At 41.5% G+C, this 285,565-nt stretch overlaps 4 protein-coding genes, 3 long non-coding RNA genes and 1 pseudogene across 10 annotated transcripts; 2 read left to right on the top strand and 6 right to left on the bottom strand.

Annotated features, from left to right (window-relative positions):
• Positions 1-20,202: 20,202 nt before the first annotated feature.
• Positions 20,203-40,182, bottom strand: LOC309805906. Of its 2 annotated transcripts, none has more exons than XR_014294328.1 (3): positions 40,044-40,182; positions 35,933-35,992; positions 20,203-20,277 (listed from the first exon to the last, which is right to left on the bottom strand). It is a non-coding gene; the product is annotated as an uncharacterized lncRNA (long non-coding RNA). The 2 variants fall into 2 exon arrangements; XR_014294329.1 differs by lacking the exon at positions 20,203-20,277 and adding an exon at positions 31,869-31,999.
• A 9,782-nt stretch (positions 40,183-49,964) lies between these two features.
• On the bottom strand, positions 49,965-144,318 carry GPR156 (G protein-coupled receptor 156). Of its 2 annotated transcripts, XM_082625597.1 has the most exons (10): positions 144,005-144,318; positions 110,104-110,581; positions 109,752-109,888; positions 73,004-73,139; positions 72,674-72,784; positions 67,718-67,843; positions 66,622-66,717; positions 63,043-63,279; positions 57,592-57,750; positions 49,965-53,000 (listed from the first exon to the last, which is right to left on the bottom strand). In XM_082625597.1, the coding sequence occupies exons 2-10, from the start codon at positions 110,197-110,199 to the stop codon at positions 51,651-51,653; spliced, it is 2,448 nt and encodes an 815-aa protein (XP_082481723.1). In that variant the 5' UTR covers positions 110,200-110,581; positions 144,005-144,318; the 3' UTR covers positions 49,965-51,650. The 2 variants fall into 2 exon arrangements, with proteins under 2 accessions (XP_082481723.1, XP_082481724.1); XM_082625598.1 differs by lacking the exons at positions 109,752-109,888; positions 110,104-110,581; positions 144,005-144,318 and adding an exon at positions 89,063-89,209.
• LOC309806405 (coordinator of PRMT5 and differentiation stimulator-like) lies at positions 97,496-98,401 on the top strand. Its single transcript, XM_082625250.1, has one exon. The coding sequence runs from the start codon at positions 97,526-97,528 to the stop codon at positions 98,126-98,128; it is 603 nt and encodes a 200-aa protein (XP_082481376.1). The 5' UTR covers positions 97,496-97,525; the 3' UTR covers positions 98,129-98,401.
• A 10,812-nt stretch (positions 144,319-155,130) lies between the features above and the next one.
• LOC309805904 lies at positions 155,131-168,568 on the bottom strand. Its single transcript, XR_014294326.1, has 3 exons — positions 167,310-168,568; positions 166,094-166,308; positions 155,131-155,510 (listed from the first exon to the last, which is right to left on the bottom strand). It is a non-coding gene; the product is annotated as an uncharacterized lncRNA (long non-coding RNA).
• A 1,189-nt stretch (positions 168,569-169,757) lies between these two features.
• LRRC58 (leucine rich repeat containing 58) lies at positions 169,758-192,418 on the bottom strand. Its single transcript, XM_082624242.1, has 4 exons — positions 191,836-192,418; positions 180,898-181,026; positions 179,026-179,303; positions 169,758-175,749 (listed from the first exon to the last, which is right to left on the bottom strand). Exons 1-4 carry the CDS (start codon positions 192,333-192,335, stop codon positions 175,541-175,543), a joined length of 1,116 nt encoding a protein of 371 aa, XP_082480368.1. The 5' UTR covers positions 192,336-192,418; the 3' UTR covers positions 169,758-175,540.
• An 11,176-nt stretch (positions 192,419-203,594) lies between these two features.
• On the top strand, positions 203,595-220,251 carry LOC309806538 (V-set domain-containing T-cell activation inhibitor 1-like; annotated as a pseudogene). Its single transcript has 4 exons — positions 203,595-203,685; positions 208,602-209,006; positions 210,401-210,685; positions 220,190-220,251. The product of its transcript is annotated as a V-set domain-containing T-cell activation inhibitor 1-like (transcript).
• Positions 220,252-228,056: 7,805 nt separating this feature from the next.
• FSTL1 (follistatin like 1) lies at positions 228,057-280,055 on the bottom strand. The gene is made up of 11 exons (XM_082624260.1): positions 279,922-280,055; positions 279,704-279,760; positions 246,376-246,480; positions 243,548-243,677; positions 242,678-242,710; positions 241,271-241,401; positions 237,562-237,680; positions 235,900-236,012; positions 235,466-235,576; positions 234,476-234,552; positions 228,057-230,744 (listed from the first exon to the last, which is right to left on the bottom strand). Exons 1-11 carry the CDS (start codon positions 279,922-279,924, stop codon positions 230,700-230,702), a joined length of 924 nt encoding a protein of 307 aa, XP_082480386.1. The 5' UTR covers positions 279,925-280,055; the 3' UTR covers positions 228,057-230,699.
• Positions 265,259-266,643, bottom strand: LOC309805905. The gene is made up of 3 exons (XR_014294327.1): positions 266,034-266,643; positions 265,567-265,682; positions 265,259-265,332 (listed from the first exon to the last, which is right to left on the bottom strand). It is a non-coding gene; the product is annotated as an uncharacterized lncRNA (long non-coding RNA).
• Positions 280,056-285,565: the final 5,510 nt, after the last annotated feature.

The following is a 285,565-nucleotide window of genomic DNA, read 5'->3' as shown; positions in this document are numbered from 1 at the left end:
CAATATTAGCCAATCAGTCTCTTGGTACATAATTCTTTTAAGCTCATGACTCAAGGAAAACAGCAAGATGTGCTTTACCACTTCTCCTCTCAGGTGGGCTCCAGTCTCTTCTCTCTGTTTATTCTCACATCTGCAGTTGAACACCATTCCCCTGCTTGAGATCAAAGTAACTTTACCTCTTTTCAATGTTTTCTTAACATCCCACCACTTCTCAAAGAGCAAGGAGGTGAGGGCTATCCTTCCTGATTTTTGCTTCTTGCTCCAACCATAGATTGAAAATCCTTTTATTTTATTATTATTATTTTTTTGGCCATTCCAGGCAGTATGTGGGATCTTAGTTTCCAGACCAGGGATGGAACCCATGCCCCCTGCAGTGGAAGGGCGGAGTCTTAACCACTTGACCACCTGGGAAGTCCAAAAATCCTTTTATTTTAATTGAAGTATAGTTGATTTACAATGGTGCATTAGTTTCAGGTGTACAGAAAAGTGATTCCATTTATATACATATTCTTTTTCAGATTCTTTTCCATTATAGGTTATTAGAAGATACTGAATGTAGTTCCCTGTGCCATAGAATAGGTCATTGTTGTTTATCTATTTTATATATAATATCTGTTAATCCCAAGTTCCTAATTTATCCCTCCCTCCCCTTTCCTGTTTGGTAACAGTAGGTTTGTTTTCTATGTCTGTGAGTCTATTTCTGTTTTGTAAATAAGTTCATAAAAATTCTTTTTTGCTTGGCTTTGGCATTATGAGCACATCTTGATCCATTCCAGGGTTTGTCTTCCTGACACACCAGATGCAGAATGGTGTAGTGCTGTCTTTCTTCTCCCGGGTTAAATGCACATCAGACAGGCCTCAGATCCTCTTTGCCATGCCCACAGCCTTTCACAGAGGGAGCCCTAGATAACCTTCACCTGCAGGCCCCAGCCTGCCTGAGCCGTGAGTCAGTTCTCCCTAAGGCCGGAAGAATATCAGCAGCCTCTGCCCTAACAGTCAAATTAGGCTTGCTGCCCACAGAATGCTAGCAGTGAAGAATTGGGGCCTGTGAGGCTTTAGAGTAACATCATCTCTAATCTGTGTTGACTTCATTCATGTAGCTGGGAGGCAGCAGAGTGCAGTGGAAAGAGCTAAAGTGGCTAAGGAGCCAGGCAGACCTGGAATGTTAAAGTTAGTCTGCCCTTTCTGACCCTTAGCTGTGTGACCTTGGACAAGTCACTGAACCTCTCTGAACCGTCTGCTTCTTTTCCATAAAGAGGAGGTTGTCTCTAATGCCCATCCCATATAGGGGCTCTTGTTGGTAATTATATTTAGTTTTTCTATTACGCTATTTAACAATTCAATACAAGTAGAGGCTTCCTTCTTAACTTTATATCTCAAATTATCTTTGCCTGATAAGATGATGGAAATTTTCCCTAACATAAAATTAATATTTAAATCCTTTAAACCATAAAACTATTGGAGGGCAGGATGCCTAACCTTAATAATAATAATTGCTAATAGTTAGTGAGGGCTTATTATGTGGTAGGTACTGACCTAGGCACTTGACATGGACTGTGGTACTTAATCCTTGCAACAATCTTAGAAGCAGGTACTATTATTCTTGCCATTTTATAGATGAAGAAACTGAGGCATGAAGATGTTAGGCAACATGCTCATCATAGCTAGTAGGTAGAGAAGGATACAGCAGAGATTGGGAGGGAAAGTTATTAGTTAAACCAATAGGTTATTCATTTTCTACTTAAAGCAATCTAACTCACTCCAAGTAATAATGAGTACATATATTGCCTACTGTCACATTTGTTTGTTGAATATCTTCTGGGTGCAAAGCAATGACTAGGAGGTTTGCACTATGGAACATTGTAAAAGGAGAAATATATGGTTCCTGCCCTCAAGAAAATCAGAAGCTAATAGGGAAGCAGACCGAGAAATAGTGAACTCCAATACAGGTAAAATACAGTAAGTACTTTAATAGTGCTGCAAGCCAAGAGCCACTGGGCCCAGAGCAGAGAACGACATATTTCAGTGGTATCCAAAATGCTTGATTACAAAGTTTATCTTTGAGTTGAGACTTGATGGACAAGGAGAATTTTGAGAGGCAGAGAAGTGAGAGAAAGACATTCCAGGCAAAGAAACTACATGGGCAAATACTCACACGGAGTCACTGTTGACTCACTAACCTCAGTGCAGGGCTTGTTCCTGGAATAGCAAGGAGTTTGGGGTTTCTATGCCTTAGGGTATCTATGAGGAAGTCCTAATTTGGTAGATGATAGCAGAACCATAAAATCTTGGAGTTGAAGGGTCCCCTAAGGTCATCTAATCCAATAAATCATCCAATGCCTAAATCTCTTCTAAAATCCTCCTGCCAAGTGATCATAAAATCTAGGCTCATACCATCCTAGCCAAAGATACATTATTATCTCCTAAGGCAGCTGATTCTATCACTATCTGAAATTGTATTACTCAGTTATTTGTTTACTCACTTATTTTCTGTCAGACCAGAACTCAAATTCCAACAGGGTAGGGACTGTCTTGCTTATCAGTGCCTAGCACAGAGTAGGCATACAATAAATATTTGTTGAAATGAATGCATTCAATTTCAGGACAGCTCTGACATTCATAAAGTTCTCAGGTGATTTCCACAAGATGGTCTTTTACGTATATGAAAACAACTATAATAACTCCCTTGTATTTTCTCCAAGCTAAATATCTCCAGTTGGTCCGCAATTCTTCATGAGGTATTACTTTAGGGCCCTTCACTATCCTGGTTACTCTCTCAAATAAACTCCACTTTATCCCTTTATTTTAATGTGTTGTTCAAAGAACAAAAGACAGTAGTCTAACTTTGTGACACCCTCCAACTAAAGAGGTCCGCTCACCTCTCATTCTAGGTCTTACAGCGTGACCTAAGTTGGCCTAACTTTGTTGAGGTCCACTTCACACTCCTGTCTCATTTTTCTAACCACCAGCTAAGCACACTCCTTCCCACTTCCTCTACCCCCTACTATGTTCTGTTGCTTTCTCACATCAATCCTGTTTTAACTTGTACAGGTAGATTTTGAAAATCAAGCCCAAGGCCTTACATTTAGCAGACTATTACAATAATCCAGGAGAAAAGGCACAAGGCACTGAACCAGTGCAGTGTGGCCAGAAAGGAAGAGTCAAAAAGAGAAACATACTTGAGGCATTATCAACGGTACTTGCAATCCACTGATTTAGTGACTGTTAGCACACTTTCTCAATGGGTGCCTCTCCCTCCAGACCACTTATGAATTAGGAATTAATTCCCAGTTTCTCCCTCCCTCACTGTCTCTAAAGCAAGCATACTACTCTTTATAAGGCCTTAATATATTTTTTCCTAGTTACTATATAGAAGCATGTTGGAAAAAGTCAAAGGCAGCAAGATTTCTAGCCTAGATGACTAAGGCTAGATAATCCCATTAACAGAGTTAGGAAAATTCAGGGGGCAGACTTTAAGGTGATAGTGAAGCTTTTGGTTTGGAACATGTAGAATTTGAATGTGGATAGAAGCAGATAGACATTTTTTTTAGTACTTTGACTTGGAGTACAGAGCTGAAGTGTAGTTTTTCTAGTCATCAACAGAGATGCTAGAAGCTTTCCCCAGAGAATAAGAATGTTGATCATCTAGACCAGGGGCCCCCAACCCCCGGGACGCGTATACCAGGGGCCAGTATCTGTCTGCAGCCTGTTAGGAACCGTGCCACACAGCAGGAGGTGAGCGGCGGGTGAGCGAGCGAAGCTTCATCTGCCGCTCCTGCCGCTCCCCATTGCTCCCATTAGCGCCTGAACCTCCCCGCATCCGTGGAAAAACTGTCTTCCACGAAACTGGCCCCTGGTGCCAAAAAGGTTGGGGACCGCTGATCTAGAACAAAACAAAACAAAAAAGACCTGGTTAAGAACAAAACATGTAACAATGGCCATATATAACAAAACCCTTAACAATGGCCTTCTCCATATATTTGGAGAAGGACTCTCCCAGAGATGGAGGATTGCTCAGAAAGTATGAGGAAAAGTTGATGAGTTTAATGTTGGGTCGGCCAAAGCCGGACATTACTGCAGGAAGAAGACAAATTGGGCACATCAAATGCAGCAGAAAACTCCTGGAGAACAAAAATTCTTAAGATGTTAACTGAGTTTATCAATGAGGAGGTAGTTTGATAACCTTGGAGAAAATAATTCTAGTGAAGTCAGACCCAGGTTGCAAGTATTTAAGAAATAAGTTAAGGAGTAAACTGTAGCAATGAAGTCAAAGCAGTAAACATAGACTGCTATTTTGAGAAGCTGTTATACATGTAACCTAAAAAGAAACAAATCTATGTGAGATTCATCTGATCCACATATTCTAAAATGCAATATGAGCTTAGTTACCATTTCACTGTAATTTCTAAGTGATTCTAGAATGAGGTACTTTATAGGCCTATGATTGCACCAGGTATTGAACAGTTCTCACTATATAAAAGAGACAAATGGAAATAAATTGTTCTGGAAAGATTTCATTGAACCTAAATAGGGCTATGTGTATTTCTTGGTTTTTTCCTTGTTCCCCTTTAGATAGTAAATGACTAGATGCCCACTAATTTTCTTTGAGATCACTTCTCACCTAATTCTGCCTGGGGTGAATGCCAGGTTAAGCTCTTAAGACTTTACTGCAGTATACTGTTGGAATCACCACTAGGTCTGGTGAATTTCTGGGTCTCTTCTATATTGTCTTCCCTTGGGGTGTGAGTCTCTAGAAAGTCCCTTTCACCTCTAGCCCTGGCCTCCAGTGCACGTAGACTCATAGGATGTCAACTCTGGAAGTGATTTTATGGTTCTTCTAGCTCATCTCCCTCAATTTCATAGGTGAATGAACTGAGGCCCACAGTGGGACAATGACTTGTTCAAGGAAGCATTGTTACAGAGTGATTGCAGCATGGTCTTTAGAGTTAGAACTGGAAATGAATCCTGGATTCATTATTACCTAATTGCATGGCATTAAACTAGTCTCAATCTCCTGAGCCTCAGTTTTCCCATTTAAAAAATGGGGCTTGTGGCTTCCCTGGTGGCGCAGTGGTTAAGAATCTGCCTGCCAATGCAGGGGACACAGTTTCGACCCCTGGTCCAAGAAGATACCACATGCTGTGGAGCAACTAAGCCCATGTGCCATAACTACTGAGCCTGCGCTCCAGAGCCCACAAGCCACAACTACTGAGCCCGTGTGCTGCACCTACTGAAGCCCATGTGCCTAGAGCCCGTGCTCTGCAACAAGAAAAGCCACCACAATGAGAAACCTGCACACCTCAACAGAGTAGCCCCTGCTCGCCGCAACTAGAGAAAGCCCACGCACAACAACGTAGACCCAATGCAGCCAAAAATAAATACATAAGTAAATAAATAAATTTATTTATTTTTAAAAATGGGGCTAATGATCATCACACCTACCTCACATATTTGCTGTGTGTACTGAATGAATAACACGTGAAGCATCTTGTCAGTGCCTGGCACATGGTAGAAACTCGAAAAATGTGGATTCCCTCCCCTTTGCATCAGATTCCATAGGTAATGTGACAGAAACAAAACTCAAAGCAAACCCATCTTCTGACTTCCAGGCCAGAATCCTCTTCATATACAGGGGTCTTCAAACTGAGGTACCCCTGGAGGTATGTGGAGACCTTCCAAGGGGTTTTAAAGGAACTGACTTCCAGATCAAGTTCCATGTGAACTTTTTCCTAAAATTGATCTGAGTATGCACCTGCATTTCAGAGGTCCTTTTCCTCATTATCATATGATTTTTCTACTTTGTAAAAGAAAGACGTTTCAAATCTTACAGTGGTACATCACCCTGAAGTGTTAAATATCCAAAGCAACAAACAAAAGGACACTGTGACAATTTCTTTAATCAAGATACTATAAACTGCATCTCAATCAATCTCATTGAGAGAGACTTCCAGCAAAGTTTTACTTCTTTTTCAATTCAGCATCTCCTAACTTTTTATTTTGAAAAATTCCAAGCCTTCAGAAAAATTGGAAGACTGGTACATAAGCACCTAGATTCACCAGTGGTTAACATTTTGCCATATTTATGTTATCACTTTCTTTTTCTTTTACTATTAATTAATTAACTAATTTTTTTGGCTGTGTTGGGTCTTTGTTGCTGAGCGTGGGCTTTCTCTAGTTGCAGCGAGTGGGAGCTACTCTTAGTTGCAGTACGCGTGCTTCTCATTGCGGTGGCTTCTCTTGTTGTAGAGCACGAGCTCTAGGCGCGTGGGCTTCAGTAGTTGTGGTGCATGGGCTCTAGAGCACAGGCTCAGTAGTTGTGGCACATGGGCTTAATTGCTCCGTGGCACGTGGGATCTTCCCGGACCAGGGCTTGAACCCGTGTTCCCTACATAGGCAGCCAGATTCTTAACCACTGTACCAGCAGGGAAGTCCCTATGTTATCACTTTCTATTTCTGTGTGCCTCTCTTCATCGTCATCTACTTCTTTAAAAATTTTTTGAATTTTTTTTACAATTTTAAAGGTTACTTTTTTTTTTTTGCGGTATGCGGGCCTCTCACTGTTGTGGCCTCTCCCGCTGCTGAGCACAGGCTCTGGATGCGCAGGCTCAGCAGCCATGGTTCACGGGCCCAGCTGCTCCGTGGCATGTGGGATCCTCCCGGACCGGGGCATGAACCCATGTCCCCTGCATCGGCAGGCGGACTCTCAACCACTGCGCCACTAGGGAAGCCCCTCCATTAAAGTTTTACTTTTTAGGTTTAATAAGATTATTAAAATTTATAGGCTGTTCTGCTCAATTGTGCACTCCTAATAATTGTTTCAGTGTTCATTGCAAAAGAAACTTTTCAATACTTAGAGCTTTAGGGTCACAGGACATGTTTTAATCTTGCAATTTATACATGTATATAGTTTTATTGAAGAATGATAGGGTGATCAATAAAAGACTTCCAAACACAGAAATATGTTACACAAAGTTAAAATCTGTGGAGGAAATGGAATGGAAATGCAAGTTCAAGGATGCCATGTAAAATTTGCAACTGTGAAAGAAGAGCTTGTTATAAACTTTCAAAATGGATGAGGTGGGTATCAAGATACCCTGGCATTTAGATATCATTGGTAAAACTTAAAAGCGATGAAATACATTTATAATATGCTGGAAACTATATCCTTTTGAACACTTTCAACTTATTATGAAACATTTAAATGTCAACTTAAAAATATATTAGAAAGAACATAACTTTTCAAAAAATGTTTAGAGGTTACTACCTACACTACCACTTCCTGAGGGAGATTGTCCTCTTTCTGGTTTTCAAAGAGTAGACACAGACACAGACACACACACACACACACCCCATATCCTCAGGGCTTTAGATCCTCTTCCTCTGACCTCACATCCTCTCCTTTGCCCTTTAGGATATATCTTTGGCTCTCAGCCCTGTAAGCTTGTATTTTACCTTTTTCAACCCCCTATCACCACCACCCCCACACTTTCTTCTGAACTTTTCATTTTCTTTCAATATTGCTGAAGTGTTCCAGTCATTAGGATCAGTTGGCATCTTCATCTTTTGCTCTAACATTAATTCTCAAACTTTAGCATGTGTCAGAATTACCTGGAGGGCTTGTTAAAACACGGACTAGGGCTTCCCTGGTGGCACAGTGGTTGAGAATTTGCCTGCCACTGCAGGGGACACAGGTTCGAGCCCTGGTCTGGGAGGATCCCACATGCCGCGAAGCAACTAGGCCCGTGAGCCACAACTACTGAGGCTGTGCGTATGGAGCCTGTGCTCCACAACAAGAGAGGCGGCGACAGTGAGAGGCCCACGCACCACGATGAAGAGTGGCCCCCACTTGCCACAACTAGAGATAGCCCTCGCACAGAAATGAAGACCCAACACAGCAAAAATAAATAAATTAATTAATAAAAGAAAGCTGTTGTATGTAGAAAACTTTAAAAAAAAAAAAAAACACGGACTACTGGGTCCCACCTCAAGAACTTCTTATATAGTATGTCTGGAATAGGACCTAAAAATTTGCATTTCTAATAAATTCCCACATGTTGTTGATGCTGCTGGGCTGAGGACCTCAGTTCGAGAACCACTACTCTAAGCTAATGTCTGTCTGCTCACCAGAAGTCATGTGGCCTAAATGCAGGTATCATCATGTCTGAAGCTAAGAGTGGCATCAAAAGAGGTAGAAGCATATGAACTTTCTCAAATAGATTCCTCATAAAATCTAAAAATTATTCAGAATTAGATTGGTTTAGAGCAGAAGTCAGACAAAAAGGACCACAAATAGGGAAATATTGGCAAAGTTTCACAGCATTCACCTCCCCCCACCCCAAAATAGAAGAAATTGCATTCATGGTGGATTTTCTATATGCCAAGTATTCTGCTAGGTAGGTTCTCACATGCTAACTTATTTAATCCTCACACAATTCTTATGATCTAAGTTTTATTATTTATTATTATTATTTATTAATTATAATATATTATTATATATTATGTGTATTTATTATTTATTCTCTTTACCCATAAGAAAATTGAAGATAAGAAAGGTTAAATCAGAGGCGGAATCAAGATGGCGGTGTGGGAAGAGTTAGTATCTCCCCACAACTAGTGTGCCTTCTGGCCGCTGGTGGGGGACTCTAACGCCTAAGGAGACAGGAGGAGCCCCAAAGTGAACCGGTAGGACATAAGGGGACTGAGGGGGGAGGTGAAGTGGAGGCCAGACAGGATCAGTGCCCGAGTCAGGGGAGATCAGGAGAGGCATGCGGAAGGACTCTCCGGGAAGAGGGGGAAGGGAGTGGAGGGCAATTGCCCCGCCCACTCAGGCCTGGGGAGGCTACTGAGCTCCCAGGTTGATCCCCTGCCCTCCAAAGCCCCCTCCAGGTCTCATGGGTCTTTGGGGGCATAGGAAGGAGGCCAGGAAGATCAGGAGAGGCAGGCGGGAGGGGCCCTCCCAGACCAGGAGAGGAGAGGAGGGTGTTTGCCCCACCCACTTGAGCCCAGGAAGCCTGCTGGGTGCCCAGGTGAGGTCCCCTGCCCTCTGAGATGAGGGGTGGGGGGCACGCCTGGGCCCCTTCTGTTCCTTGAGCCTAAGCCCCACCCCCCACAGCCCCCAGGGCCTTTTCCAGCCCTGTGGGTCCTGAGCATTGGCCCTGCTCACCACCCAAACCTCACCCTTGCAGAGGCCCTGCCCTCCACAGCCAAGGCCCCCCCCTTTTTTTCCCTCCTCCTCTTTTTTACTATTGAGGTATTGTTGTACCTTGCAGTTGTTGATTCATCTATATTTTTACTTTTATATTCTTCCTAATATATCTGTTAGTTTCCTAGTCTAATTTTATTTTTTACTTTTTTTTTTTTGCCACCCCAGGCAGCTTGTAGGATCTTGGTTCATGAGCATGGGGTCGGACCAAAGCTCCTGTGGTAGGAGCTCCAAGTCTGAACCACTGGACTAACAGAGAACCTCAGACCCCAGGGAATATTCATGACAGTGAGGTCTCACAGAGTTCCTCATCTCAGCACCAAGACCCAGCTCTACCCAATAGCCTACAAACCCCAGTGTTGGAAGCCTCAGGCCAAACAACTAGTAAGACAGGAACACAATCCCAATCATAAAAAAAAAAAAAAAAATGAGACAGCAAATATTTATGTCACACATGAAGAAGCAAGGTAAAAACTTACAAGACCAAATAAATGAAGAGGAAATAGGCAGTCTACCTGAAAAAGAATTCAGAGTAATGATAGTAAAGATGATCCAGAATCTCGGAAATAGAATGGAGGCACAGATTGAGAAAATACAAGAAATGTTGAACAAAGATCTAGAAGAACTAAAGAACAAACAAACAGAGTTGAGCAATACAATAAATGAAATGAAAAATACACTAGAAGGAAACAATAACAGACTACCTAAGGCAGAAGAACGGATAAGTGAGCTGGAAGACAAAATGGTGGAAATAGCACTGAGGAGCAGAATAAAGAAAAAAGAATGAAAAGAATTGAAGACAATCTCAGAGACCTCTGGGACAACACTAAACACACGAGCATTCGAATTACAGGGGTCCCAGAAGAAGAAGAGAAAAAGAAAGGGTCTGAGAAAATATTTGAAGACATTATACTTGAAAACTCCCCTAACATGGGAAAGGAAATAGTCACCCAAGTCCAGGAAGCACAGAGAGTCCCATACAGGATAAACACTAGGAAAAACACACCAAGACAGATATTAATCAAACTAACAAAAATTAAATTCAAAGAAAAAATATTAAAAGCAGCAAGGGAAAAACAAAAAACAACATACAAAGAAATCACCATAATGTTAACAGCTTTTTCAGCAGAAATTCTGCAGGCCAGAAGGGACTGGAAGGATATATTTAAAGTGAGGAAAAGGAAAAACCTACAACCAAGATTACTCTACCCAGCAAGGATCTCACTGAGATTTGGTGGAGAAGTCAAAAGCTTTTCAGACAAGCACAAGCTAAGAGAATTCAGCACCACCAAACCAGCTCTACAACAAATGCTAAAGAAACTTCTCTAAGCAGGAAACACAAGAGAAGAAAAAGACTCACAAAAGAAAACCCAAAACAATTAAGAAAATGGGAATAGGAACATACATATCAATAATAATCTTGAATGTAAATGCCCCAGCCAAAAGACACAGACTGGCTGAATGGATACAAAAACAAGACCCATATATATGCTGTCTACAAGAGACCCACTTCAAACCTAGAGACACGTACAAACTGAAAGTAAGGGGACGGAAAAAGATATTTCATGCAAATGGAGATCAAAAGAAAGCTGGAGTGGCTTCCCTGGTGGCACAGTGGTTGAGAGTCCACCTGCTGATGCAGGGGACACGGGTTTGTGCCCCGGTCTGGGAAGATCCCACATGCCACGGAGCGGCTAGGCCCATGAGCCATGGCCACTGAGCCTGCGCGTCTGGAGCCTGTGCTCCACAACAGGACAGGCCACAACAGTGAGAGGCCCGCATACTGGACAAAAAAAAAAAAAAAAAGAAAGCTGGAGTAGCAATACTCGTTTCATATAAAATAGACTTTAAAATAAAGACTGTTACAAGAGATAAGGAGGGACACTACATAATGATCAAACGATCAATCAGAGAAGATATAACAATTATGAATGTTTATGCACCCAACATAGGAGTACCTCAATATATAAGGCAAATGCTAACAACCATGAAAGGAGAAATTGACAGTAACACAATAATAGTAGGGGACTTTAATACCCCAATTACACCCACGAACAGGTCATCCAAACAGAAAATAAATAAGGAAACGCAAGCTTTAAATGACACAATAGACCATATAGATCTAATTGATATATATAGAACATTCCACCCAAAAGTGGCAGAATACACTTTCTTCTCTACTGCACATGGAACATTCTCCAGGATAGATCACATCTTGGGTCACAAATCAAGCCTCAGATAATTTAAGAAAATTGAAATCATATCAAGCATCTTTTCTGACCACAACGTTATGAGAATGGAAATCAATTACAGGAAAAAAACTGTAAAAAACGCAAATACATGGAGCTTAAACAGTGCACTACTAAATAACCAAGAGATCAATGACGAAGTCAAAGAAGAAATAAAAAAATACACAGAAACAAATGACAATGAAAACATGATGACCCAAAACCTACGGGATACGGCAAAAGCAGTTCTAAGAGGGAAGTTTATAGCAATACAATCTTACCTCAAGGAACAAGAAAAATCTCAAATAAATAATCTAACCCTACACTTAAAACAACTAGAGAAAGAAGAACAAAGAAAACCTAAAGTCAGTAGAAGGAAAGAAATCATAAAGATCAGAGCAGAAATAAATGAAATAGAAACGAAGAAAACAATAGCAAAGATCAATAAAACTAAAAGCTGGTTCTTTGAGAAGATAAACAAAATTGATAAACCCTTAGCCAGACTCATCAAGAAAAAAAGGGAGAGGATTCAAATCAATAAAATTAGAAATGAAAAAGGAGAAATCACAACTGACCCTGCAGAAATATAAAGGATTATAAGAGACTACTACAACAACTACATGCCAATAAAATGTACAACCATGAAGGAAGGGATGAATTCTTGGAAAGGTACAATTTTCCAAGACTGAACCAGGAAGAATTAGAAAATATAAACAGACCTATCACAAGTAATGAAATTGAAACTGTTATTAAAAATCTTCCAACAAACAAAAGTCCAAGACCAGATGGCTTCACAGGCGAATTCTATCAAACATTTAGAGAACAGCTAACACCAGTCCTTCTCAAACTCTTCCAAAAAACTGCAGATGGAGGAACACTCCCAAATTCATTCTACGAAGCCACCATCACCCTGGTACCAAAACCAGAAAAATATATCACAAAAAAAAGAAAATTATAGACCAATATCACTGATCAACATAGATGCAAAAATCCTGAACAAAATACTAGCATACAGAATCCAACAGCACATTAAAAGGATCATACACCATGATCAAGTGGAATTTATCCCAGGGATGCAAGGATTCTTCAATATACACAAATCAATCAATGTGATGCACCACATTAACAAATTAAGGAATAAAAACCATATGATCATCTCAATACATGGAGAAAAAGCTTTTGGCAAAATTCAACACCAATTTATGATAAAAAACTCTCCAGAAAATGGGTATAGAGGGAACCTACCTCAACATAATAAAGGCCATATATGACAAACCCACAGCAAGCATCATACTCAATGATGAAAAACTGAAAGCATTTCCACTAAGATCAGGAACAAGACAAGGATGTCCACTCTCGCAACTCTTGTTCAACATAGTTTTGGAAGTCCTAGCCACAGCAATCAGAGAAGAAAAAGAAATAAAAGCAATAGAAATTGGAAAAGAAGAAGTAAAACTGTCACTGTTTGCTGATGAAGTATACTATACATAGAAAATCCTAAAGACGCCACCAGAAAACTGGTAGCACTAATCAGTGAATTTGGTAAGGTTGCAGGATACAAAATTAATGCACAGAAATCTCTGGCATTTCTATACACCAACAACAAAAAATCAGAAAGAGAAATTAAGGATACACTCTCATTTACCATTGCAACAAAAAGGATAAAATAGCTAGGAATAAACCTGCCAAAGGAGGTGAAAGACTTGTACTCAGAAAACTATAAAACACTGATGAAAGAAATCAAAGATGACATAAACAGATGGAGAAATATACCATGTTCTTGGATTGGAAGAATCAATATTGTGAAAATGACTATACTACCCAAAGCAATCTACAGATTCAGTGCAATCCCTATAAACTACCAATGGCATTCTTCACAGAATTAGAAGAAAAAATTTTACAATTCGTATGGAAACACAAAAGACCCCGAATAGCTAAACAATCTTGAGAAAGAAAAACGGAGTTGGAGGAATCAGGCTCCCTGACTTCAAACTATGCCACACAGCTACAGTAATAAAGAGAGTATGGTACTGGCACAAAAACAGAAATATAGATCAATGGTACAAGATAGAATGCCCAGAGATAAATCCATGCACATATGGGTACCTAATTTATGACAAGGGAGTCAAGAACATACAATGGAGAAGAGACAGCCTCTTAATAAGTGGTGTTGGGAAAACTGGACAGCTACATGTAAAAGAATGAAATTAGAACACTATCTTAACACCATACACAAAAATAAACTCCAAATGGATTAAAGACTTAAATGTAAGACCAGACACTATAAAACTCTTAGAGGAAAACAAAGAAAAACACTCTTTGACATAAACCACAGCAAGATGTTTTTTGACTCCTAGAGTAATGGAAATTAAAAACAAAAAAACAAAAAAACAAATGGGACTTAATTAAACTTAAAAGCTTTTGCACAGCAAAGGAAACCATAAACAAGACAAAAAGACAACCCTCAGAATGGGAGAAAATATTTGTAAATGAAACAACAGACAAAGGATTAATCTACAAAATATACAAACAGCTCATGGAGCTCAATATCTAAAAAACAAACAATCCAGTTAAAAAATGGGCAGAAGAACTAAACAGACATTTCACCAAGGAAGACATACAGATGGCCAAGAAGCACATGAAAAGATGCTCAACTTCACTAATTATTAGAGAAATGCAATTCAAAACTACAATGAGGTATCACCTCATGCCAGTCAGAATGGCCATTATCAAAAAATCTGGAAACAATAAATGCTGGAAAGGGTTTGGTGAAAAGGGAACCCTCCTGCACTGTTAGTGGGAATGTAAATTGATACGACCACTATGGAAAACAGTATGGAGCTTCCTTAAAAAACTAAAAATAGAACTACCATGTGACCCAGCAATCTCACTACTGGGCATATATCCTGAGAAAACCATAATTCAAAAAGAGACATGAAATGGGCAGAAGACCTAAATAGACATTTTTCCAAAGAAGATATACAGATTGCCAACAAACACATGAAAGAATGCTCAACATCATTAATCATTAGAGAAACGTAAATCAAAACTACAATGAGATATCATCTCACACCGGTCAGAATGGCCATCAGCAAAAAATCTAGAAACAATAAATGCTGGAGAGGTGTGGAGAAAGGGGAACACTCTTGCACTGCTTGGGAATGTGAATTGGTACAGCCACTATGGAGAACAGTATGGGGGTTCCTTAAAAAACGACAAATAGGGCTTCCCTGGTAGCGCAGTGGTTGAGAGTCCGCCTGCCGATGCAGGGGACACGGGTTTGTGCCCCGGTCCAGGAAGATCCCACATGCCACGGAGCGGCTGGGCCCGTGAACCATGGCTGCTGAGCCTGCGCATCCGGAGCCTGTGCTCCACAACAGGAGAGGCCACAACAGTGAGAGGCCTGCGTACCGCAAAAAAAAAAAAAAAAAAAAAAACAAACTACAAATAGAACTACCATATGACCCAGCAATCCCACTACTGGGCATATACCCTGAGAAAACCATAATTCACAAAGAGTCATGTACCAAAATGTTTATTGCAGCTCTATTTACAATAGCCAGGAGATGGAAGCAACCTAAGTGTCCATCATCGGATGAATGGATAAAGAAGATGTGGCACATATATACAGTAGAATATTACTCAGCCATAAAAAGAAACGAAATTGAGTTATTTGTAGTGAGGTGGATGGACCCAGAGTCTGTCATACAGAGTGAAGTAAATCAGAAAGAGAAAAACAAATACCGTATGCTAACACATATATATGGAATGCAAAAAATAAACGAAAAAAACTGGTACTGATGAACCTAGTTGCAGGGCAGAAATAAAGAGATAGACATAGAAAATGGACTTGAGGACATGGGGTGGGAAGGCGAAGCTGGGGCAAGGTGAGAGTAGCATCAACATACATACACTTCCGAATGTAAAATAGTTGGCTGGTGGGAAGCAGCAGCATAGCACAGGGAGATTGGCTCGGTGCTTTGTGATACCTAGAGGGGTGGGATAGGGAGGAGGGAAGGGAGGCTCAAGAAGGAAGAAATATGGGGACACGTGTATGCATATGGCTGATTCACTTTGTTGTGCAACAGAAACTAACATGGTATTGTGAAGCAATTATACTCCAATATGGATCTATTAAATAAATAAATAAATAAACATATAAAATGGAAAAAAAAAGAAAGGTTAAGGCTACTGAAAATTGTTCTTAAACTATACTAATTCCAGGCGACCATACAGAAGGATGAAAAAAGTCATCCATTTGTCAACTTCCTACTACAAGCAAGTAAATACTTCAAGAAAATCCCAGGAAATCATTTAAAGAATCAGTAAAATGAACCAGCAGTTTTCACTAATGGATAAACAGTTGATGCCATTCATCAACAGAAAACAGAAGAGAATCTGGAATCTCATTCCACCCACTACTCTTTATTGATTTTTTAAAAAGGCACTTGATTCCATCAACCATAACTCAGTTCTTTCAGCATTACTGGAAAAAAGAACTCCCAAAAGTAATGTATGATTTAGAAACTCAACATGTAAACCACAAAATAACCCTAAATTACAGAATATTCTAGTATCCCAGAGAATGAGCTGATGAACAGTAATAATTAAGAAATGTTTCCCATTGTATGGAGAAATTACATAGGGGTGTGTGTGTGGGGGGGGTGTAGTGTGTTTTCACATCATTATTATTATCAGTGTCTGGAATCCAGTAAAAATTACCAGGCATGAAAAAAAGCAGGCTATTTTAACCTATTGTGAAAAGATATATCAAACAATCAAAACCAACCCAGGATTGACATATATTTTAGAATTACTGGATAAAGACATTAAAATGGTATTCAGTAGGTTCAACACTTAAATTGAGACATGAAAGTTATTTTAAAAAGATTAAGTCAAACTTTTAAATATCAGAAGTACAATGTCTGAGATGAGAACTACCATGGATGTGATTAACAACTGATTAGACATTGCAAAAGAAAAGATAAGTAAACTTAAAGACAGCAATTGATGCTACCCAAAATAAAAAGAGAAAAGTGAATTGAAAAATAAATATGATGGAGAATCAGTGAGCTGTAAGACAACTTAAGCAGTCATTGGACTTCCTGAAGGAGAGGAGGGTGGACAGAAAAGTATTTGAAAAAACAATGGCCAATATTTTGATGAAAACCATAAACCACTGCTCCAAAAAGTGTGGCAAACCCTAAGCACAAGAAGAAAATGACATGAAGACACATAATAAGTTGTTCAAAACTAGTGGTAAGGATAAAAGCTTAAAAGAAGTCAGACATGTTTTAAAGAGAGAAACAAAGATAAGAATGACAGGAAATTTCTGTTGGAAACAATATAAGTGAAAGGACAGTATAACAATATCTTTAAGATACTGAAAGGGAATAAATAACTGTCAACCTAGAATTCTATATCAGGGAAAACATCTTTCAAAAACAAAGATGGAATAAAGAATTTTTCAAACATAAAAGCTGAAAGTTGAAAGAATTCATCATCAGCACACATTCATTGTAAGAAATAAGGAAATTTTTATTTCTACCTTTCCAATCCAAATGCTTTTATTTATTTTTCTTGTCGTATTGCACTGGCTAGAAGTGCTAATACAATGTTGAATACAGAATGGACATCCTTGTCTCATTCCTGATCCTAAAGGAAAAAGGCATCTTTGTAAATGGTCCTTTTATCAAACTCTCTTTAGTCATCTATTTTGAACATACCATCTATTTCCTATCAAGATCATATCAATTTTTTTTTTCTCTAGGTAGAAGGTAAGTAAGAATCCCAGGGTAGAAATTACAGAAGACAGAAAGTGACTTGACATTAAAAAAACAAAGCAAAACAAAAAACAAAACCCACTTTCTAATAGTGAGAACCATTAAGAAACGGAAATGGTTGCCTTGGGAGAGAAAGTATCTGTCTAGAAGTTCCAGAGGACCCCATGCTATGAATAGTGTGGCAGTGATTTTAATCCTTCACTGAAGAAGAAACTAGTTGACCTCTTCAGTTTTCTTATGGCTGTGATGATTCTGTGATAATCTGAGGCTGTGAGATGTTTCTTCAAAAAAGGGAAATTATAAGCAAACTACATATTTAAATGCTTATGGATAGTGTTACATACAGGCAATCCAATATATCACTATTTTTCCAAGCTTTTTTACAGTTTATTAAACCCAAAATTTTCTGTAGTTTTGTTTCTCAACTTATTAACTAGATTCTATCTTTTTTTTTTTTGTAAGAGTAGTTTTAGGTTCACAGCAAAATTGAGAGGAAGGTACAGAGATTTCCCATGTACTCCCTACCCCCCACAGGCATTGCCTCCACATTATCAACATCCCCTACAAGAGTTGTACATTTGTTACAATTGATGAACCTACACTGACACATCATAATAACCAAGGTCCATAGTTTACATTAGGGTTTACTCTTGATGTTTGCTGTACCTTCTGTGAGCTTGGATATACCATTTTTCACAGATATATGTTATGTTCAAATTATGTTTTAAATGCCCTCTTGAAATCTTTTGCAGGGAATCTTCAGAAGTCAGTTCATGGCTCAATAAAGAAGTTGCATTTTTCCATTGCACAGAAGTATTTGTACCTGGTAGGATTCATGAAGCTTGCTAGAAGAAATTCTGGTTGTCAAAAGAAATTCCTGATTGGATGAGACCATAAGAAAAGATGGTGCTGAGTGTTCTGATGGTAGTGGATTCTGAGGTGTGTTTGTTTGTTTGCTTTGATGGGTGCCTCTCTGACCTCATTAGGTCAGTGGAAAGAGAACAAAGGCCTCTTCTCTTGCTGATTACACCACCAGGAAGCCCCAGGTAGTTGAAATGAGAATGCTTCAAAATACAGGAATAGATATATTCCCAGAGAGAAAACAGGACAAACAACTAATTAAGAGCTGAACACGGGAAGAAAGACCAACAGAACAGCCCTAGAAACCAAAGCAGTGACGTGAAAGAGGCCTGCAAAAGATCTGTAGTTGAGTGCCAAACTTAGATCTGGGTTGACACCCCAGAAAATTTGGCAACAATTAACAATGCATGAAATTTAGGTAGATTGGGACTCCATTTGAACCTAATTAGTCCTATTTTATTATTTAAGAATTAATAAATGCAAGCGTGTGTAAAGCAAAGTCAATCTACTCTTTTACCTAATCACTGTAACCTCAATCAACCAAGTCTGGTACCCAGAGGCAACTTCTGTTACCAGTTCGTGGTGTCTCCTTCCACAGGTAATCTATGAACATACAAACTGGGGAAATGGGGGAGGCATAACCCTAACACAACGGACACACTGTTCTGTATCTCACATTTATCTTTTAACAATATATCTTTGAAACATTTTCTATATGTACATAGAGTTCTGCTTCATTTTTTTAAACAGCAGCATAGTTTTCCATTGTGTGAAAGTACAATTATTTATTTGACCAGTCTGAAAATGATGAATATTTAGATTGCTTCTAGGCTTTTGCTAGCATTTTCTGCTGCTTTTTAAAAAGTATGCACCTTAATGATGCCTTTTCATGAATATGCTCAGTAAACACATCAGCTAGGAAATAACACTTCATACTTAACAAATTAGCTAAAATAAAAGATTTTATTTTAGGGGTTATGGAAAACAGGCATATATATATATATATATATATATATATCAAGGTATCATTGCAATTATTCTCAAACATAGCTGTTTATCAGAATTTCCTTAGAGTTTTTTCTCAAAATACAGATGAGGCTTGGGTCACTTTCGTGGCAATTCTGATTTAGAAAGACTGAATTAAGTTTTCTACACCTAGGAGCAGGGTTGAAAGAACCTCTCTACAATCCTAACCCCAAGCTTGGATGTGTAAATACATATTGGCAGGTACCAACACTCTAGAATTGGTTCTTAGAGGAAATGACCTTTATAGACCTTGCTTCATGAATTCAGCCTTATTAAGGGATGATACACATCACTGTCCCTGTTATTACACATTTTTAAAAATTTTATGGAAATAAAGCACAAAGATTTTATTGTGCTAACAGAGCTAACTATTTATATAAATCTCTTGGTCCTTATTTGTCAGAGCAAAAGTATAATATATAGTTTTAATGTCTGTGTACATATTAGTTTGGTTCTTTTTCCACTTAGGTTTATTTCATATGTACAGTCAGATACACAAATATAGATCACCAAGTTATCATTTTAATAGTTATATGCTTACATTATTTTACTTTATATTTTGCAAAACCAGTCGTCAAATCAGGACATTTGCATTGTACCCAGTTTTTTCCTGTTGTTAATGGTGCAGATATAAATAGCATTATTCAAACAACTTTTTTGGTTTATTATTTCCTCAAGCATTACTAAAAGAAGTTGTACATCAAAAGACAAACAGTTTTAATACTTTTACCTGTATAGGCTGCTCTACAGAAAGATTCTAAGTCACTGTGTTCTGAGGAATGGACAGTGTGCCTGTTACCCTGTTGCCTCTCCAGCAAGGGGTTTTATTGCTTTTATTTTAATCTGATAAATATTGTTTAATCTCATTCCTGATGAATTTCTTAAACATATTTATTAAAAGGCATTATAATGGTTTATGTTGACTCTGGCAACAGACTGCCAGGGTTCAAATTCTTGCTCAGATATAGGACTTTCATTAAGTTACGTATTTTCTTTCTGCCTCAGTACCCTATGTTTAAAATGGCAACAATAATGGTACTTAACTCAAAAGTATATTGTGAGGATAAAATGAGTTAAGCCCTTAGAACTCTTCTTGGCATGTGGTAAACAGCATGTAACAGAGGCCATTATGAGTGCCCATGAGTGCCAGGAACAGTGCTAGACTCCAGAGATAAAACTGTAAATACAACAGACACAGAAACAGTTTCTGCACTCACAAAGCTCAGAGACTAGTTGAAGATACAGGCAATTCCAATCTGTATGGCAGACATATGGCAAGGGAACATGTTGGGAAGAATACCTGACTCGAATATTTGATTTTTGTATTAGAGAAGCTACATAAATGTTATAAATGTTGGTTTGAGGTTCTATTTCTTCTCACATGAGTTTGTCATAGCCATTGTCTACTTGCCCATGGAGTCTAAGTATTTATTACATATGTGTATATCAATATTTTTCGATATATGAAAGCAATGTTTATTCTGTTACAGCCACTCTGGTCTTTGCTTTTCCTTTAACAACCCATTCTCCTTCCTCAGAGCGATTGATTCGCTGTTCCCTCTGCCTGGAAAGCTCTTCTCCCAGTATTCACATGGCCTGTTCCCTCTCCTCTTTCAGTCTCTCTCCTATTTCAAATTGCAAACTTCATTGCCCAAGACTCTCTACTCTCCTTCCCTGATTTATTTTTCTCCATTGTACATTTCACTTCTATACTAGGAAACATTTATTTTGCTTCAGTCTCCACCATTAGAACTTAAGACCCATAGAATCAGGAGTTTTGTCAGTTTCATTCTTCACTAGATCTCCAATAGTTAAAATAGTGTTCAGCACTTAGTAGCTGCTCAATAAATATTTGCTGAATAAATAAATTGTCACTCATACAAAATTGATAGAACGTACATATTCTGGAACTTACTTTCTCATTGAAGGATACATCTTAGATATATTTTCATGTTGGTACATATAGATCTCCCTCATTCTTTTTAACTACTATATAATTCTCCAAAGTGGTATGAACCCTAGTTTATTTATTTTTTCGTTAATAGACATTTAAATCATTTCCAATTTGTTGCTGTTAGCAACAATAACATGTAACAGCATATCTATCTTCATGTAATTGTGGTTTTCTTATAGGACTTAAAATTTATTTTGAGTATTGAGATTTGTCCATTATATTTATTGCAAATATTTGTTTATTGCTTATACTTTTACTTTCTGAATGTGTTAAAACTTCAAACTGAAAATGAAAATACATCTCTCTCTCCATCTCCCACTGCCCCTTTACTTACATATCTCAGAGATAGTTAGTGCATATAAAGCTTATGTAACGGAAGCAAAAGTTTCATAAAACATACCCTTTACTACATTCCGTATATTTTGATACCTTCTGTTCTATTCTACGCATTTCATTTCATTAAAAAATGCTTGTAGAGACCCTCTAAATTGATATCAAATCACTAGTTCATTGAAACCCACAGTTTGAAAAACTCTGCCCTCTTCTCCACCACCCTGGGATAAACTAATCTATAGAAGCAGGCACCCATTTGAGTTTCCCTGTCTGGCAAGCTGGTAGCCTGTTAAAACTGGTGACCTACCATGTACCTCAGCCCAATTAAGTAAGGTCTAGCTCTTATCCATCTTTTTCCAAGAGTTGAGACCCAGCTACTATACCTGCCAAGAATGAACAGATGGTGTCAAACTAAACCACTGCTACAGATGGCAACCATCTGACTTGGAATGTCACTGTTTGCTGCCATATCTTACCTACCAGATTGGTATTAGCCCCACTCACACCCCATCTGCCTAGATAAACAGGGATATCATTTTAAGACTGTTTGCTCACTTCCATATTGATACTTAAGGGAGGTCACTCTGTCAGATGGGAATTCTTTCCAGGCAATGCTAGCACTTAAAGTCAGGAAGGGACAGGATCATAACTTTCCAAGTTCACTTTATTCAAATCCCTGCCCAGCCTGAGTCTGGGAGTGCAGGGGTGGGGTGCGGTATGGGGATGCGCTGCTGGGATCCAGGTAAAGAGTTGAGACTCTAGCCAAAGGGACCAGAATCCAGGGCAGAAATCTGGGCAAACAGGAGGAGGTCAAGTACAGATGACTAAGCATGGCATGTTGGGGTATGCGGTAGCATAGTTACATGTGGGTTGCTAAGGCCCACTTGAAACTCACAACAAATGACAAGATTCTGTCTAGGACCCACCAGCTGATGGAGCTAGGCTCCTGCCTTGATCAAGATCAGCTCAGGAACAGGGTGACCCTCAGCATGTATATTAGGGGCATCCAGGCCTTGAACTGAGAGTGACAGGGCAGGCAGGGACTCATAGGAAATAATAAGAAAGATTCCTTGACCTCTACATTAAAGCTGGGAAAATAACTCCTCTCCTGGGCATTTGACTCAGGACCTGTGAGGTGACCATACTGGGTAAACAATTTAAATGCAAATTGATATGATCAGGATTGGAAGAGCAGATCAGATCAGCAGATTTTCCTCAATTAGGAAAAGAAGGAAAGAAACATGTTCTATTCTTGGAAAGAATTTTCTGACGGGTAAGTTTACTCATTCACTCACTCACCTACCCATTCATTCATTTATAATGTAGGACACACTTTGCTTTCATTCACTTTTGCACTGTCAGATGTGCACACTTTCATATTTTCTCAGTCTCTCTGGACGTTATGGGCAGATGGGCAGGTATAGGGTACTTGCCCAACTTAAATATGCAGATTTCTCAGGCAGCATTATTTGACTTTAGTGTCAGTGGGCCCCTGAAGACAATTGAAAAGTGCTCAAAAGTCAGTTCTCATGAGAAGTAAATTTATTTAATTGTGCTTTTCTCTGTTGGGTAGGTAACTCCTTTTACGGCAGCAAAATACAGATAGCGATAGATGACAAGTTCCTGAAAGTAGATTGTAGGAGATGAAAATATTCAACACCTAAACCCAGATGTCAGCAGAGATGATTATGTCCCTCAAGATTTAAGAAAGGGCCGGTCCCTTACTCCACTTCCTGCCTGCATTCTGAGGAGGCCGCACGGCACTCTGCCATCCTCAGGTAGCAGGGGCAGGAAGCTCATATTGTCATGCTCACGGCTTCAGTTCTTGTTTCCAGTGTGTTGTTTTCATCTCCCCTTTGGCAGCTCTTTCTTCCCTGTGTTGTTCTGTCTGACCCAATATGGAGCTCACTTCTCTTGCTCTCTCTCTCTCTCTCTCTCTCTCCTTCTCTTCCCCACCTCCCAAATCTCACATGAGACATTTGAGTATGCAGTAGAGTCCACTGCAGACTTATCCTACATCCCTTCTTCCTCTACCTTTTGGCTCCCCAACTAAAACTCACGGAACTTCAGTCTGTGGGTGGGGGAGATGTTGGTGTTTGCTTGGTCTCATTAAAGCTCCCTAAAAGCTAAAAGAGAGTGGCCCTTAACAGCACCCAATAACTGGTAGAGTTTTGACCTCTCAATCTTTCTTTCTTTCTATTCTTATATCAATTAGAACAATTCATGCCACCCCATAAAAGGGGAAAAAATGGTCAGTTGGGTTTAAAATATACTTTAAAAATCATTATGCTAATAATATGGACAAACCCTATCTAGTTGTCAATGGATTGGATGTGGTCATAGTTATAACACTGTTTAAAAATACATGAAATTTTAGTATAGACAACTGCAAAGAGGAAAACAAAAATTGGCGCATACATTTCCCAGATTGCCTCTGTTGATATAATACCCAGATTTTGATGATTTTTCTGCTACTTTCCTGTTCCAAGCTTGCTGGAATTATAGGGTACTCATTGGTACAAGGATAAATGACACTTTGACCAAGAACCCTGACCAGGATCTGTCAATGGGACCCAAAACACCAAATCACAAGTCAGGAGCTAGCTAAGGTAAGGCAACAGAATAATTGAAGGTAGAAAGTCTATGAAGAAAGAGTGAAATTAAAGGTGGTCCAGGGCCAGAATTCAAGACAACCATAGAAGATGCCAGGCCCAAGAAAGGACAAGCATGGGAATCAAGATCCACTTGAAACTCTTAGATCTGAGCAGGAAGAGTTGCAAAGAGACTAGGGAGGAGAACCAGAGTGGGTGTTACAGATCCAGATGATGTGGCAGGAAGCTGTTGTCACGGCAGAGCTCTACTAGAGACAATCAGGTTTCCCCTATGGGTGAGCCTCTGCTGGTCCACAAAGCTTGGGCCTTGGTAGACAGCTTGCTGGTGCTACATTCAGTCAGGAGGCAGTCACTGTGGTTAGTGGAGTCCAGGATCTCCTGGCTCTATGAAATGATATTGGTAGATTTATAATAGGATCAGGCCAGCCTGGATCATTAAGGGTGGCTAGAAGGTCAGTCTGTATTCTTCAGTCTTTGAGGCCTAGGTGAGGTTGAAGGTCAGGAAGCCAAGAATAGCAGCTGTTACAGACAATTTGAGTTGAAGTTTCTGTTACTTGCATCTAAAAGCACCTTAACTAATCGTGTGTGTGCACACATGTGCATATGTGAATTTTAATGTATATAGATGTATGAAACAAATTCTGAATGGCTTTAGAGATAAAATGTTAAAGGATGTTATCATAAAGGAGATTATGAGTGATTTTAGTTTTTGCCTTTTCTCTCTCTCTTTTCTTTTTCTTTTTAATCTTTTTAAACAATGAACTTATATATATCAGCCAAGGTTCCTACAAACAATAGAGGCTGACCGACTCTAATGTAAATGGAAAAGGAACTTATTTAAAGCATACTGAGAACTCACAGAACCACCTGGCAGTCTGTAAAACCAAGTTTAGGAGGAAGGCAATAACCAGGGACCCCAAACTGCACCTGGAACCATTCTGGTAAGGACACTGCTGTTGCTGTCACTAACTCCTGGCCACCAAACCTCACAGTGCTGCCCAGCTTTAAGTGCTGGATACCACTGCTGCTGACTAGAAGCTCTTCCGCCTTCACCTGCCACCAAAATGGACACATGCCTCTTTGTGACAATAACCCCTGCTTCAAAGTCCAGGGAGTTCACATTTGTTTGACTGATCTTAGAGCACGCTCCCATGCTCAAGGTCAAAGAAGCTGGAAGGTGAGAATCTGCACTTCCACTTTCTATAGTGGAAGGCAAGATTTGCTCCCATCAAGACTCACAGGTAGGGAAAATATAGAAAGGCAAAAAGTAATAAAGCAGAACAAAGCAAAAAACCCAACCCATACCAAACCAAATCAAACCAAACCAAAATAAAAGTCTAACATCAATGTAAGCACTTTAAGAAATACCACTATTTTTGTAAATAGGAAAAATAGATGCACAACATATTTTACACATTTGAGGAAAAAAATTTATGAAGTCATCTGAATTTATGTACCTTTCATATTTGAAACACATTTATCTCAAGTTTTCTGGTTTGCTAAACAAAAGTTCAATTCAGAATACCTGCCGTTTTTACAATCTCTCTGATGAATTTATTGTTACTAGAAGCTATTTATTCTAATGTACCAATAGGTAAATTATATATAGTCTGATTTTTTGTTTGTTTGTTTGTTTTGTTTTCTTTTTTTGCGGTACGCGGGCCTCTCACTGTTGTGGCCTCTCCCGTTGCGGAGCACAGGCTCCAGATGCACAGGCTCAGCGGCCATGGCTCACGGGCCCAGCCGCTCCGCGGCATGTGGGATCTTCCCAGACCGGGGCACAAACCCGTGTCCCCTGCATCGGCAGGCGGACTCTCAACCACTGCGCCACCAGGGAAGCCCTAGTCTGATGTTTTAAGTAGCTGAGCTTCCTATAAGCATGGTTAAGGGAATCACGAAGAGTGCTTCTCTACTCAGTATTTTTTTTAACATCTTTATTGGAGTATAATTTCTTTACAATGGTGTGTTAGTTTCTGCCTTATAACAAAGTGAATCAGCTATACATATACATATATATATACATATATACAAATACATATATACTCCTCCCTCTTGCGTCTCCCTCCCACCCTCCCTATCTCACCCCTCTAGGTGGTCACAAAGCACCAAGCTGATCTCCCTGTGCTATGTGGATGCTTCCCACTAGCTATCTGTTTTACATTTGGTAGTGTATATATGTCCATGCCACTCTCTCACTTCGTCCAGGCTTACCCTTCTCCCTCCCCATGTCCTCAAGTCCATTCTCTACGTCTGTGTCTTTATTCCTGTCCTGCACCTAGGCTCTTCAGAATTTTTTTTTTTTTAGATTCCATATATGTGTGTTAGCATATGGTATTTGTTTTTCTCTTTCTGACTTACTTCACTCTGTATGACAGACTCTAGGTCCATCACTCAGTATTTTTTTTTGCCATCAAAAATATAAATTTTTAAATTGTCAAGAAAATATGTACTTGGTACATTCACTAGAATTAGCAATAACTATATTTAAACAAGCAATTTAGAACAAGATTCAAATAAATCAAGTTGGATTTATTCCAGGGATGCAAGGGTGGTTTAACATTCACAAATCAATCAGTGTGCCACACCACATTAACAAAAGGAAGGATAAAATTAACACAATCAATTCTATAGATGCAGGAAAAGCATCTGACAAAACTCAACATCCATTCATGATAAAAACTGTCATCAAAGTGTGTATAGAGGGAACATAATAAGGCCATTTATAACAAACCCACAGCCAACATCACACTCAATGGTAAAAAGCTGAAAGCCTTTCCTCTAAATTCAGTAATGAGACAAGGATGCCCACTCTTACCACTTGTATTTAACATAGGATTAGAAGTCTTAGCCACAGCAATCAGACAAGAAAAAGAAATAAAAAGTGTACAAATTGGAAGCAAAGAACTAACTGTCACTATTTGTAGATGACCTGATACTTTATATAGAAAACCCTAAAAGTCTCCACCCCAAAACTATTAGAACTAATAAACAAATTCAGTAAAGTTTCAGAATACAAGATTAATATAGAGAAATCTGTCACATTTCTATACACTAATAATGAACTATCAGAAAGAGAAAGTTAAGGGGAATTCCCTGATGGTCTAGTGATTAGGACTCGGCGCTTTCACTGCCAGGGCCTGGGTTTAATTGCTGGTTGGGGAACTAAGATCCTGCAAGTCATGTGGTGCAACCAAAAAAAAAAAAAAAAAAAAGAAAAAGTTAAAAAAAACTAAAAATTGAATTACTATATGATCTAGCAATTCCAATTCTGAGTAGATACCTAGAAAAAAATGAAAACACTATTTCAAAAAGATACATGCACCCCAATCTTCATAGCAGCACTAATTATAGTAGCCAAGATATGGAAGCAACCTAAATGCCCATCAACAGACTGAATGGATAAAGAAGATGTGTGTATACACACACACACACACACACACACACACACACACACACACACACTGTAATGTTAGCCATAAAAAAGAATGAAATTCTGCCATTTGCAGCAACATCGATGGATCTAGAGAATATCATGCTTAGTGGAATAAGACAAAGAAAGACAAATATCATACAATGTCACTTATACGTGGAATCTAGAAAGTAAAATAAACAAACATAAATAACAAAACAGAAACAGCCTCACAGATATAGAAAACAAACCAGTGGTTACCAAAGGGGAGAGAGAAGGGGGAGGGGCAAATTAGGGGTGTGGAATCAAGAGATACAGACTACTCTGTGTAAAATAGGTAAGTAACCAGGATATATTGTATAGCACAGGGAACTATAGCCATTATCTTACAGTAACTTTTAATGGAATATAATCTGTAAAAATACTGAATCACTATGCTGTACACTTGAAACTAATACAATATTGTAAATCAGCTATACTTTAATAGGTAGCATTTTAAAATTTATCAAGAACATTACAGGGGACTTCGCTGGTGGTCCTATGGTTAAGACTTTGCCTTCCAATGCAGGGGGTACAGGTTCCATCCCTGGTTGGGAAGCTAAGATCCCACACGCCTCACCGCCAAAACACCAAAACGTAAAACAGACGCAATATTGTAGCAAATAAAATAAAGATTTTAAAAATGGTCCACATCAAAAAAATCTTTTAAAAAATATGTATTCAATATTCACTAAAATTAGCTATAACTATATTTAAACAAGCAACTTAAATCAAGATCCAAAGAAATCCAAAGACCTAGGTACAATAAGTATATTTGTCTTTATCTCCTTCAGATTTTCTCTCCTATATTTTCTGAATACAAACACCAGAACAATTTTCTTTAAAATGCCAATTTCATCATGTCATTCACGCACACAAAATCTTTCAATATCTGTCTGTGCCTTTAGGAAAAATCCAGACTCCTGAGCTGGCATTAAGACTTCTCTTCAATGTGGCAATCTATCTTTCCAGCTGCATCTCCCACTCCCATAGTTAAAGCCAAACCAGCCAATGAACAAGGCTTGTGCTTTCTGCCTCCGGGCTCTGTTCATACGGTCTCCTCCACACAATAAGCTTTCACCAGCTCTTCCTACCTATATCAATTTTACTTATCTCTAAAAACCGGGCTCATACCTCGTGTTCTGTGCGGAGACTTCTCTGACTCTCAGCTTAGTTGAATCAATACTTTGAATTCCTATAGCAAAAACCATCCAACTTTCCAGTTTTTAAAAATAAAATAATTAATTAATTAATTTATGGCTGCATTGGGTCTTTTTTTTTTAAATTAATTATTTATTTATTTATGGCTGTGTTGGGTCTTCGTTTCTGCGCGAGGGCTTTCTCTAGTTGTGGCAAGTGGGGGCCACTCTTCATCGCGGTGCGCAGGCCTCTCACTATCGTGGCCTCTCTCGTTGCGGAGCACAGGCTCCAGACGCGCAGGCTCAGTAATTGTGGCTCACGGGGCTAATTGCTCCGCGGCATGTGGGCTCTTCCCAGACCAGGGCTCGAACCCGTGTCCTCTGCATTGGCAGGCAGATTCTCAACCACTGCGCCACCAGGGAAGCCCCTGCATTGGGTCTTAATTGCTGCACTCAGGCTTTCTCTAGTTGCAGCGAGTGGGGGCTACTCATTGTTGCGGTGCACAGGCTTCTCATTGCAGTGGCTTCTTCTGTTGCAGAGCACAGGCTCTAGGTGTGTGGGCTTCAGTAGCTGTGGCTCATGGGCTCTAGAGCACAGGCTCAGTAGTTGTGGCGCACAGGCTTAGTTGCGCCGTGGCATGTGGGATCTTCCCGGACCAGGGCTCAAACCTGTGTCCCGTGCACTGGCAGGCAGATTCTTAACCACTGCGCCACCCGGGAAGTCCCAGCTTTCCAGTTCTTAATGGTGATGTCAGGTTGTGAGGTGTATCGCCATTTGTTACCACTAAGCATCAAAGCAGGAGATTGTAAATTTTAAAATAATTAACTGAAGCAATTTTAAGATTCTCTCCCACATTAACACCACCCTCCATCACTTGAGTCCCAATAGGCTTTCTAGATGGGGAGCTACCTTTGCAGCACTGGTGATTACACATAACCATGGGTCTGCCCAGGAGTGTGTCTCACTGTATGATTCCAAGTGCGGTATCCCATCATTCACTCAGCCTGCCTTTTCACCTAGTACTCAGAGATCATGTTGGAGGTCCAGAGGCTTGTAAGACATTGAGAGCCCCATGCAGAGATAAAGGGATGGCGGGGGGGCCTTTGAGATGACTCTAAATCTATAATGGGCATAGTTACCTATGGGGTGGAGATACCGGGGAAGGAGTTACAGTTTGGATGTAGAGACATGCAGGAGGTAACACCAAAACTTTCAGAACAGAGAGGGGTAGAAGGATGGATGGGAAAGATCACTCTGTAACAGAAAAAACCTTGTTTGGGAAAATACAAGAGACCACCTCCACCCCCATCTTAGCCTAGGGACTCCCAGAAATAGGTGGGTGGACTTTGAGAGTGGTCAGATTTCTCAAAATTGAAGGTGACAGCAAAGCCTGAGAAATGCCACTTTTACCATTACTGTGACTCTATTTTATTTCAGACAGCTGTGGCCTGGGGCAACATGGGTTATATTCAGATATGTTTGTCATTTTAAGGCACACAGGAATGATAGAGAGATAAAATACCTGTATTTAGGTGAAGGGGTTATGGGTAATTTTTGTGGTTTTACAACAAAGTTTAAATAAAGAATAAAAAGTTTAATAACAACTATATATAGTTATTATTAAGCTGTTACCACAAAATAAATATTAAAAATTAAAATGTTATTAAACTGTTACCATAAAATTTTACATATAAAATATACATATTCATATATGTGTATGTATGTAAAATGTATACACATTGTTCACATTGGTCTGGGAACAGTTTCTGACAGGACACTTCATGGGTCAGTGACGGCTTCCACACGAGGGACTGTTGGCAGATTCTGTGAGGAAAGCCAATGGGGTTGGAGACAGAGGAAGAAAGGGTTCTATTAGGACCTGAGTGGGAGAAAAGGGGCAAGGAGTCACTTCCTGCATACCAAGAGAAAGGTAAATAGGAGAAAGGAAACAATACAAGCTCTCTACACTCAAGGTCAGCTCAGGGTGAAATTGGGTTGTAAACAGAATAGGTCTTCAGTTCCAATCCCATTCTATTTTTATCTCCTTGGATCTCATTTTCTTCCACTTCTACCTTGTATCTTTATTAAAACTTATGAAAGTATGCTTCCTTTCTTTGCCTCACTTAGTTCTGTTTCTTAGAACTTGCTTAGCACAACAGCTCATTCTCTGCCTGTCTCCTGAGGCCAGTTCGGGCTTTATTGTCAAGTCTGCACAATGCCTTGCAGGCCCTCAGGAGAGTCCTCACAATAAGCTGGCCATGAACACACTGGCTGCCTAACCCCCAGGCTGCCACATGCTGTCTTGCCCTACAGATGTTCCTTTACCAGGGATGCACCCTGGCAATCTGTATACTTTCATGAATGGCATGGCCTCCTTTCCCAGGTGGACTCAATTCCTATCATCCCTGAGAACATGTTCTGCTCTGACCCCTTACTCATCTGACCTCCAGAAGGCCTGGGAACAGTGTGTTGCCCCAATTACAGAAAGCAAAGTGTGGTTGAGGTCAGCCCCAGGCCATCCTTGCTGGGACTACTGCCCTGTGGAGGATTCCTGGGGTTGACGACCGTTTAGTTAGGGGCCTCTTCAGACTTCGTGAATATCACTCAAGTAAGCCCAGGCTGTAACTCTCCACAGGTCCCATGATTCCCTCACTCCCACCCCAAGTGGCCTGCTAATTCTCAGACTTGTCTGATGCAGTTACTGAGAAAACCTCACCTGGACTGAAGTGGTTCTTCAATGCCTATGAGAAAACTTTCATCTTGTCCTTACCTGGTCTATATGCTATGCCAGGTGATCACAGGTATCATGGCCTGGTTAATGTTGAAGAATATTCTGAAAGCCTGACAGAGACCATGGTCTGGAGTACAGGTTGCCACCAGTTGGGGCTTTATAGTTAACTCCTAATAAACTAAAGAATTGTCCCGGCTGTTTAATGTCCGAACATTGCCAGATAATGGGCTTTCTGTTAAACACCTAAAGCGTGCAGAATTTGACTAACCCCACTGTGACCCTGACTTTTTGCAATGAGACTTACAGAGACACCACGCCCACTATGAAATACTGTGGCCTCAAGGTATGCTGTAGATCGGTCTTCTTACACTTTATTGTGCATGTAAATCACCTGGGGATTTTTGTAGAAATGTAGATTCTGATCCAGCAGAACTGGGTGGGGCCTGAGATTCTGCATTTCTAGCAAGTTTCCAGGTGATATTAATACTGCTGCTTGGAGGACCATACTTTGAGTAACAAGACTCTGAAGGAAGCAGAGTGGGTGGAAGATGTTCTAGGACATAATTCCAAATTGTGTCCTTCTATGGACAATTTTCTTGCAGCTAGAAAGGAAGTCAGCTTTGAGACAGACGGAAATGGCCTTCATCCACTTGGCCACTTCTCCCAGACAGATGACACTTCCTTGTGAGCAAGCAGAGATAAGGGAACTGATTAGCGTCCAAAAGGAACCCAGCCATATGTCAGCATTTCCACACCACAGCGCATATACCTCCTCAAATCCTCACCTAAACACACCCCATTCCTCACCCACCCACCTAGTGACTCAGCTCTTTAGGCCCTAGGACAGGGCAGAAGAGATGATGTGAAATTGCCCAGTGACTGGATAATGCTTAGTTCTGACAGCTGGGATTTTCAGAGAAGGTAACAGCGTTCTCTTCTCTTCAGTCTCCACCTGCTGTCCAGGTGGTGGTTGGCAGCTCGCTGGGCTGGGCACTATGAAAATCAGAAATGAATAAAACCTTGTCCCTGCTCTCTAGACACTTGCCATCCAGTAAGGAAGACACGTGGGCAAATAATGATGGAATGATGAGTTAACGCTTTATAAGTCTTATGACAAGTCACTGTTTTGAACATATCTGGTGAGAGGGTGGGGCTAAGGTTTGGGAAAGGATGTAGAAAAGGCTTCACAGAAGAGGGGCATGGGAGCTAGGACCTTTCCAGGTGGAGAAGGAGGCACGGGAGGATAGCCTAACCGGAGTATCCTGACAGGGCTCCTTGAGAGGAAGGCTGGGAAGAGAGGGCAGCTCCAAAGAGGAGTCCCTGGGACCAAGGTTTTCCAAAGCACACAACATAAGGAAGGCTCTTGCTTACTTATCTCCTACTGAGGTATAAGGGTTTTCTCTTTTCATTTTTAATGTTTCTCTGATTTTAGAAGTATTTCTAGTAAAGTTAAAGGTAGATAAGAAAGAGGTGATTGCTGTAATGAAAGGGTGTTTATGAGCTTCTCAAAGATCTTTGTCTGAGAAAGACATGCAGTCAGACTGCAGTGCTCCAGGGACAGGCCTGTTGTCCAGGGCTGGCTGCAACAGTGGAGATGGGTGTAATTGCCATCCAGTGGCCCAAACCCACAAGTGTGAGCTCCATTCGAGGCATCTGTAGTCTCTTCAGGTGTGGAATCATTATGGCCTCTACAAGTCATTTAGCATAACTTCCTCTATCCTCTTCCAGGGCCTAGCCCCTTAGTTTGGTTACTGGAGAATATTGATTCAACTATGAAAATATCAAACGGGCAGTATACACAAGAAATTAATTCATACTAAAGTGTAAAGAATTACTGAAAAAATGTCAAGTGGCGGATGCTGTGCCCATGCCTAATTTGATGGAGGAGATGGCCAAATTTGATGGCCAAACCGTGGAGGGTAGGAAAAGCGGTGGGGTGGGTGGGGGGGATGGGTCCTCCCTGAGAGAAGAAACAAATACAGGAAGAGGCTGCTGGAGCAGCAGCTGCCTTTGATTTTACTTGTTTACCTTCTCCTGGGAAGGGGCAAATAGAAGCTACTCATGATATTATTTTTAGAGCTATTTTCAAACAGTGTAGCTAGAAAGGGTTGCTGTGCTGTTTGGCTATGAAGAATGTTTAGCATGCCTAATTTTCTTCCAGAAGGGCTTTGTCCCCAGGTGCACCAGCAATGTTAAACACTCTGAAGAAAGAATTCATATCAGTGCCCCCGAATGATGTGGGGTGTCTCCTCTGGCACCGCGAGGGGCCCTGGCATGGCCTTCTTCTGGTGCCAGCAGGGGGTGGTCTGATTTACTGTTTCCCCCAGACTCCACTTCTCCAGGGTCCCTTACTGTTTGCCAAATCCTTACATTACTCAGAGAGAGCCCAAGGGCTCCTTTTAGCCTCCGAAGAAGATAATTTCGGATGAGGAGGCTATAGCGAGGTAGAGCCGTTACAGAGCAGGAGAGAGAGAGGCCAGGGAGGCTACGACAAGGAAGCAGAAGGGGCAGGGACCAGAGATTTGACAGCCAGACATCCTGGCTTCTTAGGACTTGCGCCTCCATTTAGGCAAGTTAGCTCATCTCCCCGGCCGGCCTTACTTTCCTCTTCTACAAAATGGAGGTTAAAAACAATTAGTGTGGGCTTCCCTGGTGGCGCAGTGGTAGAGAGTCCGCCTGCCCATGCAGGGAACACGGGTTCGTGTCCCGGTCCGGGAAGATCCCTTATGCCGCGGAGCGGCTGGCCCGTGAGCCATGGCCGCTAAGCTCTGCGCGTCCGGAGCCTGTGCTCCGCAACGGGAGAGGCCACAGCAGTGAGAGGCCCGCGTACCACACACACACACACACACACACACAATTAGCGTTATTGTGAAGATTTAAAGGAGAAGAAGAAAGTAAAGCACAGAGTCTGGCACCTAGTAGGTGCTCCATCATTTCCTTTCAATGCCTACCTTCAAATCTCCCTTCTAATCGCATTTCCTCCGCTGCTTCTCTTTACTACTTGTTGGAAGGGTACCTCAGTCTCCAGTGTTGAGCCAAAATCCCCGCTTTCTAGGAGTTCTCATTTGGTGCTAAACAAAAGGATGTGCTACAGCTGAGATTTTGGCGCGCCGCCAGGGGGCGGGGCCTTCTCCTTTCAGAATGTCCGGCTCCGCTTTGGAATCACTTCCTCCCTCCCAGACTCCGGGGCTGTCAGGGGCCCCCTTACCAAAAGGGGTGGGTGCCTCAGTCTGAGCGAGAGATGCTCTATCCTGGGGCACTGATTCTTTGGTGCCCTTTCCAAAGGGGCTCTTTTCACCTTCTGAGCGTTAAAACCTCGGAGGTCTAGGTTAAGCATCTAGGCTTGAGGGGAAGATCCCCGAGAGATCCTCAGCTGCTTTTAGTTTGGGCTGGGATTTCTCATATTTAAGTAAGGTAGAGGCCTCTCTCTCTTTTTAATTTGGTAAAATAGAAATCACATAAAATCTACCATTTTAACCATTTTAAGTGTTAAATTCAGTGGCAGTAAGTGCATTCATATTGTTGGGTAACCATCATCACATCTCTCTCCAGAAATCTTTCATCATCCCAAACTGAAATTCCACACCCATTAAATAATAACTCCCCATTCCCCTTTCCCCACAACCCCTAGTAACACTATTCTACTTTCTGTCTCTATAAATTTGACTATTCTAGGTACCTCACGTAAGTAGAATTATAAAATATTTGTCCTTTTATATATGTTCAGGCCTCTTTTAAAGGAAAAATTACACATTACAGATATATTTGGTCGCCTATTCTGATGTTGCACACACACACGCACACATACACATATGTATGTGTAAAAGTAGGTATAGAATCCTATGTGTACAGCTCTGTTTACAGGTTAGGCAATTAGAAAACCAAATCATCAAGCTGAACCTAAAAATCCACAAAATTCTATATCATTAAATTTAATGTGAGAGATGATATTTTGTTTTAGCAAAACAAAAGTTTTAGACCCAAAGTTGTTTAAAAATAGAAAACGTTTTGGTTCTGGGTTCATGTTTAGTTTTTGTCTGCATTTTGACTTTATTTTAACGCAGAGAATAACTGTTTGCATAAATATGTTATAGGGAATGTCACTAGTATCATCAAAGCTTGGTTTGATAGTTCAGAATAATCAGACCACACACTTAACCATAATGATGCCAGCAAGCAAGTCTTGAAGACCAATTTTAAAGAAGTTTTACTAGATAATAATGTAAAATTATCTTTTCTTACAGATAAGATTAGCATTGTGATGTTATTGAAATCTGAATTAAAGGAGGCATCTAATCTAACTCTTATTATAGAGTTGGGAATGAAAAAAATCCTTTATTGTAATTACTTACTATACTTGCTGCTAATGAACTGTTGCAAGTTGGTACATACAAAGATAAACTCTGAGCAGTAGAATCTGAATATGAAATCATCTGCTATGGTAAGGTCTTCTTGAATCCAGCATGCTTATAAAACTGTTTGAATCATCTACTGCTATGAAATAAGCCGTCCCAAAATTAGTGGCTTAAGACAGCAACATTTATTTTGCTCAGAAATCTTTGATTTGGGTTGAGGCTTGGTGGCGACAGCTTGTGTCTGCACCCTAGGACTTACCTGGGGTGGCTTGAAGACCGGGGGCTGGAATCATCTAATGCAGAGGTTGGTAAACTTTTTCTGTAAAAGATGAGATAGTAAATTATTTTTGCCTTTGCAGACCATATAGTTTCTGTTGTAACTACTAAACTCTGCATTAAAGCACAAAAGAAGCCATAGACAAATAAATGGGTGTGGTTGTATTCCAGTAAAACTTATAAAAACAGGCAATAAGTCAGATTTGGCCTACAGGTAAAAATCTGCTAACCCCTGATCTAAAAGCTTGTTCACTCATGTGCCTGGAAGTTGACGCTGGCTTCTGACCCTTATCTGGGTCTTCCAGACAGAATACCCATGTGTGGCCTCTCCATGGGGCCTGAGCTGTGTTCCAAGGGCAAGTGTTCAGAGAGAAAGAGCCAGAAGGAAGCTCTATCTTTTTCATGACCTAGCCTGAGAAGCTATGCAGCATCACTTCGACCACATTCTATTGTTGAAGCAGTCACAAAGGCCCACTGAGGTTAAAGGGGAGGAAATATAGACTCTACCTCTTAAGGGGATAGTGACAAGATTCTGGAAGAGCATTTAGACCAGGAATATCGCTGAGCCCATTTTTGGACAATACAATCGTCCACATTTACTACCTGCCATGTGATGATTCAATTCTCCCACTAGTTTTTTTACATTCAAACAATTTCAAAATCCTCGCTTATACAGCAAGCCCTGATATCATTTGAGCTTCATTTATTATGAAAATATTCACAAGCACAACTTTTGGTACTGAAGTTTCATGGAACATTCTAAAAGTCATCCAGATGATTCAGAACAAGCTAAAATTTGCTTTTATATTATCACTAAAATAAAAAGCCAAATTTCAAAAAAATCTCAAAGAGATCTTGAAAATATCTTCTCCATTTGAGAAACACTAATTCAAGCCTTAGGCCACAGGGGAAAACAAATTCCTTCCGGCCTTTACAGGATCCAGTCCAACTTCCCGGAGTGAAGGTCGAAAGTCCTGTAATTATAAGCTGTGTGCATTTGCTGCCAGAGTCCTCTCTCCAGAGCTCCCAGGGGAAGCTGTATAGTCCAAGGATTTGGTCTCATTCCCTCAGAGACACTACTAACAGCCCCTCATTGCTTTTAACCGTTTTCACTGGCACTGTGGCTCTTCAGTAGCCTCTTCACAGCAGTGAAAATGTTCTCTCCTTTATTATTGGCTGGAATTTGGATTGATATGCCTTAGCTTTCTGGATCATCTTCCAAAAGTTTCTCTTAGGGTTTTGCTTGGTGTCCAACCTGGAGGACTGAACATCTGCTATAGGTGGAAGAGAAAGCATGGGAACTCTTTCCTGCTTAACCACCTGACTTCTTTTTTTTGATTATCTGAACAAATAGATCTTAAGAATGCCTCCCCACTTTGACAAAGCCTTGCTAAGATCTTCATTCAACATTTTTAGTGGTGAAAGAAGACATGGGAAGCATGTCTTCAGGTCTGAAATACCCCCATTCAGAGAATCTGAGGTGGTTGGACTGAGATGCTGTATCTGAAGTCTGTAGGGAACAATGTAAGTGCATAATAGACCTCAGTGAGCGTCAGGCAGGATGGAGGTAACGGCTCACACCTCTCACACCCATGTGTCTTGTTTCTGGGTTGTTGGATGTTGAGCTTTTCACAGTTGGTCCAAGGACTGAGGGCGGGGGGCTCAGCTGGTGTGGAGCTTTGGAGACCTTTACTGAGCAGCTGGAAGGGAAGTAGCAGCATATCCTGAAGGTGGGAAACATTTGGTTAAAGCTAATTGCTGTTTCTATTGCATTTGGTACCTGAGAGGCTGAGCTGTGGGTCCTCCTTTTCTCCTGTGCATCTTGGTAAGGGGTCTCTATCTTAAGATGCTCTCTCTCTTTCCTGCTGTTCATTCCCCTACTGAGAGCCAGACCTTCTCTCTGTGACTCATGTAGTTGCTGTACAGATAATTCTGATGTCAGAAGCAGAGGCCATGGATGTGAGAGGAAGAAAGTAACGACTATTCAGAAACAAGTCTCCTCTCATCATGCAAATACCCCTAATTAAGAAATCTAGACAGATTCTGTGTCATGGAAACATAATTTCCATTGACTCAGAGAATTCCAGGAATTGCTGTAGGCTATCACCCTTTCTTGATTTCCTGAGTTAAATGGCTTTGCCTTCACTCTGGGTTTTCTTGAATAAAAGTGAATTCAATCTGACATTTGTGAAATATCTTGCATGTGCCAGGAATGGTCCTAGTGACCTGAGAGATAGGTATGAACAACAGAGTTCCTGCCCTCAAGGAGCTTACAACTGAACAAAATAATCTTTAAGTGGTAAACTCTGTGGATCCTGATAGAAAGGTGAAAACTTTGTTTGGACACCATAATGGGTTGAACTGTGTTCCTCCAAAATTTATATGTTGAAGTCCTAACCCCTGTACCTCAAATGTGACCCTACCTGGAGATAGGGTCTTTATAGAGGGAATTAAGTTACAGGGAGGTCATTAGGGTACACACTAGGGAGAGAGGCCTGGAACAGATCCCTCACAGCTCTCAGAAGGAATCAATACTGCTGACATTTTTTTTTTTTTTTTTTTTTTTTTGCGGTATGCGGGCCTCTCACTGTTGTGGCCTCTCCCATTGCGGAGCACAGGCTCCAGACGTGCAGGCTCAGTGGCCATGGCCCACGGGCCCAGCCACTCCGCGGCATGTGGGATCTTCCCAGACCCGGGGCACGAACCTGTGTCCCCTGCATCGGCAGGCAGACTCTCAACCACTGCACCACCAGGGAAGCCCCTTGCTGACATCTTGATTTAGACTTCTAGTATCTAGAACTGAGACAATAAATTTCTGTTGTTTAAGTCACCCAGTATGTGGTACTTTGTTACCACAGCCCCAGCAAAATAATATAGACACTCAGTGGCCCCCTTCTGCTTGTGTACAAGCTGGTGAGGAAAACCCTGGGTGGATGTAAATTAAATGTTTGTGGAGTTTGCATTTACTAGACATTTGATAAATTCACTCATTTATTTATTTATTTATCCATTTCCTATCTCTTTACCCTGGTTTAATTATTTTTTATTACACTTACCACTATCTGGGAAATTTTATCTTTTGTTTACTTGTTCACTGTTTCTCCACCTGCTTTATGATAGAGGTGCAATAAATATTTGTTGAATAAGAATTTATCCTCATTCCCTTCCCTCTCTCTCTCTATTAAATTTAAGCACCTCTTATGTCTACTGTGTACACAGCATTCCATGCTCATCCCTGTCAGAGCATAAAGACATTCAAAGAATGGCTCTTGGACTTCCCTGGTGGCGCAGTGGTTAAGAATCTGCCTGCCAATGCAGGGGACACAGTTTTGATCCCTGGTTGGGGAAGATCCCACATGCCACGGAGCAACTAAGCCCGTGCACCACAACTACTGAGCCCGAGAGCCACAGTTACTGAGCCTGCATGCCACAACTACTGAAGCCCTCGCGCCTAGAGCCCATGCTCTGCAACAAGAGAAGCCACTGCAATGAGAAGCCCGTGCACTGCAATGAAGAGTATCCCCCGCTCACCACAACTAGAGAAAGCCCGCGTGCAGCAACGAAGACCCAAAGCAGCCAAAAATAAATAAATTAATTAATTTAAAAACATTGCCATCTCTCAAACCACTAAAAAAAAAAAAAGAATGGCTCTTGTCTCCAAAGAGTTTGTGATTTCGGGAGAGATGAATATCCATGCGAGGGGCTGCACGCCTCACATGGGTGAGTGTGTGCTGGGCAGCTGTTGGATCACTGCTGTTGAAGAGGGAGGGCGAAGTAGGCTGAGGTGTGTGGGAAAGGGTCACGGAGGAGGAGGGACCTACACCTGAGATGAAGGGAGAGAAGTGGAGAGAGTAAGGGGAGAATAGAATGTTTATAGTCCATCTACCTTCTTAACCCCTGCGGTCTATGCTTAGGAAGGAGTAGGATTGCTCCAGGCCAGGAGTTGGGCAAAGCGTAGAGACGGAGATGGTGGCAGGACACAGAAGCTTCATTCTGGTGTCCCAGGAGATCAGAGCCAAAGCCCAGGGGCTCTCAACTCTGGCTGCACATGAAAATCACCTTGGGAACTTAAAATACTAATGTCAAGACCCTACCTTGATCTGGGATGTCCTGGAAATTATAGGCAGGACTTCAGATGGAAGAAATTCTTTTAGCATGTGGCTTGAGAGCAGTGGCTTCTGTATGCAAGACCCAGGCCCTCTGGGCCAGTCGTGAGACTCCTGTAGTTCCAGAGTGACAGGGATAACTGTTGGAAATAAGACGTCTGGCTGCATTCCACTGGTACCGCCCGGCCTCCTTTTCCTGAGTGTAAAAGTGCCTGCTTGTGACATCAGAAGAATGTGTTGACAGATCTGTATCCTGTTTCTGACTCTCCATTATATATTATGGTGGGAGCAGTAGCAACAACAGCAGAAACAATCTGGTGTCCCTTTTTTTAAGGATCCTTCAGCTTTCTGTAGGTGTTCATAGATGGGAACAATCCAGAGGAGTGGCTTTCACTGCTGATTTTTATTTGTTTGTTTTGAGGATGTTGGGGAAATTGGGTCCAGAGTTTTAGGGATCTTACTACTTGGGTCGTGTTAGCTTGATTTCTTCTGGCATTATCTGCAAGCCTCTATCATAATGCTCGGCATGTAATGGACTCTCAACAAATGAGACAGCAGAGATCCTCTGAAATGCTATACTTCAAGTACAGTCTGAGAGAAAAACACTGCAAACTCCTGTTTGTTTGCTCAAGGCCAACTTGGTACAAACAGAAAGGTGGGAACAAAGAGAGAGTTGGTCAGTCTTCAAAATAAACCTAGAAATGTTGATTGAGATCTATGAGGCATCAAGCACTGCGCAAGATATTGTGGACGTGCAATGATAAATTGGACATGGCTTTTGACCTCCAGTCCCTAATAATCTAGTAGGAGAGGCAAGAAATGAACATGTGAAAAGTTAACAATGAAGGACTTATATAACAGCTCAAGATAGTAAATTCCGAGACCAGTTGGAACTGGCCAGGGGAACGCAGGGTCACTTTAGGCTGGGGTGGTTAGAAGGAGGGAGGGGCTCATGTGAACAAAAGTGAGAGCCTGAGGTGGGTGCCGGCATGCTCTGCTTAACGTGCTGTAAACCCATTTGGCAGGAGCCAGGAGGGGAGTTTTAGGCAAGTTGAGAAAGGGGGAGGGTTGAGCTCCAAAAGGGAGGACCTTGAATCCCAAACCAAGGTGACAGTTCATCCTGCAGGAAGTGGGAACAATGAAAGTTTTTCAGCAATGTAGAGACTTGGGTGGAAGAGATTCTGTGGCCCTCTCCCAGTCTCTGCAGAAGCCCTGTGGTCTGCATCACTTCTAGTCATCATGGGGTCTTCTGGGACCCTTGCCTAGCATCATCTTTTTCTCCCACTTAAAGGGCATGACACTTGAGAAAACACTTTCAGCTTGGAGGACTGGGTTTGGTGTTTTTAAACAAGGGACTTGCTTGTTTTCAATATCCGTGTGTTTGGCATTAACTTCCTGAAGGGGGCGGGAGTGACTGGGTAGCTTTAGAAAGCTCCCTTCCAGGGAGTGGCAGGACGTATTTAAAGTGATGCAAGGGAAAAACCTACAACCAAGATTACTCTACCCAGCAAGGATCACATTCAGATTCGACAGAGAAATTAAAATCTTTACAGACAAGCAAAAGTTAAGAGAATTCAGCACCACCAAACCAGCTTTACAACAAATGCTAAAGGAACTTCTCTAGGCAAGAAACACAACAGAAGGAAAAGAGCTACAGTAACAAACCCAAAACAATTAAGAAATGGTAATAGGAACATACATATCGATAACTAACTTAAATGTAAATGGATTAAATGCTCCAATCAAAAGACATAGACTGGCTGAATGGATACAAAAACAAGACCCGTATATATGCTATCTACAAGAGACCCACTTCAGACCTAGAGACACATACAGACTGAAAGTGAGGGGATGGAAAAAGATATTCCATGCAAATGGAAATCAAAAGAAAGCTGGAGTAGCCATTCTCATATCAGATAAAATAGATTTTAAAATAAAGACTGTTACAAGAGATAAGGAGGGACACTACATAATGATCAAAGGATCAATCAAAGAAGAAGATATAACAATTATGAATGTTTATGCACCCAACATAGGAGCACCTCAATACATAAGGCAAATGCTAACAACCATGAAAGAAGAAATCAACAGCAACACAATAATAGTAGGGGACTTTAACACCCCACTTATAGCCATGGACAGATCATCCAAACAGAAAATAAATAAGGATAACACAAGCTTTAAATGACACAATAGACCATATAGATCTAATTGATATTTATAGAACATTCCACCCAAAAGTGGCAGAATACACTTTCTTCTCAACTGCACATGGAACATTCTCCAGGATAGATAACATCTTGGGTCACAAATCAAGCCTTGGTAAATTTAAGAAAATTGAAATCATATAAAGTATCTTTTCTGACCACAACGCTATAAGACTAGATATCAATTACAGGAAAAAAATCTGTAAAAAATACAAACACATGGAGGCTAAACAATACAGTACTAAATAACCAAGAGACCACTGAGGAAATCAAAAATACCTAGAAACAAATGACAATGAAAACATGACAACCCAAAACCTACGGGATGCAGCAAAAGCAGTTCTAAGAGGGAAGTTTATAGCAATACAATCCTACCTCAAGAAACATGAAACATCTCAAATAAACAACCTAACCTTGCACCTAAAGCAATTAGAGAAAGAAGAACAAAAAAACCCCAAAGTTAGCAGAAGGAGAGAAATCATAAACATTAGATCAGAAATAAATAAAAAAGAAATGAAGGAAACAATAGCAAAGATCAATAAAACTAAAAGCTGGTTCTTTGAGAAGATAAACAAAACTGATAAACCACTAGCCAGACTCATCAAGAAAAAAAGCGAGAAGACTCAAATCAATAGAATTAGAAATGAAAAAGGAGAAGTAACAACTGACACTGCAGAAATAAAAAGGATCATGAGAGATTACTACAAGCAACTATATGCCAATAAAATGGACAATCTGGAAGAAATGGACAAATTCTTTAAAAAGCACAACCTTCCAAGACTGAACCAGGAAGGACTAGAAAATAGAAACAGACCAATCACAAGCACTGAAATTGAGACTGTGATAAAAATTAAATCTTCCAACAAACAAAAGCCCAGGACCAGATGGCTTCACAGGAGAATTCTATCAAAATTTAGAGAAGAGCTAACACCTATCCTTCTCAAACTCTTCCAAAATATAGCAGAGGGAAGAACACTCCCAAGCTCATTCTACGAGGCCACCATCACCCTGATACCAAAACCAGACAAAGACGTCACAAAGAAAGAGAACTGCAGGCCAGGGCTTCCCTGGTGGTGCAGTGGTTGAGAGTCTGCCTGCCGATGCAGGGGACACAGGTTTGTGCCCCGGTCCGGGAAGATCCCACATGCCATGGAGTGGCTGGGCCCGTGAGCCATGGCTGCTGAGCCTGTGCGTCCAGAGCCTGTGCTCCGCAATGGGAGAGGCCACAACAGTGAGAGGCCCACGTACCACAAAAAAAAAAAAACCAAAAAACTGCAGGCCAGTATCACTGATGAACATAGATACAAAAATCCTCAACAAAATACTAGCAAACAGAATCCAACAGCACATTAAAAGGATCATACACCATGATTAAATGGGGTTTATCCCAGGAATGCAAGGATTCTTCAGTATATGCAAATCAATCAATGTGATACACCATTTTAACAAATTGAAGGAGAAAAACCATATGATCATCTCAATAGATGAGGAAAAAGCTTCTGACAAAATTCAACACCCATTTATGATAAAAACCCTGCAGAAAGTAGGCATAGAGGGAACTTACCTCAACATAATAAAGGCCATATATGACAAACCCACAGCCAATATCGTTCTCAATGGTGAAAAACTGAAACCATTTCCACTAAGATCAGGAACAAGACAAGGTTGTCCACTCTAACTACAATTATTCAACATATTTTGGAAGTTTTAGCCACAGCAATCAGAGAAGAAAAAGAAATAAAAGGAATCCAAATCGGAAAAGAAGAAGTAAAGCTGTCACTGTTTGCAGATGACATGATGCTATACATAGAGAATCCTAAAGATGCTACCAGAAAACTACTAGAGCTAATAAATGAATTTCATAAAGTAGCAGGATACAAAATTAATGCACAGAAATCTCTTGCATTCCTATACACTAATGATGAAAAATCTGAAAGAAAAATTAAGGAAACATTCCCATTTACCACTGCAACGAAAAGAATAAAATACCTAGGAATAAACCTACCTAAGGAGACAAAGGACCTGTATGCAGAAAACTATAAGACACTGATGAAAGAAATTAAAGATGATATAAACAGATAAAGAGATATATCATGTTCTTGCATTGGAAGAATCAACATTGTGAAAATGACTTTACTACCCAAAGCAATCTACAGATTCAGTGCAATCCCTATCAAACTACCGATGGCATTTTTCACAGAATTAGAACAAAAAATTTCACAATTTGTATGGAAACACAAAAGACGCTGAATAGCCAAAGCAATCTTGAGAAAGAAAAACGGAGTTGGAGGAATCAGACTCCCGGACTTCAGATTATATTACAAAGCTACAGTAATCAAGACAGTATGGTACTGGCACAAAAACAGAAATATAGATCAGTGGAACAGGATAGAAAGCCCAGAGGTAAACCCATGCACCTATGGTCACCTTATTTTTGATAAAGGAGGCAAGAATATACAATGGAGAAAAGACAGCCTCTTCAAGAAGTGGTGCTGGGAAAACTGGACAGGTACATGTAAAAGAATGAAATTAGAACACTCCCTAACACCATACACAAAAATAAACTCAAAATGGGTTAAAGACCTAAAGGTAAGGCCAGACACTATAAAACTCTTAGAGGAAAACATAAGCAGAACACTCTATGACATAAATCACAACAAGATCCTTTTTGACCCACCTCCTAGAGAATGGAAATAAAAACAAAAATAAACAAATGGCACCTAATGAAACTTAAAAGCTTCTGCACAGCAAAGGGAACCATAAGACGAAAAGACAACCCTCTGAATGGGAGAAAATATTTGCAAATGAAGCAACTGACAAAGGATTAATCTCCAAAATTTACAAGCAGCTCATGCAGCTCTATATCAAAGAAACAAACAACCCAATCCAAAAATGGGCAGAAGACCTAAATAGACATTTCTCCAAAGAAGATATACAGATTGGCAACAAAGACATGAAAGGATTCTCAACATCACTGATTATTAGAGAAATGCAAATCAAAATTACAATGAGGTATCACCTCACACCAGTCAGAATGGCCATCATCAAAAAATCTACAGACAATAAATGCTGGAGAGGGTGTAGAGAAAAGAGAGCCCTTTTGCACTGTTGGTGGGAATGTAAATTGATACAGCCACTATGGAGAACAGTATGGAGGTTCCTTAAAACACTAAAAATAGAACTACCATATGAGCCAGCAATCCCACTACTGGGCATATACCCTGAGAAAACCATGATTCAAAAAGAGTCATGTACCACAATGTTCATTGCAGCTCTATTTACAATAGCCAGGACATGGAAGCCACCTATGTGTCCATCAACAGATGAATGGATAAAGAAGATGTGGCACATATATACAATGGAATATTACTCAGCCATAAAAAGAAATGAAATTGAGTTATTTGTAGTGAGGTGGATGGACCCAGAATCTGTCATACAGAGTGAAGTAAGTCAGAAAGAAAAAACAAATACCATATGCTAACACATATATATGGAATGTAAAAAAAAAAAAAAAGGTTCTGAAGAACGCAGGGGCAGGACAGGAATAAAGACACAGACGTAGAGAATGGACTTGAGGACATGGGGAGGGGGAAGGGTAAGCTGGGATGAAGTGAGAGAGTGGCATGGACATATATACACTACCAAATGTAAAATAGATAGATAGTGGGAAGCAGCCGCATAGCACAGGGAGATCAGCTCGGTGCTTTGTGACAACCTACAGGGGTGGGATAGGGAGGGTGGGAGGGAGATGCAAGAGGGAGGAGATATGGAGATATATGTATACGTATAGCTGATTTGCTTTGTTATAAAGCAGAAACTAACATACCATTGTAAAGCAATTTTACTCCAATAAAGATGTTCAAAAAAAGGAAAGCTCCCTTCCTGCCGTGAATATGCTGTTCAATGACTCAGCAATGGAGGGTTTTGCAATAGGCTTACAGAACCAGACCAGCTTGCTTTTCCTAAGGAAGCCTTGGTGTCCTGAGAAAACCTCAGTCTGGGTCCCTGCCCTGCCAGGTTGAAATTCCTTCTGTCTTCTGGTAGCACGCCTGTAGCACATGCTCTGGAACCAGCGATGGGGTGTCCTAAAAGGGCTTTGGAATCAAGTCAGATTTCAGTTAAACTTTGGCTCTGCCTCTAACGAGTTGTGTGACTTTGGGCAAGTTACCCAACCTCTCCCAGTTACAGTTTCCTCATCTGTAAAACAGAAATAACTACATTGTGGGGTTGTTTTAAGTCTTGAATAAGACAAGTATTAAGTGGCACATAGTAGGTACCCTATATATTTTTGTCTATTATAAAGTGCATAATATTTCTGTAAAGGAAAATAGTTGTCTTTGGCTCCACCGTAAAAAATCCGATTTCCTGACTTTCAACTGTACTTTTCCCTAGGCCTGCCCTAATATTTGAGTCCTGCAGGTCAGGTGGATGTTCACCCCACAGTAAGTGAACCTGACCTAGAAGGGGTTCGGGGAGAAATTTCTGCTGTCCTAGAAGTGGGCCATCCTCACGTTACCAGATCTGTTTAGAAGACCCTTCCATCAGGAACAAATAGAACACAGGAATGGGAATTTTGGTATAACGCAAGAAAACATAAAGAGGCTTTTAAAATATAAAGTTTCCCAAACAACTTTCTAAGACAAACACTATATAATGTTTACTATGTGCCAGGCAGAGTTCAAATCAATAATTAATATTAACTTATTTAACCCTCGTATCTGTATGGGGTAGGTGTTATTATCCCAGTTTACAGTTGGGGAGACTGAGCCACAAAGAGGTTATGCAACTTGCTGAAAGTCACACAGTCACATGGGTGACTCTAAGCCCTGGCAGTTCATGGGGAAAATTACTGTACAAAAATTAGTGCAGAAGGGAGCCCATCTAAAATGCCTTCTTTTGAGAAAGGGTCTGGGCACCATCACAAAGCATTTAAACTTCAGTGCATCAACAGCGCTGTAGTTCAGTCCGCGATGAGACACCTAAGCCCTGCTTCCCGGGTGACCTGAGCTCTTATGAGTGGCCTCCCTGGGGTCCCCCTTGAGACAGTTCTGGCGAGGCCACTCTTTTCTTGATTTCTTTTGACAAACATCTGCTGAGCATCAACCCATGCACCAGGCACAGTGCTGGGTGCTGGGGACACCCAAATAATTATAACAAGTTGCAGGCTCAAGCAGCTCACAATCTAGCGGCAAAGTAGAGAAATGAACCAATGGTTACGTATAACTAAAGAAAGGGCTCTGCAAGGGTTTCCCTGCCCTTCTTCATAGAAGTGAGCCCCACTTTCTCGCAGCTCAGACCGGAGCCAGCACATTCATTTACAAGAGAGGCGATGTCCACGGAGAAAGCTAAGCAGGGTGCCTTTGGTTCTCTGCCTTCCTCCTCCACCACATCTCCCTCATCTCTCTGTTTTCTGCACTTCTTGTCCTCCTTCCCTTCTTTTTCCCTGCCCTCTTGCTTTTCTCTTAGTCACCCACAGAACTTTCCAGGGCCCTTCCCAAGCACTTATTCTCTGAACCTATGTGTCTTGCTAGTATATTTAGACATCCAAAGGTAAGTCAAAGAATGAAAAGGGTTGGGAAGCATTGACCCAGATCTTGTCAAACTCATAACAGGTTATTTTGCCTCGTGACACTGGCATTTCTTTTCTCTTTGTGACCTTGATAGTGAACTGAACATTCCAAGATGTTCCCTTATTCAAATGCAGTTTGGCTGGGGATGCTAACATCAAAAACAATTCACGGAGAGAGATCAGCGTGGGTACCAGAGGTGAGGAAGAGCAAAGTTTGAGGACAAGTAACCTCTCTCCTGCTTTCAGTCCCAAAGCTGCCATCTCTGCATTAGACCTCCCTTAACAAAGCCCAGAGGCTGTCACTGGGAGAAGTGCAGCAGCCAGAGGAAACAGAGACAACTGCTTTGTTTGGGGCTCTGGGAAAGGGGACTCAGGAAGATGATGGTGAGAAAGATGAACAGACTGTCTCCCTGCTAGTCCTGCTGGCTACTTAGTTACAAGCCTGTGAGGAAAGCATCTTTAAGAGAACACCTTTAACACAGTAACTCTGTTTCTCTTCCATTAACTCTGTCACTCTACCTCACCTCCCTCTAAGAGACTTGAAGTACTGTCTTTTTCAGAATTCAGTTACTTCTGGGTTCTTCAGTGATGTTGTTTCTTGCTCTTACCTCATTGAAAGGCAGTGAAGCCAGATGGCTCTGCCTCCCTTTTTGCTGCATTACAGGTTCTCTGCCTTCCTTTGTTTTCCTCTGTTTCACCCACTTATCTGCCCAGAAATCCATCCATCAAACATTTACTGGGCTCATACTCTGTGCAAAGCTCTCTGATGGCTAGTCTTGAGGATACAAAGATGCAGAAGACACACTCAGTGCTTTCAGGAACTTGCAATCTGTGAAGGAGACACATCTAAATATAATAAAATAAATATAGACACAGAAGAGATTTTTGTGGAACGTGCATTGACTTTTCTCTTTACCATTTTCAAAGTGAAATGGTTCGTTAAAAACATGCCTCCTACATCTGATGCTCTTTTCTCCTGAGCTCCGGGGAGGCCAAGTTGATCCTTTAAGGAAAGAGTTTGACCCGGGCCAGAGACAGGGGCAGACTTTGGGATCAGGATGGACACCTCCAACCCTAAGATTTCAATCAGCAAAGCAACATATACTTGGGTAAGAAGCAGGCTGGGCTTCATGCCAGACCTTACGACCAACAGACAGGCATAGCCCCGATCACGACAGCAGAGGCAATGTTTACTTCTCTAGGATTTCTTTGCACCAAGTCTCTGCCCTTTCTTCAAGAGCATAACAATCAAGAGCGGGCCAGAAGTCATGGCATACTCATCCTTCCAAGAATTTCATCACTGGATTAGCTGGTCTTGAGTAAAAAATCTAGGGAAGAAGCTGGTGAGGAGTGGGTGTGGAGGTAGTACACAGTAAGCAATAGATTTGGAGACAGTATTCTGGGGCAGGAAGTTGTGGTGCTTGGCATACAGTTTTCAAACCAAATGATAAATAAGGAAAATATAGGGTAGATTCTCCATCTTTTCAACAAAGTCTAGCAAGTGTTACAAAGTCATTCTAGGAAAAATGGATGCTAGAAGCTTCTATACAACTAAGTGTGAAGCATGGCCCCCAAAACATCTTTCTTCATTTAACTAGGGGATGTCATTTTTACCTGGGAATGCTCTACCTGAGCCTTGAGGGATGAGTAATTCACAAGATGCACAAAGAAGGGAAAGAAATTCTAGATAGAAGAGAGATGGAGATGTGGAAGGGCTGGGATGAGGGAACTGAGGGTGTAGGAGCAGAGAGTGAGAGAAGCACTGCCAGGTTTAGAGCCTGCATATTCCACACTACTGAAGAGTAGGCTGCTAGCGGTGACACACTGGGAGGAAAGGAGCTGAAGGTGAAGCCCAACCACAGGATCCCCAGTGGGTGGGAAGAATTGAGGGTCTCCAGAGTTTCCTCTACCCACTGGGGCAGGTGTTTCTGGGATAGGAAGCTGCACGGGGAGACCACAGAAGAATCTGTTACAAATGGAAGTGTGGTAGAAGATACACCTAGAACCCAGGGTAAGCCAGCAGCAACTCTAATGGCTGCTGCATTTCCACTCCTTTGGGTGGTTCAGTCTCATCTGTGCCCCTCCTCCCCAGCCCCAAACTACAATTTCTGAAGAGACTTGCCTTGAGAGCCATTTCTTTTATTAAGGTCTCACTTGGACAGCATACAAACAGCACAAGCAGAAACTACAAGCCCACACGCAGAATAAATTATGATATTTGTATTTAAAAGTAGACAACAGAAGAAGCTGTGTTACCAGGAGGGCCTCCTGGTCCAGTGTCTGGAGATTCACAAGGCGTCAGCAGCCACCAAGAGTCTGTGATACATCTTCTGTGAGACATTTAAAGCCACGTGCTCCCCTCCAGACATATCTAATAAGGCCCAAACTCCTGCACACAAGCATAAGTACACACACAGATGCACACAGAAGTGGGGGCAGGGAACAGCCTGTAAACAACAACTAGCTCAGCAACAAGTGAAGTGGACCCAGCTGTGTTCTCCGTGTGGCTCTGGCAGCAGATGAGATCCTGGCACTTATCTTTCACCAACTCCCCGGCTGCCGTGGGAGGTGTGAGTGGGCCCCTGAGGCAGTGGAGGGCTGATTCCCGAGGTGAGGGGCCCAGTTTTGTCATCCTGGACTGCAGGGTGAGTGCACTGCAGCTTCCTACACTACCCCTGCTTTGCTGTCTGGCCTGCCACGCTCTGGCCGCCACTCCCAGAAGAACAAGTGAAGACATGTGCCCCAGGGAAGTCTACCCACTTGGAGTCCTGTGAGCTGTGGCCAAGTCTCACATGGGCCCCTCTCCAGCAATGTGACGCTGGGGAAGCTACCTCAGTTCTCTAAGCCTCATCATCTCCATCTGTAAAAGTGGGAACGAGAGTATCTACTTCATGGGGTTATCATAAGGAATTACCGATATTTGATATTTCCAAGTACCGTGCTAGACTCAAGGTAAATGTTCAAAACCTGTTTTCTTTCCTACCTTCTCCCCCATTTCTTCCTTTCTATTTTCCCATTTTCTGTTTTTAGGTTTATGTAGCCATCAGTGGTCATGTAGCCCTAGTTGGCATCCTCTTGACCAATAGGGCCTCCCCAACCTCAACAGAGATTGCCAGTGTGTGCTTCCTGCTATTGCAAAACTGCACCACTGGCAAAGTCAATGCGGTGGGCCTCTGGTGCCATGTGAGCCCAGGAGAGAGATCTGGGTCACCTGTGGCCCCATGGACACCTGACTGTCTCAGGGATGATGCTGAGGTGCCACAATGGTATGAGTCTGGCTAGAAGCTGGGACCCAGGCGTGGTGCTGTTCTCAAAGCTGAGCAGAAACAAAACCACCCCCTGCCATGAGTGGGCCACCCAAGGACGCAGGAGATGTCTTCCTCGCAGGTCTGCCACCGAAAAGCCAGTTTGATGGATCACAGTTCACAACTCTGGTTCTGCAGAAATTTTCCTTCCATTTCTCCATCTGTCTGTCCACCCAGCCATCCATCTGGTATATATGAAGAGTTCTGTACATTATAGGCTGACCAGGACAGAAGACCCTCTGTGCTCATTTAGCACCTTTTATCCAAGGGTATCCTTTATGGGCACTCGGCTGGAGTCTTTTACAGGAATGCGGTGAGGTAGGAACAAGACAGGCAATACCCCTCTTCGTATAGATCGAGAAGTGCTCCAGGTACCACAGTGCTCAAGTGAGCATAGCTGAAACACGGTAAGGGCTGGTCCAATGCAGGGCACTGGTCTATTCCCCGGAGGCCACAACAGGCCATGGTATGGCTTGTCCCGGACAGAGCTCTATGTCCAGACTTGCTCTGCTGCTCACACCAGTGTGGGTTTCAAGTCATCTTTGAAGTTCACAATAGGCTTCGAGCGTGCCCACAGCTTTTCCCAGGAAGCCAGCCTCCCAGCAGGCTCAGGGTCACTGTCTGACGAGCCACTGTCACTGGAATCAAAGGAGCTCTGGAAGCAGATTTCACAGTAGGGCCTGTGGCAGCGGCAGAAGAACTCGTCCGAGCTGCTGGACTCTGTGTCGAGGTAGCTGCGTGGAGGAGACAGGGAAGGGCAGCCTGGGGGCGCTGGGGACCGCTGCAGCCGCTGCTCAGGCAGGTCTGGCGAGGCCCTGGCTCGGCGTGAGGCAGCGGGGCACAGCGCCCGGCCAGGACCAGAAGGCTGGTGAGAAAGGGCTGCGCGGCTCCCTTCGACTTCCTGGGGCTCTGTCTGGCACTGTTTGCTGCCCTCCGGGGAGTCTGGCTTGCCTTGAGGAGCTGGGAGTAGTAAAGGCTTCCCGGAAGAGGGTCTTGCTACCCTGGAATCCGCAGTTTGGGGGTCCAGGCAGGGGCTGTCCCTGTCCTGCACATTTTGCCCAGTGCGTGCCCCAGAATCAGCCCTGTTTACCCGACGCCCCACAGAGGAGGGCAGAGAACCAGGCACGTGCGAGCGAGCCCGCTGTGCCGCGCCCCTTCTCCTCACCATGTACGGGCTGAAGCCTAGCTCCTTGGAGAGGGGCGGCTTCTGGGGGCTGCGGCAGGCAGTGCTCTTCCAGGGCTGCTGGGGACAGGACGGAGGACAGGGGACGGGAGCCTCAGAGCCCAGGCCCAGATCTTGGAGGACTTCCTGAAGCTTCTCCCTGATCACTGAATTCACCCTTGATGGTCGCGCTTGGGGCCCCTCTGAGTTCTCCAGCTGCCCCTGTCTCTGGGGAACAGAGCCCTCTCCACCTGGCAGGAGACCCTGCTGGAGGGCCATGGGTACCTGGTCTCTTCTCTCCGCACCCCGGCTTTGCTCGGCCCGCGGCTTCTGGCTGCGGCCCAAATTTAAATGGTCAGAAAAGTCTTGAGAGGCAGCAATTTCCTCCTTCTGCCCCGGGGAGGGGCTGGTGTCCTTCACAGGCCCCTTGAGGCCTTGTGCACTTGAGGCGGGTGCTGAGGTACTCTGGGAGTCCTGGGTGGCCGGGCTGGTTTCACTCAGAGAGTCAGGGAGACATTTCAAAGACCCTTGAGCTGCTAGGCTATGGGGAGGGGCTGCAGCCAGGACCTCCTTGCTGTGGGAAGAGGCAGGCGGGACAGCCCCCTCGGGGGAGTCATAGATGCACTCAGCTGACATCAGCCTCACCAGCTTCTCTTTGGCGTTGTTTACTTGTTCTTGCAGGCTTTCAATCACAGCATTTTTCTGTAAAACAAAAGCAAAACCATCAACAAAAGATGCTGCTGAGGGCTTTCACACTGTCTCCCATGGTGGAGAAAGGGTGGCATGAGGAGACATTGGTTTAAATCCCAGTTTCTCCACGTGTTAGCTGGTGATCTTAGGCTCTGAGGAGGTCCCTCCTTGAGGCGAAATGAGATGATGCATACAAAGCATTTAGCACAATAACCGCCATGTGTGCTCAATAACGGTTTACTATGATTTATTGTTGTATGATCTCAGTCTCCCCGTACATCCCCAGACTGTGGCACTGTCTGCGAGAAGGGCGGTCAGGGGAGGCACAGTCTAGCTGCCTGCTGGCTGCTGCAGCACCCTCTCAACTTCGCTCAGAACACAGGGGGTCAGGTCACTCTGCAGGACAGTGTTTGGGATGGCCCAACTCTGGGTATATCATACTTCTGCAAAATACAGATGACCTTGAGGCATCTCTGATGGGGATGAAGGAATAGAGAAACAAGAATTTTGCCACTTGCTAAACAGTCTAGAAAATGGGAAGAACAAGAAGGATGGAGATTCCTGGGCCAAAGTGACAAGACTGGAGCCAGGGGTGGGGGTGGGGGTTTAGGAGGGAATGAGAATCTCAGGTTGGTGTTATCACCTCCCTCAGCTGGAACTTGCGGGTAGGAGGCCAAAGCTACCATGTGGCACTATCAGCTGTCGGTATCTCCCAAAGGAGTGCAGGCATCAGGATTACTGGAGAAGCTCAAAAAAAAAAAAAAAAGGATTATTGGGCCTAAGTCCCTGACAACTTGATTCAGTAGAACTAGAAGGGAGCCCAGAAGATAAATGAAGTTGGGCAGTTCTGCTAGTGAGCTGCCTACCTGCTGCATGGCTGTTAGCTGATAAACAGGCTGTGCCCGGGATGCTGGCGGGTGGCAGCTGCAGAGATGTGCCTGTGCTAACTGCAGGACCATGGGGCATGAAGTAGGAGGAAGAGTAACAGCAGTGGGTGTGCCCTGAGCATCCTTTGGTGCTACGGCAGCTGATCGTCTGGTTCAGACCTGATGTCCACCTACTGAAATTTATTGATTGATTGATTGATTGATTGATTGATTGATTTTTGGCTGCGTTGGGTCTTCATTGCTGCTTACAGGCTTTCTCTAGTTGCTGCGAGGGGGGCTAGTCTTTGCGTGGTGCGCGGGCTTCTCATTGAGGTGGCTTCTCTTGTTGCGGAGCACAAGCCCGCGGAGCGCGGGCTTCAGTAGTGGCAACACGCAGGCTCAGTAGTTGTGGCGCACGGACTTAGTTGCTCTGCGGCATGTGGGATCTTCCCGGACCAGGGCTCGAACCCGTGTCCACTGCATTGGCAGGTGGATTCTTAACCACTGCGCCACCAGGGAAGCCCTGAAATTTTTGATGTTCAAAGGCAGTGGAGCAGGAGAGGGATCATCGTGGGGAACTGATGGGTCTTGGGGCAGATGACACGGGGTCGAGAGTTTGGAGAAGATGATAAGAAGTGCTTGTCCAAATACCAAAATGCTGCCTCTCTGCTGTCATCCTCTTTAGAAGCTGAGGATGAGCATTTGGACGTCCATTTATTATGCCCTAGAAGTAAAAGGATGTTTCCCTTCTTTAGGATTCCTGACATAACTTGCCTATGAATTGAATTTGTGGTTTCTTCTCAAGTAGATATGGAAGAGTTGCCCAGAAGTGAACCTTTGAGGGAACAGTAAGTTAAGTAAACTAGTCCAGCAAGAGTCTTCTGGCAGCAACTCCAAGGCAAATCTACGGCTCCCTAGTTATAAGCAGGAAGGTGATTTTTCTGATTATTGGTACTCCCAGCTTCATCCTGGTTTAGACTTCTCTTATCCTCAGGAGAGAGTTCCGAACCAGTGAGCAACTGGTGAATAAGCGGAAGAACTTGCAGCTGAGCACCTGCCTGCTCATTCTCCCCTTTCCTCAGCCACGGAGCGGTAAGGGCTGGGCGTCGTCGCGGAAGTGCAGGTGACTCAAGGACTCGCCAGGAGCAGAGCGGGTGAGTAACAGGAAGACATTCACTCAGGCTCTTCCTGATATCTGGGTGGTGCCAGGTATCTCTTTGAGCATCTCACGGCGGTGACTGTGCTGGCTGCGCTGGAGGGACCCTAACGCGCTTCCTCCTCACCAGCCCTTCCTCGTGAAGCCCACCCGGCACATTCTCATGCTGGCTTCAGGAGGCTCTACTGCCGCACAGAGTTGGGAGGGAGCCATCAGCTGATGACAGCTACCCCAGCAAGTGAACTCCGAGCGCTGCCTTTTTGTGCCTTATCCACAAATTCCTTAGAGTATAGGAAAACAGCATAAACCTTGAGTTGGGAATAATACTCTTCTCTAGCAAACCAAACATCTGAAGCTGGCTGGTGACAGATTTAGAAACATCAGCCTAATCAGTAAATCTCCCTTCTTACAAAAAAGGAAGTGGGACTCTGTTTTCACCATGGCTGCATACTAATCAGAAGCGTGGTTTGCCACTGTGAGACCAAAATCTGACTGACCATGGCAGCTGCATTGAAACGAGCTTATTCATGATCACTTCTGGCACACCCAGGGAAGCAAAACATCCACAGGCATGTTTCATAAGGTGCAGGCCACAGGAAGAAATGGAATCTCCCCTTCTTTCTGTGTTTCAAGGAAGAAAAGTAAAGGTGAGTTTCCTCTGATGCAGAGCGTAGAAGGGAGGTTCTTCAAGCTCTGGGAAGGTTCTACCTGCTGGCCTCCACACAGCCTGGGATGTCAGGGATGGATGCTGCCCCAAACAGCCTTTGGGGACCATTGCCATGGGGAAAGGGAGGCACGAATGAGAAGACGGACTGCCCAGATGGTGCGAAAGTAGGAGGAGGACACGGGGGCAGCAGAGGGGCTGCAGAGGAGGGAAATGCAGCCGAGAAGCTGGGGTTACGGAGGCAGGAGAGATTCTTGTGTTCATCCACTGGGCAGTGCTGGAGCTGGGGATTCAGATACCGGAAACTCTCTAGGCCTGCCGCAGGGCTCTGGGATGGGCTGCTGGTTCTCAGGCCTGCTCTGGGAAAGGTGTTCCAGGTGTGGGGTGTCGGGGACAGGAGTCCGGCATTTTACTACCTAAGCATCTGCTCCCTATTAGGGCCCTGCCTCTGCAGACTCAAGGCATCTTTTTGGTAGAGCGGATTCAGTCACTGCATGGGAAACAGGGCAGCATGGCAGGAGTACAAAAAGAACGTCACAAATTACCATAAGGCTAAAGAGTCAGGCCACTTGGCTGTTCCAACATTAGCTGATTGTGAATGAAAACCATCCTGGGTGTTCTCGCCAAGTTTCTGGCCTTCTGTTCAGCTGAAAAAAAAATGTTTCTTTGAAGACTTCAGAGAGTATCAATGGCAATGCTACTCCCTTGCCAGGTGGGAAGAAATCTGGCTCCGAAAAAAGGTCCTGAATGCTTGATAAATAGTAAAGAAATGGACAAGTATTACTCTGACGGATAAAAAAGGTCCAGAACCAAGGGAATGGTGCGAGGGACTGAGGGTGCCTGGGGAGCTGAATCCCTTCATTGGTCACGTTCCTTAGGTCCCCATCACACCATCCTTTCGCATAGGGACTATTGGTACCCAGTGTCAGTCCAATATGAAAAAGCATAATTTCCCATATAGCACCTACTCAGGTATGTTCTCTACTAAAACAAAAATATGGAATATAATTTAGTTAGTGTGAAAAAACTGGCTAATTCCTCTGGGCCCCATGCCTCCTCTCTGAGGCAGTGCAGCCTCAAGCTTTCCCATGTGCTTTCTTCAAGCCCACATCGCTCTGCCCAGTTCTGGGAGAGGTGCCAAATCTGGCTGCAGAACGGAAGAAAGAGGACTGGGGGCTCCCTTGTCTCTGCCTTGGCGCTACTGTGATATTCAGAGGCTCTATTCATCCTCCCTCCCCATCTTTAGACACCTCTTAATTTTCTGGGTTGGTAGGATGATTGAGATTTCTAGTTAGCACCTGGAAAAGACAGTAAGGAGCCCCGTAGGATCTTGGAAACAAGGGCACTACTCTGTGTAAAGAAAGGATGTATCACACAGCAGAAGCTAGCATCCACTACTCCTCAGGGCCTTTACAGTGCTGTTCCCCGCACTTGGAATGCTTTTCCCTGCACTCTTTGCCTGGCTAATTTGTAGTTAACCTTCAGCTCTCAGCTCAGAGAGTCTTTTCCGACCACTCTAAATTAGGTTCCCTTGTCCTCACCACTCTTTCTTCCCACTCTGATTTTTCCTTTCATAATTCTTATCACCATTTATAACTATATGGCTACTTGATCAGTATCTATTTCCTCCACTACACTGTGAGCTCCATGAAGGTAGGGACTCTGTTTTGCTCAGCAGCACTTAGCACAATGCCTGGCACACATCTGTCCAATGAATGGATGAAGTGAGTGAGGGTCAGCAATGGGAGGGGCACTGGGGAAACATTGAGGTTTTGCTTGCTGCTAAGGGAGACCAGAATGGCTAGGAATTGGGGAAATGGGAGGAGGAGAAAGAATGTTAGCAATGAGGCATATGGGGCCCACCAATGCATGACTCGAGTTCTTTATAGAGAATCCAGCAGGCAGGGTCTCGCTTACTTCTGTGAGGAGTCTCTCCATGGAGTTTTTCTCTCCTCTAACGTGGCAACTCTGTTCCTCACCATACTGGGTGTGCAAGCTTTTGCTGGGAGTGCTGAAATATTTGGCCATGCGTCTGATTGTTTGGTTTTCCTCTTCAAATGCCTTCCATTGCTTCAGCTGTTGGATAAAAGAACACATGTTATTTATTTAATTACACACCCAGAAACACATTCTCTCACTCTTTCTCAAAAACACCAAGGAATGACAGTATCATAGATAAATGCATATTCTCTCCTCAAAATGTACTTTACTCTGGAAAGTTCACAGACAGCAATGACAGAAGGTTTAGAGAATGTAAAGGTTATATCATTTTAAAAATGCCAAAGGAAGAGGATGACAGGTTGATGAAACAGAACAATCGGCTGGACCCATCTACCAACCCACTGCTGGACTAGTCAAAGAAAACCAGAACTGAGGTGGACTTCTAGAGCCACATTCTCAAGCCAGAGTTTAGGAGCTATAACAGGGTTAAGCAATCTAAACACTGTTTTTCAAATGAAGCTGGTTTTAGTTGTATGCAGCTGTTCTTCATTATTCTCATGTGTTGAGCCATGGTGTGCTTACTGCTATTGAAAACCCAGTTCCTTCTAGAGGACTTTTTTAAAAAATTTAATTTAATTTATTTTCTTATACAGCAGGGTCCTATGATTAGTTATCTATTTTATACAAATTAGTGTATAATGTCAATCCCAATCTCCCAGTTCATCCCACCCCCACCCATGCCTTCCTTGCTTGGTGTCCATACGTTTGTTCCTTCTAGAGGACTTCTAACCCAAGTCAGTGATCAAGGCTCAGAGAAACAGAAAACCACAAATGTCAATAAAAATCAATAAAAATAATAGAACATCAGGTCTGCAATCTGTCTTTTTTCCTTGACAAATGAGGAAAGACTCAGAAGGAGGATGATTTGTCTAGGTCCACATGGCTACTTAGCAGCAGAGTCACAGCTGTAACGAGGGCACTGTGCCACACTGCACGTCCTCAACACAGCTGATGAGAGAGACTGTCAACTGTGTGGGTCCTAGGGAACATTTTTCAGGAGATACTGGTTCTCAGTATCGGTGTCACCAAGTTCCCAGACAGGCTGGGGTACCCCTTCCTTGACATCGTGTAACATCCTCAAACACTTAACACAAGGGTTATAAATCCTTTCACGTCAGTTCCCAACTAGACCTAGAGTGAGGCTGTGTTTAACTGCCTGTACCCAACAGTTAATATTTGGATGGACAGATACACAGACAAATGAAGGAAGCTTTCCTTTAAAAAGCTCATCTGTCTGGTAAGGGTGCTGAGACATTTACAGAGGACTATAAGGCAAAGTAGAAAGTCGTGAGTACCTTCCTGGAGGAGCAGATGAAACACTTTGTGGGTTTAGAGGATAAAAGAATGTCCTACCTCAGGACCCACCTGCCTCTCAGAGGTGGAGGGAGGGGAGGGGTTGTGTGGGAGGATGGGTCACATCTAAGTCACAAAAGCAGAGGCTGGCTCACTACTAGTGATGGCCTCAGCGTTTGGCGTAAACACTTAGGCATTTCCTGAGGGCCTGTGGAGAATGCTACTTAGTCCACTTAGCTCTTCAGTCACATCGTCCATTTCACCCAGCTTTCTGGCACCGCCTACCTGCCCTTGAGGTGTCTGTGCCTTTGCTTTCATAAATCCCTCCCATCACAGTCCAGTCTGAAGGCTCAGTAGCAAGAAGAAAGCCTGCCTCCCTGCTCCCTTCCCCCTCCTTGTGGCTCCCCTCACACACTTCTCCAAATTTGCTCAGCTGTCCAACTGTCCTGGGAATATCCAGTCTCTGGTCTCACAGGGAGAATCTTCAACCAAAGGCCACAGAGTCAGAGGGGAAAATCAATTCAAGGGCACACAGAAAACCTGAAAAACCTCAGTTACTTTTATATTTTGAAAAACAATTTACCTCCTACACCTAAAATACAACTGACTATAAAATATATTTTTTTGTTTCAGATCATGGTCAGTTCAAGAAGAGGAAAAGCATGAGAGAGAAAATAGAAAAGATACAGTATGAGAAAGGAAGCTCAAGACAGCTAGGAGGACTGAGATAGACAGAAGGAAAGAGAAAGGCCAACACAGTCCATCTGCCCAGTTTCGGTGCCCCAGCCCCAATAATTCCATTTCCACTCCCACTTCAACAAACCAAGTGCCTGTTCTTAGTTCAAACCCGGAAGACAGATTCCAAGATGAACTTCATCTTGCATTTTTATGTCTGTGTATAAGATGGAAGTGCACCTAAATATCACTATGGTCCCAGGTCCTGAGGATTTAAACAGAGGAAAGTGGAAATCTTGTGTCTGAGGCTTAGGATACAAGAGGGACAGAGGCGAGTGTGGAGAGAGGAAACCTAAGTAAGGGCCACATTAGGGAGTTTACTGATTCACTCAATTTTCAGATGGAGGTCTTGGGTTAGATCAGGAAAGCTTTCTTCTAATAGTTCCTTGATTACTTCTGCTCTAAATTATCTTGTTCTCTTTCAGAGACCCCTATTAGCTTTAAATCATATCCCTAGACCTGCTCTCCATATTTTCTAGTCTCTCATTTTTTTCCTGGGTCCTTGTTTTCTGTTTCCTTAAATTAACCCACTAATTCAGTATTTTGTCATGTCCAGCTGCCTATTCAATGCTTCTATTGGCGTTTTAAATTTAACACAATCTTTTTCATCCTTATTCAATATTTCATGATCTAAGATTATGTCGTTTTCATAATGGTTTGCTTTAGTCAAAGAGGGGCAATAACCTTTAAATCCTATTGATAAGACTAATCAGATACCTTCTAAAAACCTTCTATTTTATTTCAGAGGAAGGTAGCTTCTCTAAATCTTCAGAAATTTGTGGTCCTTTTATTGTGAACTGCAGAATCTCCTCATAGATCCTTTCCCCCTGAATTTATAGTCTTATGTGGGAAAAGCTATAGTTTCCTGGTACATAGTAAATACATTCTCTTGGCTTTTCCCTCATCATCACAAGATGGCTGCCATAACTTTAAGCATCAAAAACATTCAAGGTAGGAAGAAAGTAGAAGAGGCAATGCCAGCCACCCCCATAGCTTTTTTTAGGAAAGCAAAAGCTTTCTCAGAAGCCTCCCAGAAAACCTTTGGTGTTCAAAACTGTGTTACATGGGTACACCTAGCTATAAGGGAGGCTGGCAAAGCAAGTGTTTAGCTCTTTCAGACTATATAGTAGAGATGAATCAAGAAACAAAGGGTTTGGCAATGGGTGGATGGGTTACCAATCAACAATGTTGGCCCCAGGGCCTAAGGAGTGGGCTTCCCAAAAGTCTCCTCTACACTCTCTTTTACCCATCTTCCAGGGAAGAACAGCCCTGGCATTTCATAGCCCTTTTCTGCTACATCCCAGACAAATAAGACTCAGCTCTCAAAGGCTTCCTTCAATGCAGTTCTTATAACATTAAGATTCAGCAAAAATTCCTCTAGTTTCTGGCCCAGAGGCAATGCCCATCCTTGATTTTTAGTGCCGCTGCTACAGATTTTTCCATATTTGTTCATCCTCTTGAGTATTTTTTTTTTTGCAGTACGCGGGCCTCTCACTGTTGTGGCCTCTCCCACTGCGGCACACAGGCTCCGGACGCGCAGGCTCAGCGCCCATGGCCCATGGGCGCAGCCGCTCCGCGGCATGTGGGATCTTCCCAGACCGGGGCACAAACCCGTGTCCCCTGCATCAGCAGGCGGACTCTCAACCACTGCGCCACCAGGGAAGCCCCCTCGTGAGTATTTTAAAGGGAATTTATGAAAGGGAAAAAGAGTAAAGGGCCTCTGCCTGTGTCATACTATCGTGCCCCAAAGTGCACTCTTCACTTTTATAAATACACTGCCACCCTCCATCAGGCAACACTTTAATTACCGGTTAGCTCCCTCATGGAGAAGTCATACATGGTCAACTGGTAACTGCACTGGGAATAAGGATAGGGTAGTGAGGGTGTCGTGGGATGAGGGAAGCCTCGGGAGGAAGAAAAAGAGAACTAGAAGGGACACAAAACAAGTGCTTAATGCCAAGCTCATTAACTTGGATGTACGTGGCTCAGTGGTACCCTGGGGCATAACGTGAATAATTTAACATCACTTTCCTTTCAGAGCTTATGGATTCCTTCACCTTTCTCTCTGACTCCCTTTCTTTCTGTTTGCTGTCTGGATATTTCGCCTTCTATCTTCCTCCCTTGTTTGATTTTTTCTTAATCCTCATAATAAGAAATACATTTTATTTTTTAACATATTTATTGGAGTATAATTGCTTTACATTGTTGTGTTAGTTTCTGCTTTATAACAAAGTGAACCAGCTATACGTATACATATATCCCCACATCCCCTCCTTCTTGAGTCTCCCTCCCACCCTTCCTATCCCACCCCTCTAGGTGGACAAAGCACCGAGCTGATCTCCCTGTGCTATGCAACTCCTTCCCACTAGCTATCTATTTTACGTTTGGTACTGTATGTATGTCCATGCCACTCTCACTTCATCTCAGCTTACCCTTCCCCCTTCCCGTATCCTCAAGTCCATTCTCTACGTCGTCGGTGTCTTTATTCCTGTCCTGCCTCTAGGTTCTTCAGAACCTTTTTTTTTTTAGATTTCATATATATTTGTTAGCATACGGTATTTGTTTTTCTCTTTCTGACTTAACTTCACTCTGTATGACACACTCTAAGTCCATCCACCTCACTACAAATAACTCAATTTCGTTTCTTTTTATGGCTGAGTACTATCCCATTGTATATATGTGCCACATCTTCTTTATCCATTCATCTGTTGATGGACAATTAGGTTGCTTCCATGTCCTGGCTACTGTAGATAGCGCTGCAATGAACATTGTGGTACATGACTCTTTTTGAATTATGGTTAAGAAATACATTTTAAATTTAGTTTTTACTTTTTCCTTATTGTAAAAAGAAAAGGAATGTTCTATATTTTCCTCTTTCTATTAAAAAGAAAGAAAAGGCATTTTAAATTTCATAAAGACCCAAATGCACTTTTCTCTGAATGTGCAATTGCAAACAGGAAAGAAGGAAAGGTTCCTCACTGCCAGGCTAGTACAAGAAATGACATTATCAGGATGAAGGGGGAACTGGGGATGCATGCAGCGGACTGGAGGGTGGGTAGAAAGCGGGTCTGTGAGGCAGCCACCTGGGCAGAAGCGGTGCCACTACTTGGCTACTCTGGTCAGCCCTCCTTGCTGACCGGGAGCAGAATGGTTCCTTCAGGACAGCGAGGAGGGAAGAACAGAGGGAGCCAGCTCACTAGGAACCCCACCTTCCTCTGACTCTCTAATCAATGGCACCCAAAAGTCTCAGTAGGAAACAAAGTGAACAACTGATCATGCCCAGCAAAGTCTCCGGAATGATGGGGTGGATTGGCCCTCCAAGTTCTCCCTAGAGCATACCTGGGGAATGAAGATGAAGCAGTTGATTGTGGTTGTGCAAACAAAGATACCTCCAGATGTGAGTCCAAAGACCAGGTTGGGCCAGGAATGCAAGTATCTGGTGACCACAAAAAGAAGCCCAGCAGCCAGCACCACGAGGTTGACCCCAACCATGATGGTTAAAGACTGATTCACAGGAGGAGAGCTGACATGGTCAGTCAAGCCAGCCAGGTAGGCCCCATAGAGCAGCAGCAGGCCCTGGAGACAAAGAGGAGAAGAACCAGAGGCTCAGAGAAGTGAAATATCAGGCTTGGGGTCAAAGAGCAGTAGGGTTGGGACCCATTTCCTCACCTGTAAAATAGGGTTAATAATACCTACCTTAAAGGGTTGCTATGAGGAGGATTTACTAAGATAGCACTTGGGACTACCCTTAGGGTGGTCTCCTTACACCTCATGTATGCGTAATAAATTTCATTTTCCTCTCCTCTGAGAATTACTTTATCAGAGGTCAGCAAGTCAGCCATCAGAGAGGACTCTGCCAGGATGAGGCAAAGGATAGGATGATACATGCAGGTAGGAGCCCTACAGAAAGGACTGCCAGGCACTGGGAGGGCAAGGGGTGCACCATGCTGCTGGTGGTGAGGGCTTCCGCATCCACTGTGTGCTTCTGTACTGCATGGAGCTGAGGGGCATGCAGAAGCTGAAATAGCCCCGTGGTCCCCTTGTCAAGCCATGTGCCATGGCAGGGGAAGCACTGGAGGAAGGGGCTCTTTTTTCTAATGTTCCCAAAGGCACCATCTGCTTGCCAAGCCCTGCACCTGCAAGACTGCATCTGCCCAGAAGGGATGCCTTTTTCTAATTCACACAAAGGATCTCTATAGGCTAGCAGCAGCTCTGTGCCAGTGGGTGTTTATGGGAGACGAAGAGTGAAAAAAGAAGAGAACAAAGGCAGGCCGGGACCTGGACAGGACCGTGGGACAGGCACAGGCAGCAAAGGCCTCATCTATACCCTTCACCCTCTTTGTGACATTCCCTGCCCCGCCCCCCAGAACCCAGGGCCCTATTCTTTCCTCTTTGTCATGAATGTAAACCCGCTCTCAGATTTCTCATTTGTACTACACAGAAAATGGCTCACAGCTTCTTAAAGTGCTGCCTCTCCTAGAAGGAGCTACATTTAAACAGAAATCAAAGCTTTAATCAATAATACATAATATATAGATTCAACGTATGTTCGCTTGATTCGGGGCAAAGCTCTGTGCTGGGGTAGGTGTAGGGCAGGAAGCAGTGTTGCCAAGTGGAAGTCATGGTTCTGGCTTTTAAGAAGCTCAATCTGGTTGGAAGATTTAAGGCAAGCACACAAATATCGATGTTTTATGACACAATATGAAGCTGCCACGGGGGATGAGGTGGGGTGGGAACTACAGGGACTCAGAGGGAGAACTAATAATAAAAGTAAGGTCAGGTATCAGCAGGGTACCTGCCAGTGACCCTGAAATCACACGATCTGACCAACTCCATCTGCAGGGATGGCCCTTAAGACAACTGTTTGGAGGACTGGCTGTGCCTACAGTGAAGGAGTAAGCACAGCAGAGATGTTGTCTGGGTGCCCCGAATGCTCAGTGTCCCAAAGGGGGCCAAATGTGGCTGCCCTGAGACCTTCAATGGTTAGAGGACATACAAGTCAGCAGGCCAGTGGGGCCTGACTTTTGGATAACTGACGCCATCAGGTAGCATTTGGCAGAGTTAGATCATTAGTAATTTAATCAAAGGCGAATAAAATTAATTCTATGATTCTGAAATGTTCAAATCTGATTCTATTAAAATGCTTTAATTCCATTAAAATTCTTTCCAAAAGGAAATCAGGTATGAATAAAGCATCTATACATGCATGATTTGTGTCTGAGTGAGTCACATCTGATATTTGTGTGTCATTCGCCCTCACTGCTAAGAAGCGTGGGGTGGCGGTCTGGGGACTTAATGTGCAGATTTGGGGTCCTCCTCAGGAGCTGCCCGTCGAACAGGGAGCCCATGGGGGCCTGGCTCAGTCACCTTCCTGATGCTCAGCACTCTTTCCCCTTTTTCTTTCTTTGTCCTATAGAAAGATATTGCAGTGAAATCAAATGGAAATGGGATTATATAAAAGGCAATGGAGAAAATAAATCAAGTTGACTTGCAGAGGGAGTTGCTATGGGGGAAGTGCTGAGTTTCTGTGCCGGGAAGGACGTGCTCTTCTACAGGAGCTCGAAGAATGGGAAAGGCACTGTGCTTTCAGAACTGTCTGGGGGCAGGGGTGGGCAGTGGAAGATTAATAATAAAAGCATCTAACATATATTTAGCTCTTACTATGGGCCAGGAGTGAATGAAAACTCAACATGCATTAATCCTTTCAAAACTCAGAACCTTTCTGAGAGGATGTTATCATCATCCCCATTTCATGTATGAGGGAATCGAAGCTCAGGGAGGTCAAATGAGGTTCAGGGTCAGCTAGGAAGGGGCTGAGTCATTGTTCAAACCCTGTTCTGTCCTATTTTGGAACTCATTTTCTTAACCACTAGTAAGAAACTAGAGATCAAAAGCTATTCACTTCCTACCAATTTCTCTTAAAACTATTTCTATCAAAGTAATACATGCACATGGTTAAAAAGCAACATTTCCCTGTCCCAGCCCTGCCCATCCTCAGGCCTATTTCTCAGAAGCAACCACTTGAACACTTTCCTAGTGGTGAAGTGAGTAAAGTTTACCTTTAGCGGCCATCTATTTCTACAAGACCTCCTTTTCCTCTGCCAGCAATCAATCAACCAGGGCCCTCTCTCCTAATACTCAACAGGCAGCCTCCTGCCATGCAGGGCTCGCCTGTTCATTGAAACAGACCTGCCCTATGCCACTCCCCCACCCCTCCCCAAGCCAGATTCTCTGTCCCTCCAAGCTGAAAACCAGCTAACAGGATAGTTGGTTCTCCTTTAGTGCCCTGTATAGTATCCTGTACCCTCTGGAAGTAATATCCTCCTTTTGCCATCTAACAGAGATAAATGAGTCGAATGATGGGAGATTCAGGGCAGTATGGGAGACACTTTGAGGCAGCTGGAACCACTCAAAGGACACCATGGATGCTGCCATTTGTCTTAGGGCCAGCCATGCTTCCAATCAGAGCAAGAAAGTTAGGCAAGTGGAAGGCAGCAGGTTACCTTGACACAAATCTTGAAGAAAGACCCAAGAGGAGTAATAAGGGCACTTAAGAGAATAGGTTAAGCTGGCTAGAATGTCTCCTTATAATTCCCCTTGCAGGTAGTTGGGGAGAAAACTGGTATTGACAAATCAATGAAAAAACCAGACCAAGAAATGGGAGAAAGAGTGGGTGAATTCCACATGATTTGGGGGAGGACTCAATGAGGGAGTCCAAAGATTTGGAAACGTGACCCTCAAAACAAATAGAGTACAGAAATAATAAGGGTCATGGCTTTGAGATGTATGCATCAATAGAGGTCTCTTCTGATTTCAATACTCTTTGAAGAAATCACCTCATTAATTCCTATAATTCCTCTTTATATCCATTTTGCTGGTAACAGAGAGATAGTATCCCCAGGAGATGAAGTTACCAACCTTGCATCCCAAAACGAGAGCAATCCAGACATCAGAGTACCGGGAAGCACAGAAGTGTGTGCTAGTCAGAGAGCAGGACACGTCTCTCCCTGTCACCTAGAAGGGACACAGAGTCAGGACTGAGGGCACCCACAGTTGCCAGGAACACACATACACAGCAGATCTTTGTAAACATTCTAGATTGTGAAATCCTCTGTAGCATATAATTTCTCCCTTAATATGTAAAAACTATAACATTTAGGTGACTCCATTAGAATCTAAATGAGAGTAACCATGAGTTGGAGGAAAAGACGACAGAGTTGGGCTGACATGTGGACTCTTGGTGCCAGCAGGGCTTACCCTTGTTATGTGCTTTGCTACCACAGTGATTCAAATTAGTGCATCAGCAAAATTACAAATTATTTCACATCCTTTCTGCTATTTGTTAACAGTTGAAACCTTCAATATTGAATCTGCACTGTCAAGATTCCGTTGTATTCCTCAGCTCCTTTGTTAGGCTGGAGATATAATGCTTCCTATTAATTGAACACTATATACTGGGCACAGTTGAGTCCTTTACCTGCACTGTTTCCCTTAATCGTCACCACAGCCCTATGAAATAGGTAGTATTATTATCTCCATTTTACCTATGAGGAAATAGAGACTTAGACAGGTTAAATAACTTTCCCAAGGCTGGTAAGTGGTAGAGTTGGGATTTGAATTGGGGTTGACTGACTCCAAAGAACACCTCAAAATACTACCTTTACCTTTCAACAATTAGGGTAAAGAAGCTCTCTGTAGCTGAAAACTCTCATTACTGATAAGGTGGAAGCAGAGATAACTGCCAGGAAGATCACTGTTTGCTGACCTCTCAGTGGTTGTTGCTGGAAAACACTTGGGGCGGGAGGAGCAGTGGGAGCGGAGCAGACCCTGCAGACAAGGGGCAGGTGTTCATGGTGGCCACAGCTCCTGACTCGCCAGCCTCTCTGGGTCATTTATCTTCTCGTTGGGAGGATGTCCACACAGTGAATGCTACTGGGAGAATGACCCCCCTGTACCCACAGAAGCCAGTCCCTCCAGTTCAGGAACTAGATTCTCCAGGGATTGGGCCCCTCACCGTCATACTGACACTGAGAATCTGGAGGCACTGGATGGGATCAGTCAGCACCCACGTCATGAGCAGGATCACATCTGCTATCACCAGGGCTGCCACCAACCCCAGGAGCTGCAGGTCTTTGATTATCTGCAAAAGAGTCAAGGTCATAACTTTAGTTTGCTCACTGGCTATACAACACAGGGGCTAGAGTGTCCTATGTGCTCTGAGATAAAGGCTCCAGGGTTAACTTTCCAAAGGGGCTTCAAATCCAGCCATCAAAGATGAAACAGACACTAAACACATGCAGTGATTTCTATGTGCATATCATCATTAGCACCATTAAACATTTTCATTTGTTTGTCCTTTCCATATCCTGCCTTTTCCCACAAAGGATTCAAGGGATGTTATAAAATAAATACACTATTATTTCTATATGTTTATATAGCACACAGAGAGATGTGGAAATTTTTGCCTAAAACTATTAACAACCATTAACCTGGAGGGTCAGACTGAGAGATGATGGTGGTGGAGGAGAGATTACTAGCATTTTCTTTAAACATATGTGAAGCATTTGACTTAATACAAAGAGAATGTGTTATTTTTGTGGTTACAAAAATAAAATTTAAAAAATGTATGCAGCAACAGGATGAAAAATATTAAGGAAAGACAATAAGGAGAATTATGATGAATGCTCAGGTGAGGAGAGCACATACCATTCAAGAATTGGGGCAGAAACATGGGTCTGCATTTTTGACAATCAATGAAAAGAAGGAAGCACAACTAGTTACATGATTCATGGTGTTTGTAAGATAAAAACAAATCAGTTGCTGAACCAAAATGCTCCAAACCAGTGATAAGGAGAAAATCTTCAAATCAACCAGCAAAAAATGACAAAGCATGTATAGAGGAACAAAGATAAGGAAGACATCAGATTTCTTATGAGATACAAGGACAAGTGAGAAAACAGTAGAGGGGAATCTTCAACTAAAGAAAATAAAATATGAACCTAGAATCTTATATCCAGAAAAAATATCTTTCAAAAATAAAGGTGAAATAAGGACTTTTTCAGATAAACAAAAGCCAAAAGAATTCAACATTAGCACACTTGCATGAGAATGTTAGATATCCTTGAAGTAAAAGGAAAATAATACCAGATGAATATATGGATCTATATGAGGAAATTAAGAGCTCTGGAAATGTTAACTTCATAGAAAAATATATGATTGATATTTACTATTTAAATATCTTTAAAACATAACTGATTGTTTAAACAAAAATTAGTAACAATTGTGTGGGGCTTGTAACATATGTAGAATTAAAAACAACACAAAGATTGGAGAGTAGGGAACTGGAAGCACACTATTGTAAATGAAATACTTATGCCATAAGTAAATGCCAATTATATAATTATACACAAACTCTTCCAGAAATTGAATTGGAGGGAATACTTCCCAATTCATTCTACAAGGCTGCCATTACCCTGTTACAAAACCAGAAAAAGATTTTATAAGAAAAGAAAGCTGCAGAGCAACATACCTTAGGAATATGAACACGAAGATTATAAACAAAATTTTATGAAAATGAATCCAACAATATAAGAGGGTAATACATAATGACCAAGTGGAGTTTGTTTCAGGAATACAAGGTTGGTTTGAGATCCTAAAATCATTTAATGTAATTCACCATATGAGCAAGCTAAAAATGAAAAATCATACGATTAACAGATACAGAAAACACATTTGACAAAACCCAACATTAATTCTTTATAGAAACTCAGTAAAATAGGAATAGAAGGGAACTTCTCCCATTAGATAAAGGGCATCTATGATAAAACTACAGCTAACATCATTCTTAGTTTTGACTAAGATAGGATGTTTTCCCCATATGATCAAGAACAATTCAAGGATGTCTGCTCTCAGCACTTCTACTGAACACTGTACTGGTGTTTCTAGCCAGTGCCATCATACAAGATTGAAAAGAAAATTTCTTTTACAGAAGATATGAATCTATATAGAAAATCTGATGGAATCTGCACAAAAGTTACTAGAACTAATAAGTAGTTTTGCAAGATTGCAGCATGCAAGATCAGCTTCCAAAAATCAATTTTATTTGTATATATTAGCAACAAAAAATTGGAAAGTGAAATAAAAAACAGTAACATGTATAATAGCATAAAAAATAAAATACTCAGGAATAAATTTGATAAAAGATATGAAAGACCTCCACTGAAAACTACAAAAAAATTGCTGAGAGAAATTAGAAAAGACCTAAATATATGAAGAAGTATACTGTGTTCATGGGTTAAAAGACACAACATTGTTAAGAAAACAGTTCTCCACAATTTGATCTACAGATTCAATACAACCTCAATCAAAATCTCAGCAAAAAATTCGCAGAAATTGGCAAACTGATTAAAAAATTCATATGGAAATTCAAAGGACCTAGATTAGCCAAAACAACCTGAAAGAGAAGAACTAATACTCCTTGACTCAAGATTTAACATAGGACTTCCCTGGTGGCACAGTGGTTAAGAATCCTCCTGCCAATGCAGGGGACACAGGTTTGAGCCCTGGTCTAGGAAGATCCTACATGCCACAGAGCAACTAAGCCCGTGCGCCACAACTACTGAGCCCGCATGCCACAACTACTGAAGCCCATGCACCTAGAGTCCGTGCTCTGCAACAAGAGAAGCCACTGCAATGAGAAGCCCACGCACCACAATGAAGAGTAGCCCCCGCTCTCCACAACTACAGAAAGTCTGTGCACAGCAATGAAGACCCAACACAGCCAAAAATAAATTAAAAAAAAAAGATTTAACATAAAGCTACAGTAATATGGTATTGGTGTCAAAATAAACAATGACATCAATGAAACAGATTCAACAAAGGTGCAAAGGTAATTCAGTGAAGAAAGGACACTCTTTTCAACAATGGTGCCAGAACAATTGGATATCCATATATAAAAGATGAACTTCAATCCACAGATCACATCATATTTCAAAATTAACTCAAAATAAATCATAGACCTAAATGTAGAAACAAAAACTCTTAAAACATCTAGAAGTAAACATAGGAGAAAAACTTTTGGGGCCTTGGGTTAGGCAAGTTTCTTAGATCTGATACCAAAAACATGATCCATTAAAGAACAAAGTAGTAAATTGGACTTCATCAGAATTAGAAACATCTTCTTTTTGAAAGACATTCTTAAGGGAATGAAAAGTCACAAACTGGAAGAAAATCTTTATTTGATAAAGGACTGTATCTGGAATATAAAAAGAACCCTCAAAACGCAATAATAAGAAAACAAACAACTAAATTAAAAACTAGGTGAGAGATCTGAGCAGATACTTCACCAAAGAAGGTATATGGATGGCAAATAAGCACATAAAAAGATGCTCAACACTGCATCAGGGAAATGCAAATTAAAACACAATGAGAATCTACCATACTTACCTATTAGAATGACCAACGTGAAAACGACCAACCGAGTCTAATGTTGGGAAGGATGTGGAGGAAAGGGACTCATACACTGTTGGTGGGAATGTAAAATGGTACAAACACTTTGGAAAAGTCATGCAATTTCTTTAAAAGGTAAACATACACCTACCATATGATCCAATCATTCTACGCTTAGGTTTTTAAACAAGAGAAATGAAAGCATATGTCTACACAAAGACTCGTACACAAACATTCATAGCAGTTTTATTTTTAATAGCCCTAAACTGGAAACAAACCCAAACATCCATCAATAGGTGAATGTATAAACCAACTGTAGTTACATCTACACATTGGAAAATTACTTAGCAATAAAAAGAAAAGAACCATTGATGCAAGTAACAACATAGATGAATCTCAAAATAATTATGCCAAGTAAAAGAAAGATAAAAAAATACATATTATATAATTACATTTATATAAAATTCTGGAAAATACAAACTAATCTATAGTAACAGAAAGCAGGTCAGTGGTTGCCTGCGGACAGGGACAGGGGATGTAAGAATTAGACAGGAGAGGGAGATGACAAGGGTGCATGAGGAAACTTGTAGATTATATCCCACATTTCACAGTGTATACATATGTCAAAACATATCAAACAGTAAATATGTACAGTTCACTGGATGTCAATTATACCTCAATAAAGCTATTTTTAAAAAAAGGAATTAGTGTTCTAGAGGGATGAATGAACTTACTGTCTTTTAGGCAAACTTTTTCATATGTATGGTTACTCACAGTGGAGCTTTTGATAAATATTCACCACAATTTAATAATGTTTGCTAAAAAAAAAGTCTTGTCAGTCCAGAGAAGTAAACTCCAACTGAGTAGTATGTTGGGTCTGGGCAGGGCTTACATAGACAAAGGGTTTGATGATCAGGCTTTGAGGTGTGGGCAGCTCTATCAGGAAACCTGATAAAATGGGGGAATGTGGCTAGGATGACACCTGATGTCAGGCACATGTAGGTGGTCTGGCTGCCACATAGCTTCTAGGGTTGATTCTGTCTGCTGAAATGGGTATGCTCTTCCTTGCTCACTGCTCCAGGCTCATCCTTCTTAGTGCAGAGAATGCCCTTCTTAAATGGAAAAGAATTGGGCTCCAAAAAGGGAAATAACTGCTTATCTGCTATAGCTTCTCTGTAATCACTCTCCCTCTGTCCACTTTCAGCCCACACCTGTGCCAAGCAACAGCCTCTCTGGGCATCTTGCTCTCCCTCAAACTGGTGCCAGATATGGGCCAGCTCACACATTCCCCAGAGCAGTACCAGGGCCTGGGGTGCATATGAAGCAGAACCTTTGTTTAAAGACCTATATCCCAATAGCACTGACACCGGCCATGTGACTCCAAGGTTTGAAGTAAGGAGCAGGAGCTTCAGATCATCATAAAAGGGCCAGACCCAGTAATCTGGCACAAGTTTCTCTAGCTTTTAATCAGTAGTAGAGCTGCTGTCTGTGATCAAGCACTGTGTACTTGTTGCCTACTCACCATTCTCTTGTCTGGAACCCTCTGGGTAAACACCTTGTAGAGTCGCCAGCTCTTTCCCAGAATGGGGCCAAACACAAGGGAGGTCCCAATGCACAACATGGACAGTCTTACCTACAGGCGGAAAGGGACAGAAGCAAGAGGCATAAGAGAAACCTTTGTGGTTCTCCACACATTCTGATCTGTAATGCCTCAGTCCACAGAGGACCTGGGGCAGAAAGTGGACCTCAGTGACTCAGCGTTCCAGGGATTGCCTCTGAAAGTGCCCACAGCAAAGATAAATGTAACCAACACCCGCATCATATTCAAAACAAAACTGAAGACTTCACCTACCTGAATGAGAGTTTCCATTGAGCTTCCTGCTAAAGCACCTTGATGGTGAATCCCAAAGAGGTAAGCGCTACCGTAAGTCAGACAACTGCCCAATAAGGTCACAATGTTCAGATTGGGACTGGACATCTTCACAATCCTATAGGAAACCAGGAAGAAAGACATCTACAGTCATGACATTTGCCCTGGGAGTGGGCCAGAATAATCTCCAATGCAGCCTCAGAGTAGAAGGCCATAGGGAAGAAACCACTTTACAAATCTGTGAAAAATTTAAATAAAAATTTTTTAAAATTAAATAAATATGACTTATTTAAATTTATTTTAAAAAAGAACTAAATTCTGGTATTTCTTGCTTGTATAACTCCAAGTCTTTTAAAAGAAGGTCACTTCCTAAAAACAGGTGGTATCAGAGAAGAGTTAGGATTTTTCCATGAGTTTATGGTTGCTAAGAGACTGCTCTATGCAGCCTAGTAAATAAATAACTAGCAGGTAGATACCTAAAGAGATACAGTTTGGAGCCTTTAAAAATGAGCTGTAAGGTAAACTACTATTTGAAAAAACCAGACAAAGATACCACAAAAAAAGAAAATTACAGGCCAATATCACTAATAAACATAAACGCAAAAATCCTCAACAAAACATTAGCAAGTCAAATCCATCAATACTTTAAAAGGATCATACACCATGATCAAGGGGGATTTATCCCAGGGATGCAAGGATTTTTCAATATCTGCAAATCCATCAGTGTGATACACCACACCAACAAACTGAAGAATAAAAAGCATACGATCATCTTAATAGATGCAGAAAAAGCTTTTGATAAAATTCAACAGCCAATTATGATAAAAAACTCTCCAGAAAGTGGGCATAGAGGGAACCTACCTCAACATAATAAAGGCCATAATTGACAAACCCACAGCTAACATCATACTCAAGGGTGAAAAGCTGAAAGCATTTCCTCTAAGATCAGACAAGGATGGCCACTTTCACCACTTTTATTCAACATACTTTTGGAAGTCCTAGCCACAGCAATCAGAGAAGAAAAACAAATAAAAGGAATCCAAGTTGGAAAAGAAGGAATAAAACTGTCACTGTACATCTTTCTATCTGTTTGTGTCATCTTTGATTTCTTTCATCAGTGTCTTATAGTTTTTGGAGTACATGTCTTTTGCCTCCTTAGGTAGGCTTATTCCTAGATATTTTATTCTTTTTGATGCAATGGTAAATGGAATCGTTTCCTTAATTTTTCTTTCTTATCTTTCATTGTTAGTGTATAGAAATGTAATAGATTTCTGTGTATTAATTCTGTATCCTGCAACTTTACCAAAATCATTGATGATGTACTGTGTTCTTGGACTGGCAGAATCAATACTGTCAAAATGACTATACTACCCAAGGCAATCTACAGATTTAATGCAATCCCTAACAAATCACCAATGGCATTTTTCACAGAAATAGAAAAAAAAATTTTTTAATTTGTATGGAAACATGAAAGACCCTGAATAGCCAAAGCAATCTCAAGAAAGAAAAATGGAGCTGCAGGAATCAGGCTCCCTGACTTTAGACCATACTACAAAGCTATGGCCCTCAAAACAGTATGATACTGGCACAAAAACAGAAATATAGATCAATGGGACAGGATAGAAAGCTCAGAAATAAACCCAACACATATGGTCAATTAATGACATGACGGAGGAGGCAAGAATATACAATGGTTATACACCCTCTTCAATGGGTGATGCTAGGAAAACTGGACAGCTACATGTAAAAGAATGAAATTAGAACATTCTCTAACACTATACACAAAAATAAACTCAAAATGGATTAAAGACCTAAATGTAAAACCGAATACCATAAAACTACTCAAGGAAAACATAGAACACTCTTTGACTTAAATCACAGCAATATCTTTTTGCATCCATCTCCTAGAGTAATGGAAATAAAAAGAAAAATAAACAAATGGGATCAAATTAAACTTAAATGGTTTTTCACAACAAAGGAAACCATAAACAAAACCAAAAAGACAACCTACAGAATGGGAGGAAATATTTGCAAATGATGTGACCAACAAGGGATTAATCTCCAAACTATACAAATACCTCATACGGATCAATAACAACAGCAACAACAAAAAACAAACAACACAATCAAAAAATGGGCAGAAGGGCTTCCCTGGTGGCGCAGTGGTTGAGAGTCCACCTGCAGATGCAAGGGACACGGGCTCGTGCCCCAGTCTGGGAAGATCCCACATGCCGTGGAGCGGCTGGGCCCGTGAGCCATGGCCACTGAGCCTACGCGTCTGGAGCCTGTGCTCCGCAACGGGAGAGGCCCCAACAGTGAGGCCCACACACCGCAAAAAAAAAACCAAAAACAAAAACAAAAGGGCAGAAGATCTAAATAGACATTTCTCCAGAGAAGACATACAGATGGCCAAAAGGCACATGAAAAGATGCTCACCATCGCTAATTATTAGAGAAATGCAAATCAAAACTACAATGAGGTTATCACCTCACACCAGTCAGAACGGCTATCATCAAAAAGTCTACAAATAATAAATGCTGGAGAGAGTGTGGAGAAAAAGGAACCCTCCTACAGTTGGTGAGAATGTAAATTGATACAGCCACTATGGAGAACAGTATGGAGGTTCCTTAAAAAACTAAAAATAGAGCTACCATATGATCCTGCAATACCACTCCTGGGAATATATCTGGAGAAAACCATAATTTGAAAAGATACATGCACCCCAGTGCTCACTGCAGCACTATTTACAATAGCCAGGACATGGAAGCAACCTAAATTTCTATTGGCAGGTGAATGGATAAAGAAGATGTGGTATGTATATACGATGGAATGTTAGTCAGCCATAAAAAAGAATGAAATGATGCCATTTGCAGCAACATGGCTGGACCTAGATTATCATACTAAGTGAAGTAAACCAGACAGAGAAAGACAAATAACATATGATATCACTTATATATGGACTCCAATTAAAAATGATGCAAACGCACTTACACACAAAACAGAAATAGACCCACAGACATAGAAAACAAATTTATGGTTACCAAAAGGGAAAGGTGGGGAGGGATGAATTAGGAGTTTGGGATTAGCATATACACACTACTATATATAAAACAGATAATCAACAAGGACCTACTGTATAGCATAGAGATCTATACTCAATATTTTGTGATAACCTATAAGGGAAAAGAATCTGAAGAGAATATATATAATACATATATTAATAATATACATGTATGTATAACTGAATCACTTTGCTGTACACCTGAAACTAACACAACATTGTAAATCAACTATACTTCAATAAAAAAATAAAATTAAAAAATAAAATGAGCTGTAAGGTAAACTACTTTTTGACAAAAGTTTGGGGAATTTTTCATCCACTATTTACTTTATTTGACATGTAAATTGTTTTCCTCTCTCTGTCTGACCAAGAGAGGAAGAGAAAGCAGGGATTGAAAGCAGGAAATTTGGGAAGGGTTGTTTCTTGAGTGATTTTTAAATGAGGTTATAGAGCACTTTGAAGGTTATAGGGAAATGTGGACAATCACGGTCTGACACAAATCCTGGGCACCAGTAGAGGCCTGGGACCAGGTAGAAATGTGTGAATTGGTTAACCTAAGGGGAAAAGCAGGTTTACATTGGACTGTGATTGATAACAATTAAGAAATAAAAATAACTAGTAACAGTTAAGAAGTAATGTAACTGTACTTAAGAGTTTTAGTCTAAATAGTGTATTCTGCATAAGTGCAATATTTATACAACTAGTCATTTGGTAATTATACTTATATGTTTATTTTTTCTTAAACTCACCTAAATTTTCTTTAATTAATTAATTAATTAATTAATTAATTAATTAATTATGGCTACATTGGGTCTTTGTTGCTACATGCGGGCTTTCTCTAGCTGCGGCAAGCGGGGGCTACTCTTCGTTGCGGTGTATGGGCTTCTCATCGCGTTGGCTTCTCTTGTTGTGGAGCACGGGCTCTAGGCGTGCGGGCTTCAGTAGTTGTGGCACACAAGCTCAGTAGTTGTGGCTCGCGGGTTCTACAGCACAGGCTCAGTAGTTGTGGCGCGCGAGCTTAGTTGCTCCACAGGATCTAAGGGATGATGTGGGATCTTCCTGGACCAGGGCTCGAACCCGTGTCCCCTGCACTGCAGGCGGATTCTTAACCACTGCTCCACCAGGGATGTTCCCTATATGTTTATTTTAAAATAGTAACAAGGGGGAAAGCATTCTTATCTATGTACCTGGATTACCTGGCTGACCACCTTAAAGGCCAGAGTGAAGGCAAAACCAGCTACTTAGTACAGCCTACTTTAAAGACAGGCAATGTACCTAGGAGGCATTAAACAAACAGTTTGGCAGTGCTGTACTTAGAACCATCACAACCACCATCGGCCCAGCTTGATTACTTCATAGCTGGCAACATAATTATGTCCACACATACAAGAACACCAAACCTCTGCCTGTGACTCAGGCCCCAAGTATGGTCACCGTAAGCCAATGAGTCCAGCTGAGCCTTACCTAGTCTTGGAGCAAAAATCTTGATTTTTTTCTCTTCCTCTAAAAGTGAGAACAACTGCCTTGTAAAATGGGGATAATAATAATACACGCTCCCCTCCTGCCCAAACCAAAGAGTTGTGAGGATTCAAAGAGGCAATGTAGCCAAGTGTGTGGCACAGGGCCCAGCAAGTAGTAAGCATGTTGCCAACATAGCTGATGATATGGTTAACCTCATCATCTTCCAGGCTTTAGAAACCTGGGAATCACCTATTCCTCTTTCTTTTCCTTCTCCACCTCTTTCTTTATCACCTCTACCCAATCAACTGCCAATTTCTTTCACTTGTTATTTCAAAATCTCTCTGAGCTATCCCTCGCTCTCCATTCCTGCTACCACATTTATCCAGGATACAGTCATGTTAGGAGAAATGGAACTGGACTCTGGTATGAGATGGGAATCCTGGCTCAGCCAATCACAGCTGTGTGACTTTCATCGCCTCATTTAACTAGTCTAGGTTCCTGCTTCCTCATTTGTGAAATGAAGATAATATCTTCTTTTGTATCCACCCACAGGGTACTGTGAGGATCAAATGAGGTGTGTGTGAAAACTCTTTGCATACTCTAAGGCGATGCAAAAATGTTAATCTTTAGATTTTTTGGTGTAAGCTTCAGCTCTCTGTAACACCAGTTTTTCCCTGTCCTAATACATCTTGCGCATTACTTTCACACTTATTTTCTTAAAATACCACCTTCATCACTTAGCAAGAGAGCTACATGTATAAAGAACAATTTTCTATTGTTTACCTTAAGTCTCCTGTACCCCCATTTAAGATTTAGCCCTATCCTACCTACCCACTTCTTCCTTCAGGCTTGCTTCCTCAGTCATCATGTCTTCAAACTGTGGGCTTAGAGTAATCTTCCCTAGTTTCTTTGTCTCTTCCCATAAGAAGGGGGAATATGTGCTGAATATTGACTACCGAAATAATAATGATTATCAGCAGCTTCGCAAAGCACTTGTTAAGAAAAGTATACATTAGAGAGACCAGTGCTGACACTGATTTAGAAAAGAGGGCACCGCTGACCAGGACTGGCCACTCAGTGCAGCCAGAAGCTTGGGCGGTGGTAAAACCACTGGGTGGGGGCTCCCCTGGTGGCGCAGTGGTTGAGAGCCCGCCTGCTGATACAGGGGACACGGGTTCGTGCCCCAGTCCAGGAAGATCCCACATGCCGCGGAGCGGCTGGGCCCGTGAACCATGGCCGCTGAGCCTGCGCATCCGGAGCCTGTGCTCCGCAACGGGAGAGGCCACAACAGTGAGAGGCCTGTGTACCACAAAAAAACAAAAAACAAAAAACAAAAACAAACCACTGGGTGGGATCCTGCAGGACCAAGAACTGAGGCTGTTCTTCCCCATGGCCTCTCACAAGCTCCTAGGCATCAGCCATGAATATCTGACGATGAGGTTCTCACCAAGCAAATGCCCAGGTTTCACAGCCACATGTCTGTGTTGTCTAGATCACTGATGGGTAGGTTTCTTCCTCAACTCCTCTCTGGACCATTTTATTTGAACACCACTGTACAATCAGGTCTCCTTTGTGTAATTCAGTACTGCATGAATCCTGATTTAGAATTCCTCCCCCTCCTGATTTAGTTAGGAGGAACTCAATTTAGTTTTTTTAAAAAACAAAATATACATTACATAGTCTTCACATCTCAGAAGTTGATGCAAATTAATTTTCAAATGGACATGTTATGGACTTATAATATGTATGTTTTGCTATTTTTCCTAAACAATGATACTGAAAACTTGCCTCAGAAAAGAAAATGAATAGAAGATGATTTACCTATTGTGTTTGGCCAAGTTAACACCTGTGAAGTCACTGGAAGGTGAATCATCTCCAATTCAGCAGGTGAATTATGTAAGTCTGGAGAATGTCTTTGCTACTTTGATAGGAATTCAACCACCTATATCATTTATATTTTTCTATTGAACTAAAAGATGAAGACTGCATATGCTGAATATTTTAATAACCACAAACATAATTTCTACAAGGGAAGAAGATTTTAATATTATCTACTTATAAATATCCAGGCCCATCTAGATTACTTGTGTTTCATCTATGAAGAGATAAAAAGCCCAGACTGGGGTTACTGACAGTCAGAAACAAGGTGGCATTTTTTTTTTTTTTTTTTTTTTGCGTTATGCGGGCCTCTCACTGCTGTGGCCTCTCCCGTTGCGGAGCACAGGCTCCGGACGCGCAGGCTCAGCGGCCATGGCTCACGGGCCCAGCCACTCCGCGGCATGTGGGATCCTCCCGGACCGGGGCACGAACCCGCGTCCCCTGCATCGGCAGGCGAACTCTCAACCACTGCGCCACCAGGGAAGCCCAAGGTGGCATTTTTTTTTAAAAAAGGATTTTATAGCTACCTCATTATCTTTTTTTCTTCATTTACTGATTGGCAATATAAGGCAAGAGTTTTCTTGATTTCTCTCTTCTCAAGTAACGTTTCAGTACATAGAGATAAATATCCATCTGTATCTGCAGAACCCGTATAAACCTGTATTATCATTTCAAAGTCTTTAATGAATTCAGATGCATAAATTACATCTACCAGTATGATGTTTTAAAAATCTTTATCAAATATCAGTTTCTGAACTTGGTCTTTCATTATACTTGGAGTTATAGAGACACTGGTATCCTGTTGTTTCTTCTTAATGATGCTAAGGACAGAGTTTGGAAACATAGCCTGTGAATGATGCTGAGGGTACTTCTTGGCTTGCTGTTACTATTAGCAAACTTTCCTAAAATGTCACAGGGCCATGCTTTCTAAAATGCTACATGAGTCGATATAAATAGTATCATTGAGCTTTAAACATATCCAAAAAGCTTTTTAATAAAACAATTAAGATTAAATTGTGAAATTTATTGAATTTCTTTTTCAGTCTACTGTTTTTGATCCACACTACAATGGGATTATAAATCTAACTCATCTGGATATGTTCCGAACAGTTTTATCATAATTTTGTCTGGTGTGTTTCAGCAAATGTGATCATTTTGCTTACTTCTAATGTATTAAGTTCAATTCAAATTCTGAACACCTCAAACTAATATTTGTGTGACCTGTAGCTATTTATATTCAAACTTTGTATTTTAAGGGTGAGAGCAGCCTGGCGCTGCTTCTTCCTCTCCTGCCTGGGCCACCATCCTAGGAGACCGTCCTAGGAGATTTCATTAACCTTTCAACTTCCAGAGTTTAAATTCTTTAATCATAACAACTTCACTTTATTCCACTTTCAGACACCCTGGGTCACACCCTGGGTCTTATGATCATTCAGAATGGTTCCACTTAAGAAAATTTAAACACCAATATCTCTGATTTCAATGCATCCAAACTTTAACTCCTAGTCTCCCCCCTCAACCTGTTCTTACATCCTTCCTCAGTTCAGATAATGGCAACTTCATCTTTATATTTGCTTGGACCAAAAATCGTGGAGTCATACTTGACTCTAGCTCACCTCCCACATCCAATCTGTCATGAAATCCTATTGGCTCTATCCTTAAAACACATCCAGAATCCAACTACTTCTCACCACCTCTGCTGCCATCACCCTGATCAAAGTCTGACTTTGCATTTCTCATTTGGATTATTATACTAGCCTCCTAACTGGTCTCCCTGCTTCTACTCTGGACCCTCCCGACTTCTATTTTCAACATAGCAGCCACAGTGATCATGTCACTTCTCTGCTCAGAACCGTGCAATGGTTTTCTATCTCACTCGAAGGAAAAGCCAAAGTCTTTACCAGGGTCTGCAGTGCTTACACATTTGGTCCCCGTTATCTCTCTACCCCATTTCCTACTTCTTCCCCTTGCCCACTCCACTCCACACACCTCCTTGCTATTTCATGAAAACACCAGATGCTCTCACACTTCAAGGCTTTAAAGTGGCTGTGCTCCCTGCCTGGAATATTTTAATTCACATATGTGCATGGTTCATTCCCTCTCTCCCTTCATATCTTTATTCAAATGTTACCCTCTCAACCAGGGCTATGATGACAATCCCACTTAAAATCACACTCTTCCACTAGATACTAAATCCTTATTACCCCACACTATTCTCTCCATCCCCGTCCCACCATAGTACTTATTACCTTCTAATAGGTTACATAATTTACATATTTATTATTCTTGTTGTTCATTGTCTTCTCCTGCCAATTAGAATTGTTCATGATATACTCCCAGCACTACAACACTACCTCACATATTAAAATCACTCAATAAATTTTGCTGTACAGCAGAAACTAACACAACATTGTAAAGCAACTACACTCCAATAAAAATTAATTTAAAACATCACCCAATAAATACTTGATGAATGAATGAATGAGTCTCCTATCCTCAGCCCTCTACTCTCATAGGCTTACATCTAATACACTGACAACCTCCAGACCTCCAGTTCCTTGGTTCTTTAGCTTTCTCACAGTCTCTCTTCCTTCCTCTACTCAATTTCAAACCTCTGGTTGGTTATCGGAACTGTTCTCTCAGCAACACCCAATTCCCTTTCCAAACAGGCCCTTTTGTTGCACCTGCTCGACATAACTCGCATCAAAAGTTCAATCCATTGATGTTACTCAGCCATAAAAAGAATGAAATATTGCCATTTGCAGCAACGTGGGTGGACCTAAAGATTATCATACTAAGTGAAGTAAGTCAGACAGAGAAAGACAAATATCATGTGATATCACTTACATGTGGAATCTAAAAAAATAATACAAATCAACATATTTACAAAACAGAAACAGACTCACAGACAGAAAACTTATGGTTACTAAAGGGGAAGCGGGGGAGGGATAAATTAGGAGTATGGGATTAACAGATACACACCACTGTATACAAAACAGATAAACAAGGATTTACTGTACAGCATAGGGAACTGTATTCAGTATCTTGTAATAACCGGTAATGCAGAAGAACCTGAAGCTGTACACCGGAAACTAACACAAACTGTAAATCAACTATAGTTAAATAAAAAAAAAATTACAGTTCACTGTCTGCTTTTACATCCAGGCCGCTGACTGCTGGGGGTGGGGGAAATTGTAAAACCTTGTAGACCGTTGCCACCAAAATCAATCAGCCAAGCTTACTGTACTACCAGTCAATCTTTTTATTTGTTCTATGAGTTATTTCTTCATATTTCCTTTGTGAGTGACTCACTTCATTGGATTCAAAGAAATAAGAGCACGTGTCTGTCTGGATGATGCCCTCAGTCTAGGCTTGGTGTCCTCCTCCACGTCCTTATATTACCCCAGGGTATAGATGCATCAATACAATTGTTGTGTTATATTACACAATTGTATTGATTTTGTTGTCCCACTAGACGATTTCTACTCCTCAAAAGCCAGGCTGTTCCTTATTTGTCTGTATTTCAGCCCCTAGCACAGGCTTTGGAAAATGGCAAGTGTTCCATAACCATTTGTTAGGTGAATGAATGAATGAATGAATTCATTAATGGACATGGAAGGCCCATTGCTTCTTCCTTTCTTTGTTGTCTTCCGTAATCTCATTTTTCCCTGGCAACGCTCTCCTCTGTTAGGTGGAGGAAGGAGGCTCTCATCCTTCCCAAAGTGTGCCAAATGGCCATAAAGTGGCAGAGATCCTTGACAGTCAGAGGGAGAGTCAAGAGCCGGTTCAATGTGTGCTAAGACAAGAGGAGTACATTCTGGGTAATGGTAGGAGCTTTAGGAGGATCCCCTTGGTCCCTCCTAGAATGGCTGGAAACTCCCTGGCATTACTGAACACAAAAGGGCCAAGATATTTTAGGTGCCGTGGACTTCCACAGACACAGGGTTTTAACCACTTGGCAAATCCCCAGCCCCCAAACCCTCACTGAAAAGCCGCGTCATCTGGGTGAGCCCCTCCTCTGCTTCCTCTCTCAGCATGGTGCCAAGGGAGTCTAAAAATAAATGAGAGAAAGGATCCTAATGGGATGCTCGTGAAGCTTTTTGCTCTCCCATTCTTTGTTTCTAGGAAAGTGCAGCATCTTGGGGATGTGTATACTCACACAGGCACACATGCATATGTGTTCACTTGTCTCCAGTGAAATCAGGCCACTTGAAAGATTCCTTTCCATTGGCTGAATTCATCTTGGAGAATCCCCCCAGGAAATGCCTTTGTCGAATATGTCTCTTACATCATGTGTCGAGGGCCATGTAGGCCCAGTGATAGGATTGTTGTTGAGCAATTGATGGATGAAACCTCATCCTCATGACCACATAGGCTACAGGGTCTCAGGTGACATCTGCTCAGAGGTTAACAACATGCATCCCATTCTGACTTCAGAAAATCTGCTGATCTTGATTTGCTGCTTGCAGCCAGGCTGCAGTGCATGCCTTCTCTTTACATCCTTGCAGGCAGTAAATGATGTTTTGTCATGAACTAAAACACTCAGCCCTGCTTCTTGTCCTGAGTGGGCCTGGCCTCTCTAAATTTGCCTGCTTTCCCGTAGCCGTTAAGTGCTTGCAGAGTCTTGTTTTACACAGAAAGACGGAGGTCCCTACCAACTATTCTGTCAATTCAGGCCTATAGCACTGAAGCTGGGGAGGAACTAGATAAATAGGGACATTCTGCCTGCAGAAGAGCCAAATGGTTAGCAGTAGTTTGACTTGATGAAATCTAGGGCCCCTTCCAGCTCTTCCCTTCTCAACTTATTCCAGAAGCAAATTTCTTTTCCCTGCTCTGGCTTATTAATAAGCCAGTCACACTTTGCATTTCTTTTTTTCTTCTTTCCAAAAGATTTTTTTTGGGGGGGGGGTTGTATGGTTGTTTTACAATGTTGTGTTAGTTTCTACTGTGCAGTGGAGTTCCCTGTGCTATAGAGCAGGTTCTTATTAGTTGTCTACTTTATACATATTAGTGTATATATGTCAATCCCAGTCTCCCATTTCATCCCACCACCACCCCCTGCTTGCCCCGCCTTGGACCCTTTGCATTTCTGCCTCTCTAACTTAAGCAGGAACAATAGGCTGACCTGGTTACCAGAGATGCATTAGAATTTATGTCTCAATCAATCCATCAAAATATCTAGCTATTAAGCACAAAAGAAAACTTGGTATACATCCTGCCCCTAAATTTCCCTTTAACAGATGATCTTCGTGTCTCCATGTTTTATTCATTATCTTTTTAATAAACTTTCTGCATCAGACATTAATTCAACAATTCTTAAATATCTACTTGTCAAGGTGTTAAGAAGAACTGGAGACAGGAAAGCAAATGAGATATAATTTCTGTCCTCAGCTCATTAGGATTCCACCTCTCTGGTTTCTAATGTTTTCATGGCAAAGACAATTTTCTTATTCTGTCACCTTTTAAAATAGAATAAAAATTTAATTTAATATTACCAGTTATTTTCTCAGTATACACTGAGAATTTAACAAAATCTATGTATATGAATGCATGTTTAATATGGATATTTTTATGTGACTATGAATATAAATTTCCAGTATACAAATTTCAGAATGCATAGTTCTCATGGACTATAAACAGGCCTAAGGATCAATTTTGAAATGCAGCCTTGCAAGTATTTTTAAAGCTGAAATGTGAATATTTAGATATAAGACCCAATGCCCATTAATTACTTCATTATACCAGCTCAAGTTTAGGACAGGTGAAAAAGCATACTGATAGATTCAAGATAAGCTGGTGATGAGAGGGAAAAAAGGGTACCCTTACTAGAAAGGAGCTTGTATGATTTTAATTAGGAGTATTATAGCCACATTCCACATAGATTTTTTAAAAATTAGTTTCTATGTTTCATGCACTTGTAATATATTTTAAATGTGTTTTTAAATGCTGGTGAGGGGGAAACACTAGAAACACAGAAAATCCTCTTCTGTCATATAACCTCAGACTCTAGAGGGTAGGCATGTGCTGTAATTTATGAAGCAGTGATTTCAATTTCCTTTCTCCCCTTAGCTGTGGGAAAGGACTTGAGCAATTCCTAGCAGGAGACTTGTAGCACTTCCCAAAGGACAGAGCAGATGCCCTGATTTTAAGTAGAGCATAAAGCACAAGCACAATTGGCCACATGAAACACCCAATCACAGGGCATCTGCTGTGAACCAGAATATTATCATTTACCAGGTGACATGTAAATCGATCTTTCTGAGGCACGAAAGACTGGCCTGCCATCTTGGGGAGGTTTCCTTTCCCTCTTTCCCTTCTTTCTCATCCTCAGGTTTGTGGTATTAGAATTTTGGGCCTTAGTGAATCTGAGTGAAATCCCAAACAGCTACAACTGCTGGAATCATTCCCCACTGGGCCACAGTCTGGGAATTCATGATGTTGGGACTGGGTTTTACTCAGCTTTGTCTCTATCAGCACCATCTACAGGGCCCTGAATCTGGTGGAAACCTATTAAATGTCTCTTATCCTGGATAAATCAGGAGTCTTGGAAGGGTACTCCAAAGAGAAAAAGGGAGACTTCTAGAAAGGCAGGACCTGCTTGCTCCCCACAACTCTGCCCCCCACAAGTTGCCTAGGACAGGCTTTGATTCTTAGGGTTCTAAGGAACATGGCTTAAACCACTGAGTGAACCTGATTCCCTTATTTTAAGATGAAGGGACCTGTATGCAGTTTTACAGCCAGATAGGGACCACGTGGGGACAGCTAATCTAGATGTCCTGACTCCTGGTTCCTTCTGGTGTTCTCTCACTTCCCCCAAGTCTACCCCAGCCACCTGGGACCTGTGTCCATCCTACTGATCAACGAACTTCTGCTAGGGCCTTCCTGACCCTGGTTTCTAACGTCCTGCAGTAGCTCTAGCAGGCCCAGGGTTTTCTTTTCTTTCTTTCTTTCTTTTTTAAAATATTTATTTGTTTATTTATTTGGCTGTGCTGAGTCTTAGTTACGGCATGTGGGCTCTTCATTGGCACATGCAGGATCTAGTTCCCTGACCAGGAATCGAACCCGGGCCCCCTGCATTGGGAGCGCAGAGTCTTAACCACTGGATCACCAGGGAAATCCCAGGCTCAGGGTTTTCACCTCTGCCTTCTCACCTTTAGCTGGAATTTACCATCAAGAGGAGACAGAGAGGAAGTCTGAGTTCCCCGGAGTGCCTTCTGCTGGGCATTGCCTGCCTCTTCCAATTCTGATTGCCAGCCTGGACTTCAGACCTTGGCAGGGTTCCCTACAACTCCTGGCTTGACCTACTGGCTGGAACCCCAGACTGAATTCTTACTACAGCTGGCTTTGGGCTCTTGGTTTCCATCATTGTCTAGTGTTCAAGTCTTGGCCCCAGCAATGGCCTGGAAGTATCTGCCCTAGGCTGTGACAGGAGTTGCATATTCTGTCCTGTAATCTGATGTGAAAGGAACAAGTGTTAGTCTGTGTGTATGTTTAAGCAGCTTTCATGGATTAACACTGAGGTTAATACTGAGGTAACATAAAGTTATGGAAAAGGCGTGGCTTTGAAATCGGACTGACTAGATTGACTAGCTGTGTGTGATGGGTGATCTGTCTAACGATGCCAAGGTGGTTTCTTCATCTCAGTTTATCCTCCTGAGTGCTATATGGGTTAGAGATAATGTACCTACAGTAAAAAGCAGATAAGAAGCCTGTGATAGAAAGTAACAACTAGTACCTTTAAGTTAAATTGTCTGTGTATACACATACAGGGACTAAGTGCTCATTTCATCATGTTTGAAGTAGTGAAGGATCCTGAAGTACCTCTGGATCATCAAAAATTACATTATAATCAGAATCATATGAATACATATTTTCTCTACTACTTAGAATATTGATAATTATACAGAATAATATTAAAAAGAGTAGGCAACATCAATTATATATTTAATATGTGCTAGGCTGTGCTCTACATAAACTACCTAATGCAATTTTCACAGCTTTCTGAGATACACAGTATCATTACTCCTATTCAAAAAAAAATTTCTTTTTACTTATTTTTATTTTTATTTTTTTGGCTGCATTACCCGGCATGTGGGATCTTAGTTCCCCAGTGAGGGATCAAACCCATGTCCCCTGCAGTGGAAGTGCAAAGTCTTAACCACTCGACTGCCAGAGAAGTCCCATTCTCTTATTTTTAAATAGAGAAGTGGGATTTAGCAAAGTTCATTAAAGTGATCAAGTTACATGCCTAATAAGTGATGGAGCTGGGATCTGAGGTGGAGTTTGATTCCAGAGCTTGAGTTCTTATGCCATTTAATCTTTCACTGGGCACACCTTTAACCTTGTTAAGGGATGTTAACTTTTTTTTTTTTTTTTTGGCCGGACGCGCGGCATGCAGAACTTCCCTGACCAGGGTTGGAACCCATGTCCCCTGCAGTGGAAGCAGAATGTCTTAACCACTGGACCACCAGGGAAGTCCAGGATGTCAACATTTCTTAACCCCTCTTTCCATTTTCCCACCTAGGCCTATTGAGGAAAGGTTTTCCTCCCACTCTCCCCATGTGGGAAACTGCTGAGGAGGAAGCTTTCACCACCCTCTCCACCCCAGTACTCACTCTTCCTCGAGCGAGCAGGAGTCCGCAGTCACACTGGAGAGAGGTAACAGGCCTGGGCCACGTCCTACCAAACAGTCTCCAAGGCAGGAATTTCCACTCCACTTCCCTCCTTTCCCATCTCCACTGGGCAACGAACTCATCTCCCTTCCTGGGGCCCATTTTAGAGTTGTGTCAAGCAGCGCTTTCTAATTTAGCTTTCACCAGAAATCCCTGTGCTTTCTTTTTCTCAAAAGACTTTTTCTTTTGAAATTATTTGACTCACAGGGAATTGCAAAACAGAACAGAGTTTCTGTGTACCCTTCGTCCAGCTTTCTCCAAAGATAACATATTACATAACTAGAGTACATTATCAAAACCAGGAAATCAACACTGGTGCAATACTATCAACTAAACTGTAGACCCTATTCCAATCTCACCAGTTTTTACATGCACTCTTCGTATGTCTGTGTAGATCTATGAAATTTACCACATGTATAGATTAATGTATCGATAACTACCACCATAATCAGGATACGAAACTCTTCCATTATGCAAACAAAACAAAACCTCCCTCCAACTATCCGCTCCAAGTCACACCCTTCCCTCCAACCATAACCCCTGGCAACCTCTGATCTGTTCTTCATCACTATAAATTCATCTCTTGAGAATGCCATATAAATAGAATCGTGACCTCTTGAGACTGGCTTTCTTCCCTCGGCATAACGCCCTTGAGGTTCGTCCACGTTGTTGCATGTGTTACAGCTTGTTCCCTTTTATGGCTGGGTAGTGTTCCACTATATAGATGTACCACAGTTTGTTTATCCATTCACCCATTGAAGGATGTTTGGGTTGTTTCTAGGTTTTGATTATTACAAATAAAGCTTCTATAAACATCTGTGTACAGTTTTTTTTTTGGTGAAGATAAGTTTTGATTTCTCTAGGGTAAATACCCAGGAGTGTGATTGCTGAATTACACAGTGAGTGTATGTTTGACTTTGTACAAATCTGCCAAACTGTTTTCCAGAGTAGTGGTGCCATTTTACCCACCAGCAATGTATGAGAGATCCAGTTTCTTTGCATCCTTGCTGACACTTGGTCTTGTCAGTATGTGTGCTTTTGGCTAGTGTGGCACATGCCAGCCTTTAAGAGTAGAAACCTTGGACACCTTCTGATTATCAGCGCTGTGTGTTTGTATGCACTCTGACTGGACCGAATCCTGGAGGGGAGTAGAGTGTGCTTAAGGTGCCGAATTCTTATCAAGCGTCTCCTGTATGCCAGACACTGGCAGGTGCTAGGAAATAAACAAAAATATTGTATCTGAATTTGAGGGCTCAGTATGAGGCAGAGGAAATAGATAAGTGGATGGGTAAATATGATTATGAAACAAGGTAGCAAGTACTATGGGTATATGCAAAGTGCTGCGGACATTGATAAAGGAATTGTGCCTTAGAACAGTGGTTCTTAAATTTTAGAATTGGTAAGAATCACCTGAAGAGCTTGTTAAAGTACAGATCTGGTCATCATCCTCCAAAGTGTCAGATGCAGTAGGGTCTACCGTAGGGCACCAAGAATTTGTATTTATAACAAGTTCCCAGATGCTACTGATGCTGCTGTTCCAGGGCCCACATTCTGATGGACAAGAGTTTGTCTTAAAGGATGAATAGGAGTTTATCAGGTGAAAAATGAGAAGAGTCATGAAACAAGGAAGAGCATGAGCAAAGACTGGGTGATGAAAGTGCATGGTATGCTCTAGGAATGGCCATTATTTTGTATGATGAAAGTACAACTTAATTTAAAGGGAATAAACAGAAATTGTAGATTACGGCCAGACTACAAAAGATCTTAAGTGCTTACCTTAGGAGTTGGGTAGGTAATAGAAGTCTATGTTTGAAGAAAAAAATGCTGGCAAGAGGGCAGAAGCTGAACTGGAAATGGACAAGACCAGTTAGGGGGCTCCTGTAAGAATTCAGATGAAAAGTAGATCAGGACTACACTTGGGCAACAGAGGTGGATAATAGGAGAACAATTTTAGAGGCATTTCAGAGATTAAATGTCTAAGACTTGGTGACTAACTGGATGTGTAGGGAGACAAGGAAATCCAGAATGAGAAATGTGGATGGTAGTGCTATTAATGGAGACAGGAAATACACGGAGGTAGAGAAAGATTAGTGGTAAGGTATGACTCTGGTTTTCGGTCACCAAATCTGAACTGACTGAGGAACATCATCTAACAATATCAACTATGAAGTTAGAATGTGGGATTTGAAAAAGGCAGGGCTTGGGGATATGTCACAGGAGGGATTAAGACCAGGTGATGGGTATAGTCTACGAAGTGAATTAAGACTGGAACCGAAGATGATATCAACATTAAATGGGTAGGTGGAATACAGGAGCCAGTGAAAGCAGCTAGTAAGAAGCAAAGAGCTAAAACCAGGACAATCATGTATGGTAAAGTTAAGAACAGAGAAGTTTTCAGAAAGGAGGAACAGAGGAGATGGTTAAATGTTAACATGGCTTGAGGCTAAACAGGATGGCATCTAAAAAGAGATGAGTTGATTTAATGACGTTGTCAAAGGCCTTTTCACTGGAATCAGGGCATGGGTTGAAGAATGAGCTGGAGATGAGGAAGTGGAGGTGGCTGAATACCACTCTTCTAAGAAGCTTGGTGGTAATAGGAAGGAGAGGGCTAGGGCAATAGCTTCAGAGAGAGGCATGACCAAGAGAAAAATTTCTTCTGGAGGCCTTCAAACGTCTCAAGACGAATGTCAACAGTTTCCAGTGGCTAATCAATATTTATTTGTCTACCTGACTTGAAATATGCAAAACAGAGAAAACTATTTGATCAACTACTACTGATTCATTCATAGGAGGCAATTTGAATGTGGTAATCACTCTGGTATCTTTCTCAATAAATTCAGAGGCACATAATTAGTTTAGACGTATTGTCTTTTGGTCTCTGAGCACTCCCTGTGCCCCATTATTAACAGCAAAAGATCCCACTGTTATTCTAAGCTTCTTCCTTTTAATAGATTTAAATAATCCCATTATGTGTTTTGGACTCTCTTCAAAGGTGCTTCTCAAAGTCTTATTTCCTTTTTTGTACCTAATCTGACATACTCTGTGGGCTCCCTGATCTCTTCTGGGTAGCTTTTTACAGTCTTTGAGAGATGTCTTTTTCCCTCCACAATTAACCATTGTGACTATCACATTTTTAAGTGCTTGGATTTTGTTCTTTTTTTTTTTTTTAATTCTCAGTTACTCTTTCCCTACACTTCCAATAAAATCTCTTAAAAGAGTCTCCAATCTTCTTATGACTTTCAAAGCCTATGTTTCAATTTTCTCCTAGCTAATACTCATATTTTGTCATAGTTTCCCTTTGAACACTGAATGATTGAGATAAATTTTCTGGGCTTATGGATTGAATGTGTCATGATAACTCACCTTAATTGGCTCACCCATGGTTATCTCCTAAGACTAATGCCTAGTCACAAGGCAAGAACCACAGCCAGGACATTTTTCTAACTGTAGGTGGTTTGAAACCTCCTGTTATAGGAAAGTTCATTCTATCAAAAATCTCTGTTGGGGCTTCCCTGGTGGCACAGTGGTTGGGAGTCCACCTGCTGATGCAGGGGACACGGGTTCGTGTCCCAATCTGGAGAGATCCCACGTGCCACGGAGCGGCTGGGCCCATGAGCCGTGGCCGCTGGGCCTGCGCGTCCGGAGCCTGTGCTCCGCAACGGGAGAGGCCACAACAGTGAGAGGCCCGCGTACCGCAAAAAAACAAAACAAAACAAAACAAAAAAACTCTGTTAAAAAGCTCGCCTCTAGCTCTTGACCTGATTAGACTTTTTACAATTCACATTTAGTTCAATTTTTTTTTTTTTTTTTGCGGTATGCGGGCCTCTCACTGCTGTGGCCTCTCCTGTTGCGGAGCACAGGCTCCGGATGCGCAGGCTCAGCGGCCACGGCTCACGGGCCCAGCCGCTCTGCAGCACGTGGGATCTTCCCGGACCGGGGCACAAACCCATGTCCCCTGCATCGGCAGGCGGACTCTCAGCCACTGCGCCACCAAAGAAGCCCTAGTTCAATTTTTAATACCTGGCATAATTTCTGAGTTTCTAAATCTTTAACATTTCTATATTGGTATCATCACCTTGGTCATCTAGTCTAAGGCACTGGTTCTCAAACACTAGAATCACCTGGAAAGTTGGAAAAATCTGCTGCTATTGTCCCACTCCCAGACATTCTGATTTAACTGGTCTAGGGTGAATCCTGGATATCAGGATTTTTAAAAGCTCCCCAGGATGTTCTAATATAAACCAAGTTTGAGATATCACTGGTTTATATTCCTAAGATAAATAATCTAATTTTTAAAATTGTGAAAGGATTTGAATAGACATTTCTCCAAGGAAGATGCACAAATGATCCATAAGTACGTGAAAAAAAATGCTCAACATTATTAGCCATCAGAGAAGTGCAAATCAAAACCACAAAACCACTTTATACACACTAGGATGGCTAGAATAAAGAAGACAGATAATAACAAGTGTCGGCAATGATGTGGAGGGAACTGGAACACTCAAACGTTGCTAGTGAGACTGTAAAATGCTAGAGCTACTTTGGAAAAGAGCTCAGCATTTATGTAAACACAGAGCCACCACATGACGCAGAAATTCCACTCCTAGACATACACCCAAGATAAAGGAAAACATAATGTCCACACAAAAACTTACACATGGATATTCACATCAGCATATTATTCATAATAGACAAAAAAGGGGAAATAACCAAATATCTATCAGCTGATAATTGGATAAACAAAATGTGGAATATTCATGCAACAGAATGTTATTCAGCCATAAAAAGGAAGGAAGTACTGCTTCATACTACAACATGGATGAACCTTGTAATCATTATGCTAAGATTACGCTAAGTGAAAGAAGCCAGATACAAAGGGCCACATGTTGTATGACTCCATTTATATGTATTGTCCAGATAAGGCAAATTTATAGAGATAGAAGGTAGACTAGTAGTTGCTAGAGGCTGGGGGAGGGAAGAAATAGGGAGGGACTGCTAACAGGTACGAGGTTTCTTTTCAGAGTAATGAAATTATTCTGGAATTAGATAGTGATGATAATTGTCCAACCTTCTGAATTGTACACTTTAAAAAGATGAATTTCCGGCTTCCCTGGTGGCGCAGTGGTTAAGAATCCGCCTGCCAATGCAGGGGACACGGGTTCAAGCCCTGGTCCAGGAAGATCCCACATGCCTCAGAGCAACTAAGCCCATGAACCACAACTACTGAGCCTGCGCTCTAGAGTCCATGAGCCACAACTACTGAGCCCATGTGCCACAACCACTGAAGTCTGCATGCCTAGATCCCATGCTCCACAGCAAAAGAAGCCACCACAATGAGAAGCCCGCGCACGGCAACGAAGAGTAGTCCCCGTTCGCCACAACTAGAGAAAGCCCGCAAGCAGCAACGAACACCCAATGCAGCCAAAAATTAATTAATTAATTATTTTTTTTAAAAGATGAATTTCATGGTGTGTGAATTATATCTCAAAAGAATAAGTATATTCTTATTGTTATCTTATGTGTCTGAGGAATTCTTACCCATGGAGATTTGAGAAAGACTCTCCTTGCCAACAACATTTCTATTTTACTACTGTTTGCTGTATATCTCACACAAAACTAAGCCACCTCCTTCCCTTTCTGGTAAGAATCTAAAGCCCAGGGTGAAGTATCACAATGTGCCAGAAGGAAACATCTGGCTTTTGTCACCTTTACTAAAGAAGGATATGAGGAAAATAAATAAATTCTGGAGAAGAAAAGCTGAGTGGCAGGGTCTCTAAAGAATGAGGACAGACCACTGTGCAGCCTGGAAAGGAGAAGACCAATGGGGATGTCATAGAAACCTATTAAATCACAAAGAGATCTTGTGTATACTAGAAGGAAATCCTGGAATACTTGAAAGAGATGATAACATTTAAAGGTTCAGAAATGTAAAGTTAGGACATAAAAAATAAAGTAACAACTTCACAAAACAGGTAATGATCTAAGGATGATCATTATCATTATTCCCCTGAAAGATAGTACAGGCAATAAAACACAGTTTTAAGGAAATGGCCCTATAGTAGATTATTTTATCAAAATAAGTTACTACTAAAAGGAGTTTTAATTTCTCTCTTTAAAATTTAAAATGATTTTAATTATGGTAAAATAAAAATAAAATTACATACAATAAAACAACATAAAATTTACCATCTTAACCCTGTTTAAGTGTACAGTTCAGTAGTATTAATTATATTGACGTTGTTGTGTAACCAATCTCCAGAACTTTTTCAACTTGCAAAACTGAAACTCTATACCCATTTAACAATAATTTCCCATTTCTCCCTCCCTCCCCTCAGACCCTAGCAACAACCATTTTATTTTCTATTTCTATGAGTTTGACTACCCTTGATATCTCATATAAGTAGATGCATACAGTATTTGTCTTTTTGTGAGTGACTTATTTCACTTAATGTCCTCAAGATACATCTGTGTTGTAACATATGTCAATTTCCTTCCCTTTTAAGGCTGAATAATATTCCATTGCATGTATATCTCACATTTTGTTTATCCATTCATCTGTCAATGGACACTTGGATAGCTTGTTTTTGGGGGGCAGGGGGTAAGATGGGACCAAATACTAAAGTAGATATCCAGAGGATTAACCTGTCTTCTCCTAATAAGGTACTTGGTATCACTATCAGAGACAGAAAGATGGTAAGAATTGGGGCTCAAATGGTGGCCAAAGAGGTTAGACCAGAATTCAGGAGTCTAGACAGACTCATAGGATTAAGACACACAAACCAGATACTGGGAGCATGAAAGGAAGAAGAAGCAGTGGTAATTTAGGGATTGAACATGCAAGGATGTCTAAAACCAGGAGATCTTGGTACAACATTGTGAATCAACTATATTTCAATTTTAAAAATTAAAAAAAAAAAGTAAAACCAGGACATCACTTTGAGGAAGAGAAATACAGAAGAAAGAGTCAACAAGGGACTTCCCTGGCAGTCCAGTGGTTAAGACTTTGCCTTCCATTGCAGGGGGTGTGGGTTCAATCCCTGGTCAGGGAGCTAAGATCCCACATGCCTCATGGAAAAAAAAAACAAAATATAAAACAGAAGCAATATTGTAACAAATTCAATAAAGACTTCAAAAAAATTAAAAATAAAAAAGAAAGAGTCAACAAAATAGTGAAGTATGAGTGAGAATCAAAGTCTGCCAAGCAGGGTCAGGAAGTACAGAAAATTAGCAGAGGACCCAGTGAGTGAGGGGTTGTACCAGAAAGGGAGGGTATACTACAGGCTAGTGTAGGTACCTAAGGGAGAGGTCTAGGATTCTAGCAGGCAGTATGCCACCAGGAAAGGAATGAACAGACTCTAAATAGACACTGGCTGCTCCACTCTGGCCTCTGCCCTAGGGCATGTTGATTTGATAAGAGAGAGGGGGAAAATGAAAATAGATAGGCCATCCAGAGAAAGCCATAATTCAAAAAGATACACACACCCCAATATTCACTGCAGTGCTATTCACAATAGCCAGGATGTGGAAGCAACCTAAATGTCCATCAACAGAAGAATGGATAAAGAAGATGTGGTACATATACACAATGGAATATTACTCAGCCATAAAAAAGAAAAAATAATGCCATTTGCAGCAACATGGATGGACCCAGAGATTCTCATACTGAGTGAAGTAAGTTGACAGAGAAAGACAAATATATGGTAGCGCTTATATGTGGAATCTAAAAAAAGACTACAAATGAACTTATCTACAAAACCGAAATAGATTTACAGATATAGAAAATAAACTTATGGGAGCTTCCCTGGTGGCACAGTGGTTAAGAATCTGCCTGCCAGTGCAGGGGACACAGGTTCAAGCCCTGGTCTGGGAAGATCCCACACGCCATGGAGCAACTAAGCCCACGCGCCACAACTACTGAGCCGTGGTCTAGAGCCCGCGAGCCACAACTACTGAGCCCGCGTGCCACAACTAGCCCGCGTGCCTAGAGCCCGTGCTCCGCAATAAGAGAAGCCACCACCATGAGAAGCCTGTGCACTGCAACAAGAGTAGCCCCTGCTCGCTGAAACTAGAGAAAGCCCGCAAGCAACAATGAAGACCCAATGCAGCCAAAAATAAAATAAATAAATTTATTTTTTAAAAAAAGAAAATAAACTTATGGTTACCAGGGAGTGGGAAGGGGAGGGATAAATTGGAAGACTTGGATTGACGCATACGCACTACCATATAAAAAATAGATACGTAATAAGGACCTACTGTATAGCACAAGGAACTCTACTCAATACTCTGTAATGGCCTATATGGGAAAAGAATCTAAAAAAGAGTGTATATATGTATTTGTATAACAGATTCACTTTGCTGTAACCTGAAACTAACACAACACTGTAAATCAATTATACCCCAATAAAAAATTTTTTTAAAGTAAATAGATAGGCCAGATCTAGGAAATTTATACTGCATTCTGGCTGACTCTCAACATCCAAAACGGTGTGGCTACTTTGATTTCCATCCAGACTGGTGTCAATATTGGCATGGGTTGGATTTGGTGAGGCTGCAGGGATATCTACACAGCGGGGATTCCTGGGGTCCAGAGAGTGTTAGTTATAGTCTGAAAGTTGTTAGTGGGGCCTGCTATAATATGAATTTAGTACTAATTTAGACCACTTATTTTCTTGTGCCTACAGCCAAACTATGCCCAGATTCCAGGGGTGGGACCAAACTGATAGTTGAAAGTTAATGGGGCGGGGGCAGATACAAAAAGAAGAAGGGTATAGAGGTTAGAAGACAATCAGTTCTTTGCAATCCTAGGCTATACAGTAATGTTACTGGTCCACTGTGAAATGTCTCAGGATGAGACATAACTGTTCAGATATTACACAAACAGTATAACCAGTTTGTTTTTCTCTCTTTCTTCTTCTTTTAAAGAGTTTAGAGTACATAAGTACGATGTGCAGGAAAAACATGTTTCTAGAAAATTATATTCACAGATAAGCTTCTCTAATTTGCCAGTTCTTCTCTGCTGAGGCATGTTTTCCAGCAAACAAAATGCACTAATAAATCTATCAGGGACAGAAAGGCAGTGGGGGACAACTGCAGCCACAGCATCCAGGAGTGACAATGATTAATTCCTACATCTGCTCAGTCAGATAGAAGCAAAGGTCACTGCGCATAGATTAGCATCCTGATCACCACCTCCTCCTAACACACACACACACACACACACACACAGACACACGTGCGTGCGCATGCATGCACACAGGAATAGCATCTTCCTCCATTGATCATGGCAAAGTTCAAAATGCCTGAAATATGTCTACTGTCTGAAAACTTCCCTCCCCCCAGAAAGCAAGCTCTTTAGTGGGACAGAGATGGAAGAAGGAATATGGTGTCACGTGGCCGAGCGGCGTCCGGGGCGCCGAGCTGCGGGCGTTGGGCATGGACTCTCAGGCCGCCGGGGCCCCGGCACTGGGGGCGGCAGAGCCGCCGCCGGGTCTGCCGCTGCTGAGCACGCGGGAGGCGCCCCCCCGTCCGGGGGTGAGCGCGGCGCGGGGCCTGGGCGCGGCTACCACCTGCGGCCCGGCTGCCTTTGCCCCAGCTGGCCGCTCCGGTCAGGAGAGAGAGACTGAGAAGGCTGCGGATCGACTAGCCAGTGGAGCACAGAGCATCCCTCATGATAGTCCTGCCCATGGTGAGGGCACCCATTGTGAAGAGGAAGGCTTTGCTGTGGATGATGAGGATTCTGATGGGGAACCGAATCCCTGGGAGCTGTCAGAAGGGGTGTCCGGCTGTCCCCCCAGGGAACAGGCTGCTGATCTTTTTAACGAGGACTGGGACTTGGAGTTGAAAGCAGATCAAGGGAATCCATATGATGCTGACGACATCCAGGGCTGCCTTTCTCAAGAGGCCAGACCCTGGGTGTGCTGTGCCCCGCAAGGAGACATGATCTATGACCCCAGTTGGCACCACCCACCTCCACTGATACCCCATTATTCCAAGATGGTCTTTGAAACGGGACAGTTTGATGATGCCGAAGACTGAGGGCGTAGCTTTTGCCTGGTGAGTGGGTGGGCCCTCCAGGTCAACGTCTCCTTTCTTTGAGGTGAGGTCTCATATCTGAGGAAACATTCCCAGTGATCCCCGAGTCGGGCACACAGACTGGTGTTAACTAAGGTCCTCTATCCCCCAGTTCTGTTGTTGTTGTTTTTAATGAGCTCCTCCTTGGAATGGGTGAGTGTTTATGTCTGTGTCGGGAAGGAATGGTGTTCTTTATAAATAAAAGTAAAAAAAAAAAAAAAAAAAAGAAAAAAATAAGACAGAAAAGAAAAAAAAAAAAAAAAAGAAGGAATAGAATAGGATCAGCAACTGATTAATGTCAGATTACTGTCTAACCTTGTTAACATCCAAATTAAGTGAAAATCTGATGCTCAGCTACATTTACGAAAGCCAAGGGAACAGGAAATTTAAGAACAAATCCTGATGTAGGAATTTGATCAAAGTAAGAAAGGCTATTATGGTGAAGCAGTTGAACACGTGGACATCTGGCATTATGTAAGGAAGGTATTAGAAGCTGACTCTTTGTCCTCATGTTCAGCAGTCTCCTGAAGACACTGCCACTTCCTATTCATGACTTCTACACTTATAGATACCTGACAGGTTGACTTTTTAAAAAAATAATCTTGGACCAGGAAAGGTTTTTTTTTTGTGGTACGCGGGCCTCTCACTGTTGTGGCCTCTCCCGTTGTGGAGCACAGGCTCCGGATGCACAGGCTCAGCAGCCATGGCTCATGGGCCCAGCTGCTCTGCGGCATGTGGGATCTTCCCAGGCCAGGGCACGAACCCGTGTCCCCTGAATTGGCAGGTGGACTCTCAACCACTGTGCCACCAGGGAAGCCCCAGGAAAGGTATTTTTTAAGTGCACAAATTATAAATGTTTAGCTCAGTGAATTATTACCAAGAAAACATCTATGTAACTATCATCCAAGTCAAGAAAAAGAACATTTCAATACCTCAAAACCTCCACTCATAATTATTACCCTTTCCTTCCTCCCTAAAGGTACACCACTATCTTGACTTTTTTTTTTTCACTAGCTTGACTTTTAACACTATACTTTAGTTATGCCTGCTTTTAAACTGTATTTAAGGGGAAGCATATAGTACATGTTCTTTTGTGGCTAGCTTTTAAAATTTGTTTGTGAGATTTGGCCATGTTCCTGGGTGTTAATAACTTGATCATTTCCATTGCTGAATAGTATTTCATTGCAAGAATGTACCATAACTCATTTATTCCTTTTACTATTAAAGGACAGTCGGGGTGACTACAAATAATGCTAGTGTGAATATTTTTTATACAACTTTTGGTATAATTGTGCATACATTTCTCATGGGAGTAATTTAGAAGTAGATTTGCTGGATCACAAGGTATATGAATTGTTAATTTTAGAAACTATGCCATATAAGAAAAATAAGTACTAGGGGTGTAATGTACAACACGGTAAATATAATTAACACTGCTGTATGTTACATATGAAAGTTGTTAATAGAGTGACTCCTAAGAGTTCTCATCACAAGGAAAAAGTTTTTTTCTATTTCTTTAATTTTGTATCTATACAAGATGATGGATGGTCACTAAACTTATTGTGATAATCATTTCATGATGTATGTAACAAATCATAATGTTGTACACCTTCAACTTATACAGTGTTATATGTCAATTATATCTCAATAAACCTGGGAGAAAAACAATTTTCACAGGAAAAAAAAAAGAGGATATACCAAGTCAGTTTCCAAAGTGGTTGTACCAATTTGCACTCTCACCATGAGCAGACAAGAATTTCACAGCTTTGCATCTTTATCTTAACATTATCTTTAAAAATTTAAGTCATTTGGTGTATATCTCATAGTATTAATTTGCTTTTCCCCAGCCATAGGTAACCACTAACCTATTTTCTGTCTATATAGATTTGTCTATTCTAAGCATTTTAATAAATGGAATCATAAAATATATGGTCTTCTTCTCAAAAAGGGAAAGAAATCCAAACATAACACTAAAGATAGTCTTCAAATCAAAAGGGAAGAGAACAAAAGAAAAAAGGAACAAAAAAGAACTAAAAAAACCCCAAAACAGTTAACAAAATGGCAATAAGTACATACCTATCAATACTTTAAAGGAAAATGGACTAAATGATCCAATCAAGCCACACAGCACAGGGAGATCAGCTTGGTGCTTTGTGTCCACCTAGAGGGGTGGGATAGGGAGGGTGGGAGGGAGATGCAAGAGGGAGGAGATATGGGGATATATGTGTATGTGTAGCTGATTCACTTTGTCATAAAGCAGAAACTAACACACCATTGTAAAGCAGTTATATTCCAATAAAGATGTTAAAAAAATGATCCAATCAAAAGACATAGACTGGCTGAATGGATACAAAAACACCACCCATATATATGCTGCCTACAAGAGACTCACTTCAGATCTAAAGACACACAAAACTGAAAGCAAGGGGATGGAAAAAAGAATACTCCATGCAAATGGAAATCAAACAAAAGCTGGGGCAGCAATACTTATATGAAACAAAATAGACTTTAAAGCAACAACTGTAGCAAGAAACAAAGGAGGTCATTACATAATAATCAAGGGATTGATCCAAGAAGATATAGCAATTATAAATACATATGTGCTCAACATAGGAGCACATATAAAAAACTTTATATTTATATATATAATAAAACATTCCATCCCAAAGCAGCAGAATACACATTCTTTTCAAGTGCACATGGAATATTCTCCAGGATAGATCATTTGCTAGGCCACAAAACAAGTCTCGGGAAATTTAAGAAAACTGAAATCTTATCAAGCATCTTTTCTGACCACAATACTGTAAGACTAGAAATTACAAGGAAATAACTGCAAAAAACATAAACATGTGGAATCTAAACAATATGCTACTAAACAACCAATGGATCACTGAAGAAATAAAAGAAGAAATTTTTTACGAACCTGAAGACAAAAGAAAATAAAAGCACAACAATCCAAAAACTATGGGATGCAGAAAAAGCAGTTCTAAGAGGGAAGTTTATAGCGATGCAAGCTACTTTAGGAAACAACAAAAAATCTTCAATAAACCTAACCTCATACCTAAAGAAGAACAAACAAAACCCAAAGTTAGTAGAAGGAAAAAAATCATAAAGATCATAGCAGAAATAAATGAAATACTGACTGAAAAACAATAGAAAAGATCAATGAAACTAACAGCTCGTTCTTTGAAAAGACAAACAAAATTGATAAAACTTCAGCCAGACTCATCAAGAAAAAAGGAGGGCCCAAAACAATAAAAGCAGAAATGAAAAATGAGAAGTTACAACTGGCACCACAGAAATACATTCTTGCTGGGTATGGCCACAGGCAAGGCCCTGACTGCTCTTTAACTAGACCATTTCTCAGGGCTGTGTTTGCAGTGAGCAACCTTGAGGGATGAGGTAACATACCCCACCCTCCAAAGAATAGGCTTGTTATGACTCACTATAAAAGTGATGAATTCCCCAGGCTTAGGTTCCTTTCCTTTAATGGTAGCCCCGTGTGTGTGCAAGTATCATCCATCATGGGCCCTGCATCATCCCCATGAGACTGATGGCATGGGAACCAACACAAACCCAACATGAAGCTCTGACTACTGCTTTCTACCATGAGTAATGAAGTACTTTGTTTCTGACCCAAGAGTCTTGTGTCTTTTGCTAGCATGAAACAGTAACAGGCTAACTTGTTAACTTATAAGTAGGGCAAAATCTCATACCCTACACAATTCTTATTTTCTTAATTAATTAATTAATTAATTAATTTATTTATTTTTGGCTGCATTGGGTCTTCGTTGCTGCGTTCAGGCTTTCTCTGTGGTGGTGAATGGGGGCTACTCTTTGTGGCGGTGCGCAGGCTTCTCATTGTGGTGGCTTCTCTTGCTGCAGAGCACAGGCTCTAGGTGTGCGGGCTTCAGTAGTTGTGGCACACGGGCTTGGCAGTTGTGGCTCATGGGCTCTAGAGCACAGGCTCAGTAGTTGTGGCGCACGGGCTTAGTTGCTCCGCAGCATGTGGGATCTTCCTGGACCAGGGCTCAAACCCGTGTCCCCTGCATTGGCAGGCAGATTCTTAACCACCGTGCCACCAGGGAAGCCCCCCTACACAATTCTTTTTTTTGTGGTATGCGGGCTTCTCGCTGTTGTGGCCTCTCCCGTTGTGGAGCACATGCTCTGGATGCGCAGGCTCAGCGGCCATGGCTCACGGGCCCAGCCGCTCTGCGGCATGTGGGATCTTCCCGGACCGGGGCACAAACCCGCGCCCCCTGCATCGGCAGGCAGACTCTCAACCACTGCGCCACCACGGAAGCCCTACACAATTCTTATTACTCAAACTTTTTGATTTCCCAGGTAGTAAAACCCCAGCTACTGGGCATTATTGTGGGAATGCTACTTTCAATTCTGAGAAGTAACAATATGTAAATAACTACCATTTAAATCATTGTCACAAATGACAGTGAGATAAGGTCTTAGAATAAAAGATAGTCCTTTAATTGAACAAGTTTATCTTCATGCAAAACTTATGACATTGCCCTTGTTTTGTGCATTTCAGAGGAGGCACCAGGAGAGTCTCCCTTTTGACATGAAAGGTCTACTTTGCTCCAAGAGTTAATTTGGTCCTTATTAAACTGCATGAGGAATCTAGGAAAAAAGACTGCATTCTCCCATATCAGTCATTAATACCTAGCACACTTCACAGATGGGTTTTAGGTCACCTAGCAGGGCCCTTTGGAAAAGGACACCAAATATGGTATACTTTTTCACTCATGAGAATCTTCTCAGAAAAATAAGAATGTTTATGGACTACATTTTTAATAACTTTATTGAGCGTAACTGACATACAATAAACTGTATGATTTTTGAAGATTATATGATTTATTAAGTTTTGATATATGTATATACCTGTGAGATATTCGCCACAATCAAGGTAATGAACCATCACCCCCAAAAGTTTCCACACACCCCTTGGTCATCCTTCCTTCCTGCTCTTCTGTGTTACCCCCGGCCTGCAGGCAACCATTCAACTGATCTCTATCACTACAGATTAGTTAACAATAGATTAATTTTCTAGAATTTATATAATTGGTATTATATAGTATACAATTTTTTTGTCTGTCTTCCTTCACTCAGCGTAATTATTTTGATATCCATCCATGTTGTTCCAAATATTAATAATTATTTTAATGTTGAGTAGTATTTCATTGTATGGATATACCAAAATTTGTTTATCCATTCACTTGTTGATGCATATTTGTTTTTTGCAGTTTTTGGCTATTACAAATAAAGCTATTATGAACATGGTATACAGTATGGTGTACATATAGCTTAATTTCTCTGGGTAAAAACCTGAGAGTAGAATGACTGGATCATATGGTAGCCATATGTTGAACTTTTAAAGAAACGTTCAGGCTGTTTTCCAAAGTGGTTGTACCATATTACATTCCCACCAGCAGTATATGCCAATTTAGCCAGTCTTTTAAAATTTCAACCATTCTAATAGGTGTGTAGTGGTATTTCATTGTGGTTTTAATATGCATTTCCCTATGACGAATGGTGTTGACTATCTTTTCACATGTTTATTTGCCATCCATATATCTTCTGTGGTGAAGTGTCTGTTCAAATCTTTCACTCATTTTTTTGTTGTTGTTGGATTGCTTATTATCAATTTTTAGTATTATTTATATATTCTGGATACAAGTTGTTTATCAGATACATGACTTGCAGATATTTTCTTCCAGTATGTGGCTTTCTTTTCATTTTCTTAAGTTTCTCTTTAGAAGAGAAGATGCTTCTAATTTTGATGAAGTTCAACTCATCAATGCTTTGTTTTATGGATTTTACTTTTATTGTTGTACCTAATAAATCTTTGCTTATTATAAGGTCACAAAATTGTTATCCTATGCTTTCTTTGAGAAGTTTCACAGTTTTAGATTTTTTTAGATTTAATAGATAGGTGTATGATCCATTTTCAGTTAATTTCTAAACATGGCACAAGATGTAGATCAAAGTTCATTTCTGCATATGGGTATCCAATTGTTCCAGCACCATTTGTTGAAAAGACTGACTGTCCCTTCTCCACTGAATTGCCTTTGCACCTCTGTTGAAAAGCAGTTTCCCATATATGCATAGGTTTATTTCTGGATTCTATCTGTTCTGTTGATGTATATGTCTATCTTTACCCAATACCAAACTGTCTTCATAACTGTAGCTTTGTAACATCTTGAAATCAGGTGGTCCTAGTCCTCCAACTTTATTCTTCTTTAAAGTTGTTCTGGCTCTTCTAGGTGCTTCAATATTTCCGTGTGAATTGTAGAACCAGCTTGTCAATTTATACAAAAAAAAGGCCAGCTGAATTGTGAGTGTGATTGGGTTTAGTCTATAGATCAATAAGGGGAGAATTAACAATATTGAGTCTTCTAACCCATGAACACCATATGTCTCCATTTATTTAGAATTTCTTTAATATCTCTCAGCAATGTTTTCCAGTTTTCAGTGCACAAGTATTTCAAATCGTTTGTTAGATTTATCCCTAAATATTTCATATTTTTTATGCTACTGTAAATGGCATTACTTTTAATTTCACTTTTCAATTGTTTTTACTATATAGAAATACAGTTGAGTTTTGTACATTGATATTGTACACTGCAATCTTGTTAAACTAATTTATTAGTTCTAATTGTTTTTTTAAAAAAATAGATTCCATTGAATTTTCTATATAGATGATCAGGTGACCTGAAGGTAAGTCATTTTAGTTCTTCCTTTCTAAGTTAGGTGACTTTTATTTCTCTTTGCATTGGCTAAAACCTTCACTGTTGAATAGAATTGGTGAGAGCAGACATCTTGCTTCTGGTCACAGTGGGAAAGCATTTAGTCTTCTACCATTAAAAATGGTAGGGAAGGGGCTTCCCTGGTGGCGCAGTGGTTGAGAGGCCGCCTGCCCATGCAGGGGATATGGGTTCATGCCCCGGTCCGGGAAGATCCCACATGCCGCGGAGCGGCTAGGCCCGTGAGCCATGGCCACTGAGCCTGCGCGTCCGGAGCCTGTGCTCTGAAACAGGAGAGGCCACAACAGTGAGAGGCCCGCGTACCGCAAAAAAAAAAAAAAAAAAAAGTAGGGAAGGCAGCTATGCTCACCACTACACCACCAACACACACCAAACGTAAAATAGATAACTAGTGGGAAGCAGCCGCATAGCACAGGGAGATCAGCTCGGTGCTTTGTGACCACCTAGAGGAGTGGGGTAGGGAGGGTGGGAGGGAGGGAGATGCAAGAGGGAAGAGATATGGGAACATATGTATATGTATAACTGATTCACTTTGTTATAAAGCAGAAACTAACACACCATTGTAAAGCAATTACACTCCAATAAAGATGTTAAAAAAAATGGTAGGGAGTTAGGTTGAGGGAGTTCTTTTCTATTTTACTTTGTTGAGATTTTATCAGGAATGGATGTTGAACCTTGTCAAATGCTCTTTCTATGCTTATTAAGGTGATCATATGGTTTTCTTTTTTAGTTGGTAAACATGGTGTATTACATTGATTGACATATGGATGTTAAAACAACTTTGCATTCCTGGAATAAACTTCACTTTGTCATGATGAATTATCCTTTTGATATTGGTTGTACTCAATTTGCTAAAATTTTGTTTAAAATTTTGGATCTATGTTCATAAGCCTATAGTTTTTTTCTCTTCTAAATTCTGTGTTTCCTAACTCATTAGAGTAAGTCAGGAAATGCTTCCTTATTTTCAGTTTCTTAGAAGACTTAGTGTAGAACTAGTAATATTTCTACAATACAGGCACAGTTTAGCAGGGTGCCTCTGGCTCAGGGTCTCTCACAAGTATACCCCTTGGTGAGCCATGGCTGCAGTCCTCCAAGGCTCGACTGGGGGAAAATCTGCTTCCAAGCTTATTCACACTGCTCTTAGCAGGACTCAGAAGATCTATTGAAGCTCACTGACATGGCTGTTAATAAGCCTCAGGTCCTTGATGGCCACAGACTGGAAACATCAGCTCCTGGCCATGTGGGCCTCTCTGCAGGGCAGCTCACAAAATGGAAGGTGGCATCCCTCAGAGTGAGTGAAAGAGTGAGAGGGATCCAAGTTGGAAGCCATAGTCTTTTTGTAACCTTATCCCAAGTGACTAATAAGCAAATCAGTCAGTCTAGCCCATACTCAAGGAGAAGAGATTTCACAATATTGTGACTACCAGGAGGTAGGACTTATTGGAGAACATTTTAGAGACTGCCTACCAAAGTTGTTCATGATATTAACTTATTTTCCTTCTAATATTTATAGAATCTTTAGTGATGACAGCTCTCTCTCCCTTACCTGGGTAGTTATATATTCTTTTTTTCCTGGTCACTTGGTCTAGAAGTTGGTCAATCTTATTGATCTTCAGAGAGTTTTTGGTTTTGCTGTTATTTTCCTGTTGCTTTTCTGTTTTTCATTTTATCAGTTTCCACTTTGATTTTTATTATTCCTTTCTTCTGTTTATTTGGGGACTCATCTGCTCTTGTTTTCTGTTTTGTAAGGTGGATCTTTCTTCTTTATAATATGGAGTTTAGTGCTCTAATTTCCCCTGAAGTACTGCTTTAATGGCATCCAAAAATTTTTGATATATTGTGTTTTCACCTTCATTCAGTTGAAAATACTTTCTAGTTTCCCTTCTGATTTCTTCTTTGACCATGGGTTACTTTAAAGTGTTCTATTTAGTTTCCAAATATTTCAGAATTTTCCAGAGATCTCTCTGTTATGGATTTCTAATTTAATTCCATTCTGGTCAGAGAACATACTTTGTATAATTTGAATCCTTTTAAATTTAATAAGATCTTCTTTATGGCCCAGAAGATGATCTATCTTGGTAAATGTTCTGTGTGTACTTGAAAAGAATGTATTCTGCTGTTGTTGGGTGTAGGATTATACAAACGTCAATTAGGTCAAGTTGGTTGATGGAGTTATTCAAATCTTCTGTATCTTTACTGATTTTCTCTTGTAGACTACATTTTAAAATGTTATTTAAAAAATGCAGTACTGGTGACTGAACTTGAACATTGCTACATTTTTTTAATATTATTAAAATGTTTTTCTTACTCTGGCACACACATGCATGTGTGTGCACACACAGAGTCACAGTCACAAATTTAGAGACCACAGAACTGGAGTGAAATGAGGCATCTAACTTTGATGCTGCACCTTTGAACAAATTTTACTATTTAAGAAAGCACTTTTGAAACTGGGTTATTTTATGTTTCCTTGTCTGACCTTGTAAGCTACTTAACTGCAAAATGTGTTTTTATTCACAGTGCCTCTTAATATGTTATTTTTTATGCCAAGTCATGCTCCCGCTGCAAGCAAGACAGGCAACAAAATCTTTAGTAGAATGAAACAAATATAGGTGCTTCTACTATAACACTGTTTACAAGTGTTCAGACATATAAATGCTTTTTAAAAAACCTCGCATTCTACAAAATTGTGGATAAAAATAATGGGTTATGGGAAAAATAATGTGGGGCCATAACATATGAAACACATTTAACTTTGTAACCAGAATACTAATAAAAAAATAATTATCTCAATTAAAATACTAGTACTCAGTAAATGTCCACTACCACTTGTACCCAGGATCATAGCTGATTTTTACAGCCTTAAATCTGCAAGACATAGGTCCTTAAGGGCATTCACCTCCAATAGATAACATTGTCATCAAAATCTAATTTGGATCTGTGTTTTCTTCAGCAATCGTTTTTAAATACGAGGGAAATGTCTTCATCTACTCCTGCAACTTCATCAGATAGCGTCACCTTGTAGGTAGAATACCAGTTCTTGAAGCCATTAAACCAGCTACTGCTTGCACTGCTATCAGTATTCTATTGCACAGAATATCAGTATTCTTAGCTTAAGGCTTCCTTCTTTAACTGTAAGAAAGCTTGCCCCTGGATGCTTTAAACTATTGATTAGCTGGGGAAAAAATTACATATGAACCGATGATGTTATTTTCTTATTTGCCAATTGGGTACTAACTTGCATTATAGAAATGTGTTGTAACTGAAAATAGTATACTCCATAGTTTTCTAACCTTGGAATGTGTGATTTTCCTACTCATTTTCTTGGCAGCAGCTACTGTTGGGATTTAAATCTCCTTACTCCCAGGATCACTGAAAACATATTTACTGAGCACTTACTACATTCCAGTCTGTTCTAAACGCTGGAAACAGTGGTGAGCATGACAGACAAGGTCCTTGTGTTCACAGACTTTACATTCTGGTGGGGGGTGCAGACAATAAACAGGTAAATCAATAAATATGGTGCTATCAGAGAGTGATACTTGCTATGAAGAAAATAAAACAGGGTGATGGGATATGGCATGAGACGTAGGGGGCTGGATGGCCATTCTGTAGAGAGGCTACCTTAGATAGGATGATCAGGGAAATCCTCCCTGAAGAGATGACATTTGAGATAAGACCTATCAGATGAGAAGGAACTAGTCATGGGATGATCTGGAGAAGACTGTCAGGCAGTGGAAACAGTAAAGTGACAGTAAATCAAAGGCCTTAAGATGGGAGTGGGCTTAGTGTATTTGAGGAACAGAATGAAAAGTGGCTGGGGAAGCTTCAGGGGTGCACCCAGGGCCAAGTGCCACGCCTCACTGCCATGCTGAGGTTGACCCAGCAGATCAAGCCACTGCTGCCTAACAGTTCCATGTCCTCCAAACCTCAGATGGCCAGTGGCACCCCAAAATGCCTGCAGAAAAATCCAACTGACTGACCCTCATCTGAGTGCCAAACCCAGGCAACGGAGCATAATACACTTGATCGCCACCAAGTGTCAGGCTGCTGTGGGGACAGGCGAGTTTGGCACCTCTGAGGGGGCTGTTGAAATCTGACATGGGGTCCATCCAGAAATCACCTGTAGACCAGGGAGAGAAGGCTGGAGCAGGGCTTCTCAGGAGGGAGCCTGGGATAGCTGGGGCAGGAGGATGGCACAGAGTGGGAGAGATGGGGTGGGCCTTGAGGGAAGGACTGGATACCAGTGAAGGAAAGATTCTGCAAGTCCCTTCAGAAAAAAGCCATCACTTTGTTTCTTTTGTCAGTCCTGGGTGCCATACGCCCTTACCTGGAAGAGCCAGTGACTTTCCAACCAGTCACAACTGTCTAGCAGAATAGCCAGGTAGTGGGGCTTCACTATTTTTACGGAAACCTTAGCTTACCCAGACTGGTTCCAATTGTGCTGCCATAAACTTTAATGTTGCTTTGGAATATTTCTCTACATGCTCTCTATTTTTAATATAAATACCTCATCTTCTCGGAAAGATCTCACCATCCTTTATGAGGAGAGACGCTTCATTCTCTTCTTTGGATATTCTTGTAGTAGTTAGCACAAGAGTGGGCCAGACCTTTCTCCTTCTCAAGAGGGAATTGTACTGCAAGGCCAGGCCTCCTTCAGGGACAGCTTCTCACATGGTTTAATGCCACAGCAGAACACAAGCTTTGCTGATACCAGCCAGCAGCTCGTGGTGCCAAAATGACACTAACACTCTGGGTTTCATGTTTCAGGCAACGAGATATGAGAAACTAGGCATGGGGCTGCTTACCTGTTCTTCCTGCAGCGAATTGTGAAGCCAAGAAAGAAGGCTATCAGCAGAAGTCCACAGCTGAGGAAAGTCCAAACAACACCCAAGAGGGCAGGAGATAATGAAGAAATGGTCTTACTGCTGTGGTGGGAAGAGGTCTGAGGACAGAATGAAGAGAAGCTGTTAGGAACGAAGGCTCTTCTACAGATCAAACATGAACTGCCCCCATCACCTCCAGAGCTGGGACATAATGTCCTGCATAAGCATTTCCTCCTCGTACTTCTCCCCCCTCCACCACCACTACCATCATCAACAATAATAACAACAACGTGTACATCTAAGCAGCCCTGACACCCCATGGCTGCTCACTTACAATTGTTGTCCTGCAGAGATCATGAAGGGGTCTCCGCTCCAGCTCCTGGCCAGGAAAACCATCACACAATTCAGAGCAGTTTATTTCAGGCTCCATGTCATCGTATGCCCCTCTTGGTATGTGCTTATTCACAGTCTTGGTTACCCAGCAGTAGATAACCAGAAGGTCTTTGAGTAAAACAGAAGAGCAACTCAAACCTTTTCTTCAGAGGTGCCATTTTGAAGCTGGCTCCTGGTGCAGAATCTGGGACGAACAATCCATTCAGGTGGAAGCGGAGAGTTATTTCACTAAGCTCCTTCATCAGACACCCTCCAGGCTCTCCTGGTCCCCTGCTGCCAGTGCAGACCATGTGAGTCAAGAGTGGGCATCTTAGTAACCATTAAGTCACACACTGCGATGATTCTGGCTTGCCACCAGATGGCAGTCACTGCTCCAAGTACTCTCACACAGGTCTCAAAGGAGAAGAAAGCAATTAAACCTGTTAACAAACAAATGTTATTTATATATAACACACACAAATAAACACAAATACACACATATATGTAAATGGATTATTACAGAAGTTTAAAAATATTTTACACATTTTAACTATATATTTTTATTATATGTAGTTATATACATTATTATATATAACAAAGGTTTAAAATATAGTATATATTTAAGTAAATATATTTCAAAACCTCTTTAATAAACAATACTTTAAAAACAAAGACAAAGCACACCTAACAATTTATAGATATACAGCTCTACAGTCCCTCTTCTGATCCCTTTTATGGTCCAGCACTACAAAAATTTTAGTTTCAATATGTGAACACATCTTGCTTTTTTCCCTAGTGGAAACCCCCCTGCCCTTCAAAGATCTTTCTATGCAACTTAGGGATTAAGCTCTGTCTGATCCTGGGTGGTGGTAGGCTCAGGTGCCCCATACTGTCTGCATACATTGCCTGTTGGTTGGTCCTGTTCACTCCTGTTAGCTCAGTGAAGGGAGGAACATTCTATGCCCAGTCAGCTGGGATTTCAAAAGGATATGCAAGCCTTTTGCCAAGAGTTTTCTGTTTGTTTATTTCTAAACTGTTAGACTACTAGAAGTGGGATAGGCTACTCAGGTAATAGGGAGAGAAACTGAGGGTTCTAAGAATTCCCACAGAGTGAGCAAGTGGCCAGAGGATGGTGTTATTTCTCTCAGAAGATGATTGCAATATGAATACTGTGATCTAAAAAAAAGCTCTACCTTGCAGAACAAAAGTAGAAATGCTCAAAAGTAGAGAGGCTTAAATTAACTCCAGCAGAAAAGGCAGACATGTCCCCAATACTTTGAAGCAATCTATCCTGTAACAGAGAAACAGATTTGAAATTTTACCAGTGGGAATTTAAAAAAGGATGCCACCTCTGCTTTGTGTTTCTGAAACAGCTTAGCACAGTTTTATTTTATTGTGGAGGAAACTTGGAAGAGAAAAAAAATCAATTATTATTATTCCAATGGCCACTGAATACAGGACTTGTGTTTAAGCCAGAACAATAGTGACTGGTGTAGAATGCCATCTTTGGATTCTGCATGCTTAGACATGAACAATATAGCACCAGGTGCTGCCCATATATTGGCCTCTCATATCGTCCTGAATTATTTACCAGGCTCATTACAATGAAATCCCAAGAGAACTAAAAGCCACTACCTCCTGTCAAGACATTTAAATTCTTGTGAAGTCTGGTCAGATTACTGAATGCAAAATTAAGGAGTAAATACAAAAATCTGACTATTTGCATCTTCATTTAGTTGAAAATTTAATTCTAAAAAGATAATTTTTTTCTTTTTCTTAAAAGTTAGACATCCTCTAAAGTGCTTTCTAGCATGGAGCAATATTGGAAGCCACAGGGAGGACTATATGATGGATTGAAAAATATATTTTTCCTATATTGCCCTTTTAATCATACTGGCAAATAAGTACACTTATATTTAAACCATTATTAAGTCCCAGTTTGTGTATCCTTACATCATATAGATGTGTGTGTGTATATATATAAAACCTCATTTTGTTCTCACAACTGTGTCATGTGAGGTAAACAAGACATCTCCTCATTTTCACATAAGAAAACTGAAGAGCAGAAAAGCGGAGAATCTTGCTCCAAATCTGCAGAGGCAGGACTCAAATCCAGGAGTTTAACTGCAAGGTCAATGTCCTCCCAGTTAATACCCCGCATGGGGCAGACACCCTGGACTGACCTCACCCTAAGAAGACACCAATGGCCTGTTAGGTTTCTTCATGTTTAGTTCCCAGAGCTTCACATCTATGAGTTCTCTGGAGTGTGGCCCACAACAGTATGTCTATATCAGTAACTCTTAACTGGGGCAATTTTGCACCTCCAGAGGACATCTGGCAGTGTCTGGAGACATTGTGGTTGTCAAAACTGAGAGGAAGGTGCTACTGACATGTGGTAGGTAGAGGCCAGGGACGCTGTTATACATCCTACAATTCACAGAATGGTCCAAATAACAAAGACTTATCCAGCCCCAAATGTCAGTAATGCTAAGGTAGAGAAACCCTGGTCAACACTGTGGATCTCAGAAGGGCTAAAAACCTTAAGCCCAAATCATTTTTGGGAGATTCTGTGAACATGATAGGATTGTCCAGCTGAACATAAATTTCTGAGTACATTCTAAAGGTCACCTTGGACAGACTGAACTCACTGGCATGGAACTTTGAATGCTAGGCACCCCTCCAGTCCATGGATATCCAGTGTAGGAACTTTATAAACCATGATACTAGGCTCTTCCACAGGGCAGGCATTCAATTATAACATTAGCACACATTTACAGAGATTCACACATGAAGAAGTGGTGAAACAATGAATGGCTTAGTCATTGAGAGGACAGAGTTGAATGATTTCAAAAAGTATTGAGTGATTGGGAAAGTGGGTGGGAAGTAGTGTGTCAGAGGGGATAATAGTGAGGCATTTGACCATAAGATAGATACAGAATCCAAGGCACAAAGAGAAAGGTCTGCCAGGCTCCTCCAAGAGCAATTCCCACCCCCACCAAAGTCTATAGAGGTAAACTGTCTAGTCCACAGACAGTAGCAGGTCCAAGAAGATGAAATGGTAGGGCTTACAATTTATTTAACAGAATCCTGCCCAGTGATTAGGATCAGCAAAACAGATACTGCATCAACTTCACTGTTCCAAAGAGCAAGATGGTCCTTCACAGGTTCACAACTCTCAACAGCCCCCGTATCTTTCCATAAAAATCTACCCTATTCTTCTACACATTATTTCTGGCTATCGAAAAACTAGTCCTACAATTACTGTCTTTTAAAAATTTGTTTTGTAGTTGGTACAACTTCTGCTTCTGTTCATGAAGAATTAACTGCTATTGGAAATGCCGTCCTGCTGTAAACACCTCGAAAACCAGACAAAATATACAAAACAACTCTTACCAGATATTGGATAACAGATTTCACAGGACTTTGGAAAACAAATGAGGTGAACCTACAACTGACTGACAGACATAAAGTGAAATATAAATAAATAAATACATCCTTTCAGTGACAATAATTGATCCGAAGTTACTGCCTGAAGGCAGTTCCCAGGCCACAGCACAGGGAGGGAAACCCAAAGAGAGCCTAGAAGTCTTGCTAAGGTAAGGAGAATAGATTGCAGTTTAGGGATATCAGGCAAACAGATTTGTGAGGCAGAGTAATGAAGAAGACAGAGACACCAAGAAAGAGAGTGCTTTGGAAATCTGCAGGGGATCCTCTCAGTCTTTTTCTGAGTATTGATCTAGGCATGAGTGAGAGGAAACTACTTGAAGTGAAAGAAATAACCACTGGTAGGCAGTAGCTGAACATTTCCCGGAGTTCACACAGGGTTGGGAATACTTTGTGTTCCCACCAGCCAGAGTGGAGAGACCTCATAATATACAGGACATTAGATACAATTCTCAGAAAAAAATGGGACTAAATAAACCCTAGACTAGAAACTACTCTGGACCTTCCCTAATAATGCTCAAAAGTAAGCCTTAAAAGGATCAGATTGATCCACAAAAAACTTAACTGCATTCCAGAACAAAATACAATGTTCGTTAAAGGAATACAACAAGAGCCAGCACTCAACAACATAAAACTCAAATGTCCATCATCAATAAAAAATTACCAGGCACGCAAAGAAGCAAGAAATAAGACCTATAACAATACACTTTAAAAATTCAATGAAAACATACAGAGGGACTTCCCTGGCAGTCCAGAGGTTAGGACACCACACTTCCACTGCAGGCGGCACAGATTTGATCCCTGGTCAGGGAATTAGGATTCTGCATCCTGTGCAGCGCAGCCAAAAAATAGAAAAAAAATACAGAAATAACAGAAATAATATAACTGGCACATGAGGACTTTAAAACAACTATTATAAATATGCTGAAAGATATAAAACAGAACATAAACAAAAGGAAAGGAGAAATGGAGAATGTATTTAGAAAACCCAAACAGAATTCTAGAGATTAAAATGCAATCATAAAATTAAAATATAGTAGATAAGACACTCCAAAAATAAAATATTGGTGATTCACCAGACGGGAGACAGCAGAAGCAAGAAGAACTACAATCCTGCAGCCTGTGGAACAAAAACCACATTCACAGAAAGACAGACAAGATGAAAAGGCAGAGGGCTATATGCCAGATGAAGGAACAAGATAAAGCCCCAGAAAAACACCTAAATGAAGTGGAGATAGGCAACCTTCCAGAAAAAGAATTCAGAATAACGACAGTGATGATGATCCAGGACCTCGGAAAAAGACTGGAGGCAAAGATCGAGAAGATGCAAGAAATGTTTTACAAAGACCTAGAAGAATTAAAAAACAAACACCTAGAAGAATTAAAGAATAAACAGACAGATTTGAACAATACAATAACTGAAATGAAAAATATACTAGAAGGAATCAATAGCAGAATAACTGAGGCAGAAGAACAGATTTAAAAAAATTAAAAAAAACAGATAAGTGACCTGGAAGACAGAACGGTGGAATTCACAGCCACGGAACAGAATAAAGAAAAGGAGGATGAAAAGAAATGAAGACAGCCTAAGAGACCTCTGGGACAACATTAAATGCAACAACATTCGCATTATAGGGGTCCCAGAAGGAGAAGAGAGAGAGAAAGGACCTGAGAAAATATTTGAAGAGATCATAGTCAAAAACTTCCCTAACATAGGAAAGGAAATAGCCACCCAAGCCCAGGAAATGCACATCGTCTCAGGCAGGATAAACCCAAGGAGAAACACACTGAGACGCATAGTAATCAAATTGGCAAAAATTAAAGATAAAGAAAAATTACTGAAAGCGGCAAGGGAAAATCAACAAATAACATATAAGGGAACTCCCATAACGTTAACAGCTGATTTCTCAGCAGAAACTCTACAAGCCAGAAGGGAGTGGTATGATATATTTAAAGTGATGAAAGGGAAGAACCTACAACCAAGATTACTCTACCCAGCAAGAATCTCATTCAGATCCAACAGAGAAATCAAAAGCTTTACACACTAGCAAAAGCTAAGAGAATTCAGCACAACCAAACCAGCTCTACAACAAATGCTAAAGGAACTTTTCTACGTGGGAAACACAAGAGAAGAAAAGGACCTACAAAAACGAACCATAACAATTAAGAAAATGGTAATAGGAACATACATATCGATAATTACCTTAAACGTGAATGGATTAAATGCTCCAACCAAAAGACACAGGCTTGCTGAATGGATACAAAAACAAGACCCATATATATGCTGTCTACAAGAGACCTACTTCAGACCTAGGGACACGTACAGACTGAAAGTGAGGGGATGGAAAAAGATATTCTATGAAAATGGAAATAAAAAGAACGCTGCAGTAGCAATACTCATATCAGATAAAATATACTTAAACATAAAGAATGCTAGAAGAGACAAGGAAGGACACTACATAATGATCAAGGGATCAATCCAAGAAGAAGATATAACAATTATAAATATATATGCATCCAACGTAGGAGCACCTCAATACATAAGGCAACTGCTAACAGCTATAAAAGAGGAAATCGACAGTAACACAATAATACTGGGGGACTTTAACACCTCACTTACACCAATGGACATATCATCCAAACAGAAAATTAATATGGAAACATAAGCTTTAAATGACACAACAGACCACACAGATTTAATTGATATTTATAGGACATTCCATCCCAAAACAGCAGATTACACTTTCTTCTCAAGTGCACACGGAACATTCTCCAGGATAGATCACGTCTTGGGTCACAAATCAAGCCTCAGTAAATTTCAGAAAATTGAAATCATATAAAGCATCTTTCTGACCACAACACTATGAGATTAGAAATCAACTACAGGGGAAAAAACGTAAAGAACACAAACACAAGGAGGCTAAACAATACATTCGTAAATAACCAAGAGATCACTGAAGAAATCAAAGAGGAAGTCAAAAAATACCTAGAGACAAATTACCATGAAAACACGACAATCCAAAACCTATGGGATGCAACAAAAGCAGTTCTAAGAGGGAAGTTTATAGCTATACAAGCCTACCTCAACAAACAAGAAAAATCTCAAATAAACTATCTAACTTTACACCTAAAGGAACTAGAGAAAGAAGAACAAACAAAACCCAAAGTTAGTAGAAGGAAAGAAATCATAAAGATCAGAGTAGAAATAAATGAAATAGAAACAAAGAAAAGAGCAAAGATCAATAAAACCAAAAGCAGGGCTTCCCTGGTGGCACAGTGGTTGACAGTCCGCCTGCTGATGCAGGCGACACGGATTTGTGCCCCTGTCTGGGAAGATCCCACATGCCGTGGAGTGGCTAGGCCCACGAGCCATGGCCGCTGAGCCTGTGTGTCCAGAGCCTGTGCTCCACAACCGGAGAGGCCACAACAGTGAGAGGCCCGCGTACCGCAGAAAAACAAACAAACAAAAAACCCAAAAGCTGGTTCTTTGTGAAGAAGATAAACAAAATTGATAAACCATTAGCCAGACTGATCAAGAAAAAGAGGAGAGGACTCAAATCAATAAAATTAGAAATGAAAAATGAGAAGTTACAACAGACACCGCAGAAATACAAAACATCCTAAGAGAGTACTACAAGCAAACCTATGCCAATAAAATGGACAACCTGGAAGAAGTGGACAAATTCTTAGAAAGGTATAACCTTCCAAGACTGAATCAGGAATAAATAGAAAATATGAACAGACAAATCACAAGTAATGAAATTGAAAGTGTGATTAAAAATCGTGCAACAAACAAAAGTCCAGGACCAGATGGCTTCACAGGTGAATTCTATCAAACATATAGAGAAGAGCTAACACCCATCCTTCTCAAACTCTTCCAAAAATTGCAGAGGAAGGAACCCCCAAACTCATTCTATGAGGCCACCATCACCCTGATACCAAAACCAGACAAAGATACTACAAAAAAAGAAAATTACAGACCAATATCACTGATGAATATAGATGCAAAATTCCTCAACAAAATACTAGCAAACAGAATCCAACAACACATTAAATAGGGTCATACACCATGATCAAGTGGGATTTATCCCAGCGATGCAAGGATTATTTAATATATGCAAATCAATCAATGTGATACACCATACTAACAAATTGAAGAATAAAAACCATATGATCATATCAATAGATGCAGAAAAAGCTTTTGACAAAATTCAACACCCATTTATGATAAAAACTCTCCGGAAAGTGGGCATAGAGGGAACCTACCTCAACATAATAAAGGCCATATATGACAAACCCACAGCAAACATCATTCTCAATGGTGAAAAACTGAAAGCACTTCCTCTGAGATCAGGAACAAGACAAGGATGTCCACTCTCACCACTATTATTCAACATAGTTCTGGAAGTCCTAGCCATGGCAATCAGAGAAGAAAAGGAAATAAAAGGAATACACATTGGAAAAGAAGAAGTAAAACTGTCACTGTTTGCAGATGACATGATGCTATACATAGAGAATCCTAAAGATGCTACCAGAAAACTACAAGAGCTAATCAATGAATTTGGTAAAGCTGCAGGATACAAAATTAATGCACAGAAATCTCTTGCATTCCTATACACTAATGATGAAAAATTTGAAAGAGGAATTAAGGAAACACTCCCATTTACCATTGCAACAAAAAGAATAAAATACCTAGGAATAAACCTACCTAGGGACACAAAAGACCTGTATGCAGAAAACTATAAGACACTGATGAAAGAAATTAAAGATGATACAAACAGATGGAGAGATATACCATGTTCTTGGATTGGAAGAATCAATATTGTGCAAATGACTATACTACCCAAAGCAATCTACAGATTCAATGCAATCCCTATCAAATTACCAATGGCATTTTTTACAGAACTAGAATAAAAATCTTAAAATTTGTATGGAGACACAAAAGACCCCAAATAGCCAAAGCAGTCTTGAGGGAAAAAAACAGAGCTGGAGGAATCAGGCTCCCTGACTTCAGACTACACTACAAATCTACAGTAATCAAGACAGTGTGGTACTGGCACAAAAACAGAAATATAGATCAATGGAACAGGATAGAAAGCCCAGAGATAAACCCATGCACCTATGGTCAACTAATCTATGACAAAGGAGGCAAGGATATACAATGGAGGAAAGACAGTCTCTTCAATAAGTGGTGCTGGGAAAACTGGACAGCTACATGTAAAAGAATGAAATTAGAACACTCCTTAATACCACACACAAAAATAAACTCAAAATGGATTAAAGACCTAAATATAAGAGTGGACACAGTAAAACTCTTGGAGGAAAACATAGGAAGAACACTCTTTGACATAAATCACAGCAAGATCTTTTTTGATCCACCTCCTAGAGTAATGGAAATAAAAACAAAAATAAACAAATGGGACCTAATGAAACTTAAAAGCTTTGCAAAGCAAAGGAAACTACAAACAAGATGAAAAGACAACCCTCAGAATGGGAGAAAATATTTGCAAACGAATCAATGGACAAAGGATTAATCTCCAAAATATATAAACAGCTCATACAGCTCAATATTAAAAAAACAAGCAACCCAATCAAAAAATGGGCAGAAGACCTAAACAGACAAATCTCCAAAGAAGACATACAGATGGCCAAGAGGCACATGAAAAGCTGCTCAACATCACTAATTATTAGAGAAATGCAAATCAAAACTACAATGAGATATTACCTCACACCAGTTAGAATGGGCATCATCAGAAAGTCTACAAACAACAAATGCTGGAGAAGGTGTGGAGAAAAGGGAACCCTCTTACACTGTTGGTGGGAATGTAAATTGATACAGCCACTATGGAGAACAGTATGGAAGGTCCTTAAAAAACTAGAAATAGAATTACCATATGACCCAGCAATCCCACTATTGGGCATATACCCAGAGAAAACCATAATTCAAAAAGACACATGCACCCCAATGTTCATTGTAGCACTATTTACAATAGCCAGGTCATGGATGTAACCTAAATGTCCACTGACAGACGAATGGATAAAGAATATGTGGTACATATATACAATGGAATGTTACTCAGCCATAAAAAGGAACGAAATTGGGTCATTTGTAGAGACGTGGATGGATCTAGAGACTGTCATACAGAGTGAAGTAAATCAGAAAGAGAAAAGCAAATATCGTATATTAACGCATATATGTGGAACCTAGAAAAATGGTACAGATGAACCGGTTTGCAGGGCAGAAACAGAGACACAGATGTAGAGAACAAAGTATGGACACCAAGGGGGGAAAATGGCAGGGGTGGTGGTGGTGGTGTGATGAATTGGGAGATTGGGATTGACATGTATATACTAATATGTATAAAATGGATAACTAATAAGAACCTGCTATATAAAAAATAAATAAAATAAAATTCAAAAAAAATAAAAACAAAATTAAATCAAAAAGAAAATAAATATCTAAAAATTAGAAAGCAAGCTGAAACAAATTACTATCGTCAAGTTAACGACATAACCACATGGAGAAGAATTATTTTAAGTAAAAGTAATTGATTATACACCCGAAAGACAAAAAATAACCACAAAGAAACCTTAAATGGCATTAAGTAGGTATTGTTCCTATTTTATATAGATGGATATACATACATGTACACATACACACATCTACCTATTAGATAAAGCAAATAAGTAATTATGTTCATGTCAATGGGAACTAAGAATTTCAAAGAGAAAAAAAATGTATATAAAATAAAATAAGTTAAAAATCTCCAATCTTTTATTTAAATGGGAAATATCAGTATGGACTCAAAATTTTTCTTTTTCTAAAATATTCATATTTCCTCATCTGTTAACTGAAGTTTGGAAGTAAGTACAACATAGTAACAATAAGCACTCCAAGTGCCCAGACTGTAGTCTCTAAAACCATTTTTCACTAAAAGGAATCAGGTTTCTTTAGTGAAATAGTCAATTTAAGTTATGGAGCTGGAAATATATGAGATGAAACTGGGACATTTTGTCATACTAGAGCATCAAAAATTATCAGACTACAGAGAGTACAGAATCATGTCAAAGGGATGCAGGAGTCAACAGGCTTCCACTGGTCAATGACAGGATAATTTGAGCATCAAAAAGAACAATAACTGTAATGCACTGAAACATATATGGCACATAGTAGGCGTGCAATAAATGATTACTGAATAAATGAACAAAATTAGCATTGTAGGTATTAGTAAAATATTGTCGAAGGTGTGGTCTACAACACTGACTTAGTGGCTCCTCCATGAGGACAGATGGTGGAAATTTCTCTTCCTTTCAAATACCAGGACAAGTTGTCTTTTTCTGGAACATTTTCATGTCATGAGTAGTACGTTTCTTTCTCTTTTGGCTGCTGGGAAGCTTGGAATCAAATATGTGGTTCACTTATAGCAACTGTGCAGTGTTAGGTATTTCTGGCTCATTTTATTATCCTATGACTATTTTCCTTTTGTCTGGATTTCCTTATTCCTTCATTTTTCAACCCAATACATGCTTTATGTTAAGAGCAAGAAGGGGCGGCTGAAGTAATACGGATGTTTCTACCCAATGTGAGCAAATAGATACATTGTTTGAAGTATCTCAGCCTCAGGTTATCCATGAAGAAGAGGTAAGTCAGAACCACATGCAAATTAATAAAAAATGTATCTTTTCAAACCACCACCAATAGCATTGACTAGATACTTACTAACGTTCCTTCTGGCACTAATATTGTCTCAAGTATTACCTCCACACTAACTATGTTAATATAGGCAGCAGATATATGGATAATTATAAACAGCAGGAAATGTAAAATGCACTTTAATTGTTTTTGAATGCACTGTGTTATGTTCTGGTAGCAGATTTACAAACATGCTGCATATGGGTCACTTATACTAACAGTAAAATTCATGTCTATTGCCTAAGCATACGCTGCTCTTTGTGGAGGCAGCAGACAAGTACACACAGGGCGGAGGGGATTAAGCCTCCCCTAACGACCGCCCACCACAGAGATTCTCAACACAGAAGATGGCTTACAGTTGTAAATTCTTTCTAAGAGAGAATGAGCATGATATTAGGGTGGAAAAGTACTGCATGTCTATGAACAAGACAGTTCAGTCAGGGAAAGTAAGTGAAGTCACAGAATATTGGAGATGGAAGCAACCTCAGATATAATCAAGTCCAGTCTCCATTTTATGGGTCAGAAAACTGCCCCACAGAGGTTGGGAGGTTCAGGGATCACATGGTGAGTGTAGGAAGAGAATCTTGGTGTCCCAAGTTGTGCTCTTTCTATACAACTTTAAAGGTCCTTTAAAGGAAGTTATGATTGGCCTTTCACACACTTGAAACATCTGGGGCAAAGGCCTGGGCTTGAGGAAGGGAAGATGGAGACTGTGTGTGTGTACAGGGGAGTGCCGGATGGGAATGGTGACCAGCAGGAAGGCAAGCTTGATGTGAATACACAGAATGTGTGCAGGGCCAGTGGAGGTAACTGGAGAGAGCAGGGCCATAGGGGTAACAGCTCTAAGGCTGTAGTTAGAAGTTTGTGGAGGAGGTCCGAGAGAAAAAAGGAACACTGTGGAAGGGGAAAGAATATTCTCTTGGGAGAGTATAAGTTTTGGAACTTGTACATTTTCTCCCCAACAATGTAAAGTGTACTGAATTAATCTGCTTCTCAGAACCTCAGATTTGCCTTATGAAAGAGAAATGATAAAAAGTTCTCTTTTAAAGCCTCTGAAGTGCCTCCAGTTAAGTTTTCCACATACTTTCATGGTTTCTGAATAATCATCCCCAGGACCCTGGAGCAGGGCTCCAGGGAATCTTGATTCACTGGAGGGAAGATCAACGGGAGGAGAGACAGCTGCTCCAAATACATCCCTCTTAGGGGAGTTCAGAAGCAGAAGGGAATCACTGGGTGCCCCTTGGCAGGGGTGGGAAGAGGACAGGGTGGGGTGAAGGAGAGTGGACTTGATTCACCACTTTTTTTTTTTGATTCACCACTTTAATGTGAGTCTTAGAGAAAATGAACCTTTTGGATCCTTGGGCTCTGTATGAATTCTTGGATTATCCCACCATTCTTTCCTAATCCCTGTGTTCTAAAGCCTCTCCTCTCCAGAGCTTCCCAGCGCACAGTCAGTGATTTTTTCCTGCAGTGTGTAGGACATTTTTGTTCAACATTACAGAAGGCCATACTCAACCTTTTAATTTGATATTACTTGTAACTTTTCTTCTATGAAACCTGACTTCTCCCTCTGCTTATAGTGTTTAAATATTTCTCGCTGCTTGGTAGAATTAAAGTGAATCAGACTCTATTGGAGTGGGTCCCCCACAGGATCTGAAAAACAGTGCTGTAAGCAGTAGGTTTACTGTAAACAGTAGATCAACTGAATGCAGGGCACACCTCAGGGTCCTGGGGTCAATTCAGCCTCCATCCCAGTACATGGAGTTTGGCTTCATTTCACACATCCTAGGACCATTGGGTATAATGAGTGATATATAATGAGTGATACTGCAATGGACAAAGCCCAGGCTGAATTTAACTCTCAGCTCCATCATTTTGTATCTGTGGTGTCTTAGGTTAGTCACTTAACTTCTCCAATTCTTAGCTGCCTCCTCAGTGAAATGAGGATAATACTATCTACACCTCATAGGTTTTGTTGATGATTAAATCATATGATGTCCAGGATGCATGCACATGGAACTGATATACTAGATCATCAATAAATACTGGCTTCTTTCATTTCCACAATAGAGAAGGGTCATCTATACAAAAGACTTGGATCATATAGCCAAGGTTATCTATCTTGTTTCTCTAAAGTTTCTAACAGAATCCCAAGTTCTAAATCATTGCTTCTTCTAACATGAAGAGTAACGGTCTTTACATTGTATTTAAAATCAGATTTTGTAAGGATACTGAATTATAGATCCCTGATGGTAGAGACCATGATCATTAATTCAATAAATGTTGCCTGACCAACTATTATGGGCTGGTCACTAAGACCTAGGGATGCAGCAGGGAACAAGACAACGTGGTCTTGCTCTACCACCTAGCACAGGGCCTGGTGATCAGTACAGATTTGTTGAAGTGAACCCAGAGATGTTTAGAAAACATTATATAGGATAGAGTCCTATACTCCTGGGAACAATCCTCAGGACAGTGAAATACTCCTATAACTCAGCAGAAACAGGAGATTTGATTTATAAAGGAGGGCTGGAAAGTCCCCCTGACTACTGTGGGAGCATCTCCTACTTTCAGAGACCTGCCCTGATGTGTTTTGTGACCCTCTGTACTCTCAGGTATAAACTGGCACAACCACATGAACTGGGCTGTGAGCCACTACTGCCTTATAGACGGATCCGAGAGACATGTGAATATTCCACACTACTGCCAGGGACTGGAGTTGGGAATTAAACACAAAAAAAACAAAAAACCCCAGCAACATACAAAAACCCTCACCAACTTCTCAGAGTTGCACTTAGGTACTATCATGCAAATTATATATGCATGATTTCCATAAAAACCAGTCACAAATGTCAATTAGTGTTCATTAATATGCAGTAAAATTCTCACTTGAAAATTATTAAGAGCCAAGAATGAATTCCACTTGGCTGCCCTCCTTTAATGAGAACTGCTGTGCAGTGCTCTGTGCTATTTCTCATCAGCGAAACAGTAAGGTGTCACGACAAATCAAGCTTCAGGCAACAGAAGGACCAGAGAGAATGATCATTTGAAGGTTTCAGAGGCTGGTTTTGGACAGCTCAAGTTCTATGCTGCTATAGCTGAGACCTCAGTCCTGTTAGATACCCAGAACATAGGCTGAGTGAATTCATTAATCTACCTTGCCAACGGAGCCATGGTGATACTGAGTACTTCTTTAAAGGATGTTTGTGAGGGTGCCGTACAGCTAGAAAAAGGTAAATAACACTTGTTCCTGAGGTTCAGTCTATTCAGGAAACAATGTTCTACTCCTCAAAAGCAGCAGAGATCCAAGGCCCTTGGAATTAATGGGACTCATTCCTGAAAAGCCTTCTGGTTAGAATTTTTATGAGTGAACTCACATGCTGTGTCTGCAAATTCCAGTTTCATCTGGACACTGGATTTCTCTGAACTGTTGTTCAGTGTTGCTGTGCAACCCAAGACACTGTGTGACAGTGATTCAGGCTCTTTGAGGATAAAGAGATGGAAAATATAAGCTATTGACACTGGACTGTTCATTCTGCAGCCACTTCCTTATCAAAATGTCCTAAACTTGGCCTGAAAGCAGGGGGTACGAAATGGACTTTTCTAAGAATAGTTTAACCCAGTGGTTACCAAACTTTAGTGCACATCAAAATCACCTGGAGAATGCCTTAAAAAATACTGATTGCAGGCCTTTTACTGCCAGTTTCTGATTCAGTAAGTCCTGAGAATGTGCATTTCTAGTAAGTTCCCAGGTGATGCTGCACCTGTTGATCTGAGAATCATTTCATGAGAACCTGAGTCTAGCTTAAGGAAACATAAGGCTTTCATCAGATTGTGTGGAACCACACAATCCTTGGAATAACCTTTAACTTGCTACTCCAAGCTACTGTGATGAGGCTCATGTACATACATACAGATCAAATCACTTGAATCATTCACGAGAAATTAATTTCAGGGAAGTACTAAGAAATCAGACACTTAGAATATACAATGGAGGAAAGACAGTCTCTTCAATAAGTGGTGCTAGGAAAACTGGACAGCTACATGTAAGAGAATGAAATTAGAACACTCCTTAACACCATACACAAAAATAAACTCAAAATGGGTTAAAGACCTAAATGTAAGATCAGACACAATAAAACTCTTAGAGGAAAACATGGCAAGAACGCTCTTTGACATAAATCACAGCAAGATCTTTTTTGATCCACCTCCTAGAGAAATGGAAATAAAAACAAAAATAAACAAATGGGACCTAATGAAACTTCAAAGCTTTTGCAAAGCAAAGGAAACTATAAACAAGACATTAAGACAACCCTCAAAATGGGAGAAACTATTTGCAAACGAATCAATGGACAAAGGATTAATCTCCAAAATATAAACAGCGCATGCAGCGCAATATCAGAAAAACAAACAACCCAATTAAAAAATGGGCAGAAGACCTAAATAAACATTTCTCCAAAGAAGACATACAGATGGCCAAGAAGCACATGAAAAGCTGCTCAACATCACTAATTATTAGAGAAATGCAAATCAAAACTACAATGAGGTATCACCTCACACCAGTTAGAATGAGCATCATCAGAAAATCTACAAGCCACAAATGCTGGAGAGGGTGTGGAGAAAAGGGAACCCTCTTACACTGTTGGTGGGAATGTAAATTGATACAGCCACTATGGGTAACAGTATGGAGGTTCCTTGAAAAACTAAAAATAGAATTACCATATGACCCAGCAATCCCACTACTGGGCATATACATATACCGAGAGAAAACCATAATTCAAAAAGACACATGCACCCTAATGCTCATTGCAGCACTATTTACAATAGCCAGGTCATGGAAGCAACCTAAATGCCCATCCACAGACGGATGGATAAAGAAGATGTGGCACATATATACAATGGAATATTACTCAGCCATAAAAAGAAACGAAATTGGGTCATTTGTAAAGACATGGATGAACCTAGAGACTGTCATACAGAGTGAAGTGAGTCAGAAAGAGAAAAACAAATATTGTATATTAATGCATATATGTGGAATCTAGAAAAATGGTACAGATGAACAGTTTGCAAGGCAGAAATAGAGACAGATACAGAGAACAAACGTATGGACACCAAGGGGGGAAAGCGGGGCGGGGGAATAAACTGGGAGATTGGGATTGACATATATACACTAATGTGCATAAAACAGATAACCAATAAAAACCTGCTGTATAAAAAAAAAGAAAAGAAATTAGACACCTAGAGCAGCACTCAATTTATTCATTCTTCAAACCATGATTCTTAAATAGTTTTTTGGACATGAAATACTGATGAAAACTACTGATCCTCTCCTGAAAAACATATATAAATATGTAATACTTTATACACAAAATCAGGAGGGGGGAATCATAGCCCACCCATTAACCCCTCCTACAAACCCCACTCATGCCAGGTGAAGAGGCTCATTTCAAACCACAACTCAGGTGAAGCTAGGGATAAAATTTTAAAAATTAAGGTTTCTCTTTATATTGGTCTCATAAATCAAACATTTCTTTGTGGCTACCCACAAGTAAAGCATGGTGCATTAAAATGATGAAGGCTATGAAAAACTCTGTCACTAATTAAAACATTTTAATAATCCTTTTTAATATGTCTGTTCTTTAGTACAATAATCTTTGTCTTTTAATTGGAGTATTCTATTCATTCTTTTTTTAAACATCTTTATTGGAGTATAATTGCTCTACAATGGTGTGTTAGTTTCTGCTTTATAACAAAGTGAATTAGCCATACATATACGTATATCCCCATATCTCCTCCCTCTTGCGTCTCCCTCCCACCCTCCCTATCCCACCCCTCTAGGTGATCACAAAGCACCGAGCTGATCTCCCTGTGCTATGTGGCTGTTTCCCACTAGCTATCTATTTTATATTTGGTAGTGTATATATGTCCTGGAGTATTCTATTTATTCTTAAGATAATTACTGACATAAATGAGTTAAAATCTATTACGTTACTATTTGTTTTACTTTCTTAATCTGTCCTATGGGGGTTTTGGGGTATTTTAAAATATTTTGTATTTGTATTTTATCCCATTTTCCTATTAGGCTTTTAAATAAATGACTCTATTGAGGTATAAATTATATACCATAAACTGCACACATTTAAAGTATCAATTTGATAAGTTTTGACATATGCATATACCTCTGAAAACACTCTTGCACTCAAAATAACAAACAGAGAGCAATAATCCTCCAACTTTGTTCCTTTTTTGAAAGCTGTTTTGGCTATTTTAGATACTGCACATTTTCCCATGAATTTTAAAGTGAGGTTATCATTTCTACAAGAAGGTCATCTGGGATTCTGATTGGGATTGTATTGAATCTATAGATCAATTAGGAGAGAATTAATGTCTTAACAATATTGAACCTTCTAACCCACTGTCTTTCAGCTCACCTGCTATAACAAAATACCATAGACTAAGTGGCTTATAAACAACAGAAATTTATTTCTCACAGTTCTGAAGACTGGAAGTTCAAGACAATGGTGCCAGCATGATCATGGTCTGGTGACAGTCTTCTTCCAGTCTGCAAATGGCTGACTTCTTGTTATATCCTAACATGATGGAAAGAGAGCTACCTAGCTCTCTGGCCTCTTTTTATAAGGGCACTAATCTCATTCATGAAGGCTTCCCCCTCATGACCTAATCATCTCCCAAAGGCCCTGTCTCCAAATACCATCACACTGAGGATGAGATTTCAACATATAAATTTTGGGGAGGACATAAACATCCAATCAATAGCACCGATGAACAAGGTATATCTCTCCATTTATTTAGGTCTTCTTAAATTTCTCTCAATAAGGTTTTGTAATTTTCAGTATATAGGTCTTGCACAATTTTTATCAGATTTATCCCTGAGTATTTCATATTTTTGATGCTATTATAAATTTTTTTAACTTCCAATTTTGATTGTTCAACATTGGTATATATATGCACAAACGATGTTTGTATATTGATACTGTATTTTTATGCTCAACTCATTCATTAGTTCTAGTGGCTCTTCTGTAGATTCCATTTAATATTCTAAATAAATGATCAGGTCATTTGCAAATAAAGACAGTTTTACTTCTTCCTTTCCAAACCGGATGCCTTTCATTTCTTTTTCTTACCTTATTGCACTGGCTAGGACCTCCAGAACAGTGTTGAATAGAATTGGTGACAGTGGACATCTTTGTCTCATTCTTGATCTTAAGAGCAAGGTCTTTTACTATTAAACACGATGTTAGATGTAGGTTTTCCATAGATTCCCTTTACCAGGTTAAGGAAATTCTCTTCTAGTTTGCTAAGACTTTTTCTTTAATAGACGTGGGCTTTCACGAACTCTAAGACATATTTAATAAACTTTGGTAGTTTGTGTCTTTCAAGGTATTTGTTCTTTTCATCTAAGTTGATGGAATTATAAGAAAACTGTTTATAATACCTATAGAATTTGTAGTGTTGTCACCTCTTTAATTCATGGTGTTAGTAAATTGTGTCCGTTCTTTTTATCTTGATCAGGCTCACTAGAGGCTTACTGATTTTATTGATATTCTCAATAAATCAGCACTCACTTTGATTTTCTCTACTTTTTTGTGTATCTATTTTATTTTATTTATTTATTTTTTTGCAGTATGCGGGCCTCTCACTGTTGTGGCCTCTCCTGTTGCGGAGCACAGGCTCCGGACACGCAGGCTCAGCGGCCATGGCTCATGGGCCTAGCCGCTCCGCGGCACGTGGGATCTTCCTAGACCGGGGCACGAACCCGTGTCCCCTGCATCGGCAGGCGGACTCTCAACCACTGCGCCACCAAGGAAGCCCCTGTGTTATCTATTTTATTGATTTCTGTTCTGATATTTATTATTTCCTTTCTTCTGCTTACTTTGGGTCTCATTTACTCTTTTTTGTTCTACTTGCTTGGGATGGAAGTTGAGGACATTGAGACTTTTCTTCTTGTAAGTCCTCAGCACTATAAATTTCCACCTAAGTACAGGCATACCTCAGAGATACTGAGAGTTCAGTTCCAGACTATGACAATAAAGTGAATATTACAACAAAGTGAGTCAAATGAATTTTTTGATTTCCCAGCACATATAAAAGTTATGTTTACATTATACTATAGTCGACTGAGTGTGCAATAGCATTATGTCTTAAAAAACCAACATATATACCTTAATTTAAAAATACTTTATTGCTAAAAAATGTTAACCATCATCTGAACCTTCAGCAAGATGTATTCTTTTTGCAACTGTAACATCAAACACCACTGATCACAGATCACCATAACAAATATACTAATAATGAAAAAGTTTGAAATATTGCAAGAATTACCAAAATGTAACACAGAGACACTAAGTGAGCAAATGCCATTGGAAAAATAGCACCAATGGACTTGCTCAATGCAGGGTAGCCACAAACCTTCAATTTGTAAAAAACTCAATATCTGCCAAGTGCAATAAAATGAGGTACACCTATACTGCTTTTTATATGTAACTTTTCATTTTCATTCAGTCCAAACTAATTTCTCATTTCCCTTTTGATTTTTTCTTTGCCTTAATAGCTATTTTGAAATGCATTACCGTTTTCAAGTATTTGAAGATTTTTATTATTGATTTCTTAATTAATTCTATTGTGGTCAAGAACATACTTTGTATGACTTGAATCCTTTTAACTGTATCGAGACTTGTCCTACAGCCCAGAATATGGTCTCTCTTGATAAATGTTCCGTGTGTACTTGAAAGGAATGCATATTTTGCTGTCAATAGGTAAAATGCTCTATATCAATATCTAGAGCTCTATATCTAGATCAATGAGGTCAAGCTGATTATGTTGTTTCCTTCTTCTATATCCTTAATTATTTTGTCTTCTTGCTACATGCATTACTTAAAGAAAGCTAATGAAATTATGGACCACAATTATGGATTTGTCTATTTCTCCTTGAAGTCATATCATCTCTACTTCACGTATTTTGGAGCTCTGTTATTAGGTGTATAATATTCTTTGCTCTGCGATCTACTTTATCTGATACTAATATGGCTACTCATCTATATTTTGATTAGTGTTAACACGGTTAAACGTTTCCACCCTTTTAATTTATTTTTGTCTTGATATGTAAAGTCTGTTTCTTATACATAGTATATAACTGGCTTAGCTTTTTTATCCTATCTGGAAATTCCTGCCTTTTAGTTGAGGTGTTGAGATCCTTTATATCTAAAGTAGTTATTGGTATATTGGTATTTTTAGGTTTAAATGTACCATATTGTATTGTTTTTTATTCTTCTTTCCCTTTTCCTCCTTTTTTGCCTTTTTTTAAAGTGAATTGAGTATTTTTTATGATTCCATTTTATCTCTCTTTTGGCTTATTATACTTCTTTCTTGTGACTGTTTTTGTGTTTATAGATACATCTTTAACCTATTGCAGTCTACCCTCAAGTGATATCACATGACTCACATGTAGTATAAGAATGTGACCAAGAATATATTTCCATGTTTCCACTAACAGCCACTGTACAGTCATTGTCATACATTTCCTTTTAAATATGTTATAAACCCCACAATACATTGTTTTTATTTTCCTTTAAACTGTCAATTTTACTTAAAAGAGGTTTAAATAATAAAAATCTTATATATTTTCCCATGTAGTTACCATGTCTGGTTCTCTTCGCTTTTTTGTATATATCCATATTTCCTCCTGGTATCATTTTCCTTCTGCTGGAAGCACTTCCTTTAACATTCCTTGTAGTGAACATCTGCCAGTAAAGAATTCTTTCAGCTTTTATATATCTGAAAAAGTCTTTTGCCTTTGTTTTGAAAGATATTTTCACTGGGCATAGAATTCTAGGTTGAAGGGTTTTTTTTGTTTTTTGTCTTTCCAGTAATTTAAAGATGTTGTTCCACTGTCTTTTTTTTTTTTTTTTTTTTGCGGTACACGGGCCTCTCACTGTTGTGGCCTCTCCCGTTGCGGAGCACAGGCTCCGGACGCGCAGGCTCAGCGGCCATGGCTCACGGGCCCAGCCGCTCTGCGGTATGTGGGATCTTCCCGGACCGGGGCACGAACCCGCGTCCCCTGCATCGGCAGGAGGACTCTCAACCACTGCGCCACCAGGGAAGCCCCCACTGTCTTTTTGCTTGCACTTTTTCCTGATGAAATCTCTATTCCCAGCCCTGTGTGACTGGCAAGTACTGGTTCCTCTAATCCTTTTGAGTGGGTTTTCTTCCCTCCCTAGGTAGCTTCCTCACACTCACGTGCTCATAAGTACTCAGCTTTGTACTTGAGGTATACTCTGTGAGAATCTCTGGAGTTCTCTCTGAGCAGCTTTCTCCTCTTCAATACTCCGTTCTGCAAACTCCAGCTGCCTTTGGTCTCCGTAGACTTGAAACTGTCTTCTCAACTCAGAGAGTCTACATTCTCCCTTTCTGCACTGTATTCTGGAAAGAATATTTTGGTATGCCCCCTTTTGTTTTGTTTTGTTTTATTTCACTGAATATCAGAGACCATATGTTAAGAATACAGAAGTTCTAGATCATTTTCTCTTTTCCAAAGGATATGTTTTTTAGCTTCTGTTAGGGTGTTAGAATAAAACTGATTACCTTTTTGCTTTTTAGTTGGAAGAAAATGTTTATTTCGTAAAAAGGTATGAAGGTAGAAAACCAGTAAGAACAGGGAAAGGAGAACTTAACAAGTGGGGGATTTTGAGGCAACTACGAAGTGATTTGGACAAAACTTTTATAGGCAAGAGAACTTCATTTACCATAACCACTACACTGAAAGGCATCTAATAACCAGCCAATTTTATTTGTATCAGTATACTAAGAATAATTCTCTACACTTCCACCTTTACTAAGGAAAATGTAATCAGTTAAGACCTAGTTGGCTTTAATATTTTCAGTGTGTCTCGAGTTATCAAAGATTAGCTGTAAGAGAGTAGGATGAAGTAGAGACCTGCATTTTTGTGTTGAGAAAATATTAACCTTTAATTGTGCAACTTAATTATTGGGTATGCCTTGGCTGTTTGATTTTTGTTTATTCTTCCCTACAACATTAGCATGATGGAAGTATAATTACTTGGTCACCACTTAACATTTCAGTTCTGTTTTTCAACAGGTAACCAAGGGTACAATTAATTTAAACACTTTTAACAGTAAACAATTGTGTATATGGTAAAATAAGTCGGCTTTTTTCAAATTTAAAGGGTATAGTATCAACTGAAGCTAACTCCACTCAAGAAATAATTGAGTGTCTTCTATTAAGCAGGCACAGTGCTGGTGGTATTACATGAATATTACCTCCTACTAATCACTCTAAGAACTTTAGAAAAGACTTGTGAAACCAGAGCACTACCAGAGGACTAACTGTAACCCTTCCCACCCTGTGGTCTATTTTTCTTGCTGATACAACAAGTAACGTGAAGTATGGCCACTTTGTAGAACCAGAGAGATAAAATCACTGTCATATGGCTAGAAAGTAGCAGATGCTATAACATGAACCCAAGGCCTTGATTCCAAGATCAAGTCTTTTATACTGCCATTATGACGCCTTTATACAATTCTTTAGCAGACAGTTTTCTCCACCTGGCAGTCATTTTCTTACTTTAATTTTTTATAAGGAAAACACTGTGAAGAAGCAAGGTAAAAAACTGATTTAATCCTTGGCAGTACAGTGGCAATTAAATAGCTGTTAAAAAAAAAAGTGTTTTGAGAACATGCCCAGGATTTTTGAGAACATTTCTACTGGACACCTTTGCTCCAAGAGTATCTTCCATTGAGAGATGGAGGGGACCGTATTTAAAAACAAGAATAGGGTGGTCCAGTGGTTAAGACTCCGTGCTCCCAATTCAGGGGGCCTGGGTTCGATCCCTGGTCCAGAAACTAGATCCTGCATGCTGCAACAAAGGGCAAGGTCATTAAATGAGTGCAGTGCAAGGACAAACGGTTTGACAGGGTTAGCCTTCTACAGTGTGGGTGGGCCACATCCAATCAGTTGAAGGCTTTCAGAGCAAAAAACAGAGGTTTCCTGGTGGGCTCTGGCCAAGGGGCTGGGCGAGGGGGTCGGGGGTTGTTCGAGAAGGCCACCGGGCTGCCCACTGTGGCCCCCACCCTCCCACGCCCACTCCCACTCCTTGTCTCGCTCTGGCCGGAGCCAAAACTGATCATGTTAATCCAGTCAGTGGCTAATCTGATTGGGGACTGGATTTCAATTGTTTATAAGATCAGGTCTATTTCTGGGCTAACTCCTCAGGCACAGTCCTTCAGGAGTCCCAACCAAAAGCTTAGGGTATTTGTACTAGTCAGGGTCCTCCAGAGAAACAGAAGTAATATTTTATATATAAATTAAAAAGATTTATTACAAGGTTCTGGCTCACACAATTAATTATGAAGGCTGAGAAGTCCCATGATCTGTCATCCACAAGCTGAAGACACAGGAAAGCCAGTGGTGTAGTTCAAAGGCCTGAGAGCCAGAGAGCTGATGGTGTAGGTGCCAGTCTGTGTCCGAAAGCCTGAAAACCAGGAGTGCCAAGTGCAAGAGAAGATCAATGTCCCAGCTCAGTAGTCAGGCAGAGAAATTTCAACCTTCCTCAGCCTTTTTGTTCTATGCAGGCCTTCAACAGACTGGGTGATGTCCACCCACACTGAGGAAGGCCAACTGCTTTACTTAGTTCCCTAATTCAAATGCTAATCTCTTCTAGAAACACCCCACAGATACACTCCAAAATAATGTTTAACCAGCTATCTGGGCATCCTGTGGCCAACACAAATAGACACATAAAATTAACCGTTGCAGTGTTTTTCAGGCCCTTCCACTTTGGTGGGCCTAACACTCCCATTTTAATCTCCCCAGCACAATAATACTGTAATAGCTCTGGTTACCTTAGCTTTTTAGCACCTGCTTTCTGTTTGGTTTTCTTACCTCTTGGTGTGTGCTACTTATACATTGGTGAATGACTTATAAGGAAAATGGTTCAAACTTATTGGGCTGATTCCTCTGTGCCTCTTTTCTTTCCATGAGCATGGCCTCTTATGTCCCGGCTCACTTAGTATCCTTGAATTCCCCTTTTTTCCCTCCCCAGCCCTATCAGGCTGCAGAATGTTCTGCTCAGCTTCTCTGAGTCTTAGCAGCTGCTTTTTGCTTGGGTTCTTAGCTTCTCCTCACATGCTACTTAATAAATGGTAAATGTCTCAAGGAAAACTGCAACCTAGAATGTAGGGCACTCAATGAATTTCTCTTCTTTCTAAGGTCTTAGCTCTCAAGCACTGGCTGCCTTGGTAGGTCTTTTACGCCTTCAAATAGATTTTTGAAAACCACCTTTTCTAGATGTCCCCTCTGGGAGTAATGGTCTACTACCAGGTAGACCATTACGGCCAGAAGCAGATGCTTAATGTCTTGTAATATGTTTAACCTTAAATTTTTTTTACTGTCAAGACCAAACTGTTTAAAGATAATCTTTACAGATGCAAATCACAGCGCAAACAGTATAAGACATAACTATCCTTACTATTAACTGTGAGACCAATTAAGATATATTATAGAATCCCTAAGTTATAAGAGACAAACCTATAATAGGGATTGGTTTAACTATTATTATTACTCCATCAGTGCATACTTGAAAATAAAAGTTGATGTAAAAGTATTAACACAAAGGATGATGCTTATGCTTCAGGTTTATATACATCCAACCTAAAGTTAAAATTTCTCCTTAGAAATTAATCACAATAACTTCTATTCTGGTTTTCATTTCTTTCTTTAGTTTTCAATCTAGGACATAAAAATCCATTTCAAAGCTACTGAGCAAAAATTTCAGCATGCGTTATAGAAGCCAACAGCAAAATGTCTGCCATAGGACTTCATGATTTTGTTTCCTCCACTTAGCTTATGTTTGCATTCTGAACACAGAATCACAACTGGGTTTGTGATATAGATTAGAGATCACAGATCTCCATAGCTTGTCCATGAACTCACAGGCCCACACAGCAGCCTTCAGATGAGGATTTAAAAATCTCATAAACTTCTTGCTACTTTGTCAGTTCACCATTTATATTTCACTTGTTCATACTCACCAGCTTCCCTTAATGCTTCTCTGATATTTTCTCCAGCCCTGGTGTGGTGAGGAATCCCACCCCTCTCCATTCTTATGGGCCAGACTGAATTTTTACATGCAAACAAGAGCAAAAATAAAAACGAAAGCCAAGTAGTCCTGGGAAGCTCACTATTAATACCAGGTTGAGTAAAATCATTTGTTTAAAAATGTTCACATCTGTTGCTTGGCACTGATCCTTAAGCTCCGAGACCCCTACCTTCTCAACTAATAATCCTCATGTCAAGTAATCAATTGTAGTTGATTGACTATATACTCATAAAAATCCCCAAATCCCAAATCCCTCAAAATAGAGGGAGAAGAGAGGGATGGAATCAAAGAACTTTTCTCAATCCAACTATTAAGGGAAGGACATAACAAAAACATTAGCAGATACCGCGTTGTGAGAAAGCATTGTAACAGCTTATTCTCTCTGAAAGCAGTCCCCTCCCCACTGATCATGCTGCTTCTGCCACAGATGAAGACCATGTATAATTCCTCAGCATGGAATAAATGAGCAAGGGGAATTGTAAACAGTCTGGCCAACCAGAAGCAATAGAGACACAATGCAACCAAGACACTGCAGACCCTGCTCCCCACTGAGCTGATATAATCCACACTTGGCAAGGATGAGTTCTCACTGCAGGGCTCTCCTGCCTAAATACACAGGCTCCCCCGGAGAAAGGCGGTGGGAGAGGGGAGAGCAAGACAAAAGGAGGGAGGGAAACGACTGCTGTAGGGGAAACCCACAGTGAGCAGTGAAATTGTGTGTGTTCCCTTTGACCCAGAAATGCCAATTTGGGGGATTTTCCTATGGAAATAAAAACCAAAGTGTAAGGATATATGTAGAATGTTTACTGTGGCATAGTTTGTTGTGTAAAAAAAACAAAACAAAAAAACACTGGAGGAAAATGCAGAATATCTATCAATACAAAAATCATGGGAAAAATTACGGAACTTTTCTGCAAAGGAATATTATAATAAATAAATAAATAAATAAATAAAGGAATATAATAAAATGAAACAGAATAACTTGTATTATATGATCCCATTTACACATGAAATAGAAAATAACTCTACCTACGTTTGTTTGAAAGTAGAAAAGGGGTAAAGAAGTGGTTTTGTCAAGACGATGGAAAGGAAAGTAGGTGGAGATTAGTAACATTTTCCTTCTATACTGCTATTTACTAGACTTGTTATAATGAGTGTGTATTACTTTTATAATTTAAAAAAGTAATAAATTAAAAATATAAAAAGGATTTATTGAGACTGTATTATTACAAGTAATGCCAGACCCCAGAGTTCAGTGAGGTGTATAGTTCTCTGGCATTTGCTTTAAATTGATCCTGGTGGGTAAAGGTAGACAGCAACTTCTGCTCCCGGAGAGAGGCCTCACCACGTGTCCCTCAGTAGAAGCCAATTAAAGCACAGACTCGACAGTGCCTCTAGGAAAGGCCAGTGGTTGTGAAATGAAAACTACATCTACCTCTCCAAAGGCTCAGCCGCAGAGCTTCCCAAGGGGTTGCCTGAGCCAGTGAGCAGCAGGCAGAGGCATGGATGAGAATAGAACAGGCTTTTGTCTGGGAAAATCCCACTACTCCAACCACAGACAGCTTTTGTTGGTCCCTGTTCCATATTCCAGATATGAGATGCACAAGGCTGGCCCGGCCACTGCAGGAATAAATATTAAACTCTGTGAGAAAGATGCTGCCGCCCAGGTTGAAGTGCTCTGTGTTAGCACCTTGGTTGACATCAGTAAGCTAGTTGTGGGACTTCCAATTGTCACCCACAGGATTGCATTAAGGCCTTGGAGGTGTGAACTTGGCTTGGTATCTGCAATTTGGTTTCATGCTAATAGAAGCTTCCAGATCCTTGGGGCGGGGGGCAGGAGATATGATATTCAATAATGAACAAAAAAATATGCAGAAGTTAGCAGCCTGAAAAGGATTAACTTTTTTGTTCATTCATCTTCCAACATTTTTTTTCTATTCTTGTACAATCCTACTGTCCTCCATCTATGCCTCTTCTTCTTTCTCCCTACTTAGCCCCTTAAAAGATTTTTTTACTTAATGTTTTGCTGATTATCATAGAAATCCATACTTATAATAGCAACCACAGAAAATAGGGATAAGTTTAAAAAAAAGAAAAGGAATCATTTATAATCCCACTGCTGGTAATATTTTAGAATAGTTTCTTCTTATCTTTATACTTACTTTATAAAGTCAGTCTGCATTTGTGTATCTTTGCAAGTACAGCTGAAATGTCTCACATACATAACTAATATTATGAATGAATATGAGAGAATGTGATGGAAGCGCGAAGGGGGTTTGGACAGTGTATTACTGCTGGGATCTGCACGGTTGTGGTGTGGCTATGTGTTCTGGTGTGTCAAGCCTGTAGTAATATTCCTCAAACTGACTGGCAGCAGCCTCACGTCTCCGCCCTTCTTTTCTCCTCACAGCTGCCTTGGAAGTCAGCAATATTTGCACATAAAGATTCCCATGGGTGGTTATTTGATGTTCTTTCATCCCAGTCTTTCATTTGCAGATAACTGGGTACCTAGGACCCCAGCAGGTCACTACTCTCTTCCCTTTCCTGTCTCCTGCCATCATCTTTCCTGCTTCCTCTTCAATCTCCTGGGTTTATCTAAACAGCATCCAAAAGCAGGCAACCATCAGCAGCCAGGGCACAACACAGAATCACTGAAATGTCCATTTGGAAAAGGCACTCAATTAAGGATGCACACTGTTCACCTGTTCAGAGGACATACTACAGCTAATGTGGCCCTTGGAAGATTCCACTTCACGCAAAAAATCAGGAATTTCTTAAATTAGAACCAAGAAGGACGTTGTTGGTCCGGAGTCTTGCCATTTCCCTAGTTAAGACTTTCGCTTCTGCCTCCTCTCCCAAGGTCTCCCCAATTACCCCTGGGAAATCAGGATGGTGAGCTGACAGTGCTGATTGATAGTCTGACATTGCAGCATAGGCAGCCGGCAGTGGGAAGGCCCAGAGAATTCTTTCTTGGGTGTTCCCAATGTCACTCTAGAACAGGTGCCCACAGCAGCAAGAGAGCAGTTCCAAATAGCAAGGCCCTGGGCAGAATCACGAAGTTTCTCTAAGAGGTCCTCCCATGCCTTTTTCTGTCCTCACACCAAGAAATCGCTTCTCCCCATCAGAACTCCAGAGCTCTCCAGCTAATCTATACATATGCAAAGTTCCTCACCACAGCACTGAAGACTGACTATCCCCATACCATCACCGTCTACAATCCTCTCTTCCTTATCGCAAACACCATAAAGTGGAGATGACCGAGAGGTTTCACACCCCTCCTGACCTCCTTATTTTTATTATGGATTAAAAATAAACATCCTGAGGCACTTTTGAATAGGAATCTGCGATCTGACGGGAGAACACATGTGGAAGGTGGCCGAGCAGTCCTGTCTATGGCTTGTCAATCTGCATGGCCTCAACCCTCTATTGCCAGTTGCCTCTCTAGTCACAGCCCAGGACCCGGGTTGAAGCAGGCCTGAATCTTGCAGAGATGGTCTGCCAGCCTCATTGCTTGGTCCTCTGTTGCTTGGCAACCCAGCCTGAAGTATACTGACCCAGATTTAGGTTCAGGTGATAAAGGAGTACTTAGACCCTCTCAATTCCCTCCCACTGAGGCAAAGTGGCCATGAAAGAGATCAGAGGATGCAGTATACAGCCCATGAATTCAGTTTGACTTGGAGTATTCTGAGTATTTGTGTGTTGGGTGAGATCTGTTTCTGGTTAATCCCAGGAGTATATTGAATGAATCTGACCTCCTCTTGTTTACATCCCTTAGAGTAGATTGTACAAAGTCTCTAGACTGGATTGGACACAGGAGAATATTCTGGAAGTGCCTTGGACATAAACAGACCTCAAGGCCTTGCTTGGGCTGGAGGCACTGCCCAAGAATTGCTCAAAATCTGACCCAATCAGAAGTTACATGGCTCCCTACCACAAACAGACTGAAGTCCAGGCTCCTGTTTCCTTTACCATTGGCCTTTAGCTCTCCGGCTCTACCTCTTACTGCAAACCTGCCCCACCCCTCCCTGACCCCCATCTCCACCTCACTCAAAGCCACACCAGCACTTTGGCCCTGAATCAAATGTCTGCTTAAGTTACTCTGTCTGTCTGGAAATGCCCTTCCACACCACAGCTGCCAGTCAGAGAGCCACACCTCCTTCAAAACTTGACTCAAAAGGCACTTCTTCCTTGGATGAAAATAACAATTCCTCCTGAAATAGCTAGTTCTCTCCCCCGGCCCCCCCAGCCCTGGAAACGCTGGCTAGCCTCCACTCCTTCTCCCATATTTTCATAGCAGGTGTGATAATTATAGCACTCAGCACAGCTGCCTTATACAGGCCTTGTCTACACTGCTGTCAAAGGAACTGTGTCCTTTAAAGGCTGATTTCTTTATTCTTCTATTTGGAACGAATGCATTCCATCTTAATTAATCCCCCCTCACGCTGACAAGCTCTTTTCCACCATCCCCTCTGGACTCACACCCTCAGGGGCACTCCATTAACAGGCCCTGCTTTTCCCAAGTCATTGTTGTCAGTCTTTCTCCCGATCCAGATACTATTAATGCTCATTCTTCTGAAGGCTCATTCTCCCCCATCCCTAGAAAGCAAGGTGGGTTCAGTATTACCAATGTTCTCTGGCCGTATCATCTATCTCTGTCCGAGCAGCTCATGATTATGACAAGTGTCTCCAAAAAAACACCTTGAGAAGTCTAGATGGAAACCAATGCCCCATGGAAACACATAAATATTTTATCAGGCTCTGAACAAGACTCTTACTCATAAATATTTAAACCCCTCGAGAACAGAATGCTCGATGGCTAATTAGAGTCAACTTGTACCGGGATGGGGAGCTGAGAGGAGGAGGTGAATACAACAGCAATGGCGGCAGGCATTCTACAGTCTCTTTTAAGGATCTAGAAACACTGAAAGTGCACCGGAGGGCTCCCCAGTTTGCCTGTGCACTCCTTTTCCAAGTGCTTTCCCTCTGCAGTGGAAGTCAGCGCCCAGTGGGGCTGTCTAGGAAGGGCACTGCTGGGCTGCAGGCAGGCTGCCACATCGGTCATAGCCACCATAACCTTGCCATACTTCTCTCAGCACTGGTGGCACAAAGATTTTCAAAGAAGTACATAGAAGCCAAAATGAGGCAGACTCTATAAGAATGTTCATGGCAGCTTTGTTCAAAATAGCTCCAAACTGGAAACAACCCAAGTGTCCATCAATAAGAGAATGGATAAATAGAAGGTAGATATTCATATTGTGGAATACTATCTTGAAATAAAAAGAAAGAAACAACTTTTATACTCAACCACATGGCTGAATCTCACAGACATTGTGCCAAGCAAAAAGAAGCCAGACACAAAAGTACATACTGTGTGAATGCATTTATATGTTCAGGAACCAGCAAGACTAATCTATGATAACAGAAATCATAACAAAAGTTGCTTCTGGGGATTGGGAGTAACTAGAAAGGGGCAAGGGGTAAATTTCTAGGATTGAAATTTTTTATATCTTGTTTGGGATAAGGGTTTGTCAAAACTAGCCCAGCTTCTAACACAGGATTCAGCTTCAAAGCACTGTGGAGATAAGAGTGGCCACTGATCTCTAGGATCACCATTTACCTATAAAATATTGATTAACCTGAATTACTTACAAGGACTTCCAGTATTTTACCAAGGGTTCTGTAACCCTTATGGGAGGCAATGTCTTGTCTGTGTCATTCAATTATCTAATTAATTCAACAATTATTTATTAATTGCCTACAATATGCCAAACAGGAACACAGCCATGAATAAAACAAAAAATTTCTTGTCCTTACTGAAGCTTACATTTGAGTGGGGGATATATGGATGATTAATAAAGAAACAGATATACTAGTTAATGCTGGGTAATGGTAAGTACAGTGAAGAAAGCTAAAGCAGGGTCAGAGGACAGGGAGTGACAAAGTGCGGTTTGGGATCAGGTGGTCAAGGAAGACCTGATGGAGGAGGTCACATTTGAAAAGAGCCCTGAATGAACTGAGGAAAGAAGCACTGCCAGTATTTGAGGGAAGAGTGTTCAGGCAAAGAAAAGCAAGGAAGACAGTAAAGTGAGGGGAGAGTGACAGAATATAAGGGCAAAGAGGCCAGATCACATAGGGCTTTGCTAAATCCTGGTAGAGAGTTGGATTTTATTCCAAGTGTGAGGGATTTTATTCCGTTGGAGGGTGTTAAGCAGGGGAGTGAGATCATCCAACTGATGTTTTAAGAATGGGAAAAAGGGGCTTCCCTGGTGGCGCAGTGGTTGAGAGTCCGCCTGCCGATGCAGGGGACGCGGGTTCGTGCCCCGATCCCGGAGGATCCCACATGCCGCGGAGCGGCTGGGCCCGCGAGCCATGGCCGCGGAGCCTGTGTGTCCGGAGCCTGTGCTCCGCAACGGGAGAGGCCGCAGCAGTGAGAGGCCCGCGTACAGCAAAAAAAAAAAAAAAAAAAAAAAAAAAAAAAAAGAATGGGAAAAAGGAAGCAATGAAGAGATGTGCCTAGGATTCTTAGGGAAGAGTCAGAAGAATAAGATCCTCCCCCCACCCCAAAATGTCAATATCTTTCACTCATCTATTTCTTAACCACCTTCTGGTTCGAGTTCTGTACGTCTGAAATTTTTCACAATAAAATGCTGGAGAAAAAAAAGAGAGGTAGGAACTTGGATCCGTTAACAGGCAAAACTCATCAGTAACTAAAGGTAAATGTTATGGTTCTCAATGCCCTTCTGCAAAATAAAGGCTCTGATTTTTAACTAAATGTGGAACATTCTTTTCAACTTTCAAATCCACCTTCTAGGCCCAAGTCAGTCCACGTTCCATTGTCTCTGTGGAAAGGCAGAGCCTCAGTGCTTCTTTCTTCTCTCTCCCCCTGCCCTCATTTACTCTCTGAAAACCTACAAGGGAGTTGAAAGAAATACAAATTTGGGAAAAGGAGGGACTTTTCAGAGAAGTTCTATACTCCCCCAACTCCATCTGGAAATGCCCTTATGGTCAAACAACAAAAAAAGGAAATAGTAAAACCCTCAGCAGGAAACAAACTGTAAAGTACCTACTGTCCTCCCCAGAGAATCTCTTTCCCTCCATCATTACCCTCCCACTCTTTTGAGAGCCTTCTAGGCTGGAAGTCTAAGCTGGAAGTTGCTTCACCCCACCGACCCCGAGTCTCCCCTAGGCCACAGCTCTGCTTTCACTAGACTTGGAAGTTCTCTATCCCCAGGTTACCATAACTCTGCCTCTGCCAAGCTCAATGCTACTTTACTGGGGAACAGGGAAAAGCTAAAAGCTGGAGGGGGAAGAGAAAGGGAAATACAGGGAGCACTCCGGAGACAGCGGTGGCCCTGAAGTGGAATTAGGTTGGCAAAATGGGGACCAGAGAGGCACCAGTCCCCTCCCAAGAGATCCCTAACTCAAGCAAAGCCTGCCAAGGCATTTTCTTCTCCAGACTCAAACTGCCTTACACTATGTACAACCACTTCCTCAGCCATTTATCTCCATTTATTTAGCCATTTACACATTTGCTCCAACTGTTGCAGGGGAAGAAGCTACTGTTTTGCAAGCCTGGCTGCTACCCAGCCTGCAGGGAGGCCTTCTATGCTGCATTTAGCCATTGGTGGAGAAAAATTAGTTTTCCTTTGCAGGCCTTGCTGCCTCATACAATTATATCAACAAATTTTCCAGCTTTTAATCCCCACCTGAAAATCTTTCACTTAGGGGTGCAATAATTTAATGTTGCCCTCCATATCCCGGTTAAAGGACTGCACCAGTAAAGACATTTCATTATAGGCTAGGACATAATTTGCCTATTATTCATGCACACATGTACCTAGGAAACCAACAAAGGGAAGAGTAAGAGAGCAAGCAATGACGTCTCTCCCCCACAGATTCCTATTCGAAAATGTTAACAACAAATCTCAATTTTAAAGAAAAACCTCACGGTTCATATTCCGCAGCGTAGCACGTATAACTAGACATACACCATTCAAGTTCTAACAAGTGGCCTCTAGTTTCGAAGAGAGCTACAAGGATGCGGCAGCTCCCGGGCGACTCTCCTCTGCCCAGAACAAGGCAGTTCGACAGACCGCAGTACAATAAAACTTTCTCTGTTCAGGACCTCACAGTGCCCGTGAGGGAGTCCACCCTATCCGCCACCCGGCACCCTGGGGTGCACGTGCCCCCGCCCTCCGCCACCAGGCAGGTTTGGGGACAAGCTCGGCGAGGAGGCTCTGGGAGGTCTACACGCTGTTCCCGGATCCCTCCGTTTCAGCAGACTGTCGCTCGTTTAACAAAACGGAACAGCCGCAGCCCCTCTTCCCGACAAATACCAGTAACCCTCCTTTTCTCAGGAAGCTGCCACGGACATCCCTGGTCAGGGACCCTGGCTCTCCTCCAATTTCTAAGATAGTTTCTCTACCGTTTCCAAAGAAGCTGCCCAGATTCTGGAGAGGAGAGAACGCCCTTCCCCCCCTTTCCACTTTTTACTTTAGAATTTAAGTGTTTGATGTTTTGTGGATATATCGTGTCCACAGAGAGGTCCTGAAAACTCCCGAATTTGGGATCCTCCAGGGCGCGCTGCTCACCTCACCAGGTCCCGGACCGCCAAGGAGCGCCAAGCCCGCGGCCGGCGGCGGGACGCCCGCGGTGCCCGGGTCTCTCGCGGGTTCGCGGCGCCGGAAGGGACGGGGAGGGGCGGGGGCAGCACCGCAGGGCGCCGCGCCCATCTCCGAGCCAGGAGCCGGGAGGCGGGCGCGGAGGCAGCGGGACGGCGGCGCGGGTCTCTGAGATCTGCACGGGGCGCGCTGCGCCTTCGGGCCGCCCCTGGCCGTCTGGGGCGGGGCAGGACCTCCTGCCCCTCCCCTGGCACCGCCCCGCGCGCCTCGCCGGACCCGGCGCTCTGGCAGGGAGGGCGGTCCGACCCCGTATGGCCCCGTATGGCCCCGTACGCCTCGGGGCCACGCGGACCCGTGCGCCGCGCCCCGCAGCGCGTGAGCGAGGCTTCCCCCGGGGACTCCGAGGCGGAGCGGGGAGGAGGACGCTCAGGCTCTATTTCCCAGGAGCAGGAATTATGTCCGAGATTTTATCCAGGACTCTTCCCAGATCCCTCATTCGATACAGCCAGGCCCTTTCATTTGGAACATGCAGACAGTGAGCGGAACCAATTTGATCCTCCTCCTTGGGGGCTGCTTTAGTTAAGAAGGCACGTGGGTTAATCTTCTCCTTAGGACAGCTGACTTAAGAGACCAGAACCAGGGCTTCACTTCTGTGGTTCAGATTGAGGATTTGTCCTTCCCATCTCTGTGAGGCTTTTTTTTTCCCTCAGAATTTCTCCTTGCTTTTAGCCCATTATTCTCACCATATTCTGCAAGATATTGGAATTTTTCTCCCAACGTGGTCCCCACCTTCAGTCCCAGTGTTCTTTTTCTCAAATTGAAGTATTCCCAACCCCTCAGTTGGCCAGGCGCAGAAGGTTTTCCATCTTCCACCATGCCTGCCCTATTTACCTCAGAAATGTTTCTGGAACCTTTCCCCTCCTCTGCATTCCCATATTGCTGCCCCTGTTAGACTTTGATTACCTTGGCCCGAATCATTTTAAGTTTCCTTGACTCCTGTCTCTCCCCACTCCCAAAACAGAACTAAGAATGTTGCCCTCCTGACAAAATAAGCAAAACATACCTCCCCTCCCCTGCCACAGACCTGCAGTAAACCCCCTCTGCAATTGGAATACAGTCCAAACTACTTTCCCAATTGGAAACCAGCTTACCTTTCCAACCTTCGGTCCACTCAACACCTGTGTTCCAGTTATACTGAGTTGCACCAGCTGCCATTCTTTGTATACCCTGGTTGTTTAGTGCCCCTGTGTGTTTTGGTCACTCTGTTCCCTTATCCTGGATTTCTCTTTATCCCCTTCTTTACCTGTTGAATTGCTCCCAAGCCTTCAAGATCCAACTGCCTTCTCCTTTAACGAAGTTCTTCCAGATCTTCCCAGTCAGATCTGGGAGATCAAATAATGTCCCTTTCCCAGCACTCTGTGCTTCTGTTACAGCACTAAGTTGGTCTGTATGCTACAGCTGGCCATGTCTTGTCTCCCCACTGTCAGAGCTTGCAAGGCAGAAGGTGTTTCTGACTCAACTTCATCCCCCATGGCGATTGGCCACACACGTTTTAAAATAAATAACCATTCTTTGGTTGTATATAAACTGTGCTTATTGTAAAAATTCAAATACTTAAATGTATAAGGAAGGATATTAATCCGCAACACACTAAAATAACCAGTTAATGTTTTGATTATCGTATTTTCATGAATATCTTTATGCACATGTCCCTCCACCATATATGCACAAATGGAATGATTTCATGTATGCTATGTTTAGGACACCCTCTGTTTTAGTTTCCTCCCCTCACTACTCTCCCTCATTCTCAACTATTTAAAAAGTTAAGCATGCTAATATAACCATATATATTGATACCTATCTATATATATATTTTACAAAGTGAGTAATTATAGTGTAAACATTTCTCTGCTTCTTGCTTTTCTCATTAAACAATGTTATATAAATCCTTCCAGTTCAACTGGTATAGCTCTGATTTGTTCTTTTATTTTAGAGGCTGCATAATGTTCCACAGTATGGATGTACCAAAATTTATTCAAGTTTCCCTATTCATGACATGCAAATTCTTTAAAAAAAAATTGTCACTGCCACCAACATTTCAATAAACATTCTTATGTGTATATCCAAATGCCCTGGTACTTTAATTTCTGAGGGACTGATTCCCAGGTATGAGATTGGTCTATTTAAAATGTTAATAGATTGCCTTCTTAAAGACTGTAACAATGGACTTTGCATAATTTAGCCATTCTGGTAAGTGAATAGTGATAATTTCTTGTTCCTTTAATTTTTATTTCACTACTAGTGAAGCTGTTCATGTTTTCTCTTTCTTTCCCCTTTTGAATTTTCTGTTCTGTAAATTGCTTAATCATATACTTAGTTCATTTTTCTTTTTGAGTTACTGGTCTTTTTCTTTTCAAAGTGTAAGAATTTCTTGTATATTATAGATAGTAATCCTATATATGTTGTATGTTAATATGTTGTATGTTTTGCAAGTATTGTACTTTCCCCAATCTCTCATTTATCTTTTAACTTTGTTTGGAATTTAAAAACCAACTACAACTAATTCCAGTTGGTGTCAAGTTAATATCACATGCCTTATAACAAGTCAACATAGCACTTAGGAAACTAAAATAGATTTTGCAGTTTCAAACTTCCTTGGGAAACCAATCTTCTATTTCAGTATTTTAAAAATTTGACATACCATCCTACTCTGTAATCCCATACTCAGTCACTATTCATCACATTGCCCCATTCACAAATATACTTCTGTTTATAGTATAATATAAATTTGCTATACATTATTATCTGGCAGAGTCACATTAAATAGACCATTTTGATTCATTAAAATTCCGGTTAACAAAATGTTAACACATTTAGTGGTCATCACTTATTTATTTATTTTTGTCCAAATCTACTTATTTGGGAAAATGCCTCCCATGTAATTCTAGAGGTCTGCCAATCTTGCAACCCCACTCTTTTGAACATAATAGTGGGCATGACCCACACTAGAACAGATAGACTCTATGTCCCAGGAATTTGAATCTTGAATTTTAGATTGACACTCTCTTAAAGTAACTGTCCTTAATCCCAGCCACTAAAATCCTCAGATCTGCCTTGTTTCTTTCGATTGTATGTATTCAGTTATTTTCTTAGTGGGTGCCCTGGCATTGTAGTTAACATCTGTACTTAAAATAATCGAATTTGGAGTAAGACCAACTTAATTTCAATAGCGTACAAAGTTTTGCTCCAGTATAGCTCCATTCTCACTTCTGTGATATTATTTTCACACAAGTATTTGTATCCTTTTTGTACTATAAGCTCATCAACACAGTTTTAAAATTAATTACTTTTTTCATGCAGTTTATTTAAAAATCAAATAGGAAAAGAGAGCTACAAACAAAAATATATTTAGACCGTCTTTTGTATTTATTTGTGTAGTATGTTTACCAGTGCTCTTTATTTCTCCATGTGGATTTGAGCTACTGTCTAGTGTCCTTTTATTATAGCTTGAAGGACTTCCTTTAGCATTTGTTGAGGGCAGGTCTGCTAACCACAAATTCTTTCAGTTTTTGTTTTCTTGGAATGACTGAATTTCTCCTTCACTTTTAAGGACAGTTTTGCTGGATATAGAATTTTTGGTTGACAGTTTTTTCCTTTTATTACTTTGAATATGTTTTCCCACTTCCTTCTGGTCTCCACAGTTTCTGATGAAAAGTCAGCTGTTAATTTTTATTGAGGATCCCTTGGATGTGAAGAGCCATTTTTCTTTCTGCTTTAAAGATTCTATCTTTGGTTTTCTAAAGTTTGACTATGATGTGTCCAGGTATGGATCTCTTTGTGTTTATCGTACTTACAGTGTGTTGATCCTCTTGGATGTGTAGGTTAATTCTTTTCATCAAATTTGGGAAGTTTTAAGCCATCATTTCTTCAAATATTGTTTTTGCCCTTTTTCTCCCTCTCCTCTCCTTCTGGGACTCCCATTATGCTTATGTTAGTACACTTGATGGCGTCACACAAGTCTTTGAGGCTTTCTTCATTTTTCTCTTTTCTTCTTTCTGTTCTTCAGATTGCATTATCTCAAGTGACTTATCTTCAAGTGTGCTCTTTCTTCTACCTATTAAATCTGCTGTTAAGCCCCTCTAATCTGTTATTTCAGTTGCAATTTTCAACTTCAGAATTTCAACTTGGTTCTTTTATTTTAATAATTTCTGTCTCCTTATTGATATTGTAGATTTTGTGAGACATCATCCTCATTCTTTTTTTTTAAATCTTTATGTGTGATTTCTTTTAATTCTTTGAACATATTTATAATAGCTGACTTGAAAACTTTGTCTAGTAAATCCAAAATGGATTAAAGTTAGCATTGGAACTCTGACCAAGTTAAGCCCCTAAAGGTCCCCCTTCCTGTCGTTCATGATAATCCTTCTTAAGAAAAAGATACCCTCCATACTTCACCTTCTCGGCTCCTCATCTTGACTCCCTTTTACTTTTGTTTCACAAGGAATTTAAAATAAGGTCCCAGAATTTTTACCTTGAAATTGACTAGAAAGCCACCAGAATTTCCAGGCTTCCCACACTTTAACCAACTAGTAGCATCAAGAATTAAGACTCAGCATCCAGCTCAGTTCCCTAAGATGCTCCCTGCCTGACCTCAAATTGACCTCCAAGGGTTGGCTGCAATTTGCACTACCATGTAGAGGGCTGTGGCTGGTTTGTGAATGGTACATTCTAAAAATGGACTATTATCAGAATGGCATGCATACTTTTGTTATTATTTTTTCAATAACTACCTATCAAGTGTAGGAGATAACAACCTCTCCCTTTCCATAATTTCTTACCTTGGTCCAAAACACAGTTCTGCTTTCTCCGAAGTGTTAAGGAGAAAGTGTCAATCCTTTGTTCTTTCACCTCCCACTTTTTTCTTATGAGAAATACAATGATTTGTGTGATTGTTATTTTAGAAAAAGGATCATTGCATTTACATAGCCAAGTCCTTCTTTGACTTTCTGTGGAATGATCCTGCTCACAGGAGGTATACGTTCTTCTTCATATGGTAGACTAAATAGAACATACCCTGCTTCTTTAGATGGCCTGTGTTTGTACAAGTTCTGCCTGTGCTTGGGTGGTTCAGTTCAGTTTGGGAGGAAGGAGTGTGAAACACATTTTGACTTCTAATCCAGGCTGTGTTCTCCAATCTAACATAACCACAAAAAGCTGATATTTGGGGAATTTCCTGGTGGTCCAGTGGTTAGGGTTCCACACGTTCACTGCTGAGGGCCTGGGTTCGATCTCTGGTTGGGAAACTAAGATCCCACAAGCTGCACAGCACAGCCCAAAAAAAAAAAAAAAAAAGCTGATATTTGGATTATAGTCTGGTTCCTGGATTTATATTTCAATTTTTCAGAACTCAGAGGCAAAAGGGATATGATTCTCCTTCTAGCACTCCAATTATTGGTGTTCATTTTGTACAATATATTGCTAGGAGCTATGAGGAATTCAAAGGATTATGTACATGGTCCCTGCCCTTTAAGAAGTTTGTAGTTTTGTAGTACTGTAGATCTAAGACATAAACAAATAATAACAATTCAAATGAGAATATCATCATAAAATATTTTGGAATCATTTTCTGGTTTAAGGTTTTGTGATAGGTACTAAGGATACAGATATGTTATGGTTTCTGCTTTCAAAAACCACACAGAGCAATCTTGACAGAGAAAAGGGAACTTGACCTCATTTAAGAAGGATAAGATTTCAAAGGGCAGAGGTGGGAGAAGATATGCCAGGTAGAGGAAATAACATGAGCACGAACTCAGAGGCAGGAATCAAGGCAAGCAGTCCATTTTTGTTAAAACTGGAGGGATCTTTGAGGAAAGCAATGGAAGATAACTAGACAGGTAATTGGAACTAGATTGTGTGGTTTCTTGATTTCTGGCCTAATCAGAGGCATTAGAGCCTAATGGTTAAGTGTCAGTGGCTCCAGGTAGAAAAAAAGGCTCCCAATAGAGGCTAAATGTCTTAAGAGGAGGAAGATGTCCCCCAAATAAATACTTTCCTCTACAATTTACTTGGTACACAGTTATAGAATATCAAAACTGGCAATGACTTTAGAAATATGCTAGTTCAACATTCTCATTTTTAAAATGAATAAAGAAGCTCAGAGAGATGAAGTAAATATTCATACCTAAAAAACTTAAAGATGATGCTAATGTCAGAAATCTATCCCAAGAAATAAAAGCAGCAACAGCATCATTATTGAAAAAGAAGGGCAGATGCTCTCCAGAATTCCAATAACACAACAGGTAAGAACTGTTTCAGGAACACAACTTGAATAATTTCCTATAAAGCAAGTGGGAAGATTTCTGGTCCTTACACTTGTGGATACTGGTCTTGTGTGAATCAGAGGGACTGATTCACAGTAATTAGTAGATTAATTTTAGTTTTTTTTTTCATGTTATAGTCATGCCCCTAAATATAGTCATGCCCCTTAGGTTAACTTTTCAATCTCCAGTAAGCCTTTAAAAGGTAATAGACATCTTTTGTTGGTGCTTGCTGGGATGATGGGAGGCCATTGTAAAGGGTTGCCATTATGAGTCTTAGCAGGGAACCTGTCTCCTAGGTCTTACTTGTCAAACAGTAAGTTCTGTGGAACAGGCAGGAACAAGATACAGAGAGGAACACCTGTGGGAAACAGAAGTAAACACTATATTAAGAATAATTAAATTAATAAAATGGACATTCTGAAAACCACTTTTGTCACCAAATGTTTAATGCACTGTGGCCCCACATAGCCAGAGGGAGAGTTTTAATGAGCATAAGACTGCTTGAAACTAGATGTCCAGAATCCAACACAGTTGACGCAAGCTGCCAGTCCTTTGAGGTTGAGAAGCTTTCTGATTGTCCAGCACTTCTTGGGGATAGAAGTTGAGGAGGGCTCATCCTTAGTGCTCTTAGGAAAATGTCTTTTTTGATTTTTTAAAAGACAAATTGATTAATTCACAAAACATACAATTTACCCATTCAAACTTTACAGTTCAGTAGTTTTTAGTATATCCACAGATATGTACAACCATCATCACAGTCAATTTTAGAATAATTTTATTACCTCAGAAAGAAACCCTAGATGATGAGAATGAAATGTAGAATTACTATATGATCCAGCAATTGCAATTCTGTGTATATGCCCAAATGAATTGAAAGCAGGAACTCGAACAGATATTTGTATATTCATGTTCATAGTAGCATTATTCACATGAGGCAAAAGGTGGAAGCAACCTAAATGTCCATCAGCAGATGAATGGATAAACAAAATATTGTATACGCATACAACAGAATATTATTCAGCCTTATAAAAGTCTGATACATGCTACAACATGGATGAAAATGTTATGCTAAGGGAAATAAGCCAGTTACAAAATGACAAATATTGTGTGATTTTACTTATATGCAGGATCTAGCATAGTCAAGTTCATAGAGACAGAAGTAGAATGATGATAGGTGCTCGTGGTAAGGTTACTGAAACAGTATGGAAATATAAAATTTAGAATGTATTTCATAATTCCTCCATACAGATATATCTTCACTTAAGAATATATCATGACATTTTTTCATGTTAGCTCACAAGAATTTATTTCATTGTTTTTAACAGTTGCTCATTACTGTAGTCCATTATATGAATGTGCCATTATTTGTTTTAGCATTCTCCATTGAAAAAATTTGTGTAGCTTCTACTTTTTCACTGAAATGACACCATCAAAATATTTACACTGTTTCTTTGTGCTAGTGTTTCCTGGAAGTGGGATTTCTGAGTCAAAGGTTATGGAAATACAGTGTTGTGTAACCTGTTTTTTAAAAAAACCTATTAATATATTATGATCCTCTTTTCAGGTCATTAAATATTTAATTTAGCTGCCCAATATAATTTATGGATTATTAAATTTTATTTTTCCAATCTCCTAACATTAGAAATTGAGTTATTTCTAGATCTTCACTAGATTGTTTGATTATAAAAAACTTTGCTTTAGGGGCTTCCCTGGTGGCGCAGTGGTTGAGAGTCCGCCTGCCGATGCAGGGGACACGGGTTCGTGCCCCGGGCCGGGAAGATCCCACATGCCGCGAAGCAGCTGGGCCTGTGGGCCATGGCCGCTGAGCCTGCGCGTCCGGAGCCTGTGCTCCACAACGGGAGAGGCCACAAAAGTGAGAGGCCCACGTACCACAAAAAAAACAAAACAAAACAAAACTTTACTTTAAACATTACTTTAGCTAAATCTTTGCACGCAGCTTAAAATTATGCTCTTAAGATGAATTCCTAGGTATAGAATTGCTCATTCAAGGAGTATGTACATTACAGAAATAATACATAGTCATCCTAGATTAGAAAAATATACATAGGCAAGTAAATCAAACATGCATAACCTCATCACCCAGAGGTAACCATTGGTAACGATGTGGAGGTAACCATTGGTAACTGTTTTGTCTGCATACTTTTTCTTTACACAAATGCAAATAGAGAGTATATGCTGCTTTGAACTACCTATGATAAGCATGCTTTCATTTATATCCATTATCACTTTTAACATCTGCACAGTATTCTAGCTTATAAATGGGCCAAAATGTATTTGCACAGTCCTTATTGCTGGGCATTTAGGTTCTTAATGTACATATTTTGAAAACTTTTCAGGTGAATGCAGTACATACAGGGGCAATCATCTCACTGTCAAGAAGCCATGAACAAAAGGTTCCTGCCTTTTTGTGGATCTGTGAGCCAGGGGGAAGGAGAGAGAGAGAAGGGCTAGTAGTGCAAAGGTACTGACTCGAAGTAGAGAAAAGTGCTTCAGCCGAGGCCCCCAACAAGGAGGACTCTGAATGGAGACATCTGGGTTAGGAATGTAGATATGTGTATGAGCATGGCTGGTTGGATTAGGGAGAAGGCAGGCTGAGTCCTTGACCACAACCCCTCCAGAAAATTGCAATGGATTGGCAGTGCATCAAGTCTGGTGTGGAGAGGGCAGCTTCTCCCCGTGAGGCCTGCCAGGCAAAGCCCTGTAATTTTCAATGATCAGTTCTAAACTATCACACATACGATTTTGGCCTGGAGCTGGACTCTTCAATAAATAATGACAAACTGCCGAAATTTGTCCAGTATCCCTTCCCACCAGAGTATGCGAGAGTGCCAGTAGAAATGGTAGTTTGTCAGGGAACCAGTAGAGAAGACTGAAATGATTTCTTTTGGGGTGTATAAACTGACATCTGAGTGCAGGACAAAGAGTTCCAGCACGACTGGGCAATGGAATGAGCCCAAGAATCCTAAACAGGCTGAACCAGGATCTGATGTAATGGGTCCCCTCCTTTTGGGAGATGAGACTGAGTCATCTCCATTGTCCACTCAGCCGAGGGCTCTCCTTTTGCAGTGAATTCTAAGCACATGTTGTGTGAATGCTTGGCTCTGCTCCGTGACCTCAGAAAGTTATGATAAATCTCCTAAATTTTTATTTTTTCTTAAGAAGAATGTAGGGGCAGGACAGGAATAAAGGTGCAGACGTACAGAGTGGACTTGAGGACACGGGGAGGGGGAAGGGTAAGCTGGACGAAGTGAGAGAGTGGCACTGACATATATACACTACCAAATGTAAAACAGATAGCTAGTGGGAAGCAGCCACATAGCACAGGGGATCAGCTTGGTGCTTTGTGACCACCTAAAAGGGTGGGATAGGGAGGGTTGGAGGGAGATGGAAGAAGGAGGAGATATGGGGATATATGTATATGTATAGCTGATTCACTTTGTTATAAAGCAGAAACTAACACACCATAGTAGAACAATTATACTCCAATAAAGATGTTTAAAAAAAATAAATAAAATAGATAATCAACAAGTATCTACTGTATAGCATAGGGAGGAACTCTATTCAGTATTCTGTAATAACCTATATGGGAAAAGAATCTGAAAAAGAATGGATATATGTATATGTATAACTGAATCACTTTGCTGTACACATGAAACTCACACAGCATTGTAAATCAACTATACCCCAATATAAAATAAAAATTAAGTTAAAAAATAAAAAATAAAAGAAATAATCTATTTTGGTTTGTCCCTCTTGAGTTTCCTCTAAACCTTATAGATATTTTTAGATTGCACTATTTCACTGAGTAGTGGATTCTCTCATTCCATTTCCCACTGTGCATACTTCATGTTTTCAATTTTTCTGCTTCAAGATTTAAAAACTTTGAAATGTAATGGAGAGTAAGCATTGTCTGGTTATAATGGAGAGTAAGCACTGTCTGGTTATCTCATCCACACCCTTCATGATTTCATAAACATTTTATCACATCTCCTTTCAGTCTTCATTGTTTTGGCCTGGTCTATTCCTTTTTTTTTTTTTAATTTATTTTTTATCTTTTGGCCAAGCTGTGTGGCATGTGGGATCTTAGTTCCCCGACCAGGGATCGAACCTGTGCCACCTGCAGTACAAGTGTGGAGTCTAGCCAGTGGACCACCAGGGAAGCCCCTGGTCTATTTCTTTTTAACCCATTAGATGGATGATTCTCAAGCATTTTGGCTACCAGAGGTGGACCTTCCTGTTTCACTAAATTATTTTGTGATTATTACCAACACTATTATTATTTTAAGTATCTATCAAAGGGAAGCACCATTGTAGGTTCTCAGAGACGGACACATAGTTGAATAACTTATGATCCCTGATGAACCTACTATTCTCTTTGCTTGGCCTGTAGAAGTAGCCCCCTGGGCCAAGTGTTTAGAGCAGAGATAAAAGAAGACATTCTAGGTGGATAATCTCTTTGCTAGGCCACAGGGCTGTTCGACTCTTTAGTAATGAATATAAAAAGAAATTAATTTTCTTAACTCTTTTTGTCATGGAAGTAGATTCTCCGCAAAGGTGAGGGTTATTAGACCTCACAGTTCTAGTTTTGCCTAGAGATTCTCCCTCAGTGTAAGGAGTTCTGACACCAACTACCTAGAGTTAGTGCAAACTTCACAGGTTAAGGGCACAGTCCTCCATAAGACTGCCTTTACTGCAAACACCAGCTGCAAGTTGGTGTTCATTAGCATAAACTATCAGGTATGATCTGGGGAGCCAACCACAAATAACAAAGACACTTTTATCACTCTGAAAATTTCAAGGATTTGGAGGTGGATTCCCAGGACCTGGGGAAAAAGGCCAGTTAAATTTTTTAAAATACAACCCCCTTGGGGTCTCTCCCTAGGCACCTAAACATTAGCCTCAAGGTATGCTAGCTTCTCCTCTACCCTCCAGGCTCAGTATTCACAACAGATCCACTGCTTTCTGGTAGTACCTGTTCTCAGGGCTGACAGAGGCAAGACATTACTCTGTAGCTAATTATTAGAGGTCAAGTATATCCACATAAAATAGTCCAACATCTACACAGCAAATACTCATATGATAGCAGGGGAATTGGGGCTGTGTATTCCCACTCTGATTTCTTTTTCTTCCTGCTCCTGCAGAAGACAAAGTAAACTGAGAAGTTTGGTTCTACCAGGAGTTTTGGTCTTCAAATATGTTGAAGGGAGTATTAGGGAGGGTTTGGTAAACAGGCATTCCCATTTGCTGTTGATGGTAGTGTACATCAATATAGCCTTTTTGGAGAATAATTTGTAACTAGCTAAATGCATGTAACAAGAAATTGCGAGGGACTTTTTCTCTTCCTAAATTGCATTTAAAACCGAAAGCTTACACTATTAGACACTAAGTAAGAAAAACTATATATATATATTTTTTTTTTTGTTTCAAGACAGCCATCAACTGATCACCTTAAGATGGGGTCAAATACCTCCCTAGGGTTTCTGGAAGGAAGCAAAACTGGCAATACTATCATCAACACACCTCAACAACCATGCTGAGTCAAGTTAAGAAGGCTGGAAAAGAGTGAGATTAATGACGAGTGGTGGTCTTGTGAGAAAAGACTACCATAATCACCGTGAGAGTCTTTTCCCTTCTTTGTGAGAGGAAAGGAGGGATGTTTTCCCCTCCCTGAATCCAAATAAGTGTGGACCCCAAGGGTGGCAAGGGGACTTTCTTGTTCTATGGATTGAGAGGAGAGGACCCTACACAAGGTTTCTGGGCTTGAATTATCTTGCCAGTACTGCATCCAAGAAGGTTACCCATTCAGGGAGCAACAGCTGTGAAGTGGGCCCTAGTGGTCCAGTGGTGGAAGCTCAGGAAGAAGCTGAGCTAGAGTAATGTCGCCCACACTGGGGACTGTGCAACAGAGAAGGAGACCTCACAAGACACCTCCAAAGATCGAAAATCTTGATGCCTGCCATACAAATAACATCAACTATCTGCCTGGTCAGCCAGAGAAACAGCACAGCCAACAAGGTAAAATTTAAGTGAAGAAGTGTTTGCTTTTTTCCCACCACCATTCCTCCTCTGTTTCTATCATTGAAGGAGCCCTTCCAAGTATCTCAAGGGAAACAGAGAGCTTTGAATCAACTCTGAAGTTTTAAATGGACTGGAAAGTTATGGAATCTGCTCAAGATGCCCTTAAAAGGCTGAAGGGTATTCAAAATAACACAGTTGAAAATGATGGTTTGAGGAACAAAACCATTTCACGTTTAGACTCTACAAAGAAGAGAGTCTTTTAAATAAGCCAGTTACATACATATGCTCTTTGATTCTGGAATTCCACAGTTAGGAATTGAGACTAAAGATATAGTAGCTAATGTATGACACATTATATATACAAGGATGGTCACTGCAGCATTATTTGTAATAGCAAAGACAGCAGTAACAAAAAGAAAAAAACAATAGCAACAAAAAACTAGAAACAATATGATGCTATCAATTGGATACTGGTGAGAGAAGACAATGTGAGGATGAAAGGAGAGGTCAGAGTGATGTGGCATCACAAGGCAAAGAATGCAGGCAACCTCTAGAAGTGGGAAAAGGCAAGGGAATGGACTCTCTCCTGGAGATTCCAGCCCTGCCAACCTTGTCTCATGTTCTGACATCCAGACATTAAAATAATAAATTAGTGAAAAAAAACCCTACCAAGATTGGTTCAAGATGGCGGAGTAGAAGGTTGTGCTCTCACCCCCTTTTGTGAGAACACCAGAATCACAACTAACTGCTGAACAATCACTGACAGGAAGACATTGGAATTCACCAAAAAAGATACCCCACATCCAAAGACAAAGGAGGAGCCACAATGAGATGGTAGGAGGGGCGCAATCACAATAAAATCAAATCCCATGACTGCTGGGCGGGTGACTCACAAACTGGAGAACATTTATACCACAGAAGTCCACCCACTGGAGTGAAGGTTCTGAGCCACACGTCAGGCATCCCAATCTGGGGGTCCGGCAGTGGGAGTAGGAATTCCTAAAGAATCAGACTTTGAAGGCTAGCGGGACTTGACTGCAGGACTTCGACAGGACTGGGGGAAACAGAGACTCCATTCTTGGAGGGGACACACAAAATAGTGTGCACATCAGGACCCAGGGGAAGGAGCAGTGACCCCATAGGAGACTGAACCAGACCTACCTGCTGGTGTTGGAGGGTCTCCTGCAGAGGCAGGGGGTGGCTGTGTCTCACTGTGGGGATGAGGGCACTGGCAGCAGAGGTACTGGGAGGTACTCCTTGGCGGGGGCCCTCCCAGAGTCCACCATTGGCCCCAACAGGGAGCCCAGGTAGGCTCCAGTGTTGGGTCACCTCAGGCCAAACAACCAACAGGGAGGGAACCGAGCCCCACCCATCAGCAGACAAGCAGATTAAAGTTTTACTGAGCACTGCCCACCAAAGCAACAGCCAGCTCTACCCACCAACAGTCCCTCCCATCAGGAAACTTGCATAAGCCTCTCAGATAGCCTCATCCACCAGAGGACAGACAGCAGAAGCAAGAAGAACTACAATCCTGCAGCCTGTGGAACAAAAACCACATTCACAGAAAGATAGACGAGATGAAAAGGCAGAGCGCTATGTACGAGATGAAGGAACAAGATAAAACCCCAGAAAAACAACTAAATGAAGTGGAGATAGGCAACCTTCAGGAAAAAGAATTCAGAATAATGATAGTGAAGATGATCCAGGACATTGGAAAAAGAATGGAGGCAAAGGTCGAGGAGTTCCAAGAAATGTTTAACAAAGATCTAGAAGAATTAAAGAACAAACAAACAGAGATAAACAACACAATAACTGAAATGAAAAATAGACTAGAAGGAATCAATAGCAGAATAACTGAGGCAGAAGAGTGGATAAGTGACCTGGAAGACAGAATGGTGGAATTCACTGCTGCAGAACGGAATAAAGAAAAAAGAATGAAAAGAAATGAAGACAGCCTAAGAGACCTCTGGGACAACATTAAACGCAACAACATTCGCATTTAGGGGTCCCAGAAGGAGAAGAGAGAGAGAGAAAGGACTGGAGAAAATATTTGAGGAGATTATAGTCAAAACTTCCCTAACATGGGAAAGGAAATAGCCACCCAAGTCCACGGAGTGTAGAGACTCCCATACAGGACAAACGCAAGGAGAAACATACCAAGACACATAGTAATCAAATTGGCAAAAATTAAAGACAAAGATAAATTACTGAAAGCAGCAAGGGAAAAATGACAAATAACATACAAGGGAACTCCCATAAGGTGAACAGCTGATTTCCCAGGAGAAACTCTACAAGCCAGAAGGGAGTGGCATGATATACTTAAAGTGATGAAAGGGAAGAACATACAACCAAGATTACTCTACCCAGCGAGGATCTCATTCAGATATGACGGAGAAATCAAAAGCTTTACAAACAAGTAAAAGCTAAGAGAATTCAGCACCACCAAACCAACTCTACAACAAATGCTAAAAGGAACTTCTCTAAGTGGGAAACACTAGAGAAGAAAAGGACCTACAAAAACAAACCCATAACAATTAAGAAAATGGTCACAGGAACATACATATTGATAATTACCTTAAACGTGACTGGATTAAATGCTCCAACCAAAACACACAGGCTTGGTGAATGGATACAAAAACAAGACCCATATATATGTTGTCTACAAGAGACCCGTTTCAGACCTAGGGACACATACAGACTGAAAGTGAGGGGATGGAAAAAGACATTCCATGCAAATGGAAATCAAAAGAATGCTGCAGTAGCAATACTCATATCAGATAAAATATACTTTAAAGTAAAGAATGTTACAAGAGACAAGGAAGGACACTACATAATGATCAAGGGATCAATCCAAGAAGAAGATATAACAATTATAAATATATATGCATCCAACGTAGGAGCACCTCAATACATAAGGCAACTGCTAACAGCTATAAAAGAGGAAATCGACAGTAACACAATAATACTGGGGGACTTTAACACCTCACTTACACCAATGGACATATCATCCAAACAGAAAATAAATAAGGAAACACAAGCTTTAAATGACATAACAGACCACACAGATTTAATTGATATTTATAGGACATTCCATCCCAAAACAGCAGATTACACTTTCTTCTCAAGTGCACATGGAACATTCTCCAGGATAGATCACATCTTGGGTCACAAACCAAGCCTCAGTAAAGTTAACAAAATTGAAATCATACCAAGCATCTTTTCTGACCACAATGCTATGAGATTAGAAATCAATTACAGGGAAAAAAACCGTAAAAAACACAAACACATGAAGGCTAAACAATACGTTAGTAAATAAACAAGAGATCAATGAAGAAATCAAAGAGGAAATAAAAAAATACCTGGAGACAAATGACAGTGAAAACACGATGATCCAAAACCTATGGTATAGGGGCTTCCCTGGTGGCGCAGTGGTTGAGAGTCCGCCTGCCGATGCAGGGGACATGGGTTTGTGCCCCGGTCTGGGAAGATCCCACATGCTGCAGAGTGGCTGGGCTTGTGAGCCATGGCCGCTGAGCCTGCACGTCTGGAGCCTGTGCTCCGCAATGGGAGAGGCCACAACAGTGAAAGGCCTGCGTTCTGCAAAAAAAAAAAAAAAAAAAGACAAAACCTATGGGATGCAGCAAAAGCAGTTCTAAGAGGGAAGTTTATAGCTATACAAGCTTACCTCAAGAAACAAGAAAAATCTCAAATAAACAATCTAACCTCACACCTAAAGGAACTAGAGAAAGAAGAACAAACAAAACCCAAAGTTAGCAGAAGGAAAGAAATCATAAAGATCAGAGCAGAAATAAATGAAATAGAAACAAAGAAAACAGTAGCAAAGATCAATAAAACTAAAAGCTGGTTCTTTGAGAAGACAACAAAATTGATAAACCATTAGCCAGACTGATCAAGAAAAAGAGAGAGAGGACTCAAATCAATAAAATTAGAAATGAAAAAGGAGAAGTTACAACAGACACTGCAGAAATACAAAGCATCCTAAGAGAGTACTACAAACAACTCTATGCCAATAAAATGGACAAGTTGGAAGAAATGGAAAAATTCTTAGAAAGGTATAACCTTCCAAGACTGAACCAGGAAGAAATAGAAAATATGAACAGATCAATCAGAAGTAATGAAATTGAAACTATGATTTAAAATCTTCCAACAAACAATAGTCCAGGACAAGATGGCTTCACAGGTGAATTCTATCAAACATTTAGAGAAGAGCTAACACCCATCCTTCTCAAACTCTTCCAAAAAATTGCAGAAGAAGGAACACTCCCAAACTTATTCTATGAGGCCACCATCACCCTGATACCAAAACCAGAAAAATGTATCACAAAAAAAGAAAATTATAGACCAATATCACTGATGAATATAGATACAAAAATCCTCAACAAAATACCAGCAAACAGAATGCAACAACACATTAAAAGGATCATACACCATGATCAAGTGGGATTTATCCCAGCGATGCAAGGATTCTTCAATATATGCAAATCAATCAATGTGATAAACCATTTTAACAAACTGAAGGAGAAAAACCATATGATCATTTCAATAGATGTAGAAAAAGCTTTTGACAAAATTCAACACCCGTTTATGATAAAAACTCTCCAGAAAGTGGGCATAGAGGGAACCTACCTCAACATAATAAAGGTCATATACGACAAACCCACAGCAAACATCATTCTCAATGGTGAAAAACTGAAAGCACTTCCTCTAAGATCAGGAACAAGACAAGGATGTCCACTCTCACCACTATTATTCAACATAGTTTTAGAAGACCTAGCCACGGCAATCAGAGAAGAAAAAGAAATAAAAGGAATATAAACTGGAAAAGAGGAAGTAAAACTGTCACTGTTTGCAGATGACGTGATACTATACATAGAGAATCCTAAAGATGTCACCAGAAAACTACTAGAGCTAATCAATGAATTTGGTAATGTTGCAGGATACAAAATTAATCCACAGAAATCTCTTGCATTCCTATACACTAATGATGAAAAATCTGAAAGAGAAATTAAGGAAACACTCCCATTTACCATTGCAACAAAAAGAATAAAATACCTAGGAATAAACCTACCTAGGGAGACAAAAGACCTATTCAGAAAACTATAAGATAATGTGGAAAGAAATTAAAGATGATACCAACAGATGGAGAGATATACCAAGTTCTTGGGCTGGAAGAATCAATACTGTGGAAATGACTATAGTACCCAAAGCAATCCACAGATTCAATGCAATCCCTATCAAATTTCCAATGGCATTTTTTACAGACCTAGAACAGAAAATCTTAAAATTTGTATGGAGACACAAAAGACCCCGAATAGCCAAACCAGTCTTTTTTTTTTTTTTTTTTTTTTTTTTTTGTGGTATGCGGGCCTCTCACTGTTGTGGCCTCTCCCGTTGCGGAGCACAGGCTCCGGACGCGCAGGCTCAGCAGCCATGGCTCACGGGCCCAGCCGCTCCGCGGCATATGGGATCCTCCCAGACCGGGGCACGAACCCGCATCCCCTGCATCGGCAGGCGGACTCTCAACCACTGCGCCACCAGGGAGGCCCTCAAACCAGTCTTGAGGGAAGAAAACGGAGCTGGAGGAGTCAGACTCCCTGACTTCAGACTATTCTACAAAGCTACAGTAATCAAGACAATATGTTACTGGCACAGAAACATAACTATAGATCAATGGAGCAGGATAGAAAGCCCAGAGATAAACCCATGCACCTATGGTCAACTAATCTATGACAAAGGAGGCAAGGATATACAATGGAGAAAAGACAGTCTCTTCAATAAGTGGTGCTGGGAAAACTGGACAGCTGCATGTAAAAGAATGAAATTAAAACACTCCTTAACACCATACACAAAAATAAACTCAAAATGGATGAGAGACCTAAATGTAAGACAGGACACTATAAAACTCTTAGAGGAAAACATAGGAAGAACACTCTTTGACATAAATCACAGCAAGATCTTTTTTTGATCCACCTCCTAGAGTAATGGAAATAAAAACAAAAATAAACAAATGGGACCTAATGAAACTTAAAAGCTTTTGCAAAGCAAAGGAAACCATAAACAAGATGAAAAGACGGCCCTCAGAATGGGAGAAAATATTTGCAAACAAATCAACAGACAAAGGATTAATCTCAAAATATATAAACAGCTCATGCAGCTCAATATTAAAAAGACAAACAACTCAATCCAAAAATGGGCAGAATACCTAAATAGACATTTCCTCAAAGAGGACATACAGATGGCCAAGAAGCACATGAAAAGCTGTTCAACATCACTAATTATTAGAGAAATGCAAATCAAAACTACAATGAGGTATCACCTCACACCAGTTAGAATGGGCATCATCAGAAAATCTACAAACCACAAATGCTGGAGAGGGTGTGGAGAAAAGGGAACCCTCTTACACTGTTGGTAGGAATGTAAATTGATACAGCCACTATGGATAACAGTATGGAGGTTCCTTAAAAAACTACAAATAGAATTACCATGACCCAGCAATCCCACTACTGGGCATATACCCAGAGAAAACCATAATTCAAAAAGACACATGCACCCCAATGTTCATTGCAGCACTATTTACAATAGCCAGGTCATGGAAGCAACCTAAATGCCCATCAACAGCCAAATGGATAAAGAATATGTGGTACGTATATTCAATGGAACGTTACTCAGCCATAAAAAGGAACAAAATTGGGTCATTTGTAGAGACATAGATGGATCTAGAGACTGTCATACAGAGTAGAGACTGTCATACAGAGTGAAGTAAGTCAGAACAAGAAAAACAAATATCATATATTAATGCATATATGTGGAACCTAGAAAGATGGTACAGATGAACCGGTTTGCAGGGCAGAAATGGAGATTCATGTAGAGGACAAACGTATGGACACCAAGGGGGGAAAGCGGCGGGGGTGTGTGGGGGTGGTGTGATGAATTGGGAGATTGGGATTGACATGTATACACTGATATGTATAAAATTGATGACTAATAAGGACCTGCTGTATAAAAAAATAAATAAAATTTAAAAAATTGGATACTGGTTAAATCAATTATCTTATAATCATACATTTAAAAACAACAAAAGGATTCAGGTAGAGGTGTATGTGTTGACACAGAAACAGCTCCAAGATATTCTGTTAAATGAAAAAGCAAAGGCAGCACAATGTGTATAAATGTTTAAAAATAAAAAAAACCTGCTTATATAAATATTTTAAAAATAGGTACTGTACATACTGTATATACTGATATATAAATTAATTCTGGAAGTATCCACAAGAAACGTAAGAGTGATTTCTTTTGGAACAACGATTAAGAGACTTTAATTTTTCATTTGATACCTTCAGGTGCTATTTGAAGTTATTACTAAGGACATGTGGGTTTTTTTAATGTAAAAATTAAATAAAGTTTGTACGACAATGTGAATGTACTTAATGCTAATGAACCGCACACTTAAAATGGTTAAAATGGTACGTTTTATGTTATGTCTATTTTTCCACAATAAAAATGTAAATAAATATGTGTAAATTCATTTTAAATAAAAGAAGTATCAAGAGGATAATAAGGAGCTGCAGGAAGAGGGAGTGAGTATGTAAGAAAGCTCTGAGGTGGCAATAAAAATAAGTTCAGTGCCTTGCCTTGGACTCTCATTGAAGGCTATTGCACAGGAGGCCTCCTGGGGCTTTTACGGGGGGTGGTTCAGAAAGGAGTCAGGACATGAATATTTGTCTGGAATAAGCTGGGAGGGGAACCTGGTAATTTTTTATTTTCACTGGAGCTGTGGTTACACTCTGCACTGTTGTGTGAAATTAAAGAGCAGGAGGATTTACTGGGCAGCATGACCAGTTTTCTACCTGAGTAACCAAGGGTTTGACTTACACAAAGTTCTGTACAAAACCTGGGCTGGATTCTTCATGGATGAGACACTGGCCTAGACTCATGGGGTCCCAGAATATCAGAGCTGGAAAGGGCCTCGGGTAGACCCTTCTTTTACTTGAGGATACTAAGACCAGGGAGCGACATGTCCTGGTCCAAGTCACACAGAAGCTCAGTGACTGAATTAAGATTATAACTTGGGTCTCTGGACCCCTGGTCAAGTACTGTTTTTCTAAAAAAGTGATACCAGCACTGTTCTAGTCATGGCTTGACTGTCTTCACTCAATTTCTCTTCCTGTTAATTACCCAACTGCTCCTCAGATTTGAATGTCTGGTGTTTGGTCATTATTCCTGTGATGCATTGCAGGATTCTGGTTGCCTGATACCCTAGAATGTTTGCACCTGTACTCCATATGTGAGATTATGGTTTTGCACTATTATTTTTCACCAGTTTTGTGATGCATATTGTTTCATGCTTTAGTATCTCTGAAATCAAGGTGCCACTGACAACTGCCATAGGCCAGGCCTAAGTTGTGCAGTAGCTGTTGTTGCTGGTGCCTGTGTGAACTTGTCTGAAACCTTCCATTGACACTTGCAGCAAGAGTAAGAAAGATGTGGCATCAAAACTGGCCAACGTCAGCAGTTTGAGAAAAATAAAAAAACAATCCAGAGACAGCAATGGACCCTTCCTTTGGGAAAGGCAGTATTACCAATGCTTTGGTGGTGTGGAGAACAATATTTTGTGGAAAAACACAGACATCAGCAGCTTTGGATTGAAAAGTGATTCAGAAGAGCTTGACTCTGAGTATGAAGACCTTTTTTTATGATGCACAAGAGTGATAGAAGATAATCTTTTAAAATAAGCCTAAATCTGAGTAAATTTAAAATAAAAATTCCAAGTGCTAAGAAAGTATTTTTGTCATAGTACATAATGTGAATTTTGCCATCGTCGGCATCTTAGATTAGATGAAATATATCAACTATATCAAGCTTTGATATTAAACCTTAAAATGAACTGAAGAGAGTCCCACTTTTTGCTCTAGGCTTTGACCATTTAAAATAACATGAGAATTAACTAAAGGTCAACTAAGGCTCAACTATGAACCCACGTAATCCTGGGGTCTTTCCAATGCAAGGTTTTTAAGTACATTTAAAGCTTTTCTGTGCTAAATGTTCTATTTATTTATTTATATTTTTATTTTGGACTTTTAAATGGTTATTAGTACAATATCAGTATACTAAGTAGTGACATGTAACAAGTTCTTAAATTCTATCATCTAGTAATTTTGAATAAGAAAAACCAAAAGCAGCCCAATACTAGTACCCATTGTTCTAACTCTTATCTGGAAAGGACTATTTTAAGGCTGGCTGTTCACATAGGTTACAAATAACTATTTGCTACTTTTTCATAGATAAAGCCCCTGACCTTCAAGAAAGATTTAGGGAAAAAAAAAATTTAATCCCTTTCTTTCTTAAGAAAATTGTTTTTTTTAAAACTATATCTAAGAAAGAAAAAGTCAGTGTTCATAATATGCCACTTGAGCGAAAGGGATAGGAAAACAGACAACATATACCCGTTAAGTTTCTAAGAAATACGAGGTAAAAAGATAAAATCTTTGGATAGGCTCTAAGTTTGTACAAAGAAGTTACGTTTGCTATTCTGCAAAAAGTTAAGGGACCTATTATATAATATACAGAAATAATTTAATGCCTTTTCACAAGAATATAACCCAATATTGCTAAAGCCTCATATTCCATGAAGGCATCTAAAATGCCAATCCACGGAACAGCGTTTTTGTTGTTCCCCTACCCGTTTATGCGGTAATTCTCTTGGATTTCTGGCCAGATGTCACAGACAAAGACCAAGAGGTTATCCAGGACTTCATCCTTGTTAGGCCGGAAGTAGGTCTGAAGGATGGTCATCTTCTCCTGGGTGTCCTTCTCCACTTCAGTGCTGCAACTGCCGTGGGATCCCAGAGCTGCAGCTTCCTTGGCCTTGAACTCCTTCTCCCTCTGCAGGCGGTACTGTTCAATTTCAGCCAGGGTTAAAAATGTAATTACAGTCATGCCAAAGCTTAAGTCACAGGGATCTAGCAATCATCTGATTCGTTTTTATCCATTGGTCATTTACACACGTCTTTCTTTTATGAGATGCTGCCCTCAGCAGAAATAAAAAACAGATAGTTTGTTTCAAAGCTGCCTATTGACTTATCCACTACAACAAACCCCTGGAAGTAATTTAAAGGGTAGAATTTTAATTGCAGATTCAGGGGCAAAGTTCTCATTATTCCACTAACACTGCCTCTGGCTGCTTGTGCACTGGTTTAGGAGGAAAGATTAAAAGACCCAAATAGAGGTGATTAAAAAGGGTAGGGTGAGTGAAGCAAGAACTTACAAATATTTGAGAGCTACAAAAATGGAAAGGAGTTTTGAACACAGATAACTGTAGACTCAAAGTAAGGAAAAAACTCAGAGATCATTGTTGAGTTTACACACAGGTTAAAATTACAAATAATGATAAAATTCTAAAATTGTAGAAGCTTTCTAGCTGTTACATAAGCTTAATTTCCAAGAAGTTAAACTTATTTCACAAATCTTTATTTAATTCAGCTTAAAAAAACCCCAAAGCAACATTAAATCCTGTCTTTATTCGTAGAAAGAAAATACCCACAGTAACATTTTAAGAATATTTTTTCTTTGAGTTTCCATGTCATCATGAGCAAGTTTACTTTTCCATTTAAGTCTTCCATATATTTACAGAGGTCTTAAGATTACTATTCAGATTTAAGCAATAAAATAATCATGTAATCTTATAGCTAGACCTAAAAGAAACTGGGGTAGAAATTATGCATAGTGCTTATAAAAATGTGTAGTTGAGTTGAACTTTTCTGTTTCTTAGCAAGAGAATCTATGTTTATGGATGAACTATAGTGTTTTCTTCTAGGCAGATGTCTACATTTTGTTATCTTTCGTGGTAATGTCAACTTGTTCATCACCGCTGCTTAGGATGTTAGCCATTTGTTTACCTGTGGTCAAAAGAAGCAGTGTATAGTGACTTGATGAGGTTTTCCTCGCCCATGGAAAGGCTGTCTTCTGCCTTGTGGCTTTATCCCAAAATATTTGACCAAGCCATCCTTTTACGAATGTTTCTAGTCACGTTGATCTGTTTTGCTGCTTTTGTGCTCCATGATTCAGCAGGTACTCCGACTTAGTTGAAGCTGGCTTCAATACAGCCAATTCAGTATTCCACGTGAATATACCATCTTATGTCCAGCAAATGTACATCCATCTTACATTTCAGTTCAAGAAAGGTAACTGACAGGGAGAAGCAAAGAACATTGGATTAGTAATCAGCGCCTGGTCTTAAGTAGGCATTCAATTAAAAAAAATTTTTTTTAAATATATGAATGGATTCTAGCTCCAGCTCTGTCACGATTTACTTTAAGAGAACCCGGGCAAGTCACTTCACCACTTTGGGCCCATTTCTTCATCTGTAAAAATCCTACTTCACTGACCTCAAGTTATCATGAAGGGATTTTCACAAAAGAATCATCATCCTTGCTGGGTAACTGAGTCACAGAGAAGAGCTCAGTGGGCATCAATAATTATTGATGCCCAGACTCCACCTCTAGAGATCAGGTTTCAATTGGTCTGGGGATGGGCCCATACTTTTGTATATTTTGAAAGCTCCCATAGTGATTCTAAAGTGCAACAGGGTTGACAACAGCTGCCCAGAAGAAATCTTTTTAGATCTTTTTCCGCCTGTGGGAGAAATACTAACTGGGCAGCACTACAAGGCGTAAGATTTGACTTGACCTCCCTTTGGATCTGTGGTGTGTTAGGGTCAGTCTTGTGAAATGCTATCTGGGAGTAGAGGGAGTCTGATTTTGGTTGGTAATACTCAATTTACATAGAAGTTCAATTCAGATTTGATAAAGCTGATATTTATATCCCTTTCTCAAATCTATGTCAATTTCTTAATTGACTTCAAACTCAGAGGAGGGGAAAGGGTGTGACAAAACCACACCAACAAATTTCACCTAGTCCTACCTCCGTGTCATGACGATTAAATAAGGTAGACTCTTGAGTATGCTTTGTAAACATAACGAGCTACCCAGGTATTTACTCTTATCTAAGGTTTCCCACTGGATGTAAAGTTCTGAAGAGATGGTGCGGACAGCATCACTTTGATGCCCGCTGGCAGATTACAATGCAGTACCAATGCTGTTACTGATTTCCTGTCACACAATAGAGTATTAAAGAAAGCAGCATACTGTAGTGGAGACAGCACCGACCTGGGAATCCAGAAGCTTGGATTCAAGATTCCACCATGTGAAGTCTTTTCAACATCTTTATTGGAGTATAATTGCTAATGGTGTGTTAATTTCTGCTCTGTGACAAAGTGAACCAGTTATACGTATACATATATCCCCATATCTCCTCCCTCTTACGTCTTCCTCCCACCCTCCCTATCCCACCCCTCTAGTCCACCATGTGAAGTTCTGAACACATCTCTCTGGGCTTAAATTTTTTCATCTCTCAAACATGAGTCACCTTCAGGCCTTTGAGGTTTCCTTAAGCTCTAACATTCTAGGGCATGCTGATGGAACTGCTCACGAAGCTGGCAATGACTGATGTTATGAATGGGACACATCCAAGTCTTACATAGCCCCTGAAATGTTCTGGCTTCCCATGTAGTATCTACAGAGTTAGACAAGCCATTAAAGAAGAAGTTTCTTCCAACACTTGTTCTAAGGAGAACATCCACAACAGGGCATGTTAGGGAGCAGTTTTATCCTCAGGAAAGATCAGTTACACCCAATGTTTCTTCTCTTGTGCCCTCAAATTTCTGAGCCCATCTTCACCAAGAGGACTTCCTATATACCAACCAGGGAAGTGCTGAGCTTTTTCCATTTCAGCAATTCTGAAACATCGGCTGTTTTGCAGAGTGTGTCTTTCCTACCCACTCTGTTTACCTCAACTCATAACCAACCATGTTATTCTTCCAAATTCTGGAATCTAGAAATATGTCAGGTGTTCTAGGGTCACCACAATAATGGCGCTAAATAAGTACTGCAATATCAATGTGCTCAGTTAATAGTATACTACTTTGCATCAAGATTGTATGATTCTGGACTAAATGCAAGAAGTAACTGACCTTCAGTAGCAACATGACCTCACCAATTTTGTTTTAAGAGTATGCATCGTAAGTCTGTTAAGACTGTGGAAGCAGAAGGAACTCTGGTAGAAAGGATCTGGTCTAGTTCATCTTTCAACCTTTGCATCTAGCACAGAGAGTATAAATACTAATACACACTTAATGCATTATTCATGTACTGAAAAAATTCAGTGAATAGATGAGCAATGGTATAGCAAGTAATCAGGCAAAAACCAACAGCATAAGGATTTTAGATATTTTAAGTAAATGCTTGTCAATTAAAACTAAAATACTTTTGCTTTTCCAGAATACAGAATTAGATTCCAACAAAACACTTTTAATAAAATAAGGCACAATGTTTGATAAGGCAAAATTCACACAGAGGGTTAATATTAGATCACATTCTTTTGTGTGTCCTGGGGGGAAAAAAGGAGGTATAGAATTGAAGTAGCTTAAATACTCTTTTTAGAGCATTTACCATTACAAGGTAATACATAAATTTGATGCAATAAACTATATCTTGTCCCAAAAATAAAATGTAATTGAGTCACACTGCTGAATTACATTGTTACCATTGTTTTAAATATATATATACCTACAGATATAGATATTCTTAAGTCACAAGAATGCAAATACAGAAAATTAAATCAGGTAATAAAAAATAATTTGACTAAAGTAAAAGTACATATATTTTTGATATCCTTTGTTGATACTTTAAAGTCCCAAACTTTATAAAAAGTTAAAATACTGGTTATTTAAAATATTTCTCCCATTATATTTTTGTTTCTCATGAATACAAAGTGGGCTCAGAAATGCAACAGACACCAATTGCAGGCACACAGTTTGCTCCATAATTGTTGTAAAGTGATTGTTGAGGTTAATAATCCTTCTCAGTAACACATCATTGTCAACCATTTAAGTTAGTGAAAGGATTCTCTTAAAATTCCAGTTGTACACAGAAGAGTTAACCAATTTAGTAATGCTTTTGTAGTACCAATAGTGATGTCAAGCTTATCCCCAGTTTCTTCCCATAACTGAAACTGAAAATAGAAGAGTTTTACCCAATTTATTCACAGCAAAAGGAAGAAAGTAACTTCTGTTGAATGCAGATAAGTCTCTCCAACCACGGCTTTCTAGTCTAATGGTATATAAATAACCTTCTTTATACTAACAAATTTTAATATTAACTAGATTGAATACTGTCCCTTACGATAAACTGAGACTGACAAGCAAGTGCTAGGTAAAAGTCTAGTAGCACCCATATCAATATTACCCTGTGAGTGTTCAATAATGTGTCATGTTTGTTGTTACTGAACTGTTATTTTCTACATCAATTCTTAGCATATATGAACCAAGTAGAGACATAAAAATGGGGATATTTACATGCAAAAATATTAAACCATACCCCCTTTTTAACCTGGTATTACAAAGAAAGCACAAAACATGCTAGGCTTCATGGCAATAATATCTTTATATGATGCTATTAATATGAATTCGTTAGGAACTTGTCATCCCTTAGTGGTAGCAGATATATTTTCTTTATATGAAAGAGAATATACTTTTTCACTGACTTTATTTCAGGGACTTTAATCCTTCTATGAGTATGTATGATTGGGATTCCTTCTCCAAAAGCCCTAGACTCAGAGACATTAGGTCTAGTTTTAGTGGAAGGAGTCCTTCAGGATCACAGTAATTCTCCTTCAACTCAAAGCAAAGCGTCATGAGGCTGTCACATACAACTAATTAAATGACATAGTTCCCCAAACTTTGGCTCCAGCGAGGAAGATTTAAGGCACATACTTTCAAAGCACAACCGAAGGCACTGCTACCTTTAAAAAGATCATGACTATAAAATACAAAATTGGATGCTATTAAATTCATCAGATTAATGTTATAGAGTATAGTGCTTAATACAGGAACAGTGAAGGTCAAATACTTCTTTTCTGTACAGTGGGAATCAGAACTATGAATTCCAGGTCACGTTGCCTAAAACCTATACAGCAGCCTTTACTGTTGTTAAATGCTCAACACAACTTCAAAACTGACTATTTTGGACTAAATGGGGAGTGATAGTTATACTGTCATAATAAAATCTCTACTTTGGATGAGAAGAAAGGGAGTCATTTAGGTAAAAATTAGGTATTTCTAAATAAATGCAGCTTAACTAATTTTATATATTATATATACATATTATAACTGATAAAAAGTTCTGCCCACAAAAGATCTTATTTAGAATAACTTTTTTTTATAAATAGCTACTGCTAAAATGCTTTATAAGATCAAACTTAATTTGCAGTAATCATTTGCTTAGTATTTTTTCTTTTACATAGTGAAAAGGTAAACATTAACCAAAGGTCTACCACAAATTCCAGGTTAATGAGGTATTACTTTCTCCCTTTGGAAAGAGCAAGGTTGGGTGTAAGAAAATCCAATTATTTGCTGGCCCTTCATTACGAAGGGATGTGGACAATCTCCCACTACCAGAAACTGAAGAAATTTAGTGATAAACAGGCTTTCAGATGGTAGTTAGTGGGCCACTTAATTTCAAAACAATTCAGTATTACTTTAAACAACTTTCTTGGCTCAGGGATCTCCTTGGGTGTCTGGTGACTTCTCTTTCCCTGCCTTTTGTGGTTTTTAAAGATTTCTTTCATTTAATACTCCAGCAATCAGCCTTTCCCTTGTCTTCTTTTGTTTAAATTGGTATTTACAATGTTTGGTAGAACTGGTCTGCAGTATTACCCTGCACTAGTGTGGACTGCTTTTAACTTTACATTAGTACAATAATTTCTCAAGTTTGAGATACAGTTTATAATACAAGTCTTTACTTTTAAATTTGTTAACTTAAAGTTCCAAATATCAAGAATTTTAGAGTAAGAGACTCCCCCAGGAAGCATTTAGAAGTAAAATATGAACAGTAACCCTCAGATCTACCTCTACTACACAAATACAGAGAATGCTGAGAACCCTGACTAGCTTGTTCTCAGGTCAGCCAATCCCTGGCACCATGGAAGCAAAACGTTATAGTAGCTAATCTTCCTATTTCCTAAAATCCTAGGACCATTTCACGGACTCAGTTTGGTGACACTGAGAGAATTGGATTCTAGGAATAAAGATTACCAGGAATGTTCAATGTATCCATTTCAATTCCAAATATTAGCACTGAAGAATTCCATTCTAAACACATTTATGCTTTGGTTAAGTAGTTTTATCCACCGAAGTTTTGGTCACTAAAATTGTCCAAGTAGAGCAGTATCAAAAACTTACACACAAACAAGTGACTCAGCAACTAGAGAGACTTTCAATTTAAATACATAGTCAGCTATATGACTCTGGAACTGTAACTCACTTCTGGTTAATTTCTACAGTCACCAGCTATGAAAACAGGGAAGGTAGAGAAAAGAAACAAAGGAAAGCTTAGAAATTATTAGCAGCTCAGGAAAAGCTTAGAAATTATTAGCAGCTCTTATAAAAGGTTAGGTCAAAGATAAAAAAAAGATAAAACTAACAGCTAAAATGTAGATTTCAGTAAAAGTCACCAAAGAGAGCTGCATACTGATCAGAGATTTTCAAATGTACATAGAGAGAAGCGTAACAAACATTTTGTTGAATGACATTTTGCTGTATACAATGTATATATCTATATTACACAGCAAAGACTAGAAACTGTTTCTGGTTGGACCTATTTACATCTGTAAAAGATCAATCAGTGTATCTTCTGGCAAGGTTAAGCATCTATTTACATACCTACCTGTTTATTTCACAAAGACTAACTCTTAGAAGATTACCCAAGCTGTTACTTAGATCAAACTGGTAATTAATTAGGAAGTAAACCGAGGAATTTAAGCCAGAAAATTTGGTCCTATCAATTTGAGTATTTAACTATGAATACATTATTTATTTTCTATGAAAATATTTTATGTATCTTACCTAAATCACTTACTTACAAAACACTTTGGGCTTGCCATTTAGGCACTGCCTAAATCATCTTTTATCTTTTATAATTTTGTAATATGCAGCCTGCTGTGGTTCAAATGGAGAAGTAAGCAAAGACTTCTTATTACTTCCATTTTATGATATAATCACCCATGTACTACTTTGCTAGGCAGTAGAAAGATACTACATTACTTCTACAGACATAGTCAGAAAATTCCTGGATCAAAAGGAAAAAAGAATCTTATCACAACAGAGTGAAGGGATTCACTCTATAGCAGCGTTTCACAACTGCAGTCATGAAACTCTCATGATGTTTCATGAATTAACATATAATAAACAAACAAACAATCCTACAGTATATTTTCTTCTAAAATAAAAAATACGTGACAAAAACCTAACATATGTACATATCATTATTATACAACTTGCTTTTAGGAAATGGTGTGCCCCAGTCATGAATGCCAGAAATCAGAAGGGAGATCATCTGATGTTCCAATATGTTTCTGACCTTTCTATTACTCTACAGGTAGTATTTACCAACAAATCATTATGTTATTACAGATTAGTTAGCTAACGATTGCTGATGTGTGCTATGTATTTTATTTTACAATGTCAACTTACAGTTGTACTATTACTCAATTTTTACTGCATACTACTTAATAAAAATTTGTCATTTCTACTGGCAATTTGTGAAACCATTTTTCTGCTGTACTTTAAGGGTATATTTAATACATTTAAAATATTTTATCAATATATTATTTTCAAAAAGTACTCCATGGTTAAACTTGTTTAGGAAACTGTTCTATTGTGTAAAAACACAATGACTGCTGTGCCCAATTTTATTTCACTTGTAATGTTTCTCTAGTTTTTCTTTAAAATTAGAGGAAGTTACAGTTCAGTACACACAGGCAAAGGAGTCATACTGGACTGCTAAAACCTTTAAAATCGTTTTCCCACTCCTTTAATGCAAGACATAAAGAAGTTTCCTATCTTACATCTCTCTTCTGTTAAAAGAAATCTGACAGATTTTTCCATTAAAAACTATTATTCTGGGCTTCCCTGGTGGCGCAGTGGTTGAGAGTCCGCCTACCGATGCAGGGGACACGGGTTCGTGTCCCGGTCCGGGAAGATCCCACATGCCGCGGAGCGGCTGGGCCCGTGAGCCATGGCCGCTGAGCCTGCGCGTCCGGAGCCTGTGCTCCGCAACAGGAGAGGCCACAACAGTGAGAGGTCCGCATACCGCAAAAAACAAAACAAAACAAAACTATTATTCTGTCTTATGATGAACAGACTGATCAAGATCGTGGCCTCCCATTAATTACAAAAGTGATTTGTTTAAACAAAAAATGAAGTTAAGGTGGCTATGAGCTCAGATGTCAGATATACAGCTGTTTACCTAGTTCTGTTAAAGCATAAGTGTTCTGCATAGTATGTCAGGTTATAGGCTGCTCTGGTATCATTTCTTGAATAAATTTCTAAATCCTTGTTATGATTAAGGCACTATTACAGTCATTGCTGGATTATACAAGGGTAACAACAATCATAGAACAAAGGAGCAGAAGTGAAGAGTTTTAAAACCCCACATGAAAGTTATATCCCTTACTTTACCAGTCAGTAGCTGAGAAAGGTTTAGGTCCTATGTAACCATCTGTGAGCTTATCTGAATAACTCTGTAATCTAGACATATGGGCAATACAAGAATAGAGGGCTAATCCTGTTACGGTATAGTGTTCAACCTAAACTCAAGGACAACTCTGGTAAAAATTACATCTTTGATCATTTCTATCTTCATATCAACTGTCACAAGTTACACCACTCATGGTTTATTATAGCATTGCTCTTTAGGATGTTCCATTCTGCTGTGTGATTCATGCAAAACTTGAGTGAAAACTGAAAACAATCAGCTAAATCTAAAACTGCCATTCAGAGTGAATTATATTAAAAGAATCCAAACATGGAACTGGACTCATTCCTGCTGAATGGCTAGAAACACAAAATCTTTTACACCATCTCCAACTCCGTCACGGACATTTAAGATGAAGGTATGGGAGAAAAAAAAAAAAAAAGATGAAGGTACGGTTTCTAGTGAACCTCCAAGTCTATTCTCTTTTCTAACCACCTCTGCTCAGTCTTTTAGTGTTTCATACCGCCCTGCTTCCCTTTTCAACCAAGAAGAACTTTCTGCATTCTGTGTGCAGCCACACTGGCTTCATCTTCTGAGTCAGATTCACTCTGGGATGTGGAGCTGTGAGAGGCAGAGCTGCAGGGGGAAGAGCATTCTGGTGAACACAGGTAGTGCATCAGGGGGAGACGGTATTTCCCACAGAAGTCCACAAATTTAATTTGTCTGACGCAGCAATCAAAGTAGACTCCTGGAGAGAAGAAGGAATAAGGACAAAGTAATCATTACAAAGCAAAGACCCACATTTTCTTTTTCAACCCTATCTCCAGCATTCTGAAGAAATGCCTTACAGTCTTCTCTTTAGAGAATCTTAAGCAGAGGTAGTGGCTGCTCCCATAATTGTTTATAGAAATACTGGAAGGTCTTCGGGATGGCAATTTGACTACAAAGAGAAGGCCAGGAGATTTATCTTAAAGGGAGCTGGCGTTAAAAGGACACTATTGGGCTTCCCTGGTGGCGCAGTGGTTGAGAGTCCGCCTGCCGATGCAGAGGACACTGGTTCGTGCCCCAGTCTGGGAAGGTCCCACATGCCGTGGAGCGGCTGGGCCCGTGAGCCATGGCCGCTGAGCCTGCGCATCCGGAGCCTGTGCTCCTTAACGGGAGAGGCCACAACAGTGAGAGGCCCGTGTACCGCAAAAAAAAAAAAAAAAAAAAGAGGACACTATTTACTTAGCTTGTTTTCTCTGGGTGACTTGGTGGACAGTGGTTGATGGAGATTACAGGATACCTAAAGTGCCCTTTCTCCATCCCCCAAGCCCCTCCTTGGTACTACCCTATAGTCAAGAAACTTAAAAAAAAAAAACCAAGGGCTTCCCTGGTGGCGCAGTGGTTGAGAGTCCGCCTGCCGATGCAGGGGACACGGGTTCGTGCCCCGGACCGGGAAGATCCCACATGCCACGGAGCGGCTGGGCCCGTGAGCCATGGCCGCTGAGCCTGCGCGTCCGGAGCCTGTGCTCCGCAACAGGAGAGGCCCACGTACCGCAAAAAAAAAAAAAAAAAAAAAAAAAACTCCTTTGATAATGATCTTAAAGAATTAGTTGTTATACCCAAAATTTGCAGAAAGGAGACGACTTTTAGTACCCCTGTCCTTATGTATTGGGAAGGAAAAATTAAAAGTAACAAAATGCCATCCTATTTCCACAGGGTCTATATCTACAGCTTCAAAGCTGTTTCACTACTGATCTCACTTGACTTTCATGCAATTATATATTGCTAAGTAAACTGAAACTAGTATTCAGCTCTTTTGAGTCCTAATTTAGTGCTCCTGAACTGTGGCCCTTCAGCTAAGTAAAAATACAGCTAGAGATGACAGGAAAGCAGAGGTTGCTGTTTCGTGGGCTTCTAGCTGCTCCTCCTACTAGATATTACACATCTCTAACCCATGAAGGCTGTCACAATGGTTGCAGTATAACAGGAACCCCTAGAACCCTGCGTCCCATCACCTCTCTGGAGAAGAATCTCAACCTTTATACTCTACCTAGGATTCCTCTGGCACCAACTATCTGTATATCACATAAGGGACCAAAATAAAAAGATGTGGTCCAAGCAAAGGAGAAACAATTTTTCTCCTATTTATTTATTTTTCTGTTACTTCTCCATTAACTTTCTAATTTTTTGATCCTGTAGTACATATAATTCATAGTTTAAAAAGGGAAATTCATGGTATGTTACTTTGAACAATTCAGAAAAGTAGACAGATTCAGTAAACTGATCAATCATTAACAATAAATCCCCCCAAAAGAGTTGGCTTTCTGAAACAAATGGAAGTAATAAAATAATTATAGTTACCAAGAGCTAAAATAATATAATACTATCTTGTCATCTGTAAGATCTCAGACTATACAAAGGCAATATCTCACAAAATAGAAAATTACTTTTGTTTAACTTAGAGTTCAGTAACTAGGGAATCTGAGGGGGAAAATGTCAATGGTTCACTTCAGATATTATCTCAAAATTTTAAGCTAATAATTTAGAAAGTATTTTTGTTCCTAAGACAAATAACACAGCAGTATACTAAAGAACTCATTAAGAAACCATTTAAGAGAGAAAAGAGACTTCTTGTAGAGGTCTATTTCTAGAAAAGGATAGATTCCAAGAAATCAGATACAGACTATGAAGCCTGAAGGTCTGGTGTGAGAGTTGTCTCTTGCCACTGTTAAAGCCAACTTCAGAAGGAGAGTCACAGAGAAAATCTAAGTACTTCTAACTTGGCACGGCAGTCTCTACTTCTAAAAGTAAGTGGCCAGAAATGGCTCAGAGTAGTGTCATTTTTCTTTTTTAAACTAGTAGTATCTTTTTTACCTTTTAATATTCTTTGAGAAACTTAAATCACTTTCTCTCTGTTTAACATTATAACAGTTTTCAAGGCCTGACGGGACATCTGGGGAAAACTTCAGCTGCCTCTGATCATATTTATGCAGCATTTCCCTGGTAGCTACAATTATCCTACAATAATAAAAACCTTTCTGTACCCCCATTAAATTGGATTTTTAAAAAAGTAGTCTTTTATGAGGGAGCCAAAATAAAATGACCTGCTATCATTCACTCACCAACTCCCCTCCACACACTCTGGCACTTCAGGCCCTTCATAATCTGGCCTCAATGTATCTTTTACTCTTCTCTCATTACTCCCTTAACTGTACATTTGAGCCAAATTATTACTCATCCAACATTCTGCCCCATATTGTTTTGTCTCCAATTTTACTCTCTCCATCTGAAAAGTTTTCTATCCTCAATCAAACCATATCAAAATTCAACTCATACTTCAAGAATTGTCTCATCTTTTCCAGATCTAATAAATGTGCTTTCTCCCTCCTTTGATTTCCAACAGTATTTTGGATTCCTACTTTACACTGTCTTACATTATATTATTTGTTTAGTTCTCTCTAAATGCTCTAAACTCAAGAAATTTTGAAGCATGGATTTAAAAGAATATAAAATTCCAGGGTACATTCTGAAACTGGCACACATTCAGCCTATTCTCGTACACCTTGAATTGTACTCTATAAAGGTACCTGATACTCAGAATGGTGAGTCTAAGAAAATGTCCTTCAAATAAATATGAAAGGTGGCCAAACATTTTAGAGACTCTTCTAAAGCAATCAGAACTGTTTATGCTTTCTTTCTGTTTCCTCTCATGTTACCAATTTACCTTATCCTATGACAGTTCCAAGAAAGATGAGACTTTCTGGGTATTTTCCCTGTGTATGAATCCTTAAGTACCATGAAAAGAAGAAATAAGGAAAGAAGGAAGAAAAGGAGGGAGGGAAGGAAGGAAGGAAGGAAGGGAGGAAGGAAGGAATCCAGAGAGGGTGAAATATCTTGCTTTCTGGTAAAAGGGTGAAAGAATAAGGCAAACAAACAAACTGCCTTTCTCTGAAAGAAGACAGCTAATTAAAACAACATTTAGATCATTAATTTAAAAGTAACTAAATGAATGGGAAACAAGGACAATGAATTAACTTACCTCCACACTTTGGGTTTGGGCAATTGCTGGCTAAACTCAAGTATCTAAGAAGATTCCCAGGAAGATCATAGGGAGTATAGGAAATATTTCGAATTTTAATGGTCCGTGCAGCTAACTCCAGGAGAGTTGGAGGATCATAGGTTAAATCTCTAACAAAACGAACAACCAATGGATTTCCTCGCAAACTCAATTCTTCCAAATGAATAAGGTTGAGGATCTCTCGAGGCAGGTATGTCAGCAAGTTATTGTGAAGACTGAGGGAACGAAGTGAATGCAACCTAGAATGAATGCAAAACAAAAATCAACCGCCATAACCAAGAAAACTACTCAGAAAGTTAAGGGAAGGACTCAATTTCCCCGTAAGAATGAGCAATTAAGATTAAGGTCAATGGAAGTAAAATTAAAAGGTGCGGGCTTCCCTGGTGGCGCAGTGGTTGAGAGTCCACCTGCTGATGCAGGGGACGCAGGTTCGTGCCCCGGTCTGGGAAGATCCCACATGCCGTGGAGCCGCTGGGCCCGTGAGCCATGGCCACTGAGCCTGCGCGTCCGGAGCCTGTGCTCCGCAACGGGAGAAGCCACAGCAGCGAGAGGCCCGCGTACCGCCAAAAAAAAAAAAAAAAAAAAGGTGCTGAAACCAAATTAGAGCCCATACTTGCATACGTCATGAAGGACTTTTGCCCATGGAATCTTAGAGAGCTTAAAATAGAGAGTATTCTGATGTGTTAGCTGATACAAATGCTAGATTTAAAGGTGGTTTTTTTGGCATGCTTTATCATTCAGATACCTAAAAAAGGAAAGATTTCAAATGCAACATGAATCAAGATCCTTCACATTATCTCATTAGGATAGGAATGCTTCATATCAAATATAAATCAGTAAAATCCCATAAAACCTTGGGGAATCTATGCCAAAGTAATACTCTATTTTTGATTACAGAAAAGAGGCTCAACTATGGAAAACAGTATGGAGGTTCCTCAAAAAACTAAAAATAGAGTTGCCACATGATCCAACAATCACACTCCTGAACATATATTCAGACAAAACTATGATTCAAAAAGATACATGCACCCCTATGTTCATAGCAGCACTATTTGCAATAGCCAAGACATGGAAACAACCTAAATGTCCATCAACAGAGGAATGGATAAAGAAGATGTGGTATATATACACAATGGAATACTACTCAGCCATATAAAAGAATGAAATAATGCCATTTGCAGCAACATAGATGGACCTGGAGATTATCATACTAAGTGAAGTAAAACAAACAGAAAGATAAACACCATTATGATATCACTTATATGTGGAATCTAAAATACGACACAAATGAACCTATCTACAAAACAGAAACAGACTCACAGACAGAGAACAGACTTCTGGTTGCCAAGGGGAAGGAGGGGTAAGGGAGGGAAGGATTGGGAGTTTGGGATTAGCAAATGCAAACTATTATATATAGGATGGATAAGCAACAAAGTCATACTGCATAGCACAGGGAGCTATATTCAATATTCTGTGATAAACCATAACAGAATAGAATATGAAAAAATGTATGTATAACTGAATCACTTTACTGTACAGCAGAAATTAATACAACATTGTAAATCAACTATACATCAATAAAATTTTTAAAAGATAATAAATAAAAAAAAGAAAAGAGGCTCAACGATTTTGAGGAATATATCAGAGCATTTAAAAGTAAAATTAAAAATAAGCCACCCAATTCATAACACACCTCAGAACTTTCATTCTCATGTATCATTTACTTTGAGAACACTTAATTCTTTTCCACATACAAATCATGTGGGTTAATGCAGGATGATAATTCCTAAGCATGTATCTCTGTGTGTACATAAACTGCCTGAAAATACTCACTGTGAAAGCTGAGGAGGCACACTTTGGATTTTGTTGTCACATAATACCAAGTAATTTAGAGAAGGCAAATTTCCTAATTCTGGCGGGATTTCTTTGATGAAGTTTCCTCCAAGATATAAACACTCTAAACTGCAAAAATAAATGAAAAAACAAAAAAACCAAAATTTGAACAAGTACCCCATTATCTTTTATTACAATGAACACATATCGTTTATTCATTCAGCAAATGTTTTACTCAGGCTTTCTATGTGCTATACAGTCTCTGGAGGAATAATGCAATCTTCAGGGAGCTTATATTATAGGTAAGCAGACAAGACACACCAATGTTAGACAATATTATAATTAAATGCAAAACAAGGCCCCAAATAAGCATAACGTGATTAAAATACCAAAATAAGCAAAACAATCCATAAATGATATAGGAGTTTAAAAAGTAGAGAAATTTAAAAAAAGACATTAGTTCTGATTGGAAAGGCTCCCAAAAGTGTTGTGACTTCAGCTGGACTATGAATTTAGCCCATTTAGGGTAGGAGGAAAGAGGACCTTCAGGTCAGAAGGGTTTTTATGGGATAATAAGTATACCTTTTAACACATAAGAAGAGAATTCATGTTGAGGAACCCAGAGATACAGCCAAATTACAGGAGCCCTGTATTCGCGCTGGTGGGTTTGGATTCAATGCATTACTAGGCAATGGAAAGGGGAAAACCACTAGCTTTTTTTTGAAGAGTGGAAAAACACAGCTGAAGTCTATGTTTCTTCTTTGCTCTTATTATGGCAAATGCAGTCTTCAGAGGCTAACTAAATAAATTATGTAAAACTGACCACTATTATGAAATTGAAGTTCTAGATAATTATCCTGTTTTCTAATAATAAGTTAACAACATTTTAGACATAGCATATATTGCACCAAAATGTACTGCTACCCTTTGTGGTGATGACTGTAGAAAGGCTCTCTCCAAAAGATTTTTTCAGGTGGTGGGGGGGTGGCAGAATCAGTTCTTACTATATAAATATCAATGAAATGTATACATACAGATCTTTTCCATAACTATGTTACTTTTGTCTTCCTGTTAAATCTGCTCAGTAGACATTATCATTCTTTTAAAACACCTTTAAATGTAGGGAAAAACAGCCTACTAAACTGTTACCCAAACTTCCAGGATAAGAATTAACTGGGATACTTTTAAAGCTACAAAATCTAGGCCCTGCTCAGATCCAGTAAATCAGAGTTCCAGGGGAAGGGCCTGAGAAGTGGCAGATTTTAGGGTACAAGCTGTAATGTTAAAAGAAAAAGCCAAATTACCCTGCAGAGTTATAGCTAATTACAATCCACAATTAGCATTTAAGAGCACTCTTTACCCTACAGCCCTGCCAACACTTAATATCATCACCTGCTTTAACGTTATTATTCTACTTTTTACTATTTAGCTGGTGTGAAAAATGATACCATTCTGTACTAGTAATCTCTAATTATTAGTGACGTTTAGCATCTTTTTATGTTTTGACCATTTGTACATCTTTAGAGAATTGCGTTTCTTTCCTTTACCTATTTTTCACATGGGTTATATGGCTTTCTCTTAGTTTGTTGAGAGCTTTGTTGTTGTTAAACATATGTTCTGCATAACCTTGTTCCTCTGTGGTCTAGAGCATGGTCTATTTTTGTTCACATTTTATATGTGTAAAAAGAATGTGCAGTTATTAGGATTGAGCTTGTTAGCTGTGCAATTCAAATTTTTTATAGCATCTCATTATTTCACCTTCTTACTCTGGTGGTTAGTTTCCTACCAGAACCATGGTTTTCCCTTTATAGTTCTGTCAATTTTTGCTCTCTTTCTCCTCAAAATATGGAAGCTATATTGAAGATACATTCAGGTTCATGATGGTTAAAACTTCTTGTTGCATCGTTCCTTATTCACATGAAGCATTTCTCATTCTTCCTTCTAATCCATTTTGCCGTAAAATCTATTGCCTCTGATTATCAATACTGCCCACCTGTTTTTGTTAGTATTTATTTAATCCTAGTTCCACCATTTACCAGTATGAAAACTTGGGCCCGTTACTAAATCTCATTATGCCCCAGTTTCCTCTTCTTTAAAATTGAATAACATTACTATATATCATATAGTCAATAAATATGAACTAGACACCGACCATGTGCCAGGCACTATTCCAGGGAATATAATGTAAATAAGACCAAGTTCTTGACCTTAAGAAGCCTACATTTTAGTGAGAGAGACAGTAAATCAATGGATGTATATATATTATGCCAGATAGCTTTAAGCGCTACAAAGGAAAAGAGAGGTAATCAGATGTTGATGGAAGTGATACTGTAGATAGGGTGGTCAGAAAAGGTTTCTCTTAGGAGATGACACTTGAACAGAGATCTGAATGGAATGACTGAGTGAGTACAAATCCCTGCAGTGGAAAAAAGCTTGGTGTGCTGTGAAAGAGCAACACAGCCAGTGTGGGTACATCAGGGTGACAGAGGTGGGGAGAGTGGTGGTCAGAGAAGTCAGAAAGGTAGCCTGGGAAAGCCAGATCACAGAGGGCCCTTCAGGTCTTAGCAAGGATTCTGAATTTATCCTAGGTAGAAGGGGTCTGAACAAAGGCCAGTTGTGTAACTTGACTTACACTTTAGAAGGATCACTTCGGTTATTGTTGAAAACAGCAGGAGAAGTGGCAGGGACAGGCGAGTGCAATGGGAGAAGTGGAAACAGGAAGACCAGACTGGAGCCTAAGGCAGTTGAGTCCAGATATGAAATGATAGAGATTTGCTTTGTACATCTTTTTCTACACCTTAAATATATTGGGGTATTTCTATTTTAATTGTAACTCTTGTAAACAGTGCACAACCTGATTGTTGATATATTTGCACTTGTGTTTTCTTTACCATGGTGTATCTCAATATCATTTCCTCTTCTGTCTGCCTTCTGTTGTATTCATCAAGTTTCCTTTTGTCCCACTCCATTATTTTGAACTGCACATGCTACATCTATTTGGCTAGTAGTTACCCCTTCAATTTCCTTTGCTCTCCCTCTCACTCCCAAATACACAACCATGCTCACTTCTCTGTCATCTTCATATCATCTAGGATTAGTTCTACCTTGATTTGAAAATAAATTGAAATTTATTTATTCCCAATCAATAATTACTCAGTCATCAATATGTTTTACCAATTTCTCTGTTCACCACTGTTTTGGGCACTTGTTATTTCTTTTAAAGTTCATTTTTCTTGGAGTACATCTTGTGGAAGTTCTTTCAGTAAGGACTCACAGTTGTTAATCTTTGAGTCCTTTGTCTCTGATGTTCTTATTTTTTCCCTTCACACCTGAATAATAGCTTGGCTGGGCATAAAATTCTAGGTTGACAGTTACTTTTCCTTACCAGGAGGAAGATACTGTTCTACTATCTTAATACAGCCCATATTCCTTTGTAGGTAATCTGCTTTTTTTCTTATTAGGAGTTTTTAGGGTCTTTTTTCTTTCTCCTTCTTGTTCTACGGTTTTATTATGATGTGTCAAGATACCAGTTCAGAGTGCTCTATTTCTTTAATCGTGGGAAATTCTCAGCTGGCATTGCCTTTCCTACATTCTCTCTATTCTCTTTCTGGAATTCCTAGCAAACAGCACTTTGAACTTCAGGGTCTATTTTCCATTTCTCTTAACATTTCTTTCATACGTTCCATTTCTTTATTTTTTTGTGCTGCATTCCAGAATGCCTCAGTAAGATCTTTTTTTTTTTTTTTGGCAGTATGTGGGCCTCTCACTGCTGTGGCTTCTCCCGTTGCGGAGCACAGGCTCCGGACGCGCAGGCTCAGCGGCCATGGCTCACGGGCCCAGCTGCTCTGCAGCATGTGGGATCTTCCCGGACCAGGGCACGAACCTGCGTCCCCTGCATCGGCAGGCGGACTCTCAACCACTGCGCCACCAGGGAAGCCCACAGTAAGATCTTTTAGCTTACTGATTCACTACGCATCAGCTGACTCCAGTCTACCATTCAGCCCACTGAGTTCCTAATTATATATTTTTATTTCTAGAAACTCCAATTGGGGTTTTCATAGTTGTCAGTTTTAAAACTTCTTATTCTTGTTTCACTGATGAAGTTCCCTCCTTTATCTCTCTGAAGTTAGGAAACAAACTTATTTTGAAGTCCTTTACAGATGGCCTTTATACATATTTTCTCAGATACAATTTCTTCCATTTGTTGACTTTCTTATCTGTATTTCATAATCTCAGCCTTCCTTGATGTGTGGTGATTCAAAAAGCCAATTTGAATCTGAAGTTTTGTCATTCTAAAAATATATTAATGATACTCTCCTTTCTATTCTTATTGTGTAAATCTTTTCAAGACTGCATTTCTCTCTTTAGATTTACAATGCTCAATAAAAGTAAGCAGAACACTTAACCCTGATAGGCTATTTTCTTCTCCTTTAAGGATTACCTTGTGGCAAAAATCAATGGTCTGGATACAAAACTGAATTCCCCTACATATAAGTGTTTAAACACTGGTGAAAAAGGTTCCTAGGCAGGATTTTTTGATCATACAGATTATGGTATAAGTTACTGCTCAGTTACTGAAAAATTTATATTTTTCAATGATGAGAGCTACTACAATAGAATAGAATAGAGTAGAAAAGAATATTTGGAGTCCAAAACAGAAACTTCTCTGGAAAAAGAACAATTTTAATGAGACAGTTGGGAAAAATTTTTAGCAAACTTGGAAGTTCTTTTATAAAGGATTCAATAGTTACATAACAACTTGCAATTTAGTCTAGTGAAGGAGAAAAGAAAAGAAAGTGATGAAAGGGAAGAGTGAGTCTGAGAGCAAATATAAATATTGCCCTTTCTATATGGTTAAGTCAGGAACCAAGAGAAACTAGTGTCTGGTGGTCAGTCACTACTCAATGTCTTCTCTCAGTGTTTTGGAGTTGGTGGGGAGGTAAACAGACAGAAAGGATGCCAAACCTTAGTTGTTACTGTGACTTTGGCAGAGAAAGATCTGATGTTCTAAAATATAACCAAGTTCATGACTTCAAAACCATATAAATCTCTTTTGCAGCTGATGGGTATCATTAATCAGAGTATACAACCAGCGTATTAAATTTACATTTTCAGGCTTATGTGCCACTTTGAAACTCAAATAATTTCCAAAGTTCTTGGACTTAAAGCCTTTCAGTGATTTGTGGGAATTAAATTTCTAAAACACACTCTACTGTTTCCAAACATGCTTTTCTATAAGGAGAAATGAAACTATTGTTGAATTTAAAGCAAGACTGTAGTGTTTAAAAGTTCTTGTGTTTGTCAAAATTGCACCTCTGTTAATCAGCCATGAAACAATTCTATTCTTCTGATGTTTGACAATTACAAAAAACATGAAAATCATTCACAAAATTTAGAGAAGAATTCTTCCTTTCTTTATTGTTTAAGGTTAACAGATCAACCTTCAACTTGTTTCCTGAAAAGTATCTCACCTCTCCAATCCTTAGGGATACTGAAGTGGGTACCTTTCCTATAGGAAGGGCCACTGACCCACTGGAAAAATACACTAGGGTCCACTTAGTGCCAAACAACTTAACCACAGGTGTAAGGAGGAAATGTTTTGCTCCTCCACCCAAACAAAAATGACATTAAATATAACAAAAATATACATTAGTCCCATGTTATGATTGGTTAAAGGGAGATGGAATTAAAGTGAGACAGGTTTGTACCTAAAGAGGCAGAAAATAGAAAATAAGAGAAACACAGAAAGATAAGAACCATACATTTTGGACAAAGAAAGTAGTTTTCTTGAGACAGCATCCCCATACTAAATCATTTTCAAATATACGCACTACAGGATTTTAAAGTCTGTTATACATTCAAAAGTAGAAGCACAAATGGAGGGATCATCTCTTGGTTCTTGCCCCAGACTAAGGCATTGAAAGAAGTCAGAAGGAAGAATTCAGAGCCAGAGAAAAACGCAATATGTGACTCTAAATGGGGAAAAGAGTTTTTAAACTTTACTGCTGCATTCTATTTATCATCTGGCTGAGTCGTCTCTTTTGTAAGATATCAACCTATTGCACACTAGCTTCAAACAGTCCAGGGCACTAATATTTAGCTTTTATTTCCATCACAATTCTCATATCTTTAATTTCTAAAACCACATCAGGCAGACAGTGAAAGAGGCGTCATGAACAGAAAAAGGAAGGAAATCTTTTCTTACTTGAGAAGAAAAGATTGTGGGGAATGGAACCAAAGAAACTCACTTGTGCTCAAACCTACTCTCCCAATGTCTAGCATCCTGGATGCCAAAGAATCCTGAAGCTTTTGTTTTCTTTAACAAAGTCTATTACCTGTTGGGTGATAAGTTATTAAGCTCTTCCTCAGTTAATGTCTGAGCTAGTTGAGAGGAATAAAAGTTAAGAGTTCAGAAAAAGAAACAGGTCAAAATATGAATTACACCTACTTTTCCAACACCGTAAGAACAAAACCAAGTTTGTCCATCTACTAGCCAGTTATTATACCTATTTGTTGAAGAACCTCATATTTTGATGTAAAGAATCTACACCCACAACCTCATGATTCACACTGAGCCTAATTTACTCCAGGGGAATGAAGTTAATCATAAAAATAAGATTTTCACCATCTATTTATTTGTTATACTTTAAAATCATCTTTCAAAAACCACTTTTCAAAAATTTTATCACCAAGGAAAAGGATCAACAGAATACAGAAAATGTACATGAAAATACCCTGCTAAATCTGGAGGATCAAATACACCAATTAAGCTAGGAGTATTTATTTGTTATTCCCTCCTGGAAGGATGGAGGGTGGGGAGAAAGGGGACCTCTATATGGATTATATACTCTGCATTATTTTTTAAACTGCCGTTAAAGAGGGTAGATAGATTCCAAATGCCCAGAAACACCTCACTTGGTTTTAAAAGCAACATGGCATAGTAAACAATACACATCAATGTTACCAATGAGGTCTAGGGAGTCCACTTGTATTCTAAGAGAAGATGGTGTTCTTGGGCAGGTACCTTAGGGTTTGGGTAACTGAACCTCTACCTCTACATTTTTGAAGCTTTAATGTATTATTTTAGTAGTAAGTAGTAAGCAGCCTTTGAGGGTTGAAGCACATGAATCTCCCTGTCGCTATCTGGCCTCAAGCAAGTCACTGATACTAAATCTCAGTTTCTTCATCTGTAAAAAGAAGGGGGTGACTCGGGCCAATTGCCTAGGCTGTCTCTACTTCTAAGAGTATATTTCTATATGACCCTTTCAGCCTACATTCAACTAGAGTTTATATTTGGAGCATATAACCTAAACCTTTACTGATTCTTACCAGGAAAGAGAAATAGAGCAGACAACTGAAGAATGAAAACAGTGACATAAAAGAGTCTACATACAATTGGAGACAAAGGTACAATGACCAAAATCCACAGTAAACAGCCCAGAAAATCAGGTCAATCAGGAAAATGGCTTTAGCCAATCCTCCTGATCACATATTCAATAGAACAGCAGTCAGAAGAATTAGGTTCTAGCCCTTACTCTGTCACTGTGGAAAATTCATGGGTTTGATGTCAGAGATCCAGTTTGATCCAAAGGTCAAATCCAGTTCTACCACTCACTGGCTTTGTGATCTTAAGACTTTTCTTCTCAGGGCCTCAGTTTTTTCTTCTCATGTCACAGAGTCATTGTGAAAATTAAAAAGCATATTTAGAGGACCTACCACAGGGCCTACTGCATTGTAAGGATTCAACAAATGGGATTTTTGCCTACCTTTCTCCCCATGTGATGGTAATATTTGCTCTAAGTTTTTCTTAGTATATTAAAAAAATTCAAATGAGAATGTTGGAATTAACATCAATATTAGAAGGAACTAAGGCTTGACAATTTTACATCTAAATCTCTCTCCAACCCTTCTATCAATATTTCTTACTATCTCTCCCAGCACCACCCTGGTATAAGCTACCATCATCTCTCATTCTACTAGAATAGCCTCCTTCCATCCAGCCTTCAAAATGTCTTCTCATCTCTCCACCTGCTACCCCTTCCATTCTTGCACAGCAACAAGACAGATGTGCTTTTTGAAAACTCTTCCATGTGTACTTAGAATAAAATTCAAGCTTTACCATGGCCTTCAAGATATCACATGGCCTGGGATCTGGTCCAAATTTATATTTGCCACTTTCCCTCTTGGTCACTTCCTCACTATGCTCTAGTACAACGTCCTCCTTTCAAAATTTTGGCCTTCAGTCTTTCTTGTCTCTGGGTTTTCATGCGTGCTGTTCCTTCAGTCTGGACTGATCCCATCCCACCCTCTCCTGGTTAATTCTTACTCTTCTTTTAAAGGCTCAATTCAAATGTTACTTGCTCAAAGACCAAACTAAGTTACTTTGTTTCAAGGTACTCTGTACTTCTTCACAGAACTTACAACTGTAATTAAATAATGAAGTTAACAGGTGTTTAATGTCTCCTCTGTTAGAATGCTCCATGAGGGCAGGATCCCGTTCACCACTGTATCCCCAGCACCTAGGACAGTGCCTGACACTGGGTAGGTACTCAATAAAAATCTGTTGGTGAGTAAACAAAGGGACATCTTGTCCAAATGCCTCATTTAGCTGATTAGGAAGCTGTAGTAAGGATATGTTAAAGTGACTTGCATAAGGCTGGGACACCAAGAGTTCTTTTTTTTTTTTTTAACAATAATAAACATTTATTTAGTGCTTATTACATGTCAAGCATAGATTTAGGCTCATTACTTTTTTTTAACATCTTTATTGGAGTATAATTGTTTTACAATGGTGTGTTAGTTTCTGCTTTATAACAAAGTGAATCAGTTATACATATACATATGTTCCCATATCTCTTCCCTCTTGCGTCTCCCTTCCTCCCACCCTCCCTATCCCACCCCTCTAGGTGGTCACAAAGCACCGAGCTGATCTCCCTGTGCTATGCGGCTGCTTCCCACTTGCTATCTATTTTACGTTTGGTAGTGTATATATGTCCATGCCACTCTCTCACTTTGTCACAGCTTACCCTTCCCCCTCCCCATATCCTCAAGTCCATTCTCTAGTAGGTCTGTGTCTTTATTCCCGTCTTGCCCCTAGGTTCTTCAAGATCTTTTTTTTTTTTTGATTCCATATATATGTGTTAGCATACAGTATTTGTTTTTCTCTTTCTGACTTACTTCACTCTGTATGACAGACTCTAGGTCCATCCACCTCATTACAAATAACTCAATTTCGTTTCTTTTTATGGCTGAGTAATATTCCATTGTATATATGTACCACATCTTCTTTATCCATTCATATGCTGATGGACACTTAGGTTGCTTCCATGTCCTGGCTATTGTAAATAGAGCTGCAATGAACATTTTGGTACATGACTCTTTTTGAATTATGGTTTTCTCAGGGTATATGCCCAGTAGTGGGATTGCTGGGTCATATGGTAGTTCTATTTTTAGTTTTTTAAGGAACCTCCATACTGTTCTCCATAGTGGCTGTATCAATTTACATTCCCACCAACAGTGCCAGAGGGTTCCCTTTTCTCCACACCCTCTCCAGCATTTATTGTTTGTAGATTTTTTGATGATGGCCATTCTGACTGGTGTGAGATGATATCTCATTGTAGCTTTGATCTGCATTTCTCTAATGATTAATGATGCTGAGCATTCTTTCATGTGTTTATTGGCAATCTGTATATCTTCTTTGGAGAAATGTCTATTAAGGTCTTCTGCCCATTGTTGGATTGGGTTGTTTGTTTTTTTTGATATTGAGCTGCATAAGCTGCTTGTAAATTTTGGAGATTAATCCTTTGTCAGTTGCTTCATTTGCAAATATTTTCTCCCATTCTGAAGGTTGTCTTTTCATCTTGTTTATGGTTTCCTTTGCTCTTATTCTCAGGTCAATGTTCTTTTCACTACACTTAACTCTGAGGTCCCTTTCAGCTCTAATATTCTGTTATCTCAGAAAATTCAATAAAGGATGTGAAAATATTTTACAGATGGAAGATTCTTTTTTTTCACTTTGGACAATACACTTGCTCTTACTTTATTTCTCATTCCCCTGCAGGGCACCTTTAGGGGACTTTTGTTACCCTGCTTCTCTGCTTCCTTCTTCCATTTAATTCAACATATATTTACCGAACAATCTAGTAGATGAGGCAGATCTGTAGGCAAGGAATTATAATCAATAAGTGCAATGGCAGGGTGAATGAGGTACAGAAGAAGTACAGTTTAGGCAATAATTAACTGTTGTCCAAGAAGCAGTAAAGAAAGGAAACAAAGAAATGACCCTCAAAACAGGTTTTGAAGGATCAACACGAGTTTGCCAGATGCAAGCAACATTCCAGACAAAGGGAACAGCAACACAGAGGTATTGTATCCATTCAACACATATTTAGTCAGTGCCTACAAGGTGCTGGTAAAGTGCACAGCTCAGTGAATTCCACAAATAGTTTTGCTGGTATCGCTACAGAGAAGATGGAGCAGGAAATGTAGTGCAAAGCAAGGATCAGATCGGAGTACCTTGTCTGTCAGGCTACAAGACATAAATTTGATCTACAGGCATGGAAAACCACCCAAGACTTCGGAGCAAGGAAGGAACCTTCGGAGCAACGTCGCAAGGAGCAACCTCAGATTTACATTTGTTTGAGTATGTACTCTGTTTGGATCACTCCCCCAGACCCCAGAAGACGACAGAAAAACTGCCTCGAAGATCTGCACAGGGCAAACACAACAAACCAAATGCTGTCACGACCACGATCTTATTAGATCTTCACTACAACTCACTGAGTTGGCAGGGCAATACTCACAGCCAAAGAGTTGAAGAAGAGCCTAGACTAAGACAGGTACGTGACAACCGAACGACGCCCCAAGACCAGGCGCGGGGCCCCGGGGCTCCCGGGCACCGCCCCGGGCCTCCCTACTCTCAGGCAGACACCCGCTCACCTCCTCAAGTTCTCGATCTCGGCTGGGATGTTTTGAAGCTGGTTGCCGCCGAGGCTGAGGGTCTGCAGTGCGCGCAGGTCCAGCAGCGAGGCTGGAACCTCTTGGAAGCAGTTCCCGCTAAGGTTGAGCACCTGGAGGCTGCGGCAGAGCGGCGACTGGGCCAGGCCCTTGGGCAGCGCGCCGGGCCCGCCGAGCCGGTTGTTCTTGGCCAGCAGCGTGCGCAGGCCGCGCAGCGCCAGTAGCTCCGGCCCCAACGCGGTCAACGCGTTGCCGCTCACGTCCAACAGCTGGAGGTGCGGAAAGCCGCTGCCCAGCGCCCGCGGCAGCGACACCAGACGGTTGTGAGGCAGCAGCAGCCGCAGCAGCGCCTCCCGCGCGCCGCGCCGCTCCTCGCCCCGCGCCTCCAGCTCCGACTCCAGGGTCTCGGGGGACACGCTGAGGCGGGACAAGTTCAGTTCGGCCTCCCCGGCCGTGGCCACCACCGCTCCGGCCTCCTCCATCCCGGCCGCCGCAGAGCGCCGCGCGCGACCCACAGGCCGGGAGCTCCGCGGCGCCCCGGAACCTGAACCAAGCGCTGCGTCGGAAGTGGCGCGGGTGGGCGGGCGCGCGCCAAGCCCGCGCGCCCCCGCTGAGTCTCGCGACGCGAGGCGGCGGGGTGCGCGCGCCGCTCGGGGGCCGGGCTCCGCGTCACGCGGCCCGCGGCGCGGACCGGGCGTGCCGGCGGGGGCGGAGACCCGGCGGCCCCCAGTTACCCTCTGAACGCGGCTGGGTTTGGGCAGCCGCTGTTTATGGTCCCTGGAGTCTGGTGACCTGTCCCCGGAGTCCAGGACCGCCTCCGTAAACAGCCCGAGGACAGTTTTGTTATTTGGCTTTGAGGATTCGCGCGTCACGGTGCCCCGCCCTCTTGGTTTCCAGTTTAGGAGTGGGGCCCCTGGTCTGCGGGATTAAGCAAGAACACAGGAATTTAGTGGTGATTCAGCCCCATGACAGCAAGCCCCAGGAATTTCAAATCCCGGGATTAACTAAGCCGACTTTGAAGTGCGAAGGCAGCTGGACTAGAAATCAGAACTCTTGGATCTTACCTCGGCTTCAGCTGTTAAATAGCCTTGTTTCCTCTGATATGGGATTTGATTTCACTTTCTCCATCCATAAAATATGGATAATCGTTGCCCTGCTTGTCCTACAGCATTTTTTTTAAAAAAGCGTTTTAAAAGGAGTGTGTCAGATAAGGACGTCTCGCCATTTTAGCTGTAGAAGCACTTCTGTGGTTTTTTGGTTTAAGTTTTAGTGGCTAGAAATGAATTTGGGAGCCATGGAGAAGTTTTCGTTAATTTGAGATAGCTCAGATTAATTGATCAGTTTAAGAACGCAGAAAGCATTGAGATTTTAGTTCAGGTTAAAACTACAATTTAACTGGGAAAATCCACACTCTGGCTTTAACTCAGTACTTCTAATTAACATATTTTCTGCCTTGCCCTAAATTCAGTCTTTTCTGAAATTACTTTTTATAATTTTGAAAAGTCATTAATAGAAATGAAAATATTCAGCGTATTTTTTACAAGGTCATGCACAAAAACGTTAAAAGATTGTGTATAACCGATGCCATTAAATTGCTTTCTTCCTAAAAAGGAGGATAAAGTAACTTTTTTCTTTCCAGTTAGTGTGAGAAACTTTATGCTTCTTACCCCCCCGCCCCCCGCCAAACTTTACCTAATTTCTGATTGAGTTATAGCTGTGGGAGGTTACACATTGTGAGTTTAAACCAGGGATGGAATGTTTTTAAAACCGCTGGAGTGTCCTGAATTTGAAGCCTGTTTTGAAAGGGCCCTTTTAAAAATGAGACCTTACTTATTTTGCTTTGTTTTGGTTTTTTTTTTCGGTACGCGGGCTCTCACTGTTGCGGCCTCTCCCGCTGCGGAGCACAGGCTCCGGACGCGCAGGCTCAGCGGCCACGGCTCACGGGCCCCGCCGCTCCGCGGCATGTGGGATCCTCCCGGATCGGGGCACGAACCCGCGTTCCCTGCACCAGCAGGCGGACTCTCAACCACTGCGCCACCAGGGAAGCCCGAGACCTTACTTATTTTGGATCAAGATTACATTCTGCCAGGAACCTAATATGTGAAAATTGCAAATGTGTAAAGTAATACAGTTTTATGCTTTTAAAAATGTGTATGTCTGTGATAAAAATAAACTGACGGGAATGTAATGTAAAATGAGAAAACATAATTCAAATATGATTCAGAAATAGAGTTAAGGTCACAAATTGGTGAAATTAAGGGGGAAGAGATAGAAATAGTCTCAGTATTAGAGAATGAAGCTACCCGGTAGAAAGTTTTGGAGATACGTTGAGAGTGATGGGAGAATTCCTCCCCCCCGCCCCATTGCTCATTATAAGAACCCTCTCTATCTCAGCTACCATGGGTGCATCTCTTTGTTGAAGCCAGGTGGGTCTAAATAAAGCAGCATCCCTCAACACTACAGTGGGCCTTGAAACTGTCCAGTGAGCTTGGAGAGTTTTGAAAACTCCCTGGGAAGTGAAGGAGCTTTGGTGGCTTGTGAACCTTCACAGTGATGGATGCAGTTGGGGCACCAGAAAGTGTAAAGGGAAAAGGAGACATAATGAGTTATCTAGGGAAAGGGAGATGGATAACAGGGAGTTGGGAATAAACATGGCATACTTGCACACTTATCAAAACTTCACCATTGAGTCACTTTTGGGTCAAATTGACTGTTTCAGGATAAGTCTCCGGACTAGAGTGTTAATGAAAAAAAAGGGAGACCAAATGAAGAGCAGGTCCTCCTTCAGCCACCCTGTCCAGGTTTCCTGAGGGCAGGAACTATGTCTATTTACCTTGGCACCGCCCCTGAGGCATAGTAGGCACTCAGTAAATAGTAAGTGAAGGAAATAAATGCATGAATAGGCTTTGGTATACCTGACTAGGATGGCCACTGTTGCCCAATTGACTGCAGAAGAAACAAGAATAAGCTGAGTGAAGAATCCTTTCATAAACCATACTAGCCAGGAGGCAGTGCACTAAGTATATAAAGTGTGGGATTTGGCTTTGGCTTTTATCAGATATAGGTTTCAAATCCCACCTCCAGAAATCAAATTTCTCTTATTTAATCTTGATCTTGTTACTTAATCTCTTTAAGCCTTGATCTCATTATCTGATTATTGTCTGTTTTGTGGGGTCATTATATGGGTTAAATCTAAAGAGTTTAGCTTAGTATGTATGTAGCATGAAGTAAATAATCCATAAGTATTGACAATTATTATTAGCAATAATAGTAATAGAAGTTATTGTTATAACTATTACCCTCTCCCCCTTTTTAGATCATGATCAGGGTAAAGATTAACAAGGTTGAGAACAATCTTTACTATGATGGCACAACTTACTGCATAAACCGTGGTTTTCTGTTCTGGGCCAGGCAATGTTTGGGGGATTAGAATTTGAGAGGTTGGTGTGAACTCTCCTTTCCCTTGGTCTTGACATCCAAGATTTATGCCTATTACCCTATCTTCAAGTTATATCAAGACCTCATCCCTCCTAAACTGGACTCCTACCTCCATTCCAGCTACCTCTGATGAAGCACTGCTTTTATTATTTCAAGCTTTCTCCTACCTCTCCTAACCCCATGTCTCTTCATTATCAGATGAAGGTCAATTGCTTAGCCTGGCATGCAGGGTTTTGGATTATTTCCATTGCTGAGTCACTCTCAGAGTGGCTTATCCAGTCTGGCCTGGGATGGTTTAAAGTTCTGCCATCTTCCTAACAGCTGTAGTCCAAATATCAAACAACAGTTACTCTCTGTTCCAGGCAGCATTGAAGGCAGAGGGAGCTGTAATCTTTCAATCCATCATGAGGAGGAGTCCGCCTCTATGTTTACAGGAGCCTAGAGTGAATCTGCAGACAGTTTTGTAATTTAAGGTCTACAGTTTGGTTATTGGCAGGTTCCTTCCTCTGCCTCAGTGTATTCTTGCTATAGAATTGATAGATCAATATTAATTGGTAGATTAAGCTTTCCTCAATACCTTTCCCCAAATGAGTCTTTACTGAAGTATGGGCTCTCTTTATTTTGAAGAGTCAAATAATGACATGACATTTTTGGATCTGGGTGTCTTTCAGTGAGAGATATAAAAGTATCCTCATGACTACCTCCATTGAATTCACTTCATGTAGGGGTTTTCTCACACCAGTTGAGGTGTTTTCCTTGGTGATTGTTTTGGGAATTTGAGTAGCTATGCATCTTTTATTTATTTATTTTTAACATCTTTATTGGAGTATAATTGCTTTACAATGGTGTGTTAGTTTCTGCTATATAACAAAGTGAATCAGCTATACATATACATATATCCCCATATCTCCTCTCTCTTGCGTCTCCGTCCCATCCTCACTATCCCACCCCTCTAGGTGGTCACAAAGCACCGAGCTGATCTCCCTGTGCTATGCAGCTGCTTCCCACTGGCTATCTATTTTACATTTGGTAGTGTATATACATCTTTTAAATTTTATCCACTTGTTCAGCCTATGTTCCATAATTGGGTTGTTTTACCTTTTCATAGATAGCTAGTCATAACAACAACTATACACAAGCTAAAATACTTCTAGTCCCCAATTTATTCATTTGTAAATACTTATTGAGCACGTCTTGTGTGTAAGAAGCTGAACTATGCATTGAAGATGTATAACCAAAAATAATGGCTAACATTTATTGAGTGTTTTCTCAGTGCCAGGCACTGTCCCAGAGGCTTTGTAGTCATTATTTTAGTTAATTATCATACTCATTCTGTAAGGTATTATCCCCATTTTACAGACAAGAAAACTGAGGTGTGGAAAAATTAAGTAACTTGCCACGTCACAGTTATGAAGGGGCTGGATAACAGCATAGTAGAATATGACTCCAAAGTTTATGATTTTGTTGAAATACAATCACTGCCTTCAAGGGATTTATAGTGTAGTAACAGAGTAAACATGAACCCATAAAATCCCAAATAATCCAATTTAAAATTGGGCAAAAAAATCTATAGACATTTCTCCAAAGAAGATCTGCAGATAGCCAGTAAGTACATGAAAAGATGCTCAATATCATTAGCAAATGCAAATCAAAACTGAAACAGGAGGGAAGGGGGCAGGGCACTGAAAGAATGACATAGCCCAAGGACATGATATAAACTGATTAGAACCAGATGGGTCCAAGATGGCAGACAAGTCAACTTCCACTAGACCTTGAGCCTCAGTATACCTCACTGTAACACATCAGCGCACTAAATGACACACTCACAGGCACCATGACAGTTCCAAGACCAACCTTGATCAAAGAGTGGGTGGTGGCCCAATTCCTGGAAATGCCCACCTATTCCCAAAATAGCTGGAATACTCTTCTCACTCATTAGCCTATGAGATCACCCACCCCTATGAAAACTGACAACCCCATACCGCGGTGCCTTCCTCGCCTTCTGAGGTGGCCCACACTCTGTCTGTGGAGTGTGTTTCTATCTAAATAAATCCACTTCTTACCTATCACTTTGTCTCTCACCGAATTCTTTCTGCGATGAGACATCAAGAGCCTGAGCTTCATTAAGTCCTGAAACCAGGTGTGTGATCTCAATTGGAAGACTGTGGGTTTTGGCCGGGTTCAAGTCCTGACTGCATGGGTTCAAGTCCCAATCTGGGTTTAGGCTGGGTTCGAGTCCCAGCACATGGGTTCAAGTCCCAATCTGAGGTGCACTGTTTCAAAACTACAAAGAAGTACCACTCACAGTTATTAGGATGGCTAAAACCAAAAGATAGATAATGAGTGCTCACAAGGATGTGGAGAAATTGGAACCCTCATACACTGATGGTGGGGATGTAAAATGGTGCAGCCACTTTGGAAAACAGTCTGATAGTTCCTCAAAAGGTTAAGAAAATAGAATTACTGTATGACCCAGCAATCCCACTCTTAGGTATGTATCCAAGATAACTGAAAAAATATATCCAACAAAAACTTGTGCACAAATGTTCATAGCAGCATTATTCATCATAGCCAAAAAGTGGAAACAACCCAAATTTCTATCAACTGATGAATGGATTAAAAAACGTGTTTATCCATAAAATAGAATATTATTTAGCAATAAACATGAAGTACTGATATGTGTTACAACATGGGTAAATCTTGAAAACATTATGAGAGAACACATAAGTGGAAGAAACCAGTCACAAAAGACCACATGATGTATGATTCCATTTAAATGAAATGTCCAAAATAAGCAAATCTATAGAAACAAAAAATAGATGAATGGTTGTCAGGGGCTGGAGAGAGGGGGGGAATGGGGAATGACTGGTACAGAGTTTCTTTCTGGGGTGATAAAAATATTCTAAAGTTGATTGTGATGGTGGTTGTACAACTCTGTAAATATACTAAAACCATTGAATTCTACACTTTAACTAGAATTGTATGATATGTGTATTTTATCTCAATAAAGCTGTTATAAACCCAAAGCAATTAAAATATTAAGTAGCATTTGGTAACTGTCGAATAGAGGCATAAACAAATACTATGAAAATTCAGAGGAAAGAGACCATTTCAGGCTCCTGCATTTAGGAAAGCCTTCATTGGGTGGTGGGGTTTTGGTAGAGATGGGATGAGGCATACGAAATTGGAGAGAAAGAAACGAAGAAGGTATTTCTTGAGAAAGAATGGCAAAAACAAGAAGGAAAGCTTATGTCTGGGAAACGGTGAAGGGTCTGACGGCTGATGTGCTTGGTGCTGGTAGTTACAGTAGCCTGGTATTGGTGTACTTTGGAGAATAATGGGAGAAAATATTTTAAATTGTAACTTTGCCCCCCAAATCTAAGGTATACTGTTATTATTTCGTATAAAGGAAGGGTAATGCTTGAAATGATAAGCTGGTCTAGATCATGGTGGGAGAGGTATGAATACCAGGTGAAGAGAGCATCTCTAGTTCTTTCCTTACTGGAAGCTTGAAATCCCATTTCCTTATTAGCTTGTGTAGACATGCATGAAAAACTCCCAGGCTTGGGGGAGTCTATGGAGTGTGGCACCTGTAGAAAGAGCTTTATATATGAAGACAAAGTATTCTTCCCCATTTCTCAAGACTGTAGTAACATCAGGATGTTTCTCCTCTGCCTCAGAGGGGAAATCAAATGTATTGGGTTGGCCGAAAAGTTCATTCAGTTTTTTCCGTAAGATGGCTCTAGTAGCACTTAGTTATCTTTAACTTCATTCAAAACAATTTTGTTAGATTGTTTGTGACAGCTGTCATATCAGCATGCATTTAAAAAAAGACATCAAAGTTGGTGAATTTTTGTGTAGCCATTTTCATTTTGAAAATGGAAGATAAAAAGCAACAATTTCAGCATATCATGCTTTATTATTTCAACAAAGGTAAAAATGAAACCAAAATGCAAAAAGAGATTTGTGCAGTTTATGGAGAAGGTGCTGTGACTGATTGAATGTGTCAAAAGTGGTTTGTGAAGTTTCATGCTGGAGATTTAGGGTAGACCAGTTGAAGTTGATAGTGATCAAATCAAGACATTGAGAACAATCAATGTTATACCATGTGGGAGACAGCTGACATACTCAAAATATCCTATCCAAATCAAGCGCTGAAAATCATTTGCACCAGCTTGATTATGTTAATTGCTTTGATGTTTGGGTTCCACATAAGTTAAGTGAAAAATACCTACTTGATTGTACTTCCGAGGGAGATTCTCTACTGAAATGTAAAGAAAACGTTCCATTTTAAAAATAAATGTGTGATGGGCAATGAAAAGTGGATACTGTACAATAATGTGCAACAGAAGAGATCGTGGGGCAAGCGAAATGAACCACTACCAACCACACCAAAGGCCAGTCTTCATCCAAAGAAGGTGATGTTGTGTAAGTGGTGGGATTGGAAGGGAGTCCTCTATTATGAGCTCCTTCCAGAAAACCAAATGATTAATTCCAACAAGTACTGCTCCCAATTAGACCAACTGAAAGCAGCACTCGACAAAAAGCACCCACAATTAGTCAACAGAAAACACATAATCTTCCATCAGCATAACACAAGACCGCATGTTTCTTTGATGATCAGGCAAAAACGGTTACAGCTTGGCTGGGAAGTTCTGATTCATCTGCCGTATTCACCAGACATTGCACCTTCGGATTTCCATTTATTTCAGTCTTTACAAAATTTTGTTAATGGAAAATTTTCAATTCCCTGGAAGACTGTAAAAGGCACCTGGGACAGTTCTTTGCTCAAAAAGGTAAAAAGTTTTGGGAAGATGGAATTATGAAGTTGCCTGAAAAATGGCAGAAGGTAGTGAAACAAAATGGTGAATATGTTGTTCAATAAAGTTCTTGGTGAAAATGAAAAATGTGTCTTTTATTTTTACTTAAAAACCAAAGGCACTTTTTGGCCAACCCAATAGGCCAAGCCTCAAGCCCCATAACAGGAATTAGAGAAGTGATATGAACTGATCACAATTATTTCATTCCATTACGTTCCATTCTACAGTTATTTTATTGAGCAACTGCATAAAAAATCTATGTTAGATGTTGTAGGAGCTTTCAAAAAAAAAAAAACACGACATTCTTCAACAGTTCATGTTTGTGGGTGTAGGTTTAAGTTCACTTTGACATTTCATGGGTGTTGCCTTCACTCAACTAAAGATAATTAGAACTGAGAGGTTCTGGAGATGCAAAGGGAGGAACTAACTGCTTCATTAGCCGTCAGAAGAGGTCAGGGATCGGGGTAAAGATGCCTCTGGCACTGATCCCCAGCAGGAGACCTCCTGTTTATGTCTTTATCTTACTTGCCAAGTGTTCCCTCAAACCCTTGTCTGTAGTTCACCTGGGTTGCATGCTGAGTGTAAGAACTAGGGCAATCCAGTTGAGACCCAGACCCAGTAATTCATTTGCTGTGGTGATGGGAGAGGGAAAGGCACCCTAATAAAGAGCTGGCCACCACTGAACTTGAGTTTAAAGGTTAATCAGAAAGGCTTTAAACAGGAGACACAAGCCGTACTCATCCCTAAGAGGAAGAGAATAGAGAATAAATCTCATTTGCTCTCCTTCCTGTACCCTCACTCTCTGAACCGCATTATGTGTGTAAGTTCTGTCTGTCCATTTCATTATTTTTCCAGTTATAAAGTATTTATTGTAATGTAAATGTAAAAGGTCATTACAGAAAATTCAGAGCTGTGTAATGAAAACAACTAAAATCACACATAATCTGACCATTCAGAAGTAGCCACTACTGACGTTTTGGTGTATTTCCTCCCTTTTCTATATGCACATATTTTTTCCTACAAAGTTGAAATTATGCATGTGTATAAACATATATTAAGTTTTGTATTTTGATTTTTTTCACTAAAAATTGTATAGTGAGCATTTTCCATGTTATTATTCTTCAAAAATGTGATATTAAAAAACTGCGTGTAGAATGATTCTCCAATATTGGACATTATGGTGTTCTACTAGTTCCGCTCTTCAGCCATAATGCCTTGCAAGCACGTTTTAGCCAACAAATATAGCCATTAGAAATATTAAATCTCACAAAGTTCTTTGCTGAGCTTTTGCTGCAACAGCTTGGTAATAACAGAATCACCAAGCCTTCTCTCTGGGGACTGCCACACAACCATCCCTCTGAAAGACATGCTGACTCCACCTCACTTGCTTCTCATCTGGCTGATCAGAGGGACCAGCTGTGATACAGGTAAGCTCTTTCAATAAATAGACTATTTATTTGGGAGAAAGTGTTGGCCTTGATTGTGAACTGGAGAGTCAAATGATGGATAATGTGACTGAAATATTTAGGTATCTACTCCAACTGTATGTGGTCCCTTTACACATATGCCTCTATATCAAGCTAGTTCATAGTCTTCTCATAGTTTTTCTGTAGATGAGAGGTGAAAAGGGTACAAGCCCTGGAGACAATACCGGGGTGCACTGCTGGAATTTTCTGCTTTGGCATAGTTGATGCTCATCTTTAGTAGTGTATGAATTTCTTTCTTCTTTTTTTTTTCATTTTTCTGTTATAGAGTGAAAATTTGTAAGAATGTTACACCAAATTAAATTTAATTTAGTTAATGCAATAAACACGTATTGGGCCTCTAAGACATATGGAACACAATGATGGACATATGAAAGACAAAGAGGACCTAGGCAGGCCCTTAGGGAACTTACAGTCTAGTAGGCATGATAAGATATGCACACACATAACTATAAGAGTAGACCAGATTATAGGGATATTTTTAATGATGAAGAAATGTTCACAAAACAGTGTCAAGAGGAAAATTAAACTGGACACTAAACTGTATACAAATTTAGTTCTCTTAAAAAGTACACATACTGGGCTTCCCTGATGGCGCAGTGGTTGAGAGTCCGCCTGCCGATGCAGGGGACGCGGGCTCGTGCCCCTGTCCGGGAAGATCCCATATGCCGCGGAGCGGCTAGGCCCGAGAGCCATGGCTGCTGAGCCTGCGCATCCGGAGCCTGTGCTCCACAACGGGAGAGGCCACAACAGTGAGAGGCCCGCGTACCGCAAAAAAAAAAAAAAAAAAGAAAGTACATATACTGAGTATGTGTACATACTACCAAAATGGTAGCAGTGGTTGTCTGGATGGACTTAAAAGTGGTTGTAATATTCTTCTTTATGCTTTTCCATTTTTCTAACATTTTAAAACAATGCATATGTGTTAATATTAGAATCATTAAAAATATGCTCTATTAAATGTGTGAGAGTACTGCATAAAAGTACAAAATACGGTGGAATTATGGAGGAGCAAAGATTATATCTCACTGGGGTGGGGGAATTGGGAAGGCTTTAGGATTTATGTCTTTAATAATGATGCAAAACTTTCAATCTTGGAAATAGATAATGAAATTTCATTGAGTTGAAAAGGCATTTTATATTCCTACAACTTTTTATCTCTATGACATTTGACTACAGTCTCTCTCTATTGACTATCTGTAGCTCTAGTAGCTGCTATCTGGCATATTATCTTTTATATTTTTTATTATTTTAGATATGTCTTTAAAATTTTTTCCTACATATACCACAGAGAGATATTTTCTAAATCAGTAGTTGTTGTCAATCACTAGTCATATTCCTAGTCAGAGTATATACTTTTGGCAAAGAATCTTTCCGCTTGTCCCACTGACCCCAGAAATGCTTTACTTGGACATCTGCTGGCACGGGCTCTTCCTTTATCCTCTTGTTCTTCTGAAGACCTCTGTATCTGTTAATATTCAACCCACAGAGCACATATTCTCCAGGGTCCAGTAGGCCTCTAGGAAAGAGACTTATTGTAATATTCCACAAGCCAACTGCTTCATCGACCAGGAGCTTTCTGTTCTTTTGGTGGACACCCTGGGTGATGGGACTTCCCATGGTATGTGGCGACAGTGCAGGGGTTTGTCAAGACAGAATTTAGGTGACGTGACAGGCTTTGGCTAACCTGAAAGATGAGCGTCTTTGTTCTGTGTGACCCTGATGAATTATTTACCCTCTCTATGCCTTATTTTCCTCACTTATAAAATGGAGATAGTAAAAAAGAGAAAAAATGGAGATAATAATAGTGCCCATTTTATAGACTTATTTTGAAGATTAAATTTGGCATTTGTTAACATTTGATATATAGTAGCTATTATTATAATGTATCACAGACCTGGGAGATTGTGGAGTTTTATTTTTCTCCTTAACCGACTATAGGAAGAGGCAGAATTTTGAATGATAAGTGAGTAGTGGAGCGCAGATGAGGGCGGTCGTGATGGGGGATGTGCCAGGCGAGGAGGCTTTGAACAGCATCATGACTCAGGGATGGCACTGGTGGAACTTGAGGTGTGGGGGAGTAGTGAGAGGTGAGACCAGAGAGGGAGGCAGCATCCAGACCGTAAGACTGCCTTTACCTGCTGTAGATGTACATTTATGTCAGAGCTTCTTAAAGGGGCTGAGTGTTCCCCGAGACCTTTCTCCCACCGCCTCCAGAGATGTCCCAGGCTTGTTAGTACCATTCCCATTAATGTGCAGCCCTGGCAGGGCAGACGTGTTTAGTACTGTCTCTTGGTTATTTTTCTCTGTTTGGGGAAGCATCACTCCATAACTTCCCAGATACATCTGTATATCTACTAGTTATATCTCCCCCACTGCTGACTTTCCCCAAGCAACATCCAGAAAGACCAATGACAATTGCTTGGGAAGCTGTCACTGATCCCTCAAACATCATTTCAGGGCTAACTCTGATCCAGATGAATTCAAATGTGACTCACCTCTAGAGATAGATTTGCATATTACAGAAATAGAGCTCCAGGTTCATATAGCAAGTCAAACAAATCTGCATAGAATCAGCCTGGGTGAACTTGACTCAGTGGACAATCCCACACAGAATGTTGAAGTGTTGGAAGCCTCTGTCTGCTAAGAGTGCATCTGGTGGGCGTGGAGTCTGGTGGTGGTGCTTGTTGGGGGGGCCTTCCTTGGACCCAGCAGGGTTGTGCTGGTTCACACTGTTTCTCAGCTGAAGCAAATTTTCTCCCTTTCTTTTTGTTCCTTACAGAATGTCTTCCTTTTTGGTGACTGTCAACATACTTCTACTTATTCATAATGTAGATGAGTCACTTTTCAAAAAATCTTTGTGGGGATTTCTGAGAAAACTTTGGGGATAGTGAGGGAAATAGTGATTTTGAGATTAAAAAAAAACAAGCAAATTACTTATCTCTCTGAACCTCAGTCTTTTCATTTTTTTTTAGATGGGAGTAACAATGTTATATTTGTTTAACAGGAAATGGTGAAGACAGATGGGCAAATATAACAGACCCAAATTGTAAAGCATTCTTGTTTATTCTATTTTCATGTTTTTAAATGAGAAAAGCCTTCCCACCCCCACTGCCAATTTGAATTGCCCATTTGAGGCCATATCTGGATAACTACACCTATTCACATCTATAATTTGAACTTCCCCAATTAAAAAAAATCTAGACAGTCCTCCTCACTTCAAGTGCCTGATAAGTGCTGGTTCAGAGTATAGCATCACAGAATATTTGAGATCAGGTCTGTCCTGAAAAATCTGGATGGGCAGTCAACATAGAGAATGTATAATTTTTATACTCATTTCTTTAAAAATGTTGAGATGAATAGTATATAGATGTTGATAATGTTAACGTAATTCAGCGAGCCAAAAATATATATGAAAAATTTCTTTAAAAAAAATATATATCCCAAACCTGCAATATAACTACTCAAAAAGTGGTCAAACACATTAATAGGTTTTAGGTATATGCAGTGTCTCAGGGACCTATGGCAGTTCTGCCAGTCTCTTAAAGCTGGCAGAAGCTGGAAGGCATCCTCAGGAGATGCATCCAGAGATCTACTTAGGAGTTAGTGCAAGGCCTGGTCCACCCAGATTATATTTACTGGCTCTTTTCTTTTGATGCTTGGTTCCTCTGTGTGTGTGTGTGTGTGTGTGTGTGTGTGTGTGTGTGTGTAGAAGGGAGCAGTAAGGCAAAGTGAGATGGTAATCCACTCTTAGGAAAAACCCAACCAAACAGATTAAAGGAATGGGTATATATGTAAGTGAGAAAGAGAAAGCTGTGTTAATTCTAATAATATATTTTATAGCAATAGTGACAATCTAATACTAGGTGTTAGGTACTATATTAGGTGCTTTAGATGTAGTATCTTTCTACAGTTTTCAAAATGTTTTCCTGTATTATTAACTTTTTGCTGAGCTTTTGCCTCAGCTTCTTAGGCCTTGGGAAGCTAAAGGTACAAAGGTCTAGAAGTAATACAGATTGAAATAGACAAAAGAGCTATTCAGATTCAAGTAGGACCATCTGCAGACACATCACTCAGAAGCTGGCTTTTATATTAACAATTACATCATTGGCAGATCCTGTTTCATGATTCATTGGCTAGAGCCTTTGGATTCCTGAGTCTGAGACCCTTTCCCTTTGGGACAGAAAGTGTACAGCTGTAGCAAGACCTCCTGGATATAAACTGAAAAGCTAGAATCAAGGACCTCTCATATTTTTATGAGAGAGTTTGGGAAGAGGAGCAGTTTACTAAGGTATCCACCCATCTGGTCCACTCCTTCTGTCCCTCTGGAAAATGACTGAACCATGTCATATAAAAACAATCCCTAAGATCCCAAGGTATTTCATAACAGCCCTGGGGCAGGTGTTCTTACCCTAATTATACATAAGGAAACTGTAACATAAGAGAGATTAAGTGACTTGCCCAATTCCAAATGACTAATAAAGAAAACTTAAAACTAGAACTTGGATTTACAAATCTACCAAGATTTTTTTGTACCTGTAATCCACTGCTTCTTGATTATAACCACATTAGACAAATAACAATCTGAGCAGGAAAGCACTTAGTTTTTTTGGTATGCAAATCCATCCTTCCAAAGGGTAGACAAGTTGTTTCTCCCTGCCTCCTTTTTTACCATTGTCATCTGTCTTTCTTTATATTCATTCAGTCATTTATTTCATCAGTCATTTTTTCATTCATCAAACTTAGAACAAGTGCTTACTCTTAGAAGACAGAACCCAGTTCAGATGGAGGGCTCTGGAGCCAAACTGCCTAGGTTTGAATCATAGACCTATTTCTCACTAGCCATGTGTCCCTGAACAACTTACTTCACCTCACTCACTGTGCCTTGGTTTTCCCAATAGTACATTGAGAATAATAGCAGTACCTACCTCGGTGTTAGTATACAGATTAAATGAATTAGTTCTTTGAATACGCCTAGGACATTGAAAAACTTAATAAATGTTACCCAATGTATTAGTTAGAGTTCTCCAGAGAAACAGAACAAATAAAATCTGTATAAAGAGATCAAGTGATTATGGAGGTGAGAAGGCCCCAGAACTACAGTGGTCAAGCTGGAGATCCAGCAAAGCCCATGGTATATTTTCGGTGCAAGTCCGAAGGCTCACGACCCAAGAAGAGCCTATGTTTCAGTTCAAGTCTGAGCAGGAAAGGACCAAAAAGTCTCAGTTCAAACAGCTGTGCAGGAAGAGTTCCCTATTACTCAAGGGAGGGCTGGTCTTTTTGTTCTTTTCAGACCTTCAACTGATTGGATGAGGGCCCCCCACATTGGAGAGAACAGTCAACTTTACTCAGTCTACTGATTCAAATGTTAATCTCATCTAAAAACACCCTCACAGACATGCCCAGAATACTGTTTGACCAAATATCTGGGTACCCTGTGACCCAGTCAAGTTGACATAAAATTTACCATTACACCTGATGTTTTTTTACTGTGTCAAGTCCTGTGCTAGGCACTGGTGAAACAGGGTGGTTAAGATATGGTCTCTGCGCTCTGTGTACAGTCTATACCCAGCGCCATCATTAGCCATGTGGTTGCCATTGCTGAAATGAGCAGATTGCATCTATTATTCAGCTGGAATGTCCCCTACCAGATGTCTCTCTGGCTGCTCTTTGCTGGGCTGATGGCTTAGAAGCTTCCTTGCCTATTAACTTTCACCATTTGGGTTTTCCTTGGTGCCTCACGTACTTCTTTCTCCTATTTGATCTCACTTCATTATATCAAACAATATCCTTACTTAGGCTTATATGACAAGTTCTTCCTTTATGATGCTTCTTACTTGCGTAGTGTCTCTAGGAGAAAAAAAAATGGAGTCCCTACTTTCATAATGCAGAAGTTTCATTATTCTGTCTTACTCAAGTTGGGAATTTAATAAGTCTTTTAGGCTCAAAAGCTCGATAACTATGACCCAAAAGGTTCTTTTTAAATTCTGAGATGTATTGTTTCTTTCTGTTGTGCTAACAGTATCTTACTTTGTGACCCCAAGCAACTTTGCTCCCTGGGTTTCAATTTTGTCTTTTAGTAGCAGAGACACTTGACGGAAAAATTCTTACTTGGAAGCCCCATTTATAAATTAAATTAGAGTGGGATTTTTCTGATTGAAGTGATAAAGGAATGCAGATCTCACTGATTTGGTCTTTCACCTGGGTGTCAATGAGGTGGGCTTTGGGGAAAATAGTTTGGAAAGATTGAATCAGATAACCTCTAAGCTTTCTTTCAGCTCTAACATATCAGGATTCTATTCTAGGTCGTGATTCCATGAATGGTACATAGTACATGGCTATATTCCCCATAGCCTTCAGCCCCTTCTGTTGATAACTCTGCCCAGACCAGTAGATATTTGTGGCAGGTAGAATAGACTGACTTACTGAAATTCTATTTTTGCCTTTTTAACGTGCCTTCCTGAACTGCTGAGACTACAGGGTAAAAAACTATATTTCCAAGATTCCTTTGTATTTTGGGTTCTGGAAATGATGTAGACTCTGCCAATCAGATATATTTGCTAAAGGACCAAGTTAGCAACTGATTTAAGTGAGGAGAATGGTGATAGTGCATGAGGCATCCTTTCTGTTCCCAGTGTGAATCTAGCAGGTGCAGTTTGACTCTGGAGCCAATACCTGCAGTGACAACTTCCTGATTTACCAGCTTCCTGATATGGCAGAGGCAGCAGTTCCACTGGCAGACCAGCTCAGCCTGTTGTTCTGAGCATAATTCAGGGAAGGACTTAACACATAAGACATTGTGTGTCTTACGTTCCGTGACCTTCTTTGGGCTCATTCCTCTAGCCTTCCAATGACTTTGTAAATGTCTAATTCCCTGTACTAAACCTCTTTCTGTTTGACATAGCTAGAGTGATTTATTTTATCTGTTATTAAACCCTACCTGATGCAGTGTTCACCGGTCTTTACAAATACTTTGCTGACTTCATTTCTTCTTTGACATCCTCAGTGTCTATAGACGAGTTGCGGGCCCATCCTTTCACTGATGCTACCCTTTCCTGTCATTTCTCCTTTGTGGAGGGCACAGAAAATCTTGAGTTTTCTTGGAAGAGAGAAGACATAAGACAGGAATATGAGGTAGAGGATGATAAAGAATATTACTGATTTTTTAGGTACTATGATTTTTTGGAAGTTTTCTCGAAGCTGGTTTACCAGTTTAGCAGTAACACAGAGCAACTAGAGGACCAAAACTCCTTGTATGAGGGAAAAGTCTCCGTGGATCGGGAGGAAATTTCTGAGTGGACTCTATCACTCTTATTAAGAAATGTGGATTTCATGGATGAAGCTATCTACAAATGCTCAGCCATCACACCAAATGCAAGAGGCAAAAGTACAATTAAGCTAATAGGAGAAGGTAAGGGAATTTATTGGATTAACTTGGTTTCAAGCTCTGTTTCTGTTCACAAAGATAAACTACAAGTTTTCTCTTCTAGTGTTCTCACTTTTTCTCTTCTACTCAAATCATTATAGGTACTTCTTATTCCCATTATGAGAGTCAGGTATTTGGAATGTCAATTCATCTTAGCTAAAAATATTGCTCTGAACCAAAGGTGTTAATCTGTACCTGACTACATCATTCATTCGTTCAAACAAGCAAACAAAACATAAAAAAAAAACCCCAAGGGCTTCCCTGGTGGCGCAGTGGTTGAGAGTCCGCCTGCTGGTGCAGGGGACGCGGGTTTGTGCCCCGGTCCGGGAAGATCCCACATACCGCGGAGCGGCTGGGCCCGTGAGCCATGGCCGCTGAGCCTGCGCGTCCGGAGCCTGTGCTCCGCAACGGGAGAGGCCACAACAGTGAGAGGCCTGCATACCGCAAAAAAAAAAAAAAAAAAAAACCAAAACCCAAAACCCTGGTCCTATCCCAAACTTACTAAACAAATATAAGACTGAAAAACCAAAATGTTGCAAAAGACTCCTACATGAAAACTCTGAGATACGATGTGTGGTTTGGTGAGAAGAGCCCTGTGCTGGGAGTCAGGAGGCCCAGGATGTAACTGTGTGACTCTGGACAAATAATTTAGATTTTCCAGGCTTCGTTTTCTCATTATTAAATGTAAGATTGGGGGCTTCCCTGGTGGCGCAGTGGTTGCGACTCCACCTGCCTATTCAGGGGACACGGGTTCGTGCCCCGGTCCGGGAAGATCCCACATGCCGCGGAGCGGCTGGGCCCGTGAGTCATGGCCGCTGAGCCTGCGCTCCGCAACAGGAGAGGCCCCAACAGTGAGAGGCCCGCGTACTGCACAAAAAAAAAAAAAAAAAAAAAAGTAAGATTGGACTGGACCAGTGGATCTCCATAGTGCCCCAAGGATCCCCACCCTTTTCAGGATTACATGGAGAGTGGTCTTTTCCTCATCAGAGATCTCACAAAGGTGGAGGGAGGCATGGCAGAATTCCTCTGGGTAGGAGTTGGAAGAGATGCCAGGGTGGTGCTGAGAGTCATTTATCTTCTATGATCCTCAGCAGGGCTATCTGAGTGCAGCAGAGAGTCTGAAATGAACCCCCTCATGTAGAGGAAGGTTCCAAAAATAAAGACAGCAGTGGTAGATGAGACCTGGAGGGCAGGCATATGTGTCTATCCTGATATTCTCTCGCTGTGCCTGGATCAAAACTTTAACTATGGTGAACCTCAAGATGTGCTGCCTACATAAGGGTTAATGCAAAAACTCAGGGCAAGATTTCTGCTAGCCTGATCCTCTTGGGGCTGAAATTAAAAAAGGAACTAATTGTTTTGTTATTTTTTCCAACCAGACTCTGAAACGCCCCAGGTGCGGTTTGATAAGATTAATGATGAGGATGTGGCCACCTGCATCTCCAGGGGGCTGGTACCTCACACCCAGTGTGACCTGGCTGGACCGGGCAGAGAGGGACCTGAGCAACCACGGTACTGTGGAGGTCCTGGAGGAGCAGATGAATGGCTTCTACCGGTGTTCTCTGTCCTGAAATACCCAGTCAAGTTAAATGAGAAATATGTCTTCCACATAACAGAGACAGATGTGAACAACCAGCCCTTCAGAATCATCTGCAAGTACCCAAGTAAGTGAGTTAAAGCAGGGTGTATTTCCCCACAAAGAAGTCATTATTCAGTAATATTTACCAAATGCCAAATGTATCAGGCACTTCTGGGCACTTTGGAGATTTAAAGAAACTCAGGAAGTGAAGGTTGTAGCTTGGGGCAAGAGAAGGTGAGGAGGTGGGAGTCTCTCTGTGTTTGAAAAAAGACCACACTTCAGGAACTTACAGCTTTCATCCCGATCTGTGTCTGTTCCTATTGGTAAGGCTTCTCTCCCTCTGCTAAGGGCATCAGCTTTATGATGTGACAGGCTGAATAAGCATAGCTGCCCTTTATCAGTCTCTTACCATGTGCCTGGCACTTTACATACGTCATTTTAAGTCCTTGCCTCAACCCTGCAAGGTAGTTGTTATTGTTGTCCCCCTCCTGTGTGAGGGAAGCAAGACGGCAAAGAATTTGACCAAGGACATGGCTAATAAGCACGTGAGTTAGAATTCAAATCCAGTCTTTCTGAATCCAAAGCTCATATACTTTATTTTCTTACACCACCCAGTATTTATGTATCTAAGATTATACACTCCATGAACAGATTTAAATCATCTAAGTCCGGAGAAGGGGAGCCCCTGTGCGATAAGTAATGAGACTAGAGATGAAGTCGCTGCTCCACTCATGAATCCTGGAAAATCTTAACATTGCTCTTTAACTATGCTCTGCAGAGCCCTGCAGCTTCCTGAGAGAAAATTTGACGGATAGTTTTTTGTGTGTCGGTTCTATTACTTCTAAACTGTGCTTGCCTTCTTCAAGGAAGTGTTCAAGTACTTGAAAATGCATATAAGAAAAGGAACATGTATTTATCAAACACGTACTGTGTGTTAGGGTGGACCTAGGTACCCTCTCATACCGTATTTAATACCATAGCGACCTCTGAGGTAGATACTAATATTACCCCATTTGGCAGAAGAGGAAACTGAGGCTGAGAGAAGGTAAATTACTGAAGGCTACACAGCTGAAAGTGTTAGAACCTAGGATTTGAACACAGGCTTAACTATTAACAAGGCCTAGGAACTTCCCACTCTACCATGGTTGGCTCAGGGGCATTAAGCTCTTTGTGTTATAACATCCAGAGCCTCAAGCAGAGTGATTGATCTGTGCTACCATGTGTGGCCCCACCTGCCTCTCTTTTAAAAAGGAAGGTTATGGTGATGAGGACACTTGCACGTAAGCTAATTCTTTCTACTTTCCTGTGTCTCTGACCTAGTCTTCTTTGGAGGGTTAGATCTGCCAGGGACTTTAGCCATCATCTTCTACTAATCACAGCATGTGGGAGTGAGGAAACAGCAGTCCAAAGAGTTGGGGTACTTGTCCAAGGGTGTACAGCCTCTATACAGGAAGTAATAAGGGAACCTGGCTTCATGGAAAGATTGCTCGGTCACCTTTCAGGTCTAGTCTGTATGGGTCTAGCAATTAATCAAAGCATTCAAGACACTTGTAATCCTGGATCTATCAGTAACTAGCTGTGACTATTATACAACTGTTAAAATTATTCAGTAAAAATTTTAATGACATGGAGAAGGGTTCACAGTATACTGTTAAATTTAAAAAAGCAAGATGTAAGCTTGCATGTGAAGCATGAGCCCAAGTTGTTTAGCTGTATACAGATTAAAAAGATAGGAAGTATAATAATAATAATTATTATTAACAACAATTACTGGTTACCTCTGCATGATGGGGTTATAGGTGACCATACGATGTGTGGTCACTGGATTCTTTCACTCAGGATAATGTTTTCAAGGTGCAACGTGTTGTAGCATGTCTCAGCACTTCATTTATTTTTATTGCTGAATGATATTCCTTTGTATGGATATACCACATTTTACTTATTCATCAGTTGACGGAAGTTGGGTTGTTTCCACTTTTTGGTTACAGTGATTGATGCTGCTGTGAACATTTGTGTACAAGTTTTTGTGTGGATATATGTTTTCATTTATCTTGATACATACTGGGAGTGGAATTGCTGGATCATATGGTAACTGTTTTTTAACTCCTTGAGGAATTGCCAGACTGTTTCCCAAAGTGGCTGCACCATTTTACATTCCCACCAACAGTCTATGAGGGTTCCAATTTCTCAGCATCCTTGTCAGCACTCATTATTATCTGTCTTTTTGATTTCAGTCTTCCTAGTGGGTGTGAGTGATATACCACTGTGGGGTTTTTTTGTGTGTGTGTGGTATGCGGGCCTCTCACTGTTGTGGCCTCTCCCATTGTGGAGCACAGGATTCGGACGCGCAGGCTCAGCGGCCATGGCTCACGGACCCAGCCGCTCCGCGGCATGTGGGATCTTCCCAGACCGGGGCACGAACCCGTGTCCCCTGCATCGGCAGGCGGACTCTCAACCACTGCGCCACCAGGGAAGTCCCCAATCTTTCATTTTTAAGTATAGTGTTAGCTGTGGGTTTACTATACATGGACTTTATCAGGTTGAGAATGTTGTCTTCTATTGCTAATTTGCTGAATGCTTTTCCTCATGAATGAATTTAAGATTTTGTCAAATGCTTTTTCTGTATCTGTTGAGATGATCCTGTGGTCTTTGTCCTTTATTCTATTAATATGGTATATTACACTGATTAACTTTTGTGTATTGAACTGACCTTGTATTCCTGGGATATATCACACTTGGTCATGGCATCTAATCCTTTTTATATGTTGCTGGATACCATTTACAGGTATTTTGTTGAAGATTTTTGCATCTATATTCTTAAGAGATGTTGGCCTGTAGTCTTCTCTTCTCATGATTTCTTTGATTTTGGTATCAGGATAATACTGGTGTCATAGAATTAGCTGAATGTGTTCCCTTATCTTCTGTTTTTTTGGAAGGGTTTGTGAAGGATTGGTGTTAATTGTTCCTTAATTCTTCAACTTTTTTTTTTTTCTTTTTGCGGTATGCGGGCCTCTCACTGCTGTGGCCTCTCCCATTGCGGAGCACAGGCTCCAGATGCGCAGGCTCAGTGGACATGGCCCACGGGCCCAGCCGCTCCATGGCATGTGGGATCTTCCCGGACCGGGGCACAAACCTGTGTCCCCTGCAGCGGCAGGCAGACTCTCAACCACTGTACTACCAGGGAAGCCCAATTCTTCAACTTTTAGTTTTGTTTATTTTCTCTATTTTTTGTCTATTCTCTAATTCATTTACTTCCACTTTAGTCTTTATTATCTCCTTCCGTCTGCTTGCTTTGGGTTTAGTCTGATTTTCTCTTTCTTATAACTTAAGGCAGAAGGTTAGAGTATTGATTTGAGATCTTTCTTCTTTTCAAGTATAGACATTTACAGCAGTAAATTTCCCTCTGAGCACTGATTTAGCTGCATCCCATAAGTTTGGGTATGTTATGTTTTTATTTTCATTCAGCTCAAAGTATTTTCTAATTTCCCTTGAGATTTCTTCTCTGACCCCATTGGTTATTTAGGATTGTGTTGTTTAATTTCTACATTTTTTTATTTCCTAAATTTAATTCTGTTACTGTGTTCTAATTTCATCCCATTTTAATAAGCTTTGAAAATGTAAAGTGTGAGTTCTCCAACTTTATTCTTCTTTTTCAAAATTGTTTTGGCTGTCCTGTATCCCTTGCATTTCCATTAAAATTTTATGATCAGCATGTCAACTTCTGACAAAAAGAAAGCTGGGGTTTTGATAGGGATAATGTTGGATCTGTAGATCAATTTGGATAGCATTGTTATCTTAACAATATTGTCTTTTGACCCATGAATATGTGATATCTTTCCATTTATTTAAAGGTATACTTTTTAAAAAATATAAAATAAAATGTGGAAGCCCTGAGGTTAAGTGAATTTGGAGAGAAAAAAGACTGGTTTGTGACACACTAGAGAAGTGAAATCAACTTTAATATTAATTTTGCTACTGTTACATTGTTGAAGGGTATAATGACTCAAATCTATCCTACTGCAAAAAAATAAAGAGAAGGGGATAAATGAGGAAGAGAGAAAAAGGAAAGGAGGGAAGGCGAGAGAGAGACAAAGGTATAGAGGGAGGGAGAGAATGCAACATGTACTGGCAAGTTAGATAAAGACAGAAAATGTTTATTTCATTTAGTGCCTTGCAGGTCTTTTGTGACCTTAGCAAGAGTTGCTCAGTGGAGCAATTGTTCAACACCAGAGCAGAAAAGATTGAGGATTGACAATGATAGTATTTTTCTCATGGCATTACTATGAGAATGAAAAGATTTAATGAAGTTAAAAGTTCCTAGCATAGTTGCTGGAACATCATACACTAACAATAAATGTTAGGTGTTATTAAGAATGTTCTTGTTATTATTTTTATTATTTCAATATTATTATTTATCAAATAATATTATTCAATATTATTTATTATTTAAAGTGCTTGTATTTAAGAGAATAGGATTATAGGTTGTGCCCTTTATGCACTCCTTCTGAGTCATAAAATCACTGACTAATAGTGGGCAAAATTTAAAATAAAAATCATGAAATTCATTTAAATAAGCAGATCAAGAATAATTGTCTGAGTATAAAAAGACAAAAATAAGAAAAGGAAATTCCAAATTAAAAAAAACCAGATGCTTATTTTACTTTATATATGTACAGATTATGGAACATTCAGACAATATTGCAAGAGAAAAGAATAATCTTTTTCCTCCCTATAAGTTTATTACAACAAACATATATTTTTCTAACTAAAGAAAAAATAAAATGTGGAGGAACTAGACAGGCTTTAGAGAAGAGGAACAGGTTCATATAGTAAAAGGTCAAATAACTAGAACCTAATCTTAAGAAGAAAATATTAGGAGATTGTTATTTTGGCCTTAAATATTTATAGGACCTTTATAAAACTGCTGATTTGCTGTTTGTGAGATTTGTGGAGGAGACAATAAAATGGAAGTTATAAATTAAAACATGAAGATTTCAGAATATCATTTAAAAGTTTGTCAAAACTGAACTAGGCAACTGAAGAAGTGTTACTGTATAGCCAAGTGTGTGTGTGTGTCTGTGTGTGTGTGTGTCTATGTGTCTGTGTTGTATGGGTACAATAAAAATAATAGCAAATACTTAAATAGAGCTCTTGTCCTCAGTTGCTGTTCTAAGGCTTTACAGGCGGTTTTTTTTTTCCATTTTAATTACCTATTTATCCTCATGGGAATCCTATGAGGTAATAAATATTTTAATCCACATATAAGTAGGTTTGCCAGGTTTAGTAAATAAAAATAGAGGATGCCCAGTTAAATTTGAATTTCAGATAAACAATAAATATTGCCACATATATATGCCAGAAAGAGATTCATTATTTACCTGAAATTCAAATTTAACTGGCTGTCCTATATTTTATCTGGCAGCCCTACGTTTAATAGATGGGGAAGCTGAAACTCAGACATGGTGGGAAGGGAGCATCCAAACCTCACTGGAAGAACAGAAGGAAGAAACTACAGAACTTCCATTCTTTCATGCTCTCCGTGCTTCTCTGTAGAAGACAGGGGGCTGGAACCATGTTTTTTGGAGGCCCCATCTTTACTACTGTTCTTTATCTTTGGGAAGCCATTTGGAGTCATTCATCTATTAATTCAACAAATATCGGTAGAATGATTAGTCAGGTCCAGGCATTGGAACTGCACCATGAGCCTAAACAAGATCGATGTAGCTCCTGCCCTCGTGCAGTGGACACGTTAGTGGAGAAGACACAGGTTAAATGAGTGTACACTGCAGAGTGAGGGGAGTTGCGATGGAGGGAAATTGGGGGCAGCAGGGACATGCAGAAGGCCTCCTCTCCTGGCTTAGGGGACTAGTGTTGGGTAGAGTAGTGGTTCTCCAAGCAGCGCCCCACACCCAGCAACATTGGCACCACCTGGGAGCTTGATGGAAATGCAAATTTTCAAGCCCCACTCATGACCTCCTGATCTGGGGCCTAACAATTTGTGTTTTAATAAGGGCTCCAGGTGATTTTAACTCACTCATGGACCACAGATGTAGAGCATTGGTCATTAGGGGAGGTGAAGATGCCCAGAGCATCTCTGGCCTATCTTCTCCTGTGAGGATGGGGTGCCATCCCCTCAAAGCCAGGGCTCCCAGATCCTTGCTACATTCCAGTAAAACAAGACAAACTAGACAGATACAGTGATTTAAATGTCCTATTTTGAGCTGTCCTTTCCTTTAATAGAAAAGCTGCAGTTGCTTATTCCCCAGACTAGTAAGCCTTTCTCACGTGTTCAGGAGTAGTTAGAGGTCTTTGATCATTACAGTGGCCACAGATGCTCTTCTGAGACACTAGGATGTTATTAATGAGCTGACTTTAAGGAAATCCTTGTTTTATATCCCCTTAAATTTCAACACTTAAAAATGGTCCTGGAAGGGCTTCCCTTGTGGCGCAGTGGTTGAGAGTCTGCCTGCCAATGCAGGGGACACGGGTTCGTGTCCCGGTCTGGGAAGATCCCACATGCCACGGAGTGGTTGGGCCCATGAGCCATGGCCACTGAGCCTGCGCGTCCGGAGCCTGTGCTCCAGAACGGGAGAGGCCACAACAGTGAGAGGCCTGCGTACCGCAAAAAAAAAAAAAAAAAAAAAAAAAAAAAAAAAAAAAATCCTGGAAATGCCTTAGAGACCCCTATAGTTTACTTTTCTTCATCTCCTTTCATGGACTTATTTGTATACAGCCCTCTGAGATCTGGTGTCTGCCTATTTTTCCGGTCTCCTAGGTATCAGTTTTTCAACACATGGCTATTGCTCATTGCTCTCAGCTTACTGACTCCTTGTGGTTTCTACTTGTTTATTTTTTCATTCTTCCAAGCCTTTATAGAGACTCTGCCTGTGCTTGGAATGCCTTTCTTGGACTGTCTCATGGACTCTGCTCATCCTTTAAGACTTCATTCAGACTTTAAGCCCTTCTTAACTCTCCTACTCCCATTTCCATTTGTTCAATATTTCATTCATTTATCTAATATGTGCTGGGCTACAACTCTGTGTCAGATACTCTTTTAGGCTTTGGGGATGCAGCAATGAAGGAAACAAATCCCTGCCCTCATGGAGCTTACATGCTAGTAGTGGGGCAAAATAGGCAGTAAATAAACAGATCATTAAAATATGTAGTATGTCGCTATATGAGTCCATTTATATGAAATACAAAAGCAAGCAAAATTAAAATCTATGCTGTTAGAAGTCAGCATAGATTTTATGCTGGAGTGTGAAAGGGGGATGGTAGCTAGAAGAGAGCATGGGAGAATCTGGAGGTGTTAGTCATGTTCTGTTTCTTGATCTGGGTGCTGGTTACATGATTGTATTCAGTTTGTGAAAATTAATTGAGCTGGATGCTTACATGCCCTTTTCTGTGTGCATATTATATTTCAATATAAAGTAAATATTTGTGTAGTATATCAGACAGTGAAGAGTCATATAGAGAAACATAAAGCAGGGAAGGAAGATTGGGAAGAGGGAAGGAAGGTGGAGAAGGAAGGTTGCAATTTAAAATAGGCAATCCAGGGGCTTCTCTGGTGGCGCAGTGGTTAAGAATCCGCCAGCCAATGCAGGGGACACGGGTTTGAACCCTGGTCTGGGAAGATCCCACATGCTGCGGAGCAACTAAGCCCGTGCGCCACAACTACTGAGCCTGCGCTCTAGAGCCCATGTGCCACAACTACTGAGCCCGTGTGCCACAACTACTGAAGTCCGTGCACCTAGAGCCCATGCTCCACAACAAGAGAAGCCACTGCAATAAGCAGCCTGCGCACCACAACAAAGAGTATCCCCCGCTTGCTGCAACTAGAGGAAGCCCGTGCACAGCAATGGAGACCCAATGCAGCCAAAAATAAATAAATAAATTTATAAAAAAATAAAATAGGCAATCCAGAGAAAGTCTCACTGACAGGTTAAATTTTAACAAAGATTTTAGGAGGTGAGGGAGCCAGGCCTTGCGGTGGGTGAGGGCTGGTGGATTTGAGGGGCAGCAAGGAGGCCAGTGGTTGGAATAGAGAGAATACAAGGGAAAGTGTAAGAGATAATATCAGAAAGTTAACAGGAGGCTGGATTGTGTGGTGCTTTATAGGCCATTGTAAGGGTTTTAGCTTTTGCTCATACTGTGGGACTAGATGGAAAGCTATTGGAGGGTTTTGAGCAGAGGAATGAAATGGTCTGACATATTTTAAAAGTATCTTTCTGGCTGCTTTTGAGAAAAGACCCAAGAGAGGCAAGCATGGGAGCAGGGTGACCACTTGGGAGATTGTTGTAATAATCCAGGTGAGGGAAGATGATGGCTTGGTCCAAGGTGATAGTAGTGGAAGTGGTGAGAAGAGAGTGAATTAAGTATATATTTTTGAAGTTAGAGCAGATAGGATTTGTTGACAGGTTAGACGATGGGTGTGAGGGAAAGAGGGGAGTCAGTGATGACTAAGGTTTTTGCCCTGAGCAACTGAAAGAGTGGTGTTGCCATTTATGATAATCAGGAAGTCTGGAGTTTGGTTTGGGATGTGTTAAGTTAGAGATGCCCATTTCAGACATTTGAGGTGCCAGGTTGTGTAGGTGATTGGATATGAAATTTGGATTTAGGAGAGAAGTCCAGGCTTGAAACAAAAACCTGGGAGCTGTCAACATATAGATGGTATTTCAAATTATGAGATTAGATGGTCTCACCAAGAGAGTAGTCACAGAGATGACTAGAGGTCCAGGGACTGAATCCTGGGACCCTCCAGCATTTATAGGTCAGGAAGGTGAAAAGAGACCAACAAAGGAAAATGAGAAAAAGTGGACAGTAAAGTAGAAGGGAAACTACAAAAGTGTCATGGCCTGGAAGCCAAATGAAGAAAATGTTTCAGGGAGGAAGGAGTGATCACCTGTATCAACAGCTGCTGATGGGGCTTCTCTGGTGGCGCAGTGGTTGAGAGTCCGCCTGCCGATGCAGGGGATGCGGGTTCGTGCCCTGGTCCGGGAGGATCCCACATGCCGCGGAGCGGCTGGGCCCGTGAGCCATGGCCGCTGAGCCTGAGCGTCCAGAGCCTGTGCTCCGCAATGGGAGAGGCCGCAGCAGTGAGAGGTCCACGTACCGCAAAAAAAAAAAAAAAAAAAAAAAAAAGCTGCTGATGGGTCAAGTAAGATGGGGACTAAGAATAGATTGTTTGAGAGAAGGAGCATGGGCAACTTTGGGGGACTGAGAATAGATCACTGGAGAGGTAACCTGGAGGACAGTTTGCTTCAAAGGGGAGCAGCAGAGAAATATGTATTAACTGAGAAAGTTATAGGGTCTCATTTTCCTTTTTTCAGATGAGAGAAGTAACAGTGTGTTTATATGTTGATAATGAACAAATGGGGAGGGTAAAGTTGATGATGCAGGAGAGGGGGAAGAATTACTGAATAATGCCTCTCAGTAGGCAGCGGGGATGGGGTCTAATGCACAGGTAGAAGGGTTTGCCTTAGGTAGGATTATGTAAAAGGGTAAACAGAGTATGTGGGCAAGATGCTGAAAGGTAAGTGGAGAGGTAGTGGGAGCTTGTTTATCTTCTGCTTTCTTCTAATTTTCTCAGTGAAACAGGGGCCAAATCATCAGCTGAGTGTGAGGCTGGAGGTGGTGGTGTTGAAGGTTTAAGGAGAAAGAATGGAGAGCAGGAGAGAATAACTGAAGAAACAGAACAGGCTTCCTGGGCAGTACTAAAAGCACTTTTGAAGTTTGTGGTTGTAAGTTTAAAGTGAGAACACCCAGCATGGTTGTGTATTTTTCTCCAGCCACATTCAGTTGCTTGTGTGTGGACGCAGAATGGGAGGAGAGTCAGGTTAACCAGATGTTGGGATTTGGCCATGCAAGTATGACAAAGGAAGACAGATGAGTGCTAGAAAGTGAGGATAAAAATCAATTATGGGATCTAAGCTGGATTAGAGCCTGAAGAATGTGAAACATGGGAAGGACAGTGAAAATGTGGTAGGATAATTAGGTTTTAGGTCTTGATGGCTGCCAAAGAATTTTAGACTTGGGTGCTACAGATAGTGAGTGAGCTGGAAGCATAGAGGCAGTGGCTGGGGAGTTTCAGTGCTTGAAACTGAGGTAATGAAGTGGTTTTGGTTATTGCTAGTAACAAAATCTAAGTTCTAACCATGGGGAGGGTGGCTAAGATAAGATGGAAAAAAAGGGTCCTTGGAGGAAAGGAGGTTCCGGTCCACAGGAGGTCAATGGAGTTATCATACCTGAGATAGTGACACCAAGAATTATGACAGAAGTAATGTTGGCAGCTTGACAAAGGCAGAAGCTAAAATCAAGGAATGGTGGTGGGGAGCAATAGAAGACTGTAACAAGGAAGGGTGGGGACGAGACTTTAAGCTGAGAGGAGGACAGGAGAATGCTGTGGAAGCCATAATGAGAATAAAGGAATTCACTTACCCAAGTGTATGGCGAATGTTGGAAAGAAACCAGCACCACCTGAAAGGACTATATGGGAAGAAATGTCCTCAGTGGAGAGTCGAATTTCAGGAGGTGAGGGAAATGTTAATAGAAGAACTTGAGAATAGAAGGGGTTTGCTGATGACTGGTAGCAAGTCCAGAGGGCACAGTAGAAGGGTTTCAGAAGTTGGGAATAGGTTGGAAAGGGGATCAATAAAGGGAGAGTACAGAGCCATATGGGGCTCAGAGTCCATGTGGTGAAGGATGCACTGAGGGTCTTGGGCTTCTTGTGGTGGTAAACGTGAATTGGGAAACAGACCTGATGAGATTGGATATGGTGGTCTCAAGGCAGACTCTGACAGCAAAACTGTGAATGTCGTGGGGGGAAAGAGGGTGTGGGTATTGTCAGGAGCACAGAGAGTTCTGAGGTCCCTCTTCATTTTCCACGACAGAGGTGTGGAGGCCAGGATGGAGCAGCCTTACCTGGAGCACATGGCACTATGGGACTCCCTTTTGATTCTTGTGGGTGATGATGTGGAAGCTGGAGAAGGAGAAGAAAGGTGGCTCAAGTTGTGCATGTTACAACTCAAGAGTGCTCCACTGACATAGACTCTGATGTGCCTGGCGCCCCTGGAGAAGGGCAGCGTGACCGCCCTGGAAGAACACGCTCTTCATAGCACCTCAAACACATTGTATGAGCAAACTTATTGCATTGCTGAAACTCATTATTATTCATCTTGTCCCAAGACTGCGAATCCCTCACAAGCAGGAGCCATGTTCCTCTATCCCTCTTTTCTGGCTCCTGATACATATAGTAGGCTCTTGGAATAGGTGTTGTTAGCTCTTAGTTTTTGAGTCTCATCGTCATGGCCCCAGAGATGCAAAATAACCTTGAATCTTGAAACGGAAACGCACAACTCTGTTGTTCCTTTTCTCACGACACATCAGGAGCATCTTCCTCCCTCCTCCCCCTGCAGGCTCAGATCTAATAAGCAGACTCTGCAGCCATTCCTTGGCCTGGGATGTATTCTTTCTGGTGTATTCTGGAATGTGGTGGGATCTGGTGACTGATGCTATCAGGTCCTGTGACATGTATCTCAGTCCCACAAACCTAACAGACACAGTAGTATAGTATATTCCAAAGCCCTGGGCCTATTTTGCTTCTATATCCCCCCTCTCTCTGAAAGATGGTGGGAAATATCCCATTCACTTGCCTTTTCTCTTTTTGCTTCTGTTATTGTTCCCCTAACAATAGTGTTGAATTAATGAATGAGTAAAATAGGATTTTGCCTTAAAAATGAAGGAGAGTTGCTAATGGTGAATGAGTTATTTGAGGGCTACTGCTTTTAGGAGGAACAGAGAGAACTCATTTTTCATGACTGTTCCTTCCTGTGTGACTTTCAGGAATGCATTGTAGCTGAATGCAGGGTTTGCCTCTAATATAAATATCCAGCCTTCCATGCTTGCTTGCTTTTTTTACAGGGAGAAAGTATCCCCGTACATATGACTACTATTAAGAGATTTGAATAACATCTGCCCGAGGACCAAACTGTCTTGCCTTTAGCCACTGGAGCTCCTGGTTTTCTCTTGTGGACTATATTCTTTGTCCTAGGCACCTACCTGTCATAAACCTAAAAAATAAGGAGGTAACAGGTCCAGTGTACTGGATGTTGACTAAAACTATAGGAGCTCCCCTATTTTGTCTCTCTTAGGTCTGTATATTTATAAAGTCTTGTTTCTTTATCTCTAATTCTCTTATTTATAAGATTTACTTTTTTTTTTTTTTTTTGGCGGTACGCGGGCCTCTCACTGTTGTGGCCTCTCCCGTTGCGGAGCACAGGCTCCGGACACGCAGGCTCAGCGGCCATGGCTCATGGGCCCAGCCACTCCGCAGCATGTGGGATCTTCCCGGACCGGGGCACGAACCCACGTCCCCTGCATCGGCAGGCGGACTCTCAACCACTGTGCCACCAGAGAAGCCCTATAAGATTTACTTTTATTTGACTTCATGCCTCTCACATGTCAAGTTCTCTGAATAAAATTTTAAAATCTTTACTGTGAGATGAAAGATGACCAAAAACCTGACAAACTTTCTACTCTGTGTATGTTTCATCGATGTGGTGCTTCAGTGACAGACGATTTATTGGAGACTTCAGGGCAGAGCAGGATTTCTCTAAGCCAGATTTTTTGGGTTTTGGTATCGATATTATTACATGGGCACTTTGCTGATACGAAGTTGAGAGAGAGACATCTTCCTCAAACTGATTATGAATGGGAATCACTATATCTGTAAAAGCCTTCTTTTACATAGCATAACTGAGCAAAGGCTATGGAAATCTTGGAAAGTCAAAGAAGGTGAGACTAACTCTTGAACGTTTCTGATTTGCCCAACTGGCTTCAGTCTTTATTATTCCTAAAACTCACCTTCCAAATCTCTCCTATCTCTATGCTCTCTGTACAGAATCTCCTCCTTTGTTCCTTTTGGAAGGGGGTGGGGGTGATATCTGTCCCAGGCCTTGTAGGAATCAAGCTTAGGTTATGGGAGAGAGGAGAAAAAGGCATGTAAGAGAAAAGGGAATTCAGAAAATCATCCAAGAACCAGAGATTTTAATTGGCTTAAAACCCCAATTTTTTGAAATACTGGACTCAGGTGATAAAATAATTTTGATGGAGATAAGACATATATCTGCTTCTAAAACGTCCACGTAGAATGTCACAAAAAGAAGGCACCTCAGAGAGCTTTACTGGGCCAGACCTCTGAGGTGTGTGCTGGAGGTTGCTGGGGTCCCTCACTGGCTGGCATGACTCCTGGATGCATCGTTTCTGGGGAAACCAAGTTGGATTGTGGATCATGCCTCGGGGAACTTCAGAGGCCCGGCCTGATCCACACTCACTTAAGAGTGAGAAGACGTGCAGACAGTTATTAGAACTAAATGAAAAAACTTATTAATTGCTTATACGTGCTCAGCAGTTACATAATTAGAGAACATGAATGAGGAATTAATGGCTCATGTGGATGTAATAATTTTTAAAATAAAGGGAAAGACGGTGGCAAAGTAGAATGAGTATGAGAGGAACCCGGGCTTGAATCCTGACTCTGTTCTTTGCAAATTGTGCGGTATTACATAAATTCCTTAAACTTTACAAACTGTCTGTTCCTTATCTGTAAAATATCTTTTTCACAAAGTCATTGTGAGAATTATAAGAATGTATAATAGAAAATAATTGGTGGTAATTTGACATTTACACAGCACTTTCTATGTGCCAGAGACTATTTGAAAAAAATTATATACATTAGCTCACTGAATCCTCGAAAAAAGAACAAAATGAGGTAGGTACTATTGTTATGCCACTTTAAAGAGGAAACTGAGGGACTTCCCTGGTTGTCCAGTGGTAAAGAATCTGCCTTCCAGTGCAGGGGAGGTGGGTTTGATCCCTGGTCAGGGAACTAAGATCCCTCGTGCCACGGGGCAACTAAGCCCGTGCGCCACAACTACTGAGCCCACGCTCCTCAACTAGAGCCTGCGTGCCGCAAACTACAGAGCCCACGCATTCTGAAGCCCGCACGCCACAACTAGAGAGAGAAAACCCGCACGCCACAACTAGAGAGAGAAAACCCGCACGCCACAACTAGAGAGAGAAAACCCGCATGCCACAACTCGAGAGAGAAAACCCGCACGCCACAACTCGAGAGAAGAGTGTGTGCCGCAATTAAGAACCTGTGTGCCGCAACAAAAGATCCTGCATGCCTCAACGAATATCCCACGTGCCGCAACTAAGACCCGACGCAGCCAAAGAATTTAAAAAATATAATAAATAAATAAATAAATAAATAAATAAATAGGAAACTGAGACACAGAGAGATTAAATAACTCCTGGAATATACAGGGCAGGAGCAGAACCAGGATATAAACTCAGGAAGCCTGGTTGTTAAACATTACATTATATCGTCTCTCAGTAAGTTATCAGTCACAATAAGAACAATGTTATGATACAGATAAATTAGAAAGAAGTTGAGACATGAAACTAAGAATGACATTTATGAAAGACAAAGAATATATAAAGTTATAAATATTACTGGCTGCCAGCTTTAACTATGGAGTCTAGTGGAAGGATTTTGGAGCAAGCATTTTGTTTTGAGTTGTCACTGCTCCTTGGAAAATGACAAATTCTGCTAACTTATATAATTTAAAATGAGGCAAGGCACTAGAAGGATAAAGTCCCTTCTCTTTTGGCGGCAGAAATTTCCTTTCATCATCCTCTTGACAATTTTATACAGGTTTCCTGGTTAAATATTTTATTCTTATCCATTAACAATCTTGCCTCTTATTTTCCTGGCAATATATTATTTTTACAGACCCTAACACTGTCAAGTTTCCTAAGTTTCTTATCTGACCACATCAGGTCAGTTAAGACCTGTGCATTCCAGTGATCATGATCAGGGTGCATTTCCTGTTCCTTTCTCCTAAATTCATTTAACCCGTTTTCCAGCAATTTGTGTTACTCCATTCCATACATTCATGGTGTTTCCTTTTCAGTTTTGACCTCTCTGTAGAATCCATGGTACCATTTCCCATCTGAACTCTCTACATGCTATGTTTTCATCTATGAATCCAACCCATTGTACCATTTTTCTAACTGTGTACACTTTTTGTTAACGATGCCACAAGGAAGCAGGAGAGATACACCATACCCAGATTTTCTCAAAAGGGTTCTCTGTCTTTATTATGGACCTTCCCAACTCAACATTTTCTTTTCTTTTTTTTCTCACTTGATATATTCTCCATAGGCCATCTTGTCTACACAAAGGAACACTCTCCATACTGTCTATTCCAAGATCTTTATCTCCAGCCCAGATCTCTTCCAAAACCTTCCTATCCAACTACTCGTAAGATATCTCCAAACTCAGATTCAACCTATGAAAAACTGAATTCATCATCTCCCATTCCTTCCTCCTTTCCCCAGCCAACTGGTTTCTCCTGCTCTCTTACCAACCCTAGAAAATGGCACCATTATCTACCAAGTCATCCAAGCTGGAACCTTAGGGTCATTTATGACCATTACCTCCTCAACTCCCATAGCTAGTCATTAGCCAGCTCTTGTCAATGTTACCTTGTTAACCTTCTATTAATCCCCACTGCCATTATCTTAAAATTCAAGTCCCCATTATTTCTCACCTCATTCCTGAAGTAGCCTTCTATCTGGTCCACTACTGCCAGATCTTGCCACCCTCATGACAAAGGGCTAATAATAATATATGAAGAACTATTATAAACCAGTAAGAAAAGGCCAACAACCAACAGAAAATGAACAAAGGGAATGAAAGAAAAGAACAAGGACCAATAATTCATGAAAAGATGCTCAATCTCATATAAGGAATAATAAAATAAATTAATTAAAAATAAGGCAATGAGTTACCATTTTTCCTCTGTTAGAAACCCCAAAGTTTGAAGACACAGTACTTGCAAAAATTTGGGAAAATAGACATGCTCAGTGTACGTATTTTTGGTGCAATTGTAAGTAAATGCATGCAACCTCTTTGAAGGACAAGTGGCAATTATAAGCAAATTTATAAGTGTACACACCCTCTAAGAGGATGAATTTTTTTCACTGTATTTTCTTTGATACAATTTGAATTTTTTCTTTTACCATGTGCATGTATTAGTTTATCAATAAGAAGTGTGTTAAATAATTTTAAAAAGTGAACTCCTATTGATAGGAAGATCTCTCATTCAGACAGCAACATGATACTTCCTAGTAACTTCATGAATCAGCCTTCAGCAGCAGCAGCCCAGGGTTTACGTTCTTCATGTCTTTCACCTATGCTACATTTACTCCAGGGCTCTGAGGGTATCTGCTTAGGTCTACTCGCTCAATAGACTTTTTTTTACTCCCTCCTCCCCCTTATTTCAGAAGTAATTTAAGAGGACTGGTGGGGACTTGACACAGGCACTCCAAAACTAAAGTTAATCACAGTAATTCGTTCTAATTTACAGAGCTCATAATGTTACATTTTGATTATAGGAAACTTACCTTCTAAATTATGCTTCTTTCGGGCTATTTTAATTCATTTTCATTTCCTGAACATACGCATACTGTAATAGCAGGAGAAGTGCTCCCAGAGCATGGTAGAAGGTTGGGAGAGGCCAGCCAGCGTTTAAAAGTGGTTGTGGACAAGGTACCCTTCAAATTGGGTTTAAGAATTCTGAGAATGAAAGTTTAAAGAATCAAACGGTGATTAATGAGATCAGTAATTTGTAGCAATAACACAACCAGAGATGACATTTTAATATCTGATTAGCATTTGAATAATACTCCAAATCCAATCAAGGTGACCTGGCTATAATTTTAGAGAAGCAAGACTTCTACACATTATGACTAAAATTAAGAAAGCTTAAACCAACTGTAATGAGCTCTCTTGGAAGACAGAATTAATTATTGCTGGTGGAGAGTACATGGTATCTGTAAGAATCACTTGGACAGGGAGATGGAGAACTAGTATTGGTCATGTGTCTCCAAGATAGAGCAAAACAGAGGGTCTTAACTAGCCAACATTCAGTCCACTTGGAAATGTTTATCCCTATGGTATACACATGTATCTGGTAAACAGCCACTAAGATTATTCTACCAGATCTTCGCATGCTCCCTGTGCCACCTTCCCAGGTTTGTTTGGCTTCTCATACAGGTTTACCTGCAGCCAGCCTCACCCGATGCCGTTCAGTCTCATAAGATCCATGGCAGTTTTAGGAGTCATTTAGTTTAACCTCTACCCAATACTGTTCCCTGACTTCTCATTACTTCCTACCCAGACCCACCACTGGTGATTCTTTTAAATAAACTTGTTCTATCAGTCCTTGAGTAAACCTTTCCCCCTGCAGCTCTAGTCCCAAAATTAGGAGAAACTTTTCAGGCCTCTTTTAAGCCTCCTGAAACTCAAATCTACTTTTATGAGGTAAATGGTTAACGTTCTTGCAACTTTATTTGGCCTTAACTGGGGGGGAAAGAAAATGATACAACTATTATTTTAATTTCTTTATTTATCAATAGTATCCAAAAAAAAAAAAGAATCAAGAGTTAACAAAAAACAAGTTAAATGCAATAAGGAAGCCTACTAAATACAAATACATTTCACAAATACACAGGCAACAGAAACCTGTCCAAATTGCTTCTTGGAATTTGACTGTTTAAAAACACAAGTATAAAGGGAAGACATTCAGACTGGTCCACATGGGCTTATTAGCAGGTGGAGGAGCCCTGCTTTCCAAAAGCAGTGATGGAGTCCAGAGTCATGGCATGTGAGAAGGTTTCCATGGACACTGAATCTTAACAGATGCTGTAATACGTTTATAAAAACCATACACACACAGAGAAAGCCCAAGGAAGCTTGCAGTCTAAGCCCTGTGCTTTTAGAGAGCCGGAGGAACTGAACCCGACTTAATCCTGTTTATCTGCTCCATGCAAAGCTTCATGCAAGACTCCCCAGACTAGGCTATTTAGCAGCTTTCCGTGAATGATTGTCAGATCACATGATCCTATGGTGCAGACAGTAGCTTCCCTATTTACAGGAGGAATGCAGATTTTGCTCTTGGGAATTCAATGTTGCAGGGTAGGGTCGTCTTGGATAGCAACCACTGACCTAAATGTAACTGGTGAGGAGACACTCTGCCTTCTTGCTTTAAACAGACTGGTACTCCTGCCCTCTCTTCCATAGTGTCCAAGGGCTGGCAAATCTTGATCAAGGCGTGCTGTTGGGAGTTCTCCAAGGCACTTTGACAGGGAGGTACATTTCAGACCACACAAGTTGGGTTGGAAGACAGCTTTTAAGTAGGATGATTTACAAAAGCTCAGAATTCTAAACAAAGTGGAATGTTTTCAAAGGAGAAAAAGGAAACCTGTTTAGAAGGAATTCCATTTTCAGCACAACTGTCTCAGAGTTGCCTGTGCAGTATAGCCTACATCATTCCCCTTTGGTGGTCTGTAATCTGCTTTCTGAAAATGAGATCTTATGTCAAGTTTTTAATTTTGTTATTCCAAATGCATCCTGAACATTGTATTGAGTGGGGTTAATTATCACAGAGGCCAAAAGACACAGGAATGACTGACTTCTCCCCAATCACAGTTTTAAGATTCAATGTCCATTTTTTTCCTTCTCGAAATGTGAAACCTTCTTTCATCCTCATCTCTAAAGGGAAAGCCATTTCTGTTCCCAAGAGGGTTAAAGATGAAATGCAAAAGTGAAGACAAAGTGAAGTGGTTCTCTTTCCCACTCTCTTCCTGGGCAGGCTTTACCAGAAGGCTCTACATCACAGCACAACCTGTGGGGTCATTCAGACCGAGGTCAGCTTTGGTCAGCTTTGGTCAGCTTGTTTGTGGCTGTCTGACTCTTATATAACAACAAGGTTTCATTTATCTTAAGGAGAAGGAGGAAAATCACATTGTCTCCTTCTGGACCAATTATCAGAACCACAGAATATACAATTTCTCAAGTCAAAAGTTTAATGCATTCCTACCTGCTGAGGAAACTGAGGCCCAGAAATAGGAAGAGACAGGGACAGAGTCAGTCTCCTAGTTATTGGAGGATCAGTTAGCATATTGATAGGCTGGGACATCTAAGCCTTGCTTAGCTGCACTGGTCTCAATCCTTTGGAATACTGATTTGCATGGATCTATGAGAATGAATGAAAACAAATTAGCTTTTTGGATCTTAAAAGCTTTGTATGGAGACACTTCTCCTGGCTGCTGTCTGAGGTACTCCCTGCTCCTCTGGCAGACTGCTGACCCACTGGAAGCCAGGGGGCAAACTCTGGGCTGCATCTAGTATGTGGCAGGGCTGGGGGGAGTCCAGGTGATAGCAGTCCCTGCACAAGGAAGAACCCCAAACTCTCCCACCTCTGAAATGGCAAGACTAATGAAAAATAATTACAAAAGCTTAATTTCTAGTCAAGAAAATAAAATATTAAACAACAACAACAATAATATAATGATAATAACTGAAGAATGAAATCAACTTGCCAAAAAAGTTTACAGAAAAATAGCACCTTTGGTAAAAAGTATTTTAAAAATTTGGTTATGTCTCTAAGGGGCTCAAAGTCTACAAGTATCTGCATCATTTGGGTGCACCCTCCCAGACACTGGGTAACTAGGAGGATGGCCGTGTATCTAGAGCCAGTGGCTGGGGCCATGAGGAGAAGCACAGATGCTAGAGGTCTGTTATGCTGATGGCAGCAGGAAGGGCTGGAAGCCGAACGCAGTCTTCTCCACTGAGCTTCCCAAATCCCTCCTCTGGGGACAGCCTGCTAAGCTCTTTCTCACTGCCTGCACCCCCTTCAGCATGTTCACAGCTGTGGTAGACTCAGAAGTGTTCCAGATGTGGGTACACTCTCCCAACACCGATGCAGTTTCCTAGCTTGCCTCCAGCCCCCGAGCACCATTTACAGTTTCTCTCAAAGTATTCCTGGAAATGAAGGCTATGGCCCTTCCCCTCCTAGCCAGCCACCCCCATTTCCTTTATTGCAAAACAAATAGACAAAATAAAACTCATTGCTATACAAGCAAATACTGGTGATTTGGCGATTGTAGCAGACACTTGCGTATACTGGACTCAGCGCTGAAGTGGGAGAGAAGGTGCCAGGCTCTGGACACCTTTCCCAGATGCCTCCTCATTAGATCTCTTTGGTGCTCACTCTTTTGGTCTTTTCAGCTGTTTCCTTTGAGAAGCAAGAGTATAAGTGTTACGAAATTAAAAAAAAAATTATTGGCATTTATCTAGTCTTCAAGACTTTACATAGCATTGACAGATACATGCTTATGCCAAGTTCTGTTTACTTGTCTATCTCCTCTGTGGATGATGAACAACTTGAGGACAAGGATCATGTCTTACTTATGACACGGCTGTATAGGGACTGTTGCTAAATTAAGAGCTGACCCGGGGCTTCCCTGGTGGCGCAGTGGTTAAGAATCCGCCTGCTGATGCAAGGGACACGGGTTCGTGCCCCGGTCGGGAAAGATCCCACATGCCGCGGAGCGGCTAGGCCCGTGAGCCATGGCCGCTGGGCCTGCGTGTCCGGAGCCTGTGCTCCGCAACGGGAGAGGCCACAACAGTGAGAGGCCCGCGTACCGCAAAAAAAAAAAAAAAAAAAAAAAAGAGCTGACCCCATTTAAACTCCTATGAAACAATAACGTCAGACATTATTATATTCATTTTAAAAATGAAGAAAAGGATGCTAAATGGAGGTGCTACAAAATGTTCTGAATCCAAGTTGGGAGAAGCATTAAGAGCAACAGACTCGGGACTTCCCTGGTGGCGCAGTGGTTAAGAATCCATCTGCCAACTCAGGGGACATGGGTTTGAGCCCTGGTCCGGGAAGATCCCACATGCTGCGGAGCAACTAAGCCCATGAGCCACTACTGAGCCCACGTGCCACAACTACTGAAACCCATGCTCTGCAACAAGAGAAGCCACTGCAATGAGAAGCCCCGAGAAGCCTGCGCACCGCAACGAAGAGTAGCCCTCGCTCACTGCAACTAGAGAAAGCCCGCGGGCAGCAACAAAGACCTAACGCAGCCCAAAACACACACACACACACACACACACACACACACAAAGAGCAACAGGCTCTGGAGGCAGATGGCCTGAGCTTGAATCATGGGCGTGTGACTTTCTGGGGGACTTTGGGCATATTATGAAATCTTCTGTGTTTCAGTCTTCAACTACAAAATGAGTACTACCTCTTACACCAGTGGCCCATTTCTCCAAAGAAGACATTCTTACTTATAGCCAAAAAGCAGATGAGAAGATGCTCAACATCTTTAGTCATTAGGGAAATGAAAATCAAAACTACAGTGAGGGCCTCCCTGGTGGCGCAGTGGTTGAGAGTCCGCCTGCCGATGCAGGGGATACGGGTTCGTGCCCCGGTCTGGGAGGATCCCATATGCCGCGGAGCGGCTGGGCCCGTGAGCCATGGCCGCTGAGCCTGCGCATCCGGAGCCTGTGCTCCGCGACGGGAGAGGCCACAACAGTGAGAGGCCCGCGTACGGGAAAAAAAAAAAAAAAAAAAAAAAAAAAAAAACTACAGTGAGATGCCACTTCACACCCACTAGGATGGCTAATAAAAAATAACGACAATGACAAATGTTGGTGAGTTTGTGGAGAAATTGGAATACTGCTGGTGAGGATATAAAATGGTACATTCACTTTGGAAAACGGTCTGGAAGTTCCTCAAAAGATGAAACACAAAGTTTCCATATGATGCAGCAAATCTCACTCCTAGGTATATACCCAAGAGAACTGAAAACATAAGTCCACACAGAAACTTGTAGAAGAATGTTCATAGCAGTATTGTTTATCATAGCCAAAAAGTAGAAACAACCTAAATATACATCAACTGACGAATGGATATATAAAATGTGGTACATCCACACCATGAAATGTTATTTTGCCATAAAAAGGAATGAAGTCCTGATTCATGCTACAACAAGGATAAACCTTGAAAACGTTACACTAAATGAAAAAAGTCAGACAGAAAATGCCATATATCATATGATTACATTTATATGTGTCCATAATAGGCAAATCTATAGAAATAGAAAGTAGATTAGTGGCTGCCAGGGGCTGGGGGAGGAGAGAATGTAAGTGACTTCAAATGGGTATGGGGTTTCTTTTAGGGAAGATGAAAATGCTCTGGAATTAGACAGTGGTGATGGTTGACAATCTTGTGAATATATTAAAAACCATTGGATTGTATACTTTAAAAGGATGAGTTTTATGGTATGTGAATTACATCTCAATAAAAAAATTAAATAGGGAATAAAAAACAAGTGTCTGGCATCTAGTACACACTGTTGGTGCCCCATCCATAGCCCGTGCCTTTAACGTTTCAGTACACTGGCCTGGCTTCTTACTGCCAGCAGCTGCGTCTCTTTGCCTGAGGCTTTCTCTGGCTGCTGGAGCCTGCTCTGCCCACACATGCTGACAGGGCAGAAATGCCAGGGAATTCATGTTGGCTGGTGGCGGCTCTCAGCCAATGGCTGATGGGAGTTCATACAGGCATAGCCCAGCTCCCCGCTCCCTTGTGCACAATAACTATTCCTGGAGTTCTGCAACAGGACTAAGCTCCACTTGCTCCCAGTGGTAACAAGCCTGGATACACACTCTTTATTGTTTCTTTCCCTTCCTGGGCTCTCTTCCCAACTCCCCTTCTGGCGTTTCCTGGGACTGCCTCCCAGATAAACTATTTGTACTTGAGTCCTTGCCTTAGCGTCTGCTTCCGAGGCAACTCACATAAAACAGAGACGCTAAAAAATGTTAGCTATTATCATTCACTCCCCACTGTCTACTCTGATCATTTCTCCACCCTAGACGAAAGGAATTCCTATTAAGTTCTATGTGCTTTTAAGGGTTTATACTCATCTGGAGGCTCAAGGCTGCTGAAATATGGAAAAACAAAGAAAGGGCTAGGAGCTTCTGCATTTGTTTAAAAAAATGACATGAGGTTTCTACACTATCAGTGACAATAATGACAATGCATATGAAAAAGCATCAATAAATATGAGCATTTATTATTAATACTAATAATTCTTGATTTTCAAGTCAAATATTTCATCTCAATAGTTCTTGTGACCATTATATTCCTTAAAAACTTATATGTCAGAGAGAAGGCCCGTATTACCAGACCCAGTTTACAGACAGATGACTCAAGGAGCAACATCCTCTGTTAAAACTACAGGTAAACCAGTGGAAAGACAGGCCTAGAAGTCCAGCATATCCATGTTTTCTCCCTAGGCCCTCAGAAAAATACGTCAGTGGGTCACTATTCTGCTAAGAACCTTTTCCCCAAGAAGGTCTTCAACTTAATGGCATAGAACCTGAACAGAATTCTGATTTATTATCTTCTCAAGTCTCTAGGAAGCAGAATCTTTAAGTTTCCAGGCTATGTTCTAGCTAGCTTGGCATTTAACTTAAATCCTTTCTGCTGTGGTCCAAATCCACTAATTTCATGCTCATCAAGAGCCAACTGTACACCAGACCCTGTGCTAAATGCAGGGCTACAATGGTGAGCAAGTCATAGAGCCTGCCCTCAAGGGGCTCACAGTCTTTGGGTCTGGGCACTGGTGGTGAAAAGAAATAGGAGGTTTTTTAGATTATGCTCATTTGCAAACCACTTCCAACACATTTGCAAACCACCACTCAGCTGATTCTAACTTATAAAGCAATTTACCAAGTTGTAACCTACATCTGTTGGGGCATACTGGCCCCACAAGGACTCCATCAGGGAGCTACATGTATCATGGTTTGCATAATACAGGTATATCGTTCGGGACCTATTGTATGGGACAGAGCACATCTCCTTGGTCACCAGCGGAGTCACGCAGTGTCTGAGTGGTGGAAGGGCCTGGTGGCAACAGGGATACCTGAACCAGCATGGAGGCTGCAACTCACCTGGTGCTTTTGGAGCTCCTCAACATATCTGGTCATTTCTTCCTCTGTATGGGTCTGGGCCCCCTTCTGATTCTTTCCTGTAAGAAGAACCAAGGCTCAGAGCAGTGGTGGCTGAGGGAGGCCGGTTAGGGATCCCACTAATACCTACCTTTTAGGCTCTCAATTTCATTTCCCATTTACCATATGGAAGGTGAGGTGAATTACCCACATTTCTCTACCAAGTGTCCCAGTGCAATGGACACCTCCAAAGTAATGTGCGTAGGTAGTAAGTGACTGGGACAGGGCTCAAATGCAGGCCAAGGGGAGAGGGATGGAGCTGGGGTTCTAGAAAACTTTTCTGAAACATCTCTTTGTAGAAGGGTGATAGTGGTGATGCTGACTTGTGCACGGCCCCCTCCTCCCCAAACTCTCCCTGACATCTCTATCTCCCAACCCACCCTGCCCATGTCTCAACTATCTCAACTTTCTTTTTGGGGACCCAATGCTGTTAATTCAAACATGTCTGTGAACATGCCTCCTTTTCCTGCTTGGCATGGATGGCAAGCAAGAGTCATTTTGTCTTCCAACCACCTAAGTCTTTGACATATAGGATTTCCTAAGCTGTCATAAGGATTAAGTGGGTTAATATGTAAAGTGCTTAGAAGAAATGCATGTAGTTCTCACTCTTATGCATTTGCTTTATTATTATTACCATTCTAATCTCTTATCAACATTTGATCTTGTCCTGGGTCTCGAACCTCTCTTGTTCCAAACCTCTGGAGTGACTTTCCAACATAATGCATCTGGCATTAAGTGCTTTGCCCTCAATGCTGCCCCCTGAGAGCTCTGACATTACAAGTATGAGCCAGGCTCTTGCTCCCCAGTTTCCTTGCTGGGACCCAGCCACTGCACTCTCCCCCACCATCCCCACCCTGACTTCTCTCAGGGTGATTTCACGAAGGAAGCTCTCTCCGTGCCGTCCCTTCTTTCTGTGTGAGGTGCACAGCTCACCGTCACAGGTCATGGCTGTGCAGACCCAGTTTCCACAGGCACACACACAGCGGTTACAGTCCACCTCGGTCTCAGCTCCGTCAGCATATGTTTCATCCTCCAGAGCACACTCTGCAGGACCAGAAATAAGAGGCAAGAGTTTAGGGCAAGGGTGGAACAGGGCGTCTTGGCTATAGTCTGTGCATGTTACCCCTTTCCCAGACAAGACCTGCTTGTCCCTCAGAGGCACCATATCTGAGCAAACGCCACCATCAACCCGAAGATTTTTGGACCTGAATCTCAGCTCGGAGATGCTGGGCTGGCGCCCAGTCTAGAATCGTGGAAGGGAATTTTCTTAGTAAGCTCTGGAGAGTTCCACGATCCCCTCTATCTTGGCCGCCTCTAAATGTCCCCACTCCCTACAACCCCATCCCTATTTCTTAGGTTAGGCATACTCTTCTCTGGAGGGTTGAAGGCTGGATTGAGACACTTGAGGAACTCTTGGAAGCTGAGTTTCCAGTCAGCATTTTCATCAGACAGTTCAATGAGAGCATCGACACAGAGTCCTCTGAAACGAAACACAGGAGAACCGTGTCAGCAAGACCTCAGCTTCAGTCCCAAAGAAAGGAATTAAGCATCAGGATTACACAGACCTAGGCCTCCACAGGTGGCCAAGGGGACTATTTAAAGAGAACGTTTCTACACTGACCTCCTACAACCATTATGCGTCCCGACTCCTGTAAGCATCTAAACTTTAGTTTATTATATGGGATGTCAGATCACTCAAGTTGTTCAAGTGATATGCCCAAGATGACTAAAGTTTCCTGGATGGTTTTGTCCACTTGGATTGGCAAATGTTTCACCACCTGCATACCTTCCACTAGCAGTTGCCTTTCCCCATGCTATGCATGTCAAGTCAACCCAACTAGAAAAATCAAACAGAAGTGGTAGGAACAGATGATATGAAATGCATGTGTGATTTGAAAGAACATGAGTTGAAGCCAGCATCACCACTATCACCCTTCTGCTAAGAGATCTTTCAGAAAAGTTTTCTAGAACTCCAGCTCCCTCCCTCTCCCCTTGGCCTGGATTTGAGTCCTGGCTCAACCACTTACAACCCAAATGGCCTTGGGCTAGTTATTCAACCTTCCCGCACCTGTTTTCTCATCTGTAAAATGGGAACAAGGAGCCCTCCTTCACTGGGGTATTATGGGGATCAGATGTTGAACTTGTAAAATATTACCTCATTTCAGGTTATCAAAATAAGAAGGATTTACAGATATTATACTTTAAGGTCATGGGCTATTATTAGGAAAGAATCCTAGAATCTGGGTTTCATGCTTTGAAATCTTTTGAACAAATAGGTGCTTTTCCTATTTTTAATTCTTACCAGTATACTGGAACCACACCAGAAGTTTCTTAGGCGTTAATTTTTATTAATATTTACTCTGGAATAATACCAGAAAAGGAGAGGAACGTGCTTACATTTGTAACAATTAGAGTTCTCTACATGAAATAGCACTGGTTATCTTAAAATCAGAACTAAAGCTATTTTAGACCTATCGTTAAATAGAACATTAAAGTAATTCCTGAAGAAAATTAAACATTAAAACATCACCCACGACACTCAGAAACAACTTTGGTCTGATGTGATCATTTATTTTATTTTATTATTATTTTTTTTTTTTGCGGTACGTGGGCCTTTCACTGTTGTGGCCTCTCCCGTTGCGGAGCACAGGCTCTGGACGCGCAGGCTCAGCGGCCATGGCTCATGGGCCCAGCCGTTCCGCGGCATGTGGGATCTTCCCAGACCGGGGCACGAACCCGTGTCCCCTGCACCGGCAGGCGGACTCTCAACAACTGCGCCACCAGGGAAGCCCTGATCATTTATTTTAAAATTACTTTCTTCCATTCCTTGCAATTTCTGGCCAAAAACAGTAATTACTTGATCAGATATCATAACGTTCACAGAGACCAGGACAGAATCCCTATTTTGCTTTTTACTTCACATTGATTTTGACACTGGTGGCTCCTTTGCAGGTAGGAAGGGGTTCAAATCCCTTCTCTTATCCAGCCTTCCCTCGTGGACCTCTCCCTTACCCCCTCACTCCACTCACCTAAGCAGCTTGTTGTTCCCCTGGTCTGCATAGGTAGTGATGTTGATGGCGGTTTCATTTTGCTCCACAAATTTCAAAAATTCGCTGGAGTCCAAGCGAGAGTCACCATTATCAAAGTTCTAGAAAGGGGACAAAGTGACCTTTCAGGAGCGTTTTGTAAAACCCCAGCTCTATCATTCCCCCATTCAGCTTGACCCATCTCTGGTTCATCTTCTTCTTGACACCGTCCAACCCTGCTCTGCCCTTTGAGCAAAAAATGTTCGAAGCCCTGGGGCACCCAGAGAAGGAAGGCACCTGTGCCCCAAGATGAGAGAGTCAAAGTGTCTGGGCAGAGGTCACTGAGGGCCTTTCAATCCTAGACCCTGCTCAGGATGGCAGCTGAACCTAGGCCTGCACTGTCCAAGGAGCCTGGGGGTGCTTAAGAGGTCTCTGTAGCTGCATCCCTGACCCTGTTCCAGACATTCTTGACTTCACTCCACCACTCTATGTTCTCAAACCCTAATGATCATGGAACAAACTTGTGAATCAGAATCTGTGTTGGAGCCCAGGATGTGTATTTCTAACAAGCTGCTTGGGAACAATGATGCAGGTGACCCTCAGAGCTCACTCTGGGAATCACAGGACCATTTCTTGCTGCTTGATTTCCAGCCTCGCTGGCCTGCTTTCAGTGATTACTTCTCACACTGGTACACCTAGCTGACCTCATCAGTGAGAAGTCAAAGGCAAAGGCCCCTGCATGTTACTTGCATTGATAACCTGCCCGTGGAGGTGGTGCAAGCCCCCTACCCCTCCTTCCTATGCTGCAGGCTACACTGTAGATGGTGCAGCCTGTCCTCATGACCCAGCTCACACCCCATGAGCACAAGGCAAGGGTGTAGTGAGCTCAGTACTGTCCTCCCTTTGGCAAGATGCTAAACTGAGACCTTAGCCATCTGGGACAATTCAGGATGCCCAGGCCCTAGCTGCAGGAGGAGGGTGGCAATTTCAAGGCTCTGATCAAAGTCCAAGTTGGATACTGCTGCTCTCCTAAATAGTTCTAGTGGAAAAAAAGTTTTTTTCAAAATTCTTTCCCTAGGCTGCCTCATATTGCTACCCTGGGAAATAATCAGCACCCCCATGTTACTTTCAAAGTGGCTCCCAGACGGTGGAAGGGATTCTGGAAGAAAAGTCTGACTAGGTTTCCAGGTAGAAGGGAAAGATACAGCTACTGACTCTCCTTGCATGACTGTCATGTGTCATGTGCATTCCACTCTAAGGTTGTAAATCTTTCCGTGGTATGTAGGACGGGTATGTATAAAACAACTCTGTAGGCCTTTGCTTAATCCCTAGTTATCATTCTCATCCTAATTCCTAGGAAAAGGTCTCAGATCTCTGGTCACTGTACTTATACCCTGGCTCCAATTTCAGCCCTGGCCACCAGGAATTCAGGGTGTATGTGTGTGACACGGTCATAAAAGGATCTCTCTACCCGGTCTTCCCCTCTTCACTCTGTTATGCTTTTGTCTAAAAATTGTGACTGAAACACCAGTTGAGATGAGAGTCTGATTCTGGTTCTTATCCAAATTCCGATTAGATTTGTTTTGCAACTGATTTTGATGTAAGGAATGCCGACTGGGCTGGAAGGCAATTCACTGGTTCAGAAACAGTCTCTGTGAGATACTGATCTCTCAGCAACAGGCAGCTGTCTGCCTAGTGGGAAGAAGCCTCCCTTTGAAGATTGCACCATATGGTTCTTTGATAATCATCAACAAGTAGATAGTGCAAACCCTGTTTTCTCGGAAGACACTGGGAAGAGCGAGCATTTGTTTGTCAGTCAGGAGTAAGCTTTCTTGGTTAGCATGAGAACGCCCTAAAGAAAAGCTACTTTCTCAAGTGGCCTTGCAGTGTTTAGATGGGAGCCTATTAGAGAGTTACTGCCACAGGAGGTGGAGATGTGTGGAGGGGGTGTGTGGCCCTGGTCCTTGAGAATCAAATTAACAGCAGCTGCCAGTGATGCCCAAGGCAGGGTGCCATCAAGGGGCCACCACTAACGGTTACAAGGTCCCAGGAGGTCTCCTGGAAAGAGTGTCCTGGGCCCCACGGCTCCTGGGCTGTAATGACCATGGCAAAGTCACTGCTCACCACCGACCCAGCAGGTGCTGCTCACTTGGCTTTCGAAAAATCATTTTCTTCTTTTCTTTTTTTTTTGCGGTATGTGGGCCTCTCACTGTTGTGGCCTCTCCTGTTGCGGAGCACAGGCTCCGGACGCGCAGGCTCAGTGGCCATGGCTCACGGGCCCAGCCGCTCCGTGGCATGTGGGATCTTCCCGGACTGGGGAACGAACCCGTGTCCCCTGCATCGGCAGGCGGACTCTCAACCACTGCGCCACCAGGGAAGCCCGAAAAATCATTTTCTTTTAAGTAACCTTCTGCTCATGTCCAACTCTCCTGGCTCCTTTCTGTAGACAAGGAAACACCCCTGCCCCCAGGGCTCTCTAATGTGGGAGTAGCTGAGAGAGAAGACAGAGTGAGAGGCTGTGCTTTCTCTTCTCAAACACTTGGAATCCAGAGAGGTTTACTTTCTGTCACAGAGAGAAACTTCTACCTAAAGACGGTAACACATATGAAGTCCTAAATGACCAATATCCTATTTCAACCCAACCTGATATGTTTCCATCTGTGGGGTCCATGATGCCAGTTAGAAAGAGGAAGCCACAGACTAGGCAGGTGTTGACCACATTCAGTGGCCACAGAGGTGCCAAGAAGTCCCTTGTGTGTGTGCATCGCCCCCGAGTCCGGGCTGGCTAGGCCTGCAACACACCCTGGGGGCATGTGAGGGCGTCCGTCTGGGGATGAGCCTCCAAGGGCATCTACCCAGAGATGTGTGTGTCTGTAAGCGAGGGGGGCTTTTGTGCAGGTGCGGGAATGCGGGCACCTGAACGTGTGTGTAGGATGTGTCTCTGTGTGGCATGCACATCTCTGTATGTGGTGTGTGTATGTCTGTGTTTCTGTGTGTGGTATGTTTATCTGGGTGTGATGTACCTATGTGTGCGACTATGTCCTTATCAGTCAGCAGGAAGAGCGCCCTTAACTGCTTCTTCCAACAACTGTCTCAAGCTCTCTGAAAGATCTCCACATCATGGCAGCCCTACTCATTGCTAAATACTATTTCCTCCCTCGTTTTCCTCTTTGAAAGCAGCATCTCTCCTCCCTCCAACTGGAACGATCTGTCTCTTCAACTAAACACAATGGGAACAGCAATATCTAGGTTCATGAAGAATTCTGGACCCATGAAATACCAGTCCACTGACTCTCCTCAGATGAAGAGAAACTCTGCAGGCCATGGATGGTCAAGTTAAAGACTTAGAGAAAAGCCAAACTGGGCGGGAAAGAGGCTGAAGTGGCCTGGGTTTGGGTATTGGCAGGCAGCTCTACAAGGTGTCATATGGAGGATGGGGATACAGCCTGGCCATATTTTTCATGGACAGGCTCTCCAAGACCTTTGTGGCTTTAATTGCCCAAAGGGAGCAGCCCATGTGTGTTAGATCCCAAAGGCTGGACTCCTGGAGTCCCACTGTCTGTCACAGCTTCATGGAATGATCTATGAAGAAACTCAGGGACTCTATGCAGGTTTACGTTTCCTTGTGGTCTGGGAAGATGTGATCAGGTAATGGGAGAGGAAATCTCCCTTTCTCCGGGCTGAACCGTCTTTGACTCCAACTCTGGATTACCTTAAAGTACTTGTCTAGGATTTCACTGTAGTTGCTGCCTTTAGAGAACCAGCCATCTGGGATGATCTCCGCTTCCAGCCACTGGATGATGCGACGCCGGAGTTCATCGCGGTTGGATTGATAGCAAACGACTGCAGGAAAGGGGAGGGAGGCCAGGCCAAGCAGTGAGGACCCCAATGTCACCGAGCACCGCGTACATGGGGACTCAGTGCCCAGGAGTCTGCACGTGTCATCTCACTGAATTCTCACAGCAATCCAGGGAAACAGGATTATTACACACATTTACAGAGGAGTCAGCCCAGGGTACACACTAGAAAGTATCTAACCCAGGATTCAAGCTCATGTCTAAAAATATAAAGTTTGAGAATGTTGAAACAGATTATGTTGCTAAGGCGAGAAAAAAGAAAGAAAAATAAAGGACATTTTCATTAACTTTAGGAAGCTGAGGGGAAGAAAAATCAATCAATAGAACAGCTCTCTTGGCTCAAAGATGAGCTGAAATAAAAAACGAATAGGTGAGAACATTACAATTCTTTATGCACTGGATTTCTGATTCTTTCTATATAGCTTTTCGACTCTCTCACTTAAAAACTTCTCCCACTTAAAATTTTATACTTCATATGAACAACAGAAAATGAGGCCAAGGAAGGGCACGTTGAAGCCCTGCTCTGGACAGCTGTTCATTGTAAGCCACATGGCAACAACAGGTGGGGCTGAGAGGCCAGTGGATGGGGAAGCAGAGAAGGGAAAGCCTTGGCAAAAGGGAATTCCTGGAGGCAACACATGTTGGGATGTGAAAAGGGCACTGAGCCAGGGAAATGAAACTATGGGCACTTTCCCCCACTCTGCCACTTCCTAGCTATGTGACTCAGGGAAATTCACTTAACTTCTCTGAGCCTAGATTTCCTCATCTATAAGGTAATTATAGTAAAAGCTACTTCACAAGGTTATTGTGAGGATCTAAGGAAAAGTGTATGCTAAAAGAGTCTGGTAACTATAAATCATGAGGAAATTTTATTTGTATTCATAGAAAACCATGGAAAGAGTCTCACTGTCATTTCCAATCACCCCTTTCAAAACGAGTTGTCCTATTTGATTCCCCTTGTCCTGTGACACCCGCAGGTCTCACAGAGCACTGAAGGAGGGACTTGGTGGCTTTCCCATCCTTGCAGTTCAATCATTACTCAGCAAAAATGGAAAACACAGCCAACATTCTGACCCAACCAGCTGCTTCCCGTGACAAGCACAAAAAAATGCAGTTTTGCAGCTTTTGTGAGCTATGTTGAGGAGCGACCAGTTCTGGGTCACAAGTTCTGACACACTGAAGATCTTGTGAGCTTTGGCAGGCATTGTGGAACATGGAATTTCCTTCCTAAGATGCACACTGTAGAAAAAACAGGCACTCACCTGGGCTGGCAGATGGACTTACAGATTTCTTCTCTGCAAAACAAAAGGAGAAAATGCATAATGCAAAGTGAGGAAAAAAGAAATTTCTGTGTATTGCTAGGATTAAAACTGCCCACATTAAGGGGGCCACTTATATCTTTCCATCACTTCGTCTTGAGTCCTTATATCCTCTCCTTCCAGGTCCCATGTTTGGGGATCTTTGCTTCCCTGCTTTGTTTGACATTTTGAGGCCACTGAGTTACCCTCCTGATCTCACACCTCCTACTGTTAGCTCGCGAGGGGGCGGTGCTGCTGGGAGTTTGAGAATTCATACAGAATCATTATGGACAAAGAAATGGAGACCAACATGTGGGAAACAGCTTCTTATTTCTCCAAGGAAGTTCAAGGCTGGCCAGGAGGCTGGTGTCTAGTTAGCAACAAGCTTGGGACCCCTTCCCTCTTACCATAATAGCAATGGTTTGAGTGTGAATTAGAGGAAATATAATATTATCAGGGCTGAGAGGTGCCCAAATTTAAAAAGCATAGGATATGTGAAATTTATCTGCTTTCTAAAAAGGTACGGAATTCAGTTAAATACTACCATATTATTGACTGTTGATGTGGTTCCCTATCCACTATCCATCTCCAGACAGCGCTGAAAGCCACATTGGGAATCTGATGCAGGAAGCACAGGGTAGAGGCCTGGGCCACCCAGGGCAAACCCAGCAGGCTCATGAGCACCAAGGGGATGTCTCTCCAAGCAACTGGCTGGTCTCCACAGCTTTGGGCACTATGCTCAGGGCGGAAAGGACTCCAGGAAGCCAGGCCACACTGCTCCGTTCCATGGCTCCCCAGCTGGAGCTGTGATGTGGTGATGAGAGCACTCTTTACCTTTGCAGTGTCCATCGTAATCGACCTGGATTTTGGATCCAGTGAGGCAGGCATCTCTATGCAGCTCGCAGTGGTTGAGGTAGGTCTTGCTGTTGCTGCCACACACAGGCCTCTTGTGAGGTTTGCATTGCTGAAACAGACCGCGGAGGATGTTGGTATAGTTAGGGCTGAGTTAGTGTGTGTGCACGTGCACACACACACACGTGCACACGCACACAGAGCCATCTTGTGAGGGGAGTCCCCACCAGCAGAGATGCCTTCTATCCTGCCAGGGCAACAGGGAGCCTCAGCTCTGGCATCAGCGACCTTACCCCACTCATTGTTGGAGGGACCACATCACCTTGCAGCCCCTCGTGGTGCTCTGTGCTGATCCTGGCCCAGGGTCATCTCTTCTACCCCTACTCCAACCCTATCAAATTAGCAGGAAGGGCATTTTATTCGAAGTCAGGAATCTGGATTATCTATCACTTTATCACTTTGTAGAAAGGCAATCAATCAATGTCTCTGGATGATCTAAGATCCCTTAAAATTCCAACATTCTACGACACAAAACAGCCAGAGCTGGGAATGTGGAGAGACTGAAAGGCAGGCACATACAGCTCAACCCCCATCACCCCAATTCTTCACTTGTTCCAGGGTCTTGCTACAAGAATCTTTGCTCTCTTGCTTTATTTAGTATTTTGTTTTTCTCCTAATCTCACAACAGTTGCTGTGAGGCAGGGGCAGGGGGTGCCTCGGTCTTTGTGAAGGACTAGATAGTAAATGAACTAAGGTTCACTTGGCAACCTGATTCTACTTTGGCTATACTATATAAAGTGCCACTGTGACAGGCAAGCTCAGTTTCTTTAGACTTCCATGATTTTTTTTGTTTCTTTTAAATTTTATTTATTTATTTATTTATTTATTTATTATTTTTGGCTGCGCACAGGCTTTCTCTAATTGCAGTGAGCGGGGGCTACTCTTTGTTGCGGTGCGCGGGCGGTGGCTTCTCTTGTTGTGGAGCACGGGCTCTAGGCGGGCGGGCTTCAGTAGTTGTGGCACGTGAGCTCAGTAGTTGTGATTCGTGGGCTCTAGAGTGCAGGCTCAGTAGCTGTCGTACACGAGCTTAGTTGCTCAGTGGCATGTGGGATCTTCCTGGATCAGGGCTCGAACCCGTGTCCCCTGCATTGGCAGGAGGGAAGCCCGAGACTTCCATGGTTTTTGAAAGGGGTAAGGGGGGAGCAAGTTCTGCTCAGACCTAATAAAGGCACTAAAGCAAAAAAGAGTAGTTGTGGTGGTAAAAGAACACAGAACCCTGGAACTGGAAAGTAGCCCAACCTTTCCAACGTATAGACCAGAAAAACAAAGCCCAGACAGACAAACTTCTTTTAACCAATACTTACCACCATTGGCTTCTTACCATGTGCTGGCCCTGAGCAAAGCCAAACATGGTCTGTCTTTATGGCATCCAGTGGCAACTAATTTGTTTAAAATCACACAATGATATGTGGCCGAGCTGAGGCTAGACAGCAGGTTTCTGGACCCTAAGTGGCCACGTAGTGGCCAGGAACACCACTAGTGAGGACATCCCAGAGTCCCCAGCAGATCTGGTTTGCAGGTTTCTGAGTTGGGGACTTCCTTTCTGGGACAATGGGTCAGGATCTTTCAACAGGGGACTAAGGTGGGTGTATTTACTTGTAGAATTACAGATGAATTTCCAGTCTTGGGTTCATTTGACAGAAAGGAGAAAAAAGGGCACACATCCAGGCTATTTATGTTTGCCAAGAGCAAGAATCCTGCCTACAAAAGAAGTATTTCTTAAAAGGTCACTTTGTTTTTTAAACTTCATTAAAAGCAAAAACAAACCTGAGAAATCTGCGTTCCATCTAGTATTTTAAAATATGCATATCCTTTGACCTAGCATGCCCCAGTGGGACTCAATCCTACAGAGATAAAGCCAGCAGCATGTAAGAAGATTTGTAGAAAGATGTCATTGTTGGTAGTGGTAAACAACCCATGAAACAACCTAAATGTCCATCTATAGGAAAATGACTACATAAATCTGGTTCCTGTATATCACTAAATATTGAGCTATTAAAAAATGAGTTAGAACTATACATGCTGAGCTAGAGGGTTGTTGTTATATATTAATGAGTATAAGATACAAGTTGCATATATCTAGATCTGTCTATATTATGATCCCATTTTTGTATAAAATAGGGGGAAACCCTATATGTTTATAGTTGCATAGAAAAAAAACCCATGTGGAACAAATATACACCAAACTGTTTACACTGGTTATTTCAGACTAATGGGATTTGAGGGTTATGGGGAAGATTATTAATTTTATGTTTGCATAAATGTCTGTACTACTTGACTTATAAAAAGCAATTGTTAATTTTGTAATTTAAAACTCTTATAAAGCTAAACATTTTTTTTTTTTTTTGCGGTACACGGGCCTCTCACTGTTGTGGCCTCTCCTGCTGCAGAGCACAGGCTCCGGACGCGCAGGCTCAGCGGCCATGGCTCACGGGCCTAGCCGCTCCGTGGCATGTGGGATCTTCCCGGACCAGGGCACGAACCCGTGTCCCCTGCATCGGCAGGTGGACTCTCAACCACTGCGCCACCAGGGAAGCCCAAAGCTAAACCTTTTTTAAAAGGAAAAATATCCCTACATTCACATCTGATTTTTAACTTCTGAGATAAAAATTTCACTTCTCTCAGATAGACAAGGTGTGCTTTTATAAAGATGATGCAATCGTTGGCACTGCTCTGCAGACTGGTAGCTCCAGCGAGGTAACCACACTAGCCTTGGCCACCGTCCTCTGGCTCCCACCCTCAGGACTTACCTCGATGCAGAGGCAGGTGGGCTCTCCCTTCTCTGTGACTGCACATTCCCGGCCGGCTCCACAAAACACATTGGCACAGATCTTGGATTTGCTCCTTGGTTCCTCCTAAAACACAAAATCATCAAGGAAACCCTGTCAGTGAGATGAGCCCATCTCCGGATGAGCCAATGGTGGTGATTATCTCTCAGGCTCGGGCCGTGGCCTAGAGTCGAAGGGTCCTGAACAGCCAGAAGTTCTCCCCAACAGCCAGCATCAATCTTGCTGGCACTGCTCCTTCTCAAGCCCAGCTACCTATGAATCTCTAAGATTGTTTCTCAAAGAGCAAGAGCTTCTTTCTTGCATGCTTCCTTTCTTCTAAAACGTTTATTGAGCACCCATTAAATGCCAAGACTAGGCTAAGGACTGGAGATAAAAAGGCATAGTCCCTGTCCTCAAGAAGCTCCATGGCTATCCAAGGAAACAGAATAAAGAGACCTCTAGAAAGCAATGAGGAAGTGTTAACAACAGGAAGGTAAGACTCAAACAAGACTTTCTGAAGATAAGATGCCTTAACTGACTCCTAAAGGATAAGAAGAGCAAGCCAGGCAGAAGTGGAAATGCTTGAGAGAAATACGGATATCTGAAGGACCAAAATCTCAATGAGCAGCGGTCAAGGCACTGCCATCTCAAAAGGCCAAAGAAGGATGGCTAAACCATTGGAAACATGGATCTGCTATTATTCGACATGGTCTTATGCAGCCCCTGTCCATATCTGCCTCTGGCTTCAAGACCAAGAGGGCCAGAGAATCACCTGACAGACAGAACTGTTCTCAAACCACTTGTGGTCAGACATTCGTGTTCAGACATATGCAGCAAAACTGACAAGGCAGGGAATGGTCCCGGTCTGTGCCACTGACGATGTGGGTGTTCACAGGCACTAATCTGTCAGTGACACAGTCCTTCCCTCCTATTAATTGGTGGCAGAAAGCTAGCCCTACCTCATCTGCCACTCAGGTCAGCAGTAGTGGAGGCTGAACGAAGGAGAATGATTTCTTGAGCCCTTTTCTTGACTGGATGGACAGGCAATCACCAGTGCCTCCAGGCTCCTGCCCACTGGGGTAGCATTGGCCGTGGAAGAACCAGCAAAGATGGCAGAGGCTGGGATGGGGTCATGGGACTGGCTATAGTAAAGATGGGGGATGGAACCTAAGATTGCATCCTTCAGGCCATGTCTGCCGTGTCATGCAGAGAACTCGCAGCCACAAAGCTTGTAACTGTAAAATTCTTATAGTCGGTAAATGTCTTACATCCAAGAAAAGGTCAAAGGAAGGCATAAACAAGTGGACGTTGAGAGCTGAGAGCGTACGTCCAATACAAGTTGGTCTGCTGCCACCCGGAGGCTGCTCTGCAAACTCTAGGTTATTTTCTCTCTGAGCCAGCTTGCCGGTCATGCAGGGCTCCCATTGGTCTAGAAACCCTTGCCATGCTCACATTTCATTGGTTCACAAGCTGTTGCTAAACCCATTCTCTTTTGGATGTTGCTAAGGTGAATTCAATAAAGCTGGCAGGGAGCAAAGAAAGAGGAAGTAATTCCCAGCAGGCTGGGGGTACTGGAGAGCTGTTGTTTCCTAAACCAAGAGTGGAGATAAAATCGAGTATATTCTCCAGGCAGGGCCCTCTTGGAAACTCCCCGGGAATGGCAAGCAGCTCTAAAAATGAAGAGGAAAAGGCTACTGCTGACCAGTGTAAAAAAAAATCTCAGATAAGACTACCTTCTCCTCTCCCCCTTCATGAAACAACATGCTGAGGGCTACAGACAAATATATACCCCCAGTGAGTGTGTCACGTGAGTTAAAGACACACTACTGCATAAAAAAGCATGCTCAGACATAGGCCTACGCTCAAAGGCACACCAGCAGACAGTCCCACAAGCCTTTACCACTTACTAGCTGTATGTCCATAATTAGTCACTTCAATTCTCTGAGCTTTGCTTTCTTCATCTGTAAAATAGGGGTAAATACCTGCCCTACCTTGTGAAGATGAAATGAGATAATATATTTGGAACTGCATCATAAACTTGTTAAGTATTATTCATTTTAATGATTATAGAGTTTCCTGCAGAATAACCTGTGGCATTTACAGAGCCTCTTTTCATCTTATGTTTGTTTTTAGTGAGTATTAAAAATAAAAGCTTTTACTGATAGGTCGAACTCAACCCAAGTCATTTTTCAGAAATAATTCTCAAAAATCCATTTAAAGAAACAGATACCCTTTACATAAAATAATGACTAATATTTGAATAGTACTATTAAAATTTACAAAGCGTTTTCATACATACACTTTCATCTTACTGTGGACAGCCCTGCAAAAACATGCGTATTAGTAACCACATTTTATAGATGAGGAAACTGAAAATGGGAAGGTCGAGTAACTTGCCCAAGGTCCCACAGCTAAAAATGAGGAGCTAGGATTCCAACCCAGATCTTCAGACAATAGATGACTAAGCTCCTATTTATAAATGCCTGGCGCCCTGCTAAGTGATTTTCATTTTACAGGATCTTGTTTAAGCTCTACGACAACACCATAAATCAGACATCATAACTATCCCCATTTTATAGATGAGGGAACTAAGCCTTAAGAGGTTAAATAAGTAGCAAGTGGCAGAGCTAGGGTTGTACCCAACCAAAGGGAAAACTAGTCTTTTATATTTGATTTATTTTCATATCTATAAGATTGAAGATTAAGGAAATCATGATGGGGATTTGATTTGCGTCATTAGCAAATGTCAGGAGAAAGTGCTTAAAGGTATGACAGAGTTAGATTTGATGTCCACCTCCCACCTCTGCTCCTTACTTACCATGGTTGTGGGCAAGGTACTGTCTTTAAACCTCAGTTTCTAGTGTGTAGAATGGGAACACTAATCCCCATGAGGACTCTGGGAGGGTTATATGAGATGTACTGCATGCAGCACAGTGCCTGCCCCACAACAGGAAGCGGCCGTTATTACAGTGGGCAACTGATTTTCATACAATTTTCCCACCGAGATGCCGTCATCACCTTGGGCTGTCAAGTCCCCAACCATCCTTCCTTACACTGAATGATAATACTGAGAGCAGCACTGACCGAATGGAAAAAACCAAGGGCCTAACAACCCTGTGATCGTGTTTGAAGACCACAGAGAAATGCTAGCTAAACAGCGTTCCTCTTTGCAGGCGGCACATCTGTCAATAGGGGGCAATCTCTCTCTTTGTCTTATGGAGCTTGGAGCCGCAATGCAGAAGCGCAGCTTTGGCTTCAGCAGCTCCTCCCAATCGAGATGTGACAAAGTGGGGTGGGAGAATGGGCGGGGTGCCCTGCGGGTATCAGGACACCAAGAACCAGGGATTTGCTGACTTGGGAAAAAACATCTAACCTGAAGCCCTCACAGCACCCCAGCCCCCTATTCTGACCATTCACAGGCATGCTATCATGTAGAAATCAGTACGGAAAAAAATTTTCAAAATTTTCTTTGTGTCATTGAAAGCCCTCCTCCAAGCCCTATGTTCTCTGCGAGCAGGGATGCCAGGAGCATCCCTGAGGCTCCTGAGTAGTTCCTCAGAGTGGTAGGTGGTCTTACCCGTCTGCTGAGTGACTGATTCTGAGTGGGGGAGAACATCTTGAGAGGGGATAAACATGGCAGGAACATGCTCAAGGCACAGGACAATGCTGCCTGGTGTGTGAGTGTAGGAAGAGAGAGATGAGGTGGGGCTGGCAGGTGGCAGGGGGCGGGTCAGGCCAGGTGATCCAAGGGGCTCTCCATGGATCTGATGCACAGTGAAGACCCTGGGAAGTTTGGGACGGGGCAGGTGACATGATGAAGGTGGTTGCTTTCGAATATTGCGTCTGGTCCTTTCCAGCTTGGAAATACCGACTCAAAGCGCAGGGCAGCCTGGAGAGGCTGGAGACAAAAACCTGCCAGGTGTAAGACTGCAGTCTTGTTGGGGGGGTGACCAGGGCCTAGGGCTAGTATTAATCAGAGCACCTACAACTGAGTGAGGCTCTTCACAGATCTCTTTGTCCTCACAACGTCTGTGTAGGTTTCCATATTTTTAGTTCCATGTAACAGATAGGGAGGAATTATAAGATTCACAAAAGCTCTGTGATGTGCAGAGTCCACATAACTAGCTAGAGCTGCGTCAGAACCGTAACACAGGTCAGCCTGACCCCAGAGTCTTGATAATCCCTTATGGGGAACAGTCAAATGAGCTGCAGGGAGAGGGTACAGCTACAAGGGCTGGCACAGGGGAGTCACAGGCACAATGCAGTTCTCACAATGGAAAGAAAATTGTCTGCTTTACTACCATATCAATTTTAGGAATTAGGTTCGAAAGTTGTATGAGAATTTCATCTACGTAGAGATAACGACATTGGCATCTGAATATTCTCTGGCAGTGTGAGGTCACAGGTATGTGAACCGGTAGTCTGAATATACCTGTGTGACTGACTGGAGAGAGGGAGTGTGTTCTGGAAGTGAGGCCACCATGCTATATTGAGAAAAATCAACAAAATACTTGCTCCCTATGGAGAAACATCAAGTTTCTAGCTTTATGCTTCTACATCCTCTCCCTGACTTGCTTTTATGTTGTTTTCATTATGTGTTGCAAGCCATGCTCTGGGGGTTTGGTCTCATGTTAATCTGCACAATTCAAATTCCCCTTGGTAAAAGATGACCGGGAACACTGCTGACTTTTACCAGGGAAAAATGTCCTCTCTGAGCCACTGCATGGTGATAATGATACCTTGTTTGAATAGCAATTTTGATGAGTCTGTAATTTTTACTATTACTTTTATTTTCAAAACCTTTTAGGATACGCAGGCAGGGGTTACTTCTAAGGCCCCTCCAGATGTAACATCCTGTGATAAAGAAGAAATGGAGGCTCACAGCTGTATCGACTGGTCCAAGACCTCATGGGTACAGACCTGGGTCCTGGCCCAAGGTCTCCAGACTTTAATTCCAGCCCTCTTTCCACTAAACCACTTTGCCTCTCTACAAATCAGAGCTAGAAAAGGTATTGTCTTGGATCCAAGGTCTAAAAAAAAAAAAAAACAACAGAAATTATCTTTGCACTTGAAAAAGATCCTTTGCAAGCCATGGGAAAACAAGTTATTTGCAAAACCACCAGTAGAGGTGACAGGGTGTCTGAGTCTCTGGGCTGAGCAGCACTAAGCCTGAACATAAAATATGCTTCGAATGTTTAAAAGAAGTCTTCTGAAGTAAAACAATTTCTGGAAGAACAGTGTGCTTTGGCAGGGGAGGAAGCTTATAAGCAAAGCCGTAAAAGTGTCAGCTTAATATACCATCATCACTTCACTAATGTGAACTGGGTCGGCTCTGTCCCCTCCATCCCTTTTCTCCTTCCCAACTTTCTTTTTGAAAAAAACAGCGCTACGTATGCCAAGGTGGAATTTTGGCTCCCCTTGCCACTATTCTGTGACAGAGAGGCTTTGCTGACATGAGAAAGGCTCTCCTTGCTTTGCCAGAATTAGTCATGGAAACTTCACAGGAACACCAGGGCCCCTCAGATACGCTGAGCACCAGAGCTGGGGACAAAGGAATTCACAGAACTGGGGAGAGCAGGAGACCTGGGTGGGGCACAGGCTGGGACGGCCGTTCTGGAATGGAACCCAGTAGCACAGGCCTCAGAAAGCCAGGAAGAAAGCAAGGCCACTTCAGGACCTTGAAATATGGCTGGAGCATCATGTGAGCTTGCTCAATTCTCTGATTCTTTTTCTCTGAAGAGTGTGTTGCTGCGTCCTACATATTCCGGGAAAGAGGAGGAAGGAGTGACTCTAGCAGTTGCTCTGATGCGCTTGGCAATAGGCACTGTGTTTGTCCCTCCCTCGTGGGTGCTCACAACCAATCCCTCATCTTAAGGTTTAGGCACCAGGGCCAGACCCAGGTTTTGTGGGGCCTGAAGCTTAAACAAGTTGAGGGGCCCCGCTTAAGAAAAAGAATATACAACTATGACTGCAAAATTGGGCACAGGGCTTTGGAAGTGGGCCTTACAAGTAAAAGGACCGAAACTGAAGCTTAATTAGCTTCTCAGTCAATCTGACTCACCATAAACAAGAAGGCTTTGAGGGCTTTAGTCTCTTAGTCAGAGCCCTATTTAATATTTTATGCACACAAAGCGTATCTCAAGTAGACTAAACGCCTGCACATTTTGGCTTCCCACAGACTCACCACATTGTCTTGCCAGAGAAAAATGCTCAGTAAACGTTTTTTACATTAAATGTCATTTGGGGTTCTTCAGGTTGGTGTCAGTGTCAGTGGCCAGTGACAATGCACTCAGGATGTTTGGGGTAAGGCATGGCTAAGCTTTATGATATCAAAATAAGGGCTGCATCACCCCCAAGAGGATTAGCCTTAAGATTAAAAAAAACCCCAAAAAACCTCTATTATGGATCTGTCATTCAAGAATTATCTAATTTTTCATTGTATTAATTTCTATGTTCAGCCTCTATCATAGCTTACAGGACAGCACATTTTTTACTCATTATGTGATAATGTATTGTGTGCCTGGAAATGCCTACTTTCAAATTTCAAATGGGACAAAGCTGTTTACCTTAACCACTGCCTTTGTTATTTTACAGACTCTGTCACATTCTCTTAAGTGCTGGCCCTGTCACACAAGGATCTACACTGCCATCTTCATATGGAAGCCCTTTCACCTTCCCAGCTGCTCATGTGCCACCTCTGGAATGCCTCCCCCTCCATATGTTAGGACTTTTTTGAGGTGGCCCAGATACAGCATGGCAGACTGGATGCTTGGTTTCTATATAATGGTAAGTTCAGTTTTCTGCAATGGTCTTGTCCAGTCATAGCATAAGCAAATAGCGGCATTTAGTAAGCACAGAGTTAGAAATATATTAGGCCCTTTCACATGGACTGAAAATAATCTCACAAGGGTCTGTGAGGGTGGAGTATTCATCCCCGTTGGCAGTGAGAAGGCTGTAACTCTGAGTTGTGCTGTGACTGAGGTAGGTAGGCATTTCTGCTCTCACGCCTTCAGGTCATGGTCCACAGCAATGAGCTGGGTGTCTTCCTGTGGAGTGCCATGCTATCTCCCCAACTCAGGCACATGCAATGATGCCACTGTGACAGGGGCTATTGGGCTCCCCACTATCTGTCAATAGTCCTCAGAGTGACCCCTGGGAATTCCCAAGATAGTGTGGCAGTCTTCCTAAAGGGTGCTTTTTGTAAGTTCCCTGGTTTCACAATTTCACCCTTCAGTTTCATCAGAAACCTGAATGGAAACATTTAAGCCAGACCACTCTCCACCCTGAATTAGTCTGTTAGGTTTGAGCATGGTATTCATTTTCTGTTTTCCAACCATCTGCCTGAGACTTGTCCATTTTAAAGGACAAAGCAGAGGGTATGGATAGTCCTCTAGTCTTCTTCAGTGAAAGCCAAAGCAAGGAGTTTAGACCTCTCAGAAAGCATATTTGATAATGCCTATAACAACAAACAAGAAGGATAACAGGGGCTTCCCTGGTGGCACAGTGGTTAAGATTCTGCCTGCCAATGCAGGGGACACGGGTTCGAGCCCTGGTCCGGGAATTTCCCACATGCTGTGGAGCAACTAAGCCCGTGCACCATAACTACTGAGCCTGCGCTCTAGAGCCCGTGAACCACGACTACTGAGCTCGCGTGCTACAACTACTGAAGCCTGTGTGCCTAGAGCCCGTGCTGTGCAATAAGAGAAGCCACCGCAATGAGAAGCCCGCGCACCACAACGAAGAGTAGCCCCTGCTTGCCGCAACTAGAGAAAGCTTGCGCACAGCAATGAAGACTCAACGCAGCCAAAAATAAATAAATAAATTTATTTTAAAAAAAAGGATAACAGCCTGTGACCAGCATGGTACAAGTCCTGTGGCATAGACTCTAAAAGAGTACAGGATGTGGCCTCTGCCTTCACAGAAGCTTCTAACCTAGTCTGGGAGATGAAACTAACATACACAGACCAATGCAGTCCTGAAGTAAATGGGGATGACCTTAGGGTTTCATGGACGAGGTGGGACTCGTCCTGAAGAACGGTAGAATCTGGACAGAAAATCTGTACGTTTCTGAGCAGGAGGGTTTTAAGAACAGTTGGGTGGTGGTATGTGGGAAGAAACAGGTCAGGTGGAATTGGGGGCACAAGGAAACCAGCTAGAAAGAGTCTGGGGTGATGAGTCTCATGGAAGGTAGTGACATGGATTCAGAGAAAGGAAGAAATCCAAGAGCAATCTCTAAAGAACAAGGGGATCTGGCAACATACCAGACAGAAGAGAGGAAGGAGAAAATCCAGGGAGCTGCCAAGATCTTTGGCTTTGAGAGCCTGGAAGGCTGCTGGTGTGTCTGTCAGAGTGGAGCCCTGGGAAGGGGCTGAATGAAAGGGGGGCAGGCAATGATGAGTCAGTTATGGACATTAGTCTAAAGGGACAGTAAAACATCCCACTAAGTTGAAAATAAAGGATTGGAGGTGCACATCTGGACATCATCTGTGTAGATGATGAGAACAAATGAGCTCAGGACGACAGGATGGGAATGGAGGGCTGAGGGCAACTGAGAGAAAGGGACAAGATGAGCACAGAGAGCAGCAGGAAGGAAGGCAGGTTGCCCATGGGGTCCTTGTGCAAATCAGAAAAGGTGTCTTCCCCTTTGGGCAGATGCAACACCGGGCCAGGTTACAGGGCTTGGCAAGCAGAGTGTGGGTTGGATTTCAGCCCCCCTCACCTCCTTGTGCAGTGAAGAGCCTGCACAACTGTATGAGGGCTCTGAAGGCAGACCAGCCAAGAAAGCAGAGTAGGCACATTCAGAAAACTGGGAGCAAAACCAGGAAGTCTAGAGAGCTCCTAGAAATGGATGATGAATGGCACTGCATGAGAAATGCTTTGGCAAACATTGGGAAGTAGGCAAAAAAAAAAAAACCCACAGAGAAACTTTTAAACCTCTGCTAAAACCTGAATCAGTAACCCAGGGGTCAGACCAGGCAGAGGCAGTGAGGTCCTATGTAAAGAGAATTGGTGCAAGAGCCTGGAGAGAGGCCTTGGACATGTCTCTGCTTCTAACACACTGTGTGACTTAGGGCAAGGTGCTTGACCTCTCTGGGCCTCAGATTCCCCATCTATAAATGCAAGTGTTGTTGATGATGCCAAAGTCCCTTAAACTGTTAGAATTCTCTTACCTAGTAAGCACAGGAATTTACTATTTCAGGTGTTCCTGAATATCAAACTTTAATCTCCCAAGGAAACTAACCTCAACTAAACTAAAGATATTGGTTATGTATAGACCCTCCTGAGGGTGTTTCAGGGTTTTTGCTGGGCTTTGGTGGGGGAATTAAAGTTGGATTTCATAGTCAAAGGATTTTCATAAGCAATGCTTTTTCATTCCCTCCTGGATCATGGCAGAGGAAATCAGGGGAGCAGTAATGGGACCCCAACTGAGTGGCCTGATTTCACTCTTAGTTAACTGGTTGGAACCCTCTACTCCCCCAGAATGCCATTAATAACATTTTTATTCTATTTGTGTTTGCCTTGCAAGAAAAAAAAGGGAAGAAAAGAAGGGAGAGAATGGCTAAAGGAAATTCACATGAGATTCACAATTCTTCATTCCTGCCAAGAACCTGTCACTGAAGTATGTCTGGGACTGCCAGGACTTACATTTACTCAGCATTCATGCTCTAATTATTTCCACATGTAGTTCAAGGAAAATGGTTGATTAAAGTTAAAAAAAAAAAACCCACACACCTAAGTCCCAATTCCCTCAACTAAAGAGGGGAGACAGCTCTAGGGCCGCTGTGGAAGAGTTCTGAGAGCCAGTTTTAGAAGTGTCCCCTGCAGTGCTGGCCACATCTGGACCAACATCCCCACACATTCCCGGCACTCCTTCCCGAGCAAGCCAACCCTCCACCTCCCCAGGCTTCCCAAGCCCTGAACAAAAGAGAATTCACATTCTTTGGACTTCTGAGTGGAACATAGCATTTATTCCCCTGCTTTGGTGGAAGGCAGAAGAGATATGAATACAGGCTAAGAGCTACAAGTTCTCCTCACCAGCCCTTTTGGCCTGGGCTCTTCTCAATTTAGGTAGCTCCTGGTATCACATAAGTCCTAAGGAAGGAATCCAATGTGGCAGAGAACTTGGGCACCTTCCCTGAACTGGGGGATAACCATTTGTGGCTCCTTTCCATCATCCCAGTTTGCACAGGGCTCTCCCTAAAACTGAAAGGCAATCTACTACTCTCCAAGGTGGTTCACGTGACCTGGCACCAATGCCAACACTGTCACCTACTTGGCCACACTTAACCAGGTCTTTGGCACGTGGCTCAGTCTTCTTCCTCTCTTTTGGGTGACTTCATTGTTTACTTGGCCTTCTCACCTCCAAGAATCCTCATTTCTCAGGTGTTCTGGCTACAGGCGCTTCAGGAGGTGTCTGTGAGTAGAGCAGGTGGCCACAGCAGACTAAAATGAAGGGTATGGGGCACCTGAGGTTCTACGTTTGAAAAGAGAACTCATTACCCTTTGAAAATGTCAACACCATGAGGTATTGTTATCTGCTTCGTTAACCTTCAGATGGGCAAAGAATGTCCCACAGGACCAGCTAAAAAAATAATGTCACCATCTGGGAAGTCTGATTTATCGTCTGGATTGCCCCAATTCTTCCTGTCCTTCAAAGCTCAGCTCAAGTCACACCACTCCATCCTCAGTGACTTCTTCCTTTTGATTGGTATGAATTCCTCCTTCCTTCTCTGAACACTCATTCCTCTCTGTATGAACTCCTTTTGATCACTTATAAAAATTTTTAATTGATTGTGCAGATTTTGTCTTCCGAACTATAAGTTCCTAAAGGACAAGGATTATGTTTTAGACTCCTGTCACAGGTCCTGGCATAGCACCCTGTGACACTCAGTCAACCTTCGTTGAAAGTATGAAAGGGGGACTGAACCCCACTGCCCTAAGGACTTGGAGCAGGGGCAGAAAGCCAGCCCCTGTGCCAGCTTCCCTCCTGGGGCTGCCCCCTTCCAGGACCAGTCTTTTTGGGGAAATAGCCTCAAGACCCAACTCTTTTCCACCAGGCCATAAATATTTAGCTTGGAATTTCACTAATTAGAGATTGTCTTAGACCCACAGAAAGACACTGGGGTGTGCGTGTGTGTGTGTTTTGATGAAGTGGACAGGAGAACAATGGGGGACTGAAATGACTTTCAGACATGTCCTTGTTCACAATTAATATATAACCTAGCTGATACGCTGAGGGAATGAGAATCTGGTGGAGGGAGGGAGGGTGGAAGATGAGGTCATGCAGAAATATGAGGTCCCTCAGGGAGGGCAAAATTGGGTGGGACTTCACAGTGTAGCACACAGGCCACCCAAGAGCAGCCCAACAAGGTGGCCTATACCAGGGAGAAGTGGAGATGAAGAGAAGCACCTGAGAAGAGGCCAAGAGAAATTGTGAAAATGGGCTTATTATCAAGGCAGCTGTTTTGTGTTACCTCTTCTCAGGAACCCCACCCGACATTGCCCTGAGGTAGAAGGAAGGCAAGATGGTCAGTCTTCCTACATGAGAAAAAGAGGCTTCTTGCCTTGTTCTACCCCTCCTCCAGTCTGAGAATCTCTCTAGCCACTCTCCTCTGGCTCACCCACTAGGCTGACCTTGCAGTGGGCTGGAATACACTGAAATGCGAGTTGCCAGGGCAGGGCAAAGACTTAGCTGTGCCCGAGTGATTTATTTCCCCTGGTGCTTGCGGAAAAAGAATTGTGATGTCCAACCAAGAGCTGAGACCATTTGACAGAATGGAGGGGGCAAGAGGGTAGGGGGAAAGCCAAGAAGGCAGGGTTGACTGGAACAAAATAGAACAGAGACCCAGAGACCCAGCATAGCAGAGCAGCCTAAGTCTCCTCTTTAAAGACATAGACAAAGCCCTGGGAATCTTTTGGGGTAGTGTAGCTGAAAAGCATCTGTCAAGTTTGCAAGCATCCTGGCAATTATTCTCCAGCCCAGGGAATGCAGAAGGGGTTAAAACCCAGCAAGAAACTCTGGACTAATGAAGTCTCCATATGCGTGGCTCGGTATGGTTCTAGGAGAAATAGACAGATGTAATTAGAAGTGCTCAGACATTGTGTTGTCATGGCAACTGCCAGACAGGGGCAGGGGGAGGGAGGCACTGGGGGGAAGTAGGGGGAAAACCTGGAGTCTGAGGAATACAATCTTCCAACGAAATGCCAGAGGCAGGTGGTGGTCATCACCCTCAGGCTCCACAAGCAGGGTCTGTTTGTCTAGCCTACCCACTCCCAGACTCTTGAGGACTCTCCCTACCCAGTTCCTCCTCACTTCTCACTGCCCGGGTACATACCCAGAGCAATTCCAAATGCAAATGAACGGCTACATTCAGATGGTATCCAAAGGAAGTTGATTCTTGGAGAAGAGTTTGTGCAGGTGATATTGTTCTCTGGGCAGTCTCTGGCCCCAGGAGCTTTCTGGATCTGAGTCTGAGGACCAGTGAAGGAAGCTGCAGGCTTAATTTATATATCACTATGGAGCCTAGCTCCTCTTATGAGGGGGATGCTGGATGAGTGCTGAGGGCAAGTAGGGGTATGTGAGCTTAAGTGGGGGAACACGTGCTCATAGTAGGACAATGATACATTTTATCAGCCAAACTGGGACATTTTTGAGAGTAAAAGGGGGAACTTTCAAATAGATTACTTGGACAACAGGCATAAACTGTGACACATGGTCACCTTAATTATTAGGCTGCCCAAGTGGAAAATGCTTATTTTCATTTTATAATGTGGGAATTCTTACCTGGTGTCTATGAGACCCTAGAAACCCAGCTATAGATTTTGGGACTCAGTTTTCCTAGGGCATAACCTAGGAAAGATGAAAAACCCAAAGAAAGTACTATTTGGGGCCTGAGCTGCCTCTTGTAGCTTTAATCTCCCTTGATTCAACTGCCACATGAGGATATTCATGGGGTTCTGCTGCTGCAAAGCTGGGGAACCTGGGCAGATGAGACCATTGTTATTTCAAAATCTTTGTCATTACAAATCCTTCTAACTACTTCTCTAAAGAGACAGCCATTAATTTCATGCATCGTTGCCAAAGGGAGATGGTTCTCAATGAATTTACGGCAATAATGTGGTCAATGGAGTGGGATCATTCCACAGCAGTGAGACCTAATAAATCTCCCCCTGAAGAAGGGAGGTTTCTAAAGGTACATTCTTAAATATTCCTTAACAACAGAACCAAAAGCAGTGGCTCAGGGATCCTCTGGTCACAAAACCCAGGGAAAGGTCAGACTCCCCCAGGCAACCAGCAGAAATGACTGTATTTTAGGTATAATACAGCCAGCCTAGAAATTATGAGCATGTGGTCCAGCCACAACCTCAGTTACAAAATTGTAGGATGTTTAAAGGGTAAGGCCACCCAGGGTGCATCCCCTAGTATTTTCTCAGGGACTCTGGGAATCACAGCCATCTGGTCAGAGTTCCTGGCAGTTACTTAGCAATCATGGCTGGTCGTAGCCCTCTCCTCTCAACCCTGGTTCAAGGTTGGCAGCCACTGGGGCCAATGTGCCTTATTTACCTGGACCTATACCCCGACAGGTTCTGGAAAATGGGGCTCAAAATCTCTGAGCTTAATGTAGAGCTTCCCCAAGATTTTTGGGTGGCAATTACGACCCTTAATCATCAATTAAACTGCTGCTCTCTGCTGGGCAGGAGTGTCAGGAAATTCCAGCACCCACTGCATGTTTCCTGGGTTTTAATAGTCCAGTTTAGAGGAATGTTAATCTTTCTGGAACGAATTAAGAATTACATAAAATCAATCCTTTTGAAAAAAGCTACACTCCAAACACAATTTAATCTGCACTTCCTTATCATTGTCCAGAGTGGAATTGGACAAAACCTATTTTGGAGAAAGTCAGCAAAATATGGAATAATCAAGCAACAAAATACCAAACATCATGCTAGATGCTAGGGACTCAAGGAACAATAAAGCATAGTCCACGTCCCGAAGCTGGTGACAGTTTAGATGAGAAGATGGAATTTTAAATAACAGAACAACACAATCTAATAAGAGCTAAGTCAAGACAATGTGTGGCTAAATGCAACATATGGTTAGGTGACAACTGTCTACAGCAGTGTTGTCCAATAGAAATATAACACCAGGCTCATAAATGAGTTAAATTTTTCTAGTAGTCATATTTTATTTTATTTTTATTTTTTTATTATTTTTTATTTTTTTGCGGTACGCGGGCCTCTCACTGTTGTGGCCTCTCCCATTGTGAAGCACAGGCTCCGGACGCGCAGGCTCAGCGGCCATGGCTCACGGGCCTAGCCGTTCCGCGTCATGTGGGACCTTCCCGGACCAGGGCACGAACCCGTATCCCCTGCATCGGCAGGCGGACTCTCAACCACTGTGCCACCAGGGAAGCCCTAGTAGCCATATTTTAAAAAGCCAAATGAAACAGATAAAATTATTTTAATAATTTGTTTTATTAAGCCAATATAGCCAAAAGGTTACCATTTCAGCATGTAATAATTATTAATGAGACATTTTACACTCTTTTTTTCATACTAAGTCTTTGAAATCCGGCATATATTTTATACTTACAGCACATCTTAATGGGACTGGCCACATTTCAAGTGCTCAAGAGCCACCTGTGGCTAGTGCCTTTTCCTACTGAACAGCACAGTTCTAAACAGTAAGTTCTGAGTTCTGACACATTGCTGAGAGCTGAATCAAGGAGGAGAGTTTATATAGAAAGATTAAGACTTTAACTGGGAATGTTTTAGAAGTGGTGTGTATTATAGAAGTCAACAGATATTATCTGATCACACGGGGAAGGCAGCATGCTGGGCTGCGTCTGAGACCAGGAAACTGAAAGAATACCTAGTCCTTTGAAAATGGACAGGCATCATGGGCACTTAAGCCTAATTCTGACTCAGCTTTCAATGCCTGTGGACAAGGCACTTCACCCTCCTGGTCTCCTCTATAAGGAAGATAAAATGTTTGCTACCTCCTGTTTTAAGACTGTATGGCTTATCTCATGAAACAGTGTTAAAGGGCTAATTAAACTACATATTTTGAGCCTTCTCTTAACTACTTAAATCCGCTTTTTTTTTTTTTTTTTTTTTTTGCATAGAAGTCCATGGACAACTTTCACAATGAGGTGGATATTTCTCAAAACTCTTTTTTTCATTTTTCCGCTCTACTGATATACTTACTCTGTTGCCGCCAGCTTTCAATAATATCACACACACACACACACACACACACACACACACACACGCACTTTTAGTGCCTTGAGATTAAAGTCAATGAAAACATGCACATTCTATTCTTCTTGAGATATTCCTGCCTTGCGTTCTTTCCTTGGAGCAGTTGGGAAGCCAGAGCTTGTGGGGGAAGGAGCTGCAAAACCTACTTGTGCTGGCCAATCAGGCCTTAGCTGACAGGAGGCCCACTAGTGAGAATGTGCCAGGTATCCTGCTCCATTGTAGCAAACTCCCTATTTTTGCAGAGATTAAAATCCTGTGAGACCCTTAAGCTATACCAACAATGCACAAAGACCTCCTTTTCTGTTCATTTTGTTTTCCCTAAGGACTGCATTAGAAACTCTACCCCAAACCCACTAGCTCAGTAACTACACACAGATTATCATTTGTGGTAAAAACATTCCCAAGTATTATGTGGCGGTATAGTTCTTAAAGCTCTGTTCTCCTTCATTTTTAACTGACTGAACACGAGAGAAATGCCACACACTGAACTGACTTCACTGAAAAGTGGAGCAAGATGCAGCGGAAGTCGGGAACGTGGTCTGTGGGTCAACCGCAGGAGAGTTTAGAGAGTAAAACTGCAGATGAGGGGCTGGTCTGTTCCCTGGGACTCCACTCACTGTGCCTCTGGTGGAACTTTCCCCAGGAAAGAAGACTTCTCTGAGATCTAATATGGAAATCCAGAGACATTGTTTTATCCATACTGGGGACATCAAAGTTGCCATTCAAATGAAACAGAAGAACAAAAGCAGAAATCCTCCCAAAAAAGTAAAGGTCTCAGCAAATGGTGAGGTCAGAAGACAAACTGACCAGAGGCCTTGGGGCAAAGAATCACTGATAACAGAATTTAATGCTTTATTTTACATTCCTTGGGACATTTGCTTACTCTGGGAATGAGGCCCAGTTAAATCAGAATTGCTGATCATGGAAAGAAAGAATAAAAATATTTACTATTCAGCTAGTGTCTGTGTAAATTCCAACTTTACCTGGACCTGAGAGAATGAGAATCCAGGTTTCAGACTAAGCAAGCCCAGCATTACTACCATGTCCAAGGTTAAGCAAAGTGTTGATGGACACGTGCTATCAACCACCTTCGCAGGTGCACAATATACTTGCAGAATCTGGCACAGAAATGATTGAGGTGGGCAGGATACTATGCATCTTCTCATACTGCAGATGAGATATTAGAGTGCATTGATCAATACATTTGGCCAGTGGATTAATTCCACAAATTACTTACTGAGCACCTACTATATGCTAAGCTCAGTTCTAGGTGCTGGGGATTCATTGGTAAAGGAGAAAGAAGGGCTCTGTCCTGAAGGAGTACATATTCTAGAGGGAAGACAGTGAGTAAGCACAGATAACAAGATCATTTCAGATTGTGATGAGTGTTTAGAAGAATATAGAGTAAGTTTGACAGAGAAATCTGGGAGAGAGATCACCAGTTAGATCGAGTGGTTAGGAAACACTCTTTTGAGCTGAGACCTGAGGGATGAATGGAGCAGTTCACACAGAAGGAAAGTGTGAAGGTTCTGAAGCAGGGTGGAGTTTGTCATGTTCCTGGACCAGGAGAAAGGCCACTGTGGCTGTGACACAGGGCCCAACGGGGAGAGCAGTGAGAGGTGAGCTAGAAAAAGCAAGCGAGGGCTGGAGCATGTAGGGCACGGGTAAGAAGTTTATATTTTATTCTTTTTTTTTTTTTTTTTTTTTGTGGTACACGGGCCTCTCGCTGCTGTGGCCTCTCCCGTTGCGGAGCACAGGCTCTGGACGTGCAGGCTCAGTGGCCATGGCTCATGGGCCCAGCCGCTCCGCGGCATGTGGGATCTTCCCAGACCGGGGCACGAACCCATGTCCCCTGCATCGGCAGGCGGACTCTCAACCACTGCGCCACCAGGGAAGCCCTATATTTTATTCCTATGAGATGAGGGCTAGTGGAGGGTTTTACATAGAAGAGTGACGTGATTATATAAGGGCTTTATGAAGATTGCTCAGGTTGCTGTGCAGAGAAGTAGATGGAGAAAGCTAGAGGGCAAAGGGGTAGAGCAGCTAGGATGCTACTGTAATAGTCCAAGTACAAAATGATGGTGGCATGGACTAAGGTGGTGGTGATGGAGACAGAACAGTCAATAGAGAGGTGATATACTCTGACAGCAGAGCCGACAGAATTTGCTGATGGACTGACTGGGTATGGATGGGGCAAGTGAAAAATTGAAAAGAAGATTCCTGGATACTTCAAGATGTTAATAAAAAACCCCAGCCAGTTCTAGGTAGGTATAGACATGGACATGCCAATGGTCCAGTCTAGAGTCAGGCTCAGAAGAATCTTCTGTCAGACTGGCCCTGGGATCCCGATGAGTCCCATGCCTTCTTCATGAAATTGAATTATAGTTTAGGAAGTGAGTTCAGCAAGCTCACTAAGACCTGGGGTAAACAGACTCTGCTTATGGAAATCTGTCTAGAATTGACCCATATTTCCAAACTGTTCCACTAGTCTTTAAATATTTATGGTTTTTTTTTTGTTTTTGTTTTTTTTTTTGCAGTGCTCAGGCCTCTCACTGTTGTGGCCTCTCCCGTTGGTGGAGCACAGGCTCCGGACGTGCAGGCTCAGCAGCCATGGCTCACGGGCCCAGCCACTACGCAGCATGTGGGATCTTCCCAGACCAGGGCACGAACCCGTGTCCCCTGCATCGGCAGGCGGACTCTCAACCACTGCGCCACCAGGGAAGCCCTACGGTATTTTTCGAAATGGTTTTCTGTGGTGAAATGTCTGGAAAACATTGCTTATAGTACTTTCTTTTAGAGAGGAAGATAAATAATGCACATGAACGTTATAAGGCTCTGAAGTCTTGCAACTAAAAAACCATTTAACCAAGCACACATATTAACATCACTCAGTACTCAGTTTGAGAAACATGGGTTTAGGCTCTGTATGTCTCTCCCTGTGGCTCTACTCTCCCCTGGAATTCAAGCAACAACAAGAGAATAGCAGCTACTATTTATTGAACACTTACCTTACGTAAGGTACTTTGTATCATTATCTCCCTTGCTATACACACTATATACAGGTGCTGTTTTAACTTACAGCTTGTGCATTATCATTTGCTGTTGTGAGTTTTGCTTATGGTCCATACATTCATTTCGTAAAAACAGTCACCTTTCTTTTCTAATCGTATATATCAGCAGAGTTCACTCACAGTATTTCCTCACAAAGCATTTAAGATAAAAACCAGACATTCTTCACTTTATCACCCCTTCTTCCTTTACGTACCCAACTATAGCTAACGGTGAGCGTCTCCCACCCCCACAACTGCCTCCCTCCTCTCCCTGCAGTCTTGCCCAACACTACTTTCCTTCTTCCTATTTACTCAACCCATTTCTAAACAAGAAACTGTTTTAGGACAGTTCCATGCTTTGAGCACCCTTGGCTTTAGAATCCTTTGTCTCTCCCTCAGAGAGAATGTCATGACTTTCTGAATATGGCTGTTGTCACATGTAAATCCACAGACTGGTAATGTAGAGACCATAATAGTCCTCAGCTGCACGGAAGACACACACACACACACACACACACACACACACACACACGCACGCACGCTCGCTTCACCAACCTGGTTAGAGAGAAGACTTTCCTGGAGTTAGACAGATCATTGGGGAATGAGGAGGTCTTTGCACTCCAGGCCACTGTAATGTGAGTAATTATGGTCACTAAATTACAATGCTATTTACCCTAGACCAAATAATGATAGCATTACTTAGGAAAATAACCCAATCACCAACTCAAAACATACCCCCGGGGAGGAACCCAGCTTGCTCTCTAATTCACACAGCAATTCGATGAAGCAACTTAGGCAAGAAATGAAGAGCCTTCTGTTTGATCAGATGTGTAAAGGGAATTTAGAGGGAAAATGCAATTACCTAAGCTGTCAAATGACCAACATAGCAGGGTTAATAATCCTCAAGCGTTGGTTGTTCTTACAGGATTTCATATCACCTTCATGGTTTCTTTATTTTTATGTAAAAAAAGAGAAAGCCTAGATAGGGCATATAACAAACAAAAAAATACAGTTTCTTATTATCATCCAGGTTATATTATACCCGTTCTTTTATAGAAAACAAAGAAAAACACAAAGACTCTTTTCCAGTTGTATTTCTCAGAGAGAAAACCATTAACTTTTTAACTGCCCTTTAAACAATATGGCCCACAGACAGCTTAGAAAATTTTATTAAGAAATAAGTCTGCAGTGAGTACTGAATTTACTTTACCCAACATTTAGCAAAGACTTGAATGTCTGGCCTCTGCTCAAAACACATCCCAATCCCATTCTCCCTTCTAGTCCCATCCCCCAGGAAAGGAAATTGAGAAATCCCAAACAAACTCATACCTGAAGAGGATATCCTTGTGCTGGGGTTTTCTTTGATCATTAGCCAGCCCTTGATGCCACGCAGAAAATTACTCTTTTGTTGAACATGATACAGACGCCAATTAATGCATAAAGTGAAAGGCTTTACCCTTAAAATAAAGAGCTAAACTAGGAAGTCTGCTTCTCTGCATGTGGCTGCTGGCAAGGCCAAGGCCACACAGGCTAAGAAATGAAAGAAAATAGAAAATGCCAAGGACAGAAGACTAGAGGAGGGGTAGGGGGGACAAAGCACAAATGAACAGATTCCTGAAAGATCCTAAGGACTCTAAGGAGAAGCCAGGTGAATTTCCTGCTTCTGATGTAGACCTCAGCCTGCCCCAATTAATTGTAGCATTGTAATCACAGCATATGGTGAAGACCCAAGGATGGGAATGCCCTTGGAAAAGTGAAGCTGACCGTTCTGAGCATTTGTGAATTCTGCCACCATTCGCAAGCAGGTTTTGTGAGCTGGGTTGGGCCCCCCAGAAGCCACACCTGGGTCCTCCTGATAGGGACCCTGACAATGACGGGAACTCTGGTATGTCTGAGTCTGGGCTCAGTGCGGGCATCTGGAATTCTGCTTCAAAAGTTGTAGCTGGGGCCTCCCTGGTGGCGCAGTGGTTGAGAGTCCGCCTGCCGATGCAGGGGATACGGGTTCGTGCCCCGGTCTGGGAGGATCCCATATGCCGCGGAGCGGCTGGGCCCGTGAGCCATGGCCGCTGGGCCTGCGCATCCGGAGCCTGTGCTCCGCAACGGGAGAGGCCACAACAGTGAGAGGCCCGCATACAGCAAAAAGAAAAAAAAAAAAAAAAAAAAAAAAAAAAAAAAAAAAGTTGTAGCTGCTCTAATAGAAATTCCACACTAGTGTGTCAATTTCACATTAAAATCTAGATGAGCCAGGTATCGTGGTGAGTCATCAGGAATTTTAAGTTCTCCATCCATTTTATTTTTCTCTGTTGCAACTGTTAGGCCATAAACTTGAGTCCTTCTCCGAAATGGAAAATATGTCTATTTAGTGTGACCCTAACAAAAACTAGTAGGACATGCTAGCCATAGAATTTGAGAAGAAAAACATACTTCTTTTTCTTGGAATGAGGTAGGGAATGAATGAATGAATGAATGAATGACATACATTGATTAAGTTAACAAGCAAACTTCACAACCACAAAAATAAGCACTGATCTGTATCACCAGGCTCAGAAAGAAATCAGGACATTATGACAGAAGTTAAGTACCAAACTGGATTAAACACAACAATCAAATTAAGGGAAATTTAATAACATATATGCTTCTCTTCTTTGGTTTCCACAGGAATTTGTTTCTGTGAGGGGAGTGTATTTGTCAGGGGAGTGTATTGTAGTCTATAAGTAGATGGTCACATTCTCCAAGTAGTGAAACTTAAGTCAGTTAAGTAGTAAAATTTATGGGTGTGTCTGTGTATATAGTCTACCCTGGAGCACAGCCAATTTGAATTCAATTCTGACACTGTACAAGTGGCCTTATTAGGAAAGCCACAGACAGCACTGGGCTGGCCCCCCATTCAGAACCAAAAGTCAGCACAGTTTAGCATACTGGGATTGTCTAGTGGGATTCGGGAACTAGAGTGCAGTTAAGGTACCAAGCGTTAAACAGGACTAAAACATCTGCACTGGCCTCTGCTTCCTTACTGCATTCACCCTCTCAAGTCACTTGATTTAACCACTGAGGTCAAGGCCAAAGAGCAGTGCCCTCAGCTGTAACAAGAGCCCTGAACTGATTTAGAGAGAAGGCATGGGGACCAGGGCAGGAACTTCATCAATTCCTGTTGAGGAAACCAAGGATCCTGGTCATGGCCCAGGCAACATGGGGAGAAGGCAAGAAGAGTTCTGGAAAACAAAATAGGGTCCATGCAACGCTTTCAGACAATGATTTTTGTAAGCTGTTTCAATATTGCATCATTATTTTGAAAAGAAAACGTGAACACTTACAAAGGTCAGAAGAAAGCTTTGTTTTTGTTTTTTTGTAAGTTCAGTAAAAGCTCAAGTTGCACGTTTTGGAATCCTGGGTTGTCTTCTTTTTTAAAAAAAGATTCCTTGCTCAACCCCAAGAAGACCCAGCATCCTTCATTTCTTGCTCAGTGTTGTGGATTAGCTGCTTTCTAAAGTGGAAAAATCAAGTGATTCCTTTCTGTAGAATAGACAGCAACTGGGATTTCTGGGCATGAAGACTGTTCAGGTGCCACGTGATGTATCGTTTATATTTCATTCAATGCACACAGGAGAAAGCAAGGGACACAAAATGCCTCCTGCTTTTACTTGTTCTCTTTTCCCATTTCTGGGCCAGTTTCTCCCTCAAACTGCTCTTCCTTGGGCCGTCAATTAAGACAAGATCTAATCAAATATCTTAATTCCATTAAGTAGAATACTTTGACAATCCAACCTAAAATGTCTGCCTCCTTTTATATGGGTAGGATTTCAGAGCTGGGTTTGAGAGCTCCCCTACTCTAACCCGCGTATTTTGCAGATGAGGGGCCCAGTGACTTGCCCAAGTTCACTCCACCAAGGACAGCACGAGGCTCATTACCTGGGTGCCACTGTCTGTCCTGGGTTCCCTCCAGCCCATCTCTGGCTAATAAATGGAGGCTTGTTGGAAGCTGGCTCAAATCACGGAATCTCTGTAAACTCAGCCACAGCTGCAGCCAGCACTGCTGATATTTTCTCAACTCTGAACCTCTCAAAACAGCTGAATCCTGACGGTCTCATAAATTCATTCACCTGCTTCTTACATGGGAGGCTCAAGCCAGTCCCCTGAGACAGTTTAAGGCTAACTAAGAAAACGGGGGCGAGGGGGGAGGGAATGAGTGAAGAGAGGCAACCCAAGTCAGAGCTGCAGAACTGTGCAGACTGTGCTGAAAAGGCTCACTGCCAAGCAGACACTGTCTAGACTTTAACCGGCCTCTCCAGAGGGGGGTGTGGGGAGGAGGGGGAGTAAGGCCAGAAAGCCTGCTTGCTTTTTATTCAGCTAATGCAAACACATGACACAACCTCTGACAGGCTCCAGGCTGGGAGTTCACTCAGTCTAAGACGTTTCTTTCTCGGCGCTGGAATTCAGCTGTGGGCTGAGGGAAGTTGCGCTAATCCAGCAATCCAGGGGAAGCTAGGAATGCTTTTCTCAATTCCTGGGGAATCATAGTTCCCAAACTAGATTGAGTTGGGCAAGGGCCAAAAGTAGCACATTTTTGGTTGTAAAAGGATAGATTTTTTAAAATTTCCATTTGTATCATTTTAGGTAATCCATGAGGAAAATCCACAAAAATACAGAACTGGCTTTTGATGGAGGCCTGTTATGAAAGCTTTCTAAGACTCTGAATGATATCAATTTACAAAATGTACAGAGGAGAAATGGCCACCATAGTCGAATAAGCATCTTATATCTGAGAGGAAATGTTGGGTCTGGGAAGCTCTGCACATCAGTTAGAAAAAAGGTGGTTCTCCCTCTGGGTGGGCAGACAAGGCCCAGGACAGGGCACAGAGACTGGTAAGCAGAGTGCAGGATGGAGTCAGCCCAGTTGGCTCCCTTGGCCAGCCACTTTTGTGCAGTCGACAGTCTGAACAACCACACCCAGACACTTAGCTGGAGTCTTAGAGCTGTCTTGCAGTTTGGTCTAATTCAACGTGAAATTGTTGTGAATACATCTGAAGGACAAAGAAACTGTTTTAAAGCAGCTCGTGAGTCACTGACCATTATGAGGCAAGTGCTCTGATGGAACAACTATACTGTACTTCAATGTGGGTCAAAGAAGCACCTGGACCCAAACCAAGTTGAGGCCATGCCCATGTCGATGTGGCCAGAATGACTGTGACCAGGCCTCAAGTATTGATCCAGGCACTTGCAGCTGATAGAGTATGAAGAGTTAAATGACAGAGCCTAGGCAGTTATTTTTGAGTCCATATCACCTAGAGAAAAGTTGGTCTTTGCTTTGTTTTCAAAGTCACTTTCAGAAATAAGACTCAGTGGACCTTAAGCACACTTGAACACAGAGTATTTGCCTTCCTTGAGAGTTGGAAGTCCTGGGTTTGTATCCTGGCCTTACAATTTACTAGGTGACTGATTTGGGGTGACTGACTGAATCTTCTGAGCCATGGTTTCTTCACTGATAAATGAAGATTACAGTAACAACATCATCATGTTGTGAGAGTTAGATTAAGGCTCTTTCCCTCTCTCTGCTGTTGTCTGGCTAACACCACTCATATTTGGGGCTCAGCTTGGGGGCACACCCTCTCTGAGGCCTTCCCGCAACCCCCAGTGCTGGGTTACGTTGTCACCCCTGTCCTAGCATTTACCATGCTGGGTCACTCCACCCTGTCTGCCTCCCCCGGTGGACTGCAAGCTCCTTGGGGACAGGTCTGTGTCTTAGTCACCAGCATTAACTCAGTGCCTGATAGAGAACAGGAAACGTTTCCTTCCTTGAGTTTACTTGGAGAACTGTCCCTTTGTCCCAGATGGGTGAAGCAAAATAATGCATCAAGATTTTGTGCAGCGTTCTCTCTGCATGAAATGTGAACCTGGTGCTCTGTGCGTGTTTTGGCAGCTCCGAAAAATGCAGCCCAAACACTCCACGATGACCTCTCTGTTATGGTGGAAGAAAGAGATGAGAAAGAAAAGGAAAGACAAGAAGGCAGAGGGAAAAGATGAAGAGAGCAACGCAGGGAGCAATAAAGAGACCAGGCTCCGGGGCCTGGGAATTGGTGGCCACGTGAGGCTGCAGTCAGGGCCGGCTGCCAGACACAGCAGCGCCCAGCAGAGGACTCCAGTTTGTGTGCAAAACACCCAAAGCACCGCCTTGGTTCCCAAACGGACAAATCAGCCTGCTCCAGGAATACGTCCTACCCTGTCTTTGAGAGAAGGTATTTATTTTTCAAACGGTGAAAGCAAAGGGTTCTATTCCTTTGCCTGATCATATTTTCGAAACCCCAAATTGAGGATTTGTGGCATGGGAACAGGCTGTGCTACGGGGACTACAGCAAGAATATGCGAATGACAAATCCCACAAAAAATCCAAGATACCTGCTGGCCACCTCCATGCGTAAGAAGGGTGGACACAGGAGGAAATCTGAATCTGGAAAAATTCCAGAGGAGTTTTATCACCCATCTCTTTTGCCTCTTCTCACTCCTCTTCCCTTTCCAGTTCTCTGCCTCGTTCACTGTCTTCAGGGAAAACCTATGCTGGCTTACAACGTGCACTGCCTGTGCAAGGAAGGTGCTCAACGAGGCCTTAACTCTTTTCCCGGAGGAATGACAGAGCTGTGGCTTCACAGAGGAAATGCTGGAAGTTTGAAGGCAAGATTGGCTCAGTAGAGGCAAGGGTTCTGATATGAATTCTGGGCGTCAAAGCATCCACTGAAATAAATATTCTAGTTGCCTTTTAAAAGGTGATCCTTAATCTCTGGAGAGAATGAAGGAAGCAAGGGGAGTTCTGCCAGCCATGAGCACATGCGAGTGTGCAAACACACACACACACGCACACACACCATAGCTTTTGGAGCTCTTCCAATAAGTAGAGATGCCACAAGCTTGATAATAATAGCTAACATTTACTGTACTCCGTGTGCCAAACCACTCTTCTAATTGCTTTACATGGAATAGCTTACTTGATTCTCACAACTAACTTACGGGGTAAATACTCCATATTAAGCCCATTTTATAGATGAGGAAACAGACCCAGAGAGGTTAAGTAACTTCCCCAAGTTCACAGGGCTAATAAGGGCTACGCTAGGATTTAAACTCAGGTAACATAGCTTCAAGGCCTGAGTGCTAAACCATGACGCTATACTTCCTCTCAACGATAAATCAGTGAACAGAACCACCACCTGAGCCAGTGCACAGGCTGTACAAATACAGACCATGCCTAGTGAATGTTAATGTGTAAGCTGAGAATTCTCTTGTTGAAATCATTACAGTTAAAAATACTCTTTATCAGTGCCCAGTAGGGACTCTTAAGATGCACTTCTTTTTTGCAAGTGTTGACTGTGTGCTATGAGGAGAAGAGGCTTTTCTATTATCTAATTGGATTGATAGGCAAGAGAGACATCTAGCCATTATTCATTTTACAAATGAAGAAAGTAAGCTCGGGGAGGTAAAGAATTTGCTCATGGTTTCACAGCTCGACAAGGCCAGAATTCAAACCTATTCATTACCCCAAAGCCCTTGCTCTTAACTGAGGCTGCAAGTCAGAGGTATTAATTAGGTGGCTAAGGTAACATTAGCAAGAAAAGGGCAGAGCAGGAATTCTAAATCAAGGACTCTTTCACTATGTTCTTCTTAATAATAAGAAAGTTCTGTAACAGGGTCCATGTGAAAGGTAAGGCTTGGAAACACCCAGATATGAGAACAAGAGAAGAGAATGAAGAAAGGAACTCAGTAGAAGGCTTGAGTGACATGAAAACAAGAAATAAGAGAAAAGCGCTAGCACTCCAGGAACAGACACAATTTCAGATGAAGTTCCACACAAAAAGCTGCCACCTACTGGACAGACTGGTCAAGTGGTCAAGGTGAACAGCCTGAAAATGGCCCCAGCAGCTCCCATGGAGCCTCTCAAATTCTGAGAAGGCATCCATCCCACAGCTGCATTTCAGGGATTTCTGCACCAGCAGCAAGAGATGAGGAAGGGGGTGGTAATTTCTGTGAATGCCATAGATTTGGCCCCCTAATGGCCAGGTCCATTTGAGTTGTACAGTAGCTATGGTGGTAGCAGCTACTTCAGAATAGGGACCAATATGGTACTGCTTTTAGTTCCACACTATTCTTTTTTTTTTATTATTTTTTTTTATTTTTTTTTATTATTATCACACTATTCTTAATAGCAGTATATGTGCAGAGTGACTGGTATAACTGGCACTGCTGTAGATCAATAAATTACATTCATTTACTATCACTGAGGGACAGAATGACAGACTGTGGACTAAGACAAATTTTGCCTCAGACACAGGATTTTAAATCCTGAATACGATAAAAAGTAGTAAAAGACATTTTCCCTACCTCAAGCCAATTCAAGCCAATATCCCATGCCACACATATGTATAAACCGGGCCTGCAACATATCATGCTTTTGCCGTGTGTCACATGACTTGTTTTGGCAACAGCTTAGTTGGTCACAAATAGTGTCTGGGATTATACAGGAAACATTTTAAAGGTCATAAATTCAGACAATCCTGGGAATAGCTTACTAGTGATGGCTTCCAAATGAGCATATAAAAAGTCTGCAAAGAGATTACATGGAAATCCTCCAACCACAGCAGAAAATGCAGATTTACAGGATATATTTTGTACTCCAACTACCCAAAGAGCTTTCCATTTAGCAGTTTCTTGCCAGGCGGCTGCTAATGCAGAAGCTGTTATCTATGACAGCAGCAGCTCTTAGAGCCTTAGCAAGAACAACTATTTACTCCAGCAGAAGAGCCAAGAAAATTCTCATATTTTTGTTGATGGCCAATATTAGAGTTTGACTTACATGTTTAAGGTGTTCGAACTCATCTAGAGAACTTAGAAGCTTGAGCCAGGAACAAACTGCTGTTTTCTCGACATTTTCATCCATTTGCTACCCTAGTTCCATCACCTATTACCCCATGTTGCTGCTGTTTCATATATCCCAAACTCTGCCTTCTAATCATCTTAATTCTGGCTAAAGATATACCGATGTCTGTCAAATTGGATTGACTTTTCCAGCAGAAAAGGCAAATGTCTTTTATCTCACACACAGAGTAACTGCTAGTGGCTGCCTACAGCATTGCTGAGAAGGATTTTCTAACCTCCTCCAGGCTCAGAAGGAAGAATTCTGATTGATTAGTAAGGTCTGCCATGGGTAAGGGATAGGGTAGTGGTGACATGCACACCATGTTTGCTCCATCGCTGCAGGCGATTTATCATAGTGTTGGGAGGCACTAATTTTCATTGCTTACAGTGTCTAGTAGGCATATCACATACATCTGTTAATTGACTTTGATAATTTCTCTGAAAGGAGGGATGAAGGGCTAGTTTATCTTTAGGTGGTAGAATTATGGGCAACTTTATTCGTTGCTCTAGTTTTTTCTATATTCTCTGAGCTTTTTATGAACATATTTAATTTCCATATTTTATCAGAAAATAACACTTTTTTATTTAAATAAAATAGCATATATTAGAAGGATAAATTCCTCTCAAAAAAGGTGAGATGTCACAAGAATCCTCATGATGGATTTTAAGACATTTTGTCATACTTCTCTATAAATTTTTACATAGTTGTGAGGATAGGCATTGGAGTGGGGGGGGTGTTCTGCTTTTTTATTTAAATGATAATCATTTGCCAGAGCCTTAAATTTTTTGTAAACATAACTTTTAATGGCATATATTGCTGTTAACTCTTAACTCTTCTCCTCTTGTTAGGTATGTAGTAGGTTTTAAGTTTTTAGCTTTCATAAATAATATGATAGGCATCTTATGTAGAGTCCCTTTAAAATAATGACCAGGGCAAAGTGGTCAAATAGAATTATTTGAGTTTCTTTCCTTGATTTGGTTTCTCAGCATAGATTATATGGAGCCCTGAAATATCCATCAGCAAAACAGTCAAGTCAGCTATACAAAGTTTGCTAAAATGAATTCATGTCAATAAAGACTGTGTTTGCTATGTTTTTGTAGCTAACAAGGAAAACAATTTTCTACTGCAAGCACTGTTAACTACAAGTTTAAAATGCTTAAAATAATATCCAAAGTGCAAGTCTCATATGGAGAGGGTTCATTTACCTTTTCATGAATTATTAAAGGTTCATTATTGTTAAAATATGAATTAAAAGCTTGCCAAATGTTAGTAGGGACAGACATCAAGAGACTGGACTAATTAAATGATAATGATCATCAAGTGATGAAATGTAACCTTGATCATACCTATACCTCACTTTTTTCATTTTAACTGTTTCCACACACCCTGAGTTCATAGCCTCCTTACTGTACCAATTCCCTCAGTCTTGATTGGGTGGTGGCTACATGGGTATATTCACATGTAAAAGTTCATCAAACTATACATTAAAGATTTGTGCATTGTACTAATGTAAAATAACTTTAAAAATCAGGGGAAGTCCTTGTTAATGTAAAAAAAAGCAATAATAATAATGAAGATAGTTGTTCATCATGCAGTTATAATATTATACGTTATAGCTGCCACAGTTTAAATCTAACAGCCCACCATTAGACTGTAAGCAACCTGAGGGCAGAGACCATGTCTTGCACTTCATCCATGACTCTGCCCTGTGTAGGGCATGCTCAGCCTACATCAGGGAATACTGACTGATGGGCACCATGAAGGGAAGGCCTGTGCTGTTAATGACTCACTCCTGGAGAAAGCACCCCATGCCAAAGTCACAAGTGACAGAAGATGGAACCTTAGAGAAAAGTATGCATTTGACCTACAGGACATCAGTCACACAGCTTACAAAATGAACCCATCTAAGTATAAGTTGTTTTCAGTCCTATAATATCTGGTGTCCTTAAGCTAATACTATTTGTGGCTACTAGAAATTTCTGTCTGGATGTCCATTTATTTGAAAAGGAGCAGGAAAAAGACACCATGATGTTTTCAATTCTCTGTGTGTGACCACTGGCATTTACAGCTCATCCTTTCCCTGTTCTCCTGGAAACATGTGTTTTCCTGCCTCACTGACTTTGAAGACTTTATTTTCTTGTTTGGGACATTACATTCATAGCAGCCCATGCCCCCACCTCACAGCTCTTCCCAAACTCATTCCTCTGAGCCTGAGAATGGACTCCTGCTTTCCATTACCCAATCCAGAGACGTCTATGGGAATTGTGACATGTCCTTTCTAAAGACATTTTCAACATCCAGGGCCTCAATTTGCAGGGTGCCTGTCCATCTGTTTTGGCTATTCAGCAGTCACTGCCATGTTTTAACATCCCAATTTCTAACAATGGTCTCCAGAATCACAGCAAGGAGTTTATTGCCAAAGGATAAACAAACAAGAGATTATTTTAGTGGTTAATGTTCAAGATGGATATTAAAATCCTAGTTTTTGCTGTAGCTTCAAGAAGCAGTCAGAGGATGTGGGGAAAATCAAGGGAAAATGGGAAAATCACACTCTAGGCCTTCCTGAATCCGCTATTAGAGTAATTCTAAAGAATAAAGAGGAGACCCCACATCTGCCAATAATACCCCTAGTGGTTGCTTAACTGTATGTTGATAATAGGGTATAAATGAGGTTATGAAACCTGGCTTCAGAGGGACAATGCCCTAATAATCTTCTTGCTTATCTGTATAATTGTTATTGTTCTTGCTGCTATTATCTTAAATGATGCACTCACAGTTCATAGGTTAAGTATTCCCTTACTGGAATGAGTGTCCTGTTTGTGAATCAGTCTCCTGTACTTGTGACTTATCATGATAAATTTATAGACCTGGAATGTTGGAAATCAGAGTGCCAGCAGAGATGACCACCAACGGAGAGTGGAGTATGCTTGGGCACTTGCCAATGCTGCCTTTTGGAAGCAGGCAGTTGGGCCACAGGGTCCCCTCCAGCCTGTGGTGTTAGAGTAGACTCATACCCACCACCTCCTGAGACTCAAGGGCACATGTCAACCTTTCCCAGCCTCCACTATCCACCTCTCAGTGAACTGCAGTAATTCTCAATGGGAGGTGGATGGGTAAAGGAAGAGTGAGCAGGCCCACATAACGCCCTCCCAGAAGATTCTGAAACAAGGTAGCTTGCTCTGCCGCTGCAACCCCCCATTCCTCCCTCGTCCATTGCAGATACTAATACATGCTCATCAAGAGACATGTGCCAACACCCCGTTTCAAGTAGACTCTAAAGAGTACATGGCTGTGCGCTCAAGTGGATGGGATGGAATTTTGATGGAGGCTGCCTGAAGTATTAAGACAAAAAGAAAGAAAAAGAGGAAGCAGTCAAAAAATCAACCATGAGGTACCAAGAGACCATGGAAAACATTAAAAATATAACACTTTCCTTAATGAGATTTGTTAATAGTTTCTTGAATCTAACCAAACAGGATTTACAGACTGGCACTAATAATGATGACAACCACCTTTTCTCAAGCTAGGGGCACCTGATTCTAGAGGTCTACTACTATTCCAAAGACTTGGCTTCTTCAACTATCAACATAATTTGTTGTGCAATCACATAGTTTAAAAATATGCTGAATTGAATCCTTGTGCTTGTATTAAATCAAAAAGCACCAAGAAAACTCAGTTTGTTTTTTAAATTTCATTTTAAAAGTTCAACAATATTTGTACGATTTCAGCCCTAAAGTCTACTAAAGTGGATTCATGTCAATAAAAACAGTAAATACCATTACTTGGCTTTGTTTGCTATATGTTGTTGCAGCTAACAAGGAAAAAAAATTCCACTGCAAAAGCACCATTAACTACACGATAAAATGCTGAAAGTAATATCCAAATTGCTAGGGCTAATCTATCTTTTCATTTATTATTATTAAAACACTGATTAAAAACTTGCCAAATGTTACCAGGGTCAGATACCAAGAGATTGTATTGATAAAAAAAATAATCCTTAATAATCTGGAGTCATGAAATGAAAGCTACATCATACCTACTCCTCACATACCCTGAGTTCACAGCCTTCTTTCTGTACCACTTCCTCCGTTTTCATGCCTCAGCACTTCTTGATTTTGCCTCTTTCCCCACGATTTTGCCTTGGGAATTCTGTGAGAGTACTTTCTGCTCTTCCACCTCAAGCAGGAAATTGCTGCTGGGGGAACTTCCTATGAGGGCTAAGCTTTTCCCTGCAATGCACCAGGGGGAGGGGGTGTAGTACAAACAGCTTGGGAGAACAGATCCCAGACCTTGGGCTATAGGGCCTTGTGGCGAGTGAACCTATGGCATTCTCACTTCTCAAATGTGCATTCCAGTTCACAGAGCGATTTCACACACTAGCTGGCAATTCCTAAACCTGCAGTAAAACAAACCAGGGATTCACCACATCCATCAATGGACTACAGCAGCCTTTTGAGGGCAGCAGCAGGGATGGAAGGCTGTTTCACTAAATCAGCCAGTGAAGGATCCTCCCTCAAACTCAAACCCTGGAGAACAAAATGCATTAGAAGCAGATCTGGAGTTCAAGATGAGCGCCACCAGTGGAAGGAGCTGGGTTCAGATCCTTCCTGAGAACTAGCTGTGAGACCCTGGGCAGGTTACCTAGTCTCCGGAACCTGTTTCTTCCTCTGTAAATTGTGGATAAAAAAACTGACCCTACAATGTTCTGGGAAGCTGTAAAAGAAATGAGGCATGCAGCCCAACCAACGTCTGCTATATAAGAAGTACATGGCAAATATTTAGTCCTTGTGTGAGACAGCGGTTAAGAGCCTGGGGTGCGATGCCTGACTGTGTTCAAATCCCACTTCTACCATTTAACAACTTAGGACACTAGATAAATTATGTGACCTTTCTGACTTAAGTTTCCCCATCACTCAAATGGAGTTTTATTACAACACAAAGTAGATATCCAAAAAATATTAGCTATTTTTATTTCATTGTGAGTAAAAACAGCACGTGTTTCCAGATCAACCAAAAGTGTGGTAGTGAATTAAATGAGAGTTCAGTATAATGTGTATTTTTTTGTTGTTAATCGTGAAGACCTTGCAGGCTTTTATGACTTTTCTAGGCAGTCAAGCTGTGATGCTAAGGGTGGGGCTAAACTGTAATACGGAGAAAAAAAATTCAAAGAGGGAGAATAACCACCCACCAGGGAGCTATTTCTTTTGTAATGTACATTCCATTTCTTCTCCCTCATGCTTTTTAATTCCTTCCACATTTCCTGCCATAATTATCAAATGTTTGGTTTCTGACCTCACTTTTCTGGAGACTAGAGCCCAGGGAATTTAGAATTGTTTATTTTCTGTCCATAAACCTTTGAGTTAATGGAGGAGCTTGTGACCGAAGGGTTTGTTGGTTTGTTTGTAGTGTCTCAGGAAGGTCACTGGAGTTGAAAAGAAAACACTACCCAAAAGGCGCTGAAATACTTTGACTGGAAACGCAGAGCCCTCAAAGAGCAGAGCAATGGATCACTCATACTTGCGCAACGCCAGTTTAAGAAAAAAACTGAGATTTTAAAAGGCCGTTATTTGGCTCTGATAATAACGCAAAATCCGAGGGCACTTTACAAAAAAAGAAAAAAAAACAGAATCATCATTTTACTTTATAAAAGAAAAAAAATATTCCGCCCTAAAAGAAGAGTCTCTTGAGATCCCCCGACCCCCCCTCCCCCAGGAGACAGACTCGGAAGGGAAAAGTCTCCAACTATTCTCAATTTCCTCTTAAGTGAAGGAAAGAACTCAGGCGCCTTTTTGAACTCGGCTCCTGCTCCTGTTGCCGTCTGCATCCCAATCGGCCCTGCTCGTCCTCTCTCCCCCTCCCAACTCTCCCTCCATATTAGCCGCGGGGGGGCTCCCGCTGACGGCCCAAACTACTTTTCCTGATTTTAAGGTTTAAGTTTCGTAAGCAGCATTTCTGCTCCGAGCGCCCCCCTCACCCGGCAGATGGAAACTCCCAGTCCTACCCGGGGAGAGCATCCCTGGGACGCACGCACCGCCCGCGCGACGCGCAGACCCCAGTGGCCCCGGCGCCTGAGTTCGGACCTCCTCAGAGGCTCACCTACCTCGGCGTGGACCCAGGCGACCGCCACCAGCGCGAGCGCGAGCCAGCGCGTCCACATCTGCGGAAAAGACAAGAGCGAGAGTGAAGGCACCGGGCCCCGTGTCGACCCCGGAAACTTCCTCGTGCCTCGGAGGCTCGCTCCCTCCGCCCGGCCACCCTCGGCCGCCCAGAGGGGTCGGGCCAGTGCGCTCGGCTCCGCGCAGCGCACCCCGCTCTCACCATGGTCCCGTTCCGGTCTCCGGAGGGCGCGGGGGCAGGCGGCTGCAGCGAGCTCTAAGGGAAGGTGGGAGCTTCGCCGATCGCCAGCCTCAGAGGAAATCCGACCTGGCCTCGCCGCCCCTTAAGACCCCTCCTTCCCCGACAGCCTGCCCCCCAGCTCCTCCCCATTCTCCTCCCCCTTCTGCAGCAGCGGCCCCCGCGGCTCAGGGTTCCGCTCCCTCCTCCCAGCCCCTTGCTACGTCCTGGAGCCCGCGAGCGTCCTGGCGCCGCCGAACCCCTTTCCCGAAACCCAGGCCCCTAGTTTAGCCCCCCGGACGTGGAAGCCCAGGCACAGAGGGGGTGGTCCTGGGGGACACTGCAACAAAGGCGGAGGGGGTGTGGGTGTGGGGAGCCGAAACCCCACCCCCGGGAGGGGCCGCTGGCTTGCTGCAGCTCGGGCAGGCTGCGAGTGCGGGCTGCGGCGGTGGCCAGGTGGGGCGGTAATGCTGGGGGTCCTGGCTCGCCCTGGGGCGGGAACCTGGGGTGAAAGCCCCTAAGCGTGGGCAGCTGAAGTCGCCCTCTATGGCTGATAGAGAGCGGGCCAGAGGTGCAGAGGGACCCCCGCAGCTCCGGGTCCAGGGCATCACTGTCGCCAGAGCTCGAGGAAGGGGGCGCAGGGTCCAGAAGACCAGCCAGCCTGAGGAAAGCTGCTTTGGGTTCAACTGTGGATTTCCTGGGGAGCGGGGAGGGGGGTGGGGGTGGAGGCCATCCTCCTCTGCTGGGAAGATCCTGATTCCAGCGTTTGCATGCAGCCTCATCCCGTCCTTCCCTCAAGCCCAGGAGCGACCGGGGTCCCCGTGCTCTCCTCCTCCCAGCTTCACCTGTGTCCCTACTCCCACCCCGGTCATCCCGGGCACCCTCTATGTTCATACTTCACACCTCCACCAACTTCTTCCCAGAGGTCCTCAAATGTGTGATGCGTCTTTGACAGTGTTGACTCCGCAAATTGCTCCCACTGTAGCTTTTTTCCTACCATGCGCCCGGTGTCCCTGGTGCAGAGAGCAAACCAACTTGACACCTCAGATTTAACGTGCCCAAGGCTGAGACCCACTTCCCACCAGCTCCGGGCCTGCTCTTTCAGAGTGCTCCCTCAAAAACGTTATCTCTACTTCTCAGACTCCAGTTGTGACCATATCCTGGCAGTTTTTCCTTTGAGATCTCCTGTTCATCCTTTCACCCCCATTCACATTTCCACTTCCCTAGGCCAGACCTTCATCCTCCCTCACTTAGGAATTATAGAAACCACCTCTGGTTCCCTCCAGCTCCAAGTTCTCCTCCCCCAGTCTCCACTGCAGCGCACTGCCGTATTATCTCTACATAAACACTGTCTTCCTCGTGCTCTTCCCCAGCTCAGAAACTTAAGCACTCTTCCCACGTCAAATCCAAAAGCCTTTCTTGTAAGTCATCCATCTAACCTTACTTAAGCGACTTGTATGTCCTCTGCTCAAATCAGGCCATCTTCTCATTGTCCTCTGAACTTGTCACATTCACTCTTTTACCATGGTTTGTTGAGTGCCAACGGTTGTGGTCTTAGGGGGCTTCAAATAACACCCATATTGCCCATGCAAGTTCAGAATCCATTGAGATAGCTGCAGGAGTCAGACTGGTAGAAAGCAAAATGTCAGCCTGTCCCTGGTAAAAACTGGAATGGTGGCAGTGGCTTTAGATCTGCAGGGACAAGGACCTGTTTGTACTTCACCCCAGAACTGAACATACCCCACCAGTCATAAACAGAGTTGGAAAGTCTGCTTGTATAAAACTGACTGCAGTTTTACAGTTTCTGGAAAAGCAGAAAATGCATGCTTCCTGGGGCAGGCCTGCTTCCCAAACTTGAGGGGTCAGAGGGACACATCCCTAGTTCCTCCTTCAAGCTTCCCAGTCAGAAAATGCACTCCTGCTTCCTCCTTATAGAAATAAGAGAAGTAGGGAATAGGCATTCCCCCACCAGCTACCCTGTCCCAATCTCTGTGCTGGGACTGAAGGGCACTATGTTGTACAAGTTTTGCTTCTGCCCTGTAAGAACTCATCCCTGGCACATGCACTGCACCCTCTCAGAATCTGGCATGGTCTCCTCTCTTCCTTCTTCCTTTTGTCTATTCAAATTCTGTCTTTTTAAAAAAAATTTCAGGATCCAAGTAAAGTTTCATTGCTTTTCTAGTACCTTTTCTGGCAATAACTTGGCATAGTGGAAAGCACATGAGGTTTGAGGTCAAATGAACCTGGCTTTCAATCTTGTTGCCACCTTTTACTGGCTGTGTGACTTTGTCAGATTACTTAAGCTCTCTGAACCTAGGTTTCTGCATCTGACAATAATGCCTTGCAGGGGATTGTGGAATTTAAATATGGTATCTTATAGTAAGTGCCAGGCAGGTAGCAGCCCTCCATAAATGGTAGCCATTATTATTTCATTAATCTGCTTTGCATCTGAATTGCAGTTGGTATTATATGCCAGGTACTAACCACAAGAGCCAGGTCTTATTTTATTTAATTATCACAACAAACTGAAAAGTATTTTTTTTATTGTGTCCACTTTCCAAGTAATGAAACTGAAGCTCAGAAAAATTGGGGTACTTTTCCGAGGTTAATAGTTGATTACATAGACTTACAACTTGGCATCTTATTGCATATTGTTACACGGTGTCTGACACTTGTTCATATAGTTGTTAGTCTTGATTCTTCAGCCAGATTTTAAGTTGCTGAGGGCATAAACATTGTTTTTCATGTCTTCATTCTCTCCACATTTGGAGCACAATTGATCAACTTGATTATATCAAAATTAAAGATTCCTGTTAAACAAGGGCACCACAGAAAAGTGATAGATTAGAAGGAGATGTGTAATATCTAAAATGGACATAACTGCAATATATATGTGACCCCTGCAAATCAATAAGAAAAAGACAGGAAACTCAGTAGAAACATGGTCAAAGGGTATGAACAGGCAGTTTCTCAAAAAAAGGAATCCTGAATGGCCAACAAGTAGAGAAAAGATGTTCACAGTCACTGGCATTATTTAAACTACACAACAACCCTATAAAATCAGTATTATTTTATTACCTCCATTTTACAGGTAGGGAAACAGACACAGAGAGTTTAAGTAACTTGTCCAAAGTTACATAAGAAATTGTAAATATTACTTTACATTCATTACAGTGGCAAAAATTAGAGAGTTGGACAATGCCAAATGTTAGTATGTGCATATTGTAGTCTTTCTGGTATACTGTAGTGATTAAGAGCATGGGTTTAGGAGCCAGGTTACCTTGGTTCAAATTTGCCTTGGTAGTAAATCTTGGCTTTATTACTTACTGAGTAACCCTGGGCAAGTTACTTACCTCTGGTCTCAGTTTCCTCATTTGTAAAATGGGGATAATAATAGTAATAGTAACTCCATAGGGTTGTTCTGCAGATTATATGTGTTAATATATGTAAATTACTTAGAACAGTGCCTGGTACATAAGCTTATAATTAATGTGTGCTGCTAGGGGAATAATTCAATGGAAGGACCTTGCAGATACTGATGATAATTCTGTGCTACAGAGTATGGTTAACTTGACTCTCTATAATAAACACAAAACAAAACAAAATGAACCGACAACAATAACAACAAAACAAAGGAGTTGATAGCTGTATCAGTGAGGAATTTTTTGGTTGCAGATGACAGAGAGGTCAACTTAAATTGCTTATGCAATTAAACAGAATTTATTCACCTAGTAGCTGAGAGATCCAGGGGTAAGTCTGGCTTCAGGAAAGCCTTCATCCAGACCGCAAATAAGGTCAGCAAGGATCCTGTTTCTTGCCGTCTCTCGTCTTTACCTTCAGCAATCTTATTTCATCCCTGGGTTCCATATGGTGGCTTCTGAGAGTTCCAGTTTATGCTCTCAGGGTGGTAAACTGGCTTCAGTGCCAGCCTCATCACGCCCTTGGACTACCCCATCTGGGTGAGGGAGAGAGCCTATTTTGGGAGCTGCTACAAAATCTTAGGGTGCACTTTTAAAAAAGAAAGCATAAATTGAATTTCTTGACATCTCCATACCAGTCACTTTGATTGGAGGCTGGGCTGGGCTAATTTGAGCCAATGAGGACCCACCCAAAAGAAAGTAAGGGTAATGTTGACAGGAAAAGCAGGAATGAATGCTGGGACCAAGCCAAGAATGTCCGCTGCAGCAACGAATCACCAACCTACACTGTGAAACCAGCACTCTCCAAAGTTGGGGTGCAGGGTCCCCAGAGGGCATAGGGAAAAATATTAGAATGTTTATTTTTACTTATTTCCAATCTAAAAATAGAAAGTAACTTTGCAAATATGTAGATAGACTCTGTTGCCCATATTTAGTCTCTATGTCAGACAGTCATGAGTTATGTCCTGTTGCCAAACACCATGAGGAGAGAGTGGGCCTTCTCCCCACAGAGGGACTGCCGGCATCGTTTCCTTTAACATATTGTGTTATACTGCAGTGTGCCCACTTAAATGGATTTACATACTATATGATCTAGTTTTAACTAAACTAGATTAAAAACATTTTAGGGGGCTTCCCTGGTGGCGCAGTGGTTGAGAGTCCGCCTGCCGATGCAGGGGACGCGGGTTCCTGCCCCGGTCCGGGAAGATCCCACATGCCGCAGAGCGGCTAGGCCCGTGAGCCATGGCCGCTCAGCCTGCGCGTCCGGAGCCTGTGCTCCGCAATGGGAGAGGCCACAACAGTGAGAGGCCCGCGTACTGCAAAAAAGAAAAAGAAAAGGGCAGAGCTGACATGTTTCCTACTTCTGAAAAGAGCTCGCTGACTGACACATTAATAAGATAAAAACAAATGACTTAATTAGATCTGACAATGATTCAAACACAAAAGTAACAATGACTATGTGAAATATGGATTCACATTCATTATTATTAGTGATATCCTCATCCCTAGTATACTTTGAGTTATTTGTTAGGAATATTGTACTTAGGATTACCAAGAACTTTAGAAACCAGGTATCTGGAACATAAAGACATTGAGACAGATACCTATCATTTTTTGGGGGGGTGGGGTGATGTTCGAAGACATGCAGTACTCAATTCAGTACTTTAGAAAATTTCACTCAATTTGATATTAAATATTTAGGGACACTCTTTTTGATTTCTTACATAATAGCAAAAGACATACCTTGAGGGGGAACAATTATCTTCCTGATCTAATCAGGAATAGTAGAAATAGTACATGGAAAACAACATAATGACAAGCTAAAATGCATTTTTTGGTCAGCACACACCACTGGAATTGGCAAAAAAAATTCAAAAAGCCACACACACACACACCCCTAAGATCAGCAGGAAAAACAAGTATTAGAGCAAATTACAACATCCATAGTTGCTATATAGTGATGAAAATATGGATGCCTCAAATGTTTCATTGCTTATTAAAGATTGGCTAGATTCTGTTTCAATAATGAAATCAACAAAGAACTGCTTTTTGTGTGTGAGCAACTACAGAAAGCTATAGTGCTGGAAAAGATACATTCTTAATATTAAATGACTTCTTTAATGAAAGCAACATCTTCTGGAAGAACTGTGTATGTGAAGCCACAGAAGAGTGGCTGCTTTGAACAGAGTGGAAGAAGGATTCAGGGTAAG

Source organism: Mesoplodon mirus, assembly GCF_964341445.2.
Source record: "Mesoplodon mirus genome assembly, chromosome: 6".
Classification (NCBI taxonomy): Eukaryota; Metazoa; Chordata; class Mammalia; order Artiodactyla; family Ziphiidae; genus Mesoplodon; species Mesoplodon mirus.
This window is presented reverse-complemented; position numbering and strand designations above follow the sequence as displayed.

Excerpts from the sequence above, each read along its gene's own strand:
- LOC309806405 (XM_082625250.1), top strand. The coding sequence starts at position 97,526 with ATGGACTCTCAGGCCGCCGGGGCCCCGGCACTGGGGGCGGCAGAGCCG.
- GPR156 (XM_082625597.1), bottom strand. The coding sequence starts at position 110,199 with ATGGAGCCTGAAATAAACTGCTCTGAATTGTGTGATGGTTTTCCTGGC. Across the intron at positions 67,844-72,673 it reads GGGTTCCAGACAAGAGAATG|ATAATCAAAGACCTGCAGCT; the intron begins GTGAGTAGGCAA and ends ACTCTTTTGCAG. Across the intron at positions 66,718-67,717 it reads TTCTCAGTGTCAGTATGACG|GTGACAGGGAGAGACGTGTC; the intron begins GTGAGGGGCCCA and ends TGTCCCTTCTAG.
- LRRC58 (XM_082624242.1), bottom strand. The coding sequence starts at position 192,335 with ATGGAGGAGGCCGGAGCGGTGGTGGCCACGGCCGGGGAGGCCGAACTG. Across the intron at positions 181,027-191,835 it reads GAGATCGAGAACTTGAGGAG|TTTAGAGTGTTTATATCTTG; the intron begins GTGAGCGGGTGT and ends TTATTTTTGCAG. Across the intron at positions 179,304-180,897 it reads GTGCCTCCTCAGCTTTCACA|GTTGCATTCACTTCGTTCCC; the intron begins GTGAGTATTTTC and ends CATTCATTCTAG.
- FSTL1 (XM_082624260.1), bottom strand. Across the intron at positions 237,681-241,270 it reads TCCTAGACAAGTACTTTAAG|AACTTTGATAATGGTGACTC; the intron begins GTAATCCAGAGT and ends TCCCCTTTCTAG. Across the intron at positions 234,553-235,465 it reads CACAGCCATGACCTGTGACG|GAAAGAATCAGAAGGGGGCC; the intron begins GTGAGCTGTGCA and ends TTCTTCTTACAG.